This window comes from Camelus bactrianus, chromosome 1, assembly GCF_048773025.1.
Source record: "Camelus bactrianus isolate YW-2024 breed Bactrian camel chromosome 1, ASM4877302v1, whole genome shotgun sequence".
NCBI lineage: Eukaryota > Metazoa > Chordata > Mammalia > Artiodactyla > Camelidae > Camelus > Camelus bactrianus.
Window position 1 is genome coordinate 2,104,491 of NC_133539.1, and position 218,696 is coordinate 2,323,186.

General features: G+C 54.2%; 5 protein-coding genes and 1 non-coding gene across 20 annotated transcripts; 3 read left to right on the forward strand and 3 right to left on the reverse strand.

The window, feature by feature from the left end:
• Positions 1-11,508: 11,508 nt before the first annotated feature.
• RRP1 (ribosomal RNA processing 1) lies at positions 11,509-24,115 on the reverse strand. 3 transcript variants are annotated; one of them, XM_074344591.1, is made up of 14 exons: positions 23,875-24,114; positions 22,584-22,666; positions 21,232-21,289; positions 19,662-19,747; positions 18,098-18,159; positions 16,851-16,980; positions 16,689-16,753; positions 16,315-16,466; positions 14,461-14,543; positions 13,810-13,907; positions 13,678-13,697; positions 13,129-13,233; positions 11,802-11,997; positions 11,509-11,679 (listed from the first exon to the last, which is right to left on the reverse strand). In XM_074344591.1, the coding sequence occupies exons 1-14, from the start codon at positions 24,005-24,007 to the stop codon at positions 11,661-11,663; spliced, it is 1,290 nt and encodes a 429-aa protein (XP_074200692.1). In that variant the 5' UTR covers positions 24,008-24,114; the 3' UTR covers positions 11,509-11,660. The 3 variants fall into 3 exon arrangements, 2 of the variants coding, with proteins under 2 accessions (XP_074200692.1, XP_074200757.1); XR_012499971.1 differs by lacking the exons at positions 11,509-11,679; positions 11,802-11,997 and having other exon boundaries at positions 13,439-13,697; XM_074344656.1 differs by lacking the exons at positions 13,678-13,697; positions 13,810-13,907; positions 14,461-14,543 and having other exon boundaries at positions 23,875-24,115.
• An 11,449-nt stretch (positions 24,116-35,564) lies between these two features.
• On the forward strand, positions 35,565-39,226 carry CSTB (cystatin B). The gene is made up of 3 exons (XM_010966523.3): positions 35,565-35,732; positions 38,398-38,499; positions 38,884-39,226. Exons 1-3 carry the CDS (start codon positions 35,667-35,669, stop codon positions 39,010-39,012), a joined length of 297 nt encoding a protein of 98 aa, XP_010964825.1. The 5' UTR covers positions 35,565-35,666; the 3' UTR covers positions 39,013-39,226.
• A 3,564-nt stretch (positions 39,227-42,790) lies between these two features.
• LOC123611754 (U6 spliceosomal RNA) lies at positions 42,791-42,899 on the forward strand. Its single transcript, XR_006718849.1, has one exon. It is a non-coding gene; the product is annotated as a U6 spliceosomal RNA (small nuclear RNA).
• A 4,894-nt stretch (positions 42,900-47,793) lies between these two features.
• PDXK (pyridoxal kinase) lies at positions 47,794-74,622 on the reverse strand. 2 transcript variants are annotated; one of them, XM_074344762.1, is made up of 12 exons: positions 74,349-74,622; positions 61,199-61,253; positions 59,285-59,440; positions 58,758-58,862; positions 58,213-58,296; positions 57,824-57,870; positions 57,209-57,294; positions 56,411-56,456; positions 55,221-55,332; positions 54,275-54,411; positions 53,460-53,526; positions 47,794-53,158 (listed from the first exon to the last, which is right to left on the reverse strand). In XM_074344762.1, exons 1-12 carry the CDS (start codon positions 74,433-74,435, stop codon positions 53,046-53,048), a joined length of 1,095 nt encoding a protein of 364 aa, XP_074200863.1. In that variant the 5' UTR covers positions 74,436-74,622; the 3' UTR covers positions 47,794-53,045. The 2 variants fall into 2 exon arrangements, with proteins under 2 accessions (XP_074200863.1, XP_074200918.1); XM_074344817.1 differs by lacking the exon at positions 59,285-59,440 and having other exon boundaries at positions 74,349-74,618.
• A 4,602-nt stretch (positions 74,623-79,224) lies between these two features.
• RRP1B (ribosomal RNA processing 1B) lies at positions 79,225-120,932 on the reverse strand. 7 transcript variants are annotated; one of them, XR_012500042.1, is made up of 19 exons: positions 120,705-120,932; positions 112,743-112,825; positions 111,155-111,212; positions 109,905-109,990; positions 109,496-109,557; positions 109,052-109,181; positions 108,316-108,380; positions 107,596-107,777; positions 106,053-106,147; positions 105,352-105,449; positions 104,250-104,269; positions 103,320-103,451; positions 102,093-102,784; positions 100,384-100,533; positions 99,281-99,344; positions 96,423-98,336; positions 89,884-89,954; positions 81,295-89,303; positions 79,225-80,293 (listed from the first exon to the last, which is right to left on the reverse strand). XR_012500042.1 is itself a non-coding variant. In XM_074345088.1 (16 exons), exons 1-16 carry the CDS (start codon positions 120,832-120,834, stop codon positions 98,143-98,145), a joined length of 2,238 nt encoding a protein of 745 aa, XP_074201189.1. In that variant the 5' UTR covers positions 120,835-120,932; the 3' UTR covers positions 95,521-98,142. The 7 variants fall into 7 exon arrangements, 5 of the variants coding, with proteins under 5 accessions (XP_074201189.1, XP_074201083.1, XP_074201293.1 ...); XR_012500027.1 differs by lacking the exons at positions 79,225-80,293; positions 81,295-89,303; positions 89,884-89,954 and adding an exon at positions 95,521-96,325; XM_074345088.1 differs by lacking the exons at positions 79,225-80,293; positions 81,295-89,303; positions 89,884-89,954 and having other exon boundaries at positions 95,521-98,336; positions 103,320-103,448.
• On the forward strand, positions 120,922-186,023 carry HSF2BP (heat shock transcription factor 2 binding protein). 6 transcript variants are annotated; one of them, XM_074345346.1, is made up of 10 exons: positions 120,963-121,326; positions 121,461-122,051; positions 122,863-123,013; positions 131,262-131,365; positions 139,524-139,673; positions 141,397-141,529; positions 144,587-144,718; positions 150,514-150,631; positions 159,430-159,533; positions 185,290-186,023. In XM_074345346.1, the coding sequence occupies exons 2-10, from the start codon at positions 122,016-122,018 to the stop codon at positions 185,496-185,498; spliced, it is 1,137 nt and encodes a 378-aa protein (XP_074201447.1). In that variant the 5' UTR covers positions 120,963-121,326; positions 121,461-122,015; the 3' UTR covers positions 185,499-186,023. The 6 variants fall into 6 exon arrangements, with proteins under 6 accessions (XP_074201508.1, XP_074201447.1, XP_074201530.1 ...); XM_074345429.1 differs by having other exon boundaries at positions 120,963-121,764; XM_074345399.1 differs by lacking the exon at positions 121,461-122,051.
• The last annotated feature ends 32,673 nt before the right edge of the window (positions 186,024-218,696 follow it).

Below are 218,696 nucleotides of genomic sequence, written 5' to 3' on the forward strand. Positions count from 1 at the left end.
CCTGTCTCCTTGCTGTGAAAAGCAGACACGATGCCTTGCTTGCACAGCTGAGGTTCCAGCTTGGGGCTGCTTCCGTAATGGACGCGCCATTGTGTGTCCCTTGTTACAAACGCAGGACGTGGCTTGTTTTAAGCTTAGGTCCACAGCCCAGGGTTTACTCTGCTCGTTGCAAAGCGACAGCCCGTGCCCTCAGCCTGAAACGCCGGGCGTGCTTTCTGCTGTTTAGATGGCCTACCCCCCAGGACAGGAGCTGGCGGGCTGGTGGTCTGTTTTGTAGTCAGCTTCTTATATCTGAAGAATGTACCTTGTTCCTCTGCCCCCGTGACTGCCCTGAGGGCGAATTAAGCCTTTGCACTCGTGGAATTTACGATCTCTACCCGCCCCTGCTTTTCCGTAAGCTCCTGTGTTCCATGACACAACTGTTTGTGGTCTTTTCTTTGCGCACAATAAATATGAGAGTGTTTGAGAGGCTTGGGGGGTTGGCCTCCAACTCCCTCTCGCTCTCCTGACTTTCCACAGAGTCTCGAGTCATTCATTCCGTCACGGTGGGACTTCTGCCAGACGGAACCCACAAACAACCCGCAGAAAACAAACCCGCAGAGAACAAACAGGTGGTTGCCAGAGGGGAAGGAGGGAGGAGGAGAGAACTAGGTGAGGGAGATTAAGAGGGACAAACTTCCAGTTGCAAAATAAATGAGTTGTGAGGATGAAATGTACAGCCTGGGGAATACAGTCAATTACTGTGCGACATCTTTGCGTGGTGACACCTCATAACTAGACTTATCCTGGTGAGTGTTTTGAAATGTAGAGAAATATGGAACGACTGTGTTGTGTAACAGGAATTAACACAGTGTTGCAGGTCAATTATACTTCAAAAAGAAATTCATAGAAAAAGAGACCAGATTTGTGGTTACCAGAGCAGGGGTGGGCAGAGGGGGAATTAGATGAAGGTGGCCAAAAGGTACAAACGTCCAGATATAAGGCAGGGAAGTGCGGGGGGGAATGTCCCACGTGAGAAGTGTAATTAACACCACTGCGTGTTACATATGAGAGCTGCCGAGAGAAAACCCTGAGTTCTCACCAGAAGGGGACATTATCTTCCCGTTTCTCTAATTTTGTCCCTATGGGAGCTGATGGGTGGTCACTGAACCTACTGTGGCAATCACTTCATGGTGCATGCAGGTGAGATCGTGGGGCTGTCCCCCTCAAACGCACACATACATACACACTGTGTGTCAGTTGTATCTCAGTGAAGCTGGAGGGGAAAAACTTGTGCTCCTGCGTTCACAGCAGCACCTTTCACTGCAGCAAAAGGTAGAAACAACTCAAATGTCCACCGGCAGATGATGGATAAACAGTGCGGTCCATCCACACGGCGGAATAGACTCAGGCAGGAAGAGAGAGGAGCGCAGACCCGCAGGGCGGCGCACACGAGCCTCGAGAACATTCTGCTCAGTGAGGGGAGGACGTCAGACACAAGAGGCCACGCACTGTGCGTGCCCATTGATAAGAAATACCCAGAAAACAGCAGACAGAGATTAGTGGGTGTCGGGGGAGGAGGCTGGGGTGGGGAGTGGCTGGTCGTGGGTACAAATTCCGTTCGGGTGGTGGAAATGTTCTGGAACTACACAGAGATGATTGCACAACACGGTGAAGGTGCTAAACGTCACTCATGGTAAAGTTAATGTGTGTGTGTTTCACCACAACAAAAATCATCCTGAAAAATAACAGACAAGAGTAAACGACAAGGTTCAGGGACGCACACCTGGGTATGGCCCTGTTTAAACACTCGGGCAGCGATAACGATGAAATGAAACGCGCGCCTCGAGGCAGGAGGAGAAAAGTCGCGAAGCGTGGCTCTCCTGCGTCTGCTCCCCCACCCCCACCGCGTGCGCCCACACCACACATTAACCAGCCCTCCTCAAAGGTGGGCGCCTGCTGGACCGCGGAGAACAGTGTGTCTTCCCTCCTCTGACGCTGGCAAGGGACCTTCTCCGGAGAGCAGCAGCACTCTCCCCCAGCTCTGCAGGGGTCCCGGTGACCTGGGCTCGCCCTGTGCCTGCTCCCCTGGACCCTGGACCCTTGGGGAACTTCATGTAAAACACCAGTATGTCATCTCGACGTCCGATCCTTTGTCTTGAAAATGTGTGTGACCGTGCCTTCGACCTCCAAGCAGCAGAGCGACTCTGAGCTTCTGAGAACCTGTCCCGGGTTAAAATCCAAAGTCTGGCTTGAAGAGAATCCCCTTTACTCTTCTTAACTTGACGGTTCATTGAATTTTCGTGGACCCCTGGAAGCCAGGATGGTTGCTACCTGTGTGATTGGGAGGGGCACAAGGGGGCCCCTGGGGGGCCGGACGATGCCACGGCCTGACCCAGGGGGCTCCCCTCATGATCACCTGCTTTCACGTGGTTTTCTGCCTCTGGTTCATAGGACTGAAGACTTGAGCACACTCCGATGGCTCTGAATGTGGCATAGGGCAGCTTGCTGTCCCCCACCTGCCACCCCTCACCCGATTCCCACCCCCGTCGGCTTCCCCAAGGACCTGCCCATCTGCTGGCATCTCTAAGTGGCTGTGTGACCCACGAGGCACAGCCAGCTGGCACCCCTGAGCCCGCAAATGCTGGTGGAAACGGAGGAGGCGGGCCCTCTGGCGGTGCCTGTGGGCAGAGCCAGCAGGAAGCTGGCTGGCGAGGAAACCGGAGGTCCTGCCCAACGTTGCCCACCTGCGGGCGCGCACATCCTTCAAGGAAGGCGCCCTCCGACCTGCCCCAGCACGGCCGGGAGGCCGGGGACACGGCTGCGCAGGGCACCCAGCCCTCGCTCCCACCCAAGTTCTGCAGGGTCTGGTGGCGTCCGGGCTCAGAATCGGGTGTCTGGACGCCCCCTTAGAAACATCCTCTACACACCCCAAAACCAGCAGTGGCTCCTTAAACCAGCAAGGTCCTCACACTTCCCCTAATGCTCCGGCCAAGGCCGCGTTTCTCTAGTCTGTTTACTGGGATAACAAACACGGTCTTCAGATGGAGACCAGTTAGTGTCTTGATTCTGTTTCTGTAGGTCACCCCCACTGCCAACGTCTTCTTTTCTTACAAAGTTTCTGTTGAGAAACTGGCTTGCTGTCCTGTGGAGCTTCCCCTAGACTGCAGGACGCGTTTCTGTAACGGCATTGGCTCTGCAGGCTCACAGGCAGTGGGGGGTCTCCCACAGAGGCATGGATGGCTGGTTCTCCTTTCCTGGGACGTCACCCGCAACTGTTCCCGTCACCTGCATCCCTTAATTCATGAGCGGCTGCCCGATGGTGCCTGATTCTACCCTCCCTTCTTTGCCTATCTTTTCTCTAAGGAGAAGCTCGCCCTCACCATCGCTCAACGGCCCTTGGGCGGAAGGGAGGTCTGGGAGGTCTGGACTGGTCCCCAGCTTCTCCAAAGCCCACAGACGTGCTTCTGCACAGCAGCACCCTGAGAGCTTACGTCTGACCTTTTCTCCGCAGAAGCACCTGGCAGGTGCTTCTCCACTACCTCCCACCGAGGGCCACCAAGAGCCAGGCCACCAGCCACCAAGCACCCTAAGAGGAGACGGACGCTGCTGCTACACTGGGGGTCAGGGTTTCCACGCTGGGCTTGACCCGCAAATTAGCATGACCTGGGTGCAGTGCGACAGAAGTGGTGGCTGGGGTGGAGGGCAGGGTGGGCAGGGCTGGCAGGCTGAGCCGTCCCACCTCTTCCTCCTCCTTCCTAGCGTGGCTTTGACACAAAGAGAATTTCTGGCGCCATTGCATCTCATGCTCTCTCTGCTCTGGGACCTTTGGAGTGTGGGGAGACCCGCCCCTCCTGCTGCCCAATGCACATAAACACCGACCAGTGTTTGGAAATAAAATGCTGAGCTTTGCAGAGATGAAAACATGGCTCCCGTGGGATCAGGTGGGAGCAGGTCCCCGGCCAAGTCCTCCCGCCGGTCCTGCCTAACCTCCCTCCTCCTGGGAGCCGCGCAGTCACTTAGACCAGAACCCCTGTCTCAGGCTCTGCTTCCCAGAGCCACCCCATTAATGACCCTCCCCGACCCACTGCAGGCAAACTTTGGGTCCACACCCACCCTGGGCTGTGTGTGCTTTTAGCCCAAGTTCACACAGAAAACAGGAGCCTTTCACGGCACTGAGAAACCTGGGCACCGGCGCCAGCCAACTCGCCTCCTGCCCACGCAGCCACAGGGGCCCATCCTGGCCCAATGCCGCTGTCCAGCAGGAGGCATCAGTTCACCGCCTCCTTCCAGAACCTTCCGGACTCCCACGAGGTCACTGCTCTGAGGGAGGTGAGGACGTTGCTCTCATCTGGAGAGAAAAGTGTGCGTTTCACCGTGACTTGCTAGAAAGGAATTCTCTCAAAAGAAAAAACAGCAACAAAATAATACAACCTCACCAGGCCTCTCAGGGGCCTCCAGCCATGAAGACAAAGTGCTCACCCTGCGAACAGTGACAGACACAGCCGCCTGTGCAGGGAGGGGAGCCGTCGAGGCAGAAAACCCACGTGAGGCCTGGCCTGAAGGGCGTCGGGAGAGCCAGGGCAGCCCGGCCGCACTCAGCCATCAATGCACTGTGGCTTGAGAGCAACCGCTCCCTATGTCACCACATTTCTCCACTCCATCCAGGGTTCTTACCCTAAGAAAACAGAGACAGGCTTCCTGCTCGGGAAGCCCAGGGGAGATGGGGCAAGTGTTCTGCACGTCAACTGCCCACCGCCTCCATCACTACGCTGTGGTCCCTCGTGTCCTACGGGGGGATGTGAAGTGTGATGCAGGCACCAGGGTGTGGCATCCTCCTCTGACCAACGGGTGGGTCCAGGCGGGTGGCCCAGCCCGTCCAGAGGGCGCCGCAGGACTTGGGCTGCGAACACGCAACGCTCCGAGGGCAGGTGATCAAGGGCACGGGAGCCCCAGGGTCAGACACTCAGTCAGGGGACACCAGCCAGTCAGGGCTGAGGAGGAAAAGGGATCCAGGATTCCCCGGCAAGGTCGTGGCCCCCTCTCCTATTTAAGTCAGTTTGAGTCTGGGCTCTGCAGTTAAAGCACCCCAAAACAAAATGACCCCATTTTTGAAATTCAAGCACATCTTCAATTCTTATCACTGCAGAATGTACTTGGTTATCAAAAGGACAGACAGGCTGTGATGCCAAAAGCCCAAGGCCCGGCCGCCTCCAGCCTGGCAGCAGCCGAGGCCACTCCTCCTGGGAGGGGGGCCTGGAGACAGGCGCGGGCTTGGACGGGGTTCCTGGTGAATCTGCCAAGGGATGGGGCCGTGAGAAAGTCAGAGCAGGCTGGGCTGACCTGGGGGCCCGCTTCCCCGGGAACCACGCTGTGGACAGAAGTGTATCACAGCCACGTGCCCGGCGGGCAGAGAGCCGTGCTCTGCCGGCGGAGGTCTGCAGCGAAGCGAGGGTTTGTTCGGGGCACCAAGCTCAGGAGTGGGGACGGACCTCAGGTCCGCCCCGCCCTGGGCTCTGGGCTGCGGGGGAGGCTGTGCGGGGAGGATCGCAGAAGCTGGGCTGAATCACCGTCCTGTGACCTTTCTGTGACGTTTCTTAATCTCAGTTTCTGGGAGTCAGGACATCTCTGATTCACAACTCTCAGACCTGGTGGGCCGCGGCTCGGGGTCAGTGAGCTCCTCTTGCCCTGGAGAGGTGACCTGAGTTTGCGTGTTAAGACGGCATCTTAACAGCAGTTCGAGTGCGTGAAGGAATTCTCAGAGCAGCAGCCTCAGGCACCCGACTCTGGGCGACTAGCTGAGTGCAGGCTGCGGTCCCAGGGGACCAGAAAAGGGGCACAGGTCAGGACAGAGAGAAGAGTCATAAACTCGGTGAGGGAGCTGGGGGAGTCAGGTTCAGAAGAGGGGGCCTGGCCTGGAAGGTAGGGAGCCTGCTCCGGGCGGTGGCCGAGGACAGGGGGCTGCGGGGCTCGGCCTCTCCGTGTGCAGGTGGCCCGGAGCCTTTGGGTGATAGTGGGACATTCTGCTCTCAGCTGCCAGGATGGGCACTGACCAGACAGCCCCCAACCCCTTCCCCGGGGGGACACCCCCAGGGCAAGGCCCAGGACACTCGAGCACCATGAAGCGAATGGGGTGCCCGAGGAAGCCCTCGACACTCCAGGGATTCAGGAACATCGGGGCGGGGGTGACCGAGGGGCTCAGGGAGCAGGACCGTCCCTGCCACAGGCCGGGCCAAGGAGCTCAGACTCAGAACCGGGATCAGGGCTGTTCCACCAGCCCCGGCAGTGGCCTGGCCCCCTGACGGGAAGGAGGGACCCACTCCCAGGGCAGCTGGCTTGAGTCAGAGATGGGAAAGGATCCAGCCCAAGAGGCCCCGCATTATGGAGAGGGCAGGACGCGCTGTGCACCTGCCCACGGTGCTGGCCCTCAGGGTGACGTGGGCCCACGCCAGCGGACAGGGCTGCCAGCCACCGTGGCGCCAAGCGGCAGGCAGGCCCCACACCACTTGTCCTGAGTCGTCACCAGCTTCCCCTGCTCCCTGCCAGGCCCAGGCGCCTTGGGGGCCTCAGGCAGGGCAGACCCAGGGGGCAGGGGGAGGGCAGGGGGAGGATCAACAGGGAGGCGCTGACTGTGAGGTGGGGGCAGCTGGGCCGTGGGCCCAGGTGGGCTGGCGGGGAGACCGGGAGCACCTACCCCATCCCGCCCTCATCCCCCGGAACTCGGGTCGGGAAATCTGCAGCACAGCCGGGCCAGGTGAGCTCGGGCTCCTTTCTGGCTTAGTGGACCCTCAGCCCCCCAACATTCCAGGGCTTTCTATTCCTTTCACTCTCTGGCAAAACTCCCAGGGCAAGGAATTTTCCAGGGGCTGGAGAGGGAAAGAGCCCCTCAGCCTTCTGGCTCTGGGTCAAGCTCTGCAGGCAAGACCCAGGAGAGAGAGGGACCGGAACGGACACAGGGCCTGTGGCGGGTGGGTTCTCAGGTGGCCCCAGGAGGCCCACCCCCGGGGGTGCACACCCTGCGGGATCCCCTGTCCCAGTGTGGGTGGGCCTGGCCTAATCAGAAGTCAGAGGGATTCGAAGTGTGAGAATTTCTCCTGCTGGCTTCAAGCACGTGGCAGGAGCTGCAGGCAGCGTCTCAGAGCTCGGAGCCACTCCGCTGACAGCTACAAAGGAAATGGCCTCAAACTTAGGTGCGAAGAACTGAATTCTGCCAACGAGCAGTGAGCCAGGAGGGGGACCCGAGCGTCCCATGTGACGGCAGCCCTGCGACACCTGATCTCAGCCTGTGAGACCCTGAGCCAGGGCCCTGCCACCCACGCCCTGACCTACAGAGCCTCTGCTTCCAGCCCCCAAGTTTGCAGTGAACTGTGACGCAGCACAGGTATCTTGTGCAGGTCTGAGTAAACATGCAGGAGGGAAGGAGCGAGGGGAAGGGGGCAGGAAACAAGGTGGGGTGGCTGCAGAGAGGCCCACAGGACCCCGAAGGTGTGGGGTCCAGCGAGGCAGCACGGCCCCCACAGATACCGAATGTCATAACTGGAAATTACACAGCTCAGATTCCAAGTCAGACGGAGAGGAAACGGTGACTGGGGTGCCAGAGGGGTGCAGGCCCCCACGTGTGGCCCGGCCCGGGGTGGGCAGGGGCAGGTGCTTCCCTGGGGCCACCGGAACCTCCTGGAGTGCAGGGCACGGGCAATGCCCCCCTCCCATCCTCTGACTGCAGCAGCTGTTGCAACTCGCTGGCAGATCCTAAACCAGGTTGAACTGCCCCCTGGGACGTGGCCAGAGGTGAGGCTGGTTCCCAGCATCCTTCCCCCGGGACCCCACGCTCCTAGGTGTCCAGACACGTGGTGCTGCCTCAGGAGCAGGCCGAGGTCCCTGCATCAGGGACTTCCGCGGAGCCTCCCGAGATCGCTGGCCCCACCCCGTGTACAGAGGACACTGAGGCCCAGAGCAGGCAGGGACTCTCCTGAGGAGGGACCAGGACCCAGGGCTTGGCCAGGACGCCATGCGGTCTGCCCCCACCGCAGGCAGAAGAGCAGAGACGCCTGAGCACGAGGGTCCTCACCCAGCACCCCGCCCCCAAACCCGGGCTCCCTGACCAGCCCTGGAGGCTACGCCTGCTTCCCCTTTGCCTTGTCCTCAAGTGCTCCATCGTTCCACCCCCACCCGAGATATCTAGAGGCTTCTATAAGGAGGGCAGGGCCGAAGGCCTGGGGCTGGAGTTCCCACAGATTTTTCCAGGCCTGTTTGCAAAGCATGTGCGGTCACCAGCTCCCCGTGGGCACGCAGGCACCCAGCCCAGCAGTGCCGGCCCAGAGGGCCCTGAGGCAGCTCAGCTGGGGCCGGGATCTCATCACCTAAGGACAGGTACACAGGTCCTTTCTGGGGTCCCATTTATCCAGCAGTTGGAAGTGGAGCTTGGAGGCCCCAGGACAAGGATGGAGCACAGCGGCCTCCCCAAGCAGACCCTGCAGGCGGGGCCCTGGGGCCCTGGGACTCCTTGGGAAGGACCCCCACCTGGGCCTCACCTGCAGACCGGGCGCCTGACAACTGAGCTGCTCTGAGGACCCCAGCGCCCGTATCCAGCCTGGATCTCAAGGATGAGGGGGCTGCTGGGCTGCACTGGCCGGGCCAGGTGAATATTCATGTAGCACCCCCCCGCAGACTCGGGTCACCTGCTTGGGCACAGGGACCAGTGCAAACCGGGAGAGCCAGTCCCCAAGAGGCACCTTCGAGGCTCCACTTGAGGAAAAGCACAAGACGGGGCTTCGGCACTGGGGCAGCTGGGGCAGCTGGGGCAGCTGGGACAGCACCCAGACCTGCTGGGGGACAGGAGGTGCCCACTCAAGGGCCGGGGGCGCCTCCCAGAGGCAGATGGTGGGACTGCGCCTGCTCCCTGTGGTGGGTGCCAGACCTGAGGGACAAGGGAGTGGGGGGGCAAGGGGGGGCAACACCCCAGGAGGCAGGGCTGGAGAGGAGGGTGGGGCTGCCCTCCTTGGACCTCCACCTGCCCCTCACCCACGGCAAGGCTGAAGGGCGCGGTGCGAACGGGGCAAGTCCTTGGAGGATGCCATCATGGGGATGACAGTCAGGGAAAAGGCATTCCGGGGGGTGACACCCCTGGGGGCTGGGTGACTCTGCAGACAGAACTTCCCTGGTTCTTCCTCAGTCACCTCGTCTCTAAGGTGAAGGAGCGGTGGGGGGAGAGAAGACAGCGGGTGACAGACGGTAGGTAGGAGGTAAAAGAGGGAGGGCAGGTACAGGGACGTAAGTGACTAACAGGTAGGCAGGCAGGACAGATGGACGGAGGAAGAGGGACAGACCTGTCTGCACACACACACCCCTAAACCGCCAGCGCTGCAGACACAGGCGTGCACAGCCAAGTCAGAGGGCACACGTCTGGCTGATGGAAGCAAACCGGCTCGAAGCAAACCGGCTCAAAGCAAAGCCGCAGCTTAGTAAGGGATGGTGCCAGGTAAAGCCCCAGCGCGTTCGGAGACTGGGCCTGGGCCCGGGGCCGGGGAGGGGTCTCAAACCTCACAGGAACAGCTGCTGGCGGAGGGAAACAGATAAGGCACCACCTGATACGCTTCCTTCCAGCCAAACCCGGTGTGGGATGTAAATTCGCCCAACTGACAAGACAGGGGCCCCACTGCAGGGTCAGCCGGGAAGCTCACTGGGAGATGGCAGGTGAGGACCTGGAGGCCTCAGATGGGATGGGGGCCACTGCCATGGCTGGGGCTGGATCACACCTGGCCTTCCCTTCCTCCTGCTGGGAGCACAGCACAGGAGGGGCCTCTCCTTTATCCGCTGCCACCACAGTCCAGGCCCCAACACGGCCGGCCTGGAGTCAGCACCCCCGCCCCCTACCTTGTGCCAGGCCCTAGTGACCACATGGCTGTTTGTAAGGCAGGAGGTAAAAGGTCAGATCCACCCCAGGCAGTGGCAGAAGGCGTCCCAATCAGGGGCTGCTGAGGGGGCTGTCCCCAGACCCACCCTCCATCCCACCACTGGAGGGACGGGTCCCAAACTGCCCTGGCTGGCCCCTCCCCTGCAGGAAGGTCTGGTGCACACGGCCCCTCCTCGCCTCCCCCCACCACCCCTGAACGAGAGCCCTCCCCGTCGGCCTTTAGACTCAGGCCGGAGCTGCTCCCGCTTTGATTAGGGCATCCGTAGCTACCCGGCTCCGACTGGCCCCAGCTGCAACGGGGAGCTTTGGAGCCACAGGGGTTTGATGAGCAAACACGGAACACTGGGCTGACCTAAGCGTTTTGAGAGCTTAAGGCTGTTGTTCTGGACCTTTCTCCGCAAGACAGGCTGAGGAGGACGCGGTTTAACCCACGCGACCCACGGCGGAGAGCCCGGAACCCCTGGTCACCTCTGGTTATCAGGCTCCGGTCTGTCCACGTGACACACAGGGGTGGGGCTCCCCAGCCCCGGTAGTTAACCAGCTCCAGGGCTCCTGCTTACCCTCCTGGGAAGAGGACCTTTAGCAGAGCTGACGACGACTGGGAAGCAATAAAACACACTTGCTACCAGCTCTTAAAGCACATCAGACAGTGATACTTGCTCTAGACCCCAGCTGCTCCAGGAACCTGTAAATGAACATGTGAGCCTGGTGACCAGTAACCACGGTGGGGGTCCCTGCTGGTCCGAAAGCCTCACGTGGGTTTCTTCCCCAAAGTAAAGGAGGCCCTGAGCACCGGGCTTCTTTGGGGTAAACGAAAATGTCCTAAAATGGACTTGGGTGAGGGACACACAACCCAACGGATACACAAAGCACCACTGGCTCATACACTTCAAATGGGCGGACTGACTGGTGTACAAAGTACACTCAATCAAGTTGTTAAAAACAAATGAAGGGACCCCAGCAGACCCTCATCCACACCGGCTGCTCTGGAGCCGGGCAGGGCCACACCCTCAAAGGAGCCAGCGCTGTCCGGGGAGGGCTGGTGCCTGCAGGCTGCTGGGCTTTGGCAGCAGGCTGAGTGCCAGCCTCCCCAGGCTCACCCACACACGGTGCAGGTGTGGCCGGGCCAGCAGACCGAGACGGCGCCCACCTGTCGCCAGCATAGCCCTGCCCCGCGGCCCAGCCCTGCCCGGAGGCCACCTGGAGCCCGCCTGCCACTGCATCCACTTGTACTTTCCTTCAGATTGGGATCCTCGGGCCAGGAACTGAAACTGAATTTAAAGGAGCTGAGGGGAGGCGTGCAGGGCCTGGCAGGCACACGCCCGAGGGACGTCAGATCCTGCTCTGCCTCTGAGCCACAAGTGACAAGAGATGGACAGGGAGCTGCGCCTCCCGCTCAAGCAACGGGGCTGGCACAAAGCACCGGTTCACCGTTGACTCCCAACAAGAGCGTGTGAAGCGCTCGTCCAGACACCACTGGTAACACGCGCCACCGTCTTACAGAGCTTGAGGAACGTGCAGGCACATTTGGGTATAAAACGTGAACACCGCTGGCACCCGTCAGCTCACACCGCTGGAGAGCTTCCGCACAAACGCAGCAGAGGCAGGACTCGGTCTGCGCGACCCTCGGAGCACTTTATTTGCGGACGCCCAGCGAGCTGCGTCTCCTGCTGAGGGCGGCGTCGGCGGGGGTCCCCCGGCCTGACCTGGGTCAGCACAGCAGCAGCTCTTCCTGGGTCACGGGCGCTAAGTGTGGGCCCGACCACCATCAGCTCTGACCTCGGCCGCTGCGGACACAGTAGCAGCCGGTGTCGGAGTCTCCGGAACTCGGTCCGACTGTCCTGCCTCCTCCTCCCTGGTGGGCCTGGCGACACCACTTTTTGCCCTCCGGGGTCTGCTTCCTCTTCACCTTTGGCTCCTGGTAACTGGCCACCTTCGTGCTGGCCCTGCCAGCGGCCGCCGCCCCCTCTTGCGGGCCCCTCTCCCTCGCCGGCCCCCAGGCTGCTCCTGGGACACGGTGGGGTCAGCCCCTGTGCTCCGCCGCCGCCTTCTCCTCGCGGGTCCGGGGCTCGGGTCTGGACACGAGGCCTCCCCCGCACCTCTCCCTGCAACGGCAAGGCCAAGTGACCGAGGCTCAAGGAAGGCCCACCCACCTCGCGGTTCTCTGAACGAGGGAGGCAGCTCCGGGACAGCAGACACACGGTGCCTGACAGAAGCACTGACAGCCTGCGAAGCGGACCTGAGCCGGCCCCCCAGGGACCCTGCACCACAGCCGGCGGGCAGGTGCGAAATCCACGTGGGCTCCTGGCACCAGAAAGGCTGGCCAGAAAGGGGGCCTTTAGGAAGCCCAGGGCGAGGACAGGGCCAGGGAAAGGCAAAGTGGGCAGCGGTGTGGGGCGCAGGTGGGCTCAGGCTCGTGCCCACAAGGGCCGGAGGCGCGGCCGGGAACGCGGGGCCGTGTCAGCGTCCGGCCCCTTGCCTGGCGTGGGTGTGCGAGCCAGTCCTCGTCTGCTCAAGGGCCCTGGCGTGAGATGAGCTGGACAGGGTTGGGCCAGAGCAGAGAATGGACCAACCCTGCAAAGGGCAGATCCCAGGGCCTGGGGCCACTTGAGCAGATGTGGTGACACAGGAGGGGTCTCGGCTACAGGTAGGGCCACTGTCTCTCCCTCGTCTGCATCCCCCTCCAGCCACGAGCTCCTCCCGCCCCCACCCCACTTGGTGCTGTGGGCACAGCCCGGCCCCACTGCAGCGGGCAGCCGGCCCCAGGGGTCTGCAGTAGGCACAGGAGCACACGATGGCCTTTGGCACAGGCGGTCACAGGCTAGCCACACGCCTGTGGACAAGCTGGGGTGGAGGAAGCCGGGGGGGGGGGTGGAGCGGGAAAGGAGGAGGAGGAGGGAGGAGGCAGGGGGAGGAGAAGCCTCTAAAATCAAGGAGGAGAGTGCAGTGGGCTTAGGGCTCTCTGGAGGGCACTGCAGAGAAGGAAGAGGCACACACAGATCAAAGATGGAAAAGGGTCAGGAAGAGGCCAGACCAGAACCACAGGTAAGGAGGGCAGGGAAGACAGAGTGGCCCTTGGCCAGACAGCAGAAGCCCAGGGCTGGATGTGGTGCAGGGCAGTAGGCTGGGGAGGAGGGGGTCACATCTGGAGACAGGCTTCCGGTCACTTGTCCCAAGCGTGAGGACAGAATGCAGGTGAGGAAGACCCTCATCGCAGCCAACACTGCCAGGCTCACCCGTCCTGCTCTGCAGCTGGGACAGGCGCCTCTTCATCTTCACGCGCCGCCCTCCCCGCGGACACCTGTAGGCTTTCTCTGGGATGTCATCTTCAGGGAAGAGGCCTGAGGACCAAGGCGGGTGATCAGAAGGCCACGGGCAGCCGGGACGCTCACGGCTCGCGTGTTCACTGTCTCCATGGCCCCATAAGCACCACGTCATGAGCAACTGCCTTTCAGAATACGCTTTCCCAGGTCCACCAGCCACACACCACAAACTGGGGCTGTCTGCTGCTCCGCAGCCCAGCACCGCCGCACTGTGGGCACTCACCGGAAATGCAGGCTCTAGGGCCGGGCCCCACCCTGCCGCGCGAGCCTCAAACGCACACTCAGCCCCCAAGACCGCGGAGCTTCATCAGGACAAGCGTCCCGAGGCCAGCCACCCGCCTCTCGCCAAACAAACACCACCGGCCTCTGCAAACTCTTGTCCACGCTCTGCGGGTGAACGTGTGGCCCCGTCCACTCCCAAGAGGACGATGTCCTGTCTCAGCTGGGCAGCCCCGTGCTCACCTTCTGCGAGGCCCTGCAACCTGAGACAAGGGGAGGCGGTCACGGCCCCTCCTGCCTGAGCTCTGAGGGCGGGGCCACCACAGGGAGGGAGGGAGGGGCGACCCCAGCGCCAGCCCCTCCAGGGGCACTCACTTCCGGATCACTTTGTAGAGACGCTTCCGGTTTGGAGGAGGGGTGTCCTGGTGACTAGCCATTTCAAACAGTCTGCTGGCAACAGCCTCATAGTCAAACTGTTTCACAAAGAGATGCCGTGGAAGCAAAGGGCGAGTCACCTCCCAGGGGCCCCCGGAACGTGAACCGGCAGAGGGAGCGCAGGAGCCACGTGCCGAGGCCGCGCCCCGCCATCCCCAGGCCATCCCCGCACAAATGCAGACGTCCGCGGCACGGAGGCAGCAAACGCCCGTGGGAACGTGTGGGGCCGCAGGGAGCCTGTGACTTAAAACCCACGTTAAAAAAAGCAGGAAGAAACAAGCAAGATCAACCTAATGACTTTACTTGACCAAGACACTGAAGACCTTACTAACGCACGAGCAGTCAACATCCGAGACTCACGGGGAGATGCCCTGCATGTCCAGTTCACCTGGTTACAGCCCCGCCAGCTGAGCTCCGACTACCAGCGGGGACCCGAAACCCCCCCACGCAGCACGTGCCGCCCGGCGCCCCTGCCTTCCTCTGCGTCCCAGCCGGACAGATGCCACCCCCACTGTGCCCCCAAGAGCAGCTCCCCACATCGGGAGCGCAGGGCAGGGACTGAGCACCCGGCCCACGGGCCCGGCCACCCACCTGGAGGACAGAGCCGGCATTGTCCTCGTCGTCATCGTCCGACTGCTCCGCACCCGGGTCGGGTCCAGTCCCACAGACAGAGCCTAGGACGAAAGGGGCCCACGGACTCAAAGACATACCTGGTGCCACAGGGGTCACAGGGCCCAACACAAATGCCTGGGAACCAGGAGCCTTGCCAGCCAGGGCCCACTCTTGGGTGGACGGCAGGGGCATTGAGGCCTGGGGAGGAGAAAGCCGTCCCAGGGAAGATGGGGGCCTGACCAGTCCTCAAGGAGTGAAACCGAGAGGGGACTGTGAGTGGGCATCCCAGGCAGCAAATGCAGGGGCAGGAGTCCAGGGTGCAGAAGAGGGGGGCTGGCCCAGCCACAGGGTGACAGGAGATGCAGCTGCAGGTGAGGAAGCGGACACTGGCCAGGCGTCTGGGGCTCTGACGTCGCTCCCCGCACATGGAAGGTTTGGACAGGCAGCGGAGCGGGACAGGTGGGAGGCAGAGAACGGTGACGGCAGGGCTGTGGGCCGTCACCAAGCCCCGCGAGGACCTGGGGCTGCCTGGACCGGTGACTTGGCTACTGAGAAGGAGGTCAGGGAGGGCCAGGAAAGATGCCCCGGGCGGCCGGGCAGTGCCGGTGCGGCGTGGGGGCGGCTGAGAAAACCCAGGGGCACGCCAGCAAGGGCACGAGAGTCAGAGGCAGCAGAAGCCAACCCGCAGCTCACAGACACACGACCTTCCACAGGACACAGGACAACTTGGAGGGGCAAGGATGGGCCCTTCAACAAACGGGGCTGGGAACGCTGGACGTCCACGCGCAGAAGAATGGGGCTGACCCTGACCCCCCACCACATACAAAACTAACTCAAAATGGATCAAAAGCCCAAAACAATAAAACTCAGGTGAAAACACGGGGCAAAAGCTTCACGAGACCGGAAATGACCGCGGTTCTCCTGGACGTGGCACTGAAGGCACAGGCAACGAGGAAAAGTAGGACAAACGAGACCTGACGGGAACTTCCTATTTTGCGCATCGCAAGAGACTATCAGCAGGGTCAAAGAGCAGCCCCCAGAGCGGGAGGGCCGACCGCAAAGCACAAACCTGCGGAAGGGCGCCACCCAGAGTATCGAAGAACTCCTAAAACTCAACCGAGAAAATCTGATTCAAAAACGGGCAAAGGACTTGAACACACATTTCTCCAGTTCTCCGTGAATGGTCCACGAGCCTGTGCTCAGCACCAGAAATCATTCGAAAAGTGCAAATCAAAACCACGCCACAGCTCCACGCCCGTGGGGGCAGCTCCTCTCAAAACAGACTGACAAACGTCAGTGAGGACGCGGAGACGCTGGGCCCGTGCACGGGGGGCGGGGGTGAAGTGACGCAGCCACCCTGGAAGACAGGACAACGCTGCTAAAAAGTCAACAGAATCACCATCCGATGCAGCAACCCCACTTCTGGGCAGGGCACAGAGACAGTCAACAGCGCTCCCTGTCCTGGCGGCGGAAGCAGGGACAGGAAGGTAAACAAGCGATTCATGTAACTTTAAGCGATTTCTGCCAGGAAGTGAGAGGCCCTGGGGAAGCGACAAGAGGGCAGGGGCCCTGCAGGGGAGGGGAGGGCAGAGCAGACGCCCCGGAGCAGGACTGGTGGGTCAGAGATGAGCCTGGGGAGTAGGGACCTCATGAGAACACAGGAGGCCATAGAGCCGGGGTTCAGAGAGTGAGCAACACGTGTGCTTGCTTCTAAGGTCACCCGTGCACGACTTTGGGGGCAAGGGCAGAAATGAGGGGACGAGACAGGAGACAAAGGCGGGGATCCCGGCAAGAGCCACTGTGGGCGTCATCCTGGACACACGTGATCCTCACCTTTAGGTGGCTTCCTGGATGGCACGTCCTGTTCCTCACCCTCCTCCTCCTCTTGCACGTCCAGTTCATTCATGAGCTCCTCGATGGCCAGCGGGGCCTGCTCCACGATCGTTTCAAAGATGCCTCGAGTGATGTTATGCAGAACCAGGGAGCTGAGGGGCCGTGGCGACCAGGGCAGCTGGTCAGGCTGGACCCTCCAGGGAAGAAACACCAACCCCTCGTGTCCCCCTCTCCCACCCGGGGCCCCTCTGGGCCCTGCTGGGCCCCCGTGACCACGCAAGCCCTCTCTCTTCCTGGAGGGAACAGTTGCTCCCAAAGGCAGCGCTGGAGGGCGCTGGGAAAAGAGCGACAGGCGGGAGGGAGGCGACACTTACTCCTGAGTGCGGGCGGCGATGCGGCAGAAGGGGTCGATGAGCCTGAGGTTCTGCTCGGCTGTCAGCTGCGAGGAGGGGGGCGGGAGCCGCTCAGCCCCGGGCCACAGACACCGGGGTGGGGGTGGTGGGGGTGCTAGGCTGCCGCCCTCACCCCGGCCCTACCTCGTGGGCACCAACTCTGGCCAGCTCCTCCAGGAAGATCTCGATGAAATGGCTCCGTACCCCACTGGGGGCCTGACTGTCAGGGTGCAGGATCTCCGTGGTCAGCAGCTCCAGCAGCTGCTCAGTCTGTCTGAGGAGGGAAACAGGCCAAGTCGGCAGCAGCCAGACAGGCAGCAAGGCAGTGGGCTCACGTGGCCCACGGGGGGGCTCTGACAGGAACAGGAACTTTCACACCACATGTGTGGAGATCCCACGATGTGGGTCGATGCCGCACAAACAGCTCCTGCAACTTTGGATTTACGTGCCAATGGCCAGGGCCGACCGAGGCGCATAAACGTCCCCCCAGGCCCCCTCCTGTCCTAGAGGAGGCAGGCGGAGGGCGGCCTGGCCCACAGGAGGCCACCGTCGCCACGTCCGGAGTCTCTGCTGGCCCTGCTGGGACTGCGCAGGGAGGCTCAGGGCAGAGCAAACACAGAGGTGGGAGATGGAGGCCAGGGCAGAGGAGGAGCTGATCCCTGGGTCCCACTGCCCTGGGCCCGAGGCCGTAACGGGTCACGTCAGACCTCGCCCTGGCAGGCTGGCCTGCGAGGTCTCAGGCCCGGGGCTCCCAGGCCAGAGAGCTCCAGAGGCCAGTCCTCAGTGGTCCAGATGCACCAACACTCCTGGGTGCTCGATGGCATACAGGTACCTGCACCTGAACGGTGATGTGCACATCTGGCAAAAGGCTCCCTGGACGATGCTCCACAGCCCAGGAGGACGGGGCCAGGCCAGGCCAGGAGACCCCTCCCTCAGGCCAGGGACAGTGCTTACGGTCACCAAACCCACAAACCGGTCCCACTGCACGAATGAGAGCAGGCAGAAAGGCAGGCAGAGCTGGTCCCCCCAGGGCAGCAGGTGGGGGGAGTTGCCAGACACGACAAGGATGGAGCTACTGCCATAACAACAGCCCCAAAAAGTTCACAGAAATACAGCCGTCCCTTTAACACAACCCCGTTTCAGGCACTAGCCACCTACTGGGTAACACGATCCTAAGTCCTGAAATGAGCGAGCCACAGCAAGGACCCCGCCAAGGCGCCCACAGACACTTTCACCAACATGTGCACCAGCTGTGACTTTAAAATGCCTCTGTTCTGAGCACCAAGACCCCCGTCAGTGCACAGCTGACAAGCGAGTGAAGGAGAAACACGGGAACACAGACTCGCCGTGAGCAGCACGGGCCGCCGCGGAGCACGCGCCAGGGCACTGACCTCTCTTCCCAGCCCCGCGTCTTCAGGGCCATCCAGGACTCGTGCAGGACCATCCGCATGAGCTGTGGCACAGGAGACCCCGTCAGTGGGCACGTCCCAGACCTCCCGACATCCCCCCTGCCCCTTGGTCACCTGGGGGCCCCAGCGTGCCCCATAGGCCCTCAAGAGCCGCCAGTGGACAGGACACCCCCGCCGGGGGGGGCCTGGGCCTGGAGAAGGCGCCACTGCAGCTGGGCTGGAACGCCCAGCTCTCTGAGAGCAGCAGGATGAAGTGTGGCTCCCCCACAGCGGCAGAGCCTCCGGAAAAACCAGGTATGAACCCGAAACTGTCTCCTCCGAGCTCCCCCTGGATCTTCTCCCCGACAGAGTAACTGTTTACCTTCTCTGCCCACAACCCTCACTTTCCTGTCACGGTGGCCAACAGCATCCTCCCACCTGCGAGGATGAACCCTACACGCCTACAGAGGGGTCGGTCACGGTGACAGGTAACAAAGGAGACGAGCAGAGCAGAGCAGAGCACACCCGACAGCCAGGACGCCCGTCCCTGGGGACACTCACTCCCATCTCATGCTATCCCCTACTTGCGGGCCGCCAGGAGGGTCGGCCTTCACAGCAAGGCTGTGCTGGTGGATGTGGCCACATGGTGGGGGGGGGCCGGTCGTGGGAAACAGGCCTCAGAGAGCTGCGGAACCCACCCTATTTAAGGCCAGTCCTGCATCTCAGGGAACTTTGTCTTAAAAGCCTGGATCTGTAACAGTGCAGAGCCTGGCCTCCAGCCTGCCCACATGCATCATGACCCATCTTCCTTCCCTCCTGAGCTCCGTGCCCTGCCCACCGGCTGGCCTTCACTTTAGTATATCTGACATCATACGGCGTCCGCACAGCCCTGGCCCAAGACTGAGCTAGTGGCAGATCTCAGGGGCAGATTATGGCGACCTGTCCTCAGTGAGGCTGGGCCACTGCCCTGCTGAATGTCCCCCATGGGGTCACCTGCTCTCAGGTAGCAGCACTGGCCCTTCATCTGGGGACTGTCCCATCACAGTGACAAGGCTGCAGGTCAGTGGCGGCGGCAGCAAGACAAGAGTATGACCCATTTTTCAGTTTTTCCTGCATTTCTGAGTGCAGTCAACAGCCCAGTCACAGGAATGTGGTGCAGGAAAGGAGAAAGAAAAGGGGTCTGCTCTGCTGGACAAGCTGTCCTCGCCCGGCGGGAAGCGCCTCCAGAAGCTGGCGCCCGCAGGCGGCCCCGGGGCCCCACCGGCTTTGCTGGCTGCACAGGCACACGTCTGCAGCAAGGATGCGATGGCCGCACCACCGATTCTGCCCAGGAGGGCGACGTAAGCCTCTTCCTCTGAACCGAAACTGTTTTAAGAGCTGAATTCTATGCCCACTCTCCAACCTCAGAAACGGGAAACACTGCAGAACCCCAGGCACACGCACCCCAAGAGAAGCTGGAGCTCCCGTCACCGCCCAATGTAGTCCTCAGGGTTGCCTGCTGCCCAGAAGCCAGGACGCTCCCGCCGCGCCCAGCCCTCCCCACCCCGGCCCCGCGGGCCTTCCTCACCATGTAGAACTTGTCCAGGCGCAGTCTGTCAATGCCCGTCCACTCGCGGTTCATGGTCTGCCAGAAGGCCCGAAGGAACAGGTGCTCTGGAGGAGAGAAGCGGGGAGGGTCACGAAGGAAAGCAGAAGCCACCTGGGGAGGGAAGGGGGGTAGGTGAGGGCATCCCGAGTCCCGGCGGCGGGGCGCTCAGCCCCCGAGTCCGTGCGCCTGTGAGACGGGGCAGTTAGCAGCCTGCGACAAAAAAGCAAAGCCCAGCTCCAACCCCGGACTGCAGCCTCACTGTCTGCAGAACAGGCCAGGAGAGCACGAGGGCAGCCCTCAGGCCGCTGCTCCCCCGCTGCTCCCCTCACCACCCCTCGGCTCGGGGAGGACCCCACCCGACAACTGCCCGACCGCACTGCTTGCCCCAGGATCCACTGCTGGTTATGCACGAAGCCCTCCAAGAATGGGTGTGTCGGGACCAGAGTTCCGCGGGCTCATCCGGGCCCTCACCCCACACTGAAGCCATCGCCCCCAGGACCTTGTAACAGGACTCAATCTGGGCCGAGGGCCTTCAGAGAGGTGATTAGAATAAAAGGTCACTGGGGTGGGCCCATATCCCAATCTGACTGGTGTCCTTAAGAGGAGCCAAGGACACAGACACACACAGAGGGACGACCAGGTGGGGACACAGGGAGAGGCGGCATCTGCAGGCCCAGGAGAGGGGCCTCAGGAGAACCCTGCCTGCTGACACCCTGAGCTCGGGCAGAAAGAGGCACCACTTCCTGCCACAGAGCTTCTCCAACAGGAAGGCCTGGAAGGTGGCTCAGTCACAGCTGAGCTCACAGCCTCATTCAAGTGGCACCAAGTGAACGCTCTGTGCCTGGCCGGCTGAGCACAGAAACCCTTCTGCAGGCTCTTGCAAGGTAAACGTGATGGAGAACAGATCTCGTGGATAATGACTCAAGCGCAGTCAAAGACACTCTCGAGTGGAGAAAGTAGTCACCGTTAACTGCACACTCCCTACTGCTCACGACTTTGTCTGCTCAGTATAAGCCACACAGCCAGGGCCTGCCTGGCAACGGTCCCGCGGCCAACGCCAGTGACGCTGCCCAGCCCTGGCTGCCTTCGGAGCAGTGGAGGGAGGTGGAGGATGCTGGCGCCCAGGCCCCACCTGCAGGGCTTGAATTAACGGGACCAGGGTCTAGACATCAGGCTTTTTAAAGACTCAGCGGAGTCCAACGGGCCGATGGCAGCGCTGAGAACTACCGACCTCAGTGAGAACGGGAACAGGAGAGGTGGGGACGCCCTGCAGGGACTTACAACTAGCAGGTGAGCGCCAGTCATCAGCCTGCTAACACCACACCAGATTTCCATTTTAACTTAAAAGGTGCGGTATCAGCCCTCCAGACCCCTGACCGAGTCTATGCTGAGTTAATCCACATGGGAGACGGAGAACAGCGTCTCACACACCAGCGCCAACAGAAGCCGGCTGGAGTGGGCGTCTCGCTCTCGCCCCCGGAACACCAGCCTCCTGTGTCCCAGAGCCGACCCTCTGCAGCTCCAGCCTGACCTCGGCAAGGATACTCACGGGCCTCTGTGGTCTGGAAAGTGTGGACAAGCTGCGAAATGGTCCTGCCGAGCTCCTCCTGCACAGAAACAGCACAAACGCCCTCAGTCCCCAAAGAAATGAGGTCTGACAGCCACGAGCAAGAGCAGGAAGACAGTCACTCAACCGTTCTCAGTCATCGCAGGCACCAGCTCTGCAGGGCCTCTCAGCCCAGCGTGCGCGGGGGCTGCAGGTCTCACACGGGCTGTGAAAGGCCCCCCAGAAGGCCGGGCCGACAGAACCTCACAACACTCAAGGGCAGTAACTACTCTCCTGACCGAGGCTGAGCCCCAAGTATGAGCCCTCTCTCCTCTCTCCTCTGGGGCGGGGCGGGGCGGGGGGGTGCATATGCCTCAGTGGTAGAGTGTGTGCTTAGTATGCACAAGGTCCTGGGTTCAATCCCCAGTACCTCCACTGGGGGGAAAGGAGGGGAAAGGAGGGGACAGGAGACAGCAGGAGCCTCGGAACCAGCAGAGAGGAGGTGACCACCTGCTGCCTGCCTGTGTCACTGCACCAAGCATCACCCAGTGCTCAGGCTAAACAGGTGATTCCAGAACCTTCCCTTGAGAGGTCCTAGTTTAGTAGGCATGGAATACAGCCCAGGAATCTGCATTTTAAATACGTACCCTCACCGCCCAGGTGCTTTTGAAGAGTAAACAATTCCCACTGAGAAACACTCTAGAAAGGCGAGCAGTTTAGGGCAGTGAAGCTCCAGCGTAAAATACAATGAGGGACGCATGCCATTATGCGTTTACCCAAACCCACAGACTGTACAACACAGGAGGGAGCCTTCAGGTAAGCCGTGGACTCTGGGTGACGCCGACATGACATGTGGGTTCATGGACTGTGACCAGTGACCCACTCTGGTGGGGCTGTTGATAACCCAGGAGACCGTGCACGACTCGGGGGAGGAAGTGTAGAGAAATCGCAGTATCTTTTCCTCTCATTTTGCTGTGAACTTAAAACAGCCCTAAAAAATAAAAACTGTTTTTTAAAAAGGCTAGCAGAAGAGACACTTGTCTCAGGAGACTTGGGTTCTGTCCCTTGGCTTCCACCGTTTCTGCACCCAGCTTGCCGTCTCTGACAAGCACACGACAAGGAAGCCCGGTTCTCACCCACTGCCTGCGCTGCAGTCACCAGCGCTGCTGCAGGGGGCAGCTCAGCCAGGGGAGGACCACGCTGACCAGAGGTCCTGGCCCCTCTAGCTATTGAAAAAAAAAGTACTGGGGCTCTAGAATGCCCCCTGGCATGTTTTTTCTGTATAAAATGAGGGTGGACATCTGTCCCCCCAGTGATGCTGCCCCAGCCCCTCCTGCTCCCTCCTGTGCGCTCACCTGGAGGAGTGGCTTGTCCTGCATCCACATACAATAGAACAGTCCTTTCCACACCTTCAGTAGCTCGTCATGTGTGAAACCACCTGCGTCGAAAACAGCAACACTCAGACTAAAGGAACCCAAGCTTTCAGTGCCCCAACAAAGCCTGAGAAACGTGACCACCTGAATTAGACCAAAGTCCTCGTACTGTAAAGGTGCCTGAACCCCCTCTCAAGCCATCCTCCCAACTCTGAACCTGCTGAGCCTGTGGCTGCAGGGACCCCTACCCGCCCCCAACCCTGGTCAGGTAACTGCCATTTCACTCATTCAGTAAATGTTGACCGAGAATCTACACGCATCAGGCCCCGTACTCCATTTCTGGAGATTCAAAATTTAGGGAGTCACCATTTCCTGGCCTGGACAGTAGCTACGCAGGTGAAATTTGTTGGTAATAATTCACACAATGTTACACCTGGGGTTTGTGCTCTTCTCAAACTTTAAAATTACAAGTTACCTCATTCGGGCTAGTTATGAAGGTAGATATATAGAGCATTCAACAAGTGTGTCCTGAGGTCCTAACTGTGTCTGGCACCCTGTTCTGGAGCAGTGGTTCCCAGACTTTAGCACCAGGATTGCATCACCTGGAGGGCTTCTTAAAACAGACTGCTGGCCCAACTGCCAGAGATTTGATTAAGCAGGGCTAGGATGCAACCCAAGAATCTGCGTCTCTAGCAGATACCCAGGTGATGCTGAAGCTGCTGACCTGGCCACATCTTGAGAACCATGGTTACAGAGACAAGTTAAAAAGCATGTTCTCTGAGGAGCACACACTACAGTGAAACTCAGGCATCCCAACCACCATACAGGAGAAAACTACCAACAGTGATAAATACCGCCCTGAGGGAAAACAGAGGGCGCCCAAACAGCAGGCAGCAAGGATGGCAGGATGTATGGACTAACGGGGGGTCCGGTTCCCAGAGGACGGCAGGTCCGAGCGGGGAAGAGGAGACAAGGGGCGGGGAGAGGGGGGAGTCCGCGCAGAGGGACACGTGGCCACCGCACCACTAGGTGAGCGCCGCGCAGCTTGGGTGCGGCCAGGGTGGGGAAGGGGAGCAGGGCCAAGCGCTCCGGCTGGGGCGGGGGCGCGAGCGGTGGGCGAGTGGCAGCACCGCCGCAGGCCCCGCCGCCGGGTCCGAGCACGTGGAAGCTCCACCGTTGGGAGGTCCCCTAACCCGGCCCGCCGCCGCCTCCTGCCCCACTTCGCCGGGCCCGGGAAGCGCCCCCTCCCACATCCCGCCAACCCTGCGCCAACCTTCGGCTCGCTGAGTCCTGGCGACGATGTATTTCCGGAGCTTCCTCACCGCCCGGTCCCGGGTCACCTGCTCGTTCCCCGCCAGGCGCTGCGCCAGCTGGATCTCGGGCGGGAGCTGCACGCGCGGACCCATGTCGACAGCGCGGAGAGCCGGGGTGCCAGCTACCGCGCCGCTAGGCCCCGGCGCGCGGCGTGACGCCACACAACCACGCCGGCCTCTCCCAGGCGCAGCATGACGTCACCCGCCCGCGCCTGCCCCTCTGAGACTCGCGGTGACGTCACACGCCCGCGCCGGGCTCCCGCCACCGCCTCGTAGTGGCCCGGCCCCAGAACGGCAAGTCCGCCTGGCTCCGTGTTGGTGGACATTCATTGTGGACACTGGCCACCAAAGGGAGGCTATTAAGTGTTTGCCCGTCTTTCGGGGGTGGAGGGCGCTGCTGAGGGAAGGCTCTTCTCTAGCCAAGAATGCCAGCGAGCACAGAGGAATGGTCCTGAGGAGAAAGACCCCAGTGAATCGTTGGTTCAGGCGAAGGTCATCAGAAAATGCCACAGCTGCCTGAGGAAGGTGGTGGGGGCTGGGGTTTTCCTCAAGCATCCCCGCCCCCAGTGGCCTGCCGCCGCCTCCGGGCATCCCCACCCGTGCAGCGGCGTCACCCGTGGGGCAGTCTGCATCCCGGCTGTCAGGACACGAGAGGAGGCCACACACGGGGCACGAGGAAGCACTCACCAGCCCAGGTCTGGGACAGTCCGCATCGCTTCACAGCTAACGTCATGAACAAAGGTATGGGTGAAGAAGGTATAAAGGACGGGATGCAATAATACAAATCATGATTGGATCCTGGTTTAAAAGATAAGCTTTTAAAAACTCATCTTGGGGACAATTGGGAAAGCTTGCATATAGACTAGGTCGTATTGCAGAATAATTGTTTTCTCAGGTGTTGCAGTGATGTTTCTACAGAGTGGGCCTCAGCAGACTTTTCTGTAAAGGGCCAGGTGTCAGGAGAACCCAAACCCCCAGGTTCACTGATTTGCTAGGAGGACTTATGGCTATGATTTACTACGACAAGAGGATGCAAAGCACAGGGATTGAAGACTTGCTTAACTCCCCAGCGAAGAGCTGTGAGGACACTTGTGAGATGTCAGAAGGAGCTCGTTAGAGATCGGAGCCCAGGGTTTTTATCATGAGCTGGTCACAGCACCCTCTGCCTGGCACACACCAAACCTCCAGAATCCCAGAGGGAGGGCAGATGCTCAACACGTGCTGTATTGTTTGTACAAACAGTTTAGGCCCTGTGAGGCGCTCTTACCATAATTAAAGTAATGGGAACTCTCCCCAAACCCACATTCCCAGATGCCTGCTAAGGGCCAAACTTGTAAGCAGGACTTTCTCAGGAGAGCATTGAAGCCTGATGGTAACTTTTCTGCACAGGTGAGGTAGTGAATATTTTCAGCTTTGTGGATCAAAACAACTGCTCTAATGCAAAAGCAGCTATAGGCAATCTGTACATGAATGCGCGTGGCTGTGCTCCAGTGAAACGTTATTTTAAAAAATGGGTGATGGACCAGATTAGGCACAATGATTATGGTTCACCAACACCTGGTGTAGAAGAATATTTCTGCTTTTAGGAAATAACTGCTAAGTGTTCGGTGGGGGTGACGTGTCATGGTGTCAACAGAGAAGTAATCACACACGAGCAAATTGGGCAAAATGTTGACAATGGTTGACTCCAGTGGCAGGAATACAGGTGTTCATTGCCCTACACTTCCAACTTTTTCTATGTTTGAAAAAGTTATTTCAGTTCTTTTGCCAGCTATTTAAGCACCATATGAATGCCAGGCTCCACCCTAGGCAGCAGTGGCGCTGTTGAACAGGACAAAATCCCTGCCTCCCGGAGCCCACGACGTCATTGGTGGTGCTGGGCTGTAAGATAACAAACCCACGCACTCGAGAGGATGGTACTACCTGCTGTGGGAAAGCCTAACGCAGGAAAATGACAGCCTAGAGAAGACAGTGATTTTGGTAGACATTCGCTGGATTTCTTTTTTTTTTTTTAATTCAAGGAAGTGAAAAAAGGATTTACTAAGCAATAGTCTGCTCTCAAGGGGAGAGAGGGCAGGGCAGACTCAGGTAAGTAGCTGCCCAGTGAATTTCTGACGAAATTTCACCAAAATCACACGATGAAATGCACCAACATATACTTTTAAAATATACTTTACAGTATATACAGCAATTAGATGCTGACAGCTAATGAAAGAGTTATGGTATATTCAGTGTAACTAAAAAATAAATGTACTTCATTCTCATGAAATAAAATTTATATTTTAAGGCAGGAGAGAAAATTTAGGCACAAAATTCTCTCTGTCAAAAAAAAAAAAATTCTCTCTGTCCATTTGGGCCTCCTGCTTCCCTCCCTAATGTGTGGGGCTCATCCCCATCACACACTGACCAAACCTCCTCCAAGGTGAGCCTGCCTGCTCCACCATGAAGACCAATTTTTTTACCTTCGTCTGACACCAGCAGTGGAACTTCTCAGAAGAACAGCGCTCTTTCCCAGCTCTGCAGGGGGGCGTGGTGGCCTGCTGCTCGCTTTGTGCCTGCTCACCTGGACCGTGCATCCTGGGTGAACTTTATGTAAAATGTCACTATGTCATCTTGATGTACGACCCTTCGTCTCAAAAATGTACCTGAGTGTGCCTTCGACTTCTAACAGGCAGGACAGTCCAGAGTTTTCCGAAAGACCGTCTTTCGGGTTACAGTCCTAAATTTGGCTTGGCTCAAAATAAAACTCTTTTTCCTTCTTAACTTGATTGTCAGAAGAATTTTCATCGACAGTTCTAGGTGCAAAATTATCCCTCTTCAGGAGACTTTTCAGAGTCCGCTGTGCATCACAGCCAAGAGCCATCAGTGGACACTAAAATGAGTGGCAAAAGGTGGTGAGAAATATGATTATTTGTGTAGCCGCAAAACTGCTTATTGGTTACGATGGGGAAATAGTAACTTTATGGTGGAGAAACCTGGCTGACACTCCCCTACTCAAGATACAGATCAACGTGGCCAGTGTGAGACGTCTGGGCGTCACGTGCCTGCGATACAACACTCTGAAAGGGCACAGCGTCACTTTGGCGGTGGTCCTGCCCAAACTGCACAGCCTCCGCCTGTTCAGCAGGAACAACAGACAAGCCCAGTCTGTGGGTCATTCCTCAAAGTAAGCAATCCTTGCTCTTTAAAGTGTCAAGGCCATGAATGGGAAAGACCGGGAACCTGTCTCAGGTTGAAGCCGGCTCAGAAGCCTTGACCGGGAGGAGCCCGGGGCCAGAACGGGGACGTCGGTGGGATGGCAGTGAGATGTGCGTGGACTCTGGATGCGAGCCCTTCGCAGGGCGTCTCGGCAGTCATTGCCCGCTTTTGATGACCTCTCCACGCTTAGGCTCGTGTAAGATGTCAACATTTATGGAAACTGGGTGAAGAGTTTTCAAAAACTTTACAGTATTTCTGTGACCTAAAGTTATTTCCATGTAAAAAGTTTTTAAAATTAGAAAAGCAAAAACAGGAAGTCTGACAGGACTCGGGGAGAGGGTGTAGTTTCCCACTTCTGTACACATCCCCCTTCCCAGCCCCCCAGCCCGAGGGCAGGGTTTTTCTCGGTCCTACTCACCTGCCCCCAGAGGTGGCAAGGTGCGGGGACAGCTGTGGCTACCTCACTAGGCACGGGTTAGCAATGGAAGTGTCAGCATGTACTCCATGGATAATGAAGACTAACGTCTCTCATTTCTTCTGGTGTTGTGGGGGTCCGCTTCTCATCCTGAGGCTATCCTGCTTGTGTTTGTTTTCTGGGCTGTAGAAAACCCCTGTTCGTGGATCCTGTGGGTTTTCCTAGGGTCTGGTCTCTCAACTCAAGGTTCAACTTGGAGACAAGTAGACCCAAGGGTGTGACTGACATCTTCAAGGCATAATTTTGCATCCGTGTTGGGAAGCATGTATGATGAGCAAGGGAGGTGTACCTGTTTCTTGGAGCTGCTCTAACAAAGTGCCAACAACTGGGTGGCTGAGAACAATGGAAATGTACTGTCTCCCAGTTCTAGAGGCCAGAAGTCAGAAATCAGTGTGTCCGCTGGGCCCTGCTTCCTCTGAAGGCTCCAGAGGGGCTCCTTCCTGCCTCTCTGGCTTCTGGGGCACCTGCATTCCTTGGCTTTTGGGCACAGCACACCGGCACGTGGTGTCCTGCCCTGCAGCTCTGTCTTCACGAGCTCTTCCTGTCTGTCCCTCTGTGTGCTCTTGTTTTCTTGTAAGAACACCAGTCACTGGAGTCAGGGCCCACCCTGAACCACTGTTAACCTCACCCTAATTAATTACACCTGTGAAGACCTCATTTCCAAGCTAAGGTCACATTCTGAGGTTCTGGGTGGATGTGACTTTGGGGGGACACCACTGAACCCGCTAAAGAAGGTGTAAGGAAGATAGGTACCAGTCACTGCCACCTAACGAGTGCCCAGTACGTGCCGCGGCTTTTCAGATGCCTTCATGAATCTTAAAAGAATCCTGCAAGGGAGGGGTGCTTTCTGCCCTTCTCTCCGTGAGCACATAGGCTTCCGGGTTACGCTTTTGCCCAGAGTCTGTAAGAGACGAGGTGGCGGAGACACCCAGCCCAGCCCGTGGGCCCGGCGCAGCTGGGGGCCAGGACCGTGTCCCAGGTGGCAGGCGGTCCGTCCGGGCAGCTCGCAGCCTGGCCCCGAGCGGAAGTTTGCACCTGGTGTAGCCCTGGTGCCGCCTTCTTGAAATTTTTTTTTTTTAACATTTTTTATTGATTTATAATCATTTGACACACAATGTTGTGTCAAATTCCAGTGTAGAGCACAATTTTCCATTTAAACATGAACATGTATATATTCCTTGTCACATTTTTCTCTGTGAGCTACCATAAGATCTTGCATGTATTTTCCTGTGCTGTACAGTATAATCTTGTTTATCTTTGAAATTCTTAATCCATTTTGAACAAGGGCCCGAAGAGTCATCTTCAACATACACGAGACAGCCTGTCCATCCTGACCCAGCCCCTCCCTCTCCCCAAACCCGACCCCATCCCCCATTCCCCCTGCTGCTCAGAGCTGCTCCGAGCGCCAACACATTAACTTCCAGATTGTGTGTTTTCTCCCTCAATTTTTACTATTGAAAATCAAAGAAAATTAAGGAAATAAGAAAAGTTAAGGGAGGGACTGAACCAGTCTTACGACCTGAAGGAAAAATTTCTGCTGTATCTGTTCTTTATTTTCTGTGCGTAGAGTTTTTATGAATTACATGTTAATTGAATGTTAATTGAATATCATGTATAAATTATATGAGTCACACTTGATTGACAGTTTTGAAACTGCTTTTCAGTAGCATACCTAACATTTTCCCACCATATCATTCACTTCTCAAGAATATGCAGTATTCTGAAATAAAAAAGCTGTGTTTTCTAAAAACAAAAAGTCCTTTAAATAAAACTTTGGAAGAACACAGAAAATCACAGAAAGCTGTGAAACACAATGCCCCACCCCAGGGATGGCTGCTGTTCACATCAGTGAGCATTCATCAGCCCCACAGGTGCCTGCGTCCCACTGAGCCCCAGCGACTTGGAATCTGCAGAGGAAAGGGCTGGGAACTTGGCGTTTCAGCCAGCAGCCAGTGCGGCAAACATCAGGGTCCTGGGGGTCTATAAGCACCTCTTCCCAACCACACAGGGCTCCTCACTATGGGTGGAGGCTGGGCATTGAGGGAGCTTCTCAATTCTGAGATGGACACTTTTATAGCTAAATCTTCTATCCACCCATGAATTTTCCTTAATATAAATTCTTGGCATCGACTGCGTTCATTGTGAAGTTTTATTTTTGATTTACACAAATGTGTAAGTGTAACTGAGCAGGACCCCGTGGGGCCTTCCCAGGAACAGACCCCACCCCCAGCCTTGTCCTCCGCCTGCCTCTTGTCTGTAGAAAACCTTCAGCCAAAGAATAAATGTAACCACAAAAGTGAGAAAATGCAGAAGCAAAGGAATGCAAACAAGACAAAATAATAGTTTAGCCATTAAACAAAGTCAGTGACCTTTAGCGCCTCCTCAAGGGCTACAGACAATACCCTCAGCTGTGTCCTGTGAGCTGCCTTGCAGAGTCTGAAACCCCCACCCGGTGGATGAAGTTACCTACACAATGATCAGACTGTAACTGTGACATAAGCTGCTCCTTCTTACACAATTCTGAGAACTAGCCTCAAGGAAACTGGAACAAACCAACCCTGGAGCTGAAGATTAACTGTACTTAAAACAATCAAGATGTTGCTGACCAGACTGCTGCCGACCAGTTTCAGGATGACTGTGAGAGCTGACTGTGCTGTTCTGCACATAGCTCTGCCTGCACCACCTGTGACCCTGGAAACTCCCCTTTAAAAGCTCCTGCCCCCGTTCAGCAAGGGGCAACTGGTTCTTTGGGACATGGGTCCATCTTCTCCCAGGATTGCTGGCTTCCTCAAGAAGCTGTCTTTCCTTTTATCCAGCACCTGTCTCTCAGTATTGGATTCTTGAGTGACTAGTGGCCGAACCTGAGTTCGGTAGCACAAGGAGCAATTATTTTTTTCCCTTTTGAATCTTTTTGTGTATATATAATTATTGAAGTATAGTCAGTTTACATTGTTGTGTCAACTTCTGGTATGCAGTATAACACTTCAGTCATACTTGAACATACATAGATTCATCTTCATATTCTTTTTCACCATAAGTTATTATAAGTTATTGAACATAGTTAGGAGTCAAATATTTGTTTAGTGCCTCCTATGTGACAGGTACAGAGGCGGGGAACAAGCCCAGTGCTGCCTGTCTGCTGGGGACTTGGACAAGGGTCATTAGGGGACACACAGAGAACAGGTGGGACAGGTCAACAGGTGTACCCAGAGTCACCCGCCCCAACGTGGATCCTGGCTTTCCCTTCTGATTCTTCTGATGTGTCTAAGCTTAGAAAACCCTTTGCCCACGTTAGTTTATAGCAACAGCCTTTCAAGATCGTACATCTGTCTCCTCCTTTGATGCACCCCAATTTCTGCATTCCCCTGCACCTTTTGGGGAGCTCCGGGCCGCCTCTGCTGGAGCTGGCCGCTTCGGGGTGAGAGCGCTGCCCGCCCTGCCTTCAGCAAGGCCAGGCAGCCAGGCCCGCGGTGGGCCCTGAGACTGTGCCCACGCACTGTGCCTATTTTCTATAATAGCTCTACCGTTATTCCCCTTGCTACTGAAGATGAATAGGTAAACTTAACAAATGCTTAGTCATTTAAATTTTTATCTTTCTTTTTATTTTTCCCCCACCCCAATCCTGCACCAAAGAGTTTCTTGGGCTACAGTCTAATTAGCAACAAATTCTAATGACGGAATTTCTGCATGATGAAACACAAGCAACTGAACAGCACGGGGCACAGGGGTGCGAGTCACCCACCTAAGCACACGAGCAGGGAGCGGACAAGCTGGGTCATGAGGGAGCAGAATGTGCCGCTTTGGCACGTGGACTATTTTGAGCTGAAGGCAATCAAGACCCAGGAGGCTCAGGAAAATGATCACCTCTTCCTTAACTGCCCGAAAGAATTTAGACAGGGTGCCTGGGCCAGAAAAAAAACAGCTATTACTAGAGGTAACCTTTTTATCTGAAAGATGCATCTTCAGAGTAGGGAAAAGATTCATTGCCAAGCTGCCCTGGTTACTGCCCTGCCAATGGCCCTCCTCCCCTCCAAGCCCCAGGCCCCCATCCTGTCCCTCAGCTCAGGACGGTGCGTCAGCCTCAACTGTCAGGTTCCTCCTTGGTCTCGTATCTGGGGCTCCTGGATGTAAGAAATCAACTTTGTTTTTCTCCTGTTAATCTGTCTTACATCAATTTAATTGTCAGTCCAGCCAAAGAATCTAGAAAGGAAGAAGGGAACATATTTCCACTTCTATAGCTGATTTGCTGCAGAAGAAAGGACCATGAAACACTGAGACAAAAACACCTTGGCTTCTGCTGACTCTGGGGAAGTCAGAGATCACAAGTGAAACTCCAAAACTGCGTGAATTTAAAAATTTGACCCTTCTGAACACAGATTTCAAATTGAAATGATGTTCCACACCCCTGAACGGCCCCCGCAGCTCCCACGGGGAGTCAGGATATTTGGTCTCTCCTCCGGCTCTAGTAAGAGGAAAAGCTGCAGCATCAAGGTAGGAGAGACGGGGGCAGGGGACAGCTCAGGGGCAGGGCGCGTGCTCAGCATGCACGAGGTCCTGAGTTCAATCCCCAGTACCTCCATTTGAAGGAAGAAAGGAATGAGAGATAAACGTTAGCATTTTCCAGGGCCTTTAGGTAGATAAGGCAGTATGGGTTAGATTCATGTTAGCACAGTAATTATAGACAGTCATAGTAGTAACACTGTCAACTCTCCCTGGGGCTCAGACACTGTCCCAAACATTTTATACTCGTTTAGTGCTTAATTTAGGCACAGAGAAGTTCAGCAGTTAGTCCTATGCCACACAGCAGGTGCAAGGAAGGGCTGGATCAGCACAAAGCACTTGGTCTTCAGAGCCTTCGTGACAGCGTGAAAACATCTGTCTGGACCCAGACCCACAGCAGTGAAGCAACGCTGACTTCACAAAGCAGCGCGAGAGACTGAGGCCACAGACGGACGGTGGCCAGATCACATGCACGGGACAGGGGAAGTCCGACCCAAGGCCTCCGCGAGAGCCAGCCAGGAGCCAGACTATAGCCTCTGCAGCCACTGGCTTGGACGGTCACAAGTCAGCCACGGCCACCGGCTTCCCTAGGTTTTCCCCTCCCTCTCCTAACTCAGGACTCCCAGAGAAGGCCAAATGTGTGCCTGGAATCAGTCACACAGGATGCCCGCACTCAGCCTCCCCTGGCCACAGACCATCAGGGCACACCTGAGCATTCCTTTCTTTCCGGTATAAGCCATACCCCCACTGCCTGCCTGAGCATCTCTGCCAAACCCAAGTGATGGTGGCAGGTGCCCTGCTATAGCCTGTGCTGAAGAAACAGCCTTTCCACAGGGGTTACCCTCCTGTTTGTAAAATGAGCACCTGCAGACCCAAGTCCAGCAGGGAAAGAGGGTCAGACATGAGGAGGCGCCTCAAGATGGCCCAGCTCCCGGAACTGCAGATGAGAAAAGCCACAGGACCACTTCCCTTGCCCTGGTTGGTCATAATTCTCTGATGCTTTGTTTTTGACACAGAGGTTTCCACTTTCATGGGGTCAAATCTGTGACCCCTTCATTCAGTTGTGAAATGGGAGTCTTGAAATCGTGTCCCAAGAATGCTCAGGGGTCTATTCTTGTCTTTCTTATCTTACTTTCTGTTCCCTTTTGTCCTAGCCTGTACCTGTTTGACCACATTTTTGCCTCATCAATAAGGACCAGTGACGGTCAGGGGCCTGGGGCCACAGCGTCCCAGTAAGCAGTACCATCGCTTTTCTGAGTCATCTTCCAGGGGAGAGAGATGACCTTTACAGATTATGGTGACACAGACCCCCGGGGGCACAGACCTCCAGACCTTAACACATAGACCACAGATGATTAAGATGATTAACCCCAGTGGAGAAAAGGGAGCCCTCCTATGCTGCTGGTGGGAATGTACTTTGGTGAAGCCATTGTGGAAAACAGTATGGAGATTCCTCAAAAGACTAAAAACAGACCTACCATAGGATCCAGCAATCCCCCTCCTGGGCATATATCCAGAGGGAACCTTAATTCAAAAAGACGACTGCACCCCAATGTTCATAGCAGCACTATTTACAGTAGCCAAGTCATGGAAACAACCTCAGTGTTCACTGAGAGATGACTGGATAAAGCAGATGTGGTATATTTATACAATGGAATACTACTCAGCCATAAAAATACTAAAATAATGCCATTTGCAGCAACATGGATGGCCCTGGAGAATGTCATTCTAAGTGAAGTAAGCCAGAAAGAGAAAGAAAAATACCATATGATATCACTTATATGTGGAATCTTTAAAAAAAAAAGACAAGTGAACTTATATATAAAACAAAAACAGACTCACAGACACAGAAAACAAACTTATGGTTACCAGGGGGAAGGCGGTGAGAAAGGATAAACTGGGATTTCGAGATCTGTAGATATTGACTGGTATATATAAAATAAACAAGGGCATACTGTACAGTACACGGAACTGTATTCAATATCTTGTAGTAGCTTACGGTGAAAAAGAATATGAAAATGAACAGATGTATGTTTACATATGACTGAAACATCGTGCTGTACGCCAGAAATTGACACCACACTGTAAACTGACTATACTTCAATTGAAAAAAAAAAGATGATTAACCCCAGCTCCTCTGTTCTTCCCCTTTAAAAACCGCTAACTCAGAGACCAAGCTGCAGTGGGCGTGAGGTTTCTCTCCCACTCCCTTGCTTGGACCCCTGCAGTAAACCCTCACTCTGCTGCAAACCTCCTCTGTCAGAGTTTGGCTTTCTGCGCCCTGGGCCTTAGTTGGGTGTCAGTATCTCCTCCCTTCTCCCCAGGGCTCAGTGACACATGACCCCCCATGCTTCCCTGAAGTTACAGACCAGGCTCTGCCCTGGCAGGTACCACAAAGGCTCACCGCCCCACACACCTGTTCCCAGGCCACTCCCACTGGGGCTAGGCCCTGGGCCGGTTCCTGCAGAGTCAGTCCCCAGTGATGGGATGGCCCAGCACCCACTGAGGTGCAGCCCTGCAGGGAGAAGAGGCAGGTGGGTCTTTCTGAAAGGCCAGACCTGTCCAGACGGCTACCAGCACAGGCCCTGACCTGCCCCAAATAAAGCAGGGGACCTTCCCTTACCAGGGTGTTGGAAGTAATCTAAATCCTAAACCAAATCCCAGCAGAACAAAGCCCTTAACTAATGCCCTTGCTCTAACCCCCACCCCAGCCTGGGGCCTGTGAGTCATCCTCCCCATCACTGGACTCCTTTGTGCCGCCCCTGTCCACCCACGTCTGCCCGTCACTGTGTCCCTGTCACATGCTCCTGCTGTCCACAGCAGCCCACACAACACCCCACACAAAGAGCGAGGCCCTGGGGGCCCCAGCCCTCCTCCCCCAGGTCCTCCCGGTCCCGGCTGGGTGGGGGCTTCTCTCCCCTCCACCCTCGGCAGCTCTCAGGTCCAGCTCCCTGCTCCTCTCTGGACCACAGATGTCTCGGTCATTTCAGGACCTACCACTGTCCATCGCACGCACTGGGTCAAACTGTGGGGACCTGGAGATAGAGGGCCCTGGGGGCCAGGCTAGCCCACCTCCACCCCACATCCTGCCCCGCACCGGGCGGGCACCTTCGATACTCCCTGCCGAGCAGTGCCCACCCCCGCGGGGCCTGGACCACTCCCTCTCCAGGGAGCCTGACGGCCGCGCCCCCTCCTCCCGTGTCCTGCAGGCCCGCCCCCACCCCCGCCCTCTGACTCAGACGCCAGGGGAGGATGACACCAAAGCCGGGGTGGGGGAATGACCCTGCAGCCCACGACCCTTGGTCCCGAGAGGGTGCCCGCGGGGGTCCCAGGTTGCGGCCGTGGTCCTGACGCCAGCGCATCGCGACCCGGACGCCCCGCGCCGCATTCTCGCCCCGACGCCCCGCGCCGCAGTCCCGACTCAGGATCAACCCCCAACCGCCGCTCGCCATGGTTCCGCCCGCGTGTCACGTGACCGCCGCGCCAAGTCCAGGTGCTCGGCGTCCGTCCGCCACTCCCGCGAGTGTCCGCCGCTCCTAAGTGCCCGCTGCTGTTTCGGGACCGCCGCTCGCTGCCGAGATGATGTGCGGTGCGCCCTCCGCCACGCAGCCGGCCACGGCCGAGATCCAGGCCGTCGCCGACCAGGTCAGGGCTGCAAGGGGCAGATGGGGTCCCCGGGGCCGGGGTCGTGCGCCGGCATCGCCGCTGGGACGGAGGAGGTGCGCCCCTGCGCATCCTGCCGAGGGCCGGGGGTGGGCGCTGGACCGATGCCCCTCTGCGCCGCGGAAGCGCGCTCGGGGGTGTCCACAGGCGAGGGGACGCGATGTGACGGTTGGGGAAAGGCGGTTAGCAAACGGTGCAGCGGGTGGGGTAAAAAGTCACCATGAGTGAGTCTGGGGACAGGGTACACAGGCTTCCCAGGTTTATACTGTTATTCTAGTACTTTGTGTAAGTTTGAAATGATCTCCAAATGAAATGTATCGAAACAGAAACCAGGCCGGGTTGCAGAGGCAGAGCCGGCTTCAGACCCTGGGCAGCTAGCTGCCCCCTCATGGCTTTCCCAAGAAGCCACCTGCACCCAAGGACCTGGCGTGGGTGGGATGGGCACCCAAGGACCTGGCGTGGGTGGGATGGGTCGGGCCTGCCCTTGTGTGTCAGCAAAGTCAGCGCACCAGAAGCCTTGGGTTCTGATAAGAAAAGTAAGACAAACTTGTCTTTTAATTTTCGTAAACTTAACTTTCATAAACCCGAGGGCGTGAGAAGCCCCATGCCCTCTCTCCTGTGGTTTTGACGTTTGCAGGCAGTAAGGAGTGGTGGTGAGTCAGTCTCATGAGACCTTGGAAAATGAGGAATTTGCAGGGACTCCAGTGTGAGCCAGGCCAGGAGGTGGTTCTTGGCCCTTCCCCACAGCCACACAGAGCCCAGCCTTCCCACTGCTTCCTGGTTCTCCCCGCTTGTCATGTGAACTTGGAAGCCGTGTAAGCTCATTCGGGACAGAAGAGTTGCTGTCCCAAAGAGCTCTTGAATGATTCGGTGTCGATTACTTGAAAGTCTTGAGAGTCGTTGCTACTGGGAGGAACTCTGAGGCAGGAATGAGGGGGCCGCCCGTGTGCTGGGTGGTCTCCTAGAGGGGCAGGGGCACCGTCTGTGGCCCTCTGTACTGACCGCTTTCGGGAGCGTCCTGGGCTGCAGAGGAGAACAGAGGCCAGAGACTGACCACTGGCCGGAAGGACATCAAAGCGGTGCACTCCGTCCCCACCTCCTGGAGTCGTCCTGTGCCTTCCCTGGCCCTCTGTGCCACCTGGGCTCGGAACTGGCAGCTTCCTAACGACCCTGGGCCTTCTGCGCTTCCCTTGGCTGCGGCCCAGCCCATCTTTCTCCCGGTCAGAGACAGTGTCAGTGAGCTGCCCTCACGCAGGCAGCGGCCTGGCCAGACATTCGAGGCCTCCACGTTGCCTGTTCCACCACCTCCATTTGGGTTTTCTCACCAGTCCTTGCAAACATCAGGGGATCCCCTGCCTCCACTCCTGAAAAGGGCAAAGAAAGAGGCAGTTCCTTCCCTGACTGCGGGCGGGTTTGTGGGTGTCGCTCACCCCTGGTCTGGTGGACTGTCTGCAGGGTCAGTTCCCTGCAGAGGGAGCCCGGCATCTTGCAGGAGGACGGGCGTTACAGGGAGGTATTCAGACGCAGATGGGCCCTGGCCCCGGGGCACACGCACACACCCCTGTGGCAGCCGCACTGAGATGGCAGAGGTGCAGCGGGACCTGCCTTCCTGTGCCTGCCCCTCCCTCCTGCCCTGTCTGCCCACCGCGACACCAGGGAGCGCCCCTCCCTGAAGGCGCTGGAAGGCCACGCAGCCTTTGCCACAGTGACTGACTTGTGCGAGTGACCGTGATCCCGTCTCCCAGCCAGCTCTGGTGCCTGCAGTAACCCAGGCAGCAGCCAGCGCACTTTCAACCAGATGAGATTCTGAGGTGGAAACAAAACCAGCCTGCTCTCCCCTTCCTCCGGAAAGATGCTCAGTTCCTGAGAGGCCAAGACCCCGGAAACCAGGACTGGTCCAGAAGTGTGATCACTGTCTGACACTTAAGGTCAGGATCAGCCGTGGCTGAAGGCGCCGCGTCCTAGAGAAATCACCTAAAAATGAATCCTGCTGCATCAGTAAAGCTGCTGCGTTGTCTGTCACAGAAGAAACTGGGACTGCTTAAGAGAATTAAGGTGCCCCCTAGAAGATGGAAGATCAAATTTAACATTGAATTTAGTTTAACATTTTTAAGTGTTCTCGTTTTTAATTTTAAAAGAGTAATTTAAAACCCGTATATGGGGAGGGAAGGGTATAACTCAAGTGGTGCACAGGCTTAGCCTGCCGGAGGTCCTGGGTTCGATCCCCAGTACCTCCATTAAAAAAAAAAATTAAATAAATAGACTTAATTACCTCCCCCTCCCCCCAAAAAAACTATATAGGAGCATTCAAGTGAGCTGCTCACTAAGTAAAAAGGAAAGCAGGGTATGAGCTTGTCTATAGTGTCGTGACAACAATGTGAAACCCTCCTGTGCCGGGAAGAGGAAGGACAGCGATGTGGGGAAATAGCACCGCTGAGACCTCGGCGGAATCGAGGCGCTGTTTGCTGTACCTTGTCACCAGTGCGCAGTCTCATGTCTCTGCTCGGTTGTGACACTCGCGTCATAGAAAGTCCGTAGAGGGTGCGTGTTAGAACCCGGCCCATCGCGCGTGGCAGAGGTCGGCTCGTGTGTGAGTCCCTCGGGCAGGAGCGAAGCTGCCACGTCTCCCTGTGCTCCCGCCCCCCAGGTGAAGGCACAGCTGGAGGAGAAGGAGAATAAGAAGTTCTCCCTGTTTAAGGCTGTGGAGTTCAAGAGCCAGGTGGTTGCCGGCAGGAACTTCTTCATCAAGGTGGGTGTCAGCCTCACAGGGGGGTCTGGCCCGAGGTGGGGCCTCGTGGGTGCCAGGGCAGGGTGCTAAGGGGGGTCCTGTGGCAGCCCCCAGCATCAGGGAGTCATGGCCCTTTAATGAGTGTGTGCGTGCACTCCGGCCTCCTTGGAGGAGAGGACCGAGCTTTGGGGGGACTCAGGGTTCTGATGGGGTGATTGTGGGGTGTCGGGTGCTGACTGGGGCCGCGAGGAAGGAGGAAGGTGGGGATGGCATCGGCCCCGTCCCCGGGGACCTGAAGGGGCATGGCTTCCAGGCGTCCAGGGTCTTTGTCCGAGCCCAGTCCAGTGGAGCAGGGAACTTGGGGTCTGAGGCAGCACCTAACGTCTCCCTCGACTCTCCTTCCAGGTTCAGGTTGACGATGAGGAGTTCGTGCACCTTCGAGTATTTGAGAGCCTCCCACACGAAAACAAGCCCCCGGCCTTGGCCAGCTACCAGACCAACAAAGCCAGGCACGACGAGCTGTCCTACTTCTAGTCCCGGATTCTGACAGCCTGCCGCCCGCTGGCCCTCTCCTCTGCGGGCGTGTGCCTGGGCCGCTGCCCCTCGGGGTGGGGGCGGGCTGCCCCTGGGCCTCTGTTCCTCACTTCCATCATGTGCTTTTTCCTGCCAGTCAATGATCTTAACTAAATTGCTTTCAAGGACAGCTTGTGTTACCTTTAAATATATATCTTTTCGGTCTTTTTGAGCATCCTCTGTTTGGGTTTTTTCATTCATCAAAAGCCATCATCACCATATAGAAGTGTCCCGAGGTGAGAGCTGTCCTGGGGGAGCCCCTGCTGGGCCCCGCGCAGCCTGAGGTGCTGCGCCCCGGGGCTGCCCAACGTCACAGCGGGTGGGATTCCTGGAGCCGGAGTTCTAACCACAGCTCCGCATGCTGTCTCTGCGACTCCTATCTCCAGGCCTCTGCTTCCCCCTATAAAACAAACAGGCTTTGAGTCAATCTGATTCTCGAACATTCGCTCTCGACGCAGTCAGACACGTTGACACATTTCTCCACCCGGTAGAGAGGCACAGGCAAGCCTGCAGGTGACACAGGCGACCTCGCTGCGCTGACCAGCGCGGGGCTGTCTCGTGCTCACCCGCGGAGCCGCCTGAGCTCAGAAGCCGGAGCATCGGCGAGAGCAGGCCTGTTTCCGTGCTCTCTGGTCTCGGCAGCCGTCCCTGCCCGTTCGCGGAGTCAGCGCGGTGGTGACTTTGCCGTGTGTCTGTGAGGTGGGATAAGAAGGAGTGCGCCCTACGTGGGAAGAGTGAAGACCGCGAGGTCTCTCTGTGGTCCAGGGTCCTGGCAGGTCCGTCCCCGAGCTCGGCCAGAGCCTCTCGCGTTCCTGAGTCCCGCTGTGCCGTTGGGCTTTGTGCCAGGCGGGGCCGTCCAGGTCGTGCGGGCAGCAAACAGACCTTTGAAAGCAGAGTAAGAAAACGCTGGGTCATGAGCAGTGTGCGTCCTGTTCTCTTTCCATGATCTGTAAGAATAGAAAACTTCCAAAAAATAAAAAACTTAAAAACAGAATAGAAAACGTCCCTAACGTGCTCTTGGTCTTGGAAAACAAGAGCAAGCGAGCAATTTCGCACTGAGAGGCCGACCCGATAGACTTCCCTCCGGGAGCTCCCAGTGCCGGGTGGCAGGGAGGTGCCACTCGGGTGCAGCCGCTGGCGGGGAGCGGGGAGCGGGGACGGAGGGCAGATCTCACCAGCAGGGACAGTGACCGCTTAACGGGTGCAGGTGTTTTCTCAGGTGATGGTGCATTTTTGAAGCCACAGGTGGCGGTGCACGACGTCGTGAAGGCGCTCAGCGCTAGGGGCTGCGCCCTTCGCAGTGGTGGTGCCGCCTGCTGTGTGAACTTGGCCTCGCGGAGCGCGTCTCAGCCCCTCTGCTCTTCCTCCTCTGCGCTCTTACCCGCGGCGGTGCTCACCTTTGCGGCCTTTAAGGGTTGAATGACCAAGGATCACACGTTTGAAGGGCTGCCTGCCCGCTGGCCCCCAGGCCCCGGGTCTGTGTGTGTCCCTGAGCTCTCGGAGAAGGAGAGGGAATTACCCAGACCAGTGCCCAGCTGGCCGCGGAGGTGGCGGCTTCTGGGGGCTGGAGGTGCGCCAAGAGGGTTTCTGGGGCGCGGGCAGGACGGGCTCTTCCAGGGGAGACAGACCAGGGGCGCGGCCAAGGCACTCGGGGACCTTGCCTGCGGCCAGCTGTGCAGCCCTGGGCGGTGTAGCCCCGAGGGGACCAGTAGCAGCAGAGATTGAAGGGGAACGGGGCTTGGGGGCCGTGCGGTCTGGTCACCTCCCTGGGTGGAGAGGCTGCGGCTTCCGTCTGTGCCCTGCGGCTGCGTGTGGGAGACGGGGACGGAGGTGCCACTTCAGCAGGGCTCTGCAGGTCTGGCCCCGCCGTGTCACAGTCTTCAGGAGCCTTGAAACTCAGTAGGTTCTGTAGGTCTGAGTGAGCCCACGACTGCCCCCAGTGAAGCTCTCTGGGGGTCCTGAAGGCAGCAGGGTTGAGACCGGCGGGTAAGCCCTGGAGGACGAGGACGCGGGCAGGTTGTAGCCGCGCACCTGCAGATGGCGGGGAGCCGGGCTGCGGCCCCACCCATTTGCTCTCGGCCAGCGGCAAGTCCGTGCTTCGGGGAGCCCCTCTGCTGACCTGGGGCAGCTCCGGGGTCCCGCCAGAGCAGCAGCTCTACACGCGGTGAGTCCTGGGGCTGCCATAACAAACCACCACGGACCACCACAGACCGGGGGCTTGTGGCGGGAGACAGCTTTGCTCACAGTTCTGGAGGCCAGGAGCTGAAAACGGAGCTATCGCAGGCCACGTTCCGTCCGCAGGCTAGCGGGGAGGCCCCTTCCTGCCTCTTCCAGCTCCTGCGTCTCTCCAATCTCTGCCCCCGTCTCCACGTGACCCTCCTCCTGGGTTCGGGTGGCTCCAGTCTTGCTCTTACAAAGACACCAGTCGTGTCTGACTCAGGGCCTGCCCGGCCCCAGGAGGGCCTCCCCTAACCGGGTCCCGTCTGCAAAGACCTTATTTCCAAATAAGGCCACATCCACAGGTGCCGGGGTCAGGACACAGACAGGTGTTTGGGGGACACAATTCAATGACGACCTAAGTCACGCTGAGTGGCCTGTATCCATATTAGCCTCCTACTGCAGCTAATGCACCATGCCCCCCGCCCCCACCCCCGAGACCCCGCCCACCTGGCACCCCCCACTGCCACCTGCACACACGAGCCGGTCCTGGGCGTGCAGGACGTTCCTTCCAGCGCAGGCCTGTGTCTCCCCCCTTGCTGGGCTGGGACGTGGCTGTGACCAGAGGTGGTGGAGGCACGTAGGGAGGGAGCAAATGTCAGCCTGTGAGGAGCGGACTCAGGCGTATGGCTGCTGCTCTGTCTCGCGGGGCAGGAGCTGCTCTCCTTCAGCAGAGGCGAGGGCAGTGGGCGGTGCCACCTCGGGCATCAGGGGAGTCAGGGCTTCGAGGACCTCAGACTTGACCTCCCCACGCCCCATCCAAGGCCTCCGGGCCCCAGGTCCCTCGGCCTGTGGCTGCATCACTCCAGCTCTGCCTCTGTCTGTCGTCACGGGTCTATGTTCCTCTTCATCTTTCCAGGACACCAGCCATCAGATTTAGGGCCACACTCATGCCGTGTGACCTCCTTTTCACTAGGACATCTGCAAAGACTCTTATTTCCAAACAAAATCACCTTCTGAGGTTCTGCTGCCCCTGACTTGCTGGAAGACACTGTTGAATTTGGGGGAGACACCTGTCAAAGCTAAATTTAGCATCCTTTTCAAGGGTGCGACCTTTGTAACCAAACCCTGAATTCTACCCTCACCGTGGGCAAATGATGTGGAATGTGAATTCTATCTCAATAAAGCTTCAGGAGGGACGGGAGGGAGGGGGAAGGGATGGGTGCCTACTGTCCTCCCCCTCCCCCTTCCCTTCCCCGACTCAGGCTGCAGTGTGGACTTGATAGTTAGCCACCTCCGAGGTCACAGACGTGGATGAGGGCCACACTCCCAGGAAGGCAGAGCCACAAGGCCGAAGGGGCCCGGACTAGCCTTCCGCAGATTGAGACTCTGCTGCTGGGGACAGCCCGAGTCTGCCCCCACGGGGACCTTCTTCACTGCCGTAACTGAGGCAGAATTCCAGATGGGACGAGGCTGTGTGGCTGTGATCCCAGAGGCCTCTGGAAAGTTCCAGGCAATGAACACAGGCCAGGCCCTGAAGGACCCCAGCCGATGCACGCTGAGCTGAATGGGTCTTGAACAAGGTCCTCCATGTGCTCACTTCCCTGTTCTGAAATTGGAGTGACAGAGGAAGATCAGCATGAACTCTGTACAAGGATGACATGCAAATTCGTGAAGCGTTCCAGGTTTTTATCAACTATCCTCCAATCAATCAATCAATCAATCAAACATCATATACATTTTTTTTAAAAAACGTCTCCAGGGACAGAAGGCAGAGGTGCCAGGCAAACCTGTAAGGTCAGCCCAGCTCAGCAGTCGCTGTGAAGGTGTGCGTGGAGCACCACGGGCAGAGGAAGGACTCCAAGGCAGAGCTGCGGGGCCAGCGGAGTCATAGCTGGACCCTGATGGCAGTGCCTCCTGGCCTCCCGTGCGTCGCCCCCCTTTCAGTCAGGACAGCCACACCTGCCTGGGAGGGGACCTGATCTCCACACCGCCAAGCCCCGCAGCTGCCATCAACCCCCTCCCTGGCTCGGCCCCGACCCCGCAGAACCCGCGCCTCGGCAGCTCCGTCCACCAGCCTCCCCTCTGCTGGCCAAAACTCCCTGGGCGCGTGTTGTGTCTTGAACGGCCTTTGCCACGCGGTCGGTGCCCTGGTGACGAGGGCAGTAAAGCCTTGGCACGTGCTTACTCTCAATCTGTCTGATAGCTATGCTTTTTAACATTTTGAAAAATGTACTTTGATAAAAAACAAATGTTGAGAGTCCATTTGCAGGCTCTGCCACAGAAGTGGTCAGATGGAATTTCAGCCCTATCGGCTCTGCTTTAATATTTATATATTTTCACGGTCCTTTAACATTCTTTCAGAAAAGTGCACAAAAGATGAACATGTCATTGTGACTCAAACACTGGCATAACCATCTCTTCAGCTGAGAAACAATACTGCTGGTTTCTGGGTCTCCGGAAGTTTCCTTCCTTCCTGGAGATAACGGCTGCCCTGAAACCTGTCACAGCTGGTTCCTCGATTTTCTCTGATTTTGCCCAGAAAAATGCCATTGACTTTGGCTCTTCTTCAGAGGTCTATCAGTGGATTCGCACCGCATGTGGTCTTTTGGCTCAGCCTGTGTGCGGTGGCCCCACACCATCATGTGTGGGTGCAGTTCTCTGCCAAGCGTGGCTGGCAGTGTCCCCCTCGCTGAATGCACGTGTCCACTCTACTGGTGATGGACACAGGCTGTATGTCCAGTGTGGGACCAACATTATCAGCATGCTGTGGACGTTTGAGCATCTCTCTTGTTCTCCGGGGCGTGTTCCTAGGAATCCCACTGCTGGGTCCAGGGCTGCAAGAATCCACCACTTCCCTGGAGGACGCCAACTGTTGTTCAAAGTCGGGGTAATAATGTGTGTTCTCTCCGCATCGGACCGGAACTGCTGCCTTACATCCTTGCCAATCTGGTGTGCGGTGGAATCCAGTACTGATTTTAGTTTGACCCCTCCGATTACAAATAAAGTTAAATATTTTTTTCATGCGTCTCTTGGACATTTGAATTTCTTCTTTTACAAAGAGTCTCTTCAATCCTCTTGCTCGTTTTTCTTTTAGGTAGTGTCTACCTTTTCCTTACAGAAATTTCTTAAATTCTGGGCGCTAATCCTATCAGTTTAATGTGTCGGAACTATCCCCTCCTACTCTGTGGTTTTTGCTTTTCTTTTTTTTCCCAGTTTTTTTGTAGGGGAGGTAATTAGGTTTGTTTGTTTGTTTAATGGAGGTTCTGAGGATTGAACCCCGGACTTGTGCATGCTAGCCCACTCTATCGCTGAGCTATACCCTCCCCGCCTTATTCTTTTTCTCTAAGGTACAGTTTTCGAGGTATGGTTACCCACTGTGAAATGCCGTGTTCGGTTTGACAAATTTTGAAAAACCCACGTAGCTAACACCTCCACCAACATGCAGACGCTCCCTCGTGCCCAGCTGGTCGTTCCCACTCTCACTCCCGGGGGGGCCCTTCTCATTCCTGTCCCCGTGGGTGAATTTTGCCTGCTCTCAAATCATGCCTTGGTGCACTTGTGTTTCTGGCTTCTTTTGCTCAGTGTAAGGTTTTCGAGGGTCGTTGTGTTGCTATGCGCTTCAGTTAAGTTTGTTCCTTGTTAAAGCAGAGTAGCTTTTCAGTCTACGGCTATACCAGCGTTTGTTTATCCATTCTCACGTTGACTCTGATAAACATGCTTTTGATTGAAGTGTAGTTGGTTTACAATGTTGTGTTAATTTCTGGTGTTCAGCAGAGTGATTCCGTTATATATATATATGTATATACTTATGTTTTTCTTTTAATGCTCTTTTTCACTAGGGGCCATTACAAGGCACTGAGTGCAGCTCCCTGTGCGGCACAGTGGGACCTTGCGGTTTATCTGCGTTATGCATAGTGCGTATCTCTAAATCCCAACTGAGAACCATGCTAGTGTTCATCAGTATCTTCCCTTACGGCCGGTGCTTGTGTGTTCACTTAAGCAACCTCTCCTTGCTCTGAGGCCATGACTAATCTCCCAAACCATTGCCGAAAGCTTTATAGCCGTCCCTTTCACAGGTAGGCCTGTAATTCACCTGGGGCTGATTTTTCAGGTCCCAGATGAGACGACGGTCAGGGAGCATTTTCTGCAGCCACCCTCTTCTGCCAGCACCACGTATGTAAAAGCCTGCCTACAGGCCACGCCGCCTGCAAGCTGGCACCAGACGGCCTGTTCGGGGCTGTCCTTTTTTGGCGTTTGTTCACCTGGCTGTTCCTCCAACTGTCTCAGTTGCCGTATTTCATCAGTTCTAAGATGCAACCGTCTTCCCCACAACGTTATGTTGTCTCTGAAACTGGGTTGGTCTTATCATCAATGGTGTCTTGGATCCAGCAAAATATGGCCCTTTTAACTTGAGATTGGGTAGATCAAGTCCTCCCAAGCTGTCCTTCTGGGCAAGCATCTTGGATGTGTAACATCGTGTGAAAAGCTGACACGCGTCCACAGCAGGGATAAAAGGTTAACACCTCTAACACACAAAGAGCTCTTACAAGGGGGGAGAAGAGGATGGAAGACAATTCGACAGAGTATTAACACTTCCACTGAACTCTCTTACCGAGCGAGGAGCACAGCGGGCCGCGCCGAGAGCCCACCTCCGTCCTGGTAGCCCAGCATCCGCCGGCAGGCGTGCTCACCGCCCGGGGCCGGCTCTGGAGAAAAGGCCTCACACCTGCCTGTGACCCACAGAAGGGTGCCGCCCTGGCAGGAGCGCGGGCGATGTGCCCTCCAGCTGGCGCCCCTCTGCACGCTGGTGGGTAGCCCTGGCCCCTGGTCCTTTGTGCCCCTGATGTGACTGCAAGCGCTGTGTCCGCAGTGCCCGGCACCCGCCAGGTAGCTGACAGGCGGAAGAGGGCGGAATCTCTCATGCGGTTCAGGGCTCCACCTACCACGTGCTCCCAGCTCGCCTCTGGCGGACCTGCCCCTGGGCCCTGCCACGGCAGCTCCAGCGCTGGCGTCCCACCCAGCGGGACCCACCCTCAAAAGCCCAGGGGGGCATGCACCCCCGGGGTGAACTTTGACCAGGGTTGGAGGAGATGGGAGGGAGCAGCTGATGCAGAGGTCCCCGCGGGCCCTGCAGATGACCCCGTGTGACCCAGCAGCCCGGCGGGTCTCCAGGCCAGTGGCCAGGCACACACTGCCTGGCACACTCTCTCCCTCTCCTGTCCTCTGCCCTTTTCTGTCCTCACCCAGCACCCTGAGAGGCACCTCCCTCCTTAACACTGGAGATCCAGAAAGGTGCCCAAGGCTGGGCTCGCTCCACCCACCCATCATGCGGTTGAATAGCCCGCCCTCACCTCGTGTCCCAGTGCCCGAGCCTGGGTCTGTCGCCTAACACAGCAGAAGGGACTTTGCAGGTGCAATTAAGCTAAGGGTCTTGAGATGGGGAGATGGTCCCGGGGTAGCCGGCTGGGCCCAGTGCCATCGCAGGGTCCCTATGAGAGGCAGGCAGGAGGGTCCATGTCAGGGAGACCAAGGAGGCCTCACTGCTGCTTTGAAGAGGAAGGAGGGGCCACGGGACAAGGAAAGCAGGTGCCTCTGGGAGCAGGAAAAGGCAGGGAAGAGACTGTCCCTGGAGACCCCAGAAGGACCCACTCTGCCCACCCACTTTTTTTATTGAGGTCTTGGTGTGCAGCATTACATAAGTTTCAGGTGCTCAACAGTGACTCGCAGTTCTTAAGCCAAACTCCACTTACATTAACCTAAGACACCGGCTGTATTCCCCGTGCTGCACCATGTCTCCTTGTAGCTTATTTCGGGCAGAACAGTTGGTACATCTCATACCCTCTCCCCGCGGGTAACCATTCGTTTGTTCTCTAGATCCGTGAGTTCCCGACCCCCTTCTAGGCTTCTGACCTCCAGACTATAAGAGAATGAATCTGTGCTGCTCTGAGCCCCTCAGTCGGTGGGAGCGTGTTCTGGCCCCCACAGGGGACTCGGCCCTCAGGGTGAGGCCTGAGCAACGCTGGGACGGCAGTGGAATCGGAGGGACTTCAGACACCGTCCTCGCCCACCCTCCTCCCTGCCTGTCCCGCAGAGCCCGGCGGGCCTGGAGAGACTGCAGGACTGATTGACAAAGGTGCAGGCTGATCTTGGAGAGAATGGGTACCAGCCAGGCTAGCGGGAGCAGCAGCACCCCCAGGCAGCAAAGGAGCTGGGACCCAGGCCCTGGAACCCGGAAGGAGCAGGACACTGGGTCAATGACCAAAGCCAGTCCTCAGAATCTGGCAGAGAGGGGCCTGGAAGGGGAGCCTCACTCCCTCTGATCCCCAGCCCGTCCTGCAGGGAGCCCACAGGCCTGGCGTGCCCAAAACAAGCCTCCCGGGGCAGAGGGCAAGGCAGGCCGGATGGAGAGTGGCCCTGGCCACAGCAGGCAGGACAGCGCAGACCCTTTCCCATATGAGGGATGTTTAGAGAATCCAGTAGTGACCACGGCTTGGTTGGCTGGATAACACCACTTTAGGTCCTAACACCATAATGAACACGGGAGTTCCTCTGGGAAAAAGAAATCATCACACGGCAACACAGTCACCATGAAAATATTTACTTGTGATCATCGGTAAGTCAGTGAGACCAGCACAGACAGACGCGGCTCTACGGCGCTGGGAGGGGCTTTACGGCTGCAGACACGTCCACACGCGCACAGCGGGTGGGGCTGGAAGACCGAGGGGCTAGTGAAAGCACCCCGGAGCCTCACAGACTCGCCCTCGCAGCCAGGACCCAGGCTGCAGCTCTCCCCCAAGCCTCCAAAATCTGAGCTCGTCTCCAGGAAGGAACAGGTCAGCATCGACTGGCCTGAGTCAGGGCTCCTGTGGATCCAGGTTTGCGGTCGTTGGCTGAAATCCCAGCTCAAATTCTGCATTAGGAAGTATGCAGCTTTAAACCCAAGAACATTCAAAACACCTTACACATACTTTACGTCCTTTGGGGGCTACATGGAGTCAATGCAAGATTCACTTCCACCCCCCAAAGCACTGACATCTCCGCCTGTAGCCATCAGGACGGCGGACCAAGGTATCCTGCGGGGATGTGCTAAGGCTGGAGTTCTGCTGCAGGTCTGCCTCCAGCCCCTCCTCACTTTTCAGGGTGCACTAGGGGGCTGCTGCCAGGCTCATGGAGTCCCCTTTTCTGTCCCCCCGCCACGCCCCAACTCACCCTCCTTGAGCCAGAAGCTGGCACCTGGGTGAGAAAGTAATCAGTGGTCCAAACCCACTGGCCCAGCGCCGGCTCAGAGGCGCATGAGGGAGGGTGCCCCGTTCCGCATCCTCAGACTCACAAGGACCAAGGCCCCCAGGTGGGGCTTCCCGAACACGGGCCTAGAGTGGTGTGCCCGCCCCTCCGCTCCAGTCTGCCCAGTCCCGCCAGGTGCAGGGCGGCCCTTGCGGGACAGCCCACGGCCTCACGAAGGCATGTCCCTCCAGGATGGTTTCCTGCAGCAGAAGAGCTGGTCCCGTACTGGTGTGGGGGCTGGGGGCGGAGGGGGACTCTGCAGGCCGGGAACTTCCTTCACCGCCACCCTCAGGCCTGGGGCCCCTCCCCGAGGCTCATCTGCAGCCAGGGTCAGGGAGGGACGCAGAGTCTGCAGCTGTGAGCACTGGGCTCTGCTCCGCTCAGACGACGGGATGCTTTGAAAACACCTGTTTGCCAGATTTTTAAAAAGAAAATCCTAGGAAGAACTTTCCATTAATACCAAATTTTAAGATAATCTCTAAGTCAGACCTCAAGTAGCTCATGAGAGGAGCAAATGAGCGCAGCATGCCATGAGCATAACCCGCAGGAAAGGCAGGGCTGCAGTTTGCAAGGCATCGTTTAATTGGTATCTTTGCACGTTAAGGACAGATAATGTTCTGCACCGAGAACGAACTGCAGAAGTCCACAGGGAAACACACGCTATGGAAAGCTCACAAATTTAGGAACCGTGACCTCGGGCCACGTGGCAGCATGCCTGGGCGGCAGGTCACATGCAGGGGCCCCACTCCCCGGCAGCGCGGCACAGACCACAAAGCCTGGTTCCTATCACCAGACACACAAAAAACATCCCATAGGCGGGCGGCTGATGTGTGTAACCTACCAGGGTTGGGGCAGGGACCCCTGCCCACCTCCCTCTCCCCCCTCTGCCCTCGCTGCCCCCTGCTGGCAGAGGTCAGAAGTATGGGGCTAGATTCTGAAACCACAGCGCTGGCTGTAAAAACAAGTGGGAATTAATGACACTTCTCAGCTGCAGAAGAGCCACCAGCTACCAACTCTGCACCTGTCACAAAGCGTTGGCGGCACAGACACACGCAGGTGCACACCAGCTCCAAGGCCACACCCATGCGGGTCCTCAATCACTGTCCTGCGAGAGACCAGCCTGACTGGCGCCCGTGGGCAGACCACATGGGAGGGTCTCCTGGGGGGACGACGTGCACACAGACTGACCAGGCCTCCCCAAAGCCAGGGGTCCCTCTGAGTGCCCACTCGGCACACACACCCGATGTGCTCCCTGGACAGCCAAGGGAGCCAGCTCTCCAGCGAGTCAACGCGAAGAGCCACACGGGCTGAGAAAGGAAGGCCCTGCAGCCTGGCAGTGGGACGTGCATGAGACGGAGGCTCGGTAGCCGTGCCCTTCTCGTGGGCAGAACTGAGCCTGGGGGCCGCGTGACTCCCACCCCGACTCAGAAAGCCACGACCATGCTCACAGCATCCCTGTCGGCACGTAGTCCACTCTGCCCACTCGCACACTCCCCTCCTTCTGGTCCAGGCAGGTGCTGGGGTGCTTCTGAGCAGATCCCTGCCTGGCGGAGACATGCGAGAAGGCGGCCTGCGGCCAGGCGGGCGGCAGGGAAGGCAGGGGTTCCAGGCCGCCCCAGCACAGTGCACGGCCCTGCCGCGTGGTCGCAGGGCGCTGACTCAGAGGTCAGGGCTGTGCCGCACCAGGAAGACGGCCTCACGAGAAGGTGTGAAGCCCCAGCAGCTGACTGCTCTCACCTCCTGTTTTTTGCCTTCCAGCTGAGGGCTGAGTGTGAGGTTCAAGCTATGAGACGTCAGAACAGCCTGGAAAATCCGCTAAACCTGGGGCTCCGCCCACCCCCCACCCACCGGGCCTCCTGCGCGGCTGTGAGTGGTGACGGCGGGGTGACCGCAGCAGGACCAGGCATCACGGCGCAGCCAGTGCACTCCGGCCCACGGGCCCAGCTCCGGACCTTCCACCACACCAGCAGCACCGTTCCGCCAGGCCAGGCCTAACACTGTGAGGCCCAGCACACCTGACGACTGGCTCTAACAAGTTTAAGAACAAGACATCAAAGCATCGCCGTTACCACCATGTGTTGCAAAAAAGATCGCACAGACTAACCCAGTTACCGTTGCAGAACTTGGCAATGATTCAAGACTGGTTAAAAAAGATGGACTGTATTTTGTAATTCATCTTTAAGGTCCACAGAATAAGATTTGAAATCTACACTCTGGCAGTGAGCAGGCGACTCAGGGCCAATGTCTCTCTCATCTTAAAGTAAATTATTATTCTGCATGTTACTAAACTACGGAGGGTTAAAAAAAAAGTTAATTCTAACTTGGACCCAAACTGTATCAAAAACCACTGCCACTGGCCATGGGAAGCTTCTGGATGGGAAATCCTGAACAGAGATAGTCTGGGGCCTCTGCTGTCGCCATGACAAACAGAGTAGGTCCCCCTGAGAACGAGGCTGATACACGGGGAGCAACATCAGGACGAGAAGGACACTGCCGCGCGGGGAGGTCGGCCGTGGTTTCCCACAGACGCTCATGTTCTCCCTCCGAGCCCTGCCCTCTGCAAAGGCTCCCAGGAGCCCCGTTTCCTTCTCTTAGGACAGAGGGCTCAGGCCACAGCCTCCCCTCGTGGCTGGGGCCTTACAGCCAGGGGAGACAGGAGCGCGAGCCTCAGACCCTGCCAGAGTTCAGTTTTACGGGTGGAATGGTTCTCACTGTTCCGTTCCTGACACTGGGAAGTCAGAGGCAACCGAACGTGAGGCCCAAACCTCTGAAATAAAACTTAAAGAACTGAGAAACCTTGTGTAAAAAAAGAAAAAGGGTTTCCCGCAGGCGGGTGGGATGGCCGTCTCCCCAGCGCTACGTGGCAGTGACAGCATTTTCCGTTAAAGGCTCTACGGGGGCCCAGGGCCGGGGGGACTGCGGCTGGCCCCTGGGCCGCCCTGCTGGGGAGGCCGCCTCCACCAGCCGCCGGCCACGGCCCTCCTCCTCCTCGGCCAGCGGGGCCCGCAGGGACCAGGAAACAAGGACACAGACACCCTGACCCGCTGGCCACTTCGGGGAGCTGAGGCCCCCTGGCCCCGCGCGCAGGCACTACTGCCCCGTCTTCGTTTCGGGGTATTTTCAACAAAGAGAAGAAAGCAGTACTGGGCGGGGGGTTGTCCTGGACCCACGGGAACGGCCATGAGAAGGTGCGGGCTCCAGGAGAGGGCTGCTTGTGGGGACAGAGCCAGGGTCGCGGACCAGGGCAGCCCTTGGAGAGCCTGCCTTCCTGGGACCCACATCCTGCAATTTCCCTGTTTCCCTCCAGGCTGTGGGTTCCCGGGAGATGCAAACAGCTGCAACCCCAGAGTCGGGGGGCGAGTGCTGAGTCTTCAGCCTACTTGCAGCCATGCCTGGGGGATCTTCACAATTCTGGGCAAAGTGGGGCCAGGGAGGTCACCCCGGCAGCAGACAACTGGACCAGTATCAGGGTTTATGCTGTGGCCTTCGGGGCCCCAGCCCACCTGAGGCATCACGGACAGCTGCTCCTCTGCAGCTCCGCCCCACCCGCTGTGGGGAGGAGGTGGGGGCTGCGGCTGGCTCCCGCACGCCTCTTGCTTCCTGGCACCTGCTAGCACAGGACGTGGGACTGTGGCGGGAGCAACGCCGGGGACGAGGTAACTGGCCGGTGGGGTTAACACGCCAACAGTGGGGCAGGAATCACCTCTGGCCTCCGGACCTGTCTGTGCACTGACATGGGGACCCAGTGCATTTGTCACCAGCAGTCAGGGGCAAACAGCACTTAACCTGTTCCCCTAGAAACTGGGTGAGTTTTCCAAAAGGAGCCTGATGTGATCTTCCCACAGGCCGCCCTCGGCCGTACAGCGCCTCTGTCCTGTTGCCCAGCGGGTCCCTGGAAATGCTGTGAGTCACAAGGCAGTCCCCTGACACGCGTGAGATCTGCGGATTTGGGGGGTCCAGGGAAGGTCCCCGCCAAAGTGGCTGTGCAGGGCCTGCGCCTGAGCTGCAGGAGCCTGTCCAGGCCACGGACAAAAGTGGAGTATCTGAACCCCCGGGGGCCTGCCCTGTGGAGAAGTAAGAGGCAAAAAGTTGTGAACTAGGAACACAGGACAGGTCAGACCAAGAAGACAGACATTCGGCATCACCCTTCTGGACAGGGACGGCTGACCTCCGACTTGCTCTCAGAGAGGCAGACGCGGGCGTCCCCGGGCCCCACACTCGGGATGGGGACCTACCACGCATCCCAAGCCATCCCAGAGCCCGGGAAGGACGCCCCTGAGATGTGGACATGGAGCTGCTTTTCTAGGGGGGCCTGGGGGCCTTGGGGGAGGGGAGCTGGGGTCCCAAACTACAAACACCTGTGATCACTTAGTTACTTTTAAAAAGCACAACTGGCACATTTTCACAATTAAGACCAGTGGATGCTGGACACTCACGAAAGAAAAAATATCAAGTTTCGGTCACAGCTCTAAGGCAGACATTACACTTTTCACAAGGACGAAAACGGGGACACCTAACACTGCGTCACAGGAGGCGGAGATGCGCGGCCCTCACAGCACCGTGGCCTGGACAACGATCTCGGGGTTCTCGATGTCCTGCTTGCTCTGGACCATCCTCAGCTCCAGCTGGGCCGGGCTTGGCTTCAGCCCTTCCCCAGACTTGGCTACAGAACAAACAGAGGGGGCAGAGCCACCAGTTACCCCAGTGTCTCCCCTCCTCCCCCCGCCTCGGCCCGAGCCCCCGACAGCCCGGGGGCCCCAGCTCAGAGAGAGCTGCACGACGCTGGCCCTGCCCCAGCCCTGAAGGCCAAGGCCAGGGAGGTGCCGGGAGCCACGGGGACCCGTTCACAGTGGCAGAAAGTGGTCACACGAGTCCAGCGGGCCCTGTGTCCCTCCCACCCCCAGCTGAGGCTCCACACGTAGCACCAGCCAACGTGACTGGCTGGGGGGAAGGCAGAGCGGTACCTTTCGCACATTTGATGGTCCGCTGCAGAACGTGGTGCATGGCCGACACGGTCTTCTCACAGGCCACCTGCAGGGAGGGGGACAGCTGAGCCCCCGCCCACTCGAGCCCTCTGCACCCCCACGCTGCCCACAGCTGCCCGGACGGGACTGTCCGTTAACACAGGCACTGGCTCCAAGATCACCAGCGAGGCCTCATCTGGGCACCAGCTAGTCAGCTAGTCACGGGGCAGGTCACCCTCAGCCCCTGAGGGAGGAAGGAGAAGGCAGAACCGGCGAGGAGACCAAGCATTTAGGCTTCGGGTCACAGCACTCGGCCCTGAGCCTTGCAGGCGACGGGGAGGGCCCCATCCCAGCCTGCGCGTCACAACAGGGCATCAGACACCTGCCCGCACGGGAGGAAGGAGGTCCAGGAACGAGGCCGTGACTTCTGCACTTGGCCGGACCGCACGCAGGAAAGGCCTCACACCCCAGTTTACCAAACCAGCCTAACCGCCCACCCACCCAGCAGGGCCTGAGCAGGACAGCTGTGTCTCCACACAAGTGGGTTGGGGACACTTACCCCTCAAGTGAGGGGGACGGACGGGGACAGCTGACCTCAGAGCCCTGTCCCCTACCCTCCATTGAGTCACTGCAGCGATCACACTGCAGGACGAGCTCTCATTGGATCTCTCCCCTGGACGACGCTTCTGGGTTCAGCCACGGCCCCGCAGAAGCCCTCACGTTCCACGCGGCTCAGCCCCCCACTGCGGGCCGGGCTGGCCGAGTCCACACTTCACGCACGCTCTCCCGTTTACGCCCCGAAGCGCCCTGCTGACCTTGAGACTGTTGGGGTGCTTGTGCGTCCAGGCCAAGAGCATGGCGGCGAAGAGGTCCCCGGTGCCCACGAAGACCGCGTCCACCTTGTGCATCTCCATGCTGATGCGCTGCGTCACCACGGAGCCGTCGGGGGTCCCTGGGGAGGGAGGGGGGCAGCTGGGACCCCGGACCCTCGGCCAGCAGAGGCCCACAGCCTGGGAACCAGCCTGCCCTCCTCCCACTCCTCTCCAGCACCACGGCAGGGGGCTCGGTCTCCCCGTGTCACCCGCGTCCCTCAGTGACCACCTGTCCCAGGTGAAAGAATGAGAGACTGGGGCCCCAGGAGCCGCTCAGTGGGGGGCCTGTGAGGGGGAATGCAGAGCCCGAGGGGCCGGCACAAGCATCGTGACATGGAGGGAGCCTGATGCCTTGAGGGGAGCGGTGGGAGGGAGCCTAGAGCTGCAGGGACGGTGAACTCACTGAAGTCAGGGCGCATGTGTGAGTATGAGCGGAGTGTGCACATGTGCGCCTTCGTGAGTGAGCGTGCGAGTGCCCTCCCACACCGGCCCGAAGGGAGCCCTGAAAGCCCCGCCAGGACCAGCTCTGAGCGGGGGAGGCCTGTGGAAAACGGTTCCCAGGACCCGGGCTGCAGCTGGGCTGGCCCACGTGAGCCCCGGGGACGTAGGAAGGGAAGTTACCCCCGTGTCGCCAGTGCGGTCACAGACGTGACTGCTGCGTGGTGACTGTGGGGGAGCCATCAGCACCCTGGGCTCACTGTACCCCGGTTCACAGAAACCTCTCCTGATTCTGTTCTCAGCCTGATCTTTCTCGGGGGTGATGGGAGTTCTGGAAATTGGCTGCCTGCTGAGTCGGTACAACTTCCTATTCGACCCCAAAGCTCGGAAGCCTCAAGGGACACGTGGCAGGAAGGCGGAAGGTGGCACAGCACTGGGCAGGGAGACATACGCGTCCTCTGGCTCCCCAGTGCGATCAGGTAGTCTCTGCCCTTCGGGGAGGGTAGGTCGGAGCTGGTGATGACCACTGTGTCGGGGCCCATCGAGTGCAGCATGTCCATCACCTGCCGGGGCACAGGGGCACATCAGCACGCCTCGACACCCGCACCTGGCAGCCCTGGTCCCCACTGCGCCTCCCCTCCCGTCAGAGTCTTACAGGGTCTGGCTGGATGGGGTGGAGCCGACAGAGGCCAAGATCATGGGAGCCACACCCTGGTCCCAGCCCGCCCTGACCAGCCCCTGCCCATCCGTGACAGCTTAACCAGGTTGCAGCCACCGCTGCCCATTCCCTCCAGCTTGAGGTCCAAGCTTGCATGCCCGCTGGCCCCACCCTGTGCCCAGCTCCAGAGGAAGGAGCCAACCCGGCCCCCGTCCTCCCTCATCTGGGCTCCAGGGCGGCAGGAGCCACTCACGGCAGCTGCCAAGCAGCTGGGCTTGCACGCCCCGTCCTCGCTGGGAAGCGGGCGCCAGAGCTGAGCACGGCTGCGGACGACGTGTCCCCTGCCAGGCACTCACACACGTGCACACACCACATGCACACGCACCCAGAGACCCCCCATGTGAACACACATACGTGTGTGCTCTCCCAAAGCCCACCCGCCTGTCCACACGGGCACACTCACCCCACGTGTGCACAGCACACATCCCCTCACAAAACGCACGCACACCTGCATACGCTGCGCCCCACACGCAGCGTCTGCACACGCACGTGTGCCCACCAGGCAGGAGACCCTCGGCCATTCAGGGGGCCTCCCTCCTCTCATCTCTGTCCCCTAAAAGGAGATATCGGAGTCTGAGGCCCCAGCACCTCAGTGTTTTCTCTGTTCATGTTTGGATGTAGGGTCGGTGCAGACCGTCCAGGTAAGACGAGGTCACCAGGTGGACCCTCGTCCAACCTGACAGGCGTCCTCATGAGAGGAGATCAGGACACACACACACACACAGAGACAACGCCCTGAGTGGCTCTGCCTCGGCCGCCCGGGGAAGTTCCGACAGGGGACACAGCAGGGCAGACGGCGGCTGAGCCCAGACCCAGCGGCAGCGAGTGGCGGACGGCCAACCAAGCGGCCGAGACGGAGTTTACGGCGCGCCCCCCAGGCCCTGTGGGGGCTGCGGCTGCCCCCTCCCACCGTGTCCCCTCACCGCTAAGGCTTCTTCCTGGCTGTGGATCTTTCTGCCGCTCAGCAACCTGGAAGACAGGCAGGCAGGTGAGCCATCACTCTTCCGGGGCCTCCTGTCAGACCCCAACCCAAGGCTACGGCGCCCCGGGCACCCCGTTCTGCCCCGCAGGGAACGGACGCAGCACCTGCCGGGCATCGCGGACCAGGCGGCCGCAGCGTCATCTGGGGACCACGTCTGGGGCTAGTCGAGTAAAATTCAGTTTTAAAGGGGACCCAGACGTCATGAGGTGTGGTGAAGTTCCAGACCGTAGTTACTGTTTACACGGAACATCTACACGGCACAACAGGGGAGGACATCACACACGGCCACAGCACGCAGTGCCAGTGAGGGTGGCCGGTGTCCACGCACAGCCAAAGAGCTGCAAACAGTTGGTGCGTCACATTTGCACGTGCCACCGTCAGCTCAGGGTCCTCCAGTGAGCCGCCAGCCCCGGGGATTGATGGGCCCTTGTCAGGGAACCCTGGGCCCCAAGAGTCCAGGTGCCCGCCCCCCCCCCACTTTAAAGAGACAGAGAGGACCCGGCTGATGGTCCAACAGAGCTGAACGGGATGCAGACAAGCCCACTGCAGCCTCCACCATGAGCCACGGCGCTGGGGGCCGCTTCCTACCCCCTTCCCGACTCCTCGGGTGGGCCCTGCATCCAAGAAAGGCCCCCTGAAACTCAACGCTGGGCAGCGGGGGGGGGGGCGTGTGGGTTCCAGAGCCGGGGCGGCGGGGCGCTCTGCCCCCGGCCTGCGCCAGCCACTTCGAGCCACTTACTCAGCCTCGAACTGGTTCGGGGTGATGATGTCTGCCACGGGCACGACCTGCTCTCTGTAAACGGGCAGGAGGTCCTCCGGGACGTACTGACGGAGAAGGACACGGGCAGGTGAGGGGTGGGCCAGGCCGGGACGGCCCGTGCTGCGGGAACCCCAAGGATCCCAGGGGTCCGGAGGCAGGGTCGGGCCAAGCCCTTCCATCCCACCCCACGGGCATCTGCGCGGCCTCGGGTCCCCCCCCCCACCCCCCCCACGGACTCCGCCCTCTCCGGGGGTGACACCACCCACTGGACCCCACACTGGGGCCGGGGAGCCCAGGCCCCTGGGTGTTGGTGTGCAGCTTGCAGGCGAGGTGTGATTTTTACGTTTTTAAAGGGTTCGGGGGTAAAGTCAAAAGCAAAATAATATTTTGTGGCACATGGAAATTACAGGAAATTCAAATTCAGTGTCCAAACGTGGAATTTATTTAGAAAACAGCTGTCCTCACTCGTTTGGAAACCAGCTGCTCTCACGTACCCCCGCCCGGGCCCCGCACAGAAACCTCTTCTGTGCATCCAGGCCTCCCCTTCCCAGCAAGGACGTGCGCCCGCCCACGCCCCAGGCCCCGAGCACTGACCATCGAGCCTTCTCCGTCCCACTTGTCCCCCATCACTGGGTCGCACACTGTGAACACAAAGGGCATCTGATCAGGAAAGCCGCAGCTGGTGAGACCGGTCTTTCTTGTCCATTCTGTTGTTAAATTCCAAGTACCCACCACCGACCCTCATTTATCTCACCTGGCACTTCACATTCTGCTGCCGGGAGCCCCCGGCTCAGGGTCGGGGGTCAGACACGCCACCACAGTGCCGGACACTGATCACAGCGCCAGTAACCTGCTCCTGTGACCCGCTCCCTGGGAGCCCAGCAGCCACAAAGCTCATGTGCTGGGGATGGGGGTGCAGGGCATGTGAAGGTGGGGCGCCCGAAAGGAAACTGAGATGCCCACTCGCGGGGCCCTGTGCCTACCGTACACGAGCCGGGGGTTCTGCTGCTTCAGCTCCCGCACGATGTCTACCACCATGGCCAGGAAGGACTTGTCCCTCGTGTAACCTTTGGGAGGGACAGAGGACTCAGTCACCCGACCATGGCAAGGGAGACACAGTGCCATCAGACCCCTCTGCCAGGAGAACAGCGGGCCAGGTCCGGTCCTGTGGCCGGGTGAGGACAAGCGTCCCCAGCAACCACAGGTACCGAGGGGACACCAGGTGACTCCCGAAAGAAACGCTAAGTTTTACACGAAAGAAAGAAGCCAAGGGTGTACAAGGAACGTCTTCCTCCCTCCTTCCCACTTTCGAGAATGAGCACGTTCACTCTAACTACGTACAGAAACACAGCCCCTAAGGCTACGGTACTGGGACGTGGCGGTCACGCTAGGGCCCCACTGAGAGCTTGGTGGCCCGCACACACCCTCCCAGGGAGAAGCCGGGTCAGGGATGCTCTGCCACACCCCCACCCAGGCTGGAGCGAGGCCCTGGCCTGGCCCCACCCTCGGCACCCACCCTGGGCCTCACCAGTGAGCACGTAGTCGTATCTGTTCACGTGGTTCAGCCTCAGGCCGTCATACAGCTCCCGGAGCTCATCCGAGTTAAGCACCTGGCCCTTCCAGTGCGCGTAGCCTGGTGGGGGGGGACAGGACCTCAGGGCCCCCACGCGGGTGGCCAGCCGGCGAGACCCAGCTTCAACAGGCAGAGCGTGGCCACGGCCCCTGGCCTGCCCCCCGCGGCCTGGCTTTCCGCCCTGCGGGCCCCGCACAGGCCGGCTGCGGGCCGCGGCACCCCCTGAGGACAGGAGGTGAGGGCTCCCCCGCCACAGAGATGCGAACGCCCAACAGCACCCGTCAGCCGTGTCCAGGGACAGCGTGGCCTCTGGTTGCCCCCCCTTAATTGGCAGGGAGGGCCCAATGAAGTGGAGGTGAGCCCCTCCCTCCCAAGGCTGTCCCTGCAGGCTCAGGTGTCCGCTAAGAACTGGCGGCCTCTGGCTGTGTCCCCGCAGGCGTTTGCGGCCACAAAACCCCGCAGACCCAGGGAAGGAGGAACACCTTCCCAGCGGCCACATGGGCCTGCAGCTCTCATGGCGCGTGCTTGTCCCGGGGCTGCTGTGACCAAGAGCTGCGGAGTCACGGGGTGGCCCCTCTGTGGGCCGTCTCCTCCTGTGTCCTCAAGGTCATCCCCTCTGCGGGTGTGTCCTGATCTCCCTAAGGACACAGTACGGCCACACATTTGACCCCATCGACTTTAATTGCCTCTTTAAGACCTTATCTCCACGTATAAGCCACATTCTGAGGTGCTGGCAGTCAGGACCCTGACACGAGCCCAGAAGGGGGCACAACTCGGCCCATGACAGGGGGTGACAAAGGTGAGGTGCGCTGCCCACCAGGTCCCAAACACAGAGACCCATCCACCGTGAGGTCTGCTTCCTAACCAGATAAGAGGGTTTGGGCCCACACCTGTTGGTGCCCCCCGCACCAGCTTCATCTCACACTCAGAGGAGCCCACAAGACCCCTGGGATACACAGGGGCACTCGGGTCCTCCATCTAACCCACTCGCTTTACAACTTCACAATGTACAAATGAAAAAACTCTGCAGAGGCTGAGCCGGTGACCCTGAGGGTCCCAGCTCCTCACTGCGCGTCTGCTGCCAGCACCTGTCCCCGGCACCCCAAGCCCCAGGGCGCCCTGTGTCCACACCTGCCGCCCTCGCCCCCGGGGGTCACCACCAGGCCCGGCAGCTGGTCACACTCCAAACTCTCCGTGCTGGCCTGCCCCACCCGCCAGCCTCCAGCCCCGTCCAGTTTCATCCAGTGCCTGTCCAGGGGCTGGGATCCTGGGTAACAGGAAACCATTGCAGAAAGAGCAGCCACAGAACAGTGGCTCTGGCAGGGGCGAGCCTGCCTCAAAGGCCACAAGGGAGGCTGCGGGGAGCCTCCTGTGATTTGAGGCCCAAGCCAGCTTGGTCCTTTACTTTAAAATAAACAGATAAAGGGAAAGAAAGAGGGTAGTTAAAACAGCCAGTAAAACCTGTAAGCTCTGGGGAGGTTCACTGGGTTGACAGCTTTTGGGGATGTTTCCAAATGTCACTGTGCCCTGCACACTTGGAGACCGAAAGCAGGAAAGGACACTTAGTGAGAACAAGGGCCCTTTCATCTGTGCCTGGCCCGGAGTTCCTCCTCCCGCCTTGTGACTGCGGATCCCCCTCTCTCCCGAGAGCCACGCCCAGGAGAACTCTGGCGGGGCAGGCACCCCCTTCTGCGTATCTGGTCGGCCCTCTGCCAGCTGCTTCTGGGACGTTCCGTGCTCCGAGGTTCTGTCTGGGTTCAGAGCAATTTCAAAAGAAGGGATGTGGGGATGCTTCCAGAACTGCGTGGCTTTGTCCTCGTGCCGCTGCTCCAGCTCGGGGACCCCCGGGGCAGGGGAGTGCCAAGGCCACAGGGTGGGGAGCCCGGTCCTCGCCCCGATACCCTGGGGACTTTCCAAGGGATGTGACCCTCATGTACCCCCGAGCCGGCAATCCCACTTCAAGGCTCCTGTGCGAGGAAACCCTCGGGGACCTCACATGTGAAGACACACACACAAGCCCATGAGGCTCTGGTTTTCAACAAAGAAAATCAGGACCCGCTCCGCCCCTCCCCGTCCGCGTGGGGCCCTCCTCAGGCCCCGTGGTGTCACCCTGTAGGCAGGCGGCATGGCCCCAGAGCAGGTGCCAGGATCATAGCTCTCGGTTCATGCAGGAAGCTGAGGGGCTGAGGGGTCACGTCACCAACCCGGGCGGCCCAGCCCCAAAGCACCCAGGCGGATTCAAGCCCACAGCCGGCACACCCAGGCCCCCCCGCCCCCCGGCCGTGCAGCCTCAGCCGGGGCCACACCTCCGAGGGGTGGCCCCCAGACTTCCAAAGGGCCGCTTCTCACACCCACACGAAGCTCTGCGTGGACACCGACCGAGGCTGACGCCTTACCTGTGTGGTTTGAAAACTGGACAGAGTTCACCGCATCTACCTCAAACCCCAAAACCTGCAAAATGGACAGAGAAGGACCAGGCTTAAGAGAGCAGGCCGGGCTGCCACTGACCCACAGAGGGTGCCCAACAATGGCCTGGGCAGGCTGGAGGGTCCCCAGTCGGCCTCGGCCCCCACAATCCCTGTATCTAATAGGGAATGTGTTGGGGAGCAACCAGCCCAAAGGGCCCAGGTTGGGAGGCCGAGGCCCACCTCCTGCAACTCAATGGCTCACTTCCAGAAATCCCCCCAAATGTGTCATCTGTTCGGACACCCAGAGGGCAGTGAGGCCGTCTCAGTTCTGGCCCCGTCCAGTGAGAGGCAAGGCCAAGGGCGCCACCCACACCCCCCGGGAGCCCAGCCTGTTGCCCCTCCATCACCACGCGTCCACCGGGAGAAAGGCACCCAGCCCAGAGCCAAAGGCCCCCAGAACAATCACAGCGACAGACCCGTACGCCTTCAGGGAGGGACCACCCCACACCCCAGCCTCACGCCAGCCCCTCATCTGGGCCTCCAGCCTCTATGGAGGCGCCAGTTAAGGGAGGGGAGGGGGTGGCACTGGTGCCAAGGGAGCTCCCACCCAGCCCCAAGAAAGCTCATCCACAGCAGACGAAGCAAGTGACGGGGGAAAGCTAAAGCCAGCACTGAGATAGCAGCTAAGCTTATAAAAACTAGGAGCTCCCTTTTTAATAAAAGGGCAGAAAGCTGGTGTCTACAATGGCCGGGGTGGGGCGGGGGAGGGTGTAGCTCAGTAGAAAGGTGCGTGCTGAGTGCGCACGAGGTCCTGGGCTCTATCCTCAGTACCTCCATTAAAAACGTAAAAAATAAATAAAACAGAATGGCCTGAGGACCACACAGCCAAGGCTGACAACCGCGCACTCACGACACGGCGAGTCCCGGGGCGGTTCTTCCTTCTGCTTGTGTTCACTCTCCTGTTTTTCCACATTTAATAGGCGCTGGAAATCTCGAACTCCCCATCCATCCCTTCCCACCTGCTTCCCCCCCCCCCCCCCGCCCCGTAACCATGCGTTTGTTTTCTACGGCTGTGAGTCTGTCTCTGTTTTGTAATAAGTTCATCGTGCAGCACGGGAAACTGTATTCAGTACCTTGTAGTGACCAGCAATGGAAACTATGGAGGGTGTTGTGCGTGTACGTCTGACTAAAACATGGCGCTGCACACCAGAAACTGACACATAAGCTGACTACACTTCAATTTAAAAAAAAAATGTATTGGTTCCCTCAGGGGAATCGAGGTACAGGACACTGCAGATCCTCCTGGGGGGGTCGGGGTGGGGGATGAACCACACTCCCTGTGAGGCCCCCCCGTGCCCCTCAGCCGTCAGAGGTGCTGGGCGTCAGGATCCAGGACCCCCCGGCCCGCCTCCCAGCCTTGGTGTCCTGCCCTGACCCTGCGTCCCCATCAGGCCCCACCAGCATCTTCCACCTGCCTCTTCCAGGCTGGTCCCCCACCCCCGGCATCACTGCAGGCAGCCCTGGGACAATGGCCCTGCTGTGTAGTCCCCTCCCCACCCCCCGAGGGTATCCGGTGCGTCCCTCTGCAGGGCTGGCCGTCCCAGCTGCCCAAGGAACACTGCCCAACAGGGCAGGAAGGCCTCTGGTGCAGGGCCGGGTGCTCAGGGGCACAGCCGTGAACCCCCACCCACCCCGAAGGAGCGATCTCACAAGCTGGAGTAGCAGAAAAGACAGCGCACAGCACGGTTATCTGAGAATCTCAGTACCTGCGGACGGGACGCAGATGAGAGTGGGCCCTGCACCTGCAGAGCCTCCCAGAGACAAAAGGGCGAGAGAGAATGAGACAGAAACTGAGTGTGCAAGAGAGACAGAGAGTGTGTGTGAGTGAGTGAGAGGGAGGGGGAGGCTGGAGGCCCAGAGAGAGCCTGGCCCCGGGGCCCCATCCCCCCTCCACCACTTTGCTCTGGCCCTGTCCTTGCCTTGCTGGGCCCCAGTAACTTCCAAACCCTCTCCCCCTCTTCACCTGAACACCAACCAGCTTCAGGTCTCATCCAAAACAGGCAGAGCTCTCTGGCGACCAGGAGCGTGGCTGCTCTGGGCAGTAGGGGTAGTGGCTGGGGTGGGGGTTCTGGGTGCAGACATGGATGACACCCCAGCTCTTCATGGGGTGGGGGTTCCCCGGACATGCTCCCTCTGTGGGTTCCTTGAGTTACACACTTGAGATTTGTATTTAAGACGTCTTTCTAAACAAATTTAAGCCAGTATTACGAGGACTTCAAGCAGTGAAAGAAAAATCAAGTCTTCTCAAACAAGAAAGTTAAACTGGCACTCTGCAAACTCACTGGCCTGATTTCGCAGCCTCTGAGACACAGAGAGAGCTTGCAGTATCTCAGATCCGGAGAATTCCCATCAACTCTGCAGAAACAGACCTGAAGCAGGGATGACACAAATCCTGAAAATCCTGCCGGAACGCCCTGCTCCACGGCCCCTGGAAGTGCAGACCATCAGCCCTTCGGAGCTGGCACGTCTGCTATTTTTGTGCTCTTCAATGACAGCGCTAAGCCCCTGGGCTTCAAACACCAGCAGCTTATTAATTCGTACCCCGTGCTGGTGTCGGGCACCTACCACACGGCACGTGCAGGGCTGAGGGGCCCAGCTCCAAGAGGGAGCCCTGGGACCCCAGGGACAGGGGGCTTCTGTTGTAAAAGCCCAGTCTTCAGCTCAAGTGCCCGTCCCCTTTCGTGCTTGTTTCTGGGATCTGGCCTGCAACCCTGGGCATCGCGCCCCAGCTCGGCTAGCAGCTCCCACCTGGGCACTGGGTGGGGAGAGCCGGGAGACGGGAGGGTCCTGCCCCGGCGGGTCACCTTTCCCTGGCAGCGCTCTGTACCCACAAAGGCGGGGCCCCCAGGAGCAGCTGAACCTACTCTGCGGTCTTCCCGTCTCTTGCAGGCACAGTCCTACACATCACCCCTTTTCCCAGCTCTAAGTCCTAACGACCCCAACTGTAAGCAGACAGGGCAGTGTGCCTCGAAAGAAAGAGCTAGGCGTGGCCTTCCTGACACAAGGGAAGCCATTTTTGGCCTAAGCCATTTGTGAGCTGAGCCTGGGCACAGTGCTCGTCCTGCGAACAGGTCTCAGTAATTCATGATCTCAAGGAGACTAAAGAATGCAGAAACAAGGACTGTCTCAGGCAAGAGAAGGAACAACAGCAGATAATACATCAGTTGTAAAGCGTCCCAGATCTGTTTCCCCTCGCTCACCCCTGCAAAACCCCACTGAGTGCAGGGGGAACCGCCAGGTGAGTCCGATCTACTTACACGAACCCTTTAGAAGCAGTGTTCTCTCTCCTCAAGGCAAAAGAGAAAAAAACCCAAAATAAACAAATGGGATCTAATCAAACTTAAAAGCCCTTGCACAGAAGAGGTAAGCATCAACAAAACAGAAGGACAACCTAGGAACGGGATTAAATATTTGCAAACGATGCCAGGGCTTAATTTCCAAAATATGCAAACAGCTCATACACCTCAGTATCAAAAGAGACAGACAACCCAATCAAAAAATGGGCAGAAGAGCTAAACAGACGTTTCTCCAGAGAAGACATACAGATGGCCAAGAGGCACTTGAAAAGATGCTCAGTTCTGCTGGTTATCAGAGAAATGAAATCAAAACCACAATGAAGTATTACCTCACAGTGGTCAGAAGGACCATCGTTAAAAAGTCCACAAATGATAAATGCTGGAGAGGGTATGGAGAGAAGGGAGCCCTCCTACACTCTTGGTGGGAATGTAAACTGGTGCAGCCACTATGGGGGACAGTATGGAGGTTCCTTAAAAAACTAAAAATAGATTCACCCCACTTCTGAGCACACATCCAGGGAAAACTATAATATGAACAGACACCTGCACCCCATGCTCACAGCAACACTGCTCACAGCAGCCAAGACGTGGAGGCAACCTCAGTGTCCGCTGACAGGTGACGGGCTAAAGCTGTGGTAACATTTATACAGTGGAATACTATTCAGCCATAAAAAAGAATAAAATAATGCCATTTGCAGCAACGTGGATGGGCCTGGAGATTATCACACTGAGTGAAGTTAGACAGAAAAACAAATATTTTATGATACCACTTACACGTGGAATCTAAAAAATAATACAAGTGTATCTATTTACAAAACAAACAGACTCACAGACACAGAAAACAAACTTCTAAACAGGAACGGGTAGGGGAGACACACTAGGAGCATGAGCTTAACAGATACAAATTGTTACACGCGAAGCTGATCTCCTGTACAGTATCAACGCCTTGTAACAAGCCGTGACGGGAAAAGTCTAAAACCTCTCGATGTACACTCTGCTGTGCGCCTCAAACTAACACCGCACTGTACCCAACTGCACTTCAATTAAAAATTAAAAAAGCGGTGTTTTCTGGCCGGGGCCAGAAGAGGAAATCAGCGTTCCAGGTGTTCTGAGTGGGAGGAGGACCCTGCGCACTTCCGAACACGGAGGCCACGCGAGCAGCAGCGCAGCTGTGTGGCCGGCGTCCCACGCAGCGTTACCAGCTGTGAACCACAAAGCCACACAGACAGAAGTTACACTAAAAAGCAAGTAGGATCAATGTCCTAACCAGTTCACTGCGCTTCTCCGCCGGCGAGGCCCGTCTGCGGGGCGGCTGCGCGGGGCCCCGGGCTCCCCGGCAGGACCCTAGGCAGAGCCACCGAGCCTCTCGTCCCGCGCAGGCCAGCAGTTCAGGGTCTGCAGGTGGAAGTGCTCACAGCCACGGAAACTGGCCCTACCGGTTTTTTCACCATTTACCAAAAACAAAACTCAATTTAAGGAAAAAAGAGGAAGACCTGACTAGTTCAGTGCAGGGAGGGGAGGAGAAAGGGAAGCGGGGGAGAGGTCTTGCGAGATGAGGGGGAACACCACCACCTCCAGCTTCCCCCGACAGATGCCCCTCCGGCTGGGTCCCCTCCTCCCGAGGGCCCCTCCCCCAGCCCAGTGTAGCCAGGAACAGGTGCTCCTGGTTCTTCCCAGGAGCCTCTGTGCCACCATTCTCCTCACTCCTGACCCCCAGATGCGCCCGAGGAACCCCGGCCTTCAAGGGCACGCCGCTGCCCGTGAGACAAAGCCGAGACCCCCAGGCTACACATGCCACCGTTCTGTGATTTCCACCCCTCCTGCAAAGCCGCCTGCCGGCTGCTCTCTGAACCCTCCAGGCCTCTGTGAGCCTCTCACCTTGAGCCAGAACATCGTCCCTTGGGCCCAAGCCCCAGTTTGAGACCTTGCCTTCTCAGCCTCCACCGGCAAACAGAGTCCCAATTCAGAAAGAACTAGAGACCCAGCGAGGAGCCCCAGGACGAGCCAGTGCCCGCTGCCTCTGGGGACGAAGCCCGGCTCACAGTGACCACGTGCGCACAGCTGATGCTGGGGACCCAGGGTCTCAGATCCGAGAGCGCCGTCGAGGAGCACAGCCAAAAACCGCCCTCAGGCGGGGTCCTGGCGTCCGCCTGCCATGAGAGGCCAGTGCAGAGGTGCGCCTGGGGTCCTGCCAGGACAGGCTGCTGCCTCAACCCCGGGTCCCTCCCAGGCCGGGGTGACGGCTTGGAAAGGGCTCCAGCTTCCACCCACCCCCAGGGCAGGGGAGAGCCCAGCAACCAGGGCACACGTGCACCCGGGAGAGCACGTTCAGACGCTCCAGAGGCGCGGTCACAAAGAGCAGCAAGAGCTGCACAAGGACGAGTCCCCGCCCCCCCCCAGCCCCACGCAGACCCCGGGCCACCTCTGCCGGCAGAGCACCCTTGTCGAGGGCGGCCACACACGTCAGGGGATCCCTCAGCCTAGGGGTGACGCGCCCTCCCAGCCGCCACCGGCCCACCTGGCTGCAGCATCACTGTCCCCCTGCTGACGGCCAGGCAGACACAGGGACACATCGTTAGCTTAGCGGTCACCCTGCCTGGAAGTCAGAGTGCTCAGACCGCAGGTGGGGGAAGCTCTGGAATATTCCAGAGCAGCCCCCCACCCACCCAGACCACCCTGGTTCCTCTAGGGGAGGGGTTCATGCTGAGGCTTGTTCTGTAAGACCTCCAGCCCCTCTCCTAGGAAGTCAGAACTGGGGAAGGGGGGACGTAAGAGCCACGTGACTGTGGTCGGCTTGGTCTGCCTCGGGGCCTGTGTCCCTTCCACCGCCTGCTACCGGTCAGCGCCACAATTCAGCCCAACCCACGACCAGCGGCCTCTCATCTCCAATGGGAACTTCGACTGGAAACAACCCTGTGTCCCCTGAAGCAGCCTCCCTAGCTCACCTTAAGTCCCAGGGCCACCTTCGCCCGCTGTGCACCCTTGTCTCAGTGTCACAGCCCTGGACCGCATCACCGTGACCCAGCCCGGCTTCCGGCAAAGGTGCGCCGGTGCTCACTGCGGGGACCAAGGCACCTACCAGGCCCTGCCGGGGCCCCGCATGCCACTGGCTGGGCACTCTGGGTGCTGGGTGTGCTGCAAAACCCTAATAGAAGGGGTCTCACCCCAAGTTCGCGGTGGCACTGGAGCAGGGTGGGGGCCACTGCCCTCCTGGGCCCACGTCCTCAAGCCCCCTTCCTTTCTCCTCGAGAAACTCTATTTCTTCTTCTCAGTGTCACTCTTTCAGATCACTGAGTAATCTTATTTCAGAGCTCCGTGTGGGGGAGCAGCAGGGGACAACCATGCCCACGGCCACACGCGTCATGGAAGCCACCTGCTTGCAAACACACCAGCCCCTTCCAGGGAGGGCAGTGCTGCCCCAGGTCCCTGTGAACAGAAGACAGGACACCACACAGCACAAAGTAGTGCTGCACAACACTCACCACACGTACACACCTTCATACCCACACCTGAGCACGCACACGCATGCACCACACACCCACATAGCACGTGACCCACAGACACGGAGAGGAAAAGATGACAAGGACCACTGGGCTCTGGCTCTTCTCCACGACGGGCAAAGAGGGGTAACAGAAACCTCAGTCCAGAATGAAGCAATTCTGGAACTTCTGGGAGAAACATAGAAGCAAGGGAGGAGAAAAAATGAAGCAACACTTAGGTTCCAGGATTGGGACACATCGTGGGCCAGATGGGGACTTCCAGAGGCCGAGGGAAGCCGCAGGGGGACAGGCAGACTCGCGTGGCCGCAGAGCACAGGAATATTCCAGAGGACACTCACAAGTGTCCCAGCCCCAGCGCATCCCCTCCAGGAAGTGAAGACGACGGCCAGCGGGGCAGGAGGGAGGCGCGCTTCCTGGCATCCGCTCCCACACACCATTTGTCAATGAGTGTGTCACCACGAGACAGCATGAACGCAGAACCTCTGTCTTATAAAGGGCAGATGACATTCTTCCAGCAGCTTCCAAATGCAGTTCTGCTGGAAAAGGTCCTTTTTGTCCTAGGAAAATATGTAAAGCTGTTCCAAAGGACTACGTGTTTTAAGCATTCATCAAGAGGCCTTCTGAGGCTCAGGGGGATCCTAAAGGTGAGAGGTTGGAAATAAACCCCTTGTGGCCTGAAGTGACCCCCTGGGGACCCAGTATTGAGTTTCCAGGAGACCCTGGGGTGAGTCACCCACATGTGCACATGTGCTACTGAACCCCAGGGTCTGCAGCCCGATGGCTTCTGCTCTGCTCCAGAGCGGGCAGGGGGCTGGGGGCGGTGGCAGGCGTCCACGGACCCTCAACCTCTGTTCAGCTCCGGTAGCCTCGTCACTCGGCAGGCAGGGGTCCCAACCCAGGCTTCCAGACAAGGGGTCTCTCAGCACACCTCGCTGCCCGCCAGCCTGCCACTTCCTGCGGGGTGGCCAGGCCACAGTCCGCTGGCCAAGAGGCCTGGCTTTGAGGCCCCTGCACAAAGAAACAGAATCTCCACCCGAACCCTTTTTCCCTCAAGATGCCTTGGGTCCACTTCTGCACCCAGGGGCCAAGAGATTCCAAGAATGAGGCTGGCTTCTGCAGGTCCTAAACTGAGCTGTCCCCAAAATCATCTTCCAGGGCCCCCTGGGTGGTCTCCCCTTCCCATCTCGGCAACATGGTATTTAAGTGGGTTTTAAGCTAAGGCCCCAAGTCAGATTCTCAAGGCCACTGGGATTCAGTACTTTACTGTCTCTCCCTGCACCATGGCCTTTCAGGGCAGCACCTGTCCTGCACCGTGAGCCTCCAGTGACCCCCCAGCACAGAGGTCACACGTGTTCGAGTCAGCAGTTCCAAACCCCAGACACAGGCTTGGAAGGAAGTGCCCGCACACAGTTGGCGTGGGCCAGCTGCCTGTCCCCGGACACCTCCAGGAGGGCTGGTCTGGCCAGCAGAGCAGCTGCTGGCACTGGAGGTGCTGGCTGCCCTCCCCAGAGAAGCACCCGGCGGCTGGGCTGGGAGTGAGACCAGGAGCTGCGGGTGAATGGGTCCTGACTCTCATTTCCAAAAAGGGTGGCTTTTGGATTTTGTGCCATCAACTTCAGGCCTTACATTAATTCTCTAACTTGTGCCACTTTTAAATTTCTCTGAACAGGCTCCTTCTAACCCGCAGTGGACTGAATGTGGCCCCTAAAATACTTGCTGACTGGGGGAACTCATGCATACGACCGTGTGTGGAGAGAGGGCCTGGGTTATCTCCATGGACCCTGCATCCGATAACACATGTCCTTATAAGAGACACACAGGGGAGAAGGACACGTGACACAGAGGCAGAGATTGGAGGGAGGAGGCCACAAGCCAAGGGACGCCAGGAGCTGGAAGAGGCAGGACGGAGCCTCCCCTCCAGCCCCCGGAGGGACTGCAGCCCTGCCAGTGTCTTGACTTCAGACTTTCGGCCCCTAGAACTGTGGGAGGATAAATCTCTGCAGTTTTAAGCCCCAGTTTGTGGCACTTTGCTACGGCCACCCCAGGAAATTCATAGTAACCCTAAGCTCTGTGTGCCTGCTGTTTTTTCACCAAAATGGGAAGCAACAGGGCAGAGGCAGGTGCGGGGCGGCTGGAGGACCCCAGGACCTCCACGCTGGGTGGGTGGGGCCTACGGAGGCCCGGCGGCCCCGGCAGGCTCTCTACACACACGGCAGGGGGGGGTGTGCTCAGCGGAGGTTTTCTCCTTCTGAGAGGACACAAGGCCCGCGGCGCCCGGTGTGGGAGGGGCTGCACTCGCTCTATCCACTCTCGTTCTTCCCCGCTGAACCAAGGCCAGAGCAGCGGGAGGTCCCCCACCCTGTGTGGGGTGGTGACCCCAGATGCGTTACGTGGCCCGACGCCCTTGACTTGGCAGCCCCTCTCCTCGGACGGGGCCACAAGGGCCTCGAGCGCCACGAGCCCGCCCTCCCTCTTGGCAAACACAGACCAACCTGCCTGACGTCTGCCTCCTGTGTCCCCGGTCACAGTAGCACAGTCCCCTTGGCCACTAAAATGGACTTTGGACCCGAGCCCAGAAACAAATCCAAAACCAGGGTCAAGGTTCTGGTCCTTTCTCTTTTGTATAATGTTATTCTCTGCCCATGGGCTGCCCACCTGAGACCACAACCAGTGTGCTGTGGGCACCTGGCGAGAAGCAATTTGGACTCGCTGGTGTCCAGCGGGGACAACTTTGTGTCCGGGCGTGCCCTGGGAGCCTGGCACCATCTGAATGCCAAGACAGCTGTTCTCACTGTGCCAGTGAGGCTTAGAAAGACTCGGGAGGGATGGCCAGTCCCTGAGCCGGGTCTCCAAGACCAGGGACACAGGCTCAGCCCCCACAGGCAGCCTCTCCATCCCGCCACAAGCACATCCTGTCTCTCCAAGTTCGTGGGGCCCAGCCAGAGCCCACCTTCTCCTGCCATTTCTAAGTTCTCTTCCCCTACTCACTCTGTGGATAACCATGCCTTTGGAGCCCCCAGCTGTATGCACTGACCAAACTGCAGAACATACTCCCCGCTGAGCACAGCTCCGGGTGTTAGGGGAGGGCCGGCACACTGGGGCTAAGGCTGTGTGAGCCCCACCCACCTCCTGCCTCCCTGCTCCCGCAGGGCCCACACGTGGGGTCAGGGAGCAAAGTGCCCGCACGGGACCCTGTGGCGCATCCTCAGGAGCGCGGCAGCCTGGGGCAAAGCCAGCATGCGCAGACTCCTGAGGAGTCTAGACTTTGGCCAAGGAAGCACCAGGTGGCTAAGTGGAGAAAGTGTCCCGTGAACTCAGCAGTCTCTGGAAACGGTTCCTGTTATGGGCTGAACCAGGGCTGAACCGCGTCCCCCAAGCTGGACCTCAAACAAGGACCGTGTCAGCGTGCTCAGGGGTCTGAAACAAAGTTTACTCTCTCACAGCTCTGGAGCCTGAACCCCCATCAGGTGGGCATGGTCCGGTGGAGCACGTTTTGAGGACCACCATCTCCGACTTTCTCCCCCTCCTCTCTATCTGTCAAAGACTATGTCTTCTGTAATTAGGAGGAGGAGGTAATTAGGCCAAAGAACAGGGGTAAGGAGGTGAGGACCCAACCCTCATCCAGTCCTGATGGGGGTCCTGGCCTCCCCAAGATGTCCTAGGCACCAGGCACGCGTGGCTGCCACCCGGCCCTACTACCTTCCTGTCTGGTCTTTCCGCCCAGTGAGGGGTCAAAAAAGCACCCCTGGGCACTGGGGCCACTGCACTCTGCAGCCAACACCTCTAAGGCACCTCGGAGAGGTACCCACACCCTCCACATTCCTTGGTCTGAACACGTGAGGCAGGAATGGTGCCCATTCTACAGATGAGGCAACTGAGCAATGTGGAAGGTGGCCGCTTCAAGGTGAGGACCTAATGAACTACCCCTCCTCCTGGACAAGCCTCCAGGGGAGAAAGACAAAGAAAAACAAAGATCCTGGCTCCCCTCCACAAGGTTAAGCAGAACCCACTTCAGTCACCCCCTGGGGAATTCAGGGTATTGAAAAAAAAAACAGGAGGCAGCTCTAGGCGCTTGAGGTAAACAGGCCTTGAAGAGTTAGATGCATACCTCAGACAGAATTTCAGTGACCTCAGATTCCTGCATCTTCCCATACACAGTGAAGTACTAAAACCATTAACTTGAGGTAGTTGTCCTTTGCGATCAGCGGTAATCCCTTACCCAGATATATGCTTGACTGCGTGTACTCCCCAGCCAAAAAAGTCGTATGTGAACTGGCTTCTCCCTGACCTCTTTGGATTAGTCCCCTCAGCGCCACTGTCTCCTGGGCTGCCATCCTCAGTAAGTCCCCAAATAAAACTTAAACTCACAACTCTCGCGTTGTGCATTTTTCTTTAAGTAGCCTGGAGGAAGTGCAGGGATGGACTAAGTCAGAGGCAGAGGCCCTGGCCCCACCCCAGGGATGACAGGAGGGAGGAGGTGACACCCCCCATCTATGTCCCTCAAGCACACGGGTAAGGATGCTGGGCACTGGGGAGACCCCAAGTGAGAACTGAGATTCTGTCCCTAAGAGGTGTTCCCCAGGTGGGTGGTTCAGAGGACTCTCCTCCCCACCCCCAAGTAACTGGAAAAGGAAGTTGAGGGTTAAGTGCCTGGAAATTCAGGAATAAGGCCCAGCGTGGGCAGAGGAAGTCTGCCCAGTGGAAAGAGAAAGCAGAGAGTGGCTGCAGGTGGCCGGGGAGGAGGGAGAGGCCGGCACATTTCTGCCAAGGGCGACTCCCAAGGCTCCCTCCAAGGCGGGGTGGGACTGAGACCACTATCTGGTGGGGAGCCGCAGCTGTCCTCAGCGCCCTACCTGGTCCCACCTCCCCTAGCCGCCCCTGCTTCAGGGACCTTGCACCTTACCCCAGTATAGTCCCACCCCAGTGGCCCTGCCCAAGCCATCAGTGGCCAACAGCTGGGGCCTCAGGACAAGCCCAGGTGCGCACCCTGAACGCCCCCTGGTCTGCCCCCTACTGGTCGGAACCACCAAAGACCAGGTGGCCAGAGCGAAGCGCCACTCACATCTCCACAGGTGCACACAGATCAGGGGCAGCTGTCAGGTCACTCTGGACTTGAACCTTTGTACCTCTCCACCTTCAGGTCTCTGCTCCACTATTTCCTCCTCGGGCGACGGGCCTGCCAGCCTCAGGCCAGCCCTCAAGCCTTACTGAGGCAGTTCTGACCACCCTACAGGCCATTGACTGGGTGGCCCTCTATGTCTTCAAGGGCCCAGCACAGGGACCTAGCACACACAGCACACCTGCTCCTGGATCCGGGATGGGGCCTAGGGACAGTGGGCGAAAGATGAGTGGTCCAGAAAGCCACCACCCTGCCTGGACGGCCAGCCTCCTGCTGAGCCCACAAGGCAAGGAAGGCCTGTTACCCCAACGCTGACACCCCCGCATGACACCCCCGCATGACACCCCGCCCCACGCTGGCCTCCTCTTGCTCCTCCAAGGGCCGCTCAACCGTAACCGCGGGGCTGCAACAGGAAGCAGTGGGCGCCGGCTCCAGCCGCAGGGAGACGGTGTGAGCCCCTCCCCGAGGGCAGGCGGGGGAGGCCGGGGGGAGCCCGTGGGGACCCCGGTAAGGAAAGGCTTAACACGTAAAACGCTAAGCCCTGCACGGGCCTGAGCCGGCGTCTGGGGTTTTCTTCTCCCGAGCCTACGGCGGCAGGCGGGCCTCCGCCCCCGCCCCCTCCCTGCGGCCACCTCCCGGAATGGTCAGCCGCAGGCTGGAGCCCACTCCCCCCGCCCCAGGCCTCCCTGCCAGATTGCCGCTGCTCCTTCCTCCTCCTTTTCCTCCTCCCCCTCCTTCTCCCTCCCTCGGGGCATCCTGACCCACAGGGACAGGGACTAAACCGGGAGCCCGCCAGGTGAGCAGCGCAAACACCTGCCTACCCAGCGCCCTCCTTCGCAGGGTCACCGGCAGCCGCGTCGCATTTTCTCGCCCTCAGGGTAGGGCGGGCGGGAACGGGCGGGGGCTGACGGGTGCGCACAGCTCACGCACCGGGGCTTCATCCCAACCAAGCGTCCCCGACCCCCGCCCCATCCCACCGCAGGGGCCCAAGAGCAGCCCGGACCCCTCCCCGGCAAAGCGCCCGCGTTGGGCACCCGGCGCTCCACACTGGGCCCTGGGGCTGCCCGGGTGGCCCGGCCAAGGTCACACGGCCCGGCTGCGGCCACCCCTTCGCGGGGCCGCACGGTGGGGCGCGGGGACACAGCTGGCTTACGTAAGCGTACCTGCAGAGGGAATGTGGCCGCCCGGTTGCCCACGTAGCCGCGGACGACATGGCTCTGGATGGAGAGCACCCGGCACTCCTCCTCCATGCCGGGCCTGCCGCGGCGGCGCGGGGCCGGGCGGAGTCAGCGTCTCCACCGCGCGCTGGGGCTCCGCTCCGGCGGCGCTCGGGATCCGCTCCGCTCCGGAGAGGTCCCGCTCGGCGCAGGCGCCCCTCTCGGACGACAGACCGCCTCCCTCTGACCTCAGCGCGGCTGGGAACCCGCGGGTCCCGCGCTGCGCGGGGGCGGGCCGGGGGCGGGGCCGGGCGGGGCATCGGCACAGGCTCCGCCCTCTCCGCCCCCACCCCGCCCCCGGGGGGATAGGGCAAGGGCAGATCTCAACCCCGCGCCAGGCGAACCAGTCGCGTCACTCTGCGCTCCTGGCACGTGGTGGCCACCCTCCATTCGCCGGGTTGCACTTTCGGTTTTACCCGGGAGGGCACTGCGGCGTCGGCATCCTGCATTCGATTCATTGAGATGTTCGTTCACTCCACGGAGGTCCGCCGCCCAGGCCTTGCGCCCCGCCTCTAACACTCCCCGGCGCTGCGGGACCACGAGCGGGTCCAACAAGGATCCTCAAAGAGGAAACGTGGGGGCGCGGCGCCACGGGAGTGGGCGAGGGCAAGGGTGCCAGCGGAGGGGCAGCCGGTTTGGGAGTTGCCGAAACTGCCCTCCCCAGGGCCCAGCGGCGCCCAGTGCCCAGTCCCCACTCCAGGGCCTGCAGAGCTCGGAACCCAAGTGCAGTCCCCTGCCCCTGCGGCCACCGCGCGAACGGAGCTAGGACGCAGGAGCCCCGCGCCCGCCCCACAGGACGAAAGATCCATGCCTCACTTGCTCAGGGGGGCACCCCTGCCTAGGGTATGCGGGGCCACGAGGCCAGCGGGGACTCGACCTACCCCCGCAGAGGCCTGGGGAGTGGACACTTCCGCAGAGCCCGGAAACTCTTGGGGCCTCCAGGCGCCCAGTTCCCCAACCCCTACACTTGTCAGGCCTCAGGGTGTTCCAGGCCAGCCCGTGGCCGGGTGCCACCACCCCCCGCCCAGGGTCCTTGTTCAGAACCTGCGGCAAGGACAAACCCAATCGGGTGGCGCCCAGCCTTGCGGTCACCACCCTGCGCTTCACCTCCCACTCTCACCCCGCTGCCCACAGGATTTCCTCCCTGCAGACATGGTGACTTCCGTCTCTCTGGTGGCCCAGGGGAGCTTGTTTAAATCTCTCTAGCCTGGTGAGAAGGCGGATACAGTGCCTGGGACAGTGAGGAAGAGGACAGGGCCTACTGTCCAGATTTTAAAGAGGAAGTGCCGGGGTCAATAATAATCAACTGTTGGTTAGTAACAGCTAACACTTAGGTGCTTGCTGTGTGCTGAGCATATTTCCCGAGTTAACACACGTAATCTTCATGACTACCCTGCACGTGCAGATTCATCCTGTTTCACAGGTGAGGAAACTGAGGGAGAGAAACCAGAGGTTACAGAGTCAGTGACGGCGTTGCCGGGTGAGAGCCCCTGGAATCCACAGCGGCCAGCAGCACTAGCCACTGTCCTTACTGCCCTGTTCTTCCTGCTCTGTGAGGTCAGCTGCCCTTGGCTCCTAGGGGGGCCTGAGGAATCCTTTCTCTGCAGCCAACCTCACCCCTCCTCTGATCCGTCATCTACAGTTCCTCCCTCTCCCTGAATACTTTGTCCACCCAAAATCCACGTGTTGGAGCCCGAGCCCTCAAAGTGATGACATTTGGAGGCAGGGCCTTTAGGAGGTAACTAAGGTTAAATGAGGTTCTAAGGGTGGGGTTCTGATTTGATAGGATTAGCGTTATCTGAAAACTGGATACACCTCTTGGTGTACGTCAAGCCAAAAGCAGCCAAGCCAAAGACCGAGAGAAGGAAGGATTTATTATTACTTGCAGCAAGTAGGGAGAACACTGGTTTTTCCTTCACCAGTGTGTAGAGGAAAAATTAATCAGTCAACCTTATAAAGAAACGGAAAATTTTATTCGAGCCAAATTTGAGGGTTATAAACCGGGAAGAGCATCTCAGAAACCTCTGAGAACTGTTCTGCCCTTTAGAAATCAAGGCACAATGATACTAGTTTTTTGAGACAGAAGGTTGGACACACATGACATGTTATTGACAGTTTACATAATACAGAGCTCAGCGGCATCCTGGTGGGTCTTGTGACCCCTTACGAGATGGAGAAGGAATGTTATCTCTTAAGGAGTTTCTTGTTGGTGCTGGGAGAATGTTGCCCTTCATGGTTGAGCAGATATTCCCACCAGTGGGGGAGGTTTGGCTGATGCACAATGCAGACGCGCAGTGTGTACCTGAGCAGGACCCTGTAGGGCCTTCCTGGAGCAGAACCCCCCCCCCCCATCCTCTGCTGTAGGGCCGCTCTGAAGTATCCAGATAAAGTATCTCATGTATATTTCCTGAGTTTTTCAGATGCTAAAGCCGCCGTCAAATGCGAGAAGTTAACTACTTGATGACCATGAGCATGCGGCCCCCAGACCTCCTGGTGCCTAAGGCCTGATAATGTTAATCACCCTGCAGCATCAGCCTATCAGAGGTTGTGCATGAGCTGATACCACACCCTGGGGTGCACCCCCTCACGTGGCCTTTAAAAATGCTTCAGTGAGACCCTTGGCGTTCAGGGGGCTTTTGGGGTGGGGGGCACAAGCCACCATTCTCCTTGCTTGGCCCCGCAATAAACCTTTTTCTGCTCCAAACTGTAACCTTTCAGTTTGTTGGGCCTCACTGTGCATCGGACACAGGAACACAAGTTCCGTAACAAATCCACATGTGGGGAGAGAGGAGGCCAAAGGGCAGAGAAGAACTTGTGTTTACGTTCTTGTCTTGGGGGAGGGCATGCTCAGGGGTAGAGCGCGTGCTTAGCATGCACAAGGTCCTGGGTTCAATCCCCAGTACTGCTATTAAAAAAATAAAACAAGTAAATAAACCTAACTACCTCCCCCCCAAAAAAATAATAAAGTAAAAACAATATTTTTAATAAAGTAAGAGAAGAATCATGAAAAGTGAGGCTGGGGAGCCCCTGCAGGAATTAGGACAGGAGCACAGCTCTGCCTGGGGAGGCTCCCCAGGCATAACAGGGAAAGAAAGACGTGAGACACACAGACACACATGTATGTTATATAAGCACATATACACGCATGCAAGGGGATATTAGTCATAAAAAAGAATTAAAAAATCAAATTTTCTTGTCTTGCCATGAAATATGAATTTTATTTGACGAGTATCTCCCCGAATGGCAAAACTGGGAAAATTTTAAGCTAAGGGTCCCTGCATATTCATGAAGGGGCCCAGGCAGCAGACAGAGTGAAGTCATGCGCGTCAGCACCATCATTCTCCTCGGAACGGTGAGTGGGGCCTTGGTTCCCACAGACTCAAGGACATTTGTCAGATGTTACGTACATCCCTGGAGGAGCTAGGACCCAGTTTTGCCACTGAACTACTGTTTCTTGACTGCTTCTCCTTTGTTCCCGCACCCCCCCACTCCCCCTAAGATCATGAATTACTGAGACCTGTTCCAGGAAGAGTAATGTGACCAGGCTCAGGTCACAAATGACTTAGGCCAAAAATGGCTTCTCTTGTGTCAGGAAAGCCATGCCTGGTTCTCCTTCTCTGGGGACCCTGACCCCATCCGCTTACATTAGTGTCCTGAGGAGAAAAAACCCAGAGAGCTCACTCTCTCTGTGTGTGCAAGCACTGAGGACAGGCCACGTGACGACACAGTGAGCAGGTGGCTGTCTGCAAGGCAGGAAGAGGGCCCTCACCAGGAACCGAGCCAGTGGCACCTTGAGTCCCACTTCCAGCCTCCAGAACTGGGAGAAGATGTATCTGTGACACTGCCCAGCATGTGGTCTTCTGTGACAACAGCCCCAGCAGACTGAGAACATCCCTTTGCCTTATGGGCTATGCATGCCTTCAAAGCCCTGTCATGATTTTCAGACCACACTACCTATTGAACTATAACACATTCCACAAGGCCACTTCCTGCCCTGCTGGTGGCTGGTCTTGTTTGGCTGAGACGTTTAGCTAAGTGTTTAAAAATTCAGCTTGTATTATTATTCAGATATGGTGAGGTCAACAAACAGATCAGGAGATGCCTGCCAGTAAAGACAGCTTGTCACTCACAGTTCCTAAGAGGTGGGGGCATGCTGTAAGCAGACAGGATGGGCGTCCCGACAAAGAGAACCAGGCGAGCTCTTCCTGACACAAGAGAAGCCGTTTTTAGCCTAAGCCGTTTGTGATCTGAGCCTGGTCACGGTGCTCGTTCTGGAACAGGTCTCAGTAATTCACGATCTTAAGGGGACAAAAGAATGCAGAAACAAGGACTGTTGTCAGGCAAGAGAAGGAACAACAGCAAAGATGACACATCAGTTGTAAAGAGTCCCAGATCTGTTTCAGTGGGTCCAGGTTAGCCTGAAGCTCAACCACCAGATCAGCTGGAACCCAAGGGATGAAGATGTTGACCTTTCCTGACCCTTGACTTCAATCCACTAAAGCTTGGACTCTGTCAACTGCCCTACATGAATATGCATGTGCCCTTAGCTTAAACTTCCCCAGTTTTGCTGTTGGGGAGACCCCGCTTTGGGAAAGATCCCCAGTGTTCTTACTTGGTGCAAGTAATACATCCTTCCTCCTCCCACTCTTTGGCTTCGCTGTGTCTTTTGGCTCGACACCCATCAAGAGGCAAACAGCGTTTCAGGTGACAGTGCCACGCCAGCAGGGCCACGCCGGGAATCACTGGGTTGGGTCAGGAGGCAGAAGGAGCGAGGGGAAGGCATGGGCACTGTCGATGAAAATAATCAATAAACAATCAATAATAAGAATAGAAAAGAGTTTTATTTGAGCCAAACTGAGGACCAGCCTGGAAGCCCGCTTCCCAGCCTCCTCCGAGAAACCGCTCCGGAGAAGCAGGGCTCCCAGCAGAGTTTTGCGTCTTGTCAGAACAAAGAGCATTCAGCAAGTCAGGATTGCATTTTCTCAAGGTTTCTAAATAAAAACAGACCAGCACAGACACAGCGAGTCAGCGTGGCCTCAGCACTTGGGAGGGGCCTGATCATCAAAGGAGGACCAGCACCGGCGCCCCGGGAAGACGGGCGGTTGGTCTTTTTTGTTTTTCAAGATGGACCTTCTTTACTCCTGGTCAATGTGCCCTTTTCCATAATAATTAAAGCAGATGCACGATGCATGTTCGATGGGCCACACACAGGCTGTTTTAGTCAGCATCAAATTCAAGTGAACTCACGTGTTATATATATCTCAATATGTGAACACGTCTTTTACCAGCAGGAATCTTTACCGCTGCATCAACGAGAAAGGCAGGGCAGGTGCCAGGCCGCATGCGACTGGCTAGAACGGTCCGCAGGCTCCAGGGTGCAGGGCTGTCTCCAGCTGTGTGGTCCCCGCCCCTGGGGCAGTCATGGCTGAGGGACGGTGCCTCCCAGAGTGTAAGCTGGGCAGAGGAGTGGTTTGGAGCGGGGGCTCGGGGGTTTGGTGAGTTTGCCTGTGAAAGTCAGGTTTTCCATCTCAAGGCTGGGACTGGCGCTGGGAGGGGCGGGAACCAGAGGAGGGAAGTAATCCCAGTATCATGTCCAAGTGATGTTAGGGGCATTCAGCAGACAGACTCAGCGCCTAGCATGATGGAGCATTCAGTGAGAGTTCCCTCTTCAGTGCTTAGCCAAGATTCCCCTGGCCCTGCTGAACAGAAGCTGGTGGAAAATTCTGCATTCTCTCATGACTAAGGGACTCCAGGCGCCATTTTTATGGAATGAAGACTCTAGTTTGAAATCCTTCCATGTTTAAGAAATTGCTCCATCCTTTTGGGAGCAGACTTCTGGTCATTTCCCAGTTAGAATGTCTTTCTTAACAGGCAACAGTGGAACCTCAAGGCTGAGTTACAAGTTTAAACAAAAATTAGAATAGATAAAAAAATAAGAAATTAAAAAAAATTTTAATTAGAAGTTATTATTATTATTTTGCTTAATCTTGGGACTAGACAAGATTTTTTGAACCTTTAAAACACTTTGAAGGGGAAAGTGTAGCTCAGTGGTAGAGCACATGCTTAGCATGCACGAGGTCATGGGTTCAGTCCCCAGTCCCTCCATTAAATAAATAATAATAATAAATAAACCTAACTACCTCCGCGCCCCACCCACCCACACTTTGGGCCAGTGTCTTTTCAAAATTCTAGAAAATACCCTGGATTCTTTCCTGGGCTGTCCGGTGTAGTTTGACTTTTTAATCCTCAAGCACGCTTGTCTGGTGTGAAGCTCAGCTTGCTGTCTTCGGGTCACTAGCGGGCCCCTGTGACAGCCTCCCAGGCTCCCCGGGGTCCCCAGGCTGCACCCTGAGCAGCTCCAGGCTCCACCCCGTGCAGCTCCAGGCTCCACCCCGAGAAGCTCCAGGCTCCACCCCAGCAGCTCCAGGCTCCACCCCGAGAAGCTCTAGGCTCCACCCCTAGCAGCCCCAGGCCACCTGGACAGTTTTCTCGCGAGATCGGGGGAGCGTGTGTTGAGTTGAAGGGGAGCCCGCGAGGGGCGTTCGCTGCTCAGAGTCCCCGCCTGCAGAGGTATCGTCACGCCTTGCGCTCTGTCCTGGCCAGCCTTCCCTGAAGCGTTTCCTCTCCCCCCGCCCCCCTCCCACAGTGACACTCTAACAAGAAAAGATTCAGAATCTGGGCCAACAGCCAAGAATTTTAGACCCTCAAGGGGCCTGCTGGGGTAAATTGTTCACCAAGAAAGACAAGAGAGAAAGCGAGGAAATCCTCCCTTTCGCTGTGAGTTCGCCTTCCCCGGGCGCTGGGTCTTCCTCCCGTCTCCCTGGAGGCAGCCTCGCTGCCTTGGCGGGCTTGGGTTAGCTTTGCCGCAGGGGTTCCTTTCCTTTCTACGTACCGCACGCCACGGCGATTCTCAAACGTCACTCACGGCTGCTCTGGTTGTAAGAGGACTCGTGTTGCAGAAAGCGCGGCAAGACTAGAAACACTGCGGAGAAACAAGCTCCTCAGCCCCTGCGCCTGAGGGGGCGCAGCCTGCTGGTCTCCTTTCTAAGCGCACCTGCTTTCACAGGGTGCACGGCAGGTGTGTGACGCATGGTGAGTGCTCAAGAAGCGTACTGACGTCAGATTTTTTAAACACTGGGATGGTAATGTATTATGTATATACATTATAATATATATATATTTAACTTTGGGGTGTCCTTGATTTTTTATTTATTTTATTTTTATTTTTAATGGAGGTACTGGGGATTGAACTCACTTCCTCGTGATGTTAAGCACACACTCTACCGCCGAGCTCTACCCTCCCCCCTGTAGTATATTTTTATACTTTCAACATGTCCTCCACTATTTCTCCACGGTCTTTTTAAAACTTTTATTTTTTCTTTGCTTTCTAATTTATTTTTTATATTATTTTTTTTCTCCGCGGTCTTCAACGGCTTCATTATCTCCATCATGTGGAGCTACAAGAATTCCTTTAATCCTCTGTTACTTGATAGGCTGTCTCCAGCTCTTCAGTGTTACAACTATTTCATCGGACTTACTTGCAAGTAAATCTTTCTGTACATTTCTAGTTACTTTCTTAGTATGGATTCCTTGAAGCGGAATCTTCAGATCCTTAAATCCATATTGCCAAACTGTATTCTAAGAAAGTGTGTAATTGACACTCCTGTGAGCAGCTGAAGAAAATTTTAACACAGACACATCAGGTATCTGTATTTTTTTGTTTTTGTTTTAATTGGTGTGTAGTCAGTTTACAATGTTGTGTCAATCTCTGGTGCACAGCGCAATGTTTCAGTCATGCACATACATGCATACACTCTTTTTCATATTCTTTTTCATTATAGGTGATTACAAGATAGTGACTGTAGTTCCCAGGCATCTGTATTCTTAAAGAATTCTTGAAAATTGGGAAATAAAAAACACAGGAGACATTTTTAGAGAAGAACTTGTGTAACGTCTCCCTATAGTTTTATAGAAATTATATATGCAAATAAAAGGGACTGATCTAATTGTAGGAGCTGGATTTTTAGAGTGTTAACCAAGAATTCCAAGAATGGAGACGTGGTTGAAATAAAGAGGCATTTTTGTTTTTGGAGTTTGTTAGGACTGTAGCCCTGCAGACACATTTAAGAAGCACTTGAATTGTGTTCTGCCAGACTACAGAAAGGGGGAGGCTGATAGAGGCAAAAAAGACACAAAGTTATGAAATTGTTTGCCAAGAATTAGGACTGGAGCTGGAAGAAGTTAAGGGTGCTTGTTAAGCAAGGATTGGCTAGGGTTGGAAATGATTACATAGTTGAGAAGCCTGTGTCCAGGGGGTACTTTGAAACTACAAGCTTGCAGCTGGCAGCTGGCAGGGGCCAACATACTGTTTAGGGAAAGGTTTGTGTATCCTTGATTTTGATACAGTTCAGAAAATTCAAGTTCTTGATGCAGGAATATTTTGAAACCACATCCACAATGGCCACCCATCTCCATTTTGGATGCCTGAACCACAGTTACTCCGTTTAGAGTTTTAAATGATCTTAAATATGTCATCAGGAGGTATAGGGTCTTCTGTTGGCCTCTGCTATCACGCCAAACAGGCCAGCCCTCCTCAGCCCAGGGCTGACCCAGACCTGATCGCACAGCGTCAGAGCCTGTGAGAGTCCCTGGCTCGCCCACCTGTGGTCCTTACTAAGGACTGTGCAAGCCCGAGGTGAACCCTCAGCTCACCTCTGCCTAATCTGGAAAACGGGGCGATAACAGCATCGCTGGCTCAGATTTCCTGTGGGAATCACATCAGATGATACACACAACACATGCTTATGGGTTCTGTCCGTCATGGGTTTTGTCCAGCAAAAATCCCACTGCGGAAGGATGAGATTACTCAAGACTGTATCAGGTCAAGAGAGTGAGAGGGAGCCGGAGACCAGCCCCTCCAGAGCTCCGGTATTTATTGAGAAGAGTCAGACAAAGAGCCAAAGTGAAATGCGCCGTAGGAATGAGTAAAGGGGACGGTGCACGTGCAGGGACGCAGGCCAGCGGTTTCAGTTAGTGAGAAACAGAAACATTGTGATCTTAATTTATACTCGAGAGAAGGTTACAATATTGACCGTACAAACGGTTATTTTAAGCCTCAAACAATCATGAGCGAGGTTACAGTGTTCCCAACAATTGATAATGAAAACCCAGACCACCGCAGAGTCGCCGCACAACGATCAGAAGTCGTCTGAGCGCGCGAAGCAGCCCCGCTGTCCCCAGCCGAGGGCTCGGGCACTGTCTTCTGCGAGCAGGAGAGGCCCACACTGTCCACCTGCGCCTGATGAGCGAAGCGTGTCCTGCCGGTCAGGGCGGGGGATGAGCTGTGGCTTTCCATGAGCGCAAGCAGCCCTGAGCCTAGGACCTCGAGCTCAGCAAAGCGAGCAGAGCGTGTCTCTGCTTTTTACGGAGAGGAGACAGTTTGTAGCAGGTCCCGCTGGCAAAGCGGCTCCGAGGCAGCTGAGCGAAGTTCTGCAGATGAGGAGGGGACTGGTATCGAGAGTTCAGCCTTTGTGCTGTGGGACACTTTGCTTTGAAGCAGCAGCACAGTGACAAGCACAGAAAGCGTGGGCTTTGGTTATACATGTCTTATGTGCCTACATAAAGGAGAGAATACGATTTGGTAAAGCGATCATTACAATATCGAAATCTGTTAACCCGAGCGTGTGCTCCCACACGTGCTGGTGATTAATAAAACCAGCTTCCCACCAGGCTAACTCCTTCAGGGCAGGGACCAGTGCTGGCTGGGGTGGAAGCTTCCAGAAGCAGTAACTGCAGGAACAGTGAAAATCATGCTTGACAAATGGCTGGAGGCTGAGTGTGGACTAACTTGAGAGTTAAAAACCCTTGGGGAGGGGACACATTGAGGCGGGAGGGTGTTGCCTCCAGGAGCACTTCCAGGGCCCAGCTGTAAAGATGGAGAGAAACGCCAGCCCTCCAGCTTGCTGTCCCAGGTGACCAGAGAAAGATGACTCAGAAATGCTTCTGAGCACACACCCAGGGAACTTCTCTTTACATTTCTCACAAGGCAGGTCTGCTGGCAACAAATGCCCCAGGTTTTGTTTGTCAGAGAGTCTTTCTCCCTCCTCCACTTTTGAAGGAAGGTGTCACTGGGTACGGAGTGCACGCTGGTTCTTGTCCTTTGAACACGCCAACTATCTCACTGCACCTCCTCCTGCCCGCGTGGTTTCTGGGGACACGTCAGAGGTAATCCTCACCCTTGTGCCTCCACAGGCCAGCTGGTTTTTTCCTTCAACCTCTTTTAAGTTTCCCTCTGTCTTTGGTTTCCTGCAGTTTGCATATGACATGCCTGGGTGCAGTCTTTTCGGCATTTATCCCACTTGGTGTTCTCTTAGCTTCCTGGGTCTGTGCTTTGGTGTCTGCCACTGGTTTTAGACAATCATCAGCCATCGTTCCCTCAAATGTTTCTTCTGTTCCTTTCTCTCCTTTGTCTCCTTCTGGGGTTCCAGCTGCGCGTGGGCTACGCCTTTTGTAATTGTCCCATAGTTCCTGGATCTTCTGTTCAATGTCTTTCTCTGCTTTTGAGCTGGTTTCTACTGATGGGTCTTCAAGCTCCTCAAGTCTTTCCTTGGTCATGTCAGTCTGCTGATACCCCCAGGTGCAGCCTTGATGTGGCCCTGCGTGGCAGCCTTCTCTCATTTGGAGCTCTAGGTAACAGAGTTCAGCCTCCTATCTGTCTGTGAGTCGCTGTGTTGTGTTCCACCATCAGAGAATGCAAAGAATATACAAAACATACAAAAATATACAAAAGATGTCCAAAATATACAAAGAATTCTTAAAACCTGATAATAAGAAAACAAACACCCCAATTAAAAATGGGCAAAAGACCTGAACAGACCCCTCACCAAAGAAAATACGCACGTAACAAGCATGTAAAGCTTTGCCAGCGTTATATGTCACCGGGGAAGCGCAAACTAACGCAGCTATGGGGGATCATTTATCAGGATGGCTCAAGTTCAGAGCCCTGACAACACCAGATGCTGACGAGGGCGTGGAGCCACAGGGACTCCCATTCACTGCTGGCGGGAACACAACATGGCACCTCCACTTTGGAACAGTCTGGCTGCTTTTAAAATAAAGCTACACGTAGTTTTGCCATAGAGTTACATTCCTTGATATTTACCTAGTTGAAAACTTACGTCCACACAAAAACCTGCACATGGACATTTATAGCAGCTTTATTCACAACTGCCAAGGGTGAAAGCAACCAAGATGCCCCTCAGTAGTTGAATGGATGAGCAAACCGAGTGGAATGTTATTCTGAAGTTAAACAAATGAGCTATCAAAGCACAAATGACCTGGAGGAAACAGTGTGTATTGCTGAGTGGGAGAAGCCAGTCCGAAAAGGCTACAGGTGATTCTGACTGTGTGACACTTTGGAAAGGGTCAAACTACAGAGGTTGTAAGAGAAAATCGGTGGTTGCCGGGGGTAAGGGGGAGAGAGGGGTGAACAGGCGGAGCACACAGCATTTTTAGGGCAGTGAAACTGCTCTGTGTGAGACGTTAATGGTAGACACGTGTCATTACACATTTGTCAAAATCCATCGGATGTACACCACCAAGAGCGAACGCTGTGCAAACTGCAGGCTTTAGTTACTCATAATGTTATAACGCCGTCTCACTGATTGTAACAAACGTACTACACTAATTCCAGGGGTTAACAACAGGGGACACCATGTGTGTGGGAGGGGTATATGGACATTTTCTTTACTACGTCCTTAAGTTTTCTATAAATGTATAACTATTCTAAAAACTGAGATCTATGAATTAAAATAATACATGTTTATAAATAAAAATTGTGTGTAATTCTATGACCCATTGGTAGTATTTTGATGTAAACCTAGAATTTTTATGTTTCTTTTTAAGAGTAAAATAGATCTGTCACATTATTTTATAACCTACCATTTTCATTAACATACGGTGGTATGCGTCTTCCCATGTCAAGGATAATTCTGGGGGGAGGGGAGGTAATCAGGTCTATTCATTCGTTTGTTCCAAATGGACGTACTGGGGAGGCGGCCCGGGCCGCGCAGCGGCGCACGAGCTCGGCCGCTGAGCCGCGCCCCCCTCCCCCCCGCCCCGCGCTCACTTCACGCCGCTGGTTTTCGTGGCTGTTGGACTCGGACACGTGGACGTTCTTATTTTTCTTCAGCAAATCCTGGTCCCAGTTAATGGATGTTTAGGTTGTCACTACGTTTTCACTCGAGTCTCACTTAACCTGCGTGAATTCAACTCCAGGCGCTCAGAGAGGCGGGAGTGAAACCAGCGGCGCGGGGAGGAGCGGCCGCGGGGCGGGCCGGGGTCCCCGTGGGAGGGGCCGGCCGCGCACCCCATCCCCGTGCCGCCCCCCCGCGCCCGCTGGGCTCCTCTCAGGCCCCTGCTTGTCTGCGGGGCCCAGGTGCGCCGAGCCCGTCGCTCTCGGTGGAAGACCTGCTTTCTGAACGGCGTGGCCTCGAACCACAGGCCCGACGGCTCTGCGGGTCCTGCCGGCGCGGGGCCAGAGCCGCACGCCCTGTCCCGCCGTTGGCGGCGGAGCCTTCAGCGAGCTCCCGGGCCCGTTTTGGTTTGTCCCAAGTGTCGCCAGCGCGGTGACCAGCGCTGGGGGCGCAGCCGTGCACAGCCGTGCGCGCACCCCGCGGGCCCCCTGAGGGCAAGGCGCCAGCCCCGGGGTCTGGGGGCGCAGGGAGCGCGGTTCCGAGGTCCGGCTGCGGGCGCCGGACCGCACGCGCGCCAGCTCGCGCCGAGGACGCGCCGGCCAGCCGGGACCGGGACCGAGAGAGCCGCGCAGGAAAGGGCGTCCCCTGAAGTGAGCAGGTCGGGGCCGGGTTTGCCGGGAGGCCGGACCCAGGCGGGGTGCGTGAACCGAGGGACGGATTAACGCGAAACGCCCAAAGCAAAGCGCACGGAGAAGTTTAGTTAGAACTTTAAACCAGCACAGCAGGAGGCAGCGGTCGCTCGGTGCTGGAGCACGGGCTTCGCATGCACGAGGTCTTGGAGTCCATCCCTAGTATGCCTCCATTGAAGATAATAATTATTATAAAATAAAAATAAATAAGCCTAGTTACCCCCTCAATAATTAAAAGCGGTAAAACAAAACAACAACAAAAAACAACCCACAGCAAGTGCCTAAATGACCCTCTGTGCAATGTAAGCCCCAGTGTGGGTGTGGTCAGAGTCCCAGGTGGTGGGGAGAGAGCATGGGGTTGAAACAATATTTGAAGAGATGGGGGCTGAGCAGTTTCCAAAAGACACCAGCTGAGGAAACACAGTGATCCTCAAGCAGAACAAATACTAAAAAAACGACTCTCCCCAGGTCTGCCCCAGAAACACTGCTGAAGTCCTCTCCTCCACACGCCATCCCTGCGGAGGTGTTCTCGGCGCCTTCCTGCGGGTGGGGAGCTCAGCTGGGCAGCCCCCCGCCGCATGTTTTGAGTCTCTGGCTATGTTTGATGGCCCAAGACTTAGGGCCTCTGGTGGTTTCTGTTTGGAACAAGTCAGGCTTCCCACCCAGCAAAGTGCAGGATGGAGTCACACACAGAAGATCCGGGCACACGTTCAGGTGGGAGCATCCTGTTAACTGTGAGCCCACCCTAGATCGTAAGTGTGTGTGACGTCTAAACACTGCTGTGGACTGGACTGTGCCCCCCCAAATCCATCTGCTGAGGTCCTGAACCCCCAGTGTATTGGAACAAGGAAGTAATTAAGGTTAAATGAGGTCGTAAGGGTGGGGCCCTGTTCCGAAGGGATTAGGGGCCCCATAAGGGGAAGGCTGGAGGGCTCCCCCTCTCCCTCCACAGGTGAGGACACAGTGAGAAGACGGTCACCCATGAACCAGGGAGAGGGCGTCACCGAGAAGCCACATCCCAGACATCCAGACTCCAGAACTGTGAGAAATGAATGCCTGTGGTTTAAATTGTCCAAGTGCGGTGTTCTGTTCTGGCCGCCCGAACTGACCAACAAACACAGATATTTTTGTGTGGCATTAATATAATTCTCTAGGAGTGCATACGCCACACAAATTGACAGAAGATTGCGCTTCGCTTTGTTCTGATCTTCACCTAGCTCTGCTCATCATTTCATAAAACCGGGTTTCCAATGGCAACCCCTGATGGGATCTGAGTGGTCCATTCAGTGCGTCTCCGCCTGCATCTCTGGCTTCTGTCATTGCTCATTGTGGTGCTCAGCACGTCAGCCCAAGCACAGTCCTCGCCCAGCCACTCACGTGTCGAAAGCAGCTGTTCTAGTTACAAACGTGTTTCCCTTTATATTACAAAGCAGGGGAGCGTAGCAGGCTCATTTCAGGGAGGAGGTGTTCAGGGTTTGCTATAGAGGGACCTTGGGTCAGACAGGAGGAAGTATTTTGTTCAGGGATCACATCCTCCCCGCCAGACACAGGACCCTAAGAAGCTCGTCTCCTGACTGTGACCCCACCCCCGAAGCCGTCCCGCTCGCTTTGACACATCTCCCCACACATTCCTGTTGAGGGAATGCGGACTGCCGGCTCTGTCACCGCTGGGGTTCAAAACCAGCCCCGCTGCTTCCTGCCTTACGCCACCTTTCTGTGCCTCGGCGCTCATTTGTGAAGATGGGGCTTTGAGGGCTGCTGTGACAGAGTACTGCAACCGAGCGGCTCAAACAACAGAGAGGTGTTCCCTCTCAACTCTGGGGGCTGGAAGTCGAGACCGAGGCGTGGGCAGGGTCGGTTCCTTCTTGGACTTGGAGGGAGACTCCGCTCCAGGCTCTCCGTAGTTTCTGGCGACGTGCTGGCCATCTCTGGGGTTCCTCAGACTCGAGAAGCATGGCCCCGATCTCCGCCTTCGTCTTCATGTGGTGTCCCCCTGTGCGCCTCTGTCTGAATCTTCCCTTCTCACAAGAACGCAGTCTAATTAGGATGAGGGCCCACCCTGATGACCTCGTCTTAGCTTGACTGTCTGCAAAGACCTTTTTCCAAATAAGGTCACAAGCACAGGTACTGAGGGTTTGGGCTACTGCTGCATTTTGGGGCCACAGTTCAATGCCCAACATGGGGTTAGGAATAGGGGGGACGACATGGAATGATGTGAGGGCTGGATGCTCTCCCAGGGTAGCACCATGGACTCATAGCACCTATTCCAACAGTTCACCGACTCCAAAGCCTGGGCAGGGTCCACAGTCAGCCGGGAGGGGCCCATTGAGGGCTCAGTGCATTCCCAAACTCACTGAGCAGCTCCTACAGGGCCCTGGGATTCAGAACTGGCTGGGAAGGGTGGGGGGGGCCTTCCAGCCAAGGGATCCCCACGAACCAGAGGGCTTGCGGAGGAGGTGGTGAGCCGTGCGGTCAGAATGGGGCAGGGGAGGGGAGGGAGGCTCACGGTTCTGAAGGCAAAGAAGGGGGACTCTGTCCAGCACCTTGGGACCAGATTGTGGCAAAGCATGCCTGCGTCCCCTCCAGCCTCATGCTCACCTTTGCAGCATTTTCATGGGCAGACTTCCGCACGTATTCATGCATCCATCATTTAAGATAAAGTTGCCGATCTAAAAAGAAGGACACAAAAGAACTAATTTACAAACCAGAAACAGACTCACAGACATGAAGAACAAATGTATTTACCAGCGGGGAAAGGGGGTGAGAAAGGAAAAATTGGGAGTTCGAGATTTGCAGATACTAACTACTATATATAAAATAGATAAACAGCAAGGTCCTACTGTGCAGCACAGGGAACTAGACTCAATACCTTGTAGTGGCCTATGATGAAAGAGAATATGAAAAGGATTCAGAATTGTAGAGCAGATAAACAAGATTATACTGTATAGCACAGGGAAATGTACACAAGATCTTATGGTGGCCCACAGAGAAAAAAATGTGAATATATATATGTTCATGTATAACTGAAAAATTGTGCTCTACACTGGAATTTGACACAACATTGTAAAATGATTATAAATCAATAAAAAATGTTAAAAGAAAATATAAAATTAAAAAAAAAGCATATGAAAAGGAATATACACATATATAACTGAATCATTATGCTGCGCACCAGAAATTAACACATTGTAAATCAATTATACCTGACTTAAAAAAAAAAGAATAAAGTGACCAGCTCAGCTGTGTTAAAAATAAATAGCGTTGCCAGAATGGCTCCTGGGGAGGAAAGGGCGGTGACATCTCCTCTTACTACCAGAAAGTCAGTGATTGGGGGAAATTCTGGGCGTGGAACCTGCTGCCTTTTCAGAGTCATCATGGTCAGTGTGACCCTCAGGCCAGGACGTGGGCGCAGGGGGAGCAGCCATGGCGCTCGGGAGGAAGTGCCTGTGAAATGGGACTCACACCCCGGAGCTGCCACTTGAGTATATTGTCGACGTTTGTTGTTAAAAACCTCGGTCGAGAAGTAATTATAGGATTTAAAGACTGACAGGCTACAGCCTTAGTCAGCAGGCTGTGACTCATGCCGGCAGGAATTGCAGGGGTTCAGGCATCTGACAAACACGAGGCTGAACTGAGTCAAAATGCAGGTGGCCCGGCCCCTGTCTCATTGGCTTAAGAACTCAGTGTGATCTGCGTCTCCAAAGGGAAACGTAGCGTCATAGCCCACAAGGGGGGACAGCTGCCTCCTCTGGGGTGGTTCCGGAGCCGCCAAGAGCCCCCACCGTTAGGACCAGAACAAGGGCCTCCCGGGGGACCTGGCCCCACCCTTGCTGGCCCCCTGCCCACGTGGGGCACCTCTTTGGGTGGATGTTCCCAGAGAAAGGTCAGAGGGCACAGTGGTGTATGAACCCGCTGGCCCTGAAGGGGACCCCACTCTGGAAGCCCCTCACCTGTCACTTCCCCTCAAACCTGTCAATGAAAAATTAATCCATCAATCTAAAAAAGAAATGGAAAACTTCATTCAAGCTAAATCTGAGGATTATAACCTGAGAACAGCATCTCAGAGAACTTAGAACTGTTCCACCCCTTAGAAATAAAGGCACGGCGGGTGTGGGGGGCAGGGAGAGGGTGGAGCTCAGTGGCAGAGCGTGTGCTTAGCATGCACGAGGTCCTGGGTTCAACCCCCAGTACCTCCATTAAAAAAGTAAATAAAAAGCCCAATTACTCCCCTGCCAAATAAAGGCATATTTGTAGAAGTTTATGAGACAAAGGGCCACACATCAAATGATGTTCTCTTGACAGTTTATGCACAACCCAGATATAAGCGTCACCGTGGCTCCTAGCAAGACCAGGAAGGAATGTTAAGGAGCTGCCCTGCTGGTGCTGGGAGAACGCTGCGCCCTGAGGTTGAACAGGAGTTTCTGCCGACGGTGGGGGGTGTGTGGTGGGCGCATTAACGCAGACACACGGTGCACAGTGAGAGGGGAGAGGAGGCCGAAGGGCAGAGAGAGTGCTTCACGGTTACATTTTTCTTGTCTTGCCATAAACTCTGAATTTTATTTCACAAGCCCCACAGCGAGTGGCCTTGGGCCTCCTCCTTGCCAGGCTGGGGGTGACGGTGCCTGGTCCAAAGGCCAGTCTGTTTTGTAAATGAACTGAAGACCAGGTCTGCCTGACACCCAGGTCCCGGTTTTCCTCAGAAAGGAGGCACGGGCTGGCCTCCGCCTTTGCCAGCCTCCGCGGGCTCCTTCCTTCACTGAGCGTTCGCGGGGTGGGAGCTCTAGGTCTGCCCGCAGCTGCGCCACATGGGCAGGTGGCACGGGGTGGGGGGCTGGGCGTCCCCACCTCCCAGTCCCCCAGCGGCATCACCGCAGGATGCTCAGGCCGGCGTCGGACTCGGTTCCAGGAGGCGCTGCAGGCTCAGGAAGCAGCGCCAGCCCTGCCGCCGTCCTGCGTTCATGCTGTGCTTTTAAACAAAACTTGGACTTGGCTTAAGTTTCATTTATAGAAAAGTGAGATTTAGTTGGGGGAGGGTTGGTGAAATAATAGTTTATCCCAGAGTTTTGGCGACTTCTTAGGCAATCCAGCCACATATGTGTCTGCTGCCCGTGCGCTAATTCCAGAGTTTACGGACCCCTGAGGTCCCAAGTAGATCCGCAGCTTGGAGGCAAAGGCAGACGATGATTTGTGCTGGAGGAGGGGCACTTCTGGGGGACGGCGCCCTGTTGGGGCCGGCCGGAGTGTCTGGGATAGAACGCCATGCCGTCCATCATTTTCCCTGAGAGGGTTCAGCTGAGAGGAATCTAAGCCAACCCTTGGCCGGCGTCGGTGTCAGCTCGCTCTGGACGGCGTGTCTCCGGAATCGGCGGGGCTGTTTGCTCTGCTCACATGTAGCTCAGAAACATCAAGGCCACGGGGAGTGCTGAAGCTGAGGGCCCTGGCAGGATTCCTCCAGCCTGGACCTGGTGGATGCAGAGCGAAGGAACCCCTTTGCTCTTGTAGGTTTGCAACTGGGTTGATTCAGTTCAGCAAGTATTGGCTGAGGAAGCTTCTATGTCCAGGGACCCAGGCTAACGCTGGTCTCTGCACCAGCGCATCTCCCACTGTGTGTGTCTGAAGCCTGGGGTTCTGGGGGCCCTAACCCTTAGCTACATGGCGGGACCAGGGCCTGGTGGCGTTGGGGTGGGGGGGACCTGGGCTCCGCAGATGGGGGAGCTGGGATCAGCCACGTGTGAGCTGTGAGGTCTAGGCCAGAGCCCGACGTCTCCAAGCCTCCTTTCCCGTCTGTGACCGTGGACTCCTCCTGGAACTTACCCTCCAGGAAGCAGTGAGGACTAGATGCAATGGCTTCTGTAAAGCAGAGCCTGGCAGGAGGGGGTCCCCCTGGGAGAAGCCCCCACATCTCCCTGGGGCTGCAGAGACACAGGCTTTTGCTCCAAGTGGCAGGGTCCCCCTCTGTCTGCATTTCAGAAGGCGCGCCCTCACAGCGCCTAGGCAGCCCTCAACCGCCTCCGGCCCTGCCTGTGTTCCGGGGCGGCTGTGGAAGCGGTGAAGTTACTCATCAGCTGCTGGGTCTACAAGGCCACGTGGAAAGGCTCCTGCACCCCAGGGAGGCCGGGGTGGAGGGGGCCCCAGTGCCAACCCACTGAAGCCGGCTCTGCAAGGCGGGGCTCTGGGTGCAGCCCCTCGCTTGACTGACACAGCCTCCTCTGTTCGCCGCGTCTGCAGATGTTACTGAGTAAATGCTTCTCAATTTGAGCTGAGCCCTTTGCTGTCTTTTGGGACTCTGGATGACTGCCAGTTTTGAGCAGCACGCCAGGCCTCTCCTGGGAGAGGTTTCCCTGAGCCCGTCAGGTGGCCATTCTCCAGGCCCCACCTCTGCTCGCTGCTCTTTGAACTCGCTGCACACGCCCCTGCCCCCGGGTCTTTGTACGTGCTGTGTCTTCTGCTTTCGATACTTGCTCTATATACGTCCGTGGCTCATTTTTCAATCTTTTGATCTCTGTTCAAATGTTACCTTCTTGTAAATAGTCCTTGCCCCGCAGTCAGGTAAAAAAGACAAAATTAAGTTTCAATTTAATATTCTTCCCAACACTTTATAAAACTAGCAACTGCTTCCAGATTGTCTTTATGTTTCTTTGTGCTTTAAGTTCATTAGAAACTGAGAAGGGCAACACGTTTGTGAAGTCTGACACCAATCTTACAAAACTGGCCAGACCTGCGGGTGGGGGCTTATCACTCACAAGACAGCACTTGGCCCTGATGCACTCCTGGCCTTCTCCCCGCTTTGTTTTCTCCCATTTGGGGCTCTTGTCCCCAGCTGACATAGCTTGCGGGGTCACCTGCTGTCCCCAGTGGGTCAGCTTCGTCGGGGTACTGCTTTTGTCTGCGCTGTTGCGGCCGCGGCAGGGAGCACAGAACAGGGCCCGCACACGGCAGGCGCTCAGCACTTGCAGACTGAGTGATGGAGAGAGAGGATACATTGTCAGTGTTCTGTGGTGCCTTCTAAGGAGGGTGGCTCCAGCCACAGGCGAGGCTGTTGTCTGCAGTGTAGGAAGCGGGGTCCCTCCTCGCTGAGCGCGCGGGGAGGGGCTGCTGGGTGGAGCTGAACTGTATCAAGACCGTGGGTGGGAGCATGGGCACTGGCCCACCCCAGGCTCAGAGCCGGAGGCATGGAAATGGTGTGACATCCCCAGAAACCCCACTCCGAAAAATGACGTGTTTCCAGCGTGACTTTAGATTGTTGGGGGTGACCGGGCCCCGCCCCTAACCCTAAACCTTCAGGAACAGTTCTGCTCCCGATGCCTGCAGTGTCTTGGGGCAGGGGGGCAGGACGAGGCCTCGTGCCCCACATCGGGGGAAGGAACGGGGAACAAGAACCGGGCAAAGGCGAACAGCGGAGCCCGGGTGTCCCCGAGAACAGACCCTGCTGGGAACCTGCATGCACCTCAGGGAGCTGCAGACTGGACTCCTCAGCTGACACCTGAGCTCTGCCTAGAACAGCAAGAGACTGACCTGGAAGTGCGCCCCTTGCTGCAGGGAGGGGTGAGCAAAGGCAGTGTCACGTGACCAAAGCCTCGGGGTCCTGCAGCTGGGACTGGGGTGAGGGCAGGACACGTGCAGGGGGCGCCTTCCTGGATTCTAGGTATTACTTTATGAGTTAAGTGACCCTGTGTGGGATCCAAAGCACAACGGGGTTTGCTCAGGGAACATCAAAGCGAAGGGCACAAAGGCTGTGTTCTGCCTGCCCCACGGCCGGCCGGGCGGGCCAGGCTGGGTAACAGGAGGGGGTCCATTTGCCCCCACCTTTTTAATACTCTGTGCTCACGGTGCAGTAAAAGTTAGAAAGGACAGTACATTTGTAAAGTGTGGTACAAATTGTACAAAACCGATCAGTCCAATGGGGCACAGGGGGAGACGGCCATCTTACAAAGTACTGTGAGATCACCAGCAGGAGGGGGTCCCCAGTGGGGAACACTTCTCTGGGGTGGAGCCCGGGGTCCCCGCCCATCCTCAAAGACATGGAGAAGCGGGAGCATCCGTGAGCAGCCGCAGAGGAAGATGTGCCCAGCACCCCCGTCACCGGCTCTGGCAGTGGCCGCACAACAGGGCAGGTGCCCCAGACTCCGGCTCTCAAACACTAACCACCGACCCGACACCCTCACCTGCTGCTTCATAGCAGTTCCCAGGGAGGCAGGTTATGCGCATCCCGACGGTCAGAATCAAACACAGATCTGAGGGCAAGGATGGATTTATTACTGGACTTGGCTTTGACACATGCTGATGAACCCTGCAGACATGAACATGAGTTGATTGTGGACAGACAGCCCTTGTCAGAGTCAGGAAAATTCAGAGAACACACACACACAAGTCAAACAACGGATTCGATTTCATCTTCTCTCCGACACCGGGACTGCCCCCGCCTTTTTTGTACTCTGTGCTCACGGTGCAGTAAAAGTTAGAAAGGACAGTACATTTGTAAAGTGTGGTACAAATTGTACAAAACCGATCGGTCCGATGGGGCACAGGGGGAGACGGCCATCTTAAAAAATACTGTGAGATCACCAGCATTAATTTAAATATTTAAATTATTTCCTTTTTGGGAAACTGCCAAGTCCCTCTGGCGATTTCATTTAGGAAAATAACATGCATCAAATAGAAAACCGGTCGTCTAAATACATTCTGCTCATGTGACGCTCTGGTGAGTACACGGAGTAAGAATTTTAAAAAATTGTTTTTGTTTTCCCTTCTCTTGTTGCCAAAATGTAGGCATTAAAAATGAACCACAGTAAACCTACTGTTCTCACCCACAAAATGGGGTAAGTTAGGACAGATTTAGAGGGCAGATGGAGTCCAAGGCACACTGCCACGCCGAGGCCCCGGCCCACAGGCAGGGCGCTCCCCTGGTGCCTCAGCCAGAGCGAAGGCGCTCCTGCACGAACCTGAACAGACACGCCTCTTTTGCCTTTGGGTGTCCTGCTAGGACATCTTAACATCACTGGATTACGTGGCCCATTTGGCTAGAGGACCCTCTTTAAAGCTGAAATAAAAAGTATTAGAAAAATAATTTGACCAAGGATAATGACGCTTTCTTCTTTAAACAGAAAGTTAAAAATATATGACTTTCCAAATCTCACCTTTCACACCGTCAGTGTCGGTTTCGATGTGATTTAAAGCATTACATCAAGCGCAGCGCGCCGAAAACCACGCAGCCACCCCAGCAAGGCCGGCGTGTGCAAGACAGGGCCGCTCAGGCACAGCGGCCAACAGCAGTGTTGGCTCTTTTCATGGCCTAATTACGACAAAACTTAATTATAGAGCAGGCAAAGAGCAAAGTTCACACTTCCTCCTTCCCACCAGGGCCCCCGGAAGGCCAGCCCATCTGACCCACAAAGTTATCAACAACAGTCTTTGCAGAGGGAGGGCTCCACCCTGGTCACGTGACGAAGGAAACCAAAGCCAAATCAACGCAGCCCTGCGACTCCAGTGGGCCTCCCCGTCTCCCCCAGTTGTGGCTAGGACGACCGAGGCAATGCTGGGGTCCTTTACTGGGGAAGCGAAGGCGACTGGCCCGGCGTTTTGGCGAGAAAGCGGGGTTCCTGCGTGGGGAGGTGGGTGGGAGGCAGCTGTCACTTCCTGGAGGCCCAAGATTCCCCGGGATCCCCTGAGCCAAGAGAAGCCACGTCCTCCCCCGAAGATGCCGCCCCTGCCCCCTCCCAGGCTGCAACCTGTCAGCCTGTAAACTCAAGACGGAGGCAGGGAGGCGGCGTGCCCGGGGGGCAGGGCGGGGCTGGGGCTGCGGCTCCTCGCGCACCGCGTGCTCCATGCCGCGCCTCCGCTCCTCCAACTGACGTCTGGGCCTTTCCCACCCCCAATTCTATTAATTAACTAAAATTATAACTCTATAAAAATCTGTAAGTACAAGTGTCAATGTTCGAAAAAATGGTAGCTATGAACAAAGAAATAAGCGCAGACAGCTCTCGGCTCTCGGCGGCCGCTGCTGTCTCCCGCTTCCGGCGGGCATGCAGGTGTCAGGCAGCACTGCCCTGCCTCCGCAGCCAGAGTCCGGGTCAGGGGTGGGAAAGCTGCTCCTGGGGCCGCCAGCCACTCCGGTTGGGGCTCAGACACTTATTACAAGAGTAACCGAGCACAAGGGCCTGGAAGCGGGCGTGCCGGCCAGGCTGAGAGCGAGGGGGTGCCGGCTGTCACCGCTGAGGGCGCCCTGGGCTGGCCCAAGGGAGGAGGCCGGGGCAGGAGACCGGGCCGAGGTGGAGGGAGGAGGCGCCCCCAGGGCAGAGGTGTGTCTCTCCTGCCCCCTCACAGGGTCACCCCCACTGAGTGCACACAGAGAAAGTGCGGCACTGCTGATGTGGTGACCAGACTCATCTTGTAAGATGCCAAATACCCACAGGCGTGGGAACGAGGCCCTGCGCACCTTTTAAAAGGAGAAAGACCATTAGACTAAAACCACCCAGAAAACTAGCCCAGCAGGGCAGCCCGGGCCCAGCCCAGCAGCGCTGCACACGCCGGCGGCTGGCGGGGAAGCCCGGACGCTGGGAGCCAACGGTGCGACCCCGTCTGAGCGCCCAGCCACCACACCAGTGGGGGCACTGGAGGGACCCACCGCCGTGGACCCCCAGGGGCTCCGGCACGGACGACGTGGGCAGCAAAGGCTTCACCCAATGCCCGCAGCCCCTGCTGGAAGGGCCAGGGCCACAGAAGTGCCAGAGCTCACACTCAGAGCCACATGGACAATTCATGGGAATTTACAAAACAATAAAAAGGCCCCATCTTTTAAACGTTACAATTTATAGAACATCCTGTGCAAACGCAGTCTTTAAAAGGACTCTGCTACTATCAGATGAAGTCCACAGCCGTCGGCCTTCTCTTTGGCGTGGCAGTCAGTGGCTTCTTGGTCCCCAGGGGGGTGCTGGCTGGCGAGCTCGTGGGGGTCTTCAGGACCCCGTGGAGGGGCCTCTGCTCGGGGTTGAAGGCCACCCGGGAGGGGCCTGTGGGGCTGACCAGGATACTCTTGTCTGTCTTCTTGAATTCTGCCCCAGGTGAAAGCAAGGCACACGTCAACAGGGTGCGATGCCTCTGTCCTGCCACCAGTCCCGCTCCCGCAGGCCCCGAGGGCCAGGACGCTCCCTCCCAGCAGGGCAGGACCCTGCACCAGGCCCCGCAGAGAGCGCCTGAGAGCTTTGGGAGAAAATGGAACTCACTAGCAAGGCTACTTCCCCCCACAGACACCAGCGGGTCAGGTCCCGAGGAGGCACTCTTAGGGGTGGGGGTAGTGATGAAACACATGCCCAGTGAACCCCGTGTTTGGGTCTCGGATGAACCCTAGGTTTAAACCGTTGCAGGAGGAGCCTTTCCTTCCTGGCAGATCTGTTCCTCCCATTTTCTCCAGCTCTAAAGACAAGAGCTTCTCAGGTCCTCCCAGAGGGCCCTGGCCCACCGCACACACACAGGCACACACACACACAGACACGTTTCCTTTTGGTCCCTAAAATGAGCCAGTCCTAAACTCATTACGTACTTTTAGAAAGTTTGGTTTCCTTTCAAAAAACAAAACAAAACAAGTGAATTGCAACAGTATTAAAAGCAGTAAGATAGAGTGTCCTAGGTGGGGGGCACAGCTCAGTGGCAGAGCGAGTGCTCGGCATGCATGAGGTCCTGGGTTCCATCCCCGGTGCCACCATCAAGGGGGAAAAAAAAAAAGAAAAAGAGCGTCCCCCTTTCCCTTCTCTTGGCCAGGGAGGCTGCAAATCTCAGCGGAGGCAGCTGCAGCTGACAGACCCTTAGTCCCAGGCCAACATGGCTTTGGAATCCGGGCCAGCAGCCTGGAAGGCGGCATCTCTTGGCGTCCTCTACCAGAGCCCTCCTTCCAGAACACCGCCGCCTCCTGCCCGCTGCACCCCCGCTCCCACCAGACAGCCCAGGCCCTCTTCCACAGAGTGGACCCCACTGCCTCGAGGAGCAGACCTGCACTCACCCGCAGTCATGTTCCTGCTCAACCCAAAGGTCACCTTCTTGGAGCTGGATGGTGTTCTGCTCGCCTGCAGAAGAGAAACAACAGAAGGACTAAAGTGACAGCCGAGGTGTCCCCAAGGACGCCTGGTGCCGCCAGCCTGTGTAGCAGCTCCGCCAGGCCTGGCAGGAAGCTGCCTCGCCTGGGACGAAAGCAGAGCAAACTGATGGGGTCTGAAACAGGACAAAGCCCACCGCCGGAGCACGAGAGGCTCCCGCCTGGTGAGCACAGTGGACCAAAACCCGGTACCGGAGCCCGACTCCCTCCTGTGGGCAGTGGACAAGCACTTCCAACTTTTTGTGCACAAGGACTCAAAACTGACTTGCATATTCCAACAACTCATCAAAAATTAAGTAACTGTTCCCGATTTAGCAGATTCCTGGAAGTGGACCCACTCTGCACGATGAAGCACTTTATCAAATTCCTTCTTCGAATCTCAAGTTTCTGCGGGAACCCCACAGTTCTACCTGGTATTGCTTTTTGCTTTAACATCAACACTTCACGAGAGGAATGTGACCTGTGCAAGCCCTGAGTCATTTAACAAATCTCCCTAAATGTCTTCAGGCCACTTACACGCCCACTTGCTGTGGGCGTCCCTGCAGGGCCAGCCCAGGCACGCCCGCCACCACAGCAGGCGTCTGCCCTGTGCGGCTCCACCAGGACCTCGGTCTCCCAGAGGCAAACGGGATGCACATCCCACGGCCCGGCCTGCACCTGCACCACCTCCCAGCATGCCTGGCAGAGCCGACCTCCCTTCCTGGACCCCGCGCGATCCCCCGGGCACGGTGACAGCCCTCTCCCACCACTGCACCTGGCTCTCTGACTGCTCGCCTCGTGAATTCGAGGACGCGGCACCCCAGTCCTCCTGACGCAGAATGGTGTTATGGACCGTACCTCAGAGCTGACCCCGCTCCCGGAACAGGGACCCGCATGCCGTGGACAGTAGCAGAGTTGAAAAGACGGCTGCAAGCGGGGTGGGTCAGGAGGGCAGCAGAGCCCACCATCTGGGCGTGGGGCAGCTGCGGAGGGACGGCAAGCAGAGGGACAGCTGGTGGCCAGGTGGGTACCTGCAGGGGGGCGCCTGGCGAGGTGGTGGCAGTGCTGCCCTTGGCCTTCCTGAAGAACAGGGGCTTTGGGCAGAAGGAGGCGTCGAACTTCACGAAGTCCTTCTCTGTTCTCAGCTTCTTCTTCAAAGGGCTGAGCGCCCCGCTGCTCCCCTGGGAGGAGGGGCGAGAGGGTGGGGCCACTTGCACACAGAAGCTGACAGCACAGGGGTGGGAGACAGGACTTGGAGCATCTCAGACCCCTCCCCCTTCTCTTGTACCAGGTGGGTGCACACTGTGTGCAGATCTTGCGCACAAACCCCACTCTGCACACTGGCACCCTGCCGAGGGCTGGAAGTCTCCCCGCTGCTCAGCCACAAGAACCCATTTTCACTCATCTACGGACTTACACCCATGTTCTGAAAATTTCTGCCTTTCAAAGGCCACCTATTAAGTAATGACTCACTTTCTCATTTCTGATCAAAGACAACACTGTCCATGGAAAGCCTGGCAGGAAGAGCCAGCATGATGCTATCAGTTCTGCAGGCCCGTGATGGGCGGATGAAGGACGTTCGCTGGGGGTTTTACAGCGGACCACCACCCACAGCAGACCTCGTGCCAGTCCTGGGGCCTCAGGGCCCTGGGAGCCCCGTGAAGCGGCGGCCCCTGCAGACCCCACGGTGCCACAGACACGGAACGCCCTGCCGCCCCTTCGCAAGGAAAACCTCCCTCAACCCTGTGACTCACTTAGCAGCCTCTCCAACCCTCCCCAGGAGGCTTGAGGAATGAGACATGGAGGAGGAAACATCTCCATGCTCTTGCTGAAGAAAGTGTCAAGTGAACAGCGATTGAAGGGCAGAGGCTGCAGAGCCGAGGACGGTGACACAGGGCATGCGGAGGGCAGGGAGGGCCGCAGATGAGGCTCCCTGAGCCCCCACGGAGGCTTGCATCCCCAGACGGACCTTCTACTGACCATCAGTGACTCGCCTCCCCACCCAGGGCTCCTGCACCGTGAGGCCCGGACCAGCGTTTCACCAGGTCCCCACGAGCTCTGTAAACAAAGGCCTCTGCGTCGTAACCACTGCCAAGCAGGGGACGCAGACGCGTGGGCAGGGTCAGGGCCATGCCGTGGGCGGGGCCAGGGAGCAGACGCCCAGCTCTGCAGACCCCCCTACTCAACTCTGCCAGGAGGGGCAGAAGCAGCCATGGAGGGCCAGGGAAACTGTGTCTGCCCCCCACCCGCACAAACGCACAGCCTGTCCAGAGGGGACACTCAGAAATGCAGATTCAGAGTCCAGTTCCTGGTTTACATCTGGCTCTAGAGATCCAAGTGGAAAAAAACTTTTTGTTAAAAAGGTAAGTGAGGTAAGAGAATCTGGGGCTGCTGCTTCTGCCAGGGGGGGCCCAGGATGGCGATGAGTCGGAGAGGAAAGACAAGACCAGCGTTTGATGGAGACACACATCTGGCTGTGTGGCCATGGGGACACCTCTCCCAGCTCGATGCTGGCCCTTCCTTCCTTCCTTCTGCAGCGCGAGTAGCCCGGTGTGGGGGGAGGGGAGGGGAGGTGGGGGGAGGAGGAAGCAGAGGGGAGCAAGCTGCTGAGATGGGCCACTGTGTAACCGCTGATGCAGGGTGTTACGAGCACTGCTGGCTCCCCGGCCCAGGGGTCTGACTGCGCCCCGGCCCGCCCCATCCAGGGCCCTGCACCCCTGCCCCGGCCTGGCCGCCTCACCAGAGCCTGGATGAGCCTGGCTCCTCTGTGCTCCAAGTTCGACATCTCTTTCATCTTCTTCCTCTTTTTCAGGATGGTGGTTTTCTGTGTGGACGGGTTGCAGCATTCAAGTCTGCTAGGCACCCCTTTCTTTTTCTTCGGTTTCCCGCCCTGGGGTGGGGCGGCAGGGCAGTCCTCTCCATCTGCTGGGCTGGCTGGAGGTCCCTCCCTCCGGGGCAGGGGCCAGGCTAGCGTGGGGGGGACAGTGCCGTTGACCAGGGGAGCCCCGAGCGTCCGCTTCCTCTTCAGGACTGGGGCGCCACTGGCCAGGGAGGCTCTGGGGGCTGGTCCCTGAACAGGACCGCCTGGAGGCAAGCCCTCCTCAGGAGACGCTGCCGACCTGGCGCTCTCCACCTGGACCCCCAGCCTCCTCTTCCTTGGTCGTTTCCTCCTGCTGTGTACGGAGAGCTGCTCTGAGCCACTGCGCTCCTGGGCGCCAGGTGCGGCCACTGCCCCCAGCTCTGCCAGGCTCATCTTCTGGGCGCTTCCCGGCCGGGCCCCTGGCTCACCACTCCCATTCTGCTCTGGGCACGTGGCCTCACCACCGGCCCCTAAGTGTTCAGGCCGCAGGTGGTTCTTCTTCTTCTTTTTCCTCTTTCTCTTCGGAATCCCACCTTCACTCTCCTCTTCCTCAGCAGGAAAGAACCTGGCTCCTAGGAAAACATGTAAACCCATCAACACGCACCCCAGCGCCAAGGCAGCGGGCCTGGCCTGGCCGGGAACTCTGGGGCAGCGTGAGGGCAGACGCAGCCTCTGCCTCCTGCCGGGAGGCTCTGACCCTCCTCCGCGCACTGGAACCCTACAGGCTCCCTCATCTGGTCCCCCCACTGTGACTGGAAACCTTCCTAAAGCCTATTTTGATATAAAAGGACCTGAAATAGTCTTCAGATTCCTAGTAATTTCCAGGCTCAGATCCAGGGCAGTAATAAAACAAATGTCCCGAAGGGCAGTGTTTTTCCAGCACCCTGCACGTCCTCACCCACTGCCCCCAAAGATGCCACCAGGAGTGAAAAAATGTTTTCAGGTTAGGAAGGCTGGAATGTGGGTCCACAGAAAGTAGCCAACCCCTGGCAAGCCTCATCACGTCTCAGCAGCTCAGAGCGGAGGCTTCTGCTCCTTGACGATCCGGGAAGATGAGAAGGGACGCCCGCCCCCTGACTGGCTCCCCACACGGACACAGAGGCTCACCTCCCTCTCCTTCCACGCCCGCTTTCTCCACAGGTTTCTTTCCTTTTTTCTTACACCTTCCTTGACTGAGGGCCTGGTCATCTTTGTCAGCAGATGTGTCCTCAGCAAAACTGAGTTGAGAGATACTGCCTGCTGGACACCAAAGCATGTGGTCAGCTCTCAGGCCCTTCACAGCTGTGTCCGGGATCACAAGCCCACCCCCTGCATGCAGGCAGGTTTTAGCGCTGACTTCCACCACATTGCTGGGCCTCATGGCTTCTCCAACCCAATCCTGAAGGCTGCTGAACAGGAACTATGGACCTAAAGGCCAGTGGCTTCCTCGTCCGAGGTGGGGACAGACATGCAGACCTCGGGTGGCACTTCTACAGCTCACCCCGGGGGCTCGGCCACGCCATTCCCACCGTCCAGTGAGGTCTGGGTGCTCTCCGCATTTCAAGCACCCCAGGAGCACAAGGGAGGGTGGGGGAGCAGTGGATTCACCTACTCGGTCACATGTAACCAAGCTTATGGGCAGCAGCTCCCCAGGGGGACAACTGATCCCAACAGCAAGTGAAAGGGACTCTGAGACATCAACCCTCCTTCTTTGTGAAGGATCACAACGGATCCTTCCCAGGGTGGAAGGAATCCTCCTGTCAACTCCCTGTCCCCGGAGTTTATCCCTGTCTTGGCACTGGCGGGGAGAGGCCCCGTCTGGCTCAGCCTTGGTCCCGGGGGCAGGGCGGGGGTGGGTGGCCTGGAGAAGGTGGGACCCCATGTTCTTGCGAGGCTCCCGCTCAGCTGAGCAGCCGGTGGTGGGACTGATGGGCTTTCACTATTTCTAATGCTTTCAATGAACGTCTTCCAATCCTGTTTGTCAATATTTGGCATAAATGCCCTCAGTGGGGTCCATGCTCACGTAACATCACCAGTTACAGTCCTGATTTTCCTCACCTTCAGACAGATCTTGGAATCTGAAAAAGAGAACAAAGGTGTCCTAAAGAAACCACGTCTTTCTGTCTCCTACAAACACGTGCACTGAACTTTTAAAATGCAAGCTGGTATTGGGAGTTTGTTAGTTCACGTTCCTTTCTTCTCGAAGAGCAGGCTGAAGAGGTGGTGTGATGCGAAGGCCACAAATGAAGGACAAACCCACCCTCAAGTGGCACAGCATCCCTGACGACGTGGTGACGTAGAGTCCGTCTCGGCGCACCCGAATACAACCGAAGAAGCCGAAATTTCTTTTTATTCCTCAGACTGAAGGAGCTCAGGCCTCTACTTACATTCAGGTCTCCGCTCGCCAAGTGGAGACAAGCCCAGAGTGTCCTGCGCCATACACTGTGGGATGTCGGAACAAGGGGGGTGCAGGCGGTCTGCGTGGGGAGGTGCGGGGCCCGCAGGGCAGGACGGGGGAGCACACGGGCCTGAGTGCTGCTCCGTGTCCGGAAGCCGCAACCCCAGGCAGCCCGTTACATTCCCTGTGCGCCACGTGACCCATTTGTAAAATGGAGAAATTACAGACATGAAATAATTCATGTCAAGTGCTCAGGACGGTGCCTGCTCAGACTGCGGTCAAACTGAGCTGCTACGTGTCACCGGGCACAGCGAGCCCAGGGCTCTGCGGTGAACTGCCCGTCGGTCGGGATGGCGTGAAGGCCCGCACTTGGGGTGGACACACTGGGGACAGGGGGTAGGACCGAAGGGCTGTCTATGTCAACCCCGTGCCAAGAGACAGCACCGAACAGCATGGCCACGCCGCAGCGCCTCGGTCTGTGGACTGGAGATGTTGCCCACAGACGCCCTTCCCCCGCCTCACGGACAGCGGAGCTGCGACTTGAGCGGCACCTGCAGAGCGGAGCTCGAGGGGCAGGGCCTCGAGGGGCCGTTCGCACGGACTCTTGCAGGTTGCCTGCGTGAGTCCCGAGACTGTGGGCGGAAACACTGAAAGACCAAGAAGACAGGTCCGCACGGCGACAGCCTGTCTCATGCTGAGGGAAGCAGGGGGCTGGCCCTGAACGCGGACCACGACCAGGTGCAGCCTCCTCCCCGCACTTACTTCCTGATGAGTCTGCAGAGGCGCTTCCTGTTGAAGGGAGGGATGTGCTTCCTGGTGGTGATTCCCAGGAGTCGCTCAGCAACGGCCTTGTAGTCAAACTGTGCGAGGAGAGAAACCAAAGGTCGGCCCCAGCATGGCGCCACTGCCGGACCTGGGACTTCACACGCCCTGGCGACAGACACCCCGCAGCACGGGGTCCTGGACGCCCTCAGCTACAGGCTGGTCTAGCCCGCACGCGCCGAGGCTTGCCAACCCAGGGCCTGAGCGATAGCTTTGGAAAAGTCCTTCTATTTATTCTTGGGAGAAGCTAGTTTCTATTTGCTCTATTTATTCTTCCCTAAGAGAGAGCTGCGGTAAACGCACCACATAAACTGTACCTGGGTGTGCTTTTCTGTCAGTTTGCACCTGGTAACACAGTAAACGTTCTTTATTTGAAAACCACCAGCGAGCTGGCTTCGCTGGAGGGACAGGGCAGATCTTAGCAACTCACGCCAGTAAGGACTGATACCTTTCAAAGCTTCATTCTATTTAAATTTGTCTCCAATAAGCGCATTATAGGAAGTGACATCAGTGACCAAAGGGATTTAAAAAGAACCTCACACATTAGACCTGGGCCTTACTTAGCTCTGACCCCAGTTCCCAAGTAGCCAGGCGGCCCCACAGCAAACCCGCATCTATGAAAGGTAACAAGAGCCACCAACCTGGAGGGGCAGCCCGCCGTCCTCCCCGCTTCCTCCACCGGCCGCGGCACCCTCATCGCTGGCTCCCTCTTTTTTGGGGTGATATTTGCACGGGGCTATCAAAACAGCCACAGACACAATTCTTCAAATACACAGCAATGGCTACTCTCAAACGAGCTACTGTCCAATTAAGTGTCTCAGGGAAAAAAAGAGCATCCGTTTACAGAGAAAACCCTGCAAATACATTTAGAATTTCCCAAAGATGTTTTGGTTTTTCAGCCTCTAGACATTAAAAAAAAAAACCTGAGAGAAATTGCACATGTTGCCTCTTGATTACCCCAGACCAAACCCCTGCCGTGGAGTGCAGCAGAGGTGGTCGGGGGAACTCCCGGGTTAGGGGCTCGGCCAGTGGTTTCAGTGGGTCTGGGCCGCGGTGAGCGCTGTGCAGCAGTGCACTGACACCGCGTGGCCGCCTCGGGAAACACAACAAGCTGATTTTAACATGAAAATAATTCAAACATTAAAACACAGCCACTAATGAAATCTCTCAGCTTCTTCAAGGTGTACTGTTTCTGGAATCTATCAGCCCCTCAGCAGTGTGGCCTCAGGGCAGGGCGTGGAGGAGACAGAGGGCCCCCTGCGAGCACCTGGCAGACGACACCAGGAGAGGGTCTCCGGAGGCGCCCGTGGAAAGTGGGGATGCCTCCAGCTTAGACAGAGACAACGCAGAATCTGCTCAGGGCCAGTTAGTTAATTCTGTCCCCACGTTGAATTTAAAATTAGAACATTTCTTCTTTTCTTTTTTAAAGGTTTGTTTTTTTCCTGACTAAAAATATATGATCATTGTAGAAAACTTAGAAAAGTACAAAGATAATAGAAACCACCCACAGTTTTGCCACACGGGGCTCACCATCACCATCTTGGTACACATCCTTCCAGACACATACACACCATGTCTAAACATAAATGTTTAAAACAAATCAGGCACCTTCTACAGAGATTTGTGTCCTGCTTTAAAAATTTTTTAAAAATTAAATTTTCGCTGGCTGTTACTTTGTGAAAACTAATGCAAGCCCCACACAATCCCCGTGGGTGTGAAAGGGTGCTGAGAACGTCTGTCCGCAGCGGGAGTTACACACCCACAGGAAAGAAAAAGAGCCCCAGGAACTCGGGGATCAGAAAGGAGAGCTCCGGAAGCACGTGAGCGCTCCCCACCGGAACTGTAAATCGGCTCTCCGGCACGGGCCCTCTTACAGACACGAGTCCACATCGCACCAGCAAAGCTGAAACAGAGAAACCACAAAAACCCCAGAGCAACGACAACGGAAGTAAAACCCTCAAAGAAAGTGCTGCGACACTGGGAGATACAGAAATGTGCGCGGGCCCTGGTTGGGACCAGGCCTTGAGCAACCACTCCCCTGCTTCCTCTCTCGGGTGGGGCCCAGGCAGAGCCACCTCTGATGGATTCTAGGGTGTGGCCAGTGAGACCCCAACACATGCATTAAAAAGGGTCGGTTTGACAAGAACTTCACCTAAAAAAGACCACTCAAGGAACTCCTCTCACCTCTTCTCTTTTTACTGATGGGTTTTCTCCACGTCGCCTCATTTTCAGGTATCTCTTCCTCAGAGAGGCCACCATCACTGCCTTTAGGTTTCTGGCCCTCCACTGCCTCTCCAGGCACAGGAGGAGACTGCTCTACGATGACGTGGAGAACAGCCCGGGCTATGGTCTGCGCCAGCGCGCGGCTGGGGGCGGGAGCACAGCGTGCGCGTGGTCAGACAGCCGGCCTGGGCTCCGACCCCCACAGGACCGGAGGGTGAGAAGCTGGGGGGGGGGCCCTGCACGGCCAGTCTCAGCCCACCCAATGCCGAAGTGATCAGCGTACTCCCCACCAACCGACTGTAGCCACGAGGAGCCAGCTGACTACCTGTGATGCAGCGGGGGGAGGGATGGCAGACCGAGCTCTGGGCGTGGGGGTCGGGTTGTGACTCCCGGAATGACTGGGGCCAACCCGCTAGGGAAGTCAAACTCTTGGTTCTTCAAATGCCTTGCTGATGGGAATTAGGAATTCAGTTGTTTTTTTGGGGTGTGGGTACAGCTCAGTGGTAGAGTGCATGCTTAGCATGCATGAGGTCCTGGGTTCAACTTCCAGTACCACCATTAAAAAAAAAGAGCTGTTCTTAGCTTTGGGTAATACTAGGTACCTTGCATCATGTCCTACCTATAATCTCACCCAATTAAGTGCCAAACGAAGCAGTAAAAACAAACACGTGCATCACTTACTCCTTAGTCTTGGCGGCGATTTTGCAGAATGGATCAATAAACTTGAGATTTTGATCTGCCAAGAGCTGTAATTTAGAAACAGGAAAGAAAAATATGGGGGCGGGGGAAGAGAGCAGTTTCTCCTTTCTGATGTGCCCTTGCAAAGGGAACCACCTGCTGTTTTCACAAAAGCTATCAGACCAACACCACTGCACTGCACCCAAAATGCACTCTGCCTGAGGCTCCAGGTGCCTGGGGCCAGGCCTGGAGCTAAAGGTCCTCCACCCACTCAGCGCAGGGGCCAGACGACACTGCGCAGCCCAGCCCACACCGCTCTGCTCCATGACCCCGCACATGGCCCTCCTCTGTGGGGCAGATCTATATGGATGCTACAGAAACTAAGAGGAAGGAATTAAAAGAATGACATTGCACTTAAATTAAAAACATACACGTTCATTGCAGAGCACCTGTAAGACGCATTGTAACTGACTATCCTTCAATTAAAAAAAAAAACTTATGAAAGAAAAAAGTAAACATTGCTTCCAATCCCAAACTCAGATAACCACCCGTAGGCTAAAAAACGCGTTTCCTTTCCAGCCTTCGTCTGTTCACACAGGAACATGTGCTTTAAGAAAAGTCACACTATTCCCCAGCTTTGCCTACTGCCTTTTTTCCTTCTGCTTTTTACAAACTCAGCATCACAAGCAGTTCCTCACGTTACCGAATTCTCTGCGCAGGGCATCTGACCACTTCTTACCTCCTTCCCTCCCACTTTGGATAGTTCATCCACATAAATGTCAATGAAGTGGAACTTCACTCCGTTAGGAGACTGACTCTCGGGACGCAGGATCTCCTTCATCAAGACGTCCAGAAAAAGCTTGATTCGGCTAAAGGAAACAAGACACATGGTGCCAGTCACTACAGCACCCCCCACAGAAAACAGCAACATTCAGACTCCTTAACAGGCAAGGCGAGGCTGGAACAGTTCGACAAGGAGAAAGGCAATCCCTGAAACCAGTGTAAAATGCCGACTGCTGGATTCTAAGTTCTTTACGTGGAAGGATGCTCTGCCCTCAATACCCAGAGTGGAAAGCACAGATCAGGCAATTCAAACTTGCTGATTAACTGAAAGACTTGGAAAACACACTATCACCTTAAAGGTTTTAGGGCCGCCGACACCTAACCCAAATAGTTCACCAACCTTTCTTCCCAGCCGTTTCGCTTCAGAACTTCAAAGGACTGCCTCAGAACCAGACGGATCAGCTAGAGACAGACAGCATTTGTTACACAGGGGAAAGTGAGAAACACGGCTCAGCTCAGCAGAGTGGGGAGACCAGGGAAGCTCACAGAGCCTGGATCCCAAAAGTGAAAAAATTTCCACAATAATCACATTTAACTTCTAAATCAAAAAATGTTAACTAAGGAGGCCGAAACTCATATACCTTTGAGCACATACTCAAATGCGATCTGATGATCACATAATAGGTGTCACACCAAGCCTGGAACTTGCTTTGCTTCAAAAATAAGCCTTTCCATTGTTTTTAAGACGCTCAACACTCTTTCCTGCCCCGAGCTCTGAGGCGAGCTGGGGGCAGGCCCCCGGGGCTCACCATGTAGAACTTGTCCAGGCGCAGCTGGTCAATGCCCTTCCACTCTCGGTTCATGGTTTGCCAAAAGGTCTGAATGAACAGGTGCTCTGCAGTGAACAAAGGGCTCTGAATGCTGGGGTTCAGGTTAACACGTCACCACATAGCAAGAAAGTCAGGAAGAGGAACAAACCAGGATTATTTATTTACTGTTCTCAAGAGTTCTTGGTCAATAATTAAGTACGCTCAGTAATTTCTGTTCCACTTAAATAAAAGCACATTATCACGACAGGGAGGCTGGTCATGTTCCACTGCTCGCCTAGAACGCTCCCCGGAGCCTTCTGCTTTATCTGTTGCAAAGTCATGTTTCTATCAAAATCAAAAGATTCCCTGAGCCGCAGCTGCTGGCCCCTTCCCCCCGTCTCTCCTAACAGTCAGCCCAAGGCCGTCAACCCCGATGAACACCTGGGTGACCCACACTCAGCGTCAGCTGGGGGGCGCTAACAAAACAGTCTGTTTTTCTCTTCTGAGCCATGAAATTAGCACTTTTTCATCCAAAAATAGTTTGTTTTTCTGCTCTATTTCTTCTTGCATAACTTTCTTGATATAGGAAAAGCTATTGTAAATTCCACGTGTAGAATTTTGTCCCTTACTAGTCAGCGGGGACCCTGCTAAAATCTAGAGAACCACTGAGGGTTGATAAGGTCATTAGGATGGTTTTGTTCTGAGAAGTACTAAGCAAAATAGATGCTTTTTCTTCGTTTGTAAATAGTCAAAGCTTGAAGGAGCTGGAGACAATCAGCCTCTCCCTGTTTATTCTTTTTGGTAAATGGGGTCACTTTACAGTTACTACCAGCGACGCCCTCAGACAGCTCTGGTCTTCAGAAGGGTAACCTGGCACCTAGAGGCTGCTGCAAACACTGGCATATTCGCACACAGCCTCCAAGAATGTCATGTTAACTCAGAATCTGAGAACTCTGGAGAACTGTTACTTCTCAAAATGTTTCTTTGAAGACGTCACGTGTGACATTCCACCAGACACCCCCTCCATTCACCTCTCACAGAGGCAGCACCTACATGTAACAGCTTTCCCCAAAGGACGGGTCTGTCGCCCGACATCACACATGAGCAGCCCAGGCTCACGTGACGCTAGCCCACTGGGAACGGAAACTCTGAAGGAAGGAGAAGCAGCAACACTGACTAAATCTCTCAGGCAAGTTACCAAATCTGACGAGCAGGGAGGTTGTGAAAGCCAGGAGAACACCAGGACTTACGGGCCTCTGAGTTGTTAACAACATGGATGAGCTGGGAAATAGTGTTCGCTAGCTCCTCCTGCAAAGGCGGGGTTGGGGAGAAACACGGGGGTTATTACGTGGTACCAGCAGGGGGAAACAGCATCACGGCCTGCGCCTCTCCCCACGGGCCGGGGGGTGGGCGTGGGGGTCCTGCACCATCAGTTTTCAATGTCACTTCCTCTAAGAAGTGTGTGCTTGAGTATCTGGATTTTATCAAGTGTGAAATTCTCAATTTCACTGGACTATCGTGTCAAGTTAAAATGCTTTTGAGACTTGCTCAAGCTGCATGTTTACATAAGTATCTCTAGTTATGAGTTCAAATGACCTACAGAAGAAATACATTAGCTGTCAACACTTCTTGGCTTTCAGAATATATTCTAACAAATTGAGATTCCATCCGAATCCCCCAAATAATGGGAACACAGATGCCAGCGAGGGGGAGTCGCCAGAGGGCAGACAGTGGGGACTATCACAGCGTTAAGGCTCCGGGTGTGGACCAGGACGTCCTGTCCTCGGCTGGCTCAGAGACACACTGCAAAGGCAGGGCGGCAGGACGCAAAGGTTAAGGGCACCCTACTTGCATGCGAAGAGCCCGGCCTGCTGAGATGCACCGCAGTTCTCTCCGCCTGCGGGGAGAACTCCGAGCTGCGGGTCTGTGAAGAAACCTGCCTTGGGGAGGGTCAGCAGAAGAACTCTGCTGGTGACTCACGTAAGAACTTGGCCTTTACCTAGACTCAGTCTTTCTCACCCATCTTACATGAACTCCCAGACTTGAAAGTGTTCCTGTACATCTGTTTTCTTCCTCCACTAAAGCTGTTGGTTGTTACTTTGAATGTAATTTAAAAATATTTTGCTCTGCTATCCTACTCAAAACATGTTCAGTGGAGTAAAGGCAGTTAATCAAAGCAAGCTATTACATGGCTTAGGGAGAAGGGGTAAAGTTGCACATTAGAACCCAGACAAGTAAAACAGGCTTACCCCTTACTCCTGCAAAGGCAGGCTGGCTTCTACACACCAGAACAAAGCTCTGTAAAGAGTCTAAAACATTATCCTAACTAGTGTTGGTGGTGGGGCTCACGTACACCTGTGCCAAGCTTCCACTGACCTGAAGGGTGAGGCCATCAGATCTGGGGCCACTGCTCACCCTGCAGAGTGTAGACCCCAGCAAGGTGGCTGCCCAGCTTCCTGGGCACCCGCAGAAGAGGGGGCCTGGAGCCCGGGGAGTGCACAGGATCTTAGAATAGAGATATGCTATTTTTGACCACAGATAATAAAAGATGAAACAGAAACATTAAAATAAGTCACGTAAAACCTACCATGGAAACTATGAAACTGTGACAGAGAAATAATACATCTGATTTACGAGCCTTTTTTGAAAAGACAATTATGCACAGCACTGGGCACACTGCGCCTTTCCATTTGGATGAGGGTAAGAAAGTGAATCCTTGAAGCAATGACTTTCAATTTGTTTATGTGCGTCAGGGAGGGATACAGCATAACACAGGCAAGTCTTGTTCATCCAGTTGTGCCCCCAATCCAGTAAAGTGACAAAGGGAGCTGGTGTTACCTGCAGAAGGGGTTCGTCCTGCACCCACATGCAGTAGAAGAGCCCTTTCCATATTTTCAGAAGTTCTTCTTGGCTGAAACCCCCTAGAAAGCAAAACAGCACAAAGACCGCATTTTAGTCTCCACGTTCCCTAAGCTTAGAACTGCCACACAAGTAGCGAAAGGGAACCACATACATTTTCCTTCACAAATGTCTTTTTTTTTTTTTAATTCGAAGCATTCGTTTTGTTGTCACCAAATAAACACGTATAAGTTAAGCGGTTTATCAGCTGTGGGGCGGGGGTGGTGGTGGCATGTCCTCATCTGTGTAATGCATGGAAACAAATGCCACCACGACAAAAATGTTAACCGACAGAGTGGTCACTTATAAAACAAGTTCCCCTCCCTACTTAAAACTAGCGCCTCACCCTGCACACCAACATCTCTATTGGTCTTGCAAAGTAAAATTGCAAATCCACGGAAGACGAAGGACTTGCTCAGGTCCCACACAACTGGCCCCAGGGGAAGTGGAAAGCTTTGGGATCTTTTTTTTTGTTGTTGTTGCAAAGATGACCCTTTTAAGGATCCTGCTATGAGGTCAAACATGGCTGTACCCCGACCTCTCTCTCTGCCGGTCACGGTTTTCATCTACTGGGCAAGCACAGTCTTGTTTTAAGTGGCATCACTTTGGTCAGTCTTACTCCCACTCACTATTCGAGCCCTTTACCACCTAACCACAAGCTGCACACAGACTCTTGCCTCCTGGGTCGACCCCAGGTGTCCTGCAACAATTGCGGAGTAACATAAGGAATCACAAAATCAGGTAAGTGCACACTCTTGGGAGTTTCCAAGCCTATGGAGAACAAACAGAATCCTCAAGCCCTGATGGATGATACAAATGGTCTTCATGAAGATTTCACTCAGAAGGTACTAGGAAAAGTCTTCTGGTGTAGCCAAGGATAACTTAGGTGAGTGTAAACAAGCCGGTATTTGGAAACAATGTGATTTCAATAGTCCAAAAGATAATTAAATTAAAAAGTGACAAATGGACCCCTTTTGACAGAATGAAGTTTACTTAGTGCACTTGCCATAAGCGTTAGAGCATTATACTGACTTCCAAGTTACTAAAGACCCTTCTGCCAACGGTGTCATTATGGTGCGTTTTGATTCTTTGTGATAGTCTCTAACTTAAAACCAACACACCATAAACTACAGTGTAATTAGTTTATTAAAGTGCATTTCCTTTAGGGGTTGGGCAAACAATACTCCCACTGGATTCCCTCCCCAGTTGTTACAAAGAAGCCACACTGGGATCTTCCCGCAGACACACAACTATGCTGTGAGTCATCGGTCCCACCAGAGCCGAGCCAATTGCTGTTGCAAGGGCAGTAACTTGGTCATGGTGACCTGGGTTCATATTCAGCCCTGTTAAGACTAATGAATTCGTGGATCTGGGCAAGGATGGTCAATGTCTGCTAAAACATCAGATGAAAAAACATGGAGGAACTTTGAAATGGATACATCAGGCTCACAACACCAAACCCACTGATCCATGTTAACTCGCGCAGGCAACAACTACGCATTACATGCCACAAGTGATGGGACAGGAGGAACACGGCACCACCTGCTGACTATTCCTACAGAAACAGACAAGCTAAGCGACACCGCTGCAAATTCAACTTCTAACATCAGTCTGCAGGGAGCACAGGGGACAGAAGGACATGTCAAATGAGGCCGTGGACGCCGTCAGCAAAACCCCCAATGTCGGAAACTACAGGACAGACACCTTGCAAAGAAAAAGAAGCTGGGTGAGAACTGTCAGAATTTAAGAGTCTTAGCAGTCATACCAACCAAATGTAATGGGTAGGTCTCATCTGATTCTGATTTCATGAATAATTTATGAGATGATGGGAAAAACTCAATAGATTGGAAAAAAATTTAAAAGATGTGACAACAGTCCTGTGGTTATGTTGAAAACAGCCTGTATCTTTTCAGGATACATCCTGAGGCCTCGGGAGATGACATGAGATGCCACGGATTTGCTTCCCAAAAATCTAGGAGAAGCAGAAAGGGGCCAACCGATGTGTGAGTGCACTCTTTGTGTATTTGAAATATTCCTTAACACAAAGAAGAAAAAAGGACTGCATGAGACTACGAAAATTTTATCATGGGTTGCTTTCTTCTTTTTATTGTTCAGAAAATTTTTTATAATGAAACCGGAAAAGCACGAACACTGATGAACTTGGAAGCAAACAGGATTTAAAAGACACTAGTTCCTGCAGGAGACCCGGTCCTGGGCGTTCCGTGTTTGCCAAGCAGCTACACTGCTGTCCCCTCCAGGGCTGACACCTTCAAGGCCGGGCCTGGGAGGGAGGCAGTGGGCTGGGAGGGCTCACTTACATGGAGGGAAGCAGCCAGCCGCGCTCACACCAGAGCAGCATGGGTCACCCCACTGCAGGTCAGATCCTCCTCCTCAGGCCTTAGGAAGGACCCAAGATCTCTCCCAGGAGACTTGGAGAGAAGACACAGCCTGCACCTGTGCTCAGTCACCCTGTTAAGTGCTGGGCAGCCTGACAGCAAACGGAACCAATCTGGGGGAGCAGAGTGTGCTATGGAGAAAAGCTAGGGTCCGGTGCCATTGGTGGAGCTCCTGCATTTGTTTTTTTTTTCCCTGAAAACTAGTGTGGCTTCGATGTTCTGTCAAGTTCCAACTGCAAAAGAGTCCCAACCAATAAGAATATATTTTTATGGCTTAAAGACTTAAACGTAAGACAAGACACTATAAACCTCTGAGAAGAAAACATAGGCAAAACATTCTCTGACATAAATCTTAGCAATGTTCTCCTAGGGTAGTCTACCCAGGTAATAGAAATGAAGCAAAAATTAACAAATGGGACTTAGTTAAACTTACAAGCTTCTGCACAGCAAAGGAAACTAGAAGCAAAACAAAGACAACCTACAGAATGGGAGAAAATATTTGCAAAAGATGAGACTGACAAGGGCTTAATTTCCAGAACATATGAACAGCTCATACAATTTAATAAGAAAAAAACAACCCAATCCCAATCCGAAAATGGGCAGAAGACCTAAACAAGCAATTCTCCAGTGAAGACATATGAACGACCAATAGGCATATGAAAAAACGCTCAATGTCGCTAATTATCAGAGAAGTGCAGGCATCACCTCGTATCTGTCAGAATGGCCGTCATTAAAGAGTCCACAGACAAGAAACGCTGGAGAGGGTGTGGAGGACAGGGAGCCCTCCCACACTGCTGGTGGGGATGTAGTTTGGTGCAGCCACTGTGGAAAACAGTATGGAGATTCCTCAAAAAACTAAAAACAGACTTACCCTGTGAGCCAGCAATCCCACTCCTGGGCATATATCTGGAGGGAACTCTTAATTCAAAAAAGATAACACGAACCTCAGTGTTCATAGCAGCACTACTTACAATGGTCAATAAACAACCTAAATGTCCATCAACAGATGACTGGATAAAGAAGACATAGTATATTTATATAATGGAACACTACTCAGCCATAAAAAGGAACGAAATAATGCCATTTGCAGCAACATGGATGGACCTAGAGATCATCATTCTAAGTGAAGTAAGCCAGAAAGAGAAAGAAAAATACCATATATCCCTTATATATGACATCTAAAAAAAGACACAAATGAACTTATTTACAAAACAGAGACTCACAGACACAGAAAATAAACTCATGGTTACCAGAGGGGAGAGGGGGTGGGAATGGGTTAAGTTGGGAGTTGGAGATTTGCAGATACTAACTAGTACATATAAAAGAGATAAATGACAAGTTTCCACCATGTAGCACAGGGACCTATATTCAGTATCTTGCAGTAACCCGCAATGAAGAAGAATCTGAAAAGGAACATATATATGTATACGTATGACTGAAACGTGCTGCTGCGCACCAGAAACCAACAGAACACTGTGAACTATACTTCAGTTAAAAAAAGAAAATAAAGATGTAATAAAAACCATGCAATTCACATACTGTATCAGAGGGTACAACGGAGAGCGCCTTATTCACCACCCCAAACCCCAGTCCCCCCACCAGAACCACTGCTCCCGCCTGGTGTGCACCTTTCCAGCGCGTGTCCGCAACACTCACACGTGATATAGAAACGCGCAGTGGTGTGTGCACAGCCTCAGTACACTGCATTCTGACATATTCTGTATTCTGACCTTTTCACTTAAAAAGAGCACAGTGAATATTCATCTGCAGATGTTCCTGCAAGTGCGGCAGCACGTCAAGCGATACCGCGAGCTACCCACGTGCCTCGGGAGAGCCCACGCCTGTGACGGGCAAGGGCACGGTGTGACGCGCTGCAGGGGCCTTTGCGAGAGAAAACAAGTCGATTTTGACAAAGTAACAGGGGGAGAGCAGATCCTGGACAGCGGGCCAGAAGGGAGCTGGACATGGAAATACTTTGTTTCACCCTATGTGAAACAAAAAAGCAGAGTGGAAACAAAGTGCTGGTTAGGCCCCAGTCTGCTGTCACCAGCTGTGCACTACTAGAGGTCCGCCAACTACCCCTTGAGCCTCAGTCTCCTCACCTGTGACGCACGCAGGGTCCACAGTTAAGGTCCAAAGTACGAGCAGGGGTGAGACGCGCTTTGTAAGCGCAAAGCGCTGCTCAGCTGGCGGCTATGGTGCGATCACCTCCTGTTCCCTCCCCAAGATCAGGGAAGCTCTTTTCTCTTTAAAAACAGCTATTTTCAATATATGTATAAAAACCACTTGTTTTCACCCACGAATTTAGCTGGTAAAATCTAGGTACCCATCGTTGAAGCGTTTAAAGCAAAACAGAGAAATGCACATTTTCTGGTTTCTTTCCGAACCCTGAAGGTGAAGACCTCTAGAGCCGAGGCAGTCCTGTTCCATGACTGCCTTTTATCTTTTCTTCTTGAGGTTGAGTTTCTTAAACTCAACACAACCAAGTTTCTACAGCAATATAGATTCAGTTATTTCAAAACAAATGAGGTTACCATGAAGGTGAGATGTGGAAACAGTAAATACTAACAAACCATGAGATGAGAAAAGTCCAATAGCCTCTCTCATCACAAAACAGCCCAGGAGCCGTTTTAGGTGAGACGTAAAGTGTTAGACCCAACCCACACCTGTGACGAAACAGCAACAGCTCCCAGTTATTCCAACTACTGGGTCGAGACCCCAAACCCTGTCTGTATGAAGAAACTCGCTTCCTCCCTCGCATCATTGAATCTACGACACCATCAGCTATGTGACTGTTTATTTCACGTGCCACCAGAAGAAAGCAAGAGTGCAAACAAAAGTCACAAGGATGATTTAAAAATTTACCCCAATTTTAGCAGATGTTAAATGTTTAAGGTTGCAGAATGGACAAAACAGGCAGAGACTTTTGTATGTTTTGCTCACTGCTCTGTTCCCAATCCCAAGAGTGGCGTGCAAAATCCCAGCACACAGTAGGTGCTCCGCGTGTGTGCTCAGCACACGAGTGAATGAACAGGGACAAGTGGGCCCTTCCGAGTAAACCCACGGTTTTATTCTACGAAGGTAAAGGATCAACACGAACACTCAAAGCAGCAGAGCAACATTTAGTTGCTTTTAGTTCTACAAAGTTTTCAATTTGCTTTTAAAATCACACTATCTACATTGCTATCGGACAGTGAGTACAATTTCAGCCTGCCTTTACCATGCCTGAGACAAGTCACACAGACATCTGAGCCTGTCAATGAGATGCCATGGTCAGGCAAGTTATTCCCCAATCTGTGTTTCTGTTCTGACGAGCACGGCGGGGTAGAAGTCCTGTCTGCACTATGCCATCAGCGCCGTCCGTGACACTCACTCTACACTTGCTTTTCTGAAGGCCCCTGCACTCCCTGCAAGGCGGACGTGATGGGGAACAAGACGTAGGTGTGGCGGCATGAAGCAGCCAGCACCCTGGGCCCTGGTGCAACCCCGTGGGCCCCCTGCCCCTCAGCACTTGACACGCTGCGCCTCTTCCCCCAAGGGCCCCGCACAGCAGGCTCTGTCCGGCCGGCTGAGCCCCGTGCGTAGTGCGTCTGGTGTTTTCTCTTTCTCGGCGTGCACAGGCCGGCATCGTCCGTCTGGATGTGCTCCCGTTTCCAGCTAAGAGAACAGATGGAAGCTTACATTGTTTTGGGTGAAGAATGATACATCAGCTGATAACTAAGAAGCAGTGTAGCTAAGGGCCACAACAGAGACACACTGGGTATTTCAGAATCCTAGAGGAATGGGGTGAGACAGGAGGGAAGGCATTTGGGAGCGAGTGATGCTGAAGCGAATACTGGGATTGGATCCAGCTGGGAATCTTTTCAGTAAACAGGGGAAGTGAAGGCAGAGAGGTGAGAGCTGGCGCACTGTGCACCAGGAACCAGTGTGGAGCTGTCATACCGGGGCTGAGATGGAGAGAGAAAGGCAGGGGGGACAGATCACGATCTACAGACCTGGAATTCCAGGAAAACAGTGACCTGATGGAACTGCTTCAGGAAGATGAGCCCAGACTTATTCATGGAGCACAAGTTCAAGGGGGCACAAAGGGAGATGAGATCAGTTAGGAAGTAAGCAGGTACAGAAATCTAGAGCAGATGAAGGGTGCCTCCGGTGAGGGCAGAGTAACTCAGGGAAAGAAACAGGTAGAACCAAAGGATACTGGATGCAGGGCTAGGGGAGAGGATGAGGAGGAGGAGTCCAGGACAACATCATGTGTCCAGCTAGAGTCTGCGGGGTGATGGGACCTAGCGCCCAAATGAATGAGCACAGGCAGCAGAGCAGCACCAGGACACGAGGTTGTGGGGGGAAGAAAATGAGTCATTTTGGGCATGGAGTCTGAGGACATCCAGGTGGAGATGCCAGGTGAGGAGGGCATTATCTAAGCTGAAAGTAGTAAAGGTATGGCTTAGAAAGTTAGGTTCAGGAACCTCTAGCATATAGGGGATGAGAGTAAATTAAACCTGTCAGGGTGACGCCTAATAGAATTCAAGTCAGGAAGTTTGGCTTCACTCCTCCTAGCAGACTTCCCACGAAGTTGTACTTTCTTTTTCCTGTGTAGTCTTTTGTGATTTCTCTTCAAAATAAAACTAAGAGCGTCAGTACAGGGGGAAACATAAATTCTTTCAAGTAGACTCCAGATATTAGTACTAGCGAGAAATAAATCAGACTTTATCTTAGTGCAATAAAAAACTCCATTTCACACTGGAGTTCATACCCTCCAGGGTTTACAGATTGTATTTTGAATCAGGTAAATGGAATCCTTCAACGGCACCCCAATGCAGTCAGAACCCATACTACAAAGCCTTGTGAGACCTGGCCACTGCCTACTTTTCCAACTTCACGTCCAACATCGTCGCCCTCTCCCTTACTGATCTTCCAGCTCTTCCCGCCCACCTGGGTTCAGATCTGCCGAATGCCGCCCTGGAGAGGCCTCCCTGGAACAGCCGATGTCGAGCCGCTCCTTCTTTCCTCGGTTTTCATTTCCTTTTAATATTCCTCCCTAGATTTACTGAGACAAGTTCCTCGAGAGTAGCGATTCTATCTTCTCTCTTGTAACCCATGCACCTTAAGGTGTTGGTCAGAGGAAGGAGTAACTCAGTGAAGAGAGCACCAGAATAAACCAGGCTAAGCCCAGGGATCCCACGTGCAGGCTCGGGGTACGACAGACTGGGCCTATTCTCCGCTTCCCTACTCACCGCGACTTTCAGCACGCCACCTAACACTGCCGGCGGCTGTCTCTCAACCGAAGAACCGGACGAGACGCAGCAGGGAGCGGACACGCAGAAGCACACGATAGGGGCGCGAGTCAGTGCCCCACGCTCTCCCCGCCCCGCCCGCGGCTCCCTTGGGCTGGCCCCCTCCCCACACCCTCTGCCCGGCTCCCCACCCCCGACCCCGCGTCCCCGCCCACCCTGGGCCCCCCGGGCCCGGCCGCCACGTGCGCGGCGGACTGCCAGGCGCCCACCTGTCTCCCTTTGCGTCTTCACGCTGATGTACTGGCGCAGCTTCTTCACCGCCCGGTCCCGGATGCCCTTCTCGTGGGACGCCAGCCGCTGAGCGAACTGGATCTCGGCCGGCTGCATGGCGGGGGCCATCTCGCCTGTTGGGGCATCCCCGGCCGCAGCCAGCCGCCGCCGAGCGCCCGCCGCTGTACAGCCCGGGCCGCGACTGCGCAGAAGGCGGCGGCGCGCCAGCTGATGGCGTCACAAAGGTGCCGCCGCTCGCAGGGCGTTCTGGGAGCGAGCGCGCCCGGCCCGGCAGTCGGCGGAGCAGCCCAGCCGGCGTTGGCGTCGCGCCTCCCCGCCTGCGCTGTCTCTCGGGCGCCAAAGCTCGGGGCTGTTGACGGCGAGGTTAGCCAGCGTTGAGTGTTGGCCAAGAAGAGGCGGGCAGCCAGTTTTAAGTGGTCTAGAATCTTTACGCCCACTCCGCAAAATTCCCCTCTGATCGGCTGCTGTTCCGCCAAATACGCGGAGCTGTCTTCGATCGTGTTGAGCTCCTGAGGCCGCCTGCGCCGGGTGGAAGCTGGGAAGACGGGCCGGCCTGGGTTTTTTGGCGGGATGCCTCGGGCAGCACCATCGAGGGCCCAGGTCTGGGTCCTGGGCCGGGGCAGGGGCGAGGATTTGGAGCGTGTGCTCCGGAGACTCGGGCAGGGGCAGCTTGCGGCCGGTTTCAGACAGACGAAGTCTTACGTGTACGGTAACCCGTACATTTGAACCCACAGGCTGCACCGTAGTTTGCGAGCTCATTGGGCGTATTGGGGCAAGTGAATGGACCAGGTGGTGTCTCCGAGCTCATGGCGGTCATCTCAGTTCCTTACCAGCGGGCTGGACTAAGGCTCCCACTGCACGCAGACCTCCGGAGCAGCCTGTTGTCAGAAAGCTTCGACCTTTGCTGATGGAGCTTGGAGCTGAGCGCGGGAGCGGGCCCCCCCGCTGTCCGTTCACTAGAATGTGTCGCCCCTTCGTCTAACATACCTCGCCAAACCGGAAAGGGCCGATTCGATTTATTCTACCAGACATTCAAACGTGGGTCTCACTGTCCTTATACTTTGCAGTTAACAGGTTTACAAACCCGGCTAAGCCAGAAGAGCCAACGCGGGATCCCGCAGACCCACCCCTTGTCCTTGGGGCCAAGAATGCTGCAAAAAAGCTACGCGGTCTGAGCCTCGCGGCTCTCTGTACCCGAGCCCCGGCGTGGACACTTCCCACGCTTTCTGGCGTGAGGGGTCAGAGGGCGCGCCGCCGCGCAGGCGCACAGAGCCGAGGCCGCGACGGCCATGGGCGAGGCGGGCGCCCCTGAGGAGGCCTACCGGGTCAGTACGGGGGCCAGGGTCGCCGCCCGTGGGTCCGAGCTGTCGCCGTCCACTCGCCTGTGCCGTGTCGCACCGCAGCCCGCCTGGGCCTCGCCCAGTGCGCTCGGGAAGGCCTTGGGCCCCGTCCGTGGACAGCGTGGCCCGGGCCGGCAGTGGGGGGGTGGCGACCCTCGCCTCAGAAACCGCGGGTGCAGGTCCAGGAGGCCGCGCGGTGGGGCGGTGGGCGAGCTCCTGTGCCACCCTGGGCCCGGGCCGCCCTCGAGGCCCTAACGCTGGTTCGGCATCGCGGTGCCCGGCTGCTGCAGCCGCTGCACGGGATGCCGGAGCAGGAGCTGGACTTGGGAGCCACACCTGGATTCAGATCCTGGTGTGCCCCTGGTACTGGTGTTACTGTGAGTCTCCTCGCCCCGCTGTGCCCTGGTTCCTGACCCGGACAGCCTTGAGGGTCGTGGGGAATACGAAGTCAGGTGGCCCGCAAAGGGCTGGCGCTCCCACTGGGAATCCAGTAAAATTCCTTTTCCTCCTGATTAGCTTGGCTCTGGAATGTTAAGAAAATATTGCTGGCATTTTCTTTGGCTTTTAGGAATAGGGCCTCGTTTGTACTTAGAAAAAATTGGCTCGCAATTTGAAGGCTGGAGCTTCAGCTCTCAGGATATAATATGCATAGCAGAGGGCACACGTTTTAGAGACAATTAATGAGCACACACACAAAAAAGAGGCCTTAAAGAAAAGGAAGCCAGCTGACTTGGGCTGCTAATTTCAGTCATCTGAAGGGAAGTGTAATAATCTTAAGATCTGCTTGTCCTTTTAGCACATGGGAACTAAAGAAGAATTTGTTAAAGTCAGAAAGTACGACCTGGAACGTCTGACAACTGAAGTGATGCAAATCCGGGACTTCTTACCCAGAATACTAAACGGGGAAGTACTGGAAAGCTTCCAGAAATTAAAGACTGTAGAAAAAAGTGAGTCTTACTTCATCTTTAGCAGTCATTGATGGTGACAGCAATCTGTTTGAGCAGATTTACTTTATGTAAATAACCATGAAGTGATTATAAGTAAACTTTAAGATACCATTACAGTCTTTGTAATTACGTTTGGGAGAGTCAGATAAGACATAAGTAAAGGAGATGCCCACAGATGAGTAACTTGGATGTGTAAGTTTGTGTTGGAGGAAGGGTTGCCAGCTTTCTGAGTATCTGTTAACCAGCTTTTCTTTCTCCTCCTTTCTTCCTCGGCAGGAAATTTATAGCTTAAAAGCTCTATTCTAAGAATTAAGCCCTTGTCTGTGTAAGTCAGGGGTCTTGCCACGAGGCAGACCTTGCATGGACTCCGGTGTTTCTCTGGGCTGAGGAGCGGGCCAGTTTCTAGCGCTGGTTTGATTTCAGGCTCACTAGGGCTTGTCCGTGTGGATGCTGAGATTTGAGCTTGGCTATGGTGTCAGGTGTCAGCCTGCAGAAGCTCTTGGAGTGGTTTCGGGATTGACACAGCACTTGTCTGATGGAGGGTGCGTTACAGTTACACAGCCTGCAGTGGTTAAGGTTCACTTCCCACGTTGCTTTTGACTGCTAGTCATCACTGCGTAGCCTCTAGAGGAGATGTATCTTGGGGGGCCGGTTCACGTCTTTAGCACTAGACGAGGACGTATTTTGAGTTTCTGGTTTGAGGAGATGTATCCGGTCAAGGCGGCAGCCATATCCAGTTAGAAGGGGGAATGCTCATGGCTACCATGTGCCCTGCCTGTTTATTCTCTCTTTTGAATCCTCAGATCCACTCTCCTCTGACCCGTGGTGTGCGGGGAGGTGGACTGCTGCGGACTGCATGCCTCTTGCTTCCTTGCTGGCTGCCGGTAGGGCTCACCAGTGGAAGGCATCAGTGGGCAGAAAACGGTTGGGATGTTTCCTCCTGCTCTTTCCACTGTGCCTCCTGCTCAGGGGCCTTCTCTGCAGTCCCAGCTCTCACTGGGCTCCAGCAACCTTTTTCTTCCCTCGTTCTTTCAGCCAGAGGGTGCTGCTAGTCCTGGGTGCCTTTCCATCCCTTCTTGGGTTTCTTACCCCTTGCTGTCTCTTCTGTAAGTAGCCCTTCTCATAAAGTGAACATCTAGTTTGCTTTGTTTCCTGTTGGGACCCTGCCAGATAAGCTCCAGGTCACTGGCTTCTTGATCTCCCTAGTTCTGACCTCGTGCTCCGTCAGCAACTTTCTGAGAGCAGTTAGTCATCCTCTGTGCATTTATCTTCAGGGAAGGAAAGTGCCAACCAGCAGCTGAGGATGTCAGCCTGCTGGGTAGTTTATGTTTCTTGTTGCACATTAACTTGGCATTCTGAAAAGTACATCAAAGTCTCAAGGGTTGCTTAGCATGAGTCAATTTTTGGAGATTAGTCCTCTGCCAAAATCATACTAGTGCTTATAAAAGGGAGGCCTACAAACACATGCGTAGTGACTTGATCAAAGTTGAGCTTCAGGAGATCTTGCTCCCCAGTCCTTGGCCTTCCCCAGCCGTGTCGTCACCTCTTTTCCTCCTGGCCTCTCTGGCTGTTTCTTCTCAGTCTGCTTAGCTAGTTCATCTTTCTTTGCAGCAGCCTTTCAGCTGGAGGAGTTGCTTGAGGCTCAGGCCTAGGCCCCCTTCTGTCCTCGCTCCATGGCCTCTCTGTGGGCAGTCTGTGCACACACATAGCTTTAGTAGCCATCTTGATGCTGGTGGTTCTTGGATTTATCCTTCCTGACCTCTCCTCCAGGCTCAGGGCGCTGTATCTGACTCCTCCTTGGCGTTTCTTCTCGCATGTTTTACATTCATTACAAATTCTAAATGTTTGTTTTAGCCTGATTGGCCTGCAACCGTCAGGAAGGACCTGTAGTCTGACAAGGTCAGATTACTGGCTCGTGAAATAAGGGAGACCACACACCAGAGGAAGTGAGCGTCTTGCCAACAGAGGAAAGGGCTAGTTGCTCTAGGATTTGGAGCAGGGTTCAGTTTAGATGAAATACAGATGAAGCTGTGTTTTCATGGGCTCCAAGCAAGGTAGGGCTGTGTGTGAAGGGGTCAGCATCAGGTCTCACTGCAGTGGACCGAGGTCCTGTTTCCTTGAAAACCACAAAATTTAGATAGCTGGTAGAACGTGGTGTTTAGAAATCCTCTATTTGAAGCTCTGCAGCTAGCTGGGTATCAAGGCTGCTGCTCTGTGTCACAGTGCCTTCCACCCTGCAGGAGACAGCGGATGCTTCCTCCTTCTTACTGATATAATTCCAAACAGCAAAATTTCTGGAAGTCTAGGATTTTATAGAAGGGACTTTCTCTGAACAAGAAATCAGCAGTCACTGAAAGAAGGGGTCATTATGACACTTCACTCTTGCAGTATGTCCTTGGGAGAAACTATTTCCCATTAACTTGGTGGCCAGCTTTATGTGTCTTGTATCCCAGCCTAGCAAGTTTCCCTTCCCCACTCCACTGGACACTGGGCTTTCTCAGCCTCCCCAGGGCACCCCCATCCAGACAGAGACCTGGGATCCTCCTTGTTGCTCACCCTTCCTCTCACTATTCACTTCCCTTCCACCCCCAGCCCCTCTGCCAGTAAGTCCTGTGCCATTCCCTTCATGGCTGCATCCAGAATTTGTCAGCCCGCCTCCATTGCCACTGCCTTCACCTGTGTCCAGGCCCTGCCATTTTGTCTGAATCTCTGCTTCCTCAGAGTGTCCACTCATTGCCCCTTGCCAGTCCATTCTGTATACCACAGCTTGAAGAATTTTTAACAAGCCACTCTGCTTAAGTCAGCTTCCATTGCTCTTAGGATAAAGACCAAAAAACTTGAATATGCAGATGCTTTGGGGAAGAGTGGGGGAGAAAGTGGAGCTCACTCACTTAAGTGTGTTTCCTTCTTCCCTAGGTCTTGGCTCTCAAGGCCTGTGTGACTTGGTAACTCTCAGTTACCTTGAAACAGTTTTTTTGGTTTGTTCAAATTCCACTTTTTGGTTATTCTCTAGGGAAGACTGATCTGCTGTACCACCGTGCTAGCTGGAAGTGGAAGTTCTTCCGCATGTGGTATTATGATTTTTAAGTTGTTAAAAATATATTGTTTGAGGTCATACAGAAAAGACAGATTATGGAGATGTTCCAAATTAAAGGGGACTAAAGCTACATGACAGTTAAATGCAATACCTGACCTTAGACTGGATGCTGTACCTTGGGGGGAGAGAGTGCTGCAAAAGGCAATTTTAGGTCATTTGACAAAATTTCTAATGTTCGTGGTAGGTTAGATAAATGTATTAATATTAATTTTCCTGGAGTTGACAACTGTATACTGGGTACCTAAGACATTATCCCTATTCTTAGAAAATATTCACTGACGTATTTAGAAATAAAGGGCCACGATATATGTAACTTACCCTAAACTGGCTGAAAAAAATGTGTGTGTGTGCAGGTGATGAGCAAATGTGGAGAAGTGTTGACGGTAGGTAAGTCAGGGTAAAGGGTGTGTGGGTGGTATTTGTAGTATTTTTATTTATACGACATTTTGTAAGCTTGAAATTACTTCCAAATAAAATGATTAAAAACTTATTGTAAAATGGAAATACTAATTAAAGATTTACAGAACCATGAGCATCCCTGAGGCCTTGGGTTCTTAGCAGTGGGGTTTGAGAAGCACTGCACTGCATGATTTCTGAAGCAGTTGTAGGGGTTTTGAGATTAATTTCCCAGCAGTTTGATATTAATGAGAAGAGAGTAGACCTCTGTTTCAGCTCAGCGAAGAATTATTCTGGCCGGTAGAAACATGAACGGGAGAGATAATCGATGAAGGGTGGGATAATCATTGAAGAATGGGTGCCAAGAAGAGATTATTTAATTTGACCCGAAGTTTATGTATTGTGGCCCAAATTTGATAATATCAGAGTGTGTCAATCCAAGTCCTGGCAGGAGACGGAAAGGGAGACTGAGAGTGGTGAAGGGATGACAGACAGGCGTGGGGCAGGGTTTAGGGGACCGTAAGAGTGGGGCCCTGTGGTCTCCCAGGGAGCTTCCGGACCAGCAGGGGGCCGGGCGCTGGTAGGACCAGGGCCTCAGCTGGGAGGAGGAGGTCACTGCTGCTTGAACCTGGCAGGGGTGACTCAGTGGGCAGGTAGAAGTCCCATCTGCCTCCTGTCCTCGTTTCCTGTGGGGGCCGTCACTGTGCAGTTCCAACAGGAAGCCACAGGAGGGGAGCCTGGTTGCTGTGGGTGCTGACTGAGCCTCCTGGGGCAGAGCAGGATGAGAGCAGATCTGAAGGGCATCTGGGGACTGTCCAGAAGGCAGGGCCTGGGAAGGGGGAGACAGACACGGGGGTCTAGGGACAGAGAAGGAGAAAGGTAGTCAAGACATCCGTTACTTGAATGTACCGCTCTTGCCCAGCCAGCATTCTGTTTGTGTGCCAGTAAATGAAAAGCACAGGTCCCTGACTCTGGTTCATTTGGGTTCAGCAAGATTGATCTTAGTGTTTTGTGGTAGAATTCAGTTGATAAATCAGGCAGGCAGGTATTCTCAGTATGACGCATTTGCCAAGGTCCGCTGGGTAACGTGGGCATATAACAAGGGTAAGATGGGATCCTTTCCCTGGCAGTTCACAAGCAGACTGAGCTCCACCGTGGAGATGGGAAAAGGTGGTGCGGGTACGTTGGCAGCACCAGGGGAGGACAGATTCCTATTAGTCACACATTTTGTTTCTCTTGTAAAAGAGTGTTCCAGTGGCCTTTACGTTAGAAAAAGCAGCAGATTTTTGGCAGTGCAGGACAAAAACGCTATTTCCATATTCTGGTTTCAAGTCTCCTCCCCATCCCTTAGGTTTGTTTTAAAATTTTGACAGCTAATTAGTGTTGTTTGCCTGGAAATGCATTTAAGCTCTTTAACTGAGAAGTTTGTTTTTTTTTTTAAATGAGTCCTGGAATATTCTCATCTTTTCACTTTTTTAACTTACATTTTTGAAGGCTGGTTAAATTAGGATCAGGTCTTTGGGGTGGGCCCTAACCCAGTATGACTGGTGTCCTTATAAAAGGAGGGAATTTGGATACACAGACGGACACCCACAAAGGGAAGGTAACACGGAGAGACGGGGGTGGGGTGGGGGGGGAAGCCAAACAGGCAGAGGCGGGGTGGGAGCACACTGCCGAAAACCCAGGAGCGCCTGGGGCCACCCGAGGGGGAACGAGGCAGGAAAGGGTCACAGATTTCAGAGGGAGCGAGGCCCTGCCGGCACTTCGATTTCAAACTGTAGCCTCCAGAACTGTGAGAGAACGCGTTTCTGCTCTAAGTCACCCAGTTTGTGGTACTTTGTTATGTCTGATCTGGGAAACTAATACACCCTTCAAATCGCAGCTCAAAGTAAAGAAGGAATCCATCAGTATGTAATTCTAAATTCTTTTCTAAACTTGTTAGTGATAAGAAGCCAGAAGTTGATTGCTTAAAAAGCCTTTATTTTGGATTTGAGACTCCTTACTGAGCTATTTTAATTAACAAACATTTTCATATTAACATGAATTATCTGATAATGTATTAAATAATATAAATGGTAACATAAACATGCCAGATGATAAAGGGCAGGAGACATTGATTCCTTTTTTTTATAGTGTAAATTTCTTTCACTGGGTTTCGGTAGCCCTGCTTCTCATCTATGGCTCTCTGTATCCTGCCTGTGAATGAGCTGATAGTCACTGTCATGTAATTAATACCATCAAAAAAGTAAATTTCAGAAGATACATAGATGTTGAGGTGGCCTGTGATTTAGATTGTTTCTGTTTGTTTTTGAGTGCTTAAACTTAGTAGTTGAAATACAGTCCAGGCTGGGTGGCAGCCCCTTCCTGTTCTAGTACTGAGGCTGGGTAAGATAATGTCTTACTCATATGCGATGTATCATTCACTGTCCGTAAAAAATCATTCTGTCCCTGATTCTTAAAAAAATTGCAAAAGCTATATATCCTTGTTATAGAAGAGACATGTAATCAAAACAACCATGTTTTTTCCTCTATCCAAGGATTAGCAGAAGGAATAAAGAAATGAAATTCATTTACATGGCAAATATTTATTAAGTGCTTACTAGGTGCCATGTACTGTTCTAGGCATTTGGGATGCATCAGGACCCATGACGATCCTTGCCCTCATGTAGTTTAGGTAGCAGGTAAGCCCTGGGCCAAGTCAAAAATGCAAGGAGGGTGTTTTGTCTGGAGGTGGCAGCAGTGCTCCTATCTGGCCACACGGCGGTGGCCTTGGACAGCACAAAGGCACCTGCTTTCTGGAGAGCTGGGGTGGGTGGTGGGGCAGGGTGAGAAGGTTTAACCCTGTCCCTTTGTTATGATAACTTATAATAAGGTCATAAGCAGCTGTGTAGAGAGAGAGACTATGAAATTAGCTTAATGGAAGAGTCTTTTGGGTGGTCTTAATTAATTCCTACATATTTTTACCCCTAAGGCTTGTACCACGTTTGAGCACCATACAGTTTAATAATAGAAGAAAAAATGAAAAGTTAACTGCAAAGAAACAGTTTTATGCCATCAATGATCTTACCTTAGCTTTAAAAAAATTTTTCTTTTTGCCTGCGACCATTTGCAGTTCATATTTCACTTGTAATTAAATGTGTTTTCATTTAACGTTACAGAAGGCAGATACGTAGTTTTCAAAGCATAGTGCTTGATTGGTATAGTTGATTTCGCGGGTGGCCAGGATTAGTGGGACAAAGTAAAGAATCCTGGTGAAAGTCATGCAGTGGCGTAATACATCATAAAAGCACAGAGACCTGACTTCAGGGAGAAGAAATGGTCTTGTGTCACTTTAGCGTAGTGTCAAAGAAACACATTTTAGAGGAAGCTTTGCCTGCCATTTCAAGGTCTTAACTGAATGTATGACTTGGCAAATGGTCTCTAGAAAAGGTAGGCTCCCTGCATTCATTGTTCATTGTTCGTGGCACTAACACCCACCCCACCCCAGCTGAGTTTCCTTGCGGCCCAGACCCCCAGGTCATAAAGCCGCGCCCCTCCTCTCGTGTCTGCGCTGCACTGGAGGAAGTGTCTGTGAGCCTTCTCCTTCAGGGTGCAGGGCTGTTCCGTTTTCCAGCCTCTGCCCTTTGAGGCGCTCACGGCAGGCTGCCTTTCACCCCCCTCCATTTTTACGCTTTTTCTCATTCCTAGCACTGGGTTCCCCTGTTTGCTGTCGCCAGTTGTGTGTTGATTGCGTTTTGTCAGTGATGAGACGCTGGGCCGGGCTGTTGTCCTGAAGCAGCGGTCCTCAGCATCTGTTCCCAGGCCAGCAGTATCAGCCTCACCTGGGAACTTGTTAGAAATGCAGATTCTCAAGCCCACCTCAGGCCTTCTGGATCAGAAAGTGTGAGGATGGGGCTGCGTGGGCTGTGTTACAACAAGTCTTCAGGGGATTCTGATGTCCGGTAGAGCTGGGAATCGTTGTCCTCAAGCATTGCTACTTTACTTAAGCAGTCGCAGCAGTAGCTCTGAGCACACTCCCCCCCAGTTCTTGTTAAATTCTGTTTGCATAAAAACTGATGATATCCTCAAAACCAAGGCACTTAAAACTTTGTTCCTTTGCTTTTTGAATGTCAGTATTTCTGTAGCATGGTATTTTTAATTGAAAGTGGATAATACTTTTGATTTCAGATTAACATGAGTGTCTTCTGGGATTTTCGTGGGCTGTTTGAATCATCTCCTACGCGCATGAGGTGGAGAGGGAGCGTTCAGTAGTCCCCGCCTTTCCCTGTGGCCTTTCCGCGTCTCCATCCCCGTTGCTTCACTCCCCCACTGATTCCTGCAGCTGTTCCACTGAGTCAGTCTGCCAGTTGGGAGACTAGCTTTGTGGCTCGGCCCCGGCTGGCACCGTCCCCTCAGTGAGCTGCCTTCTGCTTTAATGGAGCAGATACAAATCTGTGCCATGAGACAGTCGGGCTCTCAGCCCTGCCTTCAGTCCTTGAAATAACATACTTTCTTAAAACCTTGCATGCAAGTCTGGCAGTAAAATGAGGTCTTAAAAGTGTAAAACAGAAAACAAAAAAGTGCTCACTGCTATGAGCTAAAAACTAACAAAAACTTAAAAAGCAGGTCTTGTAGAATATTGGTTATTCAAGGACTGGTTATGCAAATAATTCTACCTCAGAAAGAAGGGTTTTCTAAGAGAAGATGAAGCAAAATGGATGTTAGGGGAGAGCTGTGATCTGAAATACTGAGTATTTTTATGTCTCTTTCTTGTAGACCTGGAAAGGAAGGAGCAAGAATTAGAGCGACTGAGGATGGACTGTGAGCACTTCAAAGCCCGCCTGGAGTCTGTGCAGGCGGACAGCCTGAGGGAGAAGAAGGTACGAGGCTCGCTGGCGGCTGCTGGAAGGCCAGCGTGTGGCCGTGTCCACAGGGTGCTGCTGGCCAGTCTAGCCCTTGGCCTCCAGAATCAGCGTTTTTAAGTGCACGTATCTCTGTGGGTTGGAAAACAGTTGATCATAGGGATTTTGCAACCATTTAATGTGGAGATTATTTTAAATCGTTACCGTTAATATTTATGTTTAAAAGACCATTCATATGTTAAAGTTCATAGTATAATAAGAATCTTGGAAAAATAATGCACATAATGATTTATAATCAGGGAGATATATTAAATCGAAATATTTGTAATTAACTTAGGAGATCGTGTACTGATATTTTAGAAATAACCAATTATATTTTATTTTAATATTTGGGGAGACTAATAATATTTCTTTAAAATTACACATTTTTTTGTATGGAATAAAGTATTTCCTCTTCTCTTAGAAGAGCATTAGCCCCTCTTCCCTTACTCTCTCAGAACAGCTCTCTCAGAACCGTTCTGCCACTTCTGGTAAAAATTGGAGTATGAGTGTATTTTTATTTCTGAACAGTGAAACAGTAGCATGAGTAACCGCGGCTCCCGTGTGCGGTGTGCTGGGTGCTGCAGTGGCCAGCTGCTGGCCTGCGTCTCCGGGCCTCTCCCAGCACAGCCGCGCCAGCCGGTTCTGGTCGCCTGCAGGAGTGTTAGGTAGCTGCTCCAGGGTCCCACTGCCTGTGTTCTGAGCTTTGTTTCATACCCCCTCCTCACGTGAAGGAGCTCTGAATGTCTGTGGCTGCAGGGGAGGGTTTCCAAAACTGGTGGATTTTTTTTTATAAATTTTAATGTCGAGCAAGTAGAAAAGATGAGGGAAAGAGGGTCAGTCTCAAAACTGAGTTAGGTTGAGTGTCACGTGTCGAGAGCTGAAATTTCAGCTCTGCCGTATTCTGTTTAGATCATGACAGACTAAGAGGGACACATGCTTAATTTGTCGGGACTTAGAAGTCTCGTGGTCTGAAGGAATTGATAAGTGTTAACAGTGCGCTCCAGGAGGTTAGTACGTCCTTAGAATGGAGACATCCTCGTTAAGGTTGAAGCTTAAATTGGGCAGAATCTTAGATTTCCTATTTTTAAATTGATAAGCATAGGAAAATGCATGTTTTGTTGGCATTTTAGATGTAGTGCTTAAAAATAAGCCATTCTGGTAAAGTGCCAGAAGGAAGAAAATGGCTGTGGGAGAGCGGTGCCAGGTCACCAGCGTGTTCTGCCCAGACACGCGACCTGCATTAAAATATTTATTTTAATATTTTAGGTTATATTTTAGGTTAGGTTAATATTTTAGGGAATATTTTAGGTTAAATTATTTCCTATTTCCAGTTAAGTTTCCTGTTTAATAGTCCCACCAACTTAATACAGGTGGGCACCCCTATGAGTTGGCTGTGACAAGGCCCTGTCTCTTCCTGCTGTGGACAGCTGGTAGTGGCCTTTCCTGTAGCCTGCTCTGTGGTCTCTGCCCAGGTGCACAGATCGTGATGCTGGACTCTGGAAGCTTATTTTAGAATTGAGGAACCAGAAAAGAATCCAGAGACTGGATCCCAAGCTCGAGTATTGCTATTAAGTACTTCAGTTTGTGTACAAGTCGTTAGGAAGAAGGCAGAAGTCACTGAGTCCAGCATGTGAGGAAAAATCAGAAAACAGTGTGGACTCAAAGTCATGAAGAAGCATGCTGGCCGAGAAGCAGCACCTGACCCCCAGGGACTGGTCTGTGGGACAAGGGAAGCTCGGGTCATGCCTCTGTTGAGCTGGCTCCTGGTGGTGATGGAATGCCATCCATGGAAGAGGCTCTCTGGGCCTTGATGCGACCCAAGGGCTTGGGGAGGAGAGTCCTGGCTGTAGCACCTTTGAACTTGAGAGAAGAGCGGGCCAGTGGAACTGTTGGGGGATGCCTGAATTTCTTCTGAGGGCTGTACTGTTACCGTGAGGTTGGGTGAGGCTTTCTACAGAGCCTCTGCTGGCAGGCTTTTTAGTGCCAGACCGGGCTTTCCCGTGTGCGGACTTGTCACGGACGGTGCGCAGCGTCACCCCGTGCTCTCTGAGGAGCTGCGTTTCTGGGGCTCGCCTGTGGCTTCATCGTCTGTTGTTTCCTTGGGACAACATCTTTCATAGTCAATAATCTAGCTTAAATATGGACTGCTACTTTTATTGTTAAAGTTTTTTTTGAATTTGTTAGGAAGGAGTTGCTACTTTTGTGATAATATAGAATCTTTGCAACAACTTCCTGTTTATTATTTCAGGAAACTTTTAAAAGAAAAATTAACTGGTAGTATAGTTCAGTTAAAATCAGAAATGAACTCCAGAAGGATTTTGAAGGAATCTTGAAAAGTTTGTGCTTGATACTCTGTCATGATGAGTATTTGTTTTAGGTAATACATTAGGGTTTGATTATTGTTTCCTTTTTAAAAAACAGCTTTATTGAGGTATATTTTGTATACAATAAAATTTGTCTATTGTAAAAGTATAGTTTGATCATTCTTAGTAGATTTATGCAGTTATACTACTATCCCCCCAATCCAGTTTGTTTTTTAAGATTTGTTTTTTGAAATAACTGTAGAGTCACAGAAAACTGCAAAAAGTCCAGGGAGGCTTAGTGCCCGTTACCCAGTTTCCCCCAGTAGTGGTCGCGTTCACAGCCACAGAACCCGGTAAAGCAGGAAGCCGACACTGGCACAGCCCACAGGGCTTGCTAAGGCATCACCAGCTTCCCTAGACTTGTTTGCATTTCGCCAGTTTTGCACGTGCTCATTTACGTGTATGCGCAGAGTGCTTTGCGGTTCTGTCACGTGTATAGATTCATGAAGTCACTTGCACGTTCAAGACACAGAGCTGTTCCATTCCCCAAAGCCCCCGCCAGTGCCCCGGTGCAGCCCCGCTCGCCCACTTCCCCACGCCTGCCTCCCGGCAACTGCTGCTCCCCACGCGTTAGTGTCTCTAATTTGTTATTTCAAGAATGTCATAAAGTGAAGTAATTCAGTATAGAACCTTTTGATACTGGCTTTTTTCACTCAGATCCATCCAAGTTGTTGCGTGTATGAATAGTTTGTTCCATTTTATCGTTGCGTAGTATTCCATGGCATGGAATATCACAGTCTGTTCACCAGTTCTTCCACTGAAGGACATTTGGGTTGTTTCCATTTTTGTTTGCTGCTATGAGTAGAGGTGTCATGAGCATCTGTGCACTGGTTGTTGTGTGAGTGCATTTTCTCGTTTCTCTGGGATAAATGCCTGAGAGTGCCACCGCTGGGTTGTGTGGTAAGTGCATGTTCAGTTTTATAAGGAATTACCAAATTGTTTTTCAGAGCGGCCGGAGCCTTTTACATTCTCACCAGCACCGGTGAGAGGTCACTTCCTCCGCATCCCGGTTAGCATCTGCTGTTGTCACTGCTTTTTGGTTCAGCTGTCCTGAAGGATGTGCTGTGGTTTTAATTTGCATCTCCCTGTGGGCTAAGGGTGTTTTGGGAGCTTGTTTTGCGTCCGTCCGTGCGTTCTCTCCTGTGAAATACTTGTCTGTGTCTCTTGCGCATTTTCTAATTGGATTTTTTTTTTTTTACTGTTGAATTTAAAGAGTTCTTGATAGATTTCAGGTAAAAGGCCTTTGCTGCGCATACAATTCGCGCCTGTTTTCTCCCGCTCTGCAGCTTGTTTTCGTCTTCACAGGATTTTTCAGAGCAGAAGTTTTAAATTTGAATGGAGTCCAATTTGTTGATCTTTGCTTCCATGGACTGTACTCTGTGTGTCATGTCTGAGGACTTTTCACCTAACCCTTGGTCCTGAAGTTTCTCTCCGTTTTTTTTCCTAACAGTTTTATAGATTTACATTTCACGTTTGTGTTCCATTCTGAGTACATTTTTGTGTAAGGTGGGAACTAATGTTGTGGTTCTTTTTTTTGGGGGGGCCAGTGGTTGTCCAGTTGCTGCAGCGCCATTTGCTGAAAAGCCGCTTTCACGTGTTTAATCGCTTGTGCACCTTTGCAGCAGTCAGGTGGGTGTATTTACCTGAGCCTGTTCTGGGCCGTGGGTCTGCTCTTCCACCAGGACCTCTCTGTGCTGATGGCTGTGGTCACACTGTGAGCCTTCACATCGGGCAAAGTCATTCTTCCCATTTAACTCTTCTTTTTCAAAATTGCACATGTTCCTTTTCCATAAAAAAATTATAACCTCAACTGTATCTACAAAAATTCTTGCTGGAATTTTGATAGGAATTGTGTTACATTATATAGAGATCATTTGGGGAGATTTGATATCTTTCTTATGTTGAGTCTTTCGATCCCTACACAGAGTATGTCTTTTCGTTTTGTGTAGGTTTTTAATTTCTTTCATAAGCACTTTGTAATTTTCAGCATACAGATTCCATACAGGTTTTGTTAGGTTTTTACCCAAGTATTTAATTTTCTTTGGAGCAATTTTAAACCGTGTTGTGTTTTTAATTTTGGTTTCTACTTTTTTGTTTTTAGTATAGTGAAATGAGATTGCTTTTCGTGTTGATCTTCTATCTTGTGATCTGGCTGAACTCACTTATGACTTCTAGTTTTTTTGTAAATTCCTTGAGGTTTTTTAATATAGACAATCATGTCATCTGCATGTAGGGTCACTTCTGTTCTTCCTTATGCTCTGCATAGCTTTTCTTTCTTTCTCTTGCCTTATCACACAGTTTGGAACTTCCAGCACTATGTTAAATAAGAGTGGTGAGAGCAGACATTCTTGCCTTGGTCTTCATCTCAGTCTTCAGCCATTAGGTTTGATTTAAAAAAAGACAGGCTTTGTTGTTTAGAGAAGTTTTAAGTTTATAGCAAAACTGGGTGGCAAGTACAGAGGTTTCCCATACGCTGTCTGCCCCTTATGCGCCTCCCGTGCTATAAACATAAACACGATTTTAGCTGTAGGTTTTTTGTAGATGCTTTTCATCAAATTGAGGAAGTTCTCTATTCCTAGTTGGTTGAGAATTTTTATCATGAGTAAATGCTGGATTTTGTCTGATTTTTTTTGTTTGCTTTTTAGGTTTTGTTTGTTTGCTTGTTTTGTGGGGTAGGTAATTAGGTTTATTTATTTATTTTAATGGAGGCACTGGGGATTGAACTCAGGACCTCATGCATGCTAAGCATGTGCCCTACTACTGGGCTATAGCTTCCTCCTTGACCAATTTTTAGAATGTTTCCATCACGTATCTGTTTTCGGTTAGTCCTTGTTCTCTTGTCCAGCCCTTAGGCAACCACTGATCTGCTTTCTGTCTCTATAGATTTGCCTTTTTTGACTATTTTGTACAAACGGAACTGTACACTGTGTAGTCTTCTGTGTCTGGTGTAGTGTTTTGGAAGCTCGTTCATGTTAGCGTACATTGGTTGTCTGTTCCTTTTCATTGCTGGGTAATACTCCATTGGATGGATAAACCACATTTCATTATCCGTTTACCAGCTGATGAACATTTAGATTATTTGCAGTTTTTGACCATTGTGAAAAATGCTGCTATGAACATTTGTGTACAAGTCTTTGTGTGGACATGTTTTTTAATTTTTCTTGGGGGAGATACCTAGGAGTAGAATTGCTGGGTCGTATGGTGAGTATATGGTTAACTTTCTGAGAAGCTACTAGCTGTGTGCCACAGTGAGTGTACATTCTGCATTCCACCCAGCGGTGTGTGATGGTTCTGCTTTCTCCGTATTCTTGTGAGCACTTGATGTTGTTGGTCTTTTAGATTATAGTGGCTATAGTGGTATCTTGTGGTTTTAATTTGCATTTTCCTCACAACTAATTTTGTTGAACATCTTTTCATGTGTTTATTATCCATTCATGTATTTTCTTTGGTTACTAAGTGTTTATTTAGCTCTTTTGCCTCTTTTTAATTGGATTGTTTTCTTTTTGAGTTGTAAGAGTTCCTTATATATTCTGCAGGCAAGTCCTTTTTGAGATACAGAAATATTTTCTTTTAGTCCATGGCTTTCCACTTTCTGATTGGTGTCTTTTGAAGAAAGAAAGTTTTAAATTTTGATGTTCAATTTACAATTTTGTAGTGGGTTGTGGTTTTGCTGTGCTGTCTATCTGATAAATATTTGCCTGGCTCAAGATGACAGAGATTTTCTCCTAGAAACTTTACATGTAGGTCTGTGATTGATTTTGAGTTGATTTTTTCCACATTTGAATATCTAGTTATTTTAGCATCTTTTTTGTTTTTGTTTTTGTTTTAGCATCTTTTGTTGAACAGATTACTTTTTCCATTGGATTGCCTTGGCAACTTTGTTCAAATTGATTGACATAAATGTCGGTGTTTCATTGATCTCTGTGTCCATCCTCATGCCAGTACCGCACTGGTTTGATTCCTGTAGCTTTATTACAAGTTCGCTTTGAAAATAGGTGGTGTTAGTCCTCTAACATTGTTTTTCTTTTTCAGGCTTTTTTTTTTTTTTTCATTTCCATGTGAATTTTAGAATCAGATGATCACTTTTGTGCAAAAAAGCCTGCTGAAATTTTGATAGAGATGGTATTGAATCCATAGATCCACTTGGGGAGAGTTGCCATCTTACCAATACTGAGTCTTTCAGTCCCTGAACATGGTGTTATCTTCCCATGTATTTGGATCTTTTTCTTAATAATGTTTATAGTTTTTACTGTAAAGCATTATTTTTATTTATTATTTTCTTAAACTAATTTTCTTAAATTTATTCCAAGGTATTTTCTTAATTTTGATGTTATGGAATTTTTTTAAGTTTCTCTTGATATTATTGTGCTGTTTGTGCAGCCCTGTGTCAGGCCATGTCTGTCTGCAACCACCAAATATGACCATAGAAGGCAGTTCTGATGGTCATTCTCAACAGTCCTGTGATCTAGTGGAAAAACCGCCATAAACAGACTAATTGGAATGCAGCCCGCTTCAGTTCTGAGAAAAGCTGGAATTCTGAAAGGAAATGCTGTGATATAGTTTTGCGTGTGTCACCATTGCCTGAGTGACTGAAGAGTGAGTCTTGGAACCAGGCTGCTATTCTGATGAAGTCAGATATTAAAACCCAGAGTTTATAAATCGCATAAAGCAGTTTTAGGATGAGTCAGGCTCAGCGACACTTTTCTCCTAAAGTAAATGTGACTCTACGTGTGAATGTGTATGCAGCTCTGTGCACCAAACGCACTGTCCCCGGGTGGGCGTGAGCGGGCCACCCTGGGCCGAGCCATGGAGTCAGCAGAGTTTGATCTGTGGGCCGCTGCTGCGTTTCTAGCCCTCGGCGAAAAGCCCCTCTGCTGTAATTGTCCTGCGCTCACCTCTGTGAAAGGACACCTGAAACCGCATAGGCTCTCCCTGTGGGCCCTTGAGCTAATTATACTTCTGTATAAATGACTTTGGGTTTTTCTGTTTTTAAGTTTACCTGTTGTTAAGTAAGGAAATGCTCTCCTGTTTTAAGGGAACTTCAGGTTGCAAGGAAGAGAGAAACTGGTGGTGGTGATGCTTGGAGGGGTAAGAAGCCTCGTGTCACCTGAGGCCCACGTGAAGCTGACCCTTGGTCAGGGTGACATCAGGAGGACAGCTCCCTTGCGAGGAGCCCTGGCTGAGACTTGCTTCTCAGAAGCTGCTGGTGGGAGGTTGAGAAGTCTTATCTGGCCTCCATGTTCTTGTTACGCTGGTGCTTAGCTCGCTGCGTCAGGGCACGCCTGGGGGGCCCTTCCTTCTCCCCCTCCCCGCCTCTGCTCCCGTCTTCCTGCCTGGGCTTGGCTGTCACGTGGCGCTTTCACAGTGCAGGGCCGCTTGGCGGCTGCAGGCTCCTTCATTAGAACTGTTGCTCTGGTAGATACCGCTTCCTTCAGGTGTGCTAGCTGGTGCTGGTCCTGGGTGTAGCCATTGGGATCGGAGGTGCCTCACTGTTCGTCTTACTTGAAAGAAGACGAATTCAAGTCTTTGGCAGTATTTATAAACTCCAGTGCAGTACTATGTTCATTTCTATGAGTGTTCTTTTTGCCTCTGAAGTTTTTAAAAAATAAGGAATTTGCCTCTCTAAGGGCTAGTATTCACTTACCACCCGTTTTCTATATTCTGTGTGTATTCCTTTTCTTTAAAAATATCTTGGAAAGAGGAAACACAGTAGAGATATTTCGAGGTTGAATGCTATTTATTTTTCTGATTTTATTTTGTTTTGCTTTCAGGAGAAACTGGCTCTTCGACAGCAGCTGAATGAAGCCAGGCAGCAGCTCCTGCAGCAGGCAGAGTATTGCACGGAGATGGGAGCAGCTGCCTGCACCATCTTGTGGGGCGTGTCCAGCAGCGAGGAGGTGGTCAAGGCCATCCTGGCGGGGGTAAGGCGCCCTGCTGCCTGGCTGTCATCGGTCCGTGCGCATGTAACCGCGCGGCTGCTGAGGCACTGCGGCTGCAGCTGCTGCTTGTGCTCATGGAATCGTTGTGGAATAGCAGCCGTGCAGGGTTGTGCCCTGCTGCTCTGGGGGATGTGTAAACCGAATACAGTAAGATCCCAGATTCTCTCTCAGCATCAGTGTGGCACTTGTGCAGGTAGCTCTACTTCAGTATTATTTCTTGACATTTAGGTGCATTTAATACATAAATGTACATATTCCATAGATAGTGTAGTATTGAATTGACTGAATGTTACATGTTATTTAACATACACATGTTGATAGCATGCGTGCACACACACATCAGGGAGCTTCACTGACGAAGAGAGATTTGAAATGAACCTTGATAAACTTGAATAGGCAGCAGTGGAGAAAATGAGGAAGGTCACTCAGGAGGAGAGAAACAGCGGAGTCAAAGTCGTGGAGTGAGAAGTCTGGAGTTTGTTCTAGGGACAGTTCATGGGCCATTTGACACAGAGTGCAGGGTTAGTGTGGTAAAGTCGTAGGGAAATGAGGCTTAAAAGGTAGGGTGCAGTGTAGTTTTGGAAGCCCTTAATGCCAGGTTGATGATTTTATCCAGTGGGTGGTAGGACTGGATTCCTTAAGGGTTTTGAGTCAAAGAGTGACAGGACAAGAGAAGAATGTGGGGAGATTAACCTGACAGGAAGTGAGGAGGGGGCACTGTGGGTGTGGGGACGGGACAGGAGGACTACTCGGGAGGCCAGCCCAGGGGACCGGGCAGCACCCCAGGCACTGGGGGCCGGGAAGTGGGAGAGCTGTGTGGTTGAGGCCAGAATGGTGGCTGAGTGGCCCCTGCAGCCGAGAGGACGACAGGAGCCCCAAAGAACTGTGCTTTGACTCTGGGAGGACGGGGGGGCCTGACCGGGAGTAAGGTGGTTGGCCGGAGGCCAGTGGTGCGTTACTTGTCACTCGCAGAAGTAAAAATGGTGGAGACGCTAAATGTGTTTTTAAGTTTATTGACCTTTATTGAGGTATAACTAACATACCATAAAATTCACTCATTTATAACTATACAATTTAGTGGTTTTTAGCTAACTTGTAGAGTTGTGTCTTAGAATATTTGTATCACAGTCCAGTCTTAGAACATTTATGTCAGTCCATGAAGTTCCCTTGTGCCATTTGCAAATGCATTGGTTTTCAAACTGTTCCTTAGAACCCAGCCCCCCAAGGAAGTGCTTTCAAGGTTCTGCATACTTGGAGATACTTCTTGCTGAGGGATGAACACTTAACCCGCCCGATGCAGCTGCTCACAGTCTTTTACGTATCGAGGTTTCAGTTAAGACTTTGTTTCAGAAACAGTTCTGCCAAAGGTGTGAACACCTCTGGGTTCATGCCTAGAGCAGAGAACGTATTTTTCTAGTGTATCTGGGTGAATGCATCTCAGCACTTCTGTCATTGTGTAAATGTGAGCTGTTTCCTGTAAGTATTTTTATTTTACTCTTTCTGTCAGTCTGCAGGGTGCTTTTTCTACGTGCGCCAAACTTCTTTCTTCTGATCTTTTCAATGGGAACTTTTAATGAAGGAATGGATTTAAAAATATTGCTTCTTTGGTTAGAACTGAAGTCTGTCTCCTGTGTCCTGCGCTTTGAAAGTGTTTTCCCACTGGCATCTGTGAAAGGGTGTAATACTTTCATTTCTAAACTTTCAGGATAAAGCTTTGAAGTTTTTCAACATCACTGGTCAAACAATGGAGAGTTTTGTGAAGTCACTGGATGGTGATGTCAAGGAGCTGGATTCTGACGAAAATCAGTTTGTTTTTGCTTTGGCTGGAATCGTAACAAGTGAGTAGTTCTTTTCAAATGTAGCGACTTTCGGAAGTGTGCTGCAGACCAGCGGTCACAGTCGCGGGTGTGTGCGCATGGTCTCCTCTCAGGAACGCTGTCAAGCCGGCTCCTGCCCTGGCGAGTCTGACTCAGCGGGTCTGGGAGAGGTACCGGGAGTGTGTGTTGCGGGGCAGCACCCCGGGGATTCTGATCAGTGTCGGTGAGTGAGAAGGACTCCTCCTGGGAAACAGTGGGTGAGCCTGCGTGTTCTGTTCCACCTGCGTGACGGCGTCAGGACAGAGCTGTAAGCTCAGCCACTTGTCACCGGGAGCCATCCCCATGTACCGTCTAGCTGAAGTGACAGCCTTACGCTGAGCCGAAGTGAAGCTCTTGCTGCTGTCTTGGTACTGTAATTAAAGAATTCCAAAACCCTGAGTTGTCTCTTTTGTGAAGTTCCCCCCAAAATTATAGTTATAGTTAGACAGAATTCTCTGGCAAAACTGCTGAAAGGATAAAGCCAAGTGGCCAAGTACGTGACGCTGCCGTCCCAGCGTAGCCGGAGGCGGCGAGCGCGGGGGGCGTCGGGCTCGCTGTTCTGTAGTCAGTGGAGCTGTTCCGTGCGGCTGCCTGCCGTTTCTACGTAGCTCTTTCGTCTCTGCTGTGTCCTGTGCTGCTCTTGGGCTGACTCTGCCGTGAAGGAGAGAGGAAATTTTGTTTTTCCTCGTGGCGTTGTCCTTCATCTGCTGAAACCCTAATGAAGTGGATCCCGCGTAGACCGTTTCTTCTTAATCCCTTAAAAATCGGCGCTGTTCTTCTGGGGCAGAAGCTGAGACCCAGGTGGTGCCTGGGCCGGTCCTGGCTTAGCCTGGCTGGCACGTCAGTCTTCTGCAGGAGGGCCTTCCGTACTTCTGCTGTTGCACCTTCAGTGGTGGAGGCTTCCATTGCTCTACCTTTTAAAATTGCTTTAAGGTCTTTTTTTTTTTAGTAGAAGGTATTTGCAAATTTGATGATTCAATTTTCTACTATTTGCAGGTGACCTCAAAGGTCTGTGATGTGTGTGATTTTTCATTCTGCTGAGTTGGGGATTTGGGCTGCTTGCATGGCCAGCTGGTGGGCAGTGGTGGGGCAGTGGCCAGCGGGTAAGGCCAGCCTGCTGCCCAGTGTACGAGCGCAGCTTGGCTTTGTTTCTCCCCGATCGGAGGGGCTCACGTGGGAACCCCCTGAAGAGTCGGAAAGTGGGCACTTGTAGTTCCCCCTTACATGTGATGCGTTCGCTGGGACGATTGCACCCCGCAGTGGTGGTCTATAAAAGCGCTGCTCCCCAGAGGCCTCGGGGACTCACATATCTGGATGCCAAGACTCTAGTCCACAGGGAGGCGGCATTACCGCAGAGACCGCGGTTGCTGTCAGGTCCTCTGCTTCTAAAACAGGATTCTTTTTAAAAAAATTTACACACAATAAATTAACCTATCACAATTTTTCCGTCACCTTTTTATGGTTCTGCAGGTTTTGTCAAATGCATTTCGTCATGTAACCACACAGTTAAGGTGTGGAGCGGCTCCATCGTGTCTCCCACCTCTCCCCTTCTCCCACTGTCTTCCCTTTGCAGTCAGCCCCTCTGCCCGCTTGTCTGCCCAGGCAGTCGCCCGTCTGGTGGTTTGTTGTACCTTTTGACTGAATCTTTCTTGCTGGCCTGTGTGGCACCCAGCGTCTGCCCCCGGCCAGCAGGCGCTTGCCTCACACCTCTGCTCACAGCACCTCCTTTCCTTATTTTTCGTGTCAGTTGGTCAATCTTCAGCCTCAGTTCTCTGATGTGTTCAAGATGAGTTGTGTTTTTTCAGATCATCTACCCTGCCCCTTTTAAAGAATAGAGGTATAGCTCGCTCCATTTCCTGAATCCTAAGCAAAAACTGGGTGTCAAGGATTTGTTTAAACATTGATGTTGTTAAATTTCTTACTCACCCATAGTCGCTGTTCTTAATCATAGGTTAATATGGTATGAAGGGTCTGGATTTTTAGGCCCAGAGAGTCCACTTCCCAGGATGTAAAGTCTCCGGACTTTACTTCCCTCGTCTGCGGAGTGGAGTAGTGATACCTGCTGTAACCGCGTGGCACGCTGCTGTGGCTGTTTCTGAGTTGTGGGGGGCGGGCAGCACGCTGTGTGGGCAAGGCATTGTTTGACATAGAGGTGCAATTATTTTCAGTGACTGTTACACGTGGACAAAAAGGAACTTAAATGAAGATGGCAGATTGTTATCACAGCCCTGTGAAGATTAACTTGCCTAGCTTGCAAGTGGAAAACCTATTTTTCTAACTACTTTTTCTGCTTTTTGGTGATTTGAAAATCATAGTTACATTCCTTGCCCCTTAATTCTGAGTTCATTCATTCAAACGAGGTATTAGGTAATGATCATAGAATCAACACGACTGATTTTTGATAATTCACGGCAGGACTGGATCCAGCTTATCTTTCGTGGACGAGATAGTCCCGCAGAGCTGGTAGCAGAGCAGCTCTGTGTCAGTGGCCTTGTGTCACTGCTCCCCGCCCTGCTCTCTCCTGCTCCCCGTCCCCCTCCTCCATGCACTCTCCCTGACACGGGGAGCGGTGGCTGTGTGAGAATGGAGGCCAGTGTCCACTTCTGCTTCCATCACTGACCAGCCTTGTGTTCTTGAGTCTGTGACCCTCAGGAAAAGACTTCTGAGAAAAGACTCTTAGGCCCCAGATGATGGTTAACATCTGCCCCGGCCCTGGATGTGGGTGGGTCTGTGTGTGGGAGAGCAAGTTGCCAGATCTGTGCTGTGACATTTAGCCAGGCTTCTGTCACCTAGTCCAAGCCTGGAGTGAAGTGTCAGCGCTTGGGCATTTGGGTGTTTCCGCTCTCTGGCTGTTAGGGGTAGTGCTGCTGTGAACGTTCGTGTGCAGGTTTCCGTGTGAACATGAGTGCTCAGCCCCTGGGTGTGCTTGGCAGTGGAAGTGCTGGGTCACGGGGCAGCTCTGTGTTTAATCTTTGAGGAACCACTAGACCCTTTTCCGCGTGGCCGCACATTCGCCTTCTGGCAGTTGCTCTTCCCTAGGTCTGCAGAACGTTCCAGCTTTTCTGTGTGTGGGGATCTCTGTTGTCGCTGGAGGTGGCTGGTTGTTTGAGCTCCAGGAGAGATCATCAGGGACTGTGTGGACCCTCGCACTGTGGTCGGGCCTCCTGGAAGGTGAGGCTGGCTGGGCGGGAGCTGATTTTCAGTGTGAGCACTGACCACTGTGATTTCATCTTGGTTCTGTCTCTGAATCATTCATCGAATCAGCTTTCAGGACAACAGCCGAACGGAAGCATTTAGGACTCAGGGACAGATGTGGGACAAGTATAAGCTAGGCCCTAGGAGGACACCCTGGACTGGTGACCTGATCGAGGTCATGACCAGCTAGTGTTGCCCCTTTTCCCTTACGGATCAGACCCCTCAGCGGACAGCGCTAAGGTGGCTTGGGAAGGGGCGTGTCCTCTGCAAGCTGTCTCCCATCGTGGACACTTGCACTGTAGAGAGAACCGAGGCTGTCTGTCATCAGACAAGTCTAACAGGTGCTGGGCTGAGGGTGTTTTGCTGACGTACTGTTACGTCAGAAGGAGAAAGTAGTACTATTTCATAATTGATTTGAGGGAAAGTGCTGGGTATTTTTGGTTAGCAGTTGGGATGGTACCGCACGTGGTGCCACCAGGCTTCTAGGTGATCCTGGCACAAGGCCTGAAAACCATTGAATTTAGCTGAGTGGCAGTTGCTCTGAAACAAGGAGGCAGTGAGCCTTGCCTCCTGGGTTAAGGGACAGGCCCTGTGAGGCGGTGGGTCTTTGATCAGTGCTGTGTCGTTGAGTTCATGTCCCTAGAGCAGTGCTTCTCAAGCTCAGCAGTAGAATTCTCTGTCAGGAGGGGTGTTCTGTGCATTGTTGGGGTTTAGAGACACGCCTGGACTCTACCCACTAGAGGCCAGGAGCAACCCCCAGCTGTGACAACCAGGAAAGTCTCCAGATGTTGCCAAATGTCTGCTGGCAGCAAGATGATCCTCCTTTGCTACTTTGAGAACCTGTGCCCCAGAGCGTGGCCTTCACCTGCCATGCACAGAGACAGAGTGGTGTGTGACACTCGGGAAGAACAGAGGTGATTGTGGAGAGAGATTTTGAGATCACCGAAGGCGTTGTGGCTTCTGTGCCCCGGGCATGTTTGCGTCTAGTCATGTGGAGGTCTTCCTAATTCAGGGCAGTTTGGTGTCTGTTATCCACGGTATCCAGTTAACCACAGTTACAGGTTGGGAGAAATGAAAGATGCTGGGAGTCTTTCTTTCCTGAGAGTGCGGTTGAGTGTAAAGGGAGGGATTCTGAGCAAGTGGCGAGAACAGGAGTTCCGCTCGCAGGTGAGCCGTGGGAAGGCGGGGGCTCCTGCTTCCCTCCTGGTGGATCTGAGGTCAGCGCATTTGGCTGGAAGTGAAACTGTGTCACCATAGGCTTTGCCAGTGATTTTTCTATGACTGGCTGTCCTCACAAAGTGTGCTCATTCTGCAGTGGAAACTTATCTAACCTGGCGAGGCAGGGTTTACGGGCGAACACGCCAGCAGATTGTAAGCGGTGTGGGAACGGCTCCCAGGAGCCTCTCTGACACTGCAGAATGACAGCAGCAGGCGGACGGCCTTGCTTCATTCCTGCCAGCTGACCCTCAGGCGCTGGCTGCTTCTCTCTGATCGGACTTCTCACCACAGAAGCCAGGAGAGAAACTGGATTCTAGAAGCCACTTCCCAGTGGGACTGGACACTCCCTCCAGCTCTGAGGGGGGCTTTCCATAAATAGTGTACAGAGGCAGTTCCCAGACTGAGATTACCCATGGCCTTTGGCCTACTCCCACCCCGACAGCTAAGTGATTGACTTGATAAGAAAGTACCACAGCACATGCAAAGGAAAGAACCCAAACAGTAAAACAGGGTCATAGTATTAATAGAGCAAACTTGCTTATGTTTATTTCAAAAAAATATGGCGAATTAGTGCTACAGATAAGTGGTTTATAGAACACAGGCCCAGGATGAGCAGTAGAGACTGAGTAACCCAGTGAACGGGGCTGTGTGTCCCTACAGTTACTCCTTCTTAACAGCTTTATTGAGATACAATAATACACCATACAGTTTGCCAATTTGAAGTATATAATTTGATGGCATTAGTACATATGCTATGCATCACTTTCCATGATCAGTTTTAAAGCATTTCATCACCCCAAAAGAAAGCCTGCCAGCCTCCGCCATTCCCCAGCCCTGCCGTTTCCCTGGCTCCAGGCAGCCACTAAGCTGCTTCTGGACTCCGGATTTTTCCTGTGCCTGACACTCCGTATAGTGGACCCATAGAGTGCGGTCCTTTGTGACTGGCTGTTTGTTTGCTTTGTTCACTTAGCATAGTGTTTTCAAGGCATTTATGTCATAGCGGGTGTCAGCGCTTCATTCCTTTCTGTGGCTGAATAGTACTCTGTTGTATGGCTACCACATTTATCCATTTATCAATCGACGGACATTTGGGTTGTTTCTGTTTTTTAGTTATTGTGAATAATGATGCTGTGAACATTTGTGTACGAGTTTTTTGCATGTACAGGTTTTCATTTCTCTTGGGTATACAGCTCGGAGTGGGCTTGCTGGGTCATACAGTATGGCTTTAACCATTTGAGGAACTGTCAGACCATTTTCTGACATTGACTTCACCATTTTACATTCCCACCCGTGCTTTTTAGTTATTTTTTTGGTTAGAGCCATCATAGTGGGTATGAAGTGGTATCTCATCGTGGTTTTGATTTGCATGTCCCTGATGGCTAATGATATTGAGCGTCTTTTCATGTGCTCTTTGGCCATTTGTGTATTTTCTTTGGAGAAATGTCTATTCAAGCTCTTTGCCCGTTGTATAAAATTAAGTCCTTTATCTCTTTATTATTGAGTTGTAAGGGTTTTTTGTATATTCTAGATACCAGTCCCTTGTCAGATACACGATTGCAAAAAGTTCTCTCATTTTGTGGTTGTCTTTTCACTTTCTTGATAATGTCCTTTGAAGCACAAATGTTTTAATTATGATGACATCCAGTATAGTTTTTCTTTAGTTGCTTGTGTTTTGTTGTAAAACTAAGAAACCGTTGTCTACTTCAAGGACATGAAATTTACTCCAATGTTTTTTTCTAAGGGTTTTATAGCTTTAGCTCACACATTTTGGTCTTTGATTCACTTTGAGTTAATCTTTATGTACGGTGTGAGGTAGGGGTCCAGTTTCATTTCTTTGCATGTGACTATCCAGTTGTCCCAGCACCATTTGTAGAAAAGATTTTTCTTTTGTCCTTTCTCCATTCAGTTGCCTTGATACCTTTTTGGAAATCAATTGGTCATAAATTTGAGTATTTATTTCTGGACTCTTATTTCTGCCATTGATCTATGTAGCTGTCATTATGCCAGTACCCTGTTATTATTTCTTATTGTTGAAAATAAGACAAAGTTATTACAAACTAAAGCAAAAATATCAGACATGCTATACTTCAATTCTTTATATTTTTTATCAGAAAACATAATTCACACTAGTTTCGTTTTTTATATAATTACTATGGTAACCTCTAGAAATATCTATAAACTTCAAAGAAAAATGAGCCTACAAAAAATAAGTACATTTTAACAGAAAATTAAACCAACAATCGTTTTTAGTCCTGAGGTTGACTTTCGTAAGCATCCCAGACAGTCTGACAGACACTCGAGTTATCAGTGTACGAGTTTATTCACATTTATTTCACCTCACAATTTGCTCTTCAGTTATCGGCAGTCAGTGAAATGCAGGGTTGGCATTTGCTGTCCTAGTACTGGATACGTGATACAGGGCTCCATCTCCCGGTAAGGTTATTGTGTTTGTTGCTGGTGCCTGCTCTGATACCATGTACCTTTGCTGTGTAGTGTTTCATCAGTGATGTGTTAGTGATGTTCCCACTGTCTACTGCTATGTAACAAACTGCCCCAAACTTCATCTTTAAACAGCAGTCATTTATTTTGCTTGCAAACCTGCAGTTTGCTCAGGGCTTGGCAGGGATGATTCGCTGTGGCTCTGCTCTGTCTGGGGCCTCAGCTGGGGTGACCCAGATTGCTGAGGGATGGAACAGCGAGGGGCTGGTGGATGTCCTTCTCTCCTCTGTGGTCTTAGGGCTTCTCCACCGTGTGCTTTTCCTGTGGTCTCTGCACCACAGCAGCCTCGGGAGAGTCAGATTGCTTTTCTAGCGACCCAGGGCTCCTAGAGCAAGTGGCAAGAGACCAAGGTGGAAGCCGTCAGGCTCCTCTCCACCTTTCCTTGAAAGTCACGCAGCAGGTCTGATGTGTTCTGCTAGTTACACATTGAGTCTTAGGGCAGGAACAACCCAGGGGTCTGCAGAGGCACGGTCTTGGGAAGTCGTCTCTGGAAACTACCTACCAAAATATGTGGCTGGAATGTAAGTTTTCCTGCAAGGTTCCAGTATGTATCTTAACATGAAAAATGTTTTCCCCCCAAAAACTACCTTAAAATGATCTTCTCTCAGCTAATGACGCCAGATGCTTCATTGTCCCCCCCGCCCCCCAAATATTTCTTCAGTCGAGGTAGAGTTTTACGTGATAGAAAATACACTCATCAGGTTCAGATTCACTGAAGAAAGGAGGTGTCAGTGAAGGGGTCCGTCTTCAGCAAAGTTACAGCTGTCATAAAATTATATACCAGATGAACAGCACCGATTTACGAGGCAAACTTGGTGGGAAGATAAGCAGAAATGGGAAAAGAAATGTTAGGTTTAAGAGATTTTAACGTACCTCTTTTGATCCTCATCAGCTTAGAAAAACAAAAATAAATAGGAATATCCAGGATCTGAGTCTATAAAGTTGATCTGGTTGCATAGATTAACTTTTATAGTATGACTGAAAAATTATGCTGAATACTGGAATTTGACACAGCATTGTAAAATGATTATAAATCAATAAAAAATGTTAAAAAAACTTTTATATTCTACCATCAGATACAGTTAATCAGAGGCAGAACAGGTAAGTGATAAAATTCATCCTCCCTCCTGGACAATTATTAGTAAACTAAAAATAGAACAACACTTTCTTGAAGGAGAGAGGACATCCGCCAGGACCCCCGTCAGACATCACGTTAACTGAGTTAGGAGACGCGTTTCCATCGAAGTCAGGGGAGGAGCCAGGCTGCTGCTGCTCTTCCACGCTGGCTGGCTCGTTCGTGTTAGGGGTTTTAGTCACTTTGAATCATGCTTTACTGTTAGACCTAGCTAAGAAGAGTCTTACCAACACACACATAAGTGTTTTTGGATCACCGATGTGTCCTTCCAGGTCCTTGGGAATGTTGGTGGAGCATTAGCTGCAGCTCCCTGGGGAGCCCGTGTAATGACCAGGTCTGGTCTCCACGCTGGTCTGCAGGGCCTCAGGCCTGAAGAAACGTGATACTGTTGACCATTACAGGATGCACAATTCAGAAAAGTTTTTTTTTTAGAATCAATTTTCATACTCTCTTTTGACCTCATGATTTCAGTTTGGTATTGTGGTTCAAGCCATTAGGATTTCAGTCCCGGGGCTGAACGTGGGTTTTGGTGTCCTGGTCCCAGATGAAGCAATCAGCCCTCACCTTCCACTTGGACCCTGACTGCTCACAGCTGTTAATCCAGCCTTCTGCAGCCCGGCGCCCGCTTGCTGTGCTGTGCTCAGGCTGCGGAAACGTTAGGCCCAGTGCTCTGTTCCACCGCCGGGCACTTGCTGATCACAGAGGCCGTTGCTCACTGTCTCCGTAGCTGCTGTCACTGTCAGTCACTCCGTCTGGGCTGCCCACCCTGTGGACGACACCGCTTAGCGCCTTGTCGGCCGTCTGCGTTTCACTAGGTCTGTGAGGAGAGAAGCAGCAGCAGCCGTTCTGCCTCGGACAGGCTTTTCTAGGCGCTGAAGCCACAGCGATTCTGACGCTTCGTTTTCTCTTCCTGTTGCAGATGTTGCTGCCGTCGCATGTGGCCGGGAGTTCCTGGTTACCTCAAGCCGCGTGCTCTTGGACACCATCCTGCAGCTTCTGGGAGACTTGAAGCCGGGACAGTGCACCAGACTCAAAGTGTACGGTGGATAATGTTTCAAAGTTCATGTTTAGCTACATGTTAGTTAGCATTTGCAGGTTGGACCTCTTTTTCAAGTAAATGCACTTAATTTGGCTATCGTCCTAAAAAATCGAAGAAACAGATTTCCTGGAGAATTAAGGGATGCACTCTTTTCAGTACTATTTTAGGAAGATAATATAAACAGAAGGAACGTTCTCACCTCAGGGCAGTGGGTGAGTTCCAAATGCTGTCACGGGCACTTCACGGTGGTCATAAAACAGGTGCTTGTCGTGGCAGCACCCCACTTCCAGGCGCCAGAGTCCATGCTCGTTTTCTGCTGCTGTGGAACAAATTACACAGCTTAGTGGCTGAAACAACACCCTTGGTAAGGTCTGTAGGTCAGAGGTCTGAGCGGGCTTGATCAGGTTTTCTGACATGTCTCGCAGGGCCAGAATCGGGGCTCTTTTCAGGAGGCTCTGTGTCAGAATCTGCGTCCAGGGGTGTCCAGGTTGCTGGAAGAATCCAGTTCCCTGTGTTGATAGGACTGAGGTCCCTGTTTCCTTGCTGGCTGTTGGATGGGGCCACGTTCAGCTTCCAGGGACCCCACCCCATCTTCAAGTCACAGCAGCTCACTGAGTCTTTCTTACACTCTGGAAATTCTTGGGTCTCCTCTTCTGCTACCAGCCAGAGAAAACTCTGCTTTTGTTGGGCTTGCAGGTTTAAATTTGGTGTAACTGGGCAAATACCCTTTGATTAACTCAGAGCCAGCTGGTGAGTAACCTGACTTACACTGCAGGGTCTCACTGCCGTGCCCAGGTGGCTTAACATGGCCAGAGGGTTATGTGTGCAGTCCTGGGGGTTAGGGCAGGAAATTGTGACCCGTTTTAGGGTTCTGCTCCTGCATCATTTATGTTGAGCGTTTGCTTTGACTTCTTGGAGTGCTTTATGAAACAGCTTCTTTAAGTCTTTGTCAGGTATGTCTCACATCTGTGTCGTCTTGGCCTTGGTTTGTCTTGATTGTCTTGACCCACACGAGTTGGGATTTTCCCTGTTTCTTCACAGGCTGGGTAACTTGGATTGTGTTGTGAACACTTGGATGTTGTGTTTTGAGACTCTGGGTCTTGTTTAAATCCTGTGGGAAATGTGGATGTTTTTGTTTCAGCAGGAGATCAGCCTGGTTGGGTTCAGTCACAAGTTCTGACCAGCCTGCACTGTTTGTGGCTTCCACATCAGTCCCATTTTTAAAAAACCTTTGTGGTGACATTGGGTCTGCCTCTCATGTCTGTCACTGAGACTGGGGTGATGGTCGACACTTTGGTCCCCAGAGTCTTAGATGTGCTGTTTACCATCAGGTCTGCACAGATGTAGCTTGGGCTGAGGCCAGGAGCCTGTAAACGCCCTTGTGGGGTCCCTCTCCAGAACTCTTAACTCCCCACACATCTTGGTACTTGGGAGCTCCCCGGGGCTCCCCTTTCAGTCCTTCTCCTGGAATCCGGGGTTTGTGTGCCTTGAGGTGTCACCTGCATCTGTGGCTCTGCCCATGTCCAGGGCAAGCGGGAGCGCAGTGGATCACAGCCCTTCTGGCGGGGAGGAAGGTCCCCTCACAGAGTTTGTTACCTGGGGACTCCCACTGCCTGTGAGGTCCCTGCCAAGAGGTCCCTCTCCTACGCCTCGAGCTTGAGCTGGAGGTCTTCTCCTGGTGCCATCTCTGCGTGGGTCACTGCCACTCTTGGACTTGGGGGCTGAGTGGTAAACTCATTGCTGGTTTGGTGGCTCTTATAATTCTGGTCTTCTTCTCAGTCCACCTGCTAATGTTGGCTTCTCAGGGCTCTAACATAGCTGCTCCCTGTATTTGGTTCAGGATTTATAGCTGTGTTCAGAGGAAGGAAGAGGGCAGGTGCATTTACTCCATCTTACCTGGAACCAAGCTCTTCAGTCCATTAGTGTTTTGTGCTAACAGGTGTATGTACATGAACAACATGGCTAATACAGGACGACATATGACTGTCATAGTCTTGTGTATATTCTTACAAGTTGTCTGTGGATCTGCTTGATTCCTCTTAAGTAACTTACATCAAAGAAAATGTCATGTTTGGATTGTCGTCTCACTGCTGATGGACATTTAGGTCACTTTTAGCTTTTACTCTACAAGTATTACGCTGCAGTGAAAACATTTGGTAAGTGTTTCCTTGCTGACCTGTGTGAGAACCCCTCCAGGAGTTTCCCAGAAGTGCAGCATTTGAGAAGTAGGACATGCACATTTCCAGTTTTATAAAATGCTGCAAATTTGTCACTGAAGTACACACTTCCACCCGTATGACATCAGTGTTCTGTGTTCCTGCACCCTCATGCACACTTCATTATTATATTCCTATAAAGAATACTTGTATTATCTATCCACGTCTGTCTGTCTGTCTCTAGATTTAGCTTACCAGTAAGGTTGAGACTCTTCACACATCATACTGTGCGTATTACTGTGAATTACCTGTTCATGTCTGTTGCCCATTTTCTATTAGGTTGTATTTTTCTTAATGATTTGCTGTCACTCTTTGCATATTCTGGATACTAAGCCATCATCTCCTTTGCTTCTGTGTCTGTACACAGTGTTTACAAGAGCAGCCAACCCCCTCCTCCAGGTTGCAAAGTGAGGCTTTGTGTGAGGGCTGCGTCTCTTCTAGCCTCTCTGGCCCCAGCGTGCAGAGCTCTCTGCCTTTTCGTCCTAGTGAGCCTTTGTCCATTGCCGTGGGTGATGAGGAACCGCCTGCAGAGACATTTGCTTGCTTGCTTGACAGTCACGCCAAATCTTCAGGCAGCCAGTGATCTCAGCACCCACCTGTGCTCCCTCCCCTGTTCACTAGTCCTCTCCCCACCTCCTGCAGGTGCGAATGACTTGAACATCTTTGTTGGTGACTTGTGCAGCAGTTAATGTCAGGGTCGTTGGCCTTTCTCGGCTGCAGAGATGTTAGGTGCTCTTCCCTGTGAGTAACCCGCCCTGCAGCCACGTCCTGGATGTTGGCACTGTGCACGCGCTTCAGCCTCTGAGATGGAAGCTCTGCCGTGTACCCCAGATGCCTTCCTCTTGCTCGACTCCTTTTTCCCCTCACTCCTCCCTTCACCTTGCAGCGACCCCTGCTCCTCACTGCTTCTCTCTCCTCCAGTCACTCCATCTGCCCCACGGCTTCCCCTCTGTCCAGCTTACCTGGATCCCCTCGTGAGATGCATTGGGGTTCTGTTCCTCCTTCTGACAGCAGCCACGGGTGCCTCACTGCTGTCTCCCGAGGCTCTGACCTTGGACCAGCCACGTGCCTTCTCTTCTCCTTGTTGCAGTGATACTTGAGAAGGTTTCCTGCCGTTCTGCCCCCTCCTGGTCCTGGGCCCCCCAGAACCCTTCTTTGTGTCCTCATCAGCCCCAGTCAGAGCTGCACAGGGGCCAGGGCAGAATTCAGACTGTCTCTGTGACGCTGACCACTGTGCTGTTCTTCTGTCCTCTGCAGGGTTGGGGGGGTGTCCCAGCAGGTGATGGTCCTTCCTGCTCCCCAAGGAGAGCCGAGGGGTGTGGGTGTGAGCTTACTCATGCCCACCCGCCCTCACTTCTCTCACGTGTCGGAGGAGCGTGTGGCTTCTTGGGGTTTTTGGCAAGCGGCCCGCCCACCGCTGGGTGGGGCTTGCTGTGCTTTTGATGAGTGGCCCCTGGGATTTTGCTCAGTCAGTGGCCGTCTCTTGCTTCTGCATTTCCAAGTGCTCCCGCTTCCCTGGCTTCTTTTCGGCCTGTTTTCTCCCAGTTGTGCTGTGACAGCCTTCAGCAGGGACCAGGGTCCATACCAGGCCATTTGCCAGCTCTGCTAACATTTGGAGGGGTTCTGTCCACCTCCTCCCCATGTGCCTGTGCGTAGCCTGTGCGTGGTCAGCCAGCACCCGGGCTGAGGAGCCAGGCGCTTCCCCAGCCTCGCCAGCCCCGGTCCTCTTCCTCCCCCCTCCGGCCTCGGGTGTCAGGCCTGCATTCCCGAGTCTGGTGTGGGGTGGGGGTGGGCAGGGTCTGGGCCGTGTCTGGGTTGCAGAGGGCTGCCACGCATCGTGCTGGCACAGCCTGGCACGGCGGGCCCCGAGCCTCTCCTGGTCAGTCTGGTTTCCCCACTGCTGTCCTGTCGCCGTTCTTGGTTGGGTTCCTGAGTTGTTCCCAGTCAGACCCTCAGTAGTCTAGGTGGTAGGAGAGTCGTCGTTGAAGACGTTCTGATCGATTTCTAGGATCTTGGTTAACAGTTAAGTGTTTGATGAGGAAAGTACACCTCGGGCAGCGGGAGCAGGGACAGGCAGACTGTGACCGGTACGTGGGGACACAGTGGGATGCAGTAGAACACGCGGGTCCGCATGGCAGATGTGTCGCCGTGGAGGGGAAGCCGCTGTGGCCACCCGCTGATGTGGACGCGGACGGGCGTGGTCAGGGCTGTGTGCGCGTGCCCGGAGGTGGGTGGCGGGCACGCGCACGCAGCGGGGGAGGTGGGGCCGGCCCTGCAGTGCGGGCTCAGGTTCGGCTGGCGGGGTGTGGCTGGGGGGGAGGTGTTCTTTCTCAGCCGGGGGGTCATGTTCGTTCTCTCTGTTCTTCAGTGTGACGTTTAGTCTGAGGTGTCTGATTGGGATTACGCGTGGTACGGACCACAGCCTTCAGGTTCTGCCTTGCCTGGGGAGGGGACAGCGGGTCTGAAGCAAGCCCGCCCGGCCGCTGATGGCGGTACCCCTTTAACGGCGGTGGGCCTCCAGCCGCAGGCTCCGCCGTCATTTGGTCTGAGTGTCCGGCTGTGCTGCCCGCCGGTGCTTTTCTCTCCCGGGGGAGACCTTCACTGCTCCTTGTTTCTTGGAATCACTTGGTGGTGCTGATTGGGCTACTTTAGGTTTTCATCCGTTTTGGGTGATTGACTGTGGGCTTCGCTTCAGGCCGGGAGACGTCACAGTCGTGCCTTTTGGGTTATTTTTATTGCTGGTTTGTTTGAAGCGCTGGGTGTGCTGATTCCCTGCTGCTTCTAGGTTACGAGTTATACTTTCTTTCACGATGAGGAGTAAGGCGGTTGAGTTGCGTCACCTTTGCTTTTGGTGACTCAGCCTTGGACGCCAGGCAGTCCGGAGGGCTCTGACTTCTCACCAGGAGAGACGTTCACTCCCTGGCGTGGCCTGGGGTCTGCAGGCGAGGAGGGGCCTTTCACTCAAGGAGGGCTGCTTTTGTAGCACTCAAGTTTGCTGCTGCCTTTCAGTCCTTTTTTAAATCAATGTCAAGTGCATTTAAGATTCTAAAGACTGCAGAGATCGGGAAGCTGCTCTTTTGGAATCCATTAATCCATTTATTATGTATCTTCTGCTCAGGATCATGGTAAGAAGCAGAGTTTGCCTTTTTTGTCACTGGAAGGAAAAACGACTCCTGGAACTACAGCAGTTTGGGGAATGACATTTACGTTCCACACTGAGTGCCGGGAGAGTGAGCTGGATGGGCAGTCTCTGCTGACGTGCGGTCAGAGACTTGGTACATTATTTACAAAGTGCTTTCGGTTGGAGTAGAAATGTTGGAATGGGAAGCATTCTCATAAGAACCAGAGTTCGTTGTTTGCTGAGTCCTGGTGTGACCTTGAGGAAGCCTCTGGTCTTCTGTAAGATGGAACCTGGCAGTAATGCCAGGTCAGGTGGCACCGTGGTCGTTGCAATTACGTTTGGTCCATTTTAGCTTCTTAAGGATGGCTGATTGTGACCAAATACGAAGTTTCAGAGATGTTTATCAGTTTATGTTTTTGCCACCTTAAAATTAAAGGGCAGTCAATGAAGAATTTCAACTAGACATATTTTTTGGAGTTTGCTCCATATTTCAGTTATTATCCAGATGTTAACTTCACCTTTTAAGATCTAGAGAAGATTGGCTTACCTTATTTTCATGCTCCAAAGCAGGGGTTGGCAAACTTTTCCTCTAAAGGGCCAGACAGAAATGTTTTAGGCCCTGAGGGCCACGTGGTTCTGCTGCAGTGACTCAGCCCTGCTGTGGTAGCCACAAAGCAGCATAAAAGATACATTGAGTTTTAAGGAATTCCAACTATCTGTGTTGGTGATCTGAAGTAGGAACTTTGCTTGAAATCCTGGATGAGAGATCTCAGAAAATTCTAGTTAGTGTGCTGAATTTTCGTCATGAATATGACATTTGAATATCCGTTAATAACTCATTAAATGGCTTCCCAGTGCATAGATTTTGGATATGTGTAAAAATTGTCAGGAAAACTTGAAAAGATTTGTAATTTTGGGTCATTTTGTGGCCTGTGAGGAGGCTGAGAATCGTGATTTGAGAGCCAGGCATCACTGCTCTCAAGGGCGCTGGTCTGGTGGTGTCTGCCTGGACAAGAGCGTTGCCTTGGCTTTGAGAACGCCCGTGGGAACCGGAGAGACGGACTGTGCGGCGAGCTGTCCCACCGAGGCTCTCCGTCCCTGGGGGTCAGTTCACTCTCCAGATTTAAACTGAGTGCTGACAGTGACCACAACCCAGGTACTGTGCTAGTCTGTGTGTCTGGAAAGACAAATGGGCCATGGAGCTTGCTTTTGACAAACTACTTTTAGTGGGGAAACAAGCCTTTTTTTTTTTTTTTCTTGATGCCTATATATATATATTTTTAAATAAAAATAACAAGTTTTGGCAAGAGTGTGGAGAAAATGGAACCCTAGTACGTTGCTGGTAGGAACATACAGTGGCACCAGTGCCTTGGAGAACAGGCGGCGCCCCTGCAGGCTGCACGTGGGGTCACCGTGTGACCCAGCAGTCCACCCCAGCTGTGCACCCGAGGGCTTGAGTGCAGGAACTCACACGGATGCTTGTATGCCAGTGTTCGAAACCAGCCACCTTAACAGAATACTGTAATAAACGTTTTCCATGGCGTGCATGTGCGCATGCACCGTGAGTTACTTCATTGGTCCCTTGTCAATGGAGTGAATCACTGTTGCTGACTTTCCTTTGGCCTCAGACTCCAAGATGTCTTGGTGCGGTGCTGTCACTGGTCCTGTCTTCATTTAAAGTTTTGGTGTGTTGCTTGTTACGGAAGTTTTGCAGTAGTTTTGATTAAAAATTACATTATATTAAAAAACATCTTGGTTTCTAAGCTTTTTGGCACCCCTTAAAATGGTGGCCAAAGCAAGCGCCTTGCCGTCCCCAGCCTCGCTGGGCCTGCTGGCTCGCGGTTCGGCGTGTCCGCGCTGGGCCCCGGGGCTGCCTCCTGGGGAGGATGGGCGTCTGTCCCTGCGGGGACTTGCTTGCCTGACCCCCACGCCCCGGCCTCCCTGAGGCGGTTGGTGGCCGAAGCCCGCGCCCCGTTCTGGGCCCTCCTCGCGCTCTGCCCGGCCCCTCGGCGCCTGCCTCGCGTTTTCAGTGCGTTGCTTGTTCTGGTGCCCGCCTTCCTGGGCCCCTCCTCCCTAGCCTGGCTGTTTGCTGTGATTTCTTTAGCTCTCTCTTCTGCTTAGTCTTTCTCCTTTTTCAGGTGTCAGTTTACAGTCGGGTTATTATTGTTCCCTTTGTTGCAAGTTCTCTTTTGAGCTCCTTGACGGTGTTTTCAACTTCTTTTGGAATTACTTACACCTATTAACATACTGTTCTGCACGGACACTGTAGTATCTGATGGCTTGTAGATGCCGTCTCTAGTTCTTAGTCCTGGGGGTCTTATTTTTCACGTTTTGTCATTTTCACTCTGAACTCACAATTGTTACCACTGTATTTGTGGGAATTATTTGAAGACCAACTTGAGGGTCCTTTCCTTTAAGAGAACGTTTACTTTGGCCAGGCAGCTGGAGCAGCTCCTATCCCAGGCCTCCTTTCTTTATTAAAATGATGGGGTTGGGGATTTTCAGGCCATACGAGAAGTATGGACTCACACCACGCTTGACAGCTCACTCTTGCCTGGCTCTCTGCAGGGCTCTGTGCTCTGAATCCTTGTCTTGCGTTGGTCTGAGGCTTTTCTTTGTGTCCCTCTGCACGAGGCACCAGCACTGACACTCTGTGCCTCTGGGATCTGTCATCTTTAGGGCTCACCTTCCTAAATTTGTGCTCCCACTAAGTTCCTGATCTGATGTTTTCCCTTCATTTCTTGCAAGCTCATCCATTTTTTCCAACGGTTTGCAAAATATTTGTGTTGCTTTTTCTGTTGCTGTGCAGTGTGAAGGTTTTGGGGTCTCTGTACTCCGCAGTGTTACCAGAAGCCAGTCTGTAGTTTTCCAGTTTTCATCTGACTCTGCGTTAGCAGTCATGCTCAGTCCCAAGACCACCTGTGAAGCCCCGCGTGACTCTGGACACGTAGGGCTGTGGTGTGGCGCCCTTCTTCCCTCGTGCTGTGGCGTAGACAGGGTGTGTGGCCTGTGCTGGCCCCCAGACATTGTGCGCGGCGCTCAGCGAATGGCAGATGGGACTAGGTTTTAAGCCGTGACTTGAGCTCCCAGTGTGCAGTGTCCTGGTGAGCTGAGGGTCACTGGTAGATAAACGCAGGGCTCGTAACCGAAGAGACTGCTCAGTGCGATGGCTTTGAGGTTTCCCGTGCCTGCTTTGCACTCGTGTCTCTTGATTATGTGAGCTTAATCATGGTGTTATGTGGCATTATTGCTAGTGTCCCGTTTTCATGTAGCCTCACAGAAACAAGTAGCATCTCACATGCCTTCTGCTTGCTGTGCCTGTCTTCCAGACCACAGAGCTGGACGTGTGACGTGTGAGGACACCCCTGCGTATGCTAAGGCCACATGAGCCAGGAGATGTGTTTCGAGTGAAACGGTGGGGGCACCAGCATTTCAACACCGTTCTCTTTTGCGTTTCAGGTTAATGCTGATGTCCCTGTACAACGTGAGCATCAACCTGAAGGGCCTGAAGTACATCAGTGAGAGCCCAGGCTTCATCCCTCTGCTCTGGTGGCTGCTGAGTGGTAAGGAGGGGCCTCCCTGTGCCCTGGGCGCCCCGCGGGCGGCCTGTGCCCCTGCCCCACGGAGGCGGGAGGGAGGAGGCAGTGTTGGAAGCTAGGATTGATCTCCCCAAGGTGCTGTTATTTATTTTAAAAAAGAGGTTTCAAATGATGGAAAACTCACTGGCATGCTCAGTCATTCCTAGTTCTGCTTCTAAAGTGTTGCTTTCAACTTGGTTACGATTCTGCGACACAAAGCAAAATGATCTAGTAAGACAGCGAGTGGGTGGCCTTAGCCGCTCCCTTTCTCTGGGGTGAGCACAGCACTGCGTGTGTGGCCCACGGCTCAGAACCCCAGGTGAAGGGGACCCTGCAGCTCGGCAGTGTGGGGAAAAGGAGGGGCGTCTGAGGGAGAGTGCCGCCCTGAAGTCACGTGTGTTAGTGGGGGGGCTTTTGTTTTCTTTGGGATAGAAGCTGTCTTTACTGTTTCTCCTCCTCCTCTTCCTCACCGCCAGTGTAACCTCAATTTTTGTCCCAGTCTGTTCATCGTCACTTTTAGCACTATGTCTTCAGTAGGGGCATATTTCATTCAAGTGCGCGCAAAATTAACTTCCCTTGTTTTTTCATTATTCAGATCAATCTCTGTTTTTGAGCTTCAGTTCCATTTGGTGATAAATGCTTATTTTTTGTAACAGGTTTTTTTTAAATTGACATGCAATAAACTGCACACACTTAAGCAACAATTGATAAGTTTTGACGTAAGTGTACACCCATAAAATCATCACCGCAGTCAAGATGGTGAGTGTACCTGTCACTCCGAAGGTGCCCTGTGCTCCTTGGGTCCCTCCTTCCCGGCCCTCTGCTCCCCTCTTCCCAGAAAACCACTCATCTCCTTTCCGCACTGCAGGTTGATTTTCATCTTCTAAAAGCTCATATGAATGGAACTAGACATTCTGTGTTCTTTTTTGCCTAGCTGCTTTCACTCAGCAGAATTATTCTGAGGTCCGCCCATGCTGTGTGTGTTACCAGTTGGCGCCTCTTTATTGCTCAGTAGTATTCTGTGATGTGGATGTGCTGCAGCTGCTTTATGTCCTCGGCTGCTGCTGGACGTTTGGGTTGTTCCTGGGTTTTGGCTGTCATACATAAGCTGCTGTGAACATTCTTGTTTGTTCTGCATGGATGTATGCTTTCATTTCTCTGGGGTACACACCTAGGAGTGGGGTGGCTGGCTCGTATGAAACCGCCACCCTGTCTTGCGAAGCAGCCGTGCTGCTCTGCACCCCCCCGCCCCCGAGGTGGTTGGTGTGCTGGTTGTTGCCTATCCTCGTCAGTGCTCGGTGTGGTCGTTCTTTTCAATTGTAGATGTTCCAGGAAGAGTGTGACAAATCACTGTGGTCTTAATTTGCATTCATGTTACGACTAATAATGGTGAACATCTTTTCCTGTGTTTATTTGCCCACCCGTATATCTTCCGTGATTAAATGTCTGTTCATATCTTTTGCCCATTAAAAGCAAATCAGGTGGTTTCAGTTGAATGTTAAGAGTTCTGTGTGTTTCCTGCCGGCAAAGCCCTTGTCGGCGTGCAGTTTGCAGATACTTTCAGTCAGTTGCTTGTCTTTTCACTCTCTCAAGAGCATCTTTAAGAACAGAAGTTCTTAATTTTGATGAAGTTTATTTAATTGTTCTTTTTCTTCTATGAAACATGCTTTTGGTATAGAAATTTTTGCCAAACTCAGGGTCACACAGATTTTTAAAATGTGTTTTCTTCTATTATTTTTTTTTTCAAGTACTGTTAGTTACAGTGTGTCAGTTTCTGGTGTTCAGCACAATGTCACAGTCATGCAGATACATATGTATTTCGTTTTCATATTTTTTTCATTAGAGATTATTATAAGATACTGAGCATAGCTCCCTGTGCTGTATAGCAGAATCTTCTGTTAGTTTTATAGTTTTGCATGTTACATCTAGATCTGTGGTGCTTTTGAGTTAATATTTATGTATAATGAGAGGTACAACTCAAAGCTGGGTTTTTTTGCATCCGGCCGCCTAGTTGATCTACCAGCATCTGTCCTGAAGACCCTCCTTTCTCCCCCGAGTTGCCTTTGCACCTTTGTTGAAAATCACATGACATATGAGAAGGTGTAGTTGTGGACTCACTTCTGTTCCGTGGATCCATTTTTGTATATTTATGCCAACAACGCACTTTATAATAAATCTTAAAGTCACATAGTGGAAATCCTCCAACTTTGTTTTTTTTTTTTTTTCAAAGTTATTTTGACTGTTTTTAAGTCCTTTGCATTTCCATATAAATTTGAGGATTCTTTCTTACCCCCCCATATTTTGTTGGGATTTTTATTAGGATTGTGTTTAATTGACAGTTCATTTTGGGGAGAATTGACATTTTAGCAATATCACATCTTCTGATCAATGAAAAGCGTGTGTGTGTCCACTTATTTAGGTATTGTTGAGGGAGCAGAGGGGCTGGCCTCCTTTGTCTCTGGCTGTCTTTTCAAGGCTGCTTGTGTAGTGAACACCCATAGAAGTCAGAGATGTCGTCTGTGTCCACAACAGAGGGCGGGTCTGCTTGCTCTCACGCAGCAAGGACAGCGCTCCCCCTAGGGAGAAGGTCTGGCGGCACCGCTCGCACTGTGAGGGGCTGGGGCTCCCTTCTGTAACACAGCCCGCGGTGCGTGCCTGGTCCTGTGCGCTTGGATCTCATTGCACTGGCACGAGCCTGACCCTCTGGAATGGCTGTCGCCGTGAGGGGCACAGCCTGTGCTCGGACACAGGAGTCGCGTCTCTTCTGCCAGATCCGTGAGACTGTGGCGTGCTCTAGGGCGAACTCCAGACCTTCTGAAGTTGTGAGGGCAGGCTGGGGGTGGGGTTTGGGGTGCAGGATGACTCCTACCCACAGGGTTGGACACTTGACCACAGCCTTTTTCTCTTGAGAATGTGAACCAAGGGACCCATGGAATCAGAAGTGGGCCTTGGATTGAGGTACCTGTGCCGACTGGTTGTCACGGGTCACGTGCCAGCAGGCAATGCCCATTGGAGGGGGATGGGGACAGTAAGAGGGACAGAGCGATTCAGTGAGAGAGACCTGATGCTCTGAGCGCAGCTTCTGTCATAAGTGCTTTGCACATAGTCACAGATTTGTTTCTTTACATCTCTCACAAGGTGAACATCATGATTTATGTTTTATACATGAGGAAACTGAAGCACACAGAGGTGGAGTGAGCTCCTCTAGGTCCTGCAGCTCCGGGGTGGACGTCCTGGCCATCGGGCTCCAATTCCCGGCCCCCAGCCGCCCCCCCTCCCCCCGCTGCCCTGCAGGGGGGGAGCCTCGGTTCTGGGGACTTCTGCCCTTCCTGGGCGTGGCCCTGGGCTAGGTTCCTGAAAGCGTGCCCCTGTCGCTAGGCTCGCTCGCAGCCAGTGAGTGTTCAGCGCCTTCTGCCAGCTGTTCACTTTCTCAGAAAGAGACGGCCTGAGGCTGCGTGTGCTCTGGGGCCTTTTCTGGCCCTGGAACTCCAGACCTTGTCCAGGGCCGAGTGACAGGCCTTGTGAGTTTTGTTGTATTTTATGCGGCTCTCTGGGTTGCGAGCAGCCCGAGAGTCAGTTCCCAGCCCTCACCGAGAAGGTGCCCTTCCAGCAGGGTGGGCCGTTCCTGCTTAGCCTTTCGGTCCTGTACAGAGGGGTGTGTGTGTGTGTGTGTGTGCAGTGGCGTCAGGCTCTCTTGCTCGTGAAGACAGTTACTGGTTCCTCTGACACGGCGAGCACAGTCCAAAGCCCAGTAAATCTTTGTTTTCTTCCTTTTCTTGGTTTTTTTGTTTTTTGAAGTTTTCTTTTGAACTGTAGTTGATCTATAATGAATAAATCTTTTGAAAGTTCGTCTTACTTGCTGTCTTTAGAGTTATTTGTTGTCGTAGTCGAATAAAAACAAGGACTGTAAGGCCCAGGATGTGTGACCCCTGAGTTATGTGTGGAATTAGTTTACCTTAGAAATGGAAATTTGTCTTAGAATTTGGTGTGTATTTTAGGCAGATGAGTCTATAATTTATTACAGAAGAGGAAAATAAAACCCAGAGAGTTCCCTGAGAACCAATACATGCTTCCTGGTGCCTGGTGGTGGTGCGGCTGCAGAATCCTAGACGCCGCAACTGCTTCGGCCTAAAAGAGCGTGTTAGAGCTGGCTTGTTCTACCCATGTGCTTTTAGGTGGATCTGCTGTATGAAATATACTAGAAAATGAGAATCTCTGGTAATTTTTAAAAGATTAGGAAACAAAAGATTTCATTATTTCTTTTAATAATTGGTTCCTACGTTTATCAATTGTCCCACTAGGAAATTTGATGTGTTTTAAAGAACATGGACTTTGAACTCATTAGACTCATTGAAATGACAGCTTTTCTACTTGGGAACTTACCTTTTAGGATCCCTCTTTTCTGACCTGCAGAATGGGGATTTCTACCTCAAGGGTCTTTTTTTTTTTTTCCCCAAGGGTCTTAATGTGTATTAAAATGCAATAATGCCCAGACCAACACCTAACGTAGTAGGTGTTAAATAGGTGTTAGTGTCCCTTTTAATTTATAACCTAAATCTTTTTGCCACAATGAAAGCTCATTTCCTTTTAATTCGTTTGACCCGAAGGTGGCAAGTTGCTTTCAAGTATTCGGACTTCTTTGATCCAGAACACAGGACCAGTTGCTGTTAATCACCCCTGACTAAGTCATCTCATTTCCTTTAACCTCTGCCGGGTTTCATTTTCCTACCCTTTATTCAGCTGCACAGCTGGCTTGTTCCCAGGCTTTCTCCAGATTCTTTACATTCCTCTGCAGCTGCAGAACTGGCAGGAACTGTAGCAAATGGCTGATGAGGACAGAGCGTTGTGGGAGGATGACCGTGTGTTATGTAACTGTTCGTTCAAACTCGTGCTTTGCTCACATTTCTAACTTTTTAGTGCTGCACTTCCTACCTGTATTTACAATGTTGAATAGGGATGTAGGCATTTGCCTCCCATCTCACATTTATTTGGTTTGTTTAAGTAATATCAAACATTGAAGTTCTACCCAACTTGTATCTTTAGCCCAAACCTCTCTCCCAAACTCCGGACCAGGTGTCTGCCTGACGTTTCCACATGGAACCTCACGCACTCAGACTCAGCGTGTTTAGGCTGAGCTCCTCCCCTCCCCGCTAAGCTCTGCCCCGGCCTTTCCAGTCTTCGTTGTTTCCAGTTCCTCAGGCTTGTCAAGACCTTGGAGTGTCTCTTGTCTCCTTTCCTCTGACACCCACATGCAGTGTGTTAGGAAACTCTCAAATACCTCCATCATCTGCTTTCAGAATGGCTCTACTTCCCGGGTGTAGCCACAGTTTGACCATGACTTTATGACCTGGACTTGTGTCCCATCACCTGTTTAATGAACTTTGGTTGCCTCCTGCAGACCTTCTGATAGGCCATCCTTGCAGGCCAAGAATTGGGAGGCAAGGTTGTGGTGGAATAAGTCCCTGACCAACTCTCCTTACCGAAAATGGTCAAAATGTCAGTGAGATGTAAAAAGCGCTTTAAAAATGCTCCTCTGAGCTAGAAAAATAGGCATTATATTCAGGGCACAAAAGCCAAATCAAAGTGAGATGCCAGAGAGGTTAACAGAGACCTGAGCTAACGCCTGCTTTGGGGGCGTTTGTCAGAATGACCTTTAGTTTCCATGTCCTCACAGGGTGTGGGAACAGGAAACAAAGCCCAGGGCCCACCCTAAGTGAGTAGCCTGCTGTGGGACTCCCAGAGGTGTTCACCAGCATTGCAAGAGCAAACTGAGGACCCGCTCCCACCCTGGGAGACTACGGGGGGACTGCCTGCTTTGACCTCAGGGACTGCGCACAATGGGCGGACGTCTCTTCTGAGAGGAACCTAGGCTACAGTGGAGGAAAAATGTCCTCTGAGAATTAATCACCGTAGATGGGTTGTCACGCAGCTTTGAAGCCTCAGTTCAAACCATCCGGGTGGTCCCCACTTACAGAACAATGCACGTCCTTTCTGGAGGATTCTTTGACTTCCACCAAGTCCTTAAAGAATTCTTACAGGTAAAATTCCAAGAATCAGAGCTCACATATTAAAAATCACAAAAAGCACAGAAAGTATCATTAGTGAAATAATAAGTAACATAGATTTGTAGAAGATTTCAGATATAAGAATGATCAGGTTAATAGAAAATAAGTATGTTTAATATATTTAAACAAATAAAAAAAGGGATTAATATGTCAGTAAAGGGTAAGAATTATAGAAGTGACTGGGCAGATCAGAAAAAAGATCAAATAACATTTCTGGAAATGAACAATATAATGATCGCAATTATAAATTTACTTGAAAGCTTTAACAGCGTATTATACACAGTTAAAGAGATAATTAGATTGATGTAGACAGATCTGAAGAAATCATCCAGAATGAAGCACGGAGACAGATGGAAAGCAGGAGCAGGCACACAGGCCCGAGACGCAGCGGGGAGCCTGGGAATTGAGCATATGACCAGTCAGAGTTCTGGAAGGAGAGAGAGTGGAGCAGAGTGACATTGGGAGAAGTAATGCCTGAGAAGTTTCCCAAACTTGTTTGCACTTAATATGAGAAGTCTGCCTAATTGTAAGCAGCACAAATGAAGACATATCTACACTAAGACACATTGTGGTGAAATCTGCAGAGTGTGAGAGAAGGTCCTAGAGGCAGGCAGGCGGAAAGCAGCGTACCTGGGAGTTGGCCCCTGGACAGCGACAACGCGGTTTCTCAATCCCGAGAGAAGACACCTGTGAGCCCTTCCCCCAACAAGTGTCCTTCAGAACACGGGCGACATGAAGACGTTTCAGACGAACAAAAACTGAGAGTCTGTCACCCAGAGACCCCCCCTCAGCAGGAGATTCCAAAGGATGTGCTGCAGGAGGAGTTTAATCTCAGATGGAAGGGAGACGCGAGTAAGAATGGTGGTCAGAGAGGGAAGCAGAAGTATGGGTTACTCCGACACTGACTGTGGAAAGCAGACCACCGGGGGCCACAAGGGCAGAGTACCAGGAGCGGAGCAACAGTGCGTGCGCTGGGAACAGGTGGGCGGAGCCGCAGCTGTACCGGACCCGGCCTCTTTCCAGAGGGCAGAATAATGATTAATTTCAGACTTTGATAGTTAGTGTGCAAGTAACATGGAGAAAACAGAAATAGAACGTACACCTGCAATGCTAATATAGGGTGAAATGGAACGTGAGAAATAATTCAAAAGATGACAAGAAAGAAAAAAGAAAAAAATGAAAAGATATGCATAAGTTGAAATATATGTACAGTTAATTACAACTGTAAATAGACCAAGTGACCTAATTGAAAGATAGTTATGTCAGACTGGATTTAAAACAATCATCCGATTATGTTGTTTATAAGAGATTCATTTAAAACTGGATTATACATAAAGGTTGAGAATAAAAGGGAAACAGACTAGGTAGATTCTCATCACCAGATCCTGTGTCACCAGGGTGTAATAATTCTGAACGTATATATGCACTTCCTTAAAGTCTCAGAACAACTGAAAAGAGCATAAGAAAGAATTCACAAATCCCCCACAATCAGGGACATTTTAACACACTTCAGTCAATACTTGATAGCTAAAAAAGACTAAAGAATTGATAAGGATATGAATGGTTTGCCTCACTAGATGCTTGGGAGAATTTACAAAAGTGCCTGTTTTCCGGGTTTCAAAGCAAGTCTCAAATGTTAGATGATCAGAATCATATGGAATATCTTTGACTACAATACAGTGGAGCTGGAAATTAGTAACAAAAAGAGAATTAGCAAATCCCACATATAGAAATCAAATAACCCAGGAATAAAAGAAGAAATCATAATAGAAAGCTGATATTTTAAACTATATGATAAAATATTACATATCAAAAATGGTGCGTCTAAATCAGCATTTAGTAGAAAGTCTATTTAAAGAAGAAAGCAGAAAATGAGCTACACATCTACACAAGAACTTGAGAAGCTGAAACAACTCCAAGTACAACAAAGAAAACAAAGTAGAGATTAACAGACTTTTCTGGGCAGGTTCAATGGCAGATTTGAGCTGATAGGAGGAATCATCAAACTTAAGGCCAGATAAATAGTGATGATCCGGTCTGAAGAACAGAAACAAAAAAGAGCAAAGAAAAATGACGCTGGGAGACCCTGGGATGTCATCAAGCACATGGACATGAGTGGAGTGAGAGTCCCTGAGGGAGATGCTTGAGAGAAAGGGCAGAAAAAACATTTGAGAAAGTAACATCTGAAAGCAGTCTGACTTTGATGGAAAACAGTCCATACATCCAAGAAGTCACGTGAACTGCAAGTAGGGTTAGCACAAGGAGACCTTTACGTAGACACATGTAGACACATCATAGTCACAGTGTTAAAACTTAAGACCAAGAGAACGTCTCAGCATCAGCAACACACGTACAGGGGAACCACAGTGAGACGAAGAGCTCGCTGCTCTCCAGAAAGAGTGGCGCTAAAACAGAGGCGTGGTGTCTGCAGGTTCTGGAAGAAGAGACCGCCTGCCAGGCGTTCTGTGTCCAGCTAAACTGCTCTTCAAAATGAAGGCAAAATGCATTCCTGGATAAACAAAGACAGGTTTTATTGCTCACAGGCATTCTTTACAAGAGAGGAATCTCTTCATAAAATAATGCCATTTGCAGCAACATGGGTGGAACTGGAGATTGTCATTCTAAGTGAAGTAAACCAGAAATAGAAAGAAAAATACCATATGATATCGCTTTTATGTGGAATCTTTAAAAAAAGAGACAAATGAACTTATTTACAAAACAAACAGTCACAGACATAGAAAACAAGTTTATGGTTACTGGGGGTGAAGGGGGTGGGAAGGGATAAATTGGGAGTTCGAGATTTGCAGATACTAACTACTATATATAAAATAGATAAACAGCAAGTTCATACTGTATAGCACAGGGACTATATTCAATACCTTGTAGTAACTTATGGTAAAAAAGAATATGAAAACGAATATATGTGTGTTCATGTATGACTGAAGCATTATGCTGTGCACCAGAAATTGACACAACATTGTAAACTGACTGTACTTCAATAAAAATGTACATATACCAAAGAAAGAGAGAGAGAGAGAGAAAGAAAGAAAGAAAAGAAGAGAAGCTCTTAAAGCTGAGAGACGGTGAGCCCCGCACATCGCTGCGACCCCGAGGTGCTGGCAGAGGCTGCCCTGCTGGGTGCTGAGTGCAGTTCAGGTCGGGCCGGGGTTCCAGAGACGCTCTCCGATGAGACTGCCGTTGAAGAGTCTTGTGGTGGGAACGAGAGCTCTCACCCCACCTCGGTGCATATCCAGAAAGGACCGAGAAAGGGATCTTGAAGAGATGTTTGCACACCCACGTTTACGGCAGCATTAGTCACAACAGCCGAGATAAGGAAGCGGCCTCAACATCCATCAGTAGACGAGTGGCTAAGGAAGATGTGGTCTAGACGTGCAGTGGGATGTTCCAGCCTCAGGAGGGAAGGACACTGTGACATAGGCCGCAGCACGGTTTAGCCTTGAGGATGTTACGCCGAGTGAAGTGCGCCAGTCGCAGAGAGACACGCCACCCGAGCCCACTTAGCAGAGCTGTGTGCAGGGACCGGGCCGGTGGCCCCGGGCGCCCCGCGCTCTGCCGGCCGCGCCGTTCTGCCGCCTTTGCCAGCTCATCTCAGGTCACGCCGCTTGGTCATGCCTCTTGGGAGCTGCTTCTGCAGCTCCAGCCCACATCCAGTTCTCTCTCCTTTGCTTTCCTGTTTTACTTAGAGGCAAACTAATTTAACATTTTCTTGTTACCTCGTTTCATAACTGCCAGTCATCTCCAACTAGCCCGTCGTCTCTCTTCGGCAGGAACCAGATCCTAGGTGTCCTGAAGCTCCCGTTGGCAGGATCCTGCCTCTCGCAGGACATCCGCTGTGGCCCCATCTCCTTAGGGGCGGCTCTCCCGGGAGGGGCCGGCGCCGGGTCCCCCTCGGGCCGCGCAGCAGGCGGCTGGCCTTCCCTGTGCTCTTCACGGAACTGCGCGACTGGGGCTCCGAGGTGCTTCTGAGCCCCTAGCCCTGCACCCGGGCCTCGGGTCTCTCTGCTGCGGCCTGCAAGCAGGTGGTGGCTGCCTGCCTCTGACCCAGCGTCACCTCAGCACTCTGCCCGTTCTGGACGTACCTCAGGGTGACCCCAGCCTCGACTCAGTTGGGCCCCCATGTCAGCCTTTAGTGGCACAATGGGCTTGGGGCGAGGAAGGTCAGCCCTGGACTTGGTTTCTGCAGGGCTGCTGCTCTGGCTGGCTCGGCGTGTTCCTGCCAGCTTCCCTGCAGCAGGCCTTCGAAGGCCCTGCCCCTCGGGCAGCGCAGGCTGCGGCAGTCACAGCGGTGGTCTCCGGGCAGGCACGTGGTCTGGGCCGGGCCAGCGGTGTCTCTAGGAGTGTTCTGGCTGGAACTGCTGAGGACTAGTGTCCCCACCTGGGCCGGGGAGCTGCTCGGGGTGGCCGCAGAGCTGCCCGTGGCTGGCTGCCTGGCCAGCTCAGGTGCTGACGCAGGAGAAACAGAAAGCTGGCTTCACCATGCCCTTTCCAGAGCTTGGTTATTTAGCTTTTTCTCAAATTTTGAGTTACTCTAGCATCGTCTATGAAGAGCAATTCTTGTTTTTCTAGCCTTAGTTTACGCACCTTTTTCTTTTCAGTTAGGGCAGTGGGCCTCCCTCCCCTCCCTCACATCGGCGATGTCACTTTCTCTTTTCCATGGCACCAGCCGCCTTCTGACGTACTGGGTGATCCCTCTGGTGCTCGTTGTCTGTGCCACGCTGGAGTGAGAGCGCCAAGAGGCAGGCATCTTTGTTTGGCTCACGGATGATCCCAGGCACCGGTGACACAGGAGGTGCTCAAAACACGTTTCCGGTGAGTGAATGAAAGACGTCAGTGTATGCCGCTGTGCGTCCTCTCACACGGAGATGAAAATCCCTTCTTTGGAATTCGGTATGTCACGGAGGATGCTTGGCATTGGGTTGTGTGTATTTGGTGCCGTGCACAGGGGAAGGCTGAGGTTTGGATACTGGTGGAGCTCAGTGCATGCCTTCGGCGCTCCTGTCGGCCCAAACGTGTCCTGCAGGGGGCGTGGTTCTGGTGAGCTTCATCCTGATTACACGAACAAGGATGCTGACTGTGTGGTCAAAAAGCAAAATGTTTAAGGTCTTTATTTACAGAGATTTTCAACATAAATGTTTTACTGAATTGGTTAAATATTTCTCCTACTTTTGCATTAGCCCAGTGTTGAGGCTGTTAGTGCAACAGATGTGGAATTTGTCTTTAAAAACAAAAACAAAAAAACCCTCTCAAACACTATTGACCTGAGAGTTGTTGGACCTGAGAAGGTCCAGCAGGACAAGTCAGCCTTCCTGCAGGGGACTGGGAGCTTGTTCTCTTGGACTAGTCACACCTCACACAACAGTCTAAACAAGAAACAGTCTAAATGTTTGATTTTCAGCTGTTGATAGAATTGAGTGGTCAAATGACTATTTCATATCTTGAAGGACGGCAGAGCACATTTGACTTACATATGTCAAATCCGGCAAGCTGGGAACAACTGAAAGTTTACTGTAGTCTGATCGAGGTGTAACAACTCGTAGCCACAATTTAGAAAGGGGAGCTCGTTTAACATGGAAAGATGAGTTTGGTGTGTGAGACGTGCTCAGTTTGAGGTAACGATAAAATACATATATCCGAATGGAACTGTCTAAGAAATCACTGGAGCTGAGAAACATGGAGTTCATATGATAAGCCAGAGGCATGGGCTGGGAGTTGTTCTTGGAGACGTAGCAAAGCGCATGACTTGGGGGTGGAGGTGGCCGTGCAGCTGGGCTGGCTCTCCCAGGGCGGCGGGGAGGAGGCCTGAGCCCCGAGGAGGGGTCTCCAGGAGCCTGGAGTCAGGAGAGGCTGGCCAGGCAGAGAGCATGGGCCCAGCCCCTCTCGGGTGGTTCCTAGTGTTTGTCTCTGGGTGAGTCCCTTAAATTACATGATAATCAGGCTTGTCATCCACAAAATAGAACTACAAATGTTCTTTCTTCCTGCCTCAAAGGGTGGCTGTGAGAATTTAGTGGAACAATAAATGGAAGTGCTTTATACATTTTTAGAAAAGGAGAAAATAGTTATTTGAGAGGAAGGGAGTCTAATAGTATCAGATACAACTTGGCAATCAATATGGCTTGACAGGAGTGGAGGAAAGGCTGGGACAGCAGAGAATCATCGGTGACGTTCGGCAGGGTTTTCTGTGGAGCAGAGTTAAGACCGGGGGCGTGAGGAGGGCTTGGGAAGGGAGAGCCGTGGGAGGGGAGCGCTGCCGGGGCGGGGCTTCGTTAGTGAGACGAGGGTCTGGTGTGTTGGTGTCAAGGCTGTCAGGGGTAATCAGGTCCTAGCTTTCAGGTTTCCGATTTCAGATAGAAAGGAAATAACCGCAAGCAAGAGTTGCTGTGCGTCTACTTCAAAACGCGCTGCGGCCGTGACATTTTCTCGGGTGAGGAGTTACTTTCTCCTAGAGTTAAATGGTGACTTCTTTTCTGGCATTAGAGGAGGTTGCTAAAATGTAATGCTTGCTTCATTTTTGGTGGTTTGTTTTAATATAGTCTAACATTAGATTAATTTTTATAATCACCCTTTCTGTATGAATTCTGCGTTATTTTTGAAGAAAAGATGTCATTAAGTATTTCTCATTAACTCACTGATGGAAGGTCCAGTGCTTAGGACTACTGTTCTTTACAGGGTCATTAAAGCTCAGCTAATGAAATTTCCCATATGACTTGTGAGCCTTCCAGCCGTGAGCACATTCTACTGGTCACATTAGTTATGTAATATCTTGGAAGCTGTTTTATTCAGGAATCAAAAGGAACTCTTTAGAAGATGAAAACTGGGGAATTAGCATTTATCAAATATTTGCTGGGTTATATTTCTAGACATAAATATAATATTTTAAGTGCTGAAGTTGTAGAGAAAAACATCCACGTGCCAAGGTCAAATGGTTCCGGCAGAGATCCTGGCTGAACTTGGAGGGACACAGCCAGAGCATCTCCTTGTCTTGCCTGCGTCACCTGCCCGGCCAGAATGTCCCACCAGGCCACAGGGGCTTATGCAGAGCAGGGGCAGTGCCATGGCCACTGCGGCTTCAGCTCAGGAACAACTCAGAAGGCAGGGACCCCTCCCTGCATTTAACCTGGGAAGGTGCCCATTAGAGTTCTGCTTACGTTATGTGCAGGTCACAGGGTTCTTCAGAGTCATTGCGCACAGCTGGGTCAGATCATAGCACTCGGAGACTCTGACCGCTGTCTCACGGGCAGAACTGCCCTGCACAGTGCTGAGGCTCATACAGTTCCTGAGCCTGCTCTGGCTTGGATTAGCAGCCACGCTGCCTTTCTTCCGTGATTTACCCAGTTGTGTCTGTATGTGCTGTGGTGGTGTCCACACTCTGTCTTCTTCCTCGTGTCGAGCTACTCAGGGCTTCACTCTCCCTTTCCTGGACCACGTGACACGGGGATAGGGGCCCTAACCTCCAGTAGGGGCTTTTGTGGAAATGCATGTGCACACACACACACACACACACACACACACAAACACGCACACTTACATGCACACACATATACACACACACTTACACACGGGTACACATACACATGCACAGAGGTGCACACACATACATGCGTGCACACGTGCACATGCACACACATACGCACATACATACACACGTATGCACACACACACACCTGTGCCCTGACAGTCGAGCTTGGGTCCCCACCCACAGAGGCTGTAGTTTGATTGACTGGGAGTGGGACCAGGCATCAGGGTTCTCACACCTTCCCGGCGACTCTCGTGTCAGACAGGGCCAGGTGATCGGCCTGAGGCAGCCCTGGCAGTCTTGTCGTTGTGCCAGTGACTGGTTTCAGATCACGGTAAATCCACTCAGTGCGTGGCATCCTTCTGCCCTCAGTCGCTGGTCTGGAAGTGGACGCGTGAGCTAAGTTCGGCCCATCTGGACCCCAGGGATGGTGGGGAGGTGGTTCCTTCGCCGGGTGTGGACAAGGAAGCATGCAGCCCTGAGTGCTGGCCGCCCCTCCCCGTGAGCGAGGTGCCAGCCTTCTGTGATGCGCGGGGGCGGAGCGGGGAGGAGAGCACACCCAGGCCTGTGGGGACGTGGAATGTAGCCCTCCTCCTGGGCTTGGTGGGACGTAACACGTGGGTCTGAGTGGTAGTTTCGTCTTTCTAGCTGAAGTGGTCTGATTCACTATTTCTGTTGTAAACACAATAAAATTTCCCACGTCAGTTCCAAGTTTGATGACACGCAGAAGAGACATAAAGGTGTGCTAGATGGAGGTAACGTCTGCATCTGCTTAAAAGCATATCCTGCCAGCATCAACTTACCTGCTCTTCTCTTCTTGACAAGTGTGGAGACTGAGCAGAGCCCCTGCATGTGCTGGGCGGTGGAGGTTGGGGGGTGAGGAGTGTGGACCCTCCAGGGTGCTGGTGGAGGTCGGGGGCGGGGGATGTGGACCCTCCTGGTGCTGGTGCTGCTCTTGGTGGCCCCCCTTCATCTGTGCACAATGACCGTGACGTCTGCTCCAGAGCCACCCCAAGGACTCAGGCAGTCCATCCACCCAGAGCACCCAGCACCGCCCCGGGCACAGGGCCAGGTCAAACCACTGAAACTGCCAGGATTTGTGCATTTTGAACCTATAAAAGTGACGGTTTCACAGGATTTAGCTGAACAGATTTTTGATAATGGTGACTGTTACCAGTAACGAGTGAAAATTGGGGACTGGGGATGTCATCAGAATAATTAAAAGAACTATTTTGGCTTCAAATAATGATCAGTGAAATTTTTTTTTTTAAGTGGAGTTAAGTTATGTTTCACTTCACATGATGTAAAACCTCAGCCAAAGAAGTAACTTACATGTTTAATTTTCAAAACTGTGTACAGAGCGCTTAATTCTTAGGAGGACAGATTCTAACTGTATCACTCTATTAAAAGGTTTAGCATCACCAAGGCAGGTTTCATCTCTGAGAGGTGGCGGTGGAGGGCTGCCTTCTGTGTACTGCTTTGTCGAAGGTGTGTGGCGGGCCTGGGCAGCAGCGGAACGCGCGGGCACACCTCGTTCTCTCGTGCACCTGCTGCGTGACCGCCGCTGGGCTAGGCCTGTGCTCGCTGCACCTCGTTCGGTCTTAATGGCAGGTGTATTTTGTACACACAGATGCCGGGCTCATGGAGGTGAAGAGGGTCTCTGAGGCCGCACAGCGAGGAGTGTGCGCTCTGGCGGAGCTGATTCAATGCGAGTTTAATGCTGTGGACAGTCACGGCAGTGTCAAATGAACCGTGTAACCTTAGCTGCTCCTCCACCTGGAAATTTCCGTCACTGAGCTCTGGGCCCAGGAGGGCGGGGGGCCCATCTGCGGTGGGGGGCACGTGGGAATCTGGAAGAGACTTTTGAGTTAGGGTTTGAATGTCCTTAGGACCTGCCGCTGCCTTTCAGTCTGCCGCTCCCAGCCACTCTTCACTACAGACAGGATGAAAGGTCCTTTAGGAATGTTCTTATTCTGCGCCAGGGGCCTCACGGTCCCCTCCGTCATCCTTCTGGGTCACGGAGAAGCGCTTCCTGCTTATTTGGCAGGCCTGCTTGACAGCAGTGTCTCATTTCTGTTTGGCCTAAAAAGATTCCCCCCGAGCGAACACGCAGCACCGGGTGCGCAGGCACTTTGTAAGTGGCGGCTTGCGGGCAGGGGTAAGCTGTTTTCGTCGTCGTCTCCTTCTGGAAAGAGTCGGGCCTGCAGGGTGGCCGTTGCTGCGCGTGGCCCTGTGGCAGTTGGTATCAGCTCCTCCCGCCACGCAGCTGGGGAGCCCAGCGTCTTCTCCATTCCTGAAGGGCGGCTGAGCGCCCAGGTGACGGGTGTGTTTCTCACGCAGGTTTATGGGTCTCCGTGGAAACGCGCAGGCTTTGAAATGAGTTGCTCTTAGCTCATTGTGAAGGGCTGGCCCGGCAGCGCCTAGAAGAGGGGCTCGCGGGTCCGCACGAGGCGCTGCGCTTCCGTTCGCTGTGGCCCTTGTCAGCGGCTGACCACCTGTTACCAGGGTTGTGCTGTAAACACTGTGACGTTTGGAAACTGCCAAACCCTGGAGGTCCAGACATTTTGAGTCTGATTCTTAAACTAGAAAGAAAATATGAACAGGCTGTTTTTTAAAGGGGCTTGGTTAGAAGTGAGGAAGGGGAGGGGGCCCTCTCATGGCTCCTGCATGTGGATCGCCCTCTGCACCCCCGGGCTCTCGGTCCTGGGTGGAGAAGGAAGTGGAGCCGGATGCCCAGAGCCCTGCAGGCCCTCCTCAGCCGCTCTCTGAGCAGGAGAGAGGCGAGCAGCTCCGACCTGGCCATTTCCTGGCAGTCCCGAGCGGGGCAAGAAAGGCTTCTGCTTCCCAGCAGGGAGAACCAAGATCTGTCCGGCAGACTGCTGGCTTCCTCCCTGAGGCCGAGCCTTGGGACTCTGGGATCTTCCAGGGTGCGTGCGTGCGTGTGTGTGTGTGTGTGTGTGTGTGTTGGTGTTGAGGACGACTGATTCATAGCTCTTATCAGAATCTGAAGAGGGTTTTTTAACTTAGAGAAAGACGGTAAGAATGTTGCTCCCAGGTTAAACGCCCCGCTTGCGGGTTTGCTGGGCATCTGCACGAGAGTCGGCGGGTGTGGGCAGCTGGCTGGTGAGAGGACGGAGGGCTGGTTTTTATCAAAGCTAAGTGCTAAAGAGACTCGCAGGAAGGTGCCTGTGATGGTTTCCAGGGGAAGGCTCGGTGGTGGCCGTCCGCTAGGAGCCTGCTGGGCCGAGGTCTGGGCCGCCTCTCCAATTCAGGGCCCGGGAGGATCAGGGCAATGAGAGGCTGCCGTGGGCCGAGCTCACTCACAGAAACTGAGGCTTATGGGGCGGGGGTAGCAGAGTCCTTGACCTCAGGGTGGTCACCACTCAGGACTGGGAGGCTCTTGTCTCCACAGAGCACCTTCTTCCAAATTTCTGAGTCCTTAGCGAGCCAAACTACCTGTCACAGAGCTTCCCGGAGACCGTGGGTGTCTGAGCAGAGGAGGGATGTGCAGAGTGTGGAGGCAGGTGCACCGAGAAGCCCGGGGTCACCTGCCCCTCAGCTTGGCGCTCGGCTCGGTGATGGGCCCACACCGCACGCGGTCCTCAGTGCTCTCCCCACCCTGCCTCTCTGCTATCTCGTGCCTCATCGAGCCTGGGCAGCCCCTCCATCCACACGGTCTGCCTGCCATTACAGTCATGCCTTCTGTGCCCAGTGAGGGCCAGGATGTCGTGTCCTATTCTCTGCTTGATACTCAGCCGCCGCCTGGGTTTGAGGCCCCTCAGAGCCCCGTTGGCATCTGTCAGGTGAAGGAAGGATCTTGGGCCCGGCCTCCGGAGATCGCAGTGAGGTCCACAACTCTCAGTTCACGCTTTCAGTCAGGTTCCTAACTTGTGCGCCCTAAGCATGCAGGTTCTCCCCATTCACCCTGAGGAGGCAGCATTCTTCACAGGTCCCTGGGGGACCTCAGGTCCTGTGGGCCCCACAGCACACAGCCAGTTTATGGAGCTGTGGGCCCCCGCACACAGGGCTCACCTCACAGCCGCGTGTGGGGTGGGCTGTGTTCACCCCATCTGTCACCTTGGGCAAGAACGTGACACCTGGGTGTTCTGGAGTCACGGAGCTAGCAGGTGGGTGAAGCCCCAGTCAGACCCTGCTTGGCTCACCCACGCAGGGCTGTGGCAGGTGACTGCTGGGGATCATGCTCACTCCTGCACTCCCACTCATGGACTCACGCGTTTGTTCCCTTGACGTCAGTGAGCACCTGCTAGTGACTCGGTGACACGCTGTGGGCGCGGGAAGTCGGATGGGGAGGCTGCGGCCAGGGAGGGTGATGGACTCAGAGTAGCTCCAGGGAGGGGAGAGGTGGGCCAGGGCATCATTTGGGAGTCTGAGAAAGGAGAGAGAAGCCAGACAGGCTGAATGAGGCCGTTCGGCCCGGAGTCCAGATGTCCCTGGATTCCTTGGGGAGAACAGACTCAGTAGAGTTGTGGGGCTCGAACCCGTGCCAAAGGGCTGGGGTCGGAGGGTGGTCGGCGTCAGGAGAGGAGGGAGGTGGTGATGAGGAGGGAGTGCCTGCAGGTGCGCTTTGGGGCAGAGCGTCAGAGGGGTGGCATACGAGACTGTGAGTCTTCTGGGGGCTGCAGTTGTATCCAGGTGACCTCTTGAGGATCCCCGGATAACTTACAGCGAAGAGAATGGTTGTGCATCTTTCTGTTTTGAACGTGTATGAAAAATCGATCACATCTGCACACAACGTGATGTAGTGTGTTAAGTGTTTCTGACTTGGGGATTGGGCACCATCTGACTCTTCAGTAAGTTGTATGGCACATGTTCTAATTTAATATTTAATTTCCAAATATTTGGAGATTTTCTAGATATATTTCTGGTATGATTTCTAGTTTAATTTGCCGGTGTCAGAGACCATACCGTGTCTGGTTCCAGTCCTTTTAAATTCGCTGAGACTTGCTTTATAGGGCCACCCACGGTCTGTCTCGTAAATGTTCCACAAGCACGTGAGACGAGCGTGGGCTTTACTGTTTGGGAGTGATGCGTGCTGTAGCGCCAGTGCTTTCAGGTCGGCTGTCACGCTGACGTCTTCTGTGTCCTTGCCCGTCTTCTGTCCGTTGTCAAGAAGGGGATACTGAAGTCCTTGGCCATCATTGTGGATTGATTTTCCTTTCAGTTCCATCAGTTTTCACTTCGCGTGTTTGCAGCTCTGTTACTAAGTGCGTAAACGTTTAGGATTGTTATGTCCTCTTAACTGATTGACTGTTTTATCATTGCCAAATGTCCTTCCTTATCCCTGATAATAAGCCTTCCTCTGAATTCTTCTTCGCTGCGGTCAGCATAGCCACCGCACCTTCCTTTTGACTAGTATTAGTATATTTTAAGTATATGTGTGTCTGTAAAATACACGTGCGTGAAGTATATGTAAAATGTTTAAAAATGTATTTCTATGCTTTTACCTACCTGTGTCTTTATATTTAATGCAGAGTTCTTAGAAACAGCATATAACTGGGCCTTGAGTTTTTTAAATTAATCTGACAATCTCTGCTTTTTGCTTGTAGTATTTAGAGCATTTATACTTAATGTGATTATTTCTTTGTATGATTTTAAACCTGTCCTCTTGCTGTTTATTTTCTGCTTGTCCTGCCTGCTCTTTATTCTTTTCCCCCTTCTTTCTTTTGGATTAATTTAGTATTATTATGTGATTCAGTTTTATCTTCATTATTGGATCATTAGCCATTTTTCTCTTTGGTTTTTTTTTTTTTGGAGGGGGAGATAAATAGGTTGGTTTGTTTGTTTGTTTATTTACTGGAGGTACTGGGGCCTGAACCCAGGACCTTGTGCATGCTAAGCATGTGCTCTACCACTGAGCTAGACCCTCCCCTCTTCCCTTTGTTTTTAAAATTTTTGTTTTAGTGGTTGCTCTAGGGTATAAAATGTACATGTTTAACTTGCCGCAGTCCACTTTCGAAAGACTTGACGCCGCTGACCTGTAGCGCACAAAGCCTGCAGCGGTGCTCCTTTCCCCCTCCCGTCCTTTTCCAATTGTTGTCATGTGTATGTTGAAAACCTCAAAATACATTTTTATTATTTTTGCTTTAAACAGGTACCATTTAAAGAGGTTGACAAGATACAAAGAGAAATGTCCAGATTCACCATTTCTGGTGCTCTTGTTCCTTCGTGTGGATCTCACTTTCTTATCATTTTCCTTCTGCCTGAAGAGCTTTCAGCATTGCTTGGGGTGCAGGTCTGCTGGTGTGGAATTCTCTCACTTTCTGTTTGTCTTGCGAAGTGTTTATTCACCACCATTTTTGGAAGATACTTTTGCTGGGTGTAGAATTCAAGGTTGACAGGTTTCTCGTTCTTACTTTAAAGGCATTGCTCCCTGTGCGCTGGCCCACGTGGTCCTCCCCAAGGCTGCTGTCACTCTGCCCTCTCCCCCGAACATGTTTGTTTCCTCTCGTTGCTCTGGGCTGCTCTCCGTCACTGTTTTCAGATTGGATTGTGACGTGCCTTGGTGCTGTTTTGTATTCCTGGACCTGTAGGCTTCCAGTTTACCTCAACTTGGATATTTTTGGCCATTGTATCTTCAAAAATTTTTTATGTCTTCCCCTCCTCTCCTTCTAAGGTTCCAGTAACATGCTTGATATTATCCCACAGGTCACTGGTGCTTTTTGCTTTTTGTTTTTAATCCTCTCAGCATTTTTCCTCTTTGTGGGAAGGCAAAAAGTTCAGTGAAGAAAATTACAGTATGAGGAGCTTTGGTGGTTTTATGTTTTCCCCTGGGCTTGTGGCCGTCATCCTCCTCAGAAAGCCTCTGGGAGCAGAGCCCCCAGCCGCCTCCTCGCTCTCCTGCCACCGCTCCTCCCCATGCGCGATTGTCGCAGGAGACCACGGCGTCTTTCCCAGCAGACTCTCATGTTTAAAACTGACCACCCATAAGCTGAGCTGAACTGCCAAAGGCGATCCTGGAGCTGCTTCCAGGTCAGGTGCCTGAGTTCTGCCAGGCTGGGGCCAGTGGCCAGTTGAGTCCCGACAGCTGTTTGTTGAGTCCCCGCTCCACCCAGCACATGCTCACGTGTGCCCCCGACTCTGTGAGAAGGGCGTACGTTCTGGTTTCTGGACCAGGAAACCGAGGCTCAGACAATGTGAACACCTTACTTGCCCAGGCCAGTCGGTCAGGAGGGACCATATCTGGGGCTCATGTCCTGGTCCTCTGAGTCCAGACACTCCACCTGAGCTTGTGTGTCTTCTCCTGAGCCGTGTTGGGCTGATAAATTAAGCCTAGTTTAAAACGTGGAAATTGTGTGTTGCCTCCGTTGAGTAGATGATACACTGTTCTGAGAATTCTGTTTTCCAGTGGTATTTCGGGTATGGTTACTGACGTCTGCTTATTCTAATGGATTTTGACGTGTGTGGAAGTGGGACTGACTTGGTTGTGGTCCAGGCTCTGCATTTATGTCAGAGCGGCCGCACAAGTGTATTTTAGAAAGGAGCAAATTCCCGCTTAGGCTAAGTGACGCCTTTCCACCTCACGCTGTGTGTGGTCTGTTGTCTGAAATATCGTGTTGAAGAAGTTGAGCAGTGACCTTGGAAAGTGGGAGGTGGGGAATCTGCGCAGATGGGCAGCTGGAAGAAGCCAGGACGCTCACAGCCATCAGCAGGGAGCTTTCATTTGTACAGGTTAAAGTTACAGCATCTCTCTGGATTTTGGAAAGAAGAAATTAGAAGCATGAAGTAGCCTGAAGTCTTAGCAGTCCATCTCACAGTCCTCTAAACTCTTACATACATTGTGTTCCCAGACCTTCAAGATCCAACCTGAAGCCACTCTCGGGGGAGCTGTTCCAGATGTCCCAGCCCCAGGCCTCGTCACTCCTTCAGGGCCTGGGGGGAATGTTACAAACAGACCCCTATTTGTGCTTTCTAATTTGTTGCTTGTTAATGGCCTGGGGTTTTTTGTTTTTTTTTTTAAATCCCCAAATAGGTAAAAGAGTAGAGACTGGAAATTGTTTTCCTTTTGTCTCCCCCAGAGTATGCTGCTGGGCGTGGCACCCACTCTGCTGCTGAGCCGGGGCTTTAGCTGCCCCCAGGGTGGTGGGTGCTGTGGGCAGGGTGTGCTGCAGCTTGGAGCGCTGGGGCAGCTGGTGTCTTACAGGTGTTCCTTGAGCTCCCAGCCCTGCCCTAGGAGCTGGTGGTCCGAAAGTGAACAAGACCGAGTTCTTCCCTCATGGAACTTACATTCAGGTGGAGAGACTTGATAGCAAACAGGATGGTGATACAGATAAAGATGGAGTGGTCTGAGGTCTCGACAGCCGAGGTGGGACTGCTCTTTGGGTGAGTGGAGACCCAAGTGAGGTGGAGGACAAGCCGTCAGAGGCCTGTAAGCAGAGTGTCCCAGGCCGAGGACGGTGGTGGGCAGCCGCGGCCGTGAGAATGGGGTGAGGAGGCCGGTGTGTCCGAGAGGGGGTCAGGGAGCCCATCGGGCTGGGGCCCGTGGGGCCTGCAGGTGACTGAAAGCTGAGTGGGGACAGCCCCGTCTGATGGGCCGTCACCAAGCTTGCACCGGCTGCTGCGGGGAGGGCGGAAAGGAGCGGAGGCATTGCCGCGGGGGGTGTGTGTGTGTGTGTGTGTGTGTGAGATGGTGGGGGGGACCTGGGTGCAGCAGCAGCAGGGCCATGATTGATGTGACTACATGCAAGGTAGGTTTTGAGTTAAGAGGGATATGACGGGGGAGGTCCAGGGTGATGCTTCGCTTTGGGGGCTGAGTAGCTGGGTCCCTGCTGGTGCTGCTGCGAGCACTTGGGGAGGAGCAGGGCGTTTGGTGCATGCTGGCTCTGAGATGCCCGCCTGACGGTCAGAGGGAGCCGTGGAGCACACGGGGATCCCGGAGCCGCGGTTCGTGCAGGGGCCAGGGCGGGAGTCAGCTGTGTGAGCCGGGCCGGCGCAGTAGGGGGCTGCGTCTTCCGAGGGGTTCCGGGGGCTGCAGACGGGCCTGGGGCGCTCCAGGTGCGGGAGAAAGAGGAGGAGGGAGCAAAGGAGACTCTGAGGGAGCACGGCGAAGCAGGACGAGGGGGAGGAAACCAGGAGGACACGGTGTGCTGGGTCTAGTGAAGACCATGTTGCCAGGCGCAGGGAGCGGCCACGTCGCAGGGGGCGTGGGGGCGCGGGATGGGGGTGCTGAGGCCAGCTGCTCCCGCCCCAGCCCTTCATCCTCGGAGCTCCCAGCTCGTGCGGCGTGACTGAGTGCCCGCCGAGTGTGAGAATCCTGGCGAGGGCACGGGGCCTCTGAGTCTAGGGAGGTCACACTGGTTTGGATACAGCTCACAGACTGGCTCTGAGGGCACTTCCAGGAGGCATGAGTCCATTTCTGTTTTGTAAATAAGTTCATTTGTATCTGGATCATATGGTAGTTCTGTTCTTAATTTTTTGAGGAACCTCCGTACTGTTTTCCACAGTAGCGACACCAGTTTACATGCCCACCAAAATGCATGAGTTCCCTTTTTGCCACAGCCTCCCCAGTGCTTATTTTTTGACTTTTTGATAGTTGCCATTCCGACAGCTGTGAGGTAGTGTCTCATTTTGTTAATATATATCACGTTGGTTCTTCTGCAGATGCTGACTATTCTTGCCTTCCTGGAGTAAATCCCGCTAATCGTGGTGTATGATCCTTTTAATGTGTTTGTTTGGCTGTTATTTTACTGAGGGTTTTTGCATTTATGTACTTGTACTTTCTTGCGTGTTGTCCTTGTCTGGTTTTGACACCAGGGTGATGCAGGCTTCATAAAGTGAGGCCGGAAGCACTCCCTCCCGCCCGGTTTCTTTGGAAGTGTTTGCGCCTCTTCGACTTCTAGGAGCGCTTTTGAGAGATGTCCTCTGCGTGCTTCCCCTGGATCCTGTTGAAGCCCTCATCTCTGCTGTCGTGTGTTTGAAAGGCAGATGTTTTTAATTTTGATAGAACTTACTTTTTCCTTGTATGGATTATGATTTTAGTTTTATATGTATCTAAAAAATTCTTAACTCAAAGTTACCAAGATTTTTCTCTTGTTTTCTTTTAGAAGTTTTTAGTTTTGGGTTTTACGTGTAAGTCTATTATTAATTTTCATTTAACTTTTATACGTGAGGCAAGGTATGGATTGAATTTCTTTGTTTTTGCATATGGATGTTCAGTTTTTCCAGCACCATTTATTGAAGAGGCTATTAAAAATTAAAAGTCCTTAAATAATATTATACTGCTTCAGGTGAACTGTCAGAACCCTAACGCGGTGCTTCTGAGAATGGTTACCTCTGAGCTGGTCTCTGCTGGTGACTTCGCTGTCTCACTGTGGGCCTTTGCCCCTTGCTCTGTCGCCGCCATTTCTGACTGCGTGCTACGCGTTGTGTGTAGGCGGCAGAGCAGAGGTCAGCAGACCTCTCCTGTGATGAGCTAGATGCTAAATACTGTGAGCCTTGAGGGTCACGTGTGGTTTCTGTTGCGTATTATTCTTCTATTTTGTTTTGTTTTCTTTTAAAATAACCCTTTAAAGTGTAAAAACCACCCTTAGCTCACAGCCTGTGTAGAGATAGGCCATGGGCTGCGTTTGGCCTTTGGGCCACGGGATGCCAACCTCTGCAGAGGGAAGAGGTAGAGTGTTTCCACCTCTTGTTCTGCTGGGCTGTCGTGGGGCTTGGGCTGGGCTGGGATTTATTGCTGCTTTGGGCACCTGCCTGCACCGCTGGGTTCAAATTCCCCTCCTTCCCTGTGCTGAGCAGGAGGACTGAGTTGCAGTGTGCCTGTCTCCCCGTCCTGCTCCAGCCTCAGCTGCGGGCCTTCCCCTGGGTCTGTGCCTGAGGGCGCGTGCCCCTCCTGCCCTCCCCACTGCACGCTGCTCGCCTTGGCTGCTTGCTGGGCTGCGGCTGCGGCTGCTGGAGAGGAGGGAGTTCCCTGTTGTTTGGTTCTGCATCTGAGTGGTGGGGCCTTCCCGGGGTCCTGTCCTCCTCCTGGGGCGGCCACTCTGCCCTGTGCCTTTAGGGGTTTGGGGCTCCCCCGGCGAGGGAGGACTCTGAGGGTCTGGGCCCAGGGCGAGCAGGGGCTTTTCCTGCTGCTGCGCACAGCAGCCCTTGCGGTGCCTGGTGGCTCTCGTTGAGCAGGGAAGGGCGCGGGGGCCGTGGTGCTGGGGCAGTTCCCATTGAGGGTTTGTTCCGTCTCCTCGTTCAATCCGCTTACTTCTGAAAAGGTCTTTGAAGTATAGTGCTAAGAAAGTGGTGCTGATTTGGAGCCTGGTTCCCATGACGGTGTCCAGTCGAGAAGGGAATCAGTGGCACTTAGCGGCTCCCAGCAGAGAGACACGCAAGGAGGTGCCCTCCTGCTGGGGCTGGGGCTCTGTGCCGGGCGGCTGCTTTAGCCTGGCTGCTTTCCAGTGGCGGTTGTAGTACATGCAGGGCTAGCGGGTCCTGCAGCTGCAGGGAGCGCCGCGTGGAAGAAAGTGGAACGGGGCTTGACTGTTACAGCCAGTGACTTTGTGGAGGCCAGTGGCCCTGAAGAGAGGCTGTCTCTGCGTGGTCTCCGGGGGACTTGCTGCACTTGGAGTGAAGATGAAGTGATAACTTTTATGACAACCTTCTAAGTGGACAGAATTGTAGCAGACTACAGGAGAAGTCCTTGTATTCTTTTTTCTTTTTAATTTTTTTAATTGAGTTATAGTCATTTTACAATGTTGTGTCAGATTCCAGTGTAGAGCACGATTTTTCAGTTATACATGAACATACATACATTCATCGTCACATTCTCTTTTGCTGTGAGCCACCACAAGATCCTGTATATGTTTCCCTGTGCTACACAGCACAATCTTGTTTATCTGTTCTACATTTTGAAATCCCAGTCTGTCCCTTCCCTCAAAGTCCTTGTAGTCTTAATCCAGCATTTTTGTGAGTAATACTTGAAGGTAGAGTGTTCCTGCGTGGAGGATGGCTGCGTTTTGTCATGCTCCTCTTAGGAGCTAAGCTTTTACATCAAGAAGTGACAGAGTTCTGGGACAGCCCAGAGTTTACCAAACTGTCACACCTGTCATTCCGAAAGGCCAGGCGCCCTCGAGGGGTGGCCCTGCCCAGGGCCCCGCAGAGGCCGTCTTCTAACCAGAGCGCTGCCTCTTGCCCCTAGATCCGGATGCAGAGGTGTGTCTCCACGTGCTGCGACTTGTCCAGTCTGTGGTTCTGGAGCCGGAAGTCTTCTCCAAGGCGGCGTCTGAGTTCCGGAGCTCCCTGCCCCTGCAGCGCATCCGGGCCATGTCCGAGAGCCGCAACTCCCACCTGCAGACCGCGGCCCGGGAGCTCCTGGAGGACCTCCGCGCTCTGGAGCACGACGCGTAGGGCCGCGCGACCTGGCCTGCCTGCTTCCCCCGGTCCCCGCGCTGTATTCATTTTCTAAAACCACCAGCTGTGTGCCCCAAGTTACTGGTGGCAAAGTGTGATTGACTAGAGATGGATGTGAATTGATATGTGTCTCCAGAACTTCCTCCTGGAAGGGAACGTACTTGTGGGTCGACCTTGCCAGAGGGGAGCCTGGGATAGGGGACAGTCTTCTGGAAAGGCCCATGTCAGCGCGCCCAGAAGGGGCTTCTCGGAGCAGCTCCCCTGCCCAGGAGACTCAGACCTCTAGGCCCCCCAAGAAAAGCGGGAGGTTAAGTAACCACCTACCCGGCTGGTCAGCGTTTCCCTGGGATACAGTTTTTGAAAAACAATTCATTCTCTCTCTAATAATTATAGTTAATCCTCCCAAATTCAAGTTTACCTTCAAACCTTTTGGTAAACCTGCTATTTCAGATGACATTGGACATCTTAGTTCCATATTTTTGTGCCTCTTTTATTTTTGAATAAAGGAAGTCGGAAGAGTCATTGGTGTGCTTCAGCTGTTGCGTTGGAAACTTGGTATTAGGCAGTTGTGTATTGTAATGCACACACGTGGTCGGTAGAAAAAGCTCTCCTTACATTGTTTGTTTTGGGCCCGTTAGCTGTATACTCAGAAGTCCGGTTTTTCATAAAACAATGTCACAGCAAGGGCCTCAGGGGTGAAAGCGTGTGCACGGGTGTGTGCCAGGCCCCGCGCTCCACGGCTCCTCCTCAGCTGCGCCCGGGCCCCTGGCGGAGAACGGAGGGGGACACATTTCATTTCTCACGGATGCCAGGACATGTGAAGATGGAATTCCATCTCACTCACTCCTTAGAGTCACAGCAGCACGTGCCATGTCCCTCAGTGTGACACCGTAGGCGCCTGGGCTCTGGGCCTCCTGTAGGAGCAAAACCAAAACCCGTGTACATTTGTGCTCTCTTTCTGCCGCGCGTGGCAGTTTAGAATAACTGCGTTTTTCTTCTCGGTAGGTTTTACGGGCCGTGTGCGGCTCACGGCTGAGGCAGAACGAAGCAGCTTTCAGGGAGGCAGAGCTGCTTGAGTTTCATGAGCCGACATGCTGTGGAGCCTGGCTCATCAGGACCGGAGAAACGTCGTAAGAGGCAGTTTAAAATTCGAGGCGGAAATCGGTCCGTCTCTGCTGCGTGGTTCTGTAGGTCCTGATCGTCGGCGAACAGCGTTGAGGGTGTTGCGTTTGTGCTTTGCTAGCCTGGTGCCATTTTCTTTTCAGCTGTTTGTTTGATGAGGTAACAGGAGATAAACTAGTATGATTAGTTAGTTCTGACTCTAGAAATGCAGGGTCTTTTTTCTGCCAAAGATGGGATCAGTGGCACATAGAGAAAAATGAAGCTGGGCCAAACCCGTGAACGTTGTGTAGTTTAGCTAATTAGTAGAGGGATGTGACTAAAAAGGGTAAGTTTGTTTCCTCCTAAGTTTACAGTGCTAAGGCTAGCAGGAGTTCTTATGAAGACTCCTTTAGGAAGGAACGTATGTCAAATACATGCTTTGAATGTGTCACTGGAAAAGTGCTAACAGCCAATTTTAAGAAGTGACTAGCCTTTCTAATATTTTTGCTCTTCTTATGGAGGTCAAAGGGAAAACATGGATTCTCCAATTTGTTTTACATCTAAAGGCCTAAAAAACTCTCAATTTTGAAAGTATGCATAAAAGCCTGTATGTGGCAGTGTCTGAGGCGTCTTGTGCATTTTAAAATCAGAAATAGAAGCAGTAAAATGGTACATAGGTTTTTTTTTTTTTTAATTTAATTTTTAAAAGAGTTCCTTTTCTGTTTAAGTTAAGAAACTTTGTCTCCTTGGTGCTGTCAGTTTGTGCGTAAAGGCCTGGGCCTGCCAGGCCGACAGCCGGACTTCACCTGCCCCCGCCGGCGATCAGGGCAGCCCCTCGCCGTCAGGTTGCTCGTGGCCCATCCGGTCGGTGCTCCGTGGGGCCTGAGGAGCAGACGCTCGCTAGGATGCAGATCAGCACACTTGCTCGTGGCGCGAGTGGGGACAAGCCTCGCGTTGCAAGGAGTTCTCATCCCAGATGCTTGTGTAGCCCCGTGCCTCTCGCTTGTTCAGGGATCTCCAGGCTGATTAGGGTGCCAAGCATAGTGTCACAAGTCTGGGACTTGAAGAAGATCAGCCAAGGCCTGAAGTCAGGCCACAGGCAAGGAGGGGTTTTAGGAGAAGTTGTAAATGTGCCCGTTACCCTGATCCTGCCAGACCTGCCGTTAGCTGTACGGCATGATGTTAATATGAATGCAGACGGTTGAGAAGTACTTCTGTAGGCGTGCTAGTTTTCTGAGAAGCCTTGAAGCTGACGTCTGCTCTGTTTCCGTCCGTGACGTAGGTGCTTAGACCGCTGCGGGAGGACTTCTCTGATGCAGCGTCCTGTAGGGAGTGCAGCCTCAGGAGGCGCAGCGAACGAACCCATTAAATGGTCTTTGGATACTTTTCAAGTCCAGGCCCGGGTCGGGAGAGCAAGAGACAGCTGGTCCACCTTCTTTTTCCTGGGGTTCATCTTCAAGGCCCGGCTGTCTCTGCTCTGAGAGTGTGCACGGTTGTTTGTCTTCAGATGTCGAATGCGGAGGCCTTTTAATGTGCCAGTGCATGTTACACAGGGAAGACTAATGCTGCCTTTTTTTGTTGCTGTTATTTGTAATCCTCAAGTTTTTTGAACTGTGGTAAAATTTACCACAGAAACATAAATAATGAATGTAAAATTTACCATTTAAGCCATTTTTAAGTGTGGAATGCACTGGCATTAAATATACTCACAGAGTTGTGCAACCGTTAGCCCTGTGTTTCCACAGCAAGCAGAAGCTCTGTACCCGTTCATCTTCCAGCTGCCCTCCTCCCGCCCCCGGCACCCTGTGTTCCGGTCCTATGAATTTGACTTCTCAAGTACCTCATAGAAGTGGAATCAAATATTTGTCCTTCTCTGACTGGCTGACTTCACTCGGCATAAAGGCTTCAAGGTTCACCCATGTTATAGCAGGTGTCAGAACTTCATTCCTCTTTATGGTGCATGAAATTCCCTCGTGTCTATGTAACACGTTTTGTTTATCCATTCATCTGAGGATGGACAAGGGTTTAAGCTTTGGCTGTCGTGAATGCCGCAGTGAACGTAGGTTGTACAGGTATCTGAGCTCCTGCTTTCCAGTCTCTTGGGTGTGTGCCTACGTGTGAAACTGCTGCACCACGTGGATCAGGGTTTTCTCTCGACATAAAATCGCATTGTCTGCAAGTAGTGATAGTTTTACTTTTTCCTTTCCAATTTGGATGCCTTTTATTTCTTTTTCCGCCTGATTGCCCTGGCTAGGACTTTCAATACTATGTTGAATAAGAGTGGTGAGAGTGGGCACCTTTGTCTTGTTGCTGATATTAAGGGAAAAGGCTTTTTCACTGCTGAGTATGGTGTTAACTCTGGGCTTGTCGTGTGTGGCCTTTATAGTGTTGAGGTGCGTTCCGTCCATGCCTACTTTGTTGAGAGGGTTTATGATAAATGGATGTGGGGTTTTGTCATGTGCTTTTTCTCCATCTGTTGAGATGATCATGTGATTTTTATCCCTCCACTTGTCAATGTGATGTATCACATTGATTAATTTGTGGATATTGATCCACCCTTGGCATCTTCGAATAAATCCCACTTGATCATGGGCTACGATCCTTTTAGTGTGTTGTTGAATTTGATTCGCTAATATTTTGTCGACGATTTTTGCATCTGTATCCAGGGATACTGGCATGTTACTTTCCTCTTTTTGTGATATCCTTCTCTGGTTTTAGTATCAGGGTAATACTGGCTTGCAAATGAAACGAGTTCGGGAGCAGTCCCTCCTCTTCAGTTTTTTGGAAAAGTTTGATAAAGATAGGTATCAAATTTTCTTTGAATGTTTGGTAGAATTCACCAGTGAAGCCATTTATTGGGTCCTGGACTACTGTTTGTTGGGAGGTTTTTTTAATTGCTGTTCAGTATCCTTACTAGTAATCAGTCTGTTCAAATTGTCTATTTCCTCATGATTCTGTCTTGGAAGATCGTGTTTCTAGGAATTTATCCATTTCTTCTAATTTGGGCTAATTTTAATGCCCAATTTCTTGGCCTGTGATTGTTCGTAATAGTTTCTTACAATTGGTTGCATTTCTTTGGTGTCAGTTGTGATTTCTCCGCTTTCATTTCTGGATTTATTTATTTGAGCCCTCTCTCTCTTCTCTCTCTCTCTTCCCTCTCTTTTTAGTGAGCTTATCTAAAGATATGTCAATTTCATCTTTTCAAAGACCAGCTCTTACTTTCATTGATCTTTTCTATTGTCTTTTTGAGTCTCTATTTCATTTATTTCCATTCTGATCTTTATTATTATTTCCTTCCTCTGTTAACTTTGGGTTTTGTTTGTTCTTCTTGTTTTAGTTCCTTTAGGTGCAAAGTTAGCTTGAGAGTTTTCCTGTGTCTCGGGGGGGACTGTGTCACTATGAGCGTCCTTCTTAGTGTATTCCAGAGGTTGTGGTACGTTGCGTTTACATTTTCATTTGTCTCAAGGTGTTTTTAAATTTCTCCTTTATTTGTTGATCCATTGGTTGTTCAGGAGCATTTTGTTTAATCACCACATGTTTGTAATTTTTCCAGTTTTCTTCTTGTAATTGATTTCTAGCTTCATACCATTGTGGTCAGAAAAGATACTTGATACGGCTTTAATCTTCTTAAATTACTAAGGCTTATTTTGTGGCCCAGCAGGTGATCTATCCTGAAGAATGTGGCATGTGCACTTGAGAAGAATGTGTATTCTGCCGCTTTTGGATGGAATGTTCTATATATACCTATTAAGTTCATCTGGTCTGATGTGTCGGTTCAGGCCGGTGTTCCCTTATCGATTTTGTCTGGACGGTCTGTGCACTGATGTAACTGGTGTGTAAAGTCCCCCACTCGTACCATGTTGCTGTCAGTTTCTCCCTTTGGAGCTGTGAAGCTCCTATGTTGGGTGCATAAATGTTTACAAATGTCGTATCTTCTTGTTGGATTGGCTCCTTTATCATTATGTAGTGTTCGTCTTTGTCTTTTGTTAGTCTGTCTTAAAGTCTATTTTGTCTGATAAAGTGCAGCTAGCCAGCTTCCTTTTGGCTTCCCTTTGCATGAAACATCTTTTCCCATCCCTGCACTTTCAGTCTTGTGTGTGTGTTTACTTCCGAGGTGAGTCTCTTGCAGGCAGCACAGAGACGGGTTTGGTTTCTATCCTTCGGCCACTCTGTGTTTTATGATCGGAGCGTTCGATCCGTTTACATTTACAGTAATTGTTGATAGGTCTGTGCTTACTGTCGTTCTGTTGTTTTCTGGCTGCTACGCAGTTTCCTGTGTTCTTGCTTCTCTTGTTTTCTTCCCTGGTGACTTGATGACTTTGTGTAGTGTTATGCTTGGGTTCCTTTCTCATTATCTTTGGTGTGTGCTATAGATTTTGCCTTGTGGTCACTATGAGGCTCACATACAATAGCTTACATATATATATATATATATATATACACATACATACACATGGATGTGTGTATCAGTCATTCTAAGTTGGTAACAAGGTAAGTTTGAGCACGTTCTCAAGCTCTGCATTTTCACTCCCCTACCCATGTTTTATGTTTTTGATGTCACATTTTGCATCTTTCTATTTTGTGTATCCCTTAATTATTACACAGTTACTTTACCACCTTTGTCTTACCTTGCATACTAGTTTTATAAGTGATTAATCTGCCTTCTTCATTATGTACTTAAACTTTACCCGTTCGATTTTTCCTCTTACCTGTTTTCTTGTTACTCATTGATGCCCGCCCTTCTCAGCTTAAAGAAGGCCCTTTCACATTTCTTGCAGGCTTGGTTTAGTGGTAATAACCTCCCTTAGCTTTTGCTTGTCTGGAAAGCTCTCTGTCTCTTCTTCAGTTCTGAATAATAACCTTGCTGGGTAGGGTATTCCTGGTTGGAAATGTTTTCCTTTTAGCACTTTGAGTGTGTCGTGCGTGCCACTTCTGTCTGGCCTGCAAAGGTGCTGCTGAAGAGTCTTCTTGTAGGCTGATGGGGCTCCCTTGTATGCAACAAGGTGTTCTTCTCCTTTTTTAAGATCCTCTCTTTGCCTTTGACTTTAGGTATTTTAATTATAGTATGTCTTAGTGTGGGTCTCTTTAACCTCATCTTGTTTGGATCTCTTTGGGCTTCCGGGATCTGGATGTCTTTTTCCCAGGTTAGGGAATTTTTCAGCCATTATTTATTCAGATAAAATTTCTGCCCCTTTCTCTCGCTCTCCTTCTCCTGGGATCCCTGTAATGTGAATGTTACTCTGCTTGATGTTGTCACATGGGTCCTGTAAGTTATCTTCACTCTTAAAAATTCTTTTTTCTTTTTGCTACTTTCAATTAAAAAAAATATTTTTAGTTTTTTTTGGGGGGAGAGGGTTTAAGTTTTTGAATTTAGTATTTATTTTAATGGAGGTGTTGAGGGTTGAACCCAGGACCTCACACGTGCTAAGCACACTGAGCTATCCCCCCCCCCCCGCTGCCTTGTGTGAGCGCCACTGCCCTGGCTCCACGTCGCTGATCTCCCTGCTGCCCGTCTAGCCTGCTGTTGAGCCCTCCAGGGTGTCTTTCAGTTGCTGTACTCTTCAGGCCTGTAGCTTCTGCTAAGTGTTTTCTTATGTTGTATGTCTCTTTGCTGAAGTTACCTATGTTCACCCATTCTTCTGAGTTTAGTGAGTATTTTTATTACCATTACTTTGAATTCTTTATCAGGTAAATCACTTATCTTTGTTTTATTAAGATTTTTTTCCTGGGCTTTTTCCTTGTCCTTTCTTTTGGAACATGATTTTTCTGTTTCCTCATTTTGCCTGATTCTCTGTGTGTGTTTCTGTGTGTTGGATGAACATCCCTCTCTGCCAGTCTTGAAGGGGTGGCCCTGTGTAGGTGACGAATCTTGTCATTTGACCTTACCCGTTCTTGGTTGTCTTTCGAACTGTCTCTCTGATATTTTCAGACCCGTGGGGTTCAGAAACGAAAGCTCCTGGCCACCAGGGCCTAGCTCAAGGGGCATCCCCTGTGTGGACTGCACATTCCTGTTGGCTTTGGGGTGCCATGGGGGGCAGAGTGCTCACCTGCCACCTCTGGCGGGACTGTGGGAGTGACGTGGGGTGGGGACAGGGCAGGGGCAGCTGCATGGTGAGGAGGTGGGTGCTGTCAGGTTAGAGTAAGTGTGGAAATGGTTCCCACCAGCACTGATGCTAGCAAGGTAGAGGGAGAACATAAAAATGACCCCTGCCAGCACCCATTTTGAGTTAGTTTCACATATGGTTTAGGGGAGAGTTCAACTTCACTCTTGCATGTGGATGTCCAGTTCTCCCAGCACCATTTGTTGAATTTCGTAACTGTCAGTTGCCATGATTCATATATACTATTGCTCATTGTATTTTAAAAACATGTTTCATAAATAACCTTTATTGTAAGGATTTTAAGTTGTTCCCAGTGGTGCTCCCTTAGCTGTGCTTTCCCGCCACAAATGCATATTTAATGTCCTTAGAACACACCTAGCACAGAATAACTGTCAAAAAAATGGCTCCCAGTCATAGTTTATGGTTTTTAATTGAGGGCATATTTTGCAGCCCAACTTTTCAGAGTAAATTATTTAATGCAAACTGTTACTCTTAAATGTCTGTGATGGAGTCCAGGCAGTAGGAAGAGTGGGTGCAAACACCCTGGGGCACTTGTTTGCAGCACATTTGAAGATAGCAGTGAGTGCGCAGGCCCGGCCTCAGGGAGGACGACATGGTTCACTTTGTGAGACGGCAGATTGTTGGACAGTAGGGAGCGGGAGCAACATCTGATTTACATTTTAAAATGCAAAAAAAGTCACTTCCATTTTCAAAATCATTGGTTGACCATTAGTTGACCATACCCTCTGACTTTAGCCGAGTGGTTGTTTGCCAGCCCCCAGCACTATAGGTGGCAGAGTCTGAGATACCAAGACCAGAGAAATGAGTTTATCTCCAAACTTGCTTCCTTAGGGCGGGGCGTTCGCTGTGCCTTCCAGAGGGCGGCCTGTGGACTCGCCATGCCCAGGTCCGAGGCCCAGGGTGCAGGCTGTCACTGGATCCCGCGCCCGCCCAGCTGACAGGCCGTGTGCGGAGGTGGCACGTCCCTGCCACGGTGGAGGGGAGTGCCTGCGCAGTGCCAGCCCTGGCTGTCTGCCCTGCTCTCAGCCACTCATGCCAGTGGTCCCACGTCTGCCCTGTGCTGGACCGCAGGCCCTCGGGACAGAGGTTGTCAGCTGCTGCGGGGTCACGGAGCACATTGACAATCCGATAAACTGCTCTGTACAGAAATGCCCGTAAGCACGTGTGTGCTGCTTCCTACACAATTTCTGAGAGTTTGGGGGGACCCCCTCATCAGTAGCTCTGTATGGACCCCTTGCCCTGGACGTGAGTCATGTCTGTTGAGTCCCTGCGGCCTCATGCAGTGCCGGGCGCATAAGGAGGCCTCCTGGCATGAAAAGCATGTAACAGCGTCACAATTTCTGTGAAAACCGTCAGGCTTCCCACACTGACGTCAGCCCTGTAGCTGGACACAAAGCATTTGGTCTCCTGGTGGCGGTCAGGGCTTGTGTCCAGTTTACACCAGCCCAGTCCTCACAACCACCTTCTGCGGGTGAGGGGATGAGCCCAGAGATGTTACGCTGCCTGCCTGCGGGGCCAGCTGCCATTCGAACCTGGGTGCCTCTTCAGTAGCCCTTCAGTACCGTGTGGCGTCACCTCTGGCCCCTGGGGCGTATGTCCACCCTCCCCTGTGGTCACTTGTTCTCCACAGCAGGGCCTGGTCCTGCCCTTGGGCTTCCGCAGTTCTAGTGCCTAGCAGTTCAGGTCCGTCTGGCACTTTTGGCCAGTGTGCTCTGGGTGCCACTGGGCAGGCCTGTGGGGTAGGGAGGGAAGGGAGGCAGAGGACAGCGGGCAGACGGCCACCAGCCAGCCCTCTGCCCACCCCAGCGGCAGTATTCAGTCAGCATGTGGTGACACGGGCAGGCTGCTGGGGCTGCCTGATCGCAGGCGCCGTGTGGGAAGATGTGGAGAGGTGGATTTAATCATCAGTGCTAGAAACGAGTTTAGGAGGTCCTGTTCTGCATTCGCAAGCCGATTTACAAGACGAGTGTTTACTCCTGTTCCAGGGAGCTGACTGTCACAGGGTCCCCGCAGCCTGCCTTACCTCTGCCTGGGGTCACTGAGCATTTCTCTCTCTTTCGGTCTTCCTTTGAGACCCCGTACTGCTGAAGCAAGTGAGGCCGGCAGCAGACACACCCCTCCACCTGCCCTGGACCGGAAAGCCAGCCCCGGGCGCGGTGGGGATTGGAGATGACGGGGCTCCTGCCGGGCTGTGGGGCCGTGGGGGCCGGGGGAGAGGCCGCCCCTGCAGGGATGGCTGGTGCGCTTTCTTTTCTTTCTGCTCTTTAACCAGATGTCAATAGAGGAGAAATAACGGGCAGCTGAGCTTGGCAGGTGTTATTTAAGGGCAGAGTGAAGCAAGTCCTTCTTCTTGGCAGGAAAGTCATGAAAAGAGCATTTCCCAGGCCCTGGAGCTCACCTCTTAAGCATCAAAGCCGTTTCTTTTGAGGTGAACCATTTTCAGGACAATCTTTTTACATGACATCACACACTTGCTGCCTTCGTAGGTTGAACTTGGCACATTTAACTCTTCTCGATGAATCAGGGTCCCGCCAGCCAACGAGGTAAGTTTCCAGAATCTCAGCTCTGCACTTTGGCATTTGAACACTCTTCCTCCAGTTTCGAGAGGAGGAGGTGTTTCTCATGTTGGGATGAATTTCTCGCCTGTGGGTGCCTCCTGGTTCCGGGGGCAAGAGTGAAGGCATTGGCCCGAGTCCCTTTTGGTCAGAGGCGGTTTGGGTGTGGTCTGTCTGGGCACAGGGAGTGAGTGCCTGCCACCCCAGCCGAGCTGTGATCCTGGTGTGACAGCATCCCGGGGCGGGTGCTGTGTCTGGAGTGTGGTCACGTGGGACCAAGACCTCGGTGTTCTCCCTTCAGGTCCTCCTGGTCTGGGAGAGTTGCCGGGGAAGCAGGCAGAGCCTCAGCCTCGCCTCTCCCGCCCCCAGGCCGGCCCCTGGAGCCCTGGCCCCCACTGGCTTGGCCCAGCACCCCCTGCTTCTCTGCCATCTTGAATTTCACCCGTCTGGACGCCACCGGAGCCCTGGATCCATGGCATCCTGGGAGGGGAGGAGGGAAAGGAAAGCCTTTCCCAGGAAGCAGCCCGCCCTCCGGAGGCCTCCGTGGCTGAGGCCCTGGGCTCCTGGTGTCATGCTTGGTTTTTTCCTCCTCTGGAGCGCACCACGGGGCGGCTGGGACACCCCCGGCTGAAGCCACAGCCGCCACTGTCCTGTGGCGTCTGCTCGAGCTGCTGAGCTGTCCCTGCTCGTCCCCTCTCCCCACACGCACACCAGCGTGGGGTCTCCCCACGTCCCCTCCCTCCCTCGCACTTCCCTCCGGGGCCAGGTGTGGACGCAGTCCAGGTCTCTGTAATGATGTCCCTGGCTGGTCAGTGGGTGGATACATCCCCAGATCTTGTCTGTGTGCATGTCTGCACGTGTGTGCACCTGTGTGTGTGCATGTGCCAGTCCACCTCTGTGTGCCCAAGCATGTGTCTATATGCGTGTGTCTGTGCGCCTGCGTGTGGGGTTTGTCCTGCCTTCCTGCTCTGGGCGCTAAGCAGTGTCTTGGCTCTGGTCAGCTAGGCTACCCTGATGTGCCTGGTCCCCAAGCCCGTCCATCCTGGCAGGAATTTGGCCACAAGTAAGAACACCCAAGCCTTCATGTATAGGTTTCTTTCCAAGAGTGGAGGGGACACTCATGAATGAATAGAAATCCAGAAGCAGCCGTGTCCTTGGGGATTGTCCTCCAGGGAGTGGCCGCAGCCACATGCTCGTGGCAGCAGCACACACAGAGAGGAGGGCCGGCCCGCTGAGCCCCTCCCACGGAGCTGGCCCGGGGCTGCCCTCAGTCGCCTGGGTCGTCTGTCTCGTCTGTCTCGTCTGTCTCAGACGGATTCTTACTTTCTGTCCAGTGTGTGGTCCAGCATTCCTGTGTGGAGCTAAGGAAACCACAGTGAGCCGGGCCTCTTGGGGCTGGACTAGCGTTCAGAGTGGGTTCGTCCTCCTGTCCCCTCACTCTGCGGCCCCACGTTGGGCAGGGCCTGGGGTTTGTGTGCTTGCTGGAGGGCCGTGGCTGCAGGACACCCGGGGACACTGAAGACGTTGACACCCCACGTTTCTGGGGATGTCTGTGTGTCGGACTGTTTTGGCTGTGGACCAGGTATACGTGTGCTCGGACATTGGGTCAGGCTTAAGGAGGCTGAGACAGGTGACAGGGCCCTAAGCCCTGCAGGACAGACTTGAAACTCCCTGCTTGTCTGAGGTCAGGTTTGCATTTCCCCTTAAACCGAGTGACCGGATCCTGGGCTGACGGCTGGCCCGAGGCTGAAGCCCCTGGGCTGCCAGCCTGCTCCCTGCGGTCCTGTGACCTAACCCTTTCTTAATCTTGTTTTCCGCCCTGTGGGGGAAGAAATCCTGTTCCTGGAAGCTGCCTGGAGAAAAGCCCTGTCTTAAGGTCAGGGAGCGGGGGTACAGGGATGTGAGCAGACCGGGTCTGCAGCTGGAGGCGCAGGATTTGGGACTGGGGACCGTGTCTCAGAGGCCCAGGCACCTGCTGACCAGCCTCCCCGACTCCAGCCCGGACGCCCGCCAGCGTCGCTGCCGAGAGACTCGGAGTGAGGAACAGAACAGCCTGTCCTGTCGGGGCCCCGTGCTGTCGTCTCGCAGGAAACCCTGACCGGGCCCTGGCAGGTGCGGAGCCTTCCTGTTTGCCCCGCGATTAGTCACACTGACTGCGCGCCAAGACGCGAGTCTGCCCCGATGTTAATCCCCAGCCCGGATTAAGATGGCAGGCCCCAGGCTGGCACAACCGGCCGCGGGACCCTTCTTCCTCCCCGGTAGCCGGCCACCCTGCCCTACTTGGCACAGACTTCCTCTTCTCCAGGTCCTTCTGGAACATTCTGATCTGGGCCTCTCCCTGCCCTGCTCAGGAGGGGCAGCCTTTGTCACAGAGGGAGGCTCTGCCCCTGGGCTCCTTCCGGGGGCCGCTGCTCCTGCGCTTCCTTGTCCAGAGCAGACGGCACCGGCGGTGCGGCCTGAGCCCTCGGCTGGGTGAAGGGGCCACGCGCATGCTTCGGAGTTCCTAGGACTAACAGATGTGCATGCAGGCCAAAGTTCAGCTGGGTTCTTTCTTTACAAACAGGCAGGTGAATCTTTCGGGGGAGGGATCAATTAAATCACCTACTGCAACATCTCCAGACAAGCTCTGCACGAAGCGGCGGACATTTCTTGTGGCTCCAGGCCTGCGGCTGCCGGGCCAGAGCTCCCAGCGGGCGGCCCAGCCATCCCAGGGCCAGGGCCTGTCCCACAGCAGGGAGAGCGGGGCGCTGGGCTGGTACTCACTGCGGAAGAGGGGAGCACCGCCCACAGTAACTGGCTTCCACGCGTGCCCCTCCGCCCATGGTTTGACAATTTTTCATTCTTAGGAGAGTCACTCAACTCGGAGCAGGGTGACAGAGAGGTGGGGGCACGTAGGAAAGCTGATGTTACAGGTTCTAGTCCAGATCAGTGCTCACTTCTGCCATTGGGACACATTGCATGTTTTTTGCCCTAGTTTTCATATTTTTCCTGAGAGCATTTGGTTTGAACTCCTGTTAAAATCTGTCTGTGCTTCTCTGCACACCCCAGGCACACGGGAGCTGGAGGTGGGACTTCGGCCAGGGACCCAGGTGGCCCCCAGACAGTGCATATAGGAGACAGTGATGCTGTTGGGGTGAGCCTGTCTCCTGGGAGGCTGGACGGGCATCCTGGCCCTGCAGCCCCACAGCCTGACCACCTCTGAGATGGGCGGCCCCTCCTGAGACAGGCTGGGACCCGGGACTCGGGACCGCAGGCTGCAGTGCCGTCTCCTCCAGCAACGGAGCACAAACTATAAGGGACTGAAGATAACTGCAAGCACGTGCCGTTAGGGCAAATTATACACAATAAGATACCAAGAGGCCACAAGCCAGCTGCCACTCCTGAGGTGCTGGGAGCAAAAGGAGGGCACTGGGCATGGTCCCCACCCCGTTTCGGTGATCAGCTCGCCCCCTCAGGATGCAGGCAGGAGCCCCAGTAAAGCCTTGCCTGGAGTTCTCATGTGGCCTCTAGTCAATTTCTTTTGATTTAAGCGTCCAAGGGCCTGGGTCAGTATCATTCCCATTTGCTCGGTGCGGTCACTCACACTAGGAATGCGGCAGGACAGCGGGTGCACAGCCGGGAAGCCATTCTCAGAGACCCGCTGTCTGCGTCCCCTCCTCCCTGGGGGCTCCCCAAATGCTGGGCATCCTCGCATGTGACAACTCGACATCAGGCCTCTGGCCCTGGGCGAGACCCTGCAGACTGGGGTCGAGTCAGGGTCAGACCCTGGGTCAATCATCAGACGTCCTCCAGGAGCTCAGCACGTCACCACACGCCAGGGCCTCCTCTGAGCCGTGTCCTGGGAGCCTCCCCAGACCTTCTGGGTGAAAACTGGAGCCGTCGGTTACCCTTCTACAGGTGAGGAAACTGAGGTTTTGAGAGGTTAGGTGCCGTGTCCGGGGTTACATTTCTGAGAAGAGTGGGATTGGGCGTACCGTTGGATGGCGGCTCCCTGGCGTAAGAGGAGGAACTGGGGGTTCTGAAGGAGCACAGACGTGAGGCTGCCTGAGCTGGACGCCAGGACGCACAGCTCTGCAGAGGAGGCGGAGGGCGGGGTCACGTGGGAAGTGTGGATTCTGGGCGGGGGTGGGGTCCCCCAGGGTGTTGTTTGGAAGGAAGTGGGAGCTGCAGGGTGACCCCAAGGCCTTAGCAGGCCAGCCGGGGCCCAGCGTGACCACAAAGTTTTTGTGTCTTGTCTCCCCATCGGGCTGTGGTCTTTGGGTCCCAGCGTCTGGACAGAGTAATCATCGCATCCAGTAAACGGTGCTGGACTCCAGTGAAGGCCACTTACCCTCGGATGGAAAGTTCTGGAGGGAGGCCACCCAGAGGGAAGTCGGGGAAACGAGGACGTGTACGTGGGGCTCAGTGTCTGGGCCCCTCATGCCGGGGCCCGGCTTTCCTCCTGCCTTTTAGAGTGTCCGAGGTTCGCTGTAGGCGGGGGGCCAGCAGCTTCTCGGGTGAGACTCAATTGTGGGGCTAATTATCAGGCCTGAGGGGTGGCCGTGCGGTGGGGTGGCTCACGCCACAGAAGAATGGCCATGTCGCTCCTGGGGGGCAGGCAAGGAAAAGGAGTTCGCCTGCCACAGAGTACTCTCCAGAAATCAAAGGCTGCCCGGGACTGGCTCCCCAACCCTGTGCCTCTCTGGTGGCCCGAACCCTCTGACAGGGTCTGCATGGCAGGGGTGACAGGGGCAGGCGTACGAGGGTGTTCTTTCTTGGGAAAAATCTCCTTGGCGCACTCTTCCTGCCGATACAGCTGGGTGAGAAGGGACCCGCAGCCTGGCCCGGGCACTGTGTGGGCATCCAGCCAGGGGTGGACACGGGCCTTGGCCCTCAGGCCTTCCAGAGCCAGCGAGCAGAGCGCGCTGCTGTGAAGGTCAGTGCTCCGGGAGGAGAGGGGCGCTGTCTGAGCGCGAGCCCCGAGGCAGGCCGGCTCCCCGGCGGCGGCATGCTCCCGCCTCGCACTGCCCGCCAGCAGCTTCTCCCTGAACTCTGCCTTTCCTGGAGACTGGCCCCCATCCCCATCCCGGACACCAGCGTCAGCGAGGCCTGCTCTTCCTAGAAGGCTGGTTACTAGAATCTGACTGCAGGTGCTCCCTGGGGAAATGTGTCTCATAACCATCACTTGGTCTCGGTGCCTGGTTTCACCTCTGGGACGACAGACCCATCTGAGCTGGCGCCAACGGGCTGTTGCAACATTTCAGGGCCCGCGTCCGTGTCCCTGATTCAGAGCTGCCCGGCCGTGCAGGCCAGGGACGGGCCTCTGAGCTGGAGGAGGCTGACGGAGAGGCCCCAGGGCTGCTTGGTTGTGCTCGAGGCCCAAGGCCTGGGCAGTCTGAAAGGGGCTGGGGAGGAGTGTGGTGGGGAGCAGAGTCCTGGGTGGGCTGAGGGCCCTGCTCCCAGGCTCTGGCCCTGGTTCTGGGGGAGGCATCTGGTGCTGAGCAGGGTGTGTGTGCGCATGCGTGTGTGAACTGGAAGCCCACGGAAGGTCCAGTTCCAGCTTGGAGGGGCCCCCCTTGGAGCCCTCTCTGAATGTGGCTCCAGCTGTCCAGTGGGACTTGGGGCCCTGTCCCCCACCCCTTGGACCGCTGTCACTACCAGCCTCCTACCTTTTGCAGGTTTTCCGTCCAAACCCCAACTGAACCCTCCTCCAGGAAGCACACAGGTGGACGGTTGTCTGGGGGACGAGGGGGTATTCCTGGTTTTGCTGGGAAACGAGGCAGGACGCTGCCCCGAGAGGCTTGTGCGGGAGCCGCGCAGCCCACGCTTGGCCGCGCCGGGGACTTTGAAAGCCGCCCTGGTGGGGCCAGCGCGGCGGGGTGCCGGGGGGGCCTTCGGGGGCTTTGCTCCCACAGAAGGTGTTGGGGTGGGGAAGAAGAGAAAGAGGCTTGAGCAGGCTGCCGGCCCCCTCGGGTGGGTCCCCACCATCTGCCTGCATGCTCCGCAGGGCCGGGCACTCCCCAAGCTTGGGCAGCCTGGCAGGGCAGCGGGTTCAAGCACTGGACACAGCAGCCCCGCGGAGCCAGCAGGTGTTGAATCGCTGTGCCCCAGCACGCCTGCTGAGGGGTGCCGGGAGGGGGACATCAGTCAGAGCCACGGTTGCCACCGCGATGCTCAGTGTAGGACCTGGGAGCCCCCCTTCCCTTTTCCTGTGTCCACGCTCCTGAGGCCTCTCCCCTGGGCATGTCGATGGCTATCTGCACCATGTCCTCGCGTGATTGTCCCAGGGCATGCCTGTGTCCTGATCTCCTCTTAATAAGGACACCGGTTCTATGGGATTAGGGCCCACCCTCGTCACATCATTTAACCTTAGTCTCCTCTGTGAAGATGCCGTCTCCAACACAGGCATGTTCCGACCTGCTGGGGGCCAGGACTCCAGCGTAGGAGTCCGGGGGACACGACAGAGCCCGTTTCAGTCCCGGGAGCTCTGGACACCGCCTGATCTGTAATACCGTGTTCTTGTTTTGTTTTTCTGTTTCTCTCTCTCACGTTTCCTGGAGGTACAGCTGTTATCAGCCAGGTTCCCGGGTGGGGAGACTGAAGCTCAGGGCCTTGAAAAGATGTGTCCAGAGACTGTGCCGGTCCTGTGGGGACAGGGTGTGTGCGCCAAGTTAGCGCTAGTGCTCGCCCAGCCTAGCACCCGAAGGCTGCCCCTCTCCCTGGTCACCGCCTCGGCCTCTGTGGCAGAGGGGCAGAGGGGCAGAGGGGCAGAGGGGCCGCCGGCGGTGAGTGGTGGGATCACATGTTCTGCCAGCTCCTGGCCGCTCTCCCTGGAAGGTTCTGGGACTGAGGAAAGGACACTGGGGGAGCTGTCCTCTGAGGCCTTGGCCGGCCCAGGAGGCGAGGGGAGACTGTTTGTGGCTGGGGACACTGGTAGGGGGCTGGGGCTTGCCCAGGGTTGAGGTCAGTCATGAGCGCCCCTTGGAGGCCGGCTGCCCTCTGAGCTCCTTGCCGGTTCTGGGAACACAGGAGATGGGGGGCCAGCCGTGCTTCCTGAGGAAGTTTCTTAAGGAAACGCACTGGGCCCCAGGGAGCCCAGATCTGATGCTGGAACCAAACCTGGGAGGCTGGGCTGCAGCCTGTAGAGCGGGGGACAGTGGGGAGGGGTGGGGTCTGGGGTGGACAGGTGCCAGTTGTGCCCTCCGCCACCACCATCCCAGCGCGCAGCCCAGGGCCAGCTTCCGGCTACTCCAGCCCAGGATGGAGGCTGGGCTGCCCGGAACCAGGCTTCCTGGAACTGGCCCAGGGGAGATGCGGGGGCCTTCCAGAAGACGTCAGTCCACGAAGCTTTGTTGATCTGTTGGTCTCAAAAGGATCAGATTCAGATTCCGGCCCGGCCTCAGATCAATAGCCAGTCCCCACTCAGGAAGGCTGGGTGGGGTCAGAACGGGGACTCTGGCTGGGACCTGGGGCGGGACCGCAGCCCAGTGGGCCTGTCTTCCACGGTGAGATCTGGCCAAGCTGCATCCTGAGTCTGGCTCCCGGGGCCCTGGGGCAGCAAGAAGGGGGCCGCACCCCAAGGCTTCTCGCCCAGGAGGGCAGTGTGGGTGCTGATGGCCCTGAGCACCACGCCCTGTGGGGCCGGATGGGGCGTGCTGAGACCTCAGGGTCCTTCCCAACTGTCTAGGGGCCCCAGGGCTGGGCGAGGGGAGCCTGGCAGCTGCGGGTTTCCACCTGCTTGCGGCCTAGACAGGAGAGAACTAGACTCGGTGAGAGGTGGGGTCTGAGGACACAGTGCAGTCTGTGCAGGAGGGGGAGCCAGGTCGGGGGACCCCCCCCTACCCCGTGTGGCAGCCGTGCCAGGCAGGACTCCTGACTTTCCTTCTCCGCGGGCCTCACTTTCCAGCAAGCCTCCCTGCCTCAGCTGCCTCCTTCTCACCCCTCATCCTTTCACTGCCCTGCACCCTGGTGGACGCTGGGGACCTGGCGGGACACAGCAGACTGGGATGAGGAGGAGATAGCAAGTGGATGGCTCACTCCATAAGATCCTGCTGCCCGGGGAAGGATCTGAAGGGCACAGGCAGTCAGTAAGGTGGGGTGCCAGCAGGACAGGCAGGCGTAGCAAGTGCAAAGGCCCTGAGGCAGCAGAGAACCAGGTGCCTGGGGACGTACCGGGAGCCAGTAGGGCTGGAGGGGACTCCAGGACGGTGCAGGTTTGGAGCAGTGCTGCCCCATCTCTCAGTAAGCAGGTGGTCAGTGACGGGAAAGGCCAGTGACCTTCCCAGGCTCTGGGTTAGCCTTGGTGGTCGAGGAGTGTGACCAGTGGCCTGTGCAGGTGGCTATTCTCTGATTGGAAAACCAGTCCAGGAACACGCAGACCTGCCTTCCTCCTTCCCCAGGAATGGGAGGGTGGGGCCAGGCTCTCACTAGGGCCATCAGCCATCTGAGCTGGGAGCTCCCAGCTGGGAGTTATAAATGGACAGGAGCGGCTGTTGCCACAGTGACCAGAGCAGCTGCTCCTGGGCAGCCCTGTTCGGTGCCCAGAAGCCCCTGCAGCCCCCGCCTGCCCTCCTCAGCCTTTTAAGGGCGTTTCTGGGACAGCACCTCATCTCCCTGCTGCACTGGCTGAAATGTGCCCTCAGGGCGGCAGGAAGCTCTTCAAGCTGGGCGGGACCCCCCGCCGCCCCTTGGATTTGGATGGGGAGGGGGCACAGGACACGACCCCGAGTGTCAGGGTTTGGCCGCAGAAGTAAAAACGCTTGTGGAGAAGACAGCTTCTGGGGGAGTGGGGCGTCTCTGGAGCCCTGGTGGGTGGGAGTCAGGGCCGTGACCTCCTTAGATTCAGGGCATTCCAGCTCCCCTCCCCCGGCCCATCACTCTCAAAGCCAGCAGCACCTGTCCCTGCAGGAGCCCCTATGGCAGGAGGGGGAGCTTGCCAGGACCACCCAGGGTCTCGGGTGGGGTTTGTGGGTGGGGGCTGGGTTCTCAGGAAGCCTGGGCCTGAGGCCCCTCCTCGTCCCAAGGCTCCCTTGTGGCCCCGTCAGGAGGGTGGTGAATGCAGCAAGCTTAACACAAGATTGTTGTGCAGGAATAGACGATGCTCTACTTAATGAGCAACGAGCAATTCAAAATTAAATGAAAAATACCACCAAATATGTGAACTCTTTAGGGATATGGCTTACAAAACAAGGTGCACGTCCTGACTGAAAATTACCAAGTATTGCCTTGAATTACGTAAGTGGAGAGAGGTACTGTGTTCATGCACTGGGAGATGCAGTGATGTTAAAATGTCCGTTCTCCCAAGTTGATGGACTCCTTCAGAGCCATCCCAGTCCAGGTCCCCTCAGGCTCTTGGCTGATGCTGATTCCCAGTTTCCAAGGGAGATGTAAAGGACTTAGAAAGCCGGCATAAATCTGATAAAGAACACATTTGGAGGACATAGAGAGCCTAGTTTCAAGATTTACTGCAAAGTGACCACAATCAGGACAGTGTGGTGTTGACATCAGGATGGACAAATACATGAATGGAACAGAATGGATGGTCCACACGTATGTGGACAATTTTCAACAAGGGACAGACAGTTCAGGAAAGAGAAGGTAGTCTTTTCAGCAAATGGCGCAGCATAACAGGTGTCTGTGGGCACAGAAATGGGACTCGGATCCTTCTGTCTCACCGTATACTAAACATTGGCTCAAAATCATAGACCCAAGGATATAATCTAGAAATAAAATTTCTGGAAGAAAACATAGGAGAAATTCTTTGTAACCTTGAGTTAGGAGAAGGTTTCTTAGATAGAACCCAAAATGAGTCATAAAAGAAAACGGGTAAGTTGGACTTGAGGAGCATGAGGAACTTCGCTCTCCCAAAGGCCCTGCTACGAGCTGGGGAGATGAGCTGCAGCCTGCGGGAAGCTTTGCAGAGCGTATGTCCAGTAAAGAGTTTGAATCCAGAACCCCCTGAACCCCCCAGGAGGAAAACCACCCGACTTAACAAACAGGCAGGAAACGTGAGTGTGCACTTCCCCGAGGAACTCGCGACGGCAGACACACAGGTTCCGCGCCACTGGTCATCGGGGAGATCCAGGCTAAAACCCAACCAGAGGCCACTGTGCTCTAATTAGGAAGTCTAGAATTTGAAAGAGGGAACATCCCAAGGGCCCGGAGGCTGGGGATGAATGGGAACTCTCATTCCTTGCTGGGGAGAGTGTGACTGGGTGCCACCACTTTAGAAAACAGTCTGGAAGTTTCTTCAAAAGTTAAACGCACGTCAACCGTAGGACCCAGCCGTTCCACTCCTGGAGGAATGGAGGCCTTCACCCCTGCAAGGACGTGTGCACGAGTGCTCACTGCAGCTCTGTCTGTAACAGCCCCGAAGTGGGAACAAAACACACGTCCCCTGGCGGGGAGTGGAGAGAACCCTGCAGACGCCCTGTGCGTGGAGGACGACTCGGCAGCACAAGTGCACCTCCCGGCAGCAGGTGAGAAGCCAGGCAGAGCAGAGCCTGGCCGTAGGATTCCACCTGCACCTCCCGGAAGATGCAGACTCACCGCAGTGACAGCGCGCGAATCGGTGGTTGCCTGGAGACGGCAGGGGCGCCGGGATGCTGCTCCCTTGATCGTGGTGCTGGGTTTACATCAGATCGTCCACTTTACACGTGTGCACGTTCCTGTGCGCCAGTCATACCTCAGTCAAGTTGTTTAGGATGTGAACACACAAAACACTAACAAGAAAGACATACACTGCGTGCTCTCAGGAGATACGAATATATGTCAGATTTCCAGAAATTCAGTGCAGTGCTATTTCAAAGAGTGCAAATCCCGAGGAAAGGACCGTCAGCAGTGGGGCTGTGAGGATGCCCCCACGCTGGGCTGCGGGTTCCTCGGCCCAGGCCCGCTTGGCCTCCTGTCCACCTGTGCCCAGCTGTACGCACCTTCCACGGGAGCTCAGGGTCTCGGGACCCGTAAGTGGATTCAAAGCCTCACCTGGCTGGTCCCTGGCCGCTCCTCCCCAGCCTCCTGCGGTTGCTCAGGAGGCTGCAGTCCAGCGGGAGGGGGACGTGACCCTCCCAGAGCTGGCGCCCCGGCTCCTCGGAGCACAGCTTTTCCAGCTGAAAGGAGGTGTGATGCTCTCCTGCGCCAGTGGAAGGAAGGGCCTGACGCAGGCCCGGCTGCTGAAGGGTCTCAGGCTCCCCGCCTCCGCCTCCGCCTCCAGACTGAGAGAAAACTCCCCATTGTGGTGCTTTGTTGCAGCCATCCCAGGACCCGGATTCCCGGCTGAACGCTCGCTTCTCCTGTGGGCTGGATGCCCGGCACAGTCAGCAGCCGAGTCCGCCCTGCTGCAGGGGTCCTGGCCCCCAGCCCGGACACGCCACCCACCGAGGCAGTTTGCAGACCGAACATACGAAGGGCCCCTTGCGGATTAGAGGGTCTCTCAGTGACGCCTTCTGTCCCCACAGGTCTCCTGAAGATGGGGCTGCTCTCTGTGGGGTGCTGGTCGGGGAGGAGGCTCAGGGGCGGCCCCCCCGAGCCCGGGGTTCCGTGTGCTGGACCATATCTGTTGAGACACGGGTCCTTCTCCACTCCTGGGAGCTGGTGAAGGATCCTCACGGCCACAGCCTTTGAGGGGGAGCCCCAACACCACGCCTGCCATTCAGAGCAGGGCCGGGGGAGTGCTGTGAGCCGGCTCGAGTCATCTTTGCAGCCCTTTGAGCCCCGCTGCACGTGTGTGCAGAAGTGCAGGCTTGTGCTGGGCTGGTTGGTTCCCAGGCTCACCGCCTCCCTGGGCTGGAGAGACATGGGCCCGGGCCCCTCCCTCTGGTGCTGCTGGTTTCCGGCCCCGGAGCTCTTGGTCACCCCACCGGAGCACAGTCCTGCTGGGCTGGGAGACCCACCACATGGTCCCTGATGACAGCACAGTCCTGCTTGGTTGCCGGGGGATGGGTGTGGGGCTTCAGGGATCCCAGATGCTCGTTGGGGTGCAGGGGAAGCTCCCCATCCCCCAGGCAGGTGTCTTCCAGGAAGGACGGAAGAACACTGGCCTTGCTCAGCCCACATTCCTGCTGAGAGGGACGGCCAGTTTGCAGAGACCCGGGTTCACTATGTCTGGCCCCCTCCACCGCAGGAGATGTGCCATTGATTTGAAAACCACTCTGGCAAAAACACAGCTAACCGTCTCCCCAAAACGAGGCTGCTGGCCACCAACACACATCCCCAAGGGTCCCTGAGTCTTTCATTGGAGTGAGGCCTGCCCCCGCTACGTGGAGGGGCTGCTGTGGGGGGGTGCCCCCCTCCGGCCCAGCCCCCCAGCTCTGGTTGTGTCCATGGGGCCCTGTCCCCAGAGCTGTTCTTGAGATTTAGCCAAACTGCTGTGAAACAGCCATTTAGGGGGAGGGCCGCCTGCGAAACAGGGCTGACACTGCACGCAGCTGATGGCACTCTGGGGGTGAGACAGGCACCTGGAAAGCTCTGGAGGCTTTGGGCAATGAGGCATTTAAGCCCCATGATCTGCTGGGTCTGGAGATGGCACGGGGGTGGGGCCAGCAGATGGGCGGGCCACAGGTGGACGGACCAGGGTGGGGGCCACCTGAGGGTCCCTGCCAGTCAGCATCCTGTGTCACTGACTCCTGAGATACGTCCATAATTTCTTGTCCCCTGAAAGCTTTGGGGTCGAGAGTGGCTGTCCGGTTGTGGTTGTCCAGGAGCAGAAGTCCGACTCTCATACTTGGGCCCGAGAGCAGGAGGAGCCGGGCAGCTCCTGGTCCCTCTGAAGATCCAAATGAGTGCCGGCTGCTGGCCTGGCCGGCAGGGCTCTGGAAACAGAAGGAAAGCCCCACCCTCCGGCCAAGGTTTTCCTGCTCTTTGAAAGGATCTTGGTTCCAGGATCCCACCCTCGGAAGGTTCTGGAATCATCTTGTTACCCCCACCCCACCCTGCCCCAGGAGCACCCAAGGGGTTGGGGGTGTGAGCCAGCTGGGTGGGTGTTTGTCCCAGGAAGGCTCTGGTGATGCGGCCCCAGGGGACACCACCCCTGAGCAGTGGACAGAGGTGCGCCGGCCGCTGAGCCCTCTCCCACCGGAACCGGGTCCGGCCCGAGGAATAAACGGGCCAGATGCAGAGAGAGGCTGGGACCTGTATCCCCTTCCAGTGGGGGCCGGGGGGGACCCTGAGTGTCCTGCCTGTGCGAGCCCCATGCATGGGCGGCCCGCGTGCACAGGCAGCTCCAGGTCCGCGCCCGCTGCAGCCGAGGGGCACACCTTCCTCCTCTGCATGCGCAGGCGACGTGAGCTGCGCCTGGCCTGGCTGCTCTCGGGGTCCGAGCTGGCCGATGGGACGGCAGACCCTCCAGGCCAGCCTCCCCCTCCCTCCCTCCCCACTCCGTCCCGAGGCCCTGGTCTGCTGCTCTCACTCCCACTACGGGGATGTCCCCACGTTCTGGCAGCTTCCTCGCCTGTACACACCGTCTGAGCCAGGCTGCTCTCGGGCTGCAGAGCTGCGGGTCTGGGAGTGACTCACGGGGTCAGAGGAAGCCCTGGCTCCCCCAGCCCTTTAATGCCCGGGGCTCTTCCTGCACCCAGACCCTCCCTCTGGGTGGGGGCGGCGTGGCCCCCATTTCCGAGGCCCCTTCTCGTCAGAGGGTAAAGGCAGACTTTGCCCCTCTCCTTCCCCTCCAGGAGTCGCGCCCTGTGCCGCCGCCCAGGCTTCCCAGTTCTGACCCCACAGGGGGCTGTGGGCCTGGGCGGTGGGTGCCTGGCCGTATCCTCGTCCAGGCTGTGCTCTTGGCCCTTGACCTGTGCCTTTGGCCTTTGACCCAGGCACCAAATGACAGTTCAACAGAAGAGATGGCGGTGCAGCACCTACGCCCCCCAAGGTCACAGACCCATGGTGGGTCCTCCAGGGTGCTCCCCCTTCCTCCCCCTCCCCGCCATTCCTTGTCCCAGAGACTGGACCCTCTGCTGCGAGGGATGCTGCCTGCAGGGGGGTGGCGCAGCCTGCCCACCCCCTGCACCCCCACCCCCACCTCCTACCCTGTCCCCCAGACAGCGGCTGAACCCTTCTGGACCCTGGCCCCCATTCACATCCCACAGCCCTGCCCACCCTGGCCCAGTGCAGGGGAAGGCGGGAATGTGGTGGAACGCGTGTCCTGCTGGTGACCATTCCCGCTCCACCGCCAACCGCATGTGCCCAGTGCTGGTGTGCCCGTGGTCACTTTTGTAGAGACAGCAGGTAACCTCCAAAGCATCGTCCCGAGTGGTGCCCGGCTGAAGGGTGGGGCAGGACGCTGTAGCCCCTACTCGGGAGCAGCTGTGAGGACTGTCCTTTGCTCAGTGGGCAGGGCCGGCCTGGCTCTCTGCACGCCCTTGGATGGGGGCTCAGAGGGCGGAGTGGGCGCCAGGGAGCCGTGGGCTGGGTGCACCGATGTCCAGGCCTGTGGGGTCGGGCGAGTCGCCTGGGGTGGGGACCCTGGAACTGCCTGAGGGCTCCCAGGCTGTCCCCGTCCTGCACGAAACCCATGCGTCCCGCAGCCCCACAGGGCACGGGGCTCAGGCTGACCATGCCCACCAGGCCCACTCCAGTGGTGGCGAGGACTTGGGGAAGGGTCTTCCCGCTCTGGGCCTTGGCTGGCACTGGGAGGTTGGCGGGTCCCGGTGGCAGGTGCGCTGTGAACGAGACCCCCAAGGTCTTGGGGGAGGTGGTGGGACCTTCCTGTTGCCGCAGGAGCCTCTTGCGAGGAAAAGCACTGCTGGGACCCGGGCCCCTGCCACCGCTGTACACGGGGGTGTGTGCGCGCGCGTGTGAGCACAGCAGGGCGGGAAGGGGACAGGCCCGAGCTCTTGGGACGTCAGGGTTGGCAGAGCTGAGGGTGGGTGTCCAGAAGCTGATCTCTGACCCAAACACACCCCTCTGGACAAGCCCACAGCGGGCCCCGGGTTGAGAGCTACCAAGCAAAGCCAGTTTTGGGAAAAGTAATTAATTTGGAGTGAAATTGCTGTTACTCTTAATTGGTTGTTTTCCCTGAAAACTCAGAAAAGCAAGGAGGCAGGACGTAGACCCTCCCTTCCCCTGGTCGGCACAGACCCCAGGAGGGGTCGGGGTCTCTTAGGGCCCCACAGGCCCCGTTGGTGCCCCGCGGGCGGGGTCCCAGATGCTGGGAGTGGGGAGAGGCCCTGGGCCGCACCCCCCAGTGCATTCCTGCGGCTCAGTGGGTGGGCGAGACGGCTCCGGCCGCCTGTCTCGGCAGGCCCGCCCTGCTCAGTCCTGGCTGGTGGCATGTGTCCACCGCTGCCGCAGCATGCCTGGCCATGTCCAGAGCCGCCCTCAGGGCAGCCTGACCTCAGGGGGAGCACATGGCCACCAAGAGGAGTGCCTTGTATTGGACCGCAGCCCCTTCCAGACGCTCAGCTGGCCCTTCCAGGCCCTCTGTGGGTGGCTGGCCATTTGTCCCCAGTCCCTTCCTGGGTCCTTTTTGAGGAAAGGCCTCTGTCCCACCCAGTCCCCTAGCTGGAGCTAAAAATACTAGGGTCGTACCCAGGCCCCCACCCTGCCTCTCAGAGGGCCTTGCCTTCCAGTCTGGAAGCCACCGAGCTCTTTGGATCATCAGCACGAGTTGCTGGCACATGACAGCCATCTGTGTTTTTCTTTAAATTATGCCTGTCATAGTGTCGTTGGCTAATAGCTCAAGGCCCAATACACGCTTTTGGTGAAGTTCATTATCGTGGCAGCAGGAGTAAATCCACCACACGGACGGAAGCACTGAATCCAGTGGCCTCGAAGGTGACTTTCCCACGGGCTGTCAGCGTTTAGTCTGTGAGCCTGGGTGACAGCGGGACAGCAGCTGTTCCTGGGAGGTCCCTGCTCAGGCCCCCACCCCCAGGGGAGCCCTAGGACGCGGGAACTGGGCCTCCTGCTGGCTCTTTCTGCCCTGGGTGCCAGGGGTGTCGCAAAGAGGCTGGGCTGTTCCTGGAGGCCAGGCTTGTGTCAATGGTGACCCCTGGGGGGTAGCCCGTCTGGGGGACTTTCACACTCCTGAGACTCCCAGGGCGGGTCTGGCGTGGTGCTGGACGTCCCAGCAGCTGACGCCGGGACTTGGGATATCTCCCTCAGGCTCCGTGTAGCCATGGCTAGGGGGCCCCACAGAGGTGGCCGAGGCCACAGCTCAAAGCCAGTGAGCCATCTGACCCTGGGCACAGACCAGGCTGGGCCGCAGGTGGACACCACTGCCCCGTGCGGAACCACGTGGAGGAAGGCCCCGCACAGCCCTGCCTGTGACTGCACCCTCTGCCCTCTGCCCTCTGCCCTCTGCACTGCACTTACTGTGGCGCCCAGAGATGGTCTTCCCGCCCAGGCAACTGCTCTGGACTCCAGGGTGGACTCTGCATCCCAGGCTACTGGCGCCCCCTGCGTTGTTTTTATTATGGTAAAACACCCACAACATAAAATTTACCACTTTAACCATTTTAAAGTATCCAGGTCAGTGGCATTAAGTCCATTTGCATTGTTGTACAAACGCCACCACCCACGTCCATCTCCAGGATTTTTCCTTCTTCCCAAATTGAAACTCTGTCCCCATTAAACACTTACTCCCCTTCCCCCAGCCCCTGGCCCCCACCCTCCTGCTTTCTGTCTTTATGAGTCTGACTCCTCCAGGGACCTCATGTAAGTGGATCAGACAGCACTTGTCCTTTTGCAACTGCTTATTTCACTCAGCATAATGTCTTCAAAATTCATCCATGCTGTAGGTTGTGTCAGAATCTCCTTTTTTAAGGCTGAATAATATTCCTTGTATGTTGCTATAGACTGAATGTGTCCCCCCAAAATCCTATATTGGAACCCCAGCTCCCGGTGTGATGGTGTCAGGGTGGGGCCTTTGGGAGGTGATGAGGTCACGAGGGTGGAGCCCCATGAACGGGGTCAGTGCCCTCATAAAGGAACCTCAGAGGACTCCCAGCCCCTACTGCCACGTGAGGAGGCAGCAGGAAGACAGAACCAAGAACAAGGCTCTTCCCAGAATGAATCTGCGGGCATTTGATCTCAGGCTTCCAGCCTCCAGAATGGTGAGAAGAAAATCTCTGTGATTTATAAGACACCCAATCTTGGTGTTTTTTAATAGCAGCCTGAATGGACTGAGACATGTATATAGTGCATTTTCTACCCATTCATTCATAGAGATGTCCAGAATAACGTTTAACCAAGTATCTGGGCTCTGTGGCCTGGCCGAGTGAACACATAATTAACCACCGATAATTTTCACTGGACAAGTGTTTTGTCTCCTTGGTTAAATTTATTCCTAAGTATTTTATTTATTTTCTGATGCTATTGTAAGTGAAATGATTTCATAATTTCCATCTTAGATTGGTTGCTGTGTTTGTGGACAGAAACACAGCTGATCTCTGTGCTGATTTTGTAGCCTGCAGTGTCGTTGAATTCTTTATTAGTTCTACCTGTTGTTGGTTTGTGTGTCTAATCTTTAGGATTTTCTACACGTGAGACCATGTCCTTTTTGAACAGAGATAATTTGACTTCTTTTCCAATTTGGGTGCCTTTCATTTCTTTTTTTTTAACTTACATGTATTCCTTTTCACATTCTTTCTCATTATACGTTACTGCAAGACACTGGATGCAGAATAATACTACAAGAGACTGAATTTCACTTCTTTTCCTTGCCCGACGGCTCAGGCTGGAACGGCCTGCACGGTGTTGAACAGAGGTGGGAGAGTGAACCCTCGTCCTGCTCCTAATCTCAGAGGGAAAGCTCTGGGCTGCCCTGGGCCGTGGTGTCTGCTGTGGGCCTGGCCTTTCAGCCATCAAGGTTCTCCTGGCCACATGGAGTGTTTACCCTTGAGGGACGGCACGGTTCACTCGGGCTGGTCAGAGAGGCCCGGGGAGCTCACTGTCATCCTCCTTCCCTGTCCTTGCACAGCACGTCCTCCTGACAGTCTGGCAGCCCCAGCCAGCATCCCGGTCAGCATCTCAGGCCTGAGGGCCGTGCTCCAGGGGCAGTTGGTGCAGGACGGTCTGCCCAGCGGGAGCACCGCCAGCGGATGCTGTGTCTGCGGGCATGGCAGGACCTGCACAGGCGGGCTCCAGGCTGGTGTTGGGGTTGGGGGGCTGCTGTGCCCAGACCCACTGGCAGGAACTGGGGAAGGAGGATCCTCAGGGCCCTGCTGGGTGTGGGGGGGACAGCACAATGGGGGTGGGAGGGAGGGGTCATTACCCAGAAGCGCCCGGGGGACTCTGGCCAGGAGAATTGATGCTCCATGGTTATCCATCCATCATTCAGCCAATGTTGATAGAGCTGGGGGTCCTGGATGTCAGTATGGGGACCCCTTTCTGTCCTGGGGGGCCTGTCTGACGGGAACTCAGGGGTCCAGGCTGGGTCCCAGAGCCGAGTGGGCAGGATGCTGCTGAAGGTGGCAGGACACCCAGAATTCGGGCACTGCTGGAGTGCTGGCCCTCCTGTATGTCCCCCACCCCTGCACCCTCTGGTCACCCTGTGAAGTCAGCATTATGCTAGGACAGTGGCATTGTGGGGAGCGTGAAGGGAGTCCCCCCAGTCTGGCCCTGCTGCCCCCATCTTCCCACTGCACACACACTGGCTGCCTGACCCTCAGAGTGAGAAGGACCTGTGTTTAGGAAGCCCCAACCGGGTGAGAAGGGTTTCAGGCTGGCCCTGCCCCCCAGGGTTGCCAGCCTGGCCTGACAGTGGCTCAGAGACACTGAGACAACACTGAGCATCTGTCATCCGGGGTTAGGGGCATGACTGAGCCCCATCTGTTTGTTGCCCCGCTCCCCACAGCCACTTGCCCGAGGGGGGACTGTGACTCTGATGCTGGAAAAACGGTGTGGGGCATGAGGAGGGCTGAGTCCCAGGTCTCGGCTGAGCCCCTGGGACGCGCCCCGCCGAGTGTGGGTCCTTGGCTTCGTGCAGGAAAGAGTTCAAGTGCGAGCCGCTGTTGAGTGAAGGCAGATTTATTTAGAGAGATGCACACTGCATAGAGTGTAAGGCCAGAGAAAGGCCAGGCAAGAGCTGTGGGAATTGGGTGCTCAGGTTACAGTGAAAGTAGGCACACACACCACAGAGTGCGGGCCGCCTCCAGAGGGGAGGGAGCGAGAGAGGGCCGCCAGGTGCGCTGCTGGTTTTTATGGGCTGGGTAGCTTCACAGGCCTCCAGGTGGGACCATTCCAACTGCCCGGGGGAGGGGGCTGGGGCTCCCAGGGCCTGGGCCCCCGCCCACTCTGACCTTCTGTGGTCGGCCTTGGGGCTGTCCTGGCGCCCGTGGGCATGCTATTTATCATGCTGATATGCTACATACACTGAGCATATGATGAAGCTCAAGGTGGGCTAGAAGTCAGACCTCCTGCCGTCTTAATCCTCCCTGTGCCCTGCCCCCTTCCAGCCTGTCTCAACTGCTTGCCTTCCACTCGCTCTGGAGTAAACGTCACCAGTCCTTTCCACACAGGAGGCCCTGCTCTTGGAATTCTGTGTGTGTGTGAGAGAGACAGACAGACAGACAGAGATAGAAATAGGGGTAGAGGGGGCCAGTCATGAAGAGAGGAGCTGAGGCAGGGAGACCGAGGGCAGGTGGAATATCTTCTCTGGTGAGACTGTTAGTTGACAGACGGACCCTAAATTGGAAAGCCCCCCAAATGTGTGGGTCCTTGCCCGCTGACTGGGAAAGAATTCTCAATAGAGGCAGAGGGACAAAGTGACCCAAAAAACGGCTGCTTTTATTGCTCAGAGAGAGAGGAAAGAAAACACTGGGCGTGGGGAGCCGCGGGCCGGGAGCCCATGGAGACAGCTCCAGCCCCCCTACCCCCGACCCCCACCCCGGCGTGGGGCCTCGCGGGGTTATCTTCATCCCGGGGGTGGTGCTAATTCCTTTCCGTTACCGCTCTTCCCGCAGTTACAGGAGCTCAGCCCTGAAACAGAAAGTTCAGAGGGAGAAAGAGAGCAGAGAGGATACTGGGGTCTGTCCTTGGAGTTCCTGCAGCAGCCCTGGGACCCAAATCGTCCTGTGGTAGGACTGTGTCCTTGGAATTCAGGAGCGGCTGTGGGATAAGAGACGCCCCTGCCTTTCATCAGCCCAGCCCCGCCCCCCCTTGTCAGCCAGATCAGTCAGCCTCCCAGTCGCCTCTGTCAAGACCAGCCCTGCAGCCCAGCCTTGTGACCCCTGGGTGGGAGGTCGCCCTCTGATGGCCCTTCCCTGTGGGAGAGGAAATGCCTTTCCTCACAGTGACCCAGGACAGCCCTAGGGGCTGAGGCCCTGGGCTGGCCTCAGGCAGAACCTAGTAGCAATGCCCCTGGGGCTCCCCACCAAACCCCCACCCCCGCCCTCCCTCCCCAGGCTGGGGCGAAGTGTAAGGGGTTAATGCCTCATGGGAAAAGCTGTGTTTCCTGTGCCCCACTGTCCCCGCTGCTGACCCCCCGGCTGTTTCCCCACACGAGCTGCGCTCCAGTGCCCTGCAGACACCAGCCGGCTGTCCCACAAGTCGATTCAAGGCTGACATCAATTACCGGAGTCAGCACAGGGCCCAGAAGTGAGGGGCTCAGTCCCACAGGCTACCCCTGCTCCAGAGCCGGCCATGGTCCCCAGTGCACCCCCACTTCTGTCTGACTTGGCTTCAGATCAGAGGGTCCTGTCACTCCCCCCCCATGAAAATTTGCCAGGATGGCTTACAGTGCCTCCCTTACTATTGCCAATTAACCACAAAGACAACACAGGAACATCCCACGACGCGGGGAGCAATGCCTGGGCCGGGCGTTGGGGAGGGGGCCCGGCTTCCAGCCCCTCCACGTGTTCACCACCTGCAAGCTCTCTGAACCCTGTCCTTCTGGGGTTTTTGGAAGTTCCATTACATGGTCATGATTGATTAAGTCATTGGCCGTTGGTGACTGAGCTTTCCCTGGCCCCTCTGTCCTCCTCAGAGGAGCGGGTGGGGAGGTGGGGCGGAAAGTTCCAGCCTTCGTGGCAAGATTGGCTCCCCGGCACCTGGCCCCCATCCAGTGGTCATATCGGGGCTTTCCGAAAATGATGTTATGAACGTCAACCCAGGTGTGGCTGAATGTGATTTGCCAGGAAGAACCTCTGAGGAAGTCCCAAGGGGCCTGAGCGCTCCGTGCGGGGACAGGGTGAAGGCCGATTACATGCCCCTGTTGTGAATCAGTGCCACAGGGGCCTTCGGAACTTTCCCTTAGGGACGTGGACATTCGGCCACACTCCTGGTGGTTAGGAGATCGGGCTGGACAGGCTCCAGAGAGGCTTGGGGGGTTAACGTTTAACAACCGGCCCTCCAGGGGCACCCGGGCAGCTGCATCTGCTAGTTTACTCAGTGTAAACACCACAACAGACGTCGCTGAAGGCCGGGTCTGGAAGAGCTGGGTTGTGCCTGCACCTGTGCGGGAACGTAGGGGCCGGGAGGAGGCTGGGCAGCCAGCCTACCGACAGCGGGGTCTGGGCCCCTTTGGTGAGGGCGCCGTTTAGCCTTCCGAGCAGGGGACAGGCACAACGGCGCGGAGCCTGGGGTCTCAGCCGGGGACAGAAACATGGAGGTCACTTGTGGTTGGACGGTGGAGTCTGAAGCCCAAGTCCTGGGGAGCGAGAGGCCCTGGGGCAGTGTTGACAGGAAGGCCAGTGGGTGAGCCTCGGGCTTCCCAGCACCCGGGGCCAGTCCTGCAGGGCGGTGCCCGGAGGGCGGCCAGCGAGGGGCCGGGTGGGTGCCCTGGAGCAGGGGAGGGGGCGCATCCGGGAGGGCCGCCCGCTGTGCCCAGCTGAGGCCTGGCCCCATGCACCTCCTTGGAGAGATAAGAACCCTCCTGTTTGAAGAGGGGCCGTACTCAGGCTGCGGTGTAGATGGCTCTGCTGGGATGGGGAGGAAACGACACAGGCCGCAGGGGCTGGGGAGCGCCCCGGGGGGATGAAGCAGGGGTCCCAAGGGGGTGAGGGTGGGCCAGGGTGGGTGAGGGCGGCTGCCGCCACAGGGAGGGGGGCGGGTGGAGGGCAGAGCCTGGGGCTGCGGGAGCGGGGCTGAGAAGGTGACCTCGCCCTCCCGCCGCTGCTCCTGCTTCCTGTCCTGCCCGGGGAGGTAGCTGAGGGCCCGGGCAGCCTCACGGGCATCTGAGCGAGGCAGGCCTGGTGCTGCTGTCCGGGAATTCTGGGAGGGGCCCCAGGCTGGCCCGCCGAGGGGTAGGGGAGAGGGGAGCGTGGAGGGAGGGGCAGCTCCTCTCACCCCCTCGTGACCGCCACCTACAACCGCGATTGTCTCCATTTTAGAGATGAGAAAACTGAGGCCCTGCCCGGACCCCCACCACCTAGGCCTGGCTCTCCCTCCCTGGCAAATGTGTCTCTGGCTCAGGGAGGGGGCAGGGCTGACAGAGCAGGGCCAGAGGGGGCTGCAGGAGACCCTGGCCCCCAGCGCCACTGTCAGGTCTTCCTCTGGGCGGAACGTGCAGGCCTTGGTCCCTGTTCCTCTGTGACTCCCCTTGGATGTCCCCAACCAAAACAGATGAAGCTGTTTCATCGCATTTGGTTGGAGTGTGTCAGTGGGGAGGTGGCAGAGGGCAGGTCCCGCCCAGTCCCTGGGCCCCCAGCACGTGGCTGTGCTCCAACCGCTGGGGGAGGGGCTGTCACAGGGCAGCGTGTCCTGGGTGGCCTTGGGGGAGGTGGGCAGCATGTGATGTGATGCAGTTTGCAGGGCAGGAGCGCTGGGTGACCTGGGGCAGGGGTCCTGGTCTGCGACAGTATGGCCGTCCAGGTTAAAGGGTGTGGGGCCAGGCCTCAGCTGGGCACAGCGGGCGGCCCTCCCGGATGCGCCCCCTCCCCTGCTCCAGGGCACCCACCCGGCCCGTCGCTGGCCGCCCTCCGGGCACCGCCCTGCAGGACTGGCCCCGGGTGCCGGGAAGCCCGAGGCTCACCCACTGGCCTTCCTGTCAACACTGCCCCAGGGCCTCTCGCTCCCCAGGACTTGGGCTTCAGACTCCACGGTCCGTCCGAAGTGGGAGGAAGGGGCAGGGCACAACCACTGAAGGAAGGACACAGCCGTTGAGGACAGGACACACTGGTTAGAACCAAGAAGGCAGAAGACGCGCCCTCCAGTAGACCTTGGGCCCGCTGGTGCACCCACAGGCGCCAGGACAGTTCCCTGGCTGACCACAAAAGGTCAAAAAGTGGGAGGGGGCATGTCCTGGAAACCCTCGCCCCTTCCCCAAAGTGGGTGGTTAGCACTTTCGCACGGGAAATCACGCAGCCCCTAGAACCTAACCATCCCGCATGGTGGTCGCTCTCACGCTCCCCCTCTCGCCTCCAGGCAAGAACCTATTCTCCCCCAACACATCCACCAATGGCTCCCACGGTTCTGTCCCCGGCCGAGACCCCGGGCTCTGCGGTCATCGTGCCTGTGCCCTGCTCGGAAGTCTGGAGAGTGTCCACACCCGCAAGCCCCGA

Bases quoted from the DNA above. Each gene is read 5' to 3' on its own strand.
- RRP1 (XM_074344591.1), bottom strand. From the start codon at position 24,007: ATGGGTCCGCGCGTGCAGCTCCCGCCCGAGATCCAGCTGGCGCAGCGC. The intron at 16,754-16,850 runs GTAGGGCCGGGG...CCCTCCTCGCAG, and splicing joins CCAGAGTTGGTGCCCACGAG to CTGACAGCCGAGCAGAACCT. The intron at 11,998-13,128 runs GTGAGCCTGGCA...TTGCCGTTGCAG, and splicing joins CCAGCTGCAGAGCAGGACGG to GGAGAGGTGCGGGGGAGGCC.
- CSTB (XM_010966523.3), top strand. From the start codon at position 35,667: ATGATGTGCGGTGCGCCCTCCGCCACGCAGCCGGCCACGGCCGAGATC. The intron at 35,733-38,397 runs GTCAGGGCTGCA...CCCGCCCCCCAG, and splicing joins TCCAGGCCGTCGCCGACCAG to GTGAAGGCACAGCTGGAGGA. The intron at 38,500-38,883 runs GTGGGTGTCAGC...CTCTCCTTCCAG, and splicing joins GCAGGAACTTCTTCATCAAG to GTTCAGGTTGACGATGAGGA.
- PDXK (XM_074344762.1), bottom strand. From the start codon at position 74,435: ATGGAGGAGGAGTGCCGGGTGCTCTCCATCCAGAGCCATGTCGTCCGC. The intron at 56,457-57,208 runs GTAAGTGGCTCG...CCTGTCTTCCAG, and splicing joins CCGAACCAGTTCGAGGCTGA to GTTGCTGAGCGGCAGAAAGA. The intron at 55,333-56,410 runs GTGAGGGGACAC...GTGCCCCGGCAG, and splicing joins GCCAGGAAGAAGCCTTAGCG to GTGATGGACATGCTGCACTC.
- RRP1B (XM_074344982.1), bottom strand. From the start codon at position 120,834: ATGGCCCCCGCCATGCAGCCGGCCGAGATCCAGTTCGCTCAGCGGCTG. The intron at 112,826-120,704 runs GTGGGCGCCTGG...TTTGCTTTCTAG, and splicing joins GAAGACGCAAAGGGAGACAG to GGGGTTTCAGCCAAGAAGAA. The intron at 109,558-109,904 runs GTGAGCCCCGGG...GTCTGTCTCTAG, and splicing joins GCCTGGACAAGTTCTACATG to CTGATCCGTCTGGTTCTGAG.
- HSF2BP (XM_074345346.1), top strand. From the start codon at position 122,016: ATGGGCGAGGCGGGCGCCCCTGAGGAGGCCTACCGG. The intron at 144,719-150,513 runs GTGAGGCTGGCT...TTCCTGTTGCAG, and splicing joins GTGGTCGGGCCTCCTGGAAG to ATGTTGCTGCCGTCGCATGT. The intron at 159,534-185,289 runs GTAAGGAGGGGC...TCTTGCCCCTAG, and splicing joins GCTCTGGTGGCTGCTGAGTG to ATCCGGATGCAGAGGTGTGT.